Source organism: Bos grunniens, chromosome 6 (genome assembly GCF_055505025.1).
Source record: "Bos grunniens cultivar Pamir isolate PY7600 chromosome 6, Bosgru_T2T1.0, whole genome shotgun sequence".
NCBI classification, from domain to species: Eukaryota; Metazoa; Chordata; class Mammalia; order Artiodactyla; family Bovidae; genus Bos; species Bos grunniens.
Window position 1 is genome coordinate 27,022,998 of NC_141170.1, and position 204,834 is coordinate 27,227,831.

Sequence of the window (204,834 nt, forward strand, 5' to 3'; positions counted from 1 at the left end):
CACTCCCTGCAATTCTTTGTAGCACTTCTAACAGTCCTGACTGAATAATCCATATTGTACTTAGTTGTTTGAAGTGTGTCTTCCCTACCATAATTTATGTTCCCAAGGATGGGGACTCTGTCTTGCTCAATACTGTGACCCCCGCACCTGGCAACATAGTGGGTGCTCAATAAATGTGTGAGTCATGAGTGTTGAATGAACTTCCCAGTATTGAAGGCGGTGTTGGGGGACTTGGTGAGCAAGTGTGAATCCTCTTCCTGTGCCTCTGTCTGTCTGCGGTAAGACCTGTTCCAGAAGCACCAGTCTTGTAAGGCATGTGAACATGGCAGGAAGTGGACACCATCTGAAGCCTGGATGGGGTTCAAGTCCCCACTGCATCACTCACCAGGTTCTCGTCACCTTGGGCAAGCCTCCCAGTTTCGTCATTTTTTTTTTAATGAACTGCCTTGAGAATCAAACACAATCACACACGTGAAAGAGCTTTGTGTGCCAAAAGGCACTTTGTGAACATTGCCCTCTGTAGGGATTCATTTATGTTGTGTGGCATGAAGCCAGGTCTGCTCAGAGACTAAAGGTCCACGTGTGGGATTTCAGGTACATTACAGGCAGGTAGGTAGAGTCAGGTGATAAGAAAGTGTCTTCTCAGTGCCCCAAATCATACTGAATTGGTGGCCACTAACATAAGGCTTGTCGTGGAGAAGGAACTGGCACCCCACTCCAGTGCTCTTGCCTGGAAAATCCCATGGATGGAGGAGCCTGGTAGGCTGCAGTCCATGGGGTCGCTAAGAGTCAGACACAACTGAGCGACTTCACTTTCACTTTTCACTTTCATACATTGGAGGAGGAACTAGCAACCCACTCCAGTGTTCTTACCTGGAGAATCCCAGGAACCGGGGAGCCTGGGGGGTTGCCATCTATGGGGTTGCACAGAGTCGGACACGACTGAAGCGACTTAGCAGCAGCAGCAGCAGCAACATAAGGCTTGTCGAGAAGAAAACATCCTAAGAATAAAGGCAGAGTAAAGAAAAATCATGAAAGACTGACATTTAGTGACAATCTGGCTAGTGCATTTATTCCAGTTATTGTCATTTTGCCTTTGATTGTTTTATTTTTAAATTTTATTTATTTATTTTTGGCTGTGCTGGGTCTTCGTTGGTGCACAGGCTTTTCTCTAGTTGCAATGAATGGGGGTTAACTCTTTGTTGCGGAGCACAGGCTCTAGGGCACATGGATTTCAATAGTTGTAGCATGTGGGCTCAGAAGTTAGGATTCTTGGGCTCTAGAGCACAGGCTCAACAGTTGTGGTGCAGGGGCTTAGTTGCTCCAAGGCATGTGGGATCTTCAAGGACTGGAGATAGAACCCTTGTCTCCTGCAACAGCAGGTGAATTCTTTACCACTGAGCCACCAGGGGAGCCCTGCCTTTGACTGTTTTAGAACACTGGAGAGATAGAAGTTAACTTGCACAAAACTGATAGTAATGTAATAAATCCTGTGCATAGAAAGGAGAACTGTCTGGTAGGATACGATTATTGCCTGTGGATATTGACCAGTTGTGCCCATTTTGCACTATCTGTAAATTCATTTCAGTTTCCCTTATATGAGCAGAAATGTGTGGTATTGAGTTCTTTTTTAAACTGTTGTAATAGTTTGCCAGTGCCCCCGTTAATTAATGAATTAAATATAATCCTTGACACTTGCTCCTTTCATGTTTGTGTAAGAATCATGGTTACATTCTCTTTTTCTAGTGAATGTGAAAGTCACTCAGTCGTGTCTCTTTGTGACCCCATGGACTATACAGTTTGATTCCTGGGTCCAGAAGATCCCCTGGAGAGGGAAATGGCTTCCTCCACTTCAGTGGGAAGGAGATACCCACTCCAGTATTTTTGCCTGGAGAATTCCATGGACAGAGGAGCCTGGTAGGCTACAATCCATGGGGTTACAAACAGTTGGACATGACTGAAGCAACTTAGCCCACACACACACACAAACTCTCTCACACAACACTCTGGACTTCCCTGGAGGTCCAGTGGTTAAAACTTCATGAATCCAGCGCATGGGGTATGGGTTTGATCCCTGGTTGGGGAACTAAAATCCCACGTGCTGCGTGTTGCTGCCAAAAAGTAAAAATTATTTAAAAAGAAAGAAAACCACCACATGAATCCATTAAATAACATTATAATACTGTTTTTAATGTTTACAAAGTCAGAACATTAAAGGTCACCTCAGGATCTTAAACAATACTTATTCTGGTTTTGTTTTCTAATCAGTTCTCTTTCATCAGCCATGTATACAATACCTTTTCCTTCTCTAGCATTTTGTGGATCATTTTCAAAGTTTTAAAACATATGTATCTGTAAAATATTTGGACAGGAAGTCACAGACCAAAAGAACAAAAGGGGTTCTAAGACAACTGCATTTTTCTGTTTACAGAAAGGGGTGCTTGGTTTGTCCAAAGAGAGCAGTGACAGCAGTCCTGGATACAGAGAAGGCTACTATATAGTTCCAGTGCTGGTAAGTCTGGGGCATTCATGTTTCCTAAAAGAATTAAGTTGCTTTGGATCAGCGTGTCTCAACAGCAGCACTGTTGACTTCTGGGGCAGGATAATTCTTTGTTGCTGGGTTGTGCTGTGCATTGTAGGATGTTTAGCCAGCATCCCTGACCTGTCCACTCTAGATGCCACTACCACCCTTATCCTCTATATGGGACAATCAACAATGTCTCCAGACATTGTCAAATGTGCCCTGGAGGGCAGAATTTCTCCCAGGCTAGAATCCTTGTTTTAGATCACTTACAAGAGAAGTCCATATCTGAATTGTAGAAACAGCACACTGCTAATATTTGAGGGACTGGTAAAATTAAGGTGTCTAAAATGTTCAAACTTTTTGTGTACTGAACCCAGAGAGAAATGTTTTAGATTCAGCAAGAACATATTTTTTTCTTATAATATTCTTCTATCATATCAGAAAAATTCTGTACTGGGAATTTTAGTTTAGAAGATATAAAGTTGAAACTATTTTAATTTCAGTATCATCCTGAAGGAAATCCTAAGTCTACAATAACAGCTACATCAAGAAAATATTTAATCATTTAGGACATAATGACTAGGATATTTGTAGGCTACCTAAAAAACTCTGTGGCTCCCTTAGCAAGAAAGACCAACAGAACCCGGGCTCCGTAAAATCTACGTGAGACTTCCCCGTTGGTCCTGTGGTTGAGAATCAGCCTTCCCATGCAGGGGACATGGGTTTGATCCCTTATGGGGAACTAAAATCCCACATGCCATGGGGCAACTAAGCCATGGGCTGCAACTACAGAAAGCTCACCCGCTGCAAGGAAGACCCAGCGGAGCCAAGATACAAAAAGAAAGAAAAAGTTTGACCTATTTGTATTTGCTTGTGGCACTTTACCATTCTAATAGGAAACTGGGGACAAAAAATAGGTCAATGGAGATAAGAAAGATACAAAATATTAGACCAAATTAAAGGACACTGATTGGTGAAGGGGTTTGTAGAATATAGCACAGTAGTGCCAAAAGGATTTCTTTGTTGAAAATGTCCTACTGTTTTGACACACTAATACTAAAGGGGAGAAAAAATGAAAGGACAAAATATCTGGCCCACTGTAACTGTTTGGTCAAAACACCAGCATGGACATGACTCGGGCCGTGGGTGGAAGGGACCAGGCTATAGCAGGGATCTAAGGACACGTTAGAACCTTTCTCCTTGGGGACATTGATGTAGACCTGTCCTCGGGACTTGCTTCTTTACGCTCTATGTCTGTATCTCTGGGGACAGATGGCATTCAAAACCTAGGCAAAGCAGGCAAAAGTCAAACCAGTTTCCCAGTTTAGCCCAACTTCAACCACACCTTGCAAGTCACCCCAGTCTCAGACACCCTCTTCATCTCCTGCAGAAGCCATACATGCACTGCATGTGTGTTTTAGTCACTAAGTCACATCCGACTCTTTGCGACCCCATGGACTGTAGCCTACCAGGCTCCTCTGTCCATGGGATTTTCCAGGCAAGAATACTGGAGTGGGTAGCCATTCCCTTCTCCAGGGGATCTTCCTGACCCAGGATCGAACCTGGGTCTCCTTTATTGCAGGCAGATTCTTTGCCACTGAGCCAATTCTTGTGCACTGCTCCTTCAAAAAAAAAACAAAGTTCTTTCAGACCAAAATGGTCAATTAGCACAGAGCGGCTTGTATATTCCAGCCAGGAAGTGTCTTCTCTAACTTGGTCTCTCCATCCTCCTTACAGCCAATTCAAAGACTGATGGAGCGACCAGAGTATGCTTACAACAGGGAGGCAGTGCCCTTGCTAGCTTTGTGGCCATCCAGTATTTTTGGAGCGCCAGATGGAATTAGGCCCAGAGTCAGCACGATGGCACGCGTCCAGCTTCAGCCAGTGCCCGTCATTTCCAGACCAAGTGCGTCCACCTGGGCCCCTTCCTCGTCTGGGAGCACAGCTGTGAGCGGCCCTGTCCTCACACCCTCCGTCCAGCCCAAGACCTCGGAGGGGAACAGAGAGACCTCTGCACCTGGGAACCTGGGGACCTACTGTGACATGTCAGCCAGGTTTTCCCCGACACCCCAAGTTCTGACAACTCCAGGTCTCCCCACAAAGGGCACACATCACAGCACCAGCTCCCTCACCTCTTCTCCAACCAAGGAGCCCCGAGGAGACATGTAAGCTGATGTCTGGGAGAAGGCCAGGCCGCACGTCTGCAGGGGCTGCTATCTGTGTGTGGAAGCTACTCTCAAGGGAAGTGTTCAAAGCTCAGGTGGTCCTGGTCACAGTCAATCACCCCCGGGGATGTATCCTCTGAACCAATTTTTATTACAGGATTCACCTCAACCACCAACTCCTGTGGAAACGAAGTTCCATAAGGAAGCTCCATAGAACCAGGAAAGTAGCATAGTCTTTGAGGCAATTTCTCAGTTACCTAAAAATAAAACAGCACAACTTTTAAACCATCTCTGAGCTATTTATTTATTTATTTTTAAAGCCAATTGCAGGCAAAAGTGGGAAGCTATAGGAATTTGCCATCTGCCTCCCTGTCCTATCTTTTTCTTTTTGCTTCTTTTTCCTGCCTGAGGGATTAGAATCTCCTGTTCTCAGATTGTCTCTACCACATCTGGAAACATTCTGATGTTGGTAATTTACAATTTTAATTCCTATAGTACTCTTTAGATTATTGAGATTATCTTGATGTCATTGTTTTCCAACATTTGAAGTCTGGCCTCCAAAGAAAAGGAGAAAGCCCAAATGATAACAAACGGAATAATTCTAAAAAGCTTCAGAAAACTATGTACCGTTCTGGCAGGAAATTTTTAAAAAATACATTAGTTTTCTTCTCGGTTAAATCAGAGTATCCTTTAAGGGAAATAGCCGTGTTGACAAAGTATCTTTAGAGAGTGAATTGGGGGACTTCCCCGGTGTTCCAGTGGCTAAGACTCCACACTCCCAAATGAAGGGGGCCCAGGTTGGATCCCTGGTCAAGGAACTAGATCCTGTGTGTGCTCAGTTGTTCAGTCGTGTCTCACTCTGCAACCCCATGGACTGTAGCCTGCCAGGCTCCTCTTTCCATGAGATTTTCCAGGCAAGAATACTGGAGTGGGTTGCCATTTCTTTCTCCAGGGGATCTTCCTGACTCAGAGATCGAACCTGTGTCTCCTGTATCCCCTGCATTGGCAGGCGGACTTTTTATTGCTGAGCCACCTGGGAAGCCCTCTAGATAGGGAAATCTACCTAGATCCCACATGCCGCAACTAAAGATCATGCATGCAACCAAGACCGAAGATCCCAAGGTCCACAACTGAGACCCAGTGCAGCCAAATAAACAAATAAATATTTTTTTTAAAAGCAACTGTATTTAAAAAACAGAGAGAGAGAGAGTGAATTGGTAGAGATGATAAAGAAATAGTGAACATGAGTTAGAAACTAAACTATGTCAACTACGCAGATGACTGTAATTGAAAAGCTGCAACAACTACTACACTTTGATTACGGTACAACTGACAGAGATTCAAAGATTTTAGTGGTGCTTGTGTGCAATAAATGAAATAAAAAACTTAGAGCTGACTCAAAGGAAGAGGCTCACCTACTCAATGAGACAGAAGTTGATCTCCTGTTAGCCAACTTCTGTTGTCTAAATCAAAGATAAAATTATCCTCTTTAGCCAAGGTTGAAAGGACAAAGCATATGACTTGGTAGAAACCTTTCTATGAACTGATTGTACCAATCTTGAAACTGGAAGAAAGAAGAGTGATGTTAAGCACATCAAAAGTTAGGATTTGGTCATTAAAACTTAATAAATGATCAAGCAGATTTTTATAGGCTTAGAGCAGTGGTATGCTAGCAAATGTTTAATAACTGGCTTTCTAGGGGGATTAAACTCCAAATTGTGGCTTTTGCCCTGACATCACTAAATACAGAGTTGGAAAGAGGTTAGGCAGTAGAGTAGCACACCATATACAGTGTTGCCTCCATACTGATAGATGTATGTGAGTGGGTTCTCAGTCACTTCAGTTGTGTCCGACTCTTTGCAACCGCATGGACCATAGCCCACCAGGCTCCTCTGTTCATGGAATTCTCCAGGCAAGAATACCAGAGTGGGTTGCCATGCCCCCTCCAGGGGATATTCCTAGACCAGGGATTGAACCTGGGTCTCCTGCATTGCAGGCAGATTCTTTAGCACTGAGCCACTGGGGAAGTCCCACACAGATAGCTAGAATCAGCATAAACATCCTCAAGAGCACTGATAATAGTATAGTAAAATAATTAGAAAGTGTTGGGTTGAGTTGGGAGTACTTATTACCTATGTTTTTAGCATAATTTATTTAATTTTAAGTTTATATTAAGTCAATTTTTAGTAATTCAGTTCAGTTCAGTTCAGTCGCTCAGTCGTGTCTGACTCTTTGCGAGAATTGCAGCACGCCAGGCCTCCTTGTCCATCACCAACTCCCGGAGTTCACTCAAACTCACCAACGAGTTGGTGATGCCATCCAGCCATCTCATACTCTGTCCTCCCCTTCTCCTCCTGCCCCCAATCCCTCCCAGCATCAGAGTCTTTTCCAATGAGTCAACTCTTCGCATGAGGTGGCCAAAGTATCAGCTTGGAGTTTCAGCTTCAGCATCAGTCCTTCCAAAGAACACCCAGGACTGATCTCCTTTAGAATGGACTGGTTGGATCTCCTTGCAGTCCAAGGGACTCTCAAGAGTCTTCTCCAACACCACAGTTCAAAAGCATCAATTCTTCGGCGCTCAGCTTTCTTCACAGTCTAACTCTCACATCCATACATGACCACTGGAAAAACCATAGCCTTGACTAGATGGACCTTTGTTGGCAAAGTAATGTCTCTGCTTTTGAATATGCTATCTAGGTTGGTCATAACTTTCCTTCCAAGGAGTAAGCATCTTTTAATTTCATGGCTGAAATCACCATCTGCAGTGATTTTGGATCCCCCAAAATAAAGTCTGTCACTGTTTCCACTGTTTCCCCATCTATTTCCCATGAAGTGATGGGACCGGATGCCATGATCTTCGTTTTCTGAATGTTGAGCTTTAAGCCAACTTTTTCACTCTTCTCTTTCACTTTCATCAAGAGGCTTTTTAGTTCCTTTTCACTTTCTGCCATAGGGTGGTGTCATCTGCATATCTGAGGTTATTGATATTTCTCCCAGCAATCTTGATTCCACCTTGTGCTTCTTTCTGCCCAGCATTTCTCATGATGTACTCTGCATAGAAGTTAAATAAGCAGGGTGACAATATACAGCCTTGACGTACTCCTTTTCCTATTTGGAACCAGTCTGTTGTTCCATGTCCAGTTCTAACTGTTGTTTCCTGACCTGCATATAGGTTTCTCAAGAGGCAGGTCAGGTGGTCTGGTATTCCCATCTCTTTCAGAATTTTCCACAGTTTATTGTGGTCCACACAGTCAAAGGCTTTGGCATAGTCAATAAAGCAAAAATAGCTGTTTTTCTGGAACTCTCTTGCTTTTTGATGATCCAGCAGATGTTGGCAATTTGATCTCTGGTTCCTCTGCCTTTTCTAAAACCAGCTTGAACATCTGAAGTTCACGATTCATGTATTGCTGAAGCCTCTCTTGGAGAATTTTGAGCGTTACTTTGCTAGTGTATGATGAGTGCAATTGTGTGGTAGTTTGAGCATTCTTTGGGATTGGAATGAAAATGGACCTTTTCCAGTCCTGTGGCCACTGGTGAGTTTTCCAAATTTGCTGGCATATGGAGTTCAGCACTTCACAGCACCATCTTTCGGGATTTGAAATAGCTCAACTGGAATTCCATCACCTCCACTAACTTTGTTCATAGTGATGCTTTCTAAGGCCCACTTGACTTCGCTTCACATCATTATTTTAGTAATAGCCATGTTTAAAAACCAGTTCACAAATCCCTGAAAAATTAGCAAGCAGCTCCAGCACACCACCAGGCATGAAGATTAAATCAGAAGACAAAAGGAAGCAGACAAAGAAATCTTGCCATACCTGAATGACTGTATTATTGTGTTTCTAGATGTAACACAGGAACATTAAAAGAAGACGAAAAACGAAAGTGGGAAATAGACATCCTGGTGCTTACAGTTGTAAAGCACCACAGGAACTTTTCTACACTGTACTGCAGGTAGGAAGGCATGTGCATTAATAAGGAATCCAGAGGAAGAGAGTGAAGAGAAATACTCAAACAGGTGGGGCTGTGCTAGAATGGGATGAAGAAATAGAAGGAAAGGAAGAAAAGCATGCAGCCGGTGAAAAACAGAGCAACCTGAGAGATTTAATGTGGCCTTTCTGTAATTTGGAATAAATTTTTGTATTTTGGGGTCTTAGACAACATAAAAGCTCTTGCAGTGAGAAACAAAATTTAGAAATTTAAGTTGATTCATTTGCTTTATAGACCTGCTGACTCCCAAGGGAGATTGAGAGGAGAAAACGTCTTCAAAATCAAATTTAAGGAGCTGGGAAGTAATCGCTTTCTTCTTCCACAGCAACCTTCCGCTCTGGAAATAGGTGAGCATTTGAAAAGGATTAGGATGCACCCCCTGCCCCCCACCCACCAAGGATGCCACTTTGGCACAAGGATTATTTTGAGCTGGAGGCAATTGAGAATCAACAGCTACAGGGAAGTTCTCTGCCTTCCCCTTACCTGCCTGAAAGCAAGCTATACGTTGCCCTTTAGGATTGTGCGCCCCCACCCTGCTGGGAAGAGAAGCGCATTCTTATCATCGGAGACTGGGAGTCAGCACTGCGACGAGTTCATGTAAACAGGCTTTACTGAAATGACCCTGTCTTCATTTGTTGTTGGTAGTGGTCAGTCGCTCAGTTGTGTCCAACTCTGCGGTTCCATGGACTGCAGCAAGTCAGGGTTCCCTGTCCTGCACTATCTCCTGGAGTTTGCTCAAGTTCATGTCCATTGAGTCAGTGATGCTCTCTAACCATCTTATCCTCTGCTGCTGCTCTTTTTGCCTTCAGTCTTGCCCAGCATCTTCCACTATTTCTTCTATAAAGTTCCTAGTCACTTCTCCATAATTTATCTTCCTTCGAACTTCCTTTGAACTTCCTCCATAATTTATCTTCCTTTGAACCCCCCTTTCCTTCGTTAAAAATGGTATATAAGTCCCCAAGTCTAGCCACTTTAACTTTTTTTTCCTGTGCACATAAAAAACCCAGTAAATTTCGGGACTCCCCTAGTGGTCCAGTGGTTAAGGCTGTATACTCCCAGCTCAGGGAGCATGGGTTTCATCTCTGGTCAGGGAATGAAGAGCCTACATGCCATGCAGCAGGGCCAAAAACTCCTCAAAACGAATACATTTATATCTTTTTCCTCTCCTATTACCTTGTCTTTTGTCAGTTAAATTCACAGACCCCATTAACTAAACAAACCTAACAGGGTAACAAGAAGTTTTCCTACTCTACACATTAATGGTAACTCAGGGTCTTTCAAAGTTTGTCTAAAAGCTTAACTGTGCTTGGGCACAATCATAGAAACTGAGCCTACTGTTAGTGGCCTGTGTATCCAGTTGCCTTTAATGGAGATAATATAGCCATTAGGATCTTTTCCAATTCCTTGGGTATTTGATGAAAATTTTGCAATTAGTGTAGCAGGAGCTTTTGGCTTTGAAGTCCCTGAAGCCATAAATTTGACTTTAAGCAGCTGTTTACTTTCTGAGGCGGTAGATTAGATGATTTATGTCTGTTTCTTATGACCACTTGAAATCTTTATTATTTTTAGAATCATTTGAAAGTGAGTTTATTGTTCCCTCCCAAATGGTTTATCTTTCTCCAACACATCACACACACACACACACACATACACAAGAGAAAACGTAAAAACTCAAAAAGAAGGAAACTCTGAGAACACATGTTTTAAAAAATCAAGGAGTGCTTAAATTTATTAAATGGCATTTTAGCCCATAGAGAACTTTTTGATTCAAGAAGGTTAAGTTAGTGGACAGCAAACACAAATGAACCATAAAGGTCCACATTACGCCTTAACTAAGATGGGAAATTATTTATCAATATCTCTGTATTAACAAATATTAAATACCTAATCAGAGGAAAATACTCATTAGAATCTAAACAGATTTATCATGAATAAGCACTAGTGGATAATATAAGAAAAATTACTATTAATTTCACAAAATGCACAGGTTAATTAGCTACTTAAAAGGGCATTCCTTTGAACATTTTGGAAGAAAAAGGCCTTTTGAAGGAAAGATAATGACTGTTCCATGTAAGTTATGCATAGAACCAAGCAATTATATGCCTGCTGCTGCTGCTGCTTAGTCGCTTCAGTCGTATCCAACTCTGTGCGACCCTCTGGACTCTAGCCTGCCAGGCTCCTCTGTCCGTGGAATTCTCCAAGCGAGAATACTGGAGGGGTTTGCCATGCCCTCCTGCAGGGGATCTTCCAGTCTGCCCTCCTCCAGGCAGACTTCAGTCCTTGTGGTTACAAAGAGTCAGACACAATTGAGTGGTCTAGTGGTGATTGTGAGGGTGTGGCCCCATGATGGGATTAGTGCCCTTGTAAGAAGAGACACCAGAGAGGCTTTCTCTCTCTCTTCCTCTCTCTTTCTTTCTCTCCTTCCCTCTTCCTTTTCCTCTCCTTCTCTTCATGTGTAGACCAGGTCAGGATGGTGGCAGCTGCCTACAAGCTAAGAGAAAGAGACTCAGAGGAAAACCTACCTTTATGGCACATTGATCTTAGATTTCTTGGCCTCCAGAAGTGAAAAAATAAAATTCGGTTGCTTACATCAGCTACTCTGTGGTATTTTGTTTTGGTAACCTGAGCTGATGAAGACACGCAGACATTTGATTTTTGACATTTGCTAGATGCAAGGGTTTGTACTTAAGTCTGCCTATTCTTTATACCCCTTTAAGTATCGAATCTGTTTGCTCACCTCCATCACACGTGTAGGATAAACGGGAAAACAAGTTGACACTAGTGCCCACCAGCTGTGGAACACAATGTTTCTCATGAACTCATTCTGCAGGTGAATTATTGCTTGCTAAGAAAGAACTGTCATGAAGGGGGAAATCTCCCCCACCCCGTACCCCCTTTTTGTTCTTGCTGCTAGACTGGTAATAAAATGGACACAGGACAGATTAAGAGGAGAAAAAAATTTTTTTTAACTTGTGCAGAAAGAGGTCTCATAGAAATGGGATGAAAGGAAGTGGCCAAAGTGGGCAGTTTTATACTTTTTAGACAAAAACTATAAATTTGTGAGGAATTGACAGGACAAAAATTGAGGCTTGGGATGCTCAGTTAGCAAAGGATCTAAACAGAATTTGGACTTAAGGTAGAAAACTGAAGAAGTAATGTATTTGTAATACAGGCCTCTCAGCCCTCAATACAGGCCTTTCAGCCCTCACTCCCTGTCTCTGACTATTAGGGGTGTCCTTCTATTTCCAGATGTGGGGTGGGGGTCAGGGGGCACCTTTCACAGGAGAGATTTAATTCCTGTTTCAGGGAGACAGAGAACGTCTTCCATAGTACCCTCCTTATGGTGACCATTTCTTAAATAACTTTAATTCAAAATAAGCAATATGCCATTGAGGCCCATGTTGGTGACCTACCCTGGGCCCCATCAAAACCAATGAGTAAAAAGTAAATTTAGGAAGATAACTGAAGTACTGAAATGCATTTTTCAACTAATCTTCAGACACTGGTAACTTTGCAGCACTTTATGCATGACAATCACACAAAAATACATTAAATAGAGATCATTTGATAGGGCTTAGCAGTCAGAATATTTTTAAAGCCATAAGATGTGAATTTCATATAAGTGTGACCATTATATGAAACAATGGCAAGAGTGGGTTTGGTGCTTGAGTTACATATCTGGTCTGTGATATAATTCATGCCTAACATGAAATAGCCAACTTTTCAGTAGGATTTTTGACACTAATTCCCATCTCAGCAAACAGCTACAGAGACCTGAGAGAGAATTCAGTTTTGCCCTGATAGTGTGTATGTCTTAAATACACACAACAGAGGCAGCGTATTGCCTACCCAATCTCCTTTCACTGCCAGCCCTTGGTACCCGTCTTTCCTTCTTAACATAACCTTTGTTTTGTTCAGTATGTCCCACGCATACAAAGCAGTAGGCTCTCAGAGAAGCGTTCCTCACTTAGCCACACACCCCAGGGTGAGTTGCAATTTGTCCATGCAACCACTGTGGTCTCATTTGCTTTGCTGTTAATCGGTTTGCCAGTAAATGGGTCTGTGAGTCAATTCTGGCCATGGCACAGGAAGACATAAATCGAGCTAAGGATTCAAATGCCAATCCTGTTCAGATGCCATGCTTTCCCATATCAGCAGTAGCTTGGGTTTTGACCATCAATCAAACTCATACAGTAGACTTTATTCCAATACCTCATTTTTTTTAAACTTTACAGAGAGATGAAGAGAGGAGTATTGAGTGCACAGTACCTTCATGCCATCCACAAGTTGAGGGACTACCAACACACACAGCCTCTTGGCCCCTGTAACCTACCTGGGTCACATATAGGAAGTTCCAGGTGCATGGATCATTTGATTGGCTTCTCACCAGTTTCTCTCTGGATGCCAGCTTAGAGCTCTCCCTCTGCAGGCGCAATTTCACAGACCGGGGATTTCATAGAAAACAGGCAGATAGCTTCCAGCACAAAGCTTTCCTCTCTAGCTTAACATGACTGTTGCCAAGGAAACAGTGTTGTAAGAAGGAAGATCCCAAGTAGGTCTAAATCTCTGTGGAGCTCCAGGCCTGAGGTTAATTCTTCAGTTCAGTTCAGTTCAGTTCAGTCGCTCAGTCGTGTCCGACTCTTTGCGACCCCATGAATCACAGCACGCCAGGCCTCCCTGTCCATCACCAACTCCCGGAGTTCACCCAAACTCACGTCCATCGAGTCAATGATGCCATCCAGCCATCTCATCCTCTGTCATCCCCTTCTCCTTCTGCCCTCAATCCTTCCCAGCATCAGAGTCTTTTCCAATGAGTCAACTCTTCGCATGAGGTGGCCAAAGTACTGGAGTTTCAGCTTTAGCATCATTCCTTCCAAAGAAATCCCAGGGCTGATCTCCTTCAGAATGGACTGGTTGGATCTCCTTGCAGTCCAAGGGACTCTCAAGAGTCTTCTCCAACACCACAGTTCAAAAGCATCAATTCTTCGGTGCTCAGCCTTCTTCACAGTCCAACTCTCACATCCATACACGACCACAGGAAAAACCATAGCCTTGACTAGACGAACCTTTGTTGGCAAAGTAATGTCTCTGCTTTTCAATGTGCTGTCTAGGTTGGTCATAACTTTCCTTCCAAGGAGTAAGCGTCTTTTAATTTCATGGCTGCAGTCACCATCTGCAGTGATTTTGGAGCCCCCCCAAAATAAAGTCTGACATGGTTTCCACTGTTTCCCCATCTATTTCCCATGAAGTGATGGGACCGGATGCCATGATCTTTGTTTTCTGAATGTTGAACTTTAAACCAACTTTTTCACTCTCCTCTTTCACTTTCATCAAGAGGCTTTTTAGTTCCTCTTCACATTCTGCTATGAGGGTGGTGTCATCTGCATATCTGAGGTTATTGATATTTCTTCTGGCAATCTTGATTCCAGCTTGTGCTTCCTCCAGCCCAGCGTTTCTCATGATGTACTCTGCATAGAAGTTAAATAAGCAGGGTGACAATATACAGCCTTGACATACTGTTTTTCCTATTTGGAACCAGTCTGTTGTTCCATGTCCAGTTCTAACTGTTGCTTCCTGACCTGCATACAAATTTCTCAAGAGGCAGATCAGGTGGTCTGGTATTCCCATCTCTTTCAGAATTTTCCACAGTTTATTGTGATCCACACAGTCAAAGGCTCATAGGCAATTGGCTGGGAGCTTCAAGGAAATGCTTCCAGGCTCTTAAGAAGGGACAACGAAGAAGATCGTCTTATTCTTCCTCACATTTTTGTGTCTGAAATTGATGCCTAGAACTACATTTTCCTGGTTCATTGAATTTCCCAGCTCTACTCTAAGATATCCATTTTCACGACCTCTCCACTTTCTTCAAACCTCTTTTCCCAGTTCTTACTTCTAACTGATATATTGCTTTCCTACTTAATGGAGAAAATAAAAGCAGTTAGAGGAGAACTTCCACACACGCCCACCACCACCACATACCAAAAAGTCTCCATATCCTCCACCTCCCCTCTTGTTACTGAGAATATAGTGTCTTCCTTCACTCTAAGGCCACCCTCCACTTGTGCTTTAGCTCCTGACCCCACTCATCTCTTCAAAGACTTTAGCAACTGTAAACCTTTCTCTTCTCTAGTTGGTTATTCCCATCTGCATACAGTTGTTAGTATTTCCTATCTGGAAAATCTTTTACACTGGACCCCACTCCTAGTCCAACTATGGACTATTTCTCTACTCCCCATTAGAGCAAAACATCTCTATGTCTGTTATCTCCAATTCTTCTAGTGTTATTTTTCATAATTATTTGTAACTCAAATTGCCTTAAATATTATTGCATGAATTCAATAATTTTTTTCATTAAATACTGTAGTTACTATGACTCAAGGTTATTAAGTTGTGAGAAAGAGTGCTTCAGTATGAGAAATAGATCACTGAATAGTAGTGTATTGGATTAATTTTAGAATAGGACCAAACAAATTAAAGAAATGCTCATAACCAAACTTGAACAAGGAAGTTACTTCATTGAATTGCTCAGTCATGTCCAACTCTTTGTGACCCCATGGATTGTTGCTGCCAGGCTCCTCTGTCCACGGTATTCTTCAGGCAAGAATACTGGAGTGGGTTGCCATTCCCTTCTTCAGGGCATCTTCCCGACCCAGGGGTTGAACTCGGGTCTCCTGCATTACAGGCTGATTCATTACCATCTGAGCCACCAGGGAAGCCTTTGAATCGTATATTCACATACTTTTTCATAACTGATTTATTGCCTTGGCCTAATATGGGAGTGTTTGAGAGATTATGATTGACAGCAAAGTACAGTATTATCTTAGTAACCCAATTATATGCTTTGTCATTTTTTTGAGCACAAGATGCTTTTTAACCATTTATCAATAAGAAAAATGTTAATTATACAAGATTAGAAAATTTAAGTTATTTGACATGTCATGTATAGACTCTGTGTGCATTCTTAGTTGCTTCAGTCATGTCCAACTCTTTGTGATCCTTTAGACTATAGTCCCGGAGAAGGCAATGGCACCCCACTCCAGTACTCTTACCTGGAAAATCCCATGGATGGAGGAGCCTGGTAGGCTGCAGTCCGTGGGGTTGCTCAGAGTCGGACAGGACTGAGCGACTTCACTTTCACTTTTCACCTTCATGCATTGAAGGAAATGGCAACCCACTCCAGTGTTCTTGCCTGGAGAATCCCAGGGACTGTGGAGCCTGGTAGGCTGCCGTCTTTGGGTTCGCAGAGTCGGACAGGACTGAAGTGACTTAGCAGCAGAAGTAGCAGCAGCAGCAGACTATAGTCCACCAGATTTCTCTGTCCATGGGATTCTCCAGGCAAGAACACTGGGATGGGGTGCCATGTACTCCTCCAGGGGATCTTCCTGACTGAGGGATTGAAGCTGTGTCTCCTGTCTTTCTTGCATTGCAGGCAGATTCTTTACTTGCTGAGCGATCAGGGAAGCCCATGTATTAACTGAGGTAGTTTAAAATGAGCTTCAAAATTCTATTACCTTTATCACATATTTATTAAATATCTTTATGAGATATCTTATCAGCTGCTTTAATCCATGAGTGATATCAGTTAGGTCATATGTTTATAGTATTTCTTTAAAAATTATTTGGCCATGCTGCATAGCATGTGAGATCTTAGTTCCCTGACCAGGGATAGAATTGATGTCCCCTGCATTTGGAAGCATAGAGTCTTGATTACTGGACTTCCAGGGAAGTCTTATAATTTTTCTTAAATAAAAAACAAACTTGAAATTTTATGTTTTCCCTTGTGAGAGTATATTGAATTGTGGCAATAACCTGGTGAAGTCAATGACAGTGTTAGTCGCTCAGTTATGTCTGACTCTTTGTGACCCCATGGCCTATGGCCCACCAGGCTCCTCTGTCCTTGGAAATCTCCAGGAAAGAATACTGGAGTGGGTAGCCATTCCCTCTCTGGTGGTTCAGAAGAAAAGAATTCACCTGCAGTGCAGGAGATCCGGGTTTGATCCTTGGATTGGAAAGATCCCCTGGAGAAAGTGAAGTCAGTAGAGCAAAACAATTCTTCCCCTTTTTTTTAAAGAGATGGCTAAAATAAGTGCTTATGATAAAAACCAGGATATGATAAATATCCAAAAAGTCTGCAGAAATGCAGGAGAACCACACACAAATCTAAATTTAAGCAGGTATAAAAGATCTTATCCTTTGGAGTCCAAAGAACAACTACACAAGTACAGAACAGCTGAACCACAGCACTGATGGAAAACAGGCAGGGCAATGAGCCTGCAGTTACATTTTGTCTGCGGTTGTATTTCAAAACTCCACCAAAATCTTAGATTGAGTTGAAAACAGGATGTTTTGTGCTTGGCCTACATTAACTGCGCATTGTACTGGCCTTGCTTTACAAGGAATAAGCAGCTGTCACACAAAGAGTACTCAGAACATGGAGGTGATTGTTTGTTCCACTCAATTTGGGCGCTACATACAGACACGGCTTCTCCCAAGAACCACTAAAGAACACCTGAAGGAGTGGGGAAGATTTCTTGGAGTGCAGCCTCAGGGATACATGTTTGCTGTTTAAGTCTGCATGACTCTAAAGACTCAAGCTATGATCAATGAACAGGGCCACCGGAAAACAGGTTTCATCTCAATACATACAGCAGAAATTTGGAATGGTAAAAGGCACCAAAATTAGAAAGGAGACTTGAGAAAGGAAAGGGAACCAGTACTATGTACCATACAACATGGATGAGCTCTTTATTGCTGCATCATAAATTATCTCAAAACTCAGTGGCTTAAAACAGCACACACTTATCGCCTATGGTCTGCAGGTCAGGCTTTGGGCCATGGCTTTGCTGAGCCTTTTCCTACAGGGTCTGTCAGAAGGCTGCAATCAGGTGGCAGCCAGAGATGGGGTCATCTCAAGATTCAGCAGGGGCAAGAATTGCTTCCAAGTTCACTTTGTGTTTGTTGGGCAGGACTAAGTTCTTTCTGGGCTGTTGGTTGGAGGCTGCCTACAGGTTCTTGCTAGGGGTGCCTTCTTCATCAGAGCAAATGCTTGGGAAAAGACTTCTCAGGTGGTGCTAGTGATAAAGAACCTGCCGGCCAACACAGGAGACATAAGAGACGTGGATACTATCCCTGGATCGGGAAGATCTCCTGTAGAGGGACATGGCAACCCACTCCAGTATTCTTGTCTGGAGAATCCCTGGATGGAGGAGCCTGGCGGGCTCTGGTCCATAGCGTAGCAGAGAGTCAGACACAACTGAAGTGACTTAGCACAGCACACACACACACAGGGTACCCTCAAAATGGAAGAAAATAGACAGAAATGAGAACCTTCTAGTGACTGAAACCAAAGTTGAGAGGTAGGTATTAAGGATGACCGAAATTTCTTGTTTGTGCAATAGGAAAAAAGGATGGCACCAGTCCACCTGAAATGAGCATACAAGAGGACCAGGCTTAGGGAGGGAAGGAACATAAATTCGGTTTTTAACATGTTGTATCTGAGATAGCTTTGTGATACCACTTGGAGACAAAGAAGTGGACATTAGCTCTGAGAACAGAACTGGCCTGAAGATAAAAATTTGTGACAGTAATGTCTGGATGGTGGTTGATAGCTTTACACTGTTATACTTATTACCGACCACTGTTACAGTTACTCTGACTTGTTTAATCATCCATTTGCAGGGATTCCAGCCTGGAATAAGGTGAGGTTAAGAGATCAGTTAGTTCAGTTGCGCAGTCATGTCCGATTCTTTGCAACCACATGAACTGCAGCATGCCAGGCCTCCCTGTCCATCACCAACTCCCAGAGCTTGCTCAAACTTATGTCCATCGAGTCGGTAATGCCATCCAACCATTTCATCCTCTGTCGTCCCCCTTCTGCCTTTGATCTTTCCCAGCATCAGGATCTTTTCCAGTGAGTCAGTTATTTGTAGGTGGCCAAAGTATTGGAGTTTCAGCTTCAGCATCAGTCCTTACAATGAATATTCAGGACTGATTTCCTAGGATGGACTGGTTGGATCTCCTTGTGGTCCAAGGGACTCTCAAGAATCTTCTACAACATCACAGTTCAAAAGCATCAATTCTTCGGTGCTCAGCTTTCTTCATAGTCCAACTCTCACATTCATACATGACCAGTGGAAAAACCATAGCTTTGACTAGATGGATCTTTGTCAGCAAGGTCTCTGCTTTTTAACACGCTGTCTAGGTTGGTCATAGCTTTTCTTTCAAGGAGAAAGTGTCTTTTAATTTCACCATCTGCAGCAATTTTGGAGCCCAAGAAAATAGTCTTTCACTGTTTCCATTGTTTCCCCATCTATTTTCCATGAAGTGATGGGACCGGATACCGTGATCTTAATTTTCTGAATGTTAAGTTTTAAGGCCACAGGACTGGAAGAGGTCAGTTTTCATTCCAATCCCAAAGAAAGGCAATGCCAAAGAATGTTCAAACTATCGCACAGTTGTACTCATCTCACCCCCACGTGGCTCAGCTGGTAAAGAATTCGCCAGCAATGCGGGAGACCTGGGTTCGATCCCTGGGTTGGGAAGATCCCCTGGAGAAGGGAAAGGCTACCCACTCCAATATTCTGGCCTGGAAAATTTCATGGACTGTAAAGTCCAGGGGGTCACAAAGAGTTGGACACTGAGCAACTTTCACTTCCACATGCTAGCAAAGTGATGCTCAAAATTCTCCAAGCCAGGCTTCAACAGTACATGAACCGTGAACTTCCATATGTTCAAGCTGGATTTAGAAAAGGCAGAGGAACTAGAGATCAAATTGCCAATATCCATTGGATCATTGAAAAAGCAAGAGTTCCAGAAAAAACATCTACTAATGCTTTACTGACTACACCAAAGCCTTTGACTATGTAGATCACAACAAACTGTGGAAAATTCTTAAAGAGAAGGGAATACCAGACCATCTGACCTGGCTCCTGAAAAATCTGTATGCAGGTCAAGAAGCAACAGTTAGAACAGAACATGGAACAACAGACTGGTTCCAAATCGGGAAAGGAGCACGTCAAGGCTGTATACTGTCACCCTGCTTATTTAACTTATATGCAGAGTACATCATGCAAAATGCCGGACTGGATGAAGCACAAGCTGGAATCAAGATTTCTGGGAGAAATATCAGTAACCTCAGATATGCAGATGACACCACCCTTACGACAGAAAGCAAAGAACTAAAGAGCCTCTTGATGAAAGGGAGAGGAGAGTGGAAAAAGTAGGCTTAAAATTCAACATTCAGAAGTTAACAGATACCTGCTATTGAATTTATTGCCTCCTTCCAACTGCACTCATCATGCCCCCCACCCTCAACACCTTGTTTTGAAGAGTTAAGTTTCAATAAAATAAAAGCATGCAGCATCCCATGATCTCCACATCCTAGTATTCATGCCTCTGTATAATTCCTTCTCAAGAGTGGGCAGGATCTGACTTGCTTCTAGCCAATAGACTATGGCAAGGTTGTGGATGCCACTCCTGTGATATATTTTATATAAGACTCAGTCTTCTGTGGCTAGACCTTCCCCTTGCTGTCTTGATGAAGTCAGCAAGCATGCTGAGGGAGCCTATGAGGCAAGAAACTATGGGTGACCACTAGTTACTCAGAACAGGCTTCAGTCAACTGCCAGCAAGAAACCGAAGCCCTAGTTCTACGACTGTAAGGACATGAATTCTACCAACTGAATGAACTTTGGAAACCGATTCTCCTCTAGTTGAGCCTGCAGATGAGAATACAGCCTTGCTGCCACCTTGATTGCAGCTTTGGGACAAAAGCAGAGGATCTAGTTAAGCTGTGCCCTGACTCATGACCGAGTGACTGTGGACATAGTGTTAAGTCACTAAATTTGTGGTAATGTGTAACGCAGGACAGAAACCTAGGTAATATTTAGGCTTTTATTCAGCTCATCCTACTTTTAAACATGCTAACCATTTTTGTTGTGTAACATTTGCCTGCTTTTTGTTTCACAGGCTTTATTTATGCAATCTCATTTTGGATCTAGAACACAAGGGTGAAAAAAGGATCAGAAAGCCCACATCATGTCCACTGCAGCAACTAATTTACATCTCACCTTTTCCCTGTTATTTATTATTATTTCAGGGTATTAGCAACATGAAACCATAGAGGTGAGACAGCTTGTTAAGAGTCACCAAATGGTGAGCTTTACCTCTATAGATATCCCACCAGATTCAATACATTTAAATAAACCTAGAATTAAAAGCCAGAGCTAAAAAAAGACTAGCAGAGCAATTAATGGAACTCCTGTTTACATTCTCATAGGTAGGATAATGTAATTACGAAGTGGTCTCATGTTTTTGTAATAAGCAAAATCAAAGGTAATATATAATTGTAGCAAGGTTGCTGTGTAAAACTTTTTCAAACTAAGACTAGTCACAACTGTTTAGAGTGAATGTGGAAAAACTTACGTCAAGACAAAAAAAGAGTTAATCCAAAGGAAGGGAAACCACATTTAAGATACTGTGCGTCATATCTCAATGTTTTCCCCTCTGCAAACAGTTATTTTAATTCTGAAAGGTTATAGAAAACCCTAAAGCTTCTGAGTTGTAGACATAGAACTGCAAGAATAATTTTACAGTTCCTGGAAGGGAAAGTCACTAATCCACAAAAGGGACAATTTGATAAAGTAACCTGCATTAAAATGAAACTTTTCAAAGGATATTATTTTCTTTAGATATATATCTTCTATTTGGTTAGCAGGGCAGATTCTTAACAAAGAAAACAGTTTGATTAGGTTCACTAGTAAAGAACTAGTCTATATTGATGATGTCTTTCATTAAAGCTGTTGGAAAAGGCTTTTTTCATTTTTCAGAATTGCAGTAAGAAACCAGTTTGAAGGTCATAGCTTGCTGTTTTTCCCTTAATTCCAAGGCTCAAATTTGCTCTGGATAAGATGATTTCATTGTTCATTTAATATATCTTAAGATCCTTCCCCAAACTCAAGGCTGAGCCATCCAAAGGTTTAGCTCTTGGCTGTTTTCTTTCTATACTCACTCTCTGTAAGAACTTACTCTGATGGATGGGCTTAAATTCCATCTATAGACTATTTTTTTCCAGCCCTAATTAGGTCCAAACAGCCTACCAAACATCTATTTGCAGAAATATATCTATTTGGGTTTCAGATTTAGCAAGCCTAACACACAACTTTAGATCCCACACCAAACCTGCTCCTCCCACCTTCCCCCACGAGTTATTCTTATCTTGCTCCTCTACTCCCCAGACACGTGCAATTCACCAACCAGTCTTCTTGGGTCTACCTGTAAAATGTATCCCCAATTCCACCATTTTAGACCCTACCACCCCTACAGTGTAGTCTGAACTATATCTGTTTTTGCTTAGATGAGGCCAATAGCCTCCCACCTAGTCCCCTGGCTTTCTTTCTTAACCTCTTCCCCAAAGACAATTCTCAACATAGTGGAGAAAGTAATTTATGAATACAAACCAGATCTAATCACTTCTCTAGCTTCCCATCAGAGTAAAATAAAAACTCCTTTCTAGAAGCTACAAAGCATTTGATACTTACGTATGTGTTTACTGTTGTTTACGCTGCCAGATATATGGGGAAGTTAAATGGGGAAGGGTCTTTGTCTCATTTATAAACTCAGTAAATATTCATTGAATGAATGCATTTTGCTCTAACAGTAAAGCTTTTTGTTCTGATGAGCATTATGAGGCCTCTACCTCACTGCAACACAACTTTCAAGAACAGGTTTGATTTTCTATCAGCCTAAGTTCAAAGTAACTAAGTTGGTGATAGATAGGGAGGCCTGGCGTGCTGCAGTCCATGGGGTCGCAAAGAGTCGGACATGACTGAGCGACTGAACTGAACTTACACATTTAAAATGTGAGCTGTTACTTAACCTCTTGTAGTAATCTTGGATGATTATTCTTTTCTGACATGCCAGAGACATGCAACTGTACTTGAATAAAACTTAAAATAAGGAAAAGTGTGTTTTGTGCTTTATGACCGCTCCACTGTTGTAGTTTCCAATACATGGGAATAGCCGCCCCCCTCACCACCACCTTTTTCTTTCTTTTTTGGCTGTTCCACACAGCATGTGGGATCTTAGTTCCCTGACCAGGGATTGAACCTGCACCCCCTGCATTTGCAGTGTGGAGTCTTAACCATTGAACCTCCAGAGAAGTCCAGAAATAGCCTTTAATGTGAAGGCTGACAGAGGAAACATGTTCAAAAGCAAAGTGAAGGATGAAAAAGAAGGTTATGTGCCATGATAGCTAATGTATTGGCATAGTTCTAAAATATTCTTGAAGGAAGCGAAATTAGAGAGTGGTAGAGCACTGAGGGTCTTATCCTCCTGGCTAAGGACTCCAAACAGTAGGCAACTGTAGTCTCTGGCTCCTGTTTTCATTTCAGGAAGCTTCAGTTCAGTTTAGTCGCTCAGTTGTGTCCAACTCTTTGAGACCCCATGAATTGCAGCACACCAGGCCTCCCTGTCCATCACCAACTCCCGGAGTTCACCCAAACCCACGTCCATTGAGTCGGTGATGCCATCCAACCATCTCATCCTGTCGTCCGCTTCTCCTCCTGCCCTCAATCTTTCCCAGCATCAGAGTCTTTTCAAATGAGTCAGCTCTTCGCATCAGGTGGCCAAAGTATTGGAGTCTCAGCTTCAACATCAGTCCTTCCAATGAACACCCAGGGCTGATCTCCTTTAAGATGGACTGGTTGGATCTCCTTGCAGTCCAAGGGACTCTCAAGAGTCTTCTCCAACACCACAGTTCAAAAGCATCAATTCTTCCGCGCTCAGCTTTCTTTATAGTCCAACTCTCACATCCATACATGACCACTGGAAAAACCATAGCCTTGACTAGACGGCCTACTGTGGTGAATACTGAGGATGGCCCGGAGAGGCAACGACCAATTGGAGATGGAGACTGAGTTAGGAGGCTTCAGAAGCAGTTCAGGTAAAAACAAACAAACAAACAAGACCCCCAAACTATGGCTACGTTAGGAAGGTGTCCTTTTGGGCTCCAGGCTGGACTGTGCAGCTTCGAGGGCTTCTTGCATCTTCTCTACTCCAAGCCAGCCTGAGTGACTGAATTCTGGCAAACTATCACTGATTTTGCAGCTATTTCTTTCTGAAGACCTTTGGTATTCTGTTATTCTTGGAAGTCTTCTTCCTTCTCCTGACCCACTTTTCTTTATTCTTATAATATTGGCCTGAAGAGGTCACCACATGGTGTCAACTTTAGAAGAACATCACACAGTATGAGCTGGTCTGGTAATAATCACATGGTCCTCTGATGGCTGATGCCATCTCCAGAGGTGTGGCAGTGTGGGAGGGGGCGGGATGTGGTACGTATTCATGGGCGCTCTGTAACACACAACCATCTATCTCCCTTTTCAATACTTCCTTTAAAAGTCTGTGCCCCTTAGTGGATTCCTCAAATTATTACTGAAACCAGGAGGTAGATGAAATATATTATGCCCAACTCTCTTGCTGTCTTGCCTTTAAATAAGCCTGTGGTCATTGTTCAGTCACTAAGCTGTGTCTGATTCTTTGTGGCCCCATGGAGTGCAGCACACCAGGCTGCCCTGTCCCTCACCATCTCCCAGAGTTCACCCAAGTTCATGTCCCTTGAAATGGTGATGCCATCCAACCATCCTCTTCTCTTTTTGCCTTCAATCTTTCCCAGCATCAGGGTCTTTTCCAATAAGCTGGCTGTTCACCTCAGGTGGTCAACGTATTGGAGCTAGTTTAAGTAAAAAATCATTGTGAAGAAAGAACTCCATTGCTCAGTTTACAAACATCCAAACCCTACTTCATCTGTTTTTGTTCCAATTAAGTTCCCTCCAATCTTATGGAATCCCAATTGTTAGATTTAAATGATAAGACTGCTGTTATCACCCAGTTATAGCAAAGTCCTCTTAGTAAGAGAAGGACGCTTCTCACCGCTTCTCCCTGCTTCATCCTTTACAAAGAACAAAATACTACTCTCAAAATCTCAAAAAGGGAACCAAGACCAGGAATTAAGTGAACATAATATCTATTTTTATTACGAAAACATTAAATTTTGACACATTGCTTCATTGCTTTTTTTAAAAATCTATGATCTGACTTAAACCTATTCAGCAAAAATGCCAATAAATTATATAAACCATAGTTTGAGTCTTTTTTAAAACTAGGGACATAATATGTTTTATAATAATCAAATAATAATACTAAATCTGAGTTGTATGAGCTGTTAATTTGTAATGTGTTTTAATGTTTAGCTAAAAATAAAATCAAAACCAAACACATGCTAATACACTGTTGGAAAAGTTTCTCAGAAACCTCCTCCTCTTCACTGCGTGTCTGCAGCCTTCTTCACTAGGTACAGAACACCGCCGTGTCAAGTGTCAAGGCACTCACGCTCAACTGTCTTGTCCTGCTCACATCAGGAGTCATACTGGGTGAAGGGCTGATGATGTATTACCCCCAGACCATGCTATCTTGCCTTTAAGTAAATCCATTTCTTCAAAAGGAAATCATTAGCTAGGAACTCCAATACTTAATTTAGAAACAGTGATTCCAACATACATTAAATCAAATGTGTTAGTACTTAAAAGTCACAAATTCTGAAAAGTAAAAATAGCAGACAAATACAGAACTCCACAAACAACCAATGAACTAAGGCAAATAGCACTGCCACCACATGCCTGAAAAAAATGGTATATTTTTGGTATCTGTAGTTCTTTGCAAATTATATTTTGGGACAGTTCGGTTCAATAAAACATGTATATTCTACATAAAGTTAGAGTAACAGGATTATCAACATGGGTGGCATCATTTAAAAAATACATCAATAGTTGTATTAGTGAATGTTTTCCGCTTGGTTTCTAAATCTTTATTTTCTGTGGAGGCAAACCAAAGCACTGTCTTAAGACTCCATCTTCAAAGTTACAATATAGTCTCTATCATTCCTAGAGATTTTAAAGCTAGATATGACCCTGCTCCTTGCCATCATCTTCATCTTCATCATCCTCATCGTCTTGGTCTCCGGATTCAAGTTCATCCTCTTCTTCAACCTAAAGGGAAAATACTCATTTAACATTATGAAGATCTGGTCACATCACATTCAACACAAAATGGTATCTACTCCAAGGATAAATTCTTTACTCTAGTAATTATAGTAGATTATGGGCCATCTGATTTCCTTGATTTAATATTCAAGGTTTCCTGTTATTTTTAATATGAGACAAGATACACAGGTTCACTTGCTGCCAGATGGCTACAACTCTACACATAAACCTGAACCAACACAGCCAAATGGGGATGGTACATTCGGATGGTGAGTGTCTCTGTTACCACAGGAACAAATAAATCAAGTCACCTTCCAGGCTCAGATTCCAAAAGAGAAGAGTTAATAAAAGCTGGAAACTGCATCTAATCTGTGTCTTAAGTCAATTCACATACCTACAAATCTATGCCAGTAGTGCTGATATACAAGCATACCAACATTCCCATTACACAGGACAATGTTTAAAAACACATCATAAAGAAACACATATAAACCATTTTTGGAAATATCGCAATCTTACTGGATGACCAAGTTCCTTGAGTTTATTCTTTAATGAAAATATTTTCTGGTCTTGATCGGCCAAGAGCACCAAGAGATCATCTTGTTCTTTTTTAGAATCTGTAATGTCCACCTCGAGCTTGTTTTTCTCATTTTGTAAGATGGCAATGGTACTGTTAGATGAATCCAGCTGCTCTTTAATAGCAGTTCTTTCCTCAGACAGAGCTTTAATTTCATTCTAAGAAAAGAAAGGTGAAAATCACAATCAAAAATTAGTATTCACTCTCCTACGGTTTTAACAAATATATTCTTTCTATGACAGACCTCTGTACTCATGCAATCTGAAGAGTTTGGGGGTTAGGTGTTGGGGGGACAAGAGATTTTAAAATACACACACACACAAAGTCATCTAGTAACATGAGAATTTATGTTAGGCTATACATCAAAGATGATTGCTGTGAAAATCAGAGTTCGACAACAAAAAAATAGTTTTAATTACCCTACTCCTCAAAAAATCCTACTATTTCAGATAATCAGAGGAATAAATAAAGACATTAACATCTTACAGAAACCTGGTTAGCACCAGAATTAGGACTCAAATTAAAAAAAAAAAAAAAATTTTATCCCAACTTCACATATACAATTAAATGGGAAAGAAAGATAGCTTCAAGTAAAATCCATAGCTTAAATATAAAATAATTTGACCACAATCCAAAAGGCAGAATCACTTATTATCTTCCTCTTGCCATGTTTTAATTCCTACCTTTCTATTTTTATTACTGTTACCTCATTCTTTACTTCATCCTATCTGTTTTGATTTTTCTGTCACACAATAGGCTGGCAGGATTTAAGGTATCTGTGTTCTTTAGCTTATGGCTTGTGTATTAGCCAAAGCTATACTCCTTGTTTCTTACTGTGATTAGAGATTGATAAAACTTAACTCTTTTTTACTTTGACTAAACATGTGCTTTTACTTTCAAGTACACTCATATACAATCTTATTTTACATATTTGATACCATTATTTGAAACAGCATTTAAAAATATTCATTTGTGCCACCTTTAGTCATCAAAATAGGAATGGACTTATTGTGAGGTAAGATTATGTCCCACTAACTTTCTTCATAAATCCAAGAATTTGAGAAATTAAATGAAATAAAATAAAATTCCCTGGACTTCATTTCACATAGTATACAATGAATAAAAAGTTTCACCAAACCAACCTTTAACTCTTTAGTTTCTTGTAATAATGCTGACAGTCTTCCTTCTACATCAGTAGTTTTTGTAGCTATTACAGTTTCACTCTCTCCTGGTACAGGAGCTGATTTCGCCTGAAAGTAAAAATTGGGAAAAAAAAAAAAGTTTCTTTAAAGTTATAATCAATATGAAATTCTAATGATGATTTTTCTTGCTATTTTGAAATTTTATTTCCAGTAACAGAAAAATCTAATTCTCTCAGCATTTACCCTCAATAACGTGCTCTCCCTAAACAGATAAGTTGCCCTTACAGTGGAGCAGGAGGCTGGGTCAGGAGGGGTGTGGTATAAGCACTCATCAGAGTATAAGGAAGGTTGGTTTATGCAGCCTCAAGGCCGGGTCAGGCAAGTTATCAACGACACAGCTCTAATGTAGCTACGGCATAGCATTTAATATGTAGAGAACACTTTTCAGTCTTTTCCTCATAAAATTCCTATAAGTTAAGACTATACAGAGAGACAGATGAGTGCGGAAATTGAGTTGAATGCCATTAACTGGGAAAATACAAGTATTTTCTTAAGAGCTATAGGAAGTAATCCTAAATCAAAAATTTTCAGTCCTTCCCTTATCTTTTTTCTTCCAAAATACTGGGAAGTGGGGGTGTTGATCTCACAAATACCAAATACCTTAAAATGAGGAAAGGGCTTTGGAACTGGAAGAGGCAAAAGAATTTTGAGGTTCATGTTAGACAAAGTCTCAACTGCCTTGAAGACACTGTTGATAGAAATATGAACATTAAAGGCAATACCAGTAAGGGCTCATAAAGAAAGATGCAGGCTGTAGAGAAAGGTTCTATAGTCTCAGAGAAAACACATGGCATTATAAACAGAATGCTGGTAGAAGTATGGATGTTAAAAGTTTTGGTGAGGTCTCACATAGATGAGGAGGCTTCCCAGATGGCTCAGTGGTAAAGAATCCACCTGCCAATACAGGAGACCCAGGTTAGATCCCCGGGTTGGGAAGATCCCCTGGAGGAGGAAATGGCAACCCACTCCAGTATTCTTTCCTGGAAAATCTCATAGACAGTGTCATGTGGCAGGCTGTAGTCCACGGGGTCACGTAGAGCTGGACACAACTCAAGTGACTGAGCACGCATGCACAGAAATAGAGACGAGGAACATGTTATTGGAAAGTGGAGAAAAGGTGATCCTTGTTATAATGTGGCAAAGAACTTGGCTGACTTATGTTCTAGTGTTGTGGAAGGCAGAACTTGTGAGTGATGAACTATTCTAGCTGAGGAAATTTCTAAGCAAAGCATTAAAGGTGTGACCTGGTTTCTCCTTGCTGCTTACAGTAAAATATGAGAGGATAAAGATGGATTGAAAAAGGAACTGTTAAGCAAAAGGGAGTCAGAACTTGATGATTTAGAAAATTCCCGGCCTATCCCTACTGCAGTCAACGACAAAGCATGTCCCAGTGAAACACCAAGTGTGTGGCTGCACAACCGTCTGTGAAGAGATTACTCATGCAGCACATGGACCCAATCAACCATCTCTGCAGAAGCTGGAATAGAGATGTGGTTCCCCAGGAGGGATCCAGGAGAACCTTCCTCCTTGTTGGCTTGGAACCCTGGGAATTGCATGGGTCACCAATAAGGTTTTTGATAATTTTATACCAGCAGAAAACCTGCCAGCTTAGACTGAAAGATGGGGTGAAATATAAAAGACCAACAGGGACTTCCCTGGTGATCCAGTGGCTAAGCGTCTGCCCTCCCATTGAGGGGGTTCAATGGGGTTCAATGCCTGGTCAGAGAACTAGCGCCCACACACTGCAACTAACACCTAGGGCAGCCAAATAAACAAATAAAATGCCAACAAAATGAACCATAACTAACTGATAAAACTGACCTGGCAAGTCTGACTATGATACACTGTTTGCATGGCCAAGAAGCCTATGTATCTGAAACTCTGGCTAATGAATAACCTGAATGGAAGGTGCTGACAAATTTGCTTCTTTTCCATAGTGGCTGAGAAATAACCTCCTGACCTTGTATATACTACGTTTCAGAACAAACAAACAAAAAACAATAACTTACAAATGCTTCAGTTTTCTGTAACAGCTCCTGTTTTTCGGTCTGTAGTTTGGTAATCTCCACAGACTGTGAGTTTAACTGAGACTTTAAAGTTGCCAGTTCCTAAGGGACAAAAATAGTTGGGTTGTGACATTAAATAGTATTAATTTCATTAAGGAAATGTCTATTTACAGGAAGAAATTATTTTCTTCCTTGGCTCTTCTAAAATCATCACTTCCAAGTTTTAAAATTTAAGTGAAAGAAGTATTCTTGAACTTTGGGTTCAAGATGGAGAATTAAATGTGTACATTAAACATGTTCACCTCTGCTTCCTTGCAAGATCCAGTGTAAAAAATCACAAAGGGAGGACAGAAGGAGGAAAGGAAGAAAAGGTGGGAAGAAGGGAGGGAGGAAGGTGAGGAAGAAGGAGGGAGAGAGGGACTGAGAAAGGACAGGCAGGAGGGAGAAACCCACAGGGACAGAGAATAAGAGAAGAGAAAATAGCACTAAACTGTGGAATTTCCAAAAGCAAATGACAATGGTAACCAACTGGCACACCTGAGCGAGCTGAAACAGAAGCTGACCTTTTAGAAAGCCACGCTGCTGCCTGATTCATAATGCAGAACTACCAAAAGGCCTGGGAACTGGTACCACCAGATGTTTTGGAACTGTGAGTAAAACTGGGGTCAAAAACAGTAGGGTTGGAACTTCCCTGGTGGTAGAGTGGTTAAGAATCTGTCTTGCAATGCAGGGGACGTGGGTTTGATCCCTGGCCCAGGAACTAAGATCCAACATTCCACAGAGCAACGAAGTCCACACGCTGCAACTAAGACCCGATTCAGCCAAATAAGTAAAAACAACAACAATAACAAAAACCCAGCAGGGTTGGCTGAAAGTCTGCTTAGAAATAGAGCACTGAATCCCTGTCCTAACTCATGCCTCAGGTAATGTCTCCTTTTCTTTTGTCTGAAGACTAGAGGTATATTATTTGGAATGGGCAAAATAAGATGGTTTTAGACTCGGGGGCCACCAAACGCTGATGAAAGCAGTAGTAGTGTAGTGAAAGTGGTGGAATTAACTGAAAGCTTATGTATTAAGGTTGACGTTTCCAAACTTCTTGCTCATTCCCCTCAAAACAAGTCCAGGAAAAATGAAGCAATTCTAACAGTGGCTCTCCACCAAGGGCAATCTTACCCCACAGTATCTGGCAGTGCCTGGAGATACGAGGATGCTGTCATGTAAAAAGTGTTTTATTCTCTTACTATTTTCTATCATGAACATACATGTCTTTTCTCTGACTGTTTTGTTTCTTCAGTTATCAAAGTAAGTTATGTAAAAATTATGGACCATTTGGTCTTCTTTCTATACTCTATTTTACTATATATTATAAAAAAAACCCAAAACTGTTATTTAAAATATATCTTTGGGAAATATGAAAAGTAAATTTTTACTTGGGATTTATAGACTAAGAGTATATACTAATAACTTAATTTCATTTTAATATAGTTTTAGATTTCATAAAATCAAAACAGCATATTAACTCTTCCTCATAAGAACAAAACATTATGGCCACATTATTGGAGAGTTGTAAATCATTATTGACAAATATTATTATTTTTTAAAATGTTTCATTGTAGAATCCACTCTAGGGTACAGAGACATTGCCAAAATAAGACATTTTGCTACTCTCTGTCCAGGCATTCCCATCTGATCAGGCATGTCAGAGGGTGAGGACCAGCTGACTACTGGAGAAGGAAGTCAGTCCTAGGTTGGCCAAGCTATTAATTTCTTTTTTTAGTATTACTTTTTTTTTTAAAGAAACATATATTCCTTTTATAGAAAATGAAGGAAGGAGAGGGGGATAGAAGGAAGAAAAGGCACATTTGCTTTTCTAGACAATATATATTACTACAGCAGAAAAAGTTATTTTGCTTTATTTTTAGCTAGAGTCATCTAACTGAAATACATACAAGTTTACTTTCTGTTTTTCCCTTTTCCAATTCTAATAACCAACATTCTTCTGGATAGAACGATTTAAATGCCCAATACATTTAACCAAGCAGTTACCAAGAAAATTAAGCACAAGATTTTGTATCTTCATATTTGCAGCTTATAAATATATTTAAAGTTTCCTTAATTGCTTACTGACAATCTACAAACAATCTGGGTAAGATGCTGAGATCTATTAAAAAGTATACCATTGAAAAATAAATACACCATAAAAAGCAAAATACCATTACTGTACAATTAAAATGGCTTCTGTATTTTCAAATGGCTGTTTTCACTTGATAGAGAAGTGAAGACGCCTGACAAAGCAGTTCTAGATTAATGCAGGGCTGTTATGCTATTATAATTAAAACAAGACAAAACAGAGCCTGAATCAAGCTGAAAAGTGACCTGTTTTAACTCTGCAATTTGTTCAGAATCTCCTGCTGTTGCTGAAGACTGTTCATTTGTGCCAGGTGATGGTTGGGAAGATTTCTACAAAGAGCAGAGAGATAAACTGTGAAATAAATTCAGTTTAAATAGTGAGGAAAAAACAAAACAAAACTGTACACACATAAGCTATGCCTGGTACACGCACACCAAAAAATTCCACACTGACATTAAAAATTTTATGCCCAAAATAACATTTCAACATAGCACATCTTGTCAACAAAATTTCCATAGCTAATCAACTCATACCAAGTCATTTATTCAATCTAAGCACTTAACTGAGCTAATATAAAGAAAAGAGCATAAAAGCAGGTATTTACTGAGTGATTTCCATGTATTAAAAGAGTTTGATATGGAGTACCTCATTTAAATCTCACAGCAGTGGAACAGATACCACCACCACCATTTTATAGCTCAGCACACAAGTTTAAAGAGGTTAACTACATTGCTCAAATCCAGTTAGCCAGGATGCACTGATGCTTTAGACAGTCTGACTCCAGAGCTCACGTTCTAAAACCTTAAAATGATAACTTTAGCTTAAGGGATCCAGAAATAGAAACAAGCAGGATAATGAGAATTATTTTTGACCTCGATTTTATAACATTCACTTACCAAATTTTCAATCAAAGAGTCTTTTTCAGCCAGTTGACTTTGTAAAAGTTCCCGATTACTTTTTAATTCTTCTATCTCTTCTCGCAGCCTACTAATTTCTTCTGGCTGAATGCCATTCATCTGAGCCCCATCAGTGTAAGGACCTTGATGCTGACTGTCTTTTCCTATTAGGCATAAAATTTGAGAAGTCAACATGAAACTTTTCATTTTTTGAGCTGACAATTCAAGTGTAAAAAAATACATAATTTCCTGAATAATTACTTTGGAGGCACTTTTGTACGCACATTTCATCTTTGCAAAACAGTGCACTGACAAAATAACAAACTGATGTTTTCAGGGTTTCTGGGAGGAAAAACAGCACAGTCTTAAGACTAAACTGGCTCAGTGATCTAAAATTAAGAATTATAGTAGCTTCAATTCCAATTCTATCACTTAATATAAGAGAAAATAAAATCTTTTTAGAAATCTTCACAAAAGAATAGCTTTCTACACAGCCTAAAAGAACTGACGAATTATTGTCATAAATAGAGGAAGTAAAAGTTATTTTCTTCTGAAAATTTTGGTCACCTTCATATAAATAAACTATGTTTCTAAGCAGCTAGCATTCCAATCATAAGCAGTATAGAATGAGACTATTTACAAGCATTTGAGCCCTTAGCATGTGCCAGACACCAAACTAGAATTTTATATATATTACTTCATTTAAATCTCAGCTCCACTTTGCAGATTAAAAAAAAAAAAAGGAAAGGCTAGACCAGTCATTCAAAACTGGCTATACATTAGAATCACCTGGGGAGCTTGTAATAATCACTGATGCCTGGACCCAGTCCCTAACTAATTTAATTAGAAACTTCAGTGGGCGTCTCAGTATCAGTATTAAAAAAAAACTCAAGGGATCTCAATGTGTAGGTAGCTAAGGTTGAGAATCAATGGATAGCAGAGATTGGACTTCAAATTCTGACTTACACTTCTGTCACAGCGATTAAGGTTAAAGAAAGATGAGCCCACAAGAATAATCTCTTGGGGACACTACAATAGGAATGGCCAGCTACACTTTGGAGAAGGCAATGGCGCCCTACTCCAGTACTCTTGCCTGGAAAATCCCATGGACGGAGGAGCCTGGTGGGCTGCAGTCCATGGGGTCGCTAAGAGTCGGACATGACTGAGCAACTTTACTTTCACTTTTCACTTTCATACACTGGAGAAGGAAATGGCAACCCATTCCAGTGTTCTTGCCTGGAGAATCCCAGGGACGGGGTAGCCTGGTGGGCTGCCATCTATGGGGTCGCACAGAGTTGGACACGACTGAAGTGATTTAGCGGTAGCAGCAGCTGCTACACTTACCTAGCTGTACTTTAAGAAGATTATATTGATCCTTGTGTTGCTGAATCTGAGATACTTGTTGTGTGACTGCTGTCTGGAGCTGTTCATTTTGACATTTTAATGTAGAAATCTGCTGCTTTAATTCCTCCAGTTGCAGATCCTGTGAAACAAAACAATTCAAGTGTTTTAAATTCATACTAATGAGCATTAAGAACAAATTAAAAATTAGAGATTACTTTGGATGAGGATGTTAAACTACTCAACATTTTCAAACTCATTCAATAATTAAGCAATAACACAATATATGTACTAAGGCCGTTAACGGGTAGCAGAACTGTAAGATTTCAAGGCCCCACTACATGACACAACCTGCAGTCTCACTGTGAGTTTTGGTTTGGGGGCAGTGGTGGGAGGGGGGTGGTGGTGTCAATTTTAAAAACTTCATTTTATGGTCCATCAAACTAAAAAATGTATATACCAAATTCTTTAAGCTTCCATATGTATGCATCTTTATTACTTTTAACACTAAAAGACAAGCAGGGAACTTTGCTGCTGGTCCAGCGGTTAGGACTTCTCCTTTCAATGCAGGGGGTGTGGGTTCCACCCCTGGTCAGGGAGCTAAGACCCCACATGCCTCTTGGCCAGAAAACCCAAAACATAAAACAAGAAGCAATCCTGTAACAAATTCAGTAAAGACTTTAACAATAGTCCACGTTAAAATTAAAACAAACAAAAAAAGACAATCATAGAACATTTAGATTTTAAGAAAAAGCTTTCACTTCTTACCACCTCCTACTTTAACTGGTTAGAATGTGATCTGTATCTTTATTTTCTTCTAATTTTTTTCCAATCCAAGTTTTTTAAACTTATCATAATCAGTCCATACATCATTTTTTAACCTTTAATTTGCCTACTATTCAATCATAATTTCCTAATATTAATCAGGAGATACAATATAATTTATATTCAAAAACAACATGAAGGCTGCTCTCCATTTTTCTAAATGATAGTTTTATTACAATAAACAGCTTAGTCAATATAACTGTTTTTCACAATTTTGGAGAATTTCCTTAGGATTGGGTTCCAAATATAATTCAAAGTTTATATAAACATTTTATAGCTCTTGAGGCTTGTTGCCTAATTGCCAAATGGTGTTCTAATTGGTGAGAATATTTAAAATTAACATTTCTAAAGAAGAGTCATTATAGTAATTGTGTCAAATCACTCTTTTCTTCTTCCAAATCAACCATATTTATCAGCTCCAAGTATAGGCTATAATATTGCCTTCCAAGTTCTTATTTCCCACTGTTGTAAAGATTACATTTTACCATCTGGAAATGACTGTGATTTTGTACTAAGATAGATGAAAAATTCTAATAACCATGAGCAGAGTAATGATTCAAATTTGGATCATTCAAAGATGATTCTAATTTACTAATTTGCTTATAAACTGAAAAGCTCAGACTGAATGCTCAATATACCTTCAGTATATTTTTATCCTTTTTTAGAGTTTCATTGCCAGCAGTATACATTGTGGGGAAAAGAAAGTGGAGGTAGCTCTCATTCACAGGGCTCTACCCTAAAGCTCTTCCTTGCCACAGCTGCCTCAGCTGTGCAGTCGGCAGAGGCTGGAGGGCAGTGCAGGAACGGGACGGTGGACCTGCCTCACGTGAAACTGTCTTCATGACCCTCGAACTTTAACACCAGTAATCTCATTTTACAGATAATACTGCAGCACTTTCTAGGATTCCATTCCAATAAAGGTACATATGCCACAGTGAGGAATTAAATGAGAGAAGAAAACCAAGAAACACAGTTTGAAGGAATGTAAAGAAGCTAAGGTGCTGAATACTATGCAAGTGTGGGCTTGACTGGTATCCTGCAGAGAAAATGTCAGTTGATGATTTTCAAACTATAGTTTCAACTTATCATTATCCATTCTAATAGCTTCCCCTACTTTGTAGGGATATTGTGAAAATGCTGTGAAAATTAAATGTGACAGTATTTAAATGTGCTTAAGTGAGCACCCACAACACAGGAAACAAAAACCAGCAGTCACTATCATCATTGTCAGCTCCCTAATTTCCACCCATCACCACCATATCCTTCCTTCCCTCCAGCCCTGCCTCTCAAATTTCCCTTTATATAGCCAACAAAGATTCTGTGTACACATCAGCAACATGTGTCTTCCTTCTTTCTCCTTTTGCTAAGCTTACTCATAGTTATTCTTTTAGTGGGACTCAGCTTCTCTGTTTTCCCCAAGCTCCTACCCAGATAAATTAGGTAGGAGCTGCGATACACCTTTGATTATCTTTACTACTAGACTTGCTAAACACATATTAAGCTCTCAGTTTGCTGAATACTCAGACGCTTTTGAATTATTTAGGTTAATGATGAGTTTTACTTTGCATATCCTCTTGCATTTAGAAATGCCAAGAGAAATTCTTCCCTAAAGCAGAAAAGTATGAGTGCTTAGTCATGTCCAACTCTTTGCGACTCCATGGACTGTAGTCTGCTAGACTCTTCTGTCCATGGGATTCTCCAGGCAAGAATATTGGAGTGGGTAGCCATTCCGTTCTCCAGGGGCTCTTCCCAACCCAATGACTGAACCTGGGTCTCCTGCGTTCCAGGTGGATTCTTTACCATTGGAGTCACCAGGGAAGCCTCAGAAAAGTATCTAAACTTCTGGTATAACAGAGACTGTATACAATTTATCAGTACATACTTGCTCTCGAATCATATTTTTGTAGTGAGTCACAATACTGTCATGCTGCTCTAATGTTTTCTTCACCTCTTCTTCTTTTTTATCTTCTTCACTGGACTTATAAATAGCCTTAGTTATCACACCTATAAAAGAAGACATTTAAAAATACTGTTTTATTATCAAGACTTATCAGTAAAAACACATGGCCTAACTGCATGAGCCTTTGGGCTTCCTGGTGGCTCAGCAGTAAAGAACCTGCCTGCCAATCCAAAAGACGTGGGTTCAGTCCCTTGGTTGGGAAGATTGCCTGGAGAAGGAAATGGCAACTCACTCTAGTATTCTTTTCTGGGAAATCCCATGGACAGGCTACAGTCCATGGGGTCGCAAAAGAGTCGGACATGACTTTGCAACTAAACAACAACTGCATGAGAGATCAGAAGTCTTCTTTCCAATCTCACTGAGTGCCCACAGTCCTTCAGTGGGCTACAGAGCAAGAGCTAAAAAAAGATACTTTTACTTTTAGGCTTATCATACAATCAATCTGCACGCATCCAGAATATACATATAAAATAAAATCATAGGTACTTTTTAATGAATGTCAAGAGGAACTCTTGTCATCTTACCTTCAAGTTCTTTTACCAGTTTTGTAAACTCATGATCAAATATCATGCATTCTGGACTGGGGAAGTTTGGCTGGGGTTTCTGAGACGCTCTGGAATACAGCTCATGTTTGCTAATAAATCCTAGTTTCTCTATGAAATTCTCTTTGCCAATCCTCTTCTCTATCAGTTGTTTTAGTTTCTCTCTACAGAGATAAGTATATTGAGATGCTTAAAAAGTCATAACAAAACAGAAAAGCCTGGTCTACATTATGCTTTGGCAGAAAAAAATTTATCATTATCTATTGATGACATCAGCAAATCATTTTCCCCTTACTTACTTCATATAGGTCTCGAGAGAGTTATCATTGAAGTAAATCGAAATGCCCAACAAGAGAGCACATAAGCCTTGGACCAACTGTTCCTCTTCTCCAAGATTTTCTGCAATTTGTCCTGTAAGCTGAAATCTCTGTTAAGAAAACTAATGGTTCATAGTATCAAGAATACTTCATTTTACAATTTGAATCTGACATGTATTTCATGTAAGTTTCAACAAGAAATTCTATACGCAAGCCAAGAAAACATAAAACAGTGGTATACATGTACACACACACACCCCCCCACACACACAGCTTAAGCAAGCATCATTATCACCTTAACCGTTTAAAAATCTGCAACATAAAGAGAATGCAAACATTTGAGGCATGGAGCTACCTCTAATTGAGAAGAAGAAATAGAAAAGATAAATACTTATATGCATCTTACTAAAACATAAAGGATACAAATGGAACATTGGCTGAATTGTGAAGAAAGTGTGTCACTGCAATGGGGCAGTTGCTAAGCCAGGTACAAAGCAACATTAGTAATCCAACTCTTGTCTGTATTTTGCTTCCCTGCAATAAACAAGTTAGCAGAAATCTTTTTATGCTTTTCAAACTTGAAGTTGCCCTAAGATCCCTCCCCATCTACATAAAAAGACATTTAACATCTTATAAAAGATGTGTCAGGAATCTGGATTTTAAAAATTGAACAAGAAAATGCACTCTTGTGTCCTCTTTGGACTGCACTTCTGAAACAGAGAGCAGAAATTAGACTTGATCCATGTTTATAAGCATATACCAGGTTATCTAAAATATTGCCAGTGGAAAACCTGATATGCTCAGGAAGAAATACATGATGTGGATGCTTATAATTTATCAATCTTAAAACACTTTAGCATAAATTTGCTGGCAAATTTAATATGCTTCAATAAGAATTAAAAAAAAAAAACTAGTTTCTAATAAAAATACAAATTCTACCTCCTTCAAAAAAATATCAAAAAAAACCCAAAACCGCAAAACCAAAGACATAATCTCCTGAATTGTTTAGTTAAATTCCATTAAAGAATATATTTCTCTAACAGGAAAATAATTAAACCATGTTACAAACTCCTGAGAAATGCCAAATAATGAGAAATCACAAGCATAATGGAGAAGAAAAAGATTTATTTAAATTAGCTAAGTGCCTCAAACCCCTAACTAACTATACTGCTGCTAATATGTTAAACAATATTGGAAACTAGCACGTCCATCAACACTACACTTTCCTAAATTTTCATACAACACATTTATATCCCTTATATGAGGTATTTTCTTAGTTCCTAATATTCAGTTCAGTCGCTCAGTCGTGTTCGACTCTTTGCGACCCCATGAAACGCAGCATGTCAGGCCTCCCTGTCCAACACCAACTCCCGGAGTCTACCCAAACTCATTCCATTGAGTTGGTGATGCCATCCAACCATCTCATCCTCTGTTGTCCCCTTCTCCTCCTGCCCTCAATCTTTCCCAGCATCAGGGTCTTTTCAAATTAGTCAGCTCTTCGCATCAGATGGCCATAATATTGACCTTGCCCAAATTATATTACATAACCTGCATTTCTGTTTAAGCAAAACAAAACTTGCTTGAAAGAAGATAATGGAAATTAGCACAATAATGCATTACTTTGGGAGTAATTTCAGAAAATTTCCAAAATACAACTGTTTAAAAATCAAGACAAGGGATGGATACAAAAGCAACTATTACTATGTTTTGAAAAATTTCTATCACTCACCCAGACTATTCTAATTTCATGAACCTTAATGGCAATATCTTGGCCTTTCTATAATCTTTTTTCAAGTACATTTAATTAAATTCAAATCAGACCTCTTCAAATGCCAAGTTAGCATTAATTAGCATGATTTAGTTTTTACATAAAGCATTAGTTTTACTTTTTCCTTGCCTTTATGTCATTATTGTGTCCACAGTATATCTTCATGTTACCCAGGTAAACTGAAAATAAAATTTATTATGGGAATACCATTTGCAGGCACCAAACATACTGACATTGTATAAACAAGGGCATTCTATCAAATCACTGACTGATGTCTGAGTAAACAAAAATGGAATTAGGTTCAATTTTGAAAAGTATGTCCTTTGGGGTCTAGCTGAAGGTTAAAAAGAGCAAAGTCAAACATAACTGGTTAGAACCAGGTAGAAGACAGAATGGAACACCTTGTTTATTAAAGCAACAATTCTGATTAGGAATGAGCCTAATTAAAACTGTATATGTACACTGCTATGTGTGAAATAGATAGCTAATTGGAAGCTGCTGTATAGCACAGGGAGCTCAGCTCAGCTCAATGCTGAGATGACCTGGGCACGGGGGGCGGTGGGACAGGGGAAGTGAGAGGGATGCTCAGAAAAGGAGGGGTATATGAATACATATGGCTGATTCATGCTGTTGTACAGCAGAATTGTAAAACAATGATCCTCCAATTTAACAAATTAAAAAAAAAAAAAAAAACAGGAAAGAAATTCAACCAGAGTAGTCATGGAGGGCTCTTTTTATTTAGAAATGAAAGTTCTAAAGATGTTCTCAATAGGATCATAACAATAATAACAAAATGTTAATTTTTTAATATATGATTTAGAAAAAATAATTCACTGCTCTATCATGATGTCATTTAATTATAGTGACGCTAACCGCTATTAAAATCTCTCTCTCCTGGACTTCCCTGGTGGTCCAGTGGCAAAGACTCCGACTACCAACGCAGGGGGCCCACGTTCAATCCCTGCCTGCTGCAACTAAGGGTTCATATGCCACAGCTAAAGATCCTGCCTGCCACAATGAAGATCGCAAAGTCTGTGTGCCTCAACTGAGATCCAGCACAGCAAAAAATAGAAAAAAACTCTGTTATCAATTATCTCCCACTGTAAGAAACAACCAAAGTCAAATATTTTTACATGTTGACAACATGGATGTACTCATTCTACTACTGGAATTTTTTCCAGCTTGAAAAAATAAATAAATAAAAGTATCATTAAAGGGAGCCTTAAAAAAGTGGGAGAGGCTAAAACTGACCAAAAATCTTAGTTTGTTAACTAGTGAAAAATGCTCTCTTCTTTTAGGGGGGAAAAAAGCTCTATCTAAACTAAAAATGTTTCAAAATACTGTTGGAACCTTTATCTATCTGCAAATACTTCTGCCTACCATTCATAAATTGCATGATGCATTTGAATTACACATCTACTGCAAAAAAAAAAAAATGGCTGAGAATTATTTCAAATCTTGTTGCAGAGAACCTCAAACATTTCAGAAGAAATAAAGTATCATTCCTAAAAATACATTAATAATAAAAATATGTAAAGTTAACATTTTAAACAACTGGTGTTTAAGTATTAAAATGAGGTTCAAGAGTATTATGATCAGATTTACTTCCTAGTGGTGGCCTCTGAAGACAGAGAATAATAGGAAAGGGACTAGATGGAACTTGTGGGATTATGAACACTATGCTGCACATTTTGTCTTGGGTGGGGGTTACAGAAATATATTCAACCATGAAAATCATTAGACTGAACACTTAAGGTCTGTGCATTTTACTGTATATAAATTATACTTTCCAAAATTTCCCTTTTAAATGAATGACATGCACACTTATAAAACTCTTTACTTAGTATTGAAAATTCTGACAGCTAAAGCTGCCATATCTGTGCATGAGGTATTAACACACGTTAAATCATGCTCATACACAAAGATACAACTCCCAATAGAACCTCAGTTATTAGTATCCATGCTGCATAATTGAACACATGCCCAAATATGGAATTAAAAGTACACACTTTTTGGCCAAGTGTCCCAGAAAACAGATCAAAATCAAACACAAATCATACTCTCCCCTAGCACACATCAAAAATGAATCCGAAATGGTAGTGTAGCACATACATAACACCCAGAGTAACTCAAGATGTTTAAACTCTTTCAAATCACAAATTTATACTTACTATTGTATATTTTCAATAACTTATATAATAGAAAAGTATCATATTCTTTCATACGCTGATTAAAAACAAAATTTTTAACTCTTAAATTTTACTACCTCTGAAATGGTTTCATTGGAAATAAAGCAGCAAGCTCGGGTGAAAAATCACACCAAAAACCCCAAACCAAGGAATTCCAGAAAGTGCAAGCATCCCCAGAGGAAGCACAAGGAGAGCTTCAGATGCTCACTCCCACAGTCCTTAGTAACACCACTACAGTACCCAGAGAGAAACCCGAGAGTCACGGTAGAGATTAACTTGCTGACACATACAAGTGTGAGTAGGATGTAACTTCAAACAAGCAGTTAAAAAAAAACAATTAACAAAACCCAAGACAAAGAAAAAGGCTGGCTGTAGGAGGAAATGCCTAAGCCCAAACAAGTGATACATACCCGTCGGTTGATCTTATCGCCCTGCAAATTATACATTAAAGATTATTTGAAAATATTACTGCTTGAGAAAAATGTATACCCAGAAAAATCCCTCAAATACAGTCTCTCTAGCAACCCAAGCCAACAGTTTGGAACAGGAAGATCTAATCTTTTATTATACCAACGTATGTACATTTTAGAGGAGAAAGGCTAATTTTACAGCACTGTGATTACTTAAAAGTGGGAAGACACCACTATCTTTAGGATTTCTCATTATGCATTAGTTAGAATTGCAATGTTAGAGCTAACTATGTGGTGATGATGGTCAGACAGTTAATTACTATTTGGCTTAAGAAAAGCTGTTAAACACCACTATATTTAAAATAAGTACCTAGTAAGGACCTACTGGGAACTCTACAGGGAACTCTACTTAATATTCTGTAAAAATCTTTATGGGAAAGAATCTAAAAAAGAATGGATATATGTATAACTGATTTACTTTGCTGTATACCTGAAACTAACACAACATTGTAAATAAAATATACTCTAATACAAAATTAAAAAAAGAAAAGCCGTTTTCCATACACAGCAACAAGAGAAAAACAAGTATTAAATAAATAAGACTATGAATACTCTGGAGTACTTCTAAAAAATCACTAAGATAAATAATAAAGATAAAGCAGGCTTTCAATCAAAGTACACTGATTCTAAATAACAAAGAAAGAGTTCAACTCTCTTTGCACTAGCTAATTTTTAAGCCTTCATTTATAACTCCCTATGGATGGTACTGATGTTTCTTTAAAAGCTCACAATAAAACAATTCAACAAGTGCGGCAAAATTAAAAACTGAGAAGCACTCCACATATCATGGGGAAGGAATAAGATAATACCAGTGGATAGAGCAATTTTAGACTTATGGACATTTTCACTCTCCTTGAATGATTTTGAATGTCTATGACTTTAAAGTTTTGCTTAAGCATCAACCTGAATCATTAAACAGCAAGGCTGGCACATGTGGGCAAATCAACTAAATATAGTAAGGGATATTCCTAAATATCAATCCTTTAGCATTCACATTTCAATGAAGCTTCGATACTTTTATTAGGAGTCTAAAGGAATGCAAACATCTTACGTTTATTTACATCTCACTAGGTAAACTATACGCCTTGGGGTTCGGAGGATTTGAGAGCTCACAAACATCAAGGGGTATGTATACTGTTTAACTATATAAGCAATGGATTGGTATTTTATTTTTGTTTTCTGAATGGAAGATCAATTGCCCTGGGAAGAGAAAGAGCAAGGTACACAGCTATGAACCACTCTATTCTATTCCCTCTCATACACTGATCCGAATTCAGCTATTGAGCAGTAAGAGAAATTATTATGTGGATGATATAAAAAGAAAACAAATTCCCCCCCTCAAAAAAAAAAAACCCACCAACTTTCTGTACAGAACATGTGTTTCCATCCTGATGCAGACCTTATTCATTATTTGGCAAAACCCCTGATAAGAGTAGTATTTCCTGCTTTCTCTCCACAAAACCATTTCTTGTAACAGTGAGCTAATGAGCAGTCTTTGCCTTGTTTCCTTTCCATCTGCATCTACTAAGGACAGCCTTAAATCCTTGTGTCACTGACATCAAAATGAAACTTCCCACCCCCTCCCTAGAGAAATCTTGGTCACTTTACCTGTGAAAGAATGTTGGTGCACTGCTGCAGCAATGAAACTGGAGGATTGCCGATACTTGTAGCAAGTTGAACCCTGAGCAACTGTTCTTTCTGGGTAGCGTTTTCTTGCAAAGCATGGGCAAGGGCCACGGCAGCACACCAGTTTGAAAGCGAATCAGTAGAAAATAAACCTCCGCATAACAACTGACCAGCTGAGACCGTATTGCCTGTTGCTACAAAGGTGGCAGGCAGATAACAATAAGGTGAAAATGAATTATGCTGTTTCCAAACACACAAAAATAGTATGAAATAATACTTAAAAATCTGTTTATTAGCAGTACTAAGTAACACTTTCAAAAGTCTGTTTTTACAAAATAAAATTTAAAAGATGACAAAAAAGTATCTTGAAAGGAAAGTAGCAAAACAAAGAAATATTAGAACACTTCAGGCATCAAACTGATGATGGTATATTCCAGAAATTATGACCTTAATTAAAAACTTCACTTCTAAAACAAATTGAGAGGACATGTTATATTTTAAACATTACATTACATACTAATATCATACATTTTAAATATCTACTGCACATTTATTTTTTACTATTAAAAGATAATTATTTATTTTAAAAGTTAGAATTAAATTATTTACCATCAATAGTGGAAGGCAGAAGTGTTGACACAATTTCTCCTTGTCCTTTCTGATTTTTATATAAGAAACACTGGAAACAGTAGAGAACAGCACAGCGTAATACAAATGGCTGCCTTTCATTAACCATGGACATGAGAAGTACTACGATGGCTGGTCTGTTGCATTTAAAAAGAAAAGAACAAAAAGAAATGTTCCAGTCTACGTACATAAATCAATAGCTAGTCATTTTTGTTGACTGAAAAGCCACAGCCAGAATACCAGCAAGTTAACTATTTTCATCTCCATTTCACAGAAAAGATATCTGCAGCTGAGAGAAATGAAGTGATCTGCTTGCTAAGGCACACAGCTAGGAAGTGATACCCAAGTACAAATACACAGGTTCTGAAGACTGGAAACTCTTAAAATACCAACATATTTATCTCGTCAGATAATTTCTTGTTTCAAAACACAGGACTGAACTCCTTAAAAGAATAAGACGTGCAGACAAGATATACTAATTCGTCTGCGGGATCTCAGCATTTCTCTTTTCCTACCTTGGTGGGTTTGAAGGTGCATTTACAGAAGCAAAGTAGTCTTGGTTTACTTGGCAGCCTCGAATAACTTCTGATACAGTATTAATGGTCTGTAATGAACATGAGTGGAGAAGAAAATTTAGAGAAAGTGAGTTGAAGGAAAAACCCTGTTTTTAAAAGAAGAAAATGTTACATTCTTTTGCTTTTTGCTTTTAAACAACAAAACTTAAGATAACAAAAATGTCAGTTACAGCGTTATAATCTTGTAACACTTTTGTGAGATTGTATTTTAAAACACTAAGCGCCTCCAACTAAAAATAAACTTGACCACATGCATTTAAAATCTCAAAAAAACCCTAAAATTAATAATAACCTCTAAGAGAGAGACTCTATTTCTACAAAGCAAGAAAAAGGATGCTTAAAAATAAAATCAGAGAACATATTTAAAATGCAACAAATTACAAATTCAATTTAAGGATGAGGCTGAAAAAAACCTCCAAGTAAAAAGAATAAAAAGACACTGGGTCCAGAAAGTCTAATAATCTATTAATAGAGTTCAAGACACAGAAAACAGGAAATTGTCAAAGAACACATAAAACTTCCTCAGAACTGAAGTACTTATGTCTCTAGTTTGAAAGGGCCCAATGAGTACTAAAATTTAGTGGGGTTGAGAGGTAGAGTCTGTAATACAGCACCTCATCAGTAAATTTCAGAAACAAACCAGAAAGATTCTAGAGAAAGAAAGTGGGTTATACAAAAAGACTCAAAATGGCTTCAGACTTCTTAGTAGCAACACTGGAATAATGTTCTGAAAGTTGAGTGTTAATGATTTCCAATTCTGAATTCCATACCTAACCAAATACTAGATTAATTCTGAAGGTGGAGGAATGACATGAAAAAGCTAAAACCAAATTATCTTGCCATTCACCCCCTTTCAAGAAGTTAAGTAAAATAAGATAATGAACCAAGGGGTGGTAGAAAATGACACAGAATCTAGATAACCAAGGGATCCCCTGGGGGCTCAAACGGTAAAGAATCCACCTGCAATGAGGGAGACCTGGGTTTGATCTCTGGATTGGGAAGATCCCCTGGAGGAGGGCACGGCAACCCATTGCCAGTATTCATGCCTGGAGATTCCCAATGGACAGAGGAGCCTGGTGGGCTACAGTCCATGGAGTTGCAGAGTCGGACTTGACTGAGCGACTAAGCATGGCAAAAGGATCATTGCTGCTGCTGCTGCTGCTAAGTCGCTTCAGTCGTGTCCGACTCTGTGCGACCTCATAGATGTCAGCCCACCAGGCTCCCCCGTCCCTGGGATTCTCCAGGCAAGAACACTGGAGTGGGTTGCCATTTCCTTCTCCAATAAAAGGATCATTAGACAGAGTGAATCCAAGTCCCAGGATAGGGACTTTCCTGGTGGTCCAGGAGCTAAGACTTAATGTTCCTAACGTAGGGGGCCCAGGTTGAATCCCTAGTCAGAGAATTAGATTCCACATGCTACACACAATGAAGATGCAAATAAATAAATAAAAGGTAAGTTCCAGGATAAGAGCTGTGTGACAGAAGAAGAGAATAAGCAGCCCATATGGGAGCAAGAGGATAGGGAACTTCCAGAAGGCCTGAAGTGGGGAACATACTGTTAAGCACATGACAGTGTTAATACGCATTGATAGAAAATCAGTAAAATGAAAAAGAATATTATTATAACTCAGGAAAGAAAAAAGATTATTAAAAAAAAGTATGGGGCTCTGTTTGGCTTAGCAAGAAACAGTATTGGAATAGTGACAAAACTATAAATTATGATTATCAATTTAAAAATACATTACTGGGGTGACAGGAGGAAGCAAAGTGGGACGGTTATATAGGGGGAAGTGAGGCTTAGATAGGAAGGAGGGAGTCCAAAGATAGTTTTTCTTATAAAACTTTCACTATTATCTGTATTTTTAACGTTTAAAAATTAACATGTGTTAATTTGAGAAAAGAAATTTAAATAAACCTTTTTTTCCTTCAAACTAACTTCTTTTTCTTAATAGGTAGGAAAAAGAAAATGCGATACGTCAAGGAAAAAGAATTTATTATTCTATGAATAAGACTCGTGTCTGACTTGACTAAGTCATACTGTTCTCAAAATTAAAAATATAAATTATTACTGTGCACTCCTGTTGAATACAATAAAATTAACAAGAAATGTTCTAAGCGTTAACATTATTTACGTGCTATTAAACTTGCGGAATGAATACATCTTTTGGAATTGCTGCTAATTATACTTTATAGCGTCAGTAAGGAATTTAATAGACAAGAATGGTTAACAATTGCTGCTTTTCATTCAGCTGATATCTAATTCTTCCTAGGCTTCCTGATTTCAGCTTCCACAGAGTACTGCCATCACGTGGTTTACCTCAGTCAGGATATCAGCAGGAACTCCAGTGGCCATTAGAATAGTACAAAGCTGTTGCAGTAGGCCACACTGGAACATAGCTTTTTGGCAGCTACTGGTAGCACCAGGAGGGTTGTTGGGAGATACTAGTACACGAACAAGCTGCAAAAGAAAGAGAACACAAAATCTGTCTTTTAGACATTTGAAAAGTCTTGAGACGAATTTGATCTATATGAATAGAAAACCTGTGTAATGGATTCCCCAAACTGCTCAGCCAGATCTACAGCATGCAATGCTTTGACAGCATTTTACACACACTTCTTTCAAAATTGGTGTGAAAGTGTTAGTCACTTAGTCATGTCCGACTCTTTGCCACCCCACGAACTGCGGCCTATCAGGCTCCTATATCCATGAAATTCTCCAGGCAAGAATACTAGAGTGGGTTGCTATTCCCTCCTCCAGGGAATCTTCCTGATCCAGGGATCAAACCTAGGTCCCCACACTGCAGACAGATTCTTTACTGTCTGAGCCATCTCCTCTCAAACCCTGTCACTGCTTAATCAACTAAGTTTTTGTACTACCCCGTGCTGTCATTTCCTCAAGGGGATCTTCCCAACTCGGAGACTGAACCCACACCTCCTGTATCTCTTGCACTGGCAAGCGGATTCTTTACCACTGCGTCACCTGGGAAGCCCCATCAAAGTCCTAGATGGCATCTTTTCCCAAGAGAAAGCTGTTTTATGTGCATTGAAAATCTGTTGCTTTGTGTAGCCACCTTCATTAACTTGCTGCAGCTTCTACATCAGCACTTGTTTCACCTGTGTTAATACTTCTATGTTATGAAGAAGACGACTTCTTCCCTTAAACCTCATGAACCAACTTCTGCTAGATTCAAACTTCTCTTCTGCAGCTTCCTTACCTTTCTCAACCTTCATGGGATTGAAGAAAGTTAGGGCTTTGTTCTACAGTAGCCTCTGGCTTAAGGGAATGTTATCACTGGTGTGATAATCTATCCAGGCCACTAAAGCTTTCTTCACATTAGCAGTAAGGCTGCTTCAGTTTCTCATCACTCATGTATTCACTTATTCTTTCCTTCAATAACTCTTCCTCTGGATTTACAATTTGGCTAACTGGTACAACAGGCCTAGGTTTCAGCCTATCTTCATTTTCAATATGCCTTCCTTACTCAGCTTATTCATTTCAAGCTTTTGATTCAGAGTGAGAGACATCCGACTCTTCCTTTCACTTGAACAGTTAGAGGCCACTTACAGGCCACTGTAAGGTTATTAACTGGTCTAATTTCAACACTTACATCACAGCAGTTAGGGAGACCCGAGGAGAGGGAGACAGGGAATGGTCAGTTAGAGGAGCCGTCAAACACACACATTTATCAATCACGTTGTCCATTTTACAAGGGCGTGATTCGTGGTGCCACAGAACAATTACAAAGACCACTGATCACAGATCACCATAACAAATAATAATGAAAAGGTCTGAAATACTGTGAGAATTACCAAAATGTGACACAGAGACATGAAGTGAGCAAGTGCTGGTGAACAAAAGCTGACAGACTTCGCTTGGCATAGGGTTGCCATAAACCTTCAATTTGTAAAAAGTGAAATTATCTACAAAGCACAATAAACTGAGGTATACCTGTATTTAAAGCAAACAACAAATTATGTGTCGTCTTTCCCATAAATATTTCTATATGCCTCCGATAAAAAGATTTTAAAAATATAATCATCATGCCATTATTATACCTAACAAAATCAACAATAATTCCTTATGTAAGTGTTAGTCGCTCAGTCGTGCCTGACTCTTTGCAACCTCATGGACTGCAGCCCACTAGGCTCCTCTGTCCATGAGATTTTCCAGGCAAGGATACTGGAGTGGGTTGCCATTTCCTTCTCTAGGGGATCTTCCCAACCCAGGGATCAAACCCGGGTATCCTACACTGCAGGTAGATTCTTTACTGACTGAGCTACAGGGGAAACCTAATAATTCCTTAATGTCATCTAATAGCAGTTGGGTATCTGGTTCCAAATGGAAAAGGAGTACGTCAAGGCTGTATATTGTCACCCTGCTTATTTAACTTCTATGCAGAGTACATCATGAGAAACGCTGGACTGGAAGAAACACAAGCTGGAATCAAGATTGCCAGGAGAAATATCAATAACCTCAGATATGCAGATGACACCACCCTTATGGCAGAAAGTGAAGAGGAACTCAAAAGCCTCTTGATGAAAGTGAAAGTGGAGAGTGAAAAAGTTGGCTTAAAGCTCAACATTCAGAAAACGAAGATCATGGCATCCGGTCCCACCACTTCATGGGAAATAGATGGGGAAACAGTGGAAACAGTGTCAGACTTTATTTTTTGGGGCTCCAAAATCACTGCAGATGGTGACTGCAGCCATGAAATTAAAAGACGCTTACTCCTTGGAAGGAAAGTTATGACCTGCCGGGAGCTGGCGAGAGGCACTCCACTCATGACAAAGGTCATGAGGAAGGAAGCTCGGCATACGCAAAGGTGGGATTGAGCCTCAGGAGTCCCCCTGGATATTCTCGAGCATCTACCCCCAAAAACCAGAGTCTGCCAACTTTTTGCTTTGTGCTCTCACCTCTGACTTTACTGGGGGCTGTCCCCCACCACCATCTCGCTCTCTCTGACAAAGAGTTAACTTACAGCTCCAATTAATAAAGTTCCTGGGCATTAGGAGTGTTTAAATCTAAACCCCTCAGATAGCTCTCTAACTCACCTGACAAGTTTACCCGGACTCCTACAGCTATGCCTACGATTGTTTACAGTCTCTCAGTCTCGAGAGGCACGGGAAGCTTAAGATATTCAAATAGTTTAGAGCCTCTCAGAGAGTTAGAATAAAACTGTCAGAATAAAACTAGTACAAGATTTCATTGATGAGCCAATGCTTGCTGCCAAGTTTCCACATCCCCTGTATTGTATCCTTGAATGTGTATTAATTAATATTGTTGGTATGTAGAAAAAATAAGTAGTGGCCTTGGTGTTAGCAACCTTAGACCCTTAAGGTAATAAATTCTTTCCTTTGTTGTAAACCCACTGTACCTCTGCCCTATAGGAATGCAACTTTATCTAACACCTTCAGAGGATGGCGCCAAACCTTAAAACAATTACTCTTAGAGAAAATAAGTCAAAATAAGGTTGACAAACCTTTGTCAAGAGTCATAAATGTTAATAGGCCTTCTGGCCAGAAGATGATGTAAATCACCTAAACCATTTGTATACGATAAATTTGCAGGAAAGAAATCCTGGTTTTTGATAAGGATCAAAGACTGCTGACTTTGCATGATTTCACATCCCCTATTATCCTCTATATGTAACTTAGGGTATAAAAGCCCCGGTTGAAAATAAAGCTACGGGCCTTGCTCACCAAAGCTTGGTCTCCCCATGTCATTCTTTCTTTTCACATTCCGGCTGAGTCTCCATCTGGAGCATGGAGGTCCTCTGCGATCATTTATTTGCCTGGGCTTCTGAGACCCACTCAAGAAGGTGTCTAAGGTGGGGCACCTTCCACTATTTGAGAGGGCGCCTGCGGCCTCCATGGTCAGAGCTAACCTGGTGTCACAGGCTATATTGATTTTCCACATAAACCAAGCTACTCAGCCTCTTTTCTCCACTGAATTTTCCTACTGAGCTATCCTCATTCTATTACTCTTTATATCTTTGATGAATATTTAAATAAGTTGCCGATGCCGTCTCCCCTTCGAATACCCTGGATCAGCCGGGGCTGGACCCCGGCAATGACCAAACTAGATAGCATATTCAAAAGCACAGACATTACTTTGCCAACAAAGGTCCGTCTAGTCAAGGCTATGGTTTTTCCAGTGGTCATGTATGGATGTGAGAGTTGGACTGTGAAGAAGGCTGAGCACCGAAGAATTGATGCTTTTGAACTGTGGTGTTGGAGAAGACTCTTGAGAGTCCCTTGGACTGCAAGGAGATCCAACCAGTCCATTCTGAAGGAGATCAGCCCTGGGATTTCTTTGGAAGGAATGATGCTAAAGCTGAAACTCCGGTACTTTGGCCACCTCATGCGAAGAGTTGACTCACTGGAAAAGACTCTGATGCTGGGAGGGATTGCGGGCAAGAGAAGGGGATGACAAAGGATGAGATGGCTGGATGGCATCACTGACTCGATGGACGTGAGTCTGAGTGAACTCCAGGAGTTGGTGATGGACAGGGAGGCCTGGCGTGCTGCGATTCATGGGGTTGCAAAGAGTCGGACACGACTGAGCGACTGATCTGATCTGATCTGATCTTAACTGATGCTATAAATAATCACATTTCTAGATAACAAAGAAGTAGGAGGGATGGTTGAAGAAAGAGGTAATACTTATAACAATAAGAAAATAAGTGAAGAACTAATAGTTATATTCAAATATATTATAAATATGCAAAATATCACAAAAAATTGATTTATATTTTCCCAGAGAGAAAAACCAGGGGAAGTTTGTAGATGTTATATCCAGGCAGATTTTGACTCATTATATAGATTACGCTTTTTACAATTAGAACTATCCAACAACAAAAAGGAGTCTCTCATTAGGTAATGAGTTTTCTGAGAGTTAATGGCAGTACTGGTCCAAAAAATGGAATAGAAGGGATTCCTACAGGTAGAAATAGTCATGAAATTATCATTCCAGGAAAAAATTTAAATGTTTCACAACTAAAAAAATTTCAAAAAGATGCTTTCTTCACATTTAATTTAGAAATTTAAATGAACGATCCTCAAGTGGATCAATTTCAATTTTTAGTGGCTTAGAAGTATATCATAACTGGGATGATGAATAATTCCAGTTAGGACATATATAATCCAAAAAGGATTATTTATCACCATTTACAATGCATTTTCATTTGTTATATAACCAAGAACTTGAAATATAAGCAACCCTAAATATAAGCAATAAAGCTATCAAGAAAGCCTTCTAATAGTTTGAAAAGCAGAAGATAACCTGTGGCCTGTGAAGCTATGAAATACATCAACTACTTCATCTTTGAATGGGGAATACATTACAGTGAATTAAACTCAGTTTCTTTATTTTGAAGTTTATATTCTTCAATAACTACTATCTAGTTTATTCACTTTCTAGAAGAATACTTAAAGAACTAACTTACTTCTATATATAACTGCTGCTGCTGCTAAGTCGCTTCAGTCGTGTCAGACTCTGTGCGACCCCATAGATGGCAGCCCACCAGGTTCCGCTGTCCCTGGGATTCTCCAGGCAAGAACACTGGAGTGGGTTGCCATTTCCTTCTCCAAGGTGTGAAAGTGAAAAGTGAAAGTGAAGTCGCTCAGTTGTGCCGGACTCTTAGCGATCCCATGGACTGCAGCCTACCAGGCTCCTTCGTCCATGGGATTTTCCAGGCAAGAGTACTGGAGTGGGCTGCCATTGCCTTCTCCATATATAACTAGAATACTGTTTTTCTGTTTATATGCAACATTCTATTCTAAATTTTTTTTGGTAAAATAGTGCTTTACTTTTTAACAAGTGACTTTCTTGTTAACAATTACTTTTTGCAAAAGTTAATTCTTTAGGTAGTACCCAAAGCTATAAAATATGAGTAAGCTCCTCAAGCAGTTTAGATTCTCACTCTGGAAGGAAATATATATGTAACTGGTACATCATGAGAACCCTTCATTTTCTCGAATCACATTTTGAAAATCATTTTTCTAGAGGAATTTCCTTTGTTAAGAAGGCAGTGTTGAGCAAAGATATCAACTTTACCACTGGGACACTATTTCTGAAACATTAAAAACTAATAGCCTTGAAATGTGTGATACTGACATGTAAAAATAGAAACAATGAAATTGGGAATATCAACAGATTCTGCCCATGTTCTCCTGTAAAATAATTCCCTAACAGTTTTTAAGGCATATTCTAAATAGGCTAACTATAGTTTATTATCCAAACTGGGACACTTCTGAAGTGAAAGAGGACACGATTAGTAATTACAAAGTGAATACTGACCTGGTAAACTGGGGCATAAGGTCACCCTGATTATCAGTCAACCCTACGTGGGAAACTCCCAGAGAAGGCAACAATATGCAGATTCTAATTATCAGTCTGATTAACCACCTAGTTTTGAGGAACACGACTTTACGAACACAGGGACACTCAAAGACCCACAAGAATCACTAGAGAGTAAGTTAGGAAACTGGTATAAACTTAAGGGTCTGGACAAGAGGGATTCAATAAAGGGATAAACAAGTAAAATATTTTTAAAATGTCATAATTTTCTGATACAGAATTCATTTGGGATCCTACTGTCTTCAGTTTTATTATCCATCACCACCAAGCTTTCATCACAGAGCTTAAATGAAATTACATGTGACTGGTTAACTTAATTTGTATTAAACATAAAACTCAAGACTATTAATCTTTGAGGGTAGGGACATCATCATCCACTTCCAAGCATCCAGTGTCCGACTCTCAGTGAATGTTTACTGAATGAATTTCTATGCTGAACTTAATATTCTGAATACTAAAATTTATGATATTAGAACCTTAAATGAAGAAAGTAGATTTAAAAAATTCAACTCAACAAGCTAACTTATTATCTTCTATTGCAAAACCTACCAGTACACTATATGTTTGGATGTGCTTTAAAATAACCCAACAAGGCAAGAGAGGGGAATAAAAGATGAAACAGTATTGTCAGATGTTAACAGTTATTGAAACAAAGCGTATGTGTGTGAAGTAGGGAATCTTTATCTCTGAATATAACTGCAAATCTCCATATCAGAACGTTCTTACTTTTTAAAGCCCACCTGAAACCAATTCAACATCCTGGATTGACCAAAGGCAAGCCATTTTTTTTTCTTTGAAAGGATTGTTGTCAAAATTACCAAATTTATGTCTGAAGACAGTGTACCTGTAACATTAGGTGCAGATTAGTCACTTTCTGTGCAGACCAGCCAGAATTTTCATCTCCAACTTCAAACCAAGGTTTCATACGCTGAATATATGAGCCTTCTTTAAAAAAATTTTGATTGGAGTTGTTGTTTTTTAACAAGTTTTGGAGCAGAATCAGACAATCTTCTACTACTATACCTGGAGAAAGCATGTAAAAAACAGGAATGTGAAGGCTGATAGAACCTGAAGGAAAATTCAATCCCCAAACATTTTAAAAACAAAAATCTCCGTGCACAGCATCTCCTCAGCATGCACGGCAGTGAGCCTGCTCTTCCTCAGGTCCCCCAGGGATCTCTTGACTTCTCTTTTTGACTAGCCACTCATCTCAGTAACTCACAGTTTCTTCACATTCAGCTTACACATCATTTCTTCAAGAATGATTAGTGAGATCCAATGACTAGGTTAGGATCACCAGCTATATGCTCTCACAGTAGCCTGCTCCTTTTATTATTATGTAGCATCTGTCTTCTCCACTAGATTATAATTCATGAAGACAGGAATTTGTGAATATCCTACTCACCTCTGTATCCTCAGCAGATATAGAGATAAGACATCAGACATATACAAGGTAAAGTGAAAGTGAAAGTTGCTCAGTTGGGTCTGACTCTTTGCGACCCCATGAACTACACAGTCCATGGAATTCTCCAGGCCAGAATACTGGAGTAGGTAGCCTTTCCCTTCTCCAGGGAATCTTCCCAACCCAGGGATCGAACCCAGGTCTCCCACATTGCAGGTGGATTCTTCACCAGCTGAGCCACAAGGGAAGCCCCGTATACAAGGTATGCATGTATGCATGTGAAGTCGCTCAGTCGTGTCCAACTCTTTGCGACCCCATGGACTGTAACCTATACCAGGCTCCTCTGTCCATGGGATTTTCCAGGCAATAGTATTGGAGTGGATTGCCATTTCCTTCTCCAGGGGATCTTCCCGACCCAGGGATCGAACCCAGGTCTCCCACATTGTAGACAGACGCTTTACCATCTGAGCCACCAGGGAAGTCTTCCAATATTTAGCCCTACTAAATATTTGTTAAATGAATCAATCATTATAATCTCTAAGAGATTGTTGTCTCAATGCCTCTTCCTTGAAACTTCCTCTTCTCTTGGTTTCTAAAACACTAATGACTCCCTCCCTGGTTTTCCTTACAGATGTCTGGTCACTCCTCAGGCTTCCTAGGCAAAGAGCTCTGTTTCCTCTGCAAAGCCTATGAGGAAGGCTGGATGCTCATAGTGAGTAGGTTCCTCTGTGTATATACCCACACTTTTGTGCCTACTACTTGAGCTGTATGATTGTAAGAATTAATTGCTTTTTAAAAATTAAGACTATTTTTTCAGAGCACCTTCAGGTTTAAAGAAAATCTGAGAAACAAATATAGGGAACTCCCACATACTCTCTCCTTGCCAGTGTCCACTGCTCTTACTATTTAGCATTAGCGTGAGGTACATGTGTCAGACTGAAGAATGAATACTGATACATTATTAACTCATGGTCATAGTTTACATTATGCCACATTCTTTGTAAGTTCTATAGGTTTCAACATATGTATTAATTTTATGTAACCACCATTACAGTTACATAGAATAGATTCACTGCTCTAAAAATCCTATGATCCACCTATGCATTCCTCTTTCTTTGCTTCAAGACTCACTCATGATAAAAACTCTTAGCAAAAATCAGAGTTAAAGGTGAAACAACAACATTCTCATTAAAGTCAGCAATTATTTCTAACACTGTATTAAAGATTCCAATGGGGTTCCCTAGTGGCTCAGATGGTAAAGAATCTGCCTGCAATGCAGGAGACCTGGGTTTGATCCCTGGGTCAGGAAGATCCTCTGGAGAATGAAATAGCAACCCACTCCAGTATTCTTGCCTAGAGAATCCCAAGAACAGAGGAACCTGGCAGGCTACAGTCAATGGGGTCTCAAGAGTTGGACACCACTTAGCAACTAAACCACCACCAAAGATCCTAGTCTGTGTGATGAGACAAAGAGGACAAGAAAACTGGTATAAGAAATGAAAGAAAGAAAAAAGGATTACACTATTTGTAGAAGATATCATATCTACACAGAAAGTCCAATGAGAACTAATGATTTAATAAGATAACTGGATACAAAATCAATATATAAAAAATCAAATAGTAACCATTTGAAAATGTAATTAAAAAGAAAGATTTCATTCATATGTAACAAAAAGTATAAGATGCCTGGGAATGAATCTAATAAAAAAAGGTATACAACTCTTGTGTTTAAAATTATAAACATTACTGAAAGAGATAAAAAGAAGACTTGAATAGATTAAAAGATATACCTGGATTTATGGAGAGAAAAAGTCGATGATGATTCTCTTTAATCTTTAGACTCTGTATATTTTCAATAAATATCCCAACTGGGATTTTCAGATAACTTGACTAGCTATTAAGTTTCACTTAAATGAAGAATAAAGAAAACAGACACTAAGACAAATTATGAAGAGGGCCAAGATAGGAAATTCTTTCAATATTCTAATAGGAGATTATTATGAAGCCTTAGTAATTAAGGAAGTATGGTTTTAGTGTAGAACTAGACAAACACTAATGGAATAGAACACACAACTCAGAAACAGACCTTCACATATATGAAATTTGATCACAAATCTTATACCGTCATTCAAAAGAAAATCCCTATTAATTAAATGCAAAAGACAAATTTTTAAAGCCTTTAGTACAAGAAAGTGATGGAAACTCTCTTTATGAGATAGAGATAGATTTCTTAAATAAATCCCAAAAGCATAAACTATAAAAAAAATCTAACACGTGATTATATTAAAATTTTAAACTTTAACAGAAACACTATAAACCGACTAAGAGAAGATAACTACAACATGTATAATCAACAAATGATTAGTGTCCAGAATATATAAGAGCTTCCAAGTAATCAACTGGAAATGGAAAAATGAACTTACATAAAAATGGGCAAGAAGGTAATTCAAAGGGTTCAAGGATACACAAAAATAGACAGTGACTATACTGCAGATGGTGATTGCAGCCATGAAATTAAAAGATGCTTACTCCTTGGAAGGAAAGTTATGACCAACCTAGATAGCATATTCAAAAGCAGAGACATTACTTTGCCAACAAAGGTCCATCTAGTCAAGGCTATGGTTTTTCCAGTAGTCATGTATGGATGTGAGAGTTGGACTGTGAAGAAAGCTGAGCGCCGAAGAATTGATGCTTTTGAACTGTGGTGTTGGAGAAGACTCTTGAGAGTCCCTTGGACTGCAAGGAGATTCAACCAGTCCATCCTAAAGGAGATCAGTCCTGGGTGTTCATTGGAAGGACTGATGCTAAAGCTGAAACTAATATTTTGGCCACTTCATGCGAAGAGTTGACTCACTGGAAAAGACTGATGCTGGGAGGGATTGGGGGCAGGAGGAGAAGGGGACGACAGAGGATGAGATGGCTGGATGGCACCACCGACTCGATGGACATGAGTTTGAATAAACTCTGGGAGTTGGCAATGGACAGGGAGGCCTCGCGTGCTGAGGTTCATGGGCTCGCAAAGAGTCAGACACGACTGAGCGACTGAACTGAACTGATACTCAGATCATGGCAATCAGTTCCATCACTTCATGGCGTATAGATGGGGAGAAAGTGCAAACAGTGATGGACTTTATTTTCTTGGGCTCCCAAATCACTGCAGATGGTGACTGCAGCCACGAAATTAAGACGCTTGCTTCTTGGAAGAAAAGCTCTGACAAACCTAGACAGCATATTAAAAAACAGAGACATCACTTCCCTGACAAAGCATATAGTCAAAGCTATGGTTTTTCCAGTAATCATGTACGGATTTGAGAGTTGGACCATAAAAAAGGCTACGTGCCAAAGAATTGATGCTTTCAAACTGTGGTGCTGGAAAAGATTCTTGGAAGTCCCATGGACTAAAAGGTGATCAAACTAGTCAATTCTAAAGGAAATCAATCCTGAATATTCATTTTAAGAACTAAAGCTAAAGCTAAAGCTCCAATACTTTGGCCACCTGATGTAAAGAGCTGACTCATAGGAAAAGACCCTGATGCTGGGAAAAACTGAGAGCAGGAGAAGGGGTGACAGAGGATGAGATGGTTGGATGCAGCAACTCAACAAACACAAGTCTGAGCAAACGCTGGGGGATAGTGAAAGACAGGAAGCCTGGCATGCTGCAGTCCATGGGGTCGCAGAGTCAGACATGACAGTGACTGAACAACAACATACCCATGAAAATATGCTTAATCTCATTATTAATTTAAGTAATGAAATAAAATCTCAGTAAGATGACTCTCTCTCTTTGCATGTGTGCTCAGTCCGTGTCTGACTCTTTGCAACCCTGTGGACTATAGACCGCCAGGGTCTTCTATCTGTTGGAGAGAATACTGGAGTGGGTTGCCACTTCCTTCTCCAGGGAATCTTCCTTACCCAGAGATTGAACCTGTGTCTCCTGCATTACAGGTGGATTCTTTACTCGCTGAACCATTGGGGAACCCCTAAGTAACTCATCCAATCTTTTCTGCTTATCTATTGTTTCATCTATATTCTAATGACCCAAATCTTTATCACCAGCGTGGCCCTGCCCTCCAGATTAGTAAGCCTACTCTCAACCATACTATGATACTTACTAACTTCAGTTCAGTGAATGCAAATATACTCATTTTTCTCCTCTGACTCTGGTGCTAGGTTTTTTCGATCAATTTCTCACTAAAAGTATCTGAAAATGCTGAACTAAAAAAAAAGTCTAAGAGCAATGAAGTGACTATACAGCAGGCTAAAACTGACAAGAAAATGGGTATCTACACAGCTAGCTAAGTATAAAAGTACCTTTTGGCTGGCGGTACATTTCTCAATTTTGATAAATCTAAACTTTTCATTTTGACAGTTTCATGGGACAGAAGGAAAATAAATCAAAGCCAGGGGTATACACAAGGTAGGCAAGGAATCTAACAGAAAACTCTTCACCTAATAAACCAGAACCTCAAAAGGACATATCCCCAGGGGGCAAACAGTGAAAAGTTAACCAGTACTCATAGATTTGGAGAAGGCAATGGCACCCACTCCAGTACTCTTGCCTGGAAAATCCCATGGACGGAGGAGCCTGGTGGGCTGCAGTCCATGGGGTCACTAGGAGTCGGACACAACTGAGCGACTTCACTTTCACTTTTCACTTTCATGCATTGGAGAAGGAAATGGCAACCCACTCCAGTGTTCTTGCCTGGAGAATCCCAGGGACGGGAGAGCCTGGTGGGCTGCCGTCCCTGGGGTCGCACAGAGTCGGACACGACTGAAGCGACTGAGCAGCAGCAGCACTCATAGATTGGCCTGGGTTTGCATTGCCTGAATGGTCCAGGAAATGTCAAGCCTTCAATCTGGAATAAGGTGATCCCAGATAAACTATAACCCCAGGGCTTGCCAAAGACAAACACATTTTCTTTGCAAGAAATTACCTTCATCTTAGGATTCAAATTCCTGTAACTAATTCTAAGTATGACACAAAACACAGTAAAAGAAAGCCATGTACACAAAAAACATTGTACCATGTGTAAAACCCAGTAGAGCAAAGTACCACCAAGACTTAAAATACTAGGATTATCAGAGACCATAAAATAATTGTTTCTTACATTTAAAGAAATGAAAAGATAAATTGAAAATATATACAGAAAAAAGGAACTTGTAAAAAATTACCTAGCAAATTTGCCAAAGTACCAGATAGAACTTATAGAAAAGAAAAATTAAAACTCAACGATACATGCAAAAGCTGATCAAATACAGGTGAAGAGAGAATTGGTGAAATAGGAAATAATCAGAAGAAATAATCCAGAAGAAAATCTGGAAAGATAAAAAGACAGAAAACACAGACGAGAAAGTATGATGATAAGGGGAGAATCTAGTCAGATAACAGAGAACTGACTCTGAGTTTAGGAAGATTTCAAAAAACGTGACAAAGCAGTATTGGAAGAGATATAGCTGAGATTTCCAGAAATGAGGAAAGACACCAACAGATTCTGAAAGTCTAAGAAATATTAAGCAGGATAAGTAAAAAGAAATCCAAACTCAACAAACCACAGAGGAAGAAAGAAAGACTGTAAAGCCTCCATCCTCCCTCAGGAAAGCCTCTTTCAACATCTAACAAAACAACAAAAAAGGCATACGCCCTCCTTTCTGCCTTCAGTTGCATTCCTCAGAAGTTAACAATTCAATGAGAACAAAAGGAACCTTCTCAAATCAATCTCTTCATACTATACCTCCATCACTGTTTCCCTCCTCTGTAATAATGTCCAGTAGTCTCTCAAAAGCATTTTCAAAAGCAACAATTTTCTGGATTGCTCCATTGCTTCTTGTTAGTGCCTGCAGTAGTAAGACGCCCTTATGGAGAAGAAAGATAATGTTGAGTGGAATATAACTTTTTAAAGACATTTAAAGATTACTTTAAAAATCACAGAGATTTAGAAGTGGCAGGAATTTTACAAGTCCAACTCCTTTGCTTTATAGATAGGGGAAAAAAGGATACAGAAGGTGAGTAATTTGCCTCCCTAAACTATACAGATTTCAAAAGACAGACCACCCTGACTAGAATCCATGTTTAGCAATTCCTAATTCAGTTCTTTTTTTCACGATTCAATACAAATATACAACAATCCTTGCTCATTCATCAATCATTACATAGCTTTCACTATGGTCTAAGAGAGCTGAACATGATTGTATCTATCTCAGTAATGCCTCTGTATGTACTTCACAATAGTAACAGTAAGAAATTGTGAAATCAATAATATAAGTCAATAAACACCACCACATTCTAGCAGGGAAAGTTCAACTATTCTTGTAGTTATTCAGCCTGCAAATTCTCCAGATTTAATTCTAAAAGTTGACAGGTGGGAAAAAAAAAAGGAAGGATGAGAATTCATGTCTCATGAATAGCATGTCTAGTACAGAACAATTCTCTGTAGTCTTTGATTATGATTTTTAGTTTTACTTAGTTCCTATTGAGCCAGATTTAGTTTATATATCTGCAACTACTTATCATTCAAGAAAAACTCACTGTTAACCATTTCTGCTTATTTCACTATCAAATAAGAATTTTACGAGCTCACAGGGAGTCTAACAATATTCTAATGGTCAAAGAGACAGAAAATATTTAATGAAAAAAGCAGTTATTATTTAAAGGAAGAGGAATAGCAACTAGGTAATTCAAAAGTGCCTAAGAGGCCAATTAGCTGTCGGCTGTCCATACTGGGCAGGTCAGTATTCACACAAGACAAAAAACGCCCACAGCCTTATTGCACTTGTCCTACTCATCTTTCTGACTGTCCACTCTCAACATTAATATGAGAAAGCGAAAGTGGTTACGTCAAATTCTCCTACTTAATGAGCTTAACTGCTAACAAAGGAGGAGGAAATACAATGGAAGAACGCTAAGGCTACGAATTAGATACAGCGGGTTTTTTAAAGTTCTGGTTAACTGCTTGTGCAACTTGAAGCAAATTACTTAAATTCTGTGTGTAATTTTTATAATGTAAGTCTCAGTACACCCATGTGTAAAACGAGGATGGTATCTTTGTCAGAGGGTTTTTATGAGGACTAAAGGAAATAAAACAGCCCCCACAGAACCCAAGGTTTCAATGCATTTCAGTTTCTTCTACCTATTATGAGAGGTATTCCTCTAGTCAGACATACCCACTAAAATGTTATTGAAAATAAAGTATACACTCATTGGTCATTGAAAGTAAGTGGGCACCAATTCCTGACTTTAAAAATTGGCAATTAAAGGGATTTATCGATTTATCCTTCCTTTCACATATGAACTGTAATTCAGGGTAATAAAATAAACTGTTCCATGAAGTAAACTTCCTCTTTGAGGAAAATTACCGCTGAATAAATGTAAAAGAATGACAAGTTCTAGAAATCATCATTTTGAAACTCTTAACAAAATTACTGATTCTGGCAATGTTCATTAATGAATGATAGGCTATAATGGACGAAAGGATCTATGAAGGGATCTGAATGTCATCACCTGAATCAAATCCACTGATCATACAAATGAGACAGCCAGGTATTTCATTTCCTCCTGTGTTGCAAATTGCTTCACCCAGGGAAAAGCAAAGAGGTGAACCAAAACCTACCTAATCAAGGCCTTTAGAAAAGTAAGACATCAACAATCAAATGTAATGAGAGAACCTTGTCTGGATCCTGATTTGGAAACCAACTATGAAAGACATTTATGAGACAAGTGGGAAACTTGAGTACAGAATAGTTATCTTATTTAAACTGAGGGCTAAGACACACTTGTTATCTCATTAAATGCAATAATTGCATTGTAGTTATATAAGGATACACATTACATGTATACTGAAGTATGCAGTAGTGAAATTATACAGAAATAGTGAAATCAGATAGGTTGATTCCTTTTAAATATTCCAGTTAAAAATAAAGGAGAAGACATAAATTAAAAAAAATACAGGAAAATGGTGAGGGGAGGAGTAGATGAAACAAGTATAATAAAATCTTGAAAATTAAGGGGTTTAGGGGATGGGTTTGTCTGTGTTTTCTCTACTTTTGTGTGTGCTTACATTTCTCATAATAATAAACTAAAGAATGCAATTACAGACTATCACTTAGATGTGAGCTGGTACCTAGAGTTTTCTCAACCTTTCTCACTAATTTTTAAGCACTAACTTGAATAAATATGATATTTCAGTGCACCTATGAAAAATGACTAACTAATTCTCTAAATCCAGATCAAAATCAATTTTTCAAATATGGAACAAACTGAGACTAAAAATCTTTACCAATAGGCTCCCTGAGCGATTTAGTCATGTTGATAACTATCACTGTATGCAATGAGAAACATTAAAAAGAAAGAAAAGAAGGAAATTAAAGTTTTAAAAAGAAGGATGAGGAAAGAAAACAATACAAAAGAGCGAGGGGAAGCAGTATACTATTCTAGGCAGTCACAGAGTGCCACTAGTGACCACCAGGGTGCTGGTTAGTTTCTTCTGATCGCCATACGCTGTAATATGCTGTTTATTACATAACGCTCAATAATAAGTATGCACAAAAAATTCAAATGAATTTGTTAAACCGAAGGAAAGACGGCTGTAAAACTCCAAAATCTAATAAACATTATAGCAAAAATATAACTTAATCCCTAATTGTAAAATTAATGAAAACCAACATAGAGAATCATTTTATCCGTCTCAAAAACAGGAAAAAAGGTTAGGAGTAGGAAAAAAGAAAAACACTAGATAGTTAAAAGAAGTGCTATATTTAAAAACCAAGATAATGCAGTTATATACACACACAAATTATATCTGAAAATGAAAATAAATGATAATAATACTAATAACAATACAGGAAGAGAGAATTTCTTTATTAATTAGTTTGTATGTATGTATGTAATAATTCTTTATTAATTGGTATGTATCTTATTTGAACTAAGGGCCAAGAGAGGAGTAGAACAACAAATTCGGGTTTAAGACACATAGTAGTATTTTAGTCAAGAAAAGACACTCAAAATTCCTAATAGGTACACAATTCTTAAAACAATATTAAGGAATAAAAAAATGTCCTCAGAAATCAATACATTCTAGAGCAATTTTCCTCCAATTAAAAAATAAATTAAAAAAAATTAAAAAGCCCTTATGAGTTTCATTACTATATTATTTCTTCACTTATAATACTGCATTCACATACATACTACAAAGTTTTAAATACAAAACTAAAAATACTGTCTATGTGGTTAAGAAGTCAAGAGCATTTCAGTTTTGTCTTTGCTTTGCCATGAACCAGTTGTGAGACCAAGAACAACCCAAATGGTGTTCACTAGCACTTAAGATGAGGAAGGAGCAAGGCCGGTGCCACAGATACAAAGAGGTATAAGACATCCCCAATGAAGGACAAGCCACTCGGTTTCTGTGCGCCTCGGCCTCTCAGTGTAAGTGTGGAGACTAAATTAGTCTGGTAAGATCTCCTAGCTCTAAAGTTTAGTTTGAAAGATTTTTCCAATTGCCATCTAAAGTATTGTGGTTTTGGTCAAGTTGTAGATAACAAAAAAAAATGGTCAAGCAGCTAAACAGTACTGTATCAAAACAAAACAGTACTGGTTAATATAAAATACTCAAATGTATATGCAAATATTAAATCGGAGCAAATCATGTGAGTTAAATAGAGATTACAAGGAAAATCCTTTGAAATATATTCAATCAATTAAGGGTGGAGAGTTCAAATGCAGCACTTAACTGTTAAGTTTATGCAGTTCAATGTCTAGGGATGTTTCCTGTACTCTCTCTGGAGGCACAGTTTGGGATCAGAACAACCTTTCAGAAAAAGATGGAAGAAATCCTAAACTTGTAGAAGGCATAAATTTGAATAGCAAAATTATTTGTCTAACCAAAATACTGAATAGGCAGAAAACAAAAAAATAATGGGGCCTTGTATATAACTTTAAAAGGTCTAAACCATTAACCCAATTTTCCAAATCTAATTTCTTATAACTCTGAAAAAGGGTCATCAAAGATTTCATTTGCAAAGAGAGAATAAAAGCTGCATATTCTGAGGCTTTTAAAAAAAATGTAACTTACATCATTACGTATAACTTCCCTGGAATCTGCTAATAAGTCCATCAATCTTGAAACACCTAGAACATATAACCATGTGTAAAACACTGGCAGATCAAAAATACCAATAGTGATTCAAATTATAAACAATTTATTAACACATCATTTCAGTTATAAAAGTGATCCTTACTTTTATTTTCTTGTTATTTTGTTGTTTTATTTTTTGTTTTGTTTTTTATGATCCTGACTTAAAAAATTTTTTTTGCCTTGTCATGAAGCATGTGGGATCTTAGATCCCCAACGAGGGATAGAACCCACACCCCTTGCATTCAAAGTGCAGAGTCTTAACCACTAGACTGCCAGAGAAGTCGGTGATCCTCACTTTTATATCAAAATAATATAAGGAAGATGAGTCACTTACCCATGGGACTGACTAAAATAATTTGCTGAACCTGAGGCCCTAGTTGTTTTAAAAGAGAAGTAAGAAGCTTCACGCCAGGCCAGCGGACATGGAAATCAAACTCCTACAATACAAGAATTCAAAATATTTAACATTTGTAATTCACATTTTCAAGAAAAACTTTTTTTTTTCAATTAGTAGTATGGTACCAAAAACTATAAGCAAACAAAAAGAGTTTAGCAAACTTTAAAAAAGTAATTTAAGAAATAAAAATAAAAATTATAAATGATCAAAATGATTAAACTGTTACTGACTAGATATAACTGTACTTTGTAAAAATGGAAACAAGCAGACAGTATGTGAAGAGATCGCACAGGTCTTAAAACAAACACGTGAATCTCTTGCAACGATACAACAAATTTCACTGTCTTAAAAAGGAACATATGTATTGCTTCCTCAGTAACACCCGAAAGGGCAACAAAAGCTTATTAAGATGACAAAAACAACAAAGTTCTTTACTTACCTCCAATAAAGATAAGAGAAGAGTGACATTTTCTTGCTGCTTAATGAAAATTTCTGTAAACTGGCTTCCCAAATCCTCACTCTGCCTTGTGGAGTTTTCTTCTGTAATATTCAAAGATAAAGTACTTGAACATGATGCTTTATTATTTTAAAGTGTCTGTTTTGCTGAAGAAGCTAAGCAGAAACGGTAATTTTCTTGAACAGTGTGGCTGGAAATGGTATCACGATTATGCTGGAAGGACATAGCCTTAAAATTACTTTCAGTGTCATTTAAAGAAATTTTTATTCTTTAAGTGTTTATGATATTCAAAGAAAATATATTTAGATCTCCACATTTTCTCAAGGTCATTTTTAGGTTAAACTTCTAGTTAGAGTACAAGGGAACTTACTGGGGTGATGGAAATATTCTATCTCAAATGTGATACTGGATACTGGTTATGCTACTATATAATTTGCCCAAACACACAGGACTACACAACCCCTAAGAATAAATGTTAATGGACGTACATCATACCCCAAAATCCGCTCCCCGCAAAAGATTACTTAACACATAGTCCTTGCTGACTCTTAGTCTCTTAGTGTTACTGAGGTAAATAATTTAATTTTAAAGTTAAACCAATCATCTAAAGATTCTTCAGTATCTGTTTCAAAAAAATTAACATATACATCCTATAAAGTTATTTGGCAGTAAAACCAGAATTTGCATGTAATTTTTCATTCATTTTTTAAAAGATTTTATATTTGTCTTTAAGATTTAATTCTTTATCTGTTGTTTCAATGCACTTTGTCAAAAAAAAAAATAAAGGGTCATTAAAAACTGAAGCAACAATTGCCAAAGCAAATTAGCATTTAAAATCTGCCTACAATATAAATGCAATATAGAGATGGCAAATACACTACTCCCATCCCCTCACCTATTCCAGACACAGCTATTCCTTTTGCACATACTGCTCCAGGCAGTGACTATAAACAATGGAGTTGGCAGTCAAGATCAAACATATTTATTATCCCTCAAATTGTTCTTTTTTCAAATGTTAGATTTTAATATTAATATACTTTAGAAATAGAAAAAACACAGCAGACCAAAAAAGCAAGACAATCCAACACTGATAGTGATAATCTCATTTAATTATTTGATGAGAAAAGAAAGAGACCAAAGTAGAAAACAGAAGTTTTCATATTCTAAGTTATTAATATAACCTAATTTTCTAGCATATTGATTAATATGCTGGGTTCATCCTTCAGAAATCCTAAGAAATATTTCTTTTATCATCTTTTTTTATCAGTAGAAGAATTCACTGTTTCTGAACCTTAAAACTATATTACTTAAAATATACTTTACTTTTAAAAGGATTAGTCTGGCTATGCTAAGAAGATGCCAAGGGAAAGAGGGAAATAATAGGCAGTTCATTTAGGAGGCAATAATCAAGGTAAGCAGTGAAGGTGGCTTGGAGAGTAGTCATAATTCTTATGAAAATAGAAGGAACAGGATTTGTTGGCATATTCCTTAGAGGAGTTGTGAGAAGGGGAGAAAAATAAAAGGTAGAGTGATTCCAAGGCTTCAGCCTGAAGTGGAAGGACGGCACTGCCACTTACTGAAGACTGCAAACACTGGAAGAAGTAAGCTGAGAATATATAGAGAACCAGAGGTTTAGTTTTGAATGTGTTCAGTTTGAGGCACATAAAAACTTGAGTGGGGTTATCAATCAACTGGATAAAGGAAAGCATAACTGTCAGTGGATGGGTTTGGGTTGGACATATATATTAGAATGGTAAACATAAAAATGATCTTTATAGTCATAAGACTGGATGATAAAGGGCATCTACAAAAAACATAGCTAACATCAAAACTTAATGGTAAAAGACTGAATGATTTTCACTTAAGATGAGGAAAAACGCAAGAATATCCATTTTACTAATTCTAATCAACATCATACGGGAGTTCTTAGTGTCACAGGGCAGAAAAAGAATAAAAGGCATATGGGCTGAAAAGAAAGAAGTGAACTGTATTTATGCTTGTTTATGTAGAAAATCCTATGGAATCTACAAAAAACCTATTAGAGAGTGAATTTAGCAAAGTTTCTGAATAAAACGCCAATATACAAAATTAATGGCATTTCTATATACTGATGATAAAAAATTAGAAATTCAAATTTTAAAAATAGCACCAATTAGGAGTGCCAGAAAGTATTAAAGACTTAGGGGTAACTCTGATAAAAGATGTATAAAATCTATATACTTTGAACACTCCAAAATGGTGATGAGAGAAATTAAGATTTAAATAATATACATACTGCGTTCCTGTATTATTGTTGTTGTTATTTAGTTGCTAAGTCATATCTGACTCTCTTGCGACCCTATGGACTGTAGCCCACCAGGCTCCTCTGTCCATGGGATTTCCTAGGCAAGAACACTGGAATGGGTTGCCATTTCCTTCTACAGGGGATCTTCCCAATCCAGCACCTCCTACATTTGCAGATGGATTCTTTATCAATAAGCCACCAGGGAAGAGCTTTTGTATTACAAGGCTCAAAATTGTTAAAATATCAGTTTACTCTCATATCAATCTGCAGATTTAACGGAATCCCAATCAAAATATCAATTTTTTTTTAGGTAGAAATTGACAAACTGATTCTAAAATTGATATGGGAGTGTTAAGGACCAAAAAGAGCCAAAATAGTTTTGAGAAGGAACAAAGTTGGAGGACTTACACTGGTAAAGATTTACTATAAAGATAAGAGTAACCAACAGGGGCTTCCCAGGTGGCACAGGGGTAAAGAATTCACCTGCCAATACAGAAAACACAGAGATGCAAGTTAGATCCCTGGGTCAAGAAGATCCCCTGGAGTAGGAAATGGCAGCCAACTCCAGTATTTTTGCCTGGAACATTCCATGGACAGACGAGCCTGGTGGGTTACAGTCCAGGGGGCTGCAAAGAGTTGGACACGACTGAGCATATTCACACGCACAGTAACCAATACCGCGTCATGCAGGCAACATGAAAGACATAGAGACCAACAGAACAGTAAGTCTAGAAACACACCCATTGGTTCGCAGACCTAATCACAAGAGTTAAAACTCTAAAACTTTTAAAAGAAACTATAGAAGAACATTTTAGTGATTTTAGGTTTGGTAAAGATTTCATAAATAGGAAACAAAAGGCCCAAATTATATAAGAAAAATAATCAATAGACTGGAATTAATGAAAATTAAAAATTTTGCTCTTCAAAATACAATGTTAGGAAAATAAAAAGGCAAGTCAAAGACTGAGAGAAAGTATTTGTGAAACATATATCACAAGGACTTTTATCTAGAATATATACAGAACTCTTACAAACTGAAGTATAAGAAGACAATCGAGTATAAAAAAAAAAGAACAAAAGGATATGAATAAATATGTCACCAAAGAAAGTAAAAGGGCTTCCCTGATAGCTCAGTTGGTAAAGAATCCACCTGCAATGCAGGAGACCCTGGTTCAATCCCTGAAGAATTGGGAAGATCTTCTGGAGAAGGGACAGGCTACTCACTCCAGTATTCTTGGGCTTCCCTTGTGGCTCAGCTGGTAAAGAATCCGCTAACAATGTGGATCGAACCCAGGGTTCAATCCCTGGGTTGGGAAGATCCCCTGGAGAAGGGAAAGGCTACCCACTCCAGTATTCTGGCCTGGAAAATTCCATGAACTATATAGTCCATGGGGTCGCAAAGAGTTGGACACGACTGAGCTACTTTCACTTAACTTCACAGAAAGTATATGGGTGGCAAATAATCACATGAAAAACTGTCAATATAATTATTTATTGTGAAAATATAAAACTACCATGAGATACTATTTCACATCCATCAGAACAGCTAAAACTTAAAAAGATAGAAAGTATTGGACAGGATGCGGAGGAAATAGAATTCTTATACACTGCCAGTGGGAATTTTAAATGGTATAACTACTTTGAAAAACAGTTTGGTTATTTCTTGTAAAGGTAAACATACACCTACTCTATCACTTAGCTAATCTATTCTTTGGTACTCAACAGAAATGAAAATGTATGTCCACAAAAAGACTTGTACATAGAAGCTTCAAGGGTAACAGCTAAAAACTTGGACAAACAATCCAAATGCTCACCAACAAGGGAAGGGATTAACATTTTGTTATATATTCATACAACAGCAATAAAAAAGGATTAAACTCTTGATATGCACTATGAATGAAACTCAGAATAATTATGCTGAGTGAAAGAAGCCAGACCAAAATAAACCAAAAACAGAGTATATATTGTATGATCTTATTTACATAAAAATTCCAGAAAAATGCAAATAATCTACAGTAATCACAGATCTATGATTAAATGGGGATAGAAGGAGGAGGAACTGATTACAAGCAAGCACAAAGAAACTTGGATATGTTCATTATTTTGGTGGTAGTGATAGTTTCATGGATTTATACATATGTCAAAATTCATCAAACTGTATATTTACACATTTATTATATTTTAATTATAATTCAATAAAGTTGTGTGTGGAAGGAAAAAATCTAATTGGAGACATCAAGTTAAGTATTTGAATATACATATATGGATATCAGTGGCGAGGTCTGGGTTGGACATAGATATTTGAGAGGCAGGCATACAGACTGTACTTGAAGTCACAAGCCTAGATGAGACCACTGAAGGAAAAAATAGAGAAGGAAAGAAACCCATGCCCTGGGACATTCCAATGTTAAAAAGACTGGCGAGAAAAGAAAGAAAACAACAAATGAGACAAAGAAAGAGTAGCCCAGTGAGACAGGAAGAAAATCAGGGAGACAGAAATGAATGAAGAAGTGTTTCAAGGAGAAAGGAGCAATTACCTGTCAAATACTATCTCTGAACTTAACATGTTGAGAAATAAAGTAGCACTGCTAACACAGGCAGAATTTGTTTATGAACAGAATGGCTAGGGTGTGTGGTATAGTCAGAGACTTTTTTGAAAGGCAGTCAAGTGAAAAGAAAGCTCACAAAGGTTTTAAGTCAGACTGATTATACCCATTTTCATCCATTTAGTCACATTACTTTGGGCAAAGAGCCCAACTGTACAAGCTTCAGATTCCTTACTTGTAAAATGGGAACAGCTTTCTTTTACACAGGGTTTTCCGTAAGGATCTGAGTAACTAAAACATCTAGCACAGTGTTTGGTGAATAGTAAGTGCTCAATAACAGTAACGACGACATGATCATCATCATCCCTAACACAGGATTTCTCAACCTTGGCACTACTGACAATGACATTGTTGTGAGAGGCTCCCCAAGCATTGCAAGATGTTTAGCAGCACCCCTGGCCTTTACCCACAAGATGCCAATTGCAATTCATTACAGTTACTCAAGTTGGGATAACCAGACATGTCTCCAGACGTTGACAAATGTCCTTCAGGTGGCAGGAGGGGCCGAACTGCCCTTAAGAACCACAGTTCTAAGATTTATAACACACTACACATCTACATGCATTGATATTATCTAGTTTTCTTTTTTTTGGTCGGTTCCTTGACCAGGGATCCAATCTGGGCCCTTGGCAATTAATGTGTGGAGTCCTAATCACTGGACCACCAGGGAATTCCCTCAAGTTTCAAAATTATACAGAACATAACAGTCTTCTTTTAATGATTCAAAAAATTTTTCAAATTCTTATAAGGTTACTATCAATGAGTATTACACCAAGATGCAAAAGATGTCTAAGAAAAAGTATGACTTATGATATTTCCAGAAACATGCTTATCTGTAAACAAATCCTGTCACTGATATTTTACCTTATATCTTTCTCATAAAAGTTGTATCCAATCTACTAAAATAAGTAGCTACTTGAGTTCATGATTGATCGGATGCCAAATAAAGTTGCTTCATTTTTGACATCAGTAAACAATTTTTTCCCCTTTTAGTTCAATTTTTTAGATTAATGGTGGTTTCAGAAGAATTGCCTAGGGAAGCGGTCATTATTTCCATTGCAGTATTTCCATTATTTCAGGGAAAACAGGTAGAGGACGACATGAAGGGATTAAAAAAACTACATCTGAAAGCTATCATTATGTTACTGCATAATTATTATGTCAAGGCTATTAAAGGGGCAAAGGCTTGATGTAACAAAGGCCTAATACAATCATAAAGAAGTCTAATACTCAAACATAACTAGCATGGACTCAAGGGACAATATCTATCACTGATCTGCTTAAAAGATTTCCTGCTGTTCCTTTGGGAGCAGATAAAATCCTGTGCCCTGATTATTCACACATCTCTGAAAGTAAAATTCTGCATGGTACATTGTGGTTTTCAATACTCAAAGCTGAATTTACCTATGGAGTTGGAAAAAAACAGACTAGGTAAGTAGCAGGAACTGCACTCCCTTTCCATTTTATTTGCAAGGTGATGTGATGATGGGAAGGGAGATAACAAAGAAACTGGGAAAGATACGAGAATTTGGAAGCTAATAAAACCTTTTGAAAATCTCCCTCTTTAGAATCAGCCATGAAAAATAGCCCTGATTCCCATGGTATGGTAAATGCCCTTTATCCCATAAAATTTCACAAGGTTTGCTGGGCTAATAAGCCTATCTTGTTTTTAGCTACCCTGGAACCCTAACAAACCATGGCTAGGTGGGGGATGGTACCAAGAACAAATACTTAGCCAAAATCTATAGATAAAAAAGCAAAGAAAATCTGTGCAAAAAGTGTCAAGAGAAAAACTCTCCACATACATGAGAAATGTTGAATAGGCAAGTAGCTTAACTGTCTCCGCCTTAGAACTGTTTCCTTCTAAGAGAGTATTAATACAATCGCAGCAATGCAATGACCTAATTGTGATGCTTTGTAGGGTTATTTTACATTTGCATATTTGCGTATTTTCATATTTATTACATGAGAGCACACTTGGGTATACAAGTAACAAAATAATGCTTTTGAAATATAATTTATTTTAAAATGGTTTTTATGAGTGTTGTGAATATAGTAGACAATATAAACTCAACTACAGGGACAAGACAGTAATGTACATGAATGAAGCAGGCCAGCTGTAAGACCACAAGGAGGATGGAGACTATGTGCTCTTCTAAGGAAGGCAGCAGTTACTCAGCCCCAACTGACTGCTGCAATGGGACAGTGCAGGCCTAGGTGTCATCAGTCTTCAGATTTTTTTAGCAATTCAAAATCTAAAAAGTGATATCAAAGTACCCCATTTTTAATGTTAGCAACTTATTTATTATTGAAAATACTAAGTAGTCAAACAACCTTTCACGTAAGACAGACAATGCCCTTGGGCCCAAAGACTGTGACCTCTGGAGAAGGGTTCAAAATAAAAGTCAATGGAATCTGGGGGACGTCCCTGGCGCTTCAGTACTTAGGAGTCCATGCTTCCACTGCAGGATGCATGGGTTTGATATCTGGCCAGGGAACCAAGATCCCACATGCCACACAGTACAGCCCCCCAAAAAAAAAAAAAAAAAAGATTGACATCTGGGAGAATATTCAAACTTATAAGTTAATCTTAAAAGGAAGGGAGGAAAACCATATACAGATTTGATGGATTCTTCCTATGAAATATTTTTATGTGGACAAATGCAAATAACCAAGCTGTGGTTTAAGTCTTGGTTAGTATTTCTCAAAATCCAGGATTGTGTGGCATGTGTTAACAGGTATCTCATGAAAGCAAGCACAGGTACACAAATATATCTGGATTAAACAAAACTGAATAGGCTCCTTTTTGCAGAATTCTCAATATTTACTACATTAATGTAAATTTTGTGACATTTCAGAGGGAGATACAGTATGTTATGTTTAACTACAGATACCTTTTAATACAGAGAACTCTAGAACTTTTGTGCTTTACTATAAGGAACACAAGTTTAACAGAAGAAAAAGTTTAATTTAGTGCAGGCATTGAGCACAAACTAATAACTTAGCAAGAAGTAGATTTAATACTACACATGCAATTCATTCTGTAGCTATACTCTATAAAATACTATAGCTTAGCAGTATATAATTAAGATCTATGTTTTGAATTGAACTAGTAAAGATGAACCTGTTCCAACGATCTATGGTTCCTTCTGATTTAATATTAACTAAAAAAGTGTTAGTGAGATATACTCCACTTCCTTCAAGTTACAGTCATAAGACAGCACTTCTAAATTTTAATGAAGAGTCCCACAAAAATTTGCTAAGTGATTAAAGTAACATACAAAGCTATTTTGATGTGGAAGTTTGTCAAGCTAAAATTATAACACTAATTATATCTAAAGATTGTAAAACAAAACTAGACTCATGAAATACTATGTTTTTATAAGTAGGCAAAAGTATGAAACATGTAAATAATCCCTTTTCATCCAATATAATTATTTGAGAAATCCCAGAGTTAAGTCTATTTTTTAACATCCTATAGCTTATGTACTATTTGGTATACTTATTATAACTTGTAAAAGTAAATATCCCTTTGTTGTTTAGTTACTAAGTCATGTCTGACTCTGTTGCGACCCTATGGACTGTAGCCCGCCTGGCTCCTCTATCCATGGGATTCCCCAGGCAAGAATACTAGAGTGGGTTGCCATTTCCTTCTAAAAGGGATGTTCCCCACCCAGGGATTGAACCCCAGTCTCATGCATTGGCAAGCAGATTCTTTGCCACCAGGGAATCCCAAATGAAAAATTAAGAACAAAATGACGTTTTGAAATTATAGTGAAAATAAACCTAAGACAGGCATATCAAATTAAAGATTGCTTTTTAAAAAGTCCATGTAAACCTCTGGAAATATTTCACACCTATTTATGTGGCTTTTAACTAAATATGTATATATACATTTACTCTTCAAATGTATTTACAGTTGTGTTTTTTCCAGTTATATAAACAATATTAAAAAACATTCTGGACCTTCTTGTTGAAACTCCACATTAAGTTCATAATCCGTATTATGGAGGACAAAAGAGATATTCTGATAAAAGTAGTTATAACTCAGAGGGAGGGAATAACAAGTAATCTTTTACACTGTGGTCAATTAGTTAAACAAGCAGACCTGTACTTTTAAACATCTGTCTGCTTTTCTGATTATTAAATCAGAAAACTACGAAATACAAAAAAAGGTATAAAAAATTTTGTTACCCTACTTAGTAGACAATCTTATGTAAGTTATATATCTCTGGGGTTTCTCTTTAGTAAAGAGAAAAATATTACCTACCTCACAGTTTGCTAACAGGATCAAATAAGATAATGGACATAAAAGCACTGTAAAATTTAAACTCTATAAATATGACGAAACAATAATAGTACTACTCAACAAGGACACAGCATTTTCGCAAGACTCAAGGCATATTAATTAATTAGGTGGTCAATATTATCTATTTTGAAACAAGGGGTTCAAATTTCACAAAAGGTAATGTTATATAGCTTAAAAGTTAGTTTCTTTGTTAGCTTTTTGTTAGGTATAGGAAATTTTGTCATGTACCATTTTAAACCTACTTTAGATGAGGATTTTTCTTCTTCATTTTAAAAAGTTAAGGATCTCAGGAAAAATAGTAAAACAAAAAAAAGTGGTTACTTTAAATTAACTATGAGGAAAAGAAGAATCAATGTTAAAAAGTAAATGGAAATTGAATCGGACCACTAGAAAAAAGGCAATAATGGTGAGTTTTATAAATTAATATTAAAAAATGTCAGTAACCAGGCCTTGTGCATGCATAATTTTAAAGGGACAATATCAACATATAAGTATTCTCTGAACTGGAATACCTTCCAGTTCTTCTTGAATATAGGTAAAATTTATATGTATACACGTATATATATATATATGTATACATATTCAAATATTATTTTTAAATAAACTGGCTCAAAAATTCCCCCCTGGAAACACATAAGAAGTAATTCAAATAAATTGTCCTACCAGAGAAAAAACTTTAATTTCATTAAAATATGTACTAGAATATTTTCTGTGTCCTGGACAATAAATAATATTGTAGTCATAGAAATGATAAAATAAGATTATAAAATATTGCTTTTTAATGAAGGAATTCTTATATATTAAAATAAATCTCAAGATTTTTTTTTTTACCAGCCAGAAGAAACTCACTTGACAGTGTCCTTTTATATTATCAGAAATTATGCCTAAAAGCATCATGCATATTAAATGCAATCTTTTACCTTCAACATCATCTGAAAAGGTAGACAAAATAAATAAAAGTGGGTGATAAAGAAAACTTTTTTATGTAGTAGTATTCACAATAAAATAAATAAGAGCTTAAAAACATCAAATAAGCAATATAATTTCTTAAAGGAAGAGCTTCATACTCATTTTACTCACATATTTTAGATATTCTAATAGATGTAGCATGTGCTATATATTGCAGAGTTATGAGACATATTTACCAATAAATTGAGGGGTTATTAAAATAACTCCAATGAAGTTGAATTCATTTTAAAATGAAGTTCATTATGTCAGCTAAGAAATATCTTTTAATGAAGCAGTAAAGAGAAAGTATCAATAATAAAATTGAAGACCCTATTTCTCAGTATCTAGATTTCTAAAAATTGACTCAGGCTATTAGCCTAAGTTCATATTTTAATCTTTCCTAGAAAAAATGACTCCACTATTGCAGTTTCTACAATTGTTTACCCTGTTTCATCCAAAGAATCACTTTTTGGATGGTAAATTAAAAATAAGGAGCCCAAATACATTAACAGAAGCAAAAAAATGGACTTAAACATTACTAGATTATGAATTTTGGAGAAGGCAATGGCGCCGCACTCCAGTACTCTTGCCTGGAAAACCCCATGGACGGAGGAGCCTGGAAGGCTGTAGTCCATGGGGTCTCTGAGGGTCAGACACGACTGAGCGACTTCACTTTCACTTTTCACTTTTCACTTTCATGCATTGGAGAAGGAAATGGCAACCCACTCCAGTGTTCTTGCCTGGAGAATCCCAGGGGTGGGGGAGCCTGGTGGGCTTCCGTCTATGGGGTCACACAGAGTCGGACACGACTGAAGTGACTTAGCAGCAGCAGTAGCAGCAGATTATGAATTTATAACAAAGGAATATCACCTAATTGATGCTAAACAGTTTTTTAAAAACACAAAAATTACTTAAAAAAAAAAGAGCTAAATTTTCAATCTGAAACAACTAAGAAAAAATTTAATGTTTTCTAATAAGTGTAACTGCATCTAATTTTCTGAGAAATGACTAGTGGAAATAAGTATCTTTTTCTTCAAAATGGTGGTACTGTATTTAAGTATTATTATGTAACTGACAGCCTCTTTTTCAATGAGAACCAAATTATGTTTACTAAAGATTTTTTTACTCCTGAGAAATTAATAAAGTCGTGAGGTAGACATTACAGAGAAATAAAAATTTAAGAGAAAGGATATTCAACTCTAAAAAATTGTGATTATGCAACACAACCCAGTTTCAAATGTTATTACTGGTATTTTGTGAAATTAATATCTATACATATTTCTGTTACACTTTTACTTTAATAAAATATGTGTACACAATATTATCTATACATTTCTTTATGTTACCTACTCAGATTTTGGAGGACCCTATAATTTCAGTCTAAATTAGCCTTATAATATGCATGAATATCACCCTTTAGATTGTCTAGAAAAATGAAAAACCCGCTATGTCCTATTGCAACAGTCAATGTGAAATAAGGAAAGCACTCTTCAATAGCATTGGAAAATGTTACTCAGTGTCTGTTTTTACAATACATGGAATAAAATGTACGGACTTCCAGTCAAGTATTTCACATGCTGGGATTTGCCTGGTGGCCAAGAGGTTAGGATTCCAGGTTTTCATTGCCATGGCCTGGGTTCAATCCCCGGCTGGGGAACTGAGATCCTGGAAACTGCACGGTGCGGCCAAAAAGTAAACACACAAAAACAAAAAACCTTCCAAATATAAAAAAGTTAACATAAGATCTATGTTAGAAATTCAAGTATATATCAGGAACAATTCCTCTAACTTCATACTGCTCACCATGTAACATATAAATAAAAGTTTGATTTTTAATCAATAGCCAAAAATGATTATTTAACTGAGAGACTACTAATATTCATTCTGCTAAACTAAAATCAATAAAGAGAGAAAAATATATTTTAAAAAGAAGAATCTAATTCCACCTCCAAATCACATACAAAGCAGTCATCTTAAAGATATTTTCTAATGTTTTCCCTTTATTGATTAGAACAAAAAAGAAGAAAAAAAATCTTAAAAATAAATTTATAAAATAAAATCAACCCTAAAACAGCAAAAATGGACAACCCAGTTAATTTTATGTACAGAAAACACAATGAAAGAAACTTACCTACTTCTTCCTCTTCATCATTAGATATTATATTATACAATGTGTCCAAAGCATAACCTATTATTTCAGAATCCGAACTGGAAGAAAGAAATTATTACACTTATACACTGCCAGTTAGAGTATAAGCTGTTATGACTATTTTATAGACTTTTCTTTAACAAGATTGTATAAAACACTAATCTCACTTCTGAAGACCTACCCTAAGAAAATATCAGAGTGCAAACTGTGAAGACGTATAAAGGTCTATTTTTGTAATAATACTGAAAAATTAGAAGCAACTTAAATGTCCAATAATATTTTTTAAAAGTGTGGTAAATCCATATATAGCAGCAATTAAAAAATGTATTTTTAAAGAATGTTTAATGACATGGTAATTAAAACACCCCTGATTTAATGCCAGTAGGAAAAAAACGGAATACAAAAATCAATGTGAAGAATGATCCCATCTATGAAAAACCATATATATATTTTCATGTGTGTATGTATATATTTTAAGGAAACCTTATAAATCAATTTGGAAAAGAAATCCAACTTTAAAACAAGCAAAATCAGCACAAGCCAGGTAATTTTTTAAGTCTGTGTGTATGTTTACGTATATGTTTTATAACATAAATATGTTATAAAGTGTTATCTCTAGTTGGATCTCTACAATTTGTTTCCTTGATCTGTATTTTATTTTCTTAAAAAAAAAAAATTTACAGTAAACATTTACGACATTTATAACATCAGGAAGTTTTTCCTTTTACTCATTTGTTTCAGGAAGTATAAGTTTTTTTATCTTTTTCTCTTTTGTTCAGGAAGTATACTTTTTTTTTTTGTCTTGTAGCATGTGGGATCTTAGTTCCCTGACCAGGGATTGAAACTATACTCTCTGCATTAGAAGTGCAGAGTCTTTTAACCACTGGACTGCCAAGGAAGTCCATGGAAGCATATTTTTGTTGTTGATAAACAGATATAATTTGAAAGCACAATGGAAGATGATGGCATTCAGAGTGAAAAGCAAGAATGAGACACAGATCAGAAAGATTCAATAAATATAAAGAAGTGATGAGGAGTGAAAGCAAAAATGAGGGACAGAGGGTCACAACCAGAGGATGTAAATATCATATAAAATAGATTTTTAAAATTATTATTATCTGTTTTTGAGAAACTTAAGAGGGACATCTCTTAAGAGACCTTTGAGAAAGCAGGAATAGAAGGAAACTTCCTCAAAATGAAAATCTGACAATTAACATCATATGTAATGGTGAAAGACTAAACGCTTCACCCCTAAAGATCAGTAACAAGATAATGATGTCTCCCCTAGCCACTTCAACCCAACACTGAACTACAGGTTCTAGCTAGAGCATTTGGCAAGAAAAGGAAATAAAAAACATACAGATTAGAAAGGAAGAACTAAAACTATCCCATTCACTGATGACATGACCTTGTACATAGAAAATTCTAAGGAAACCACTAAAAACCTATTAGAACTAGTAAATATATTCAGCAAGGTTGAAGGACACATGCTTAACATAAAAAAAAAAAATCAACTGTACTTCTCTATACTAGCAATGAACAATCAGACAATAAAAAATTTAAAATTCCATTTAAATAACATAGAAAAGTTTTAAATACTTTGAAATAAAATTTTACTATAGTCCAAGACTTATACACTGAAAACTATAAAACATTGTTGAAAGAAATTATCTAGAACTCAAATAAATGAAAAGATATTCTGTGTTCATGAATAGGAAGATGTAATGTTGTAAACATGGAAATATACCCCAACTTGACTTGCAGAATCACACAATCCCTATAAAAATCCCAGCTACCAGCTGATCGTAAACCTGTATGGGAATGCTGGGAATGCAACGTATCCAGAATAGCCAAAATCATCTTCAAAAAGAAGAATGAAGTTGAAGGACTCACATTTTCTGATTTCAAAACTTCCTATAAAATTATAGTAATCAAGACAATACTGGCATAAGGACAGACACAGAATAATAAAATAGATAAAGTCAAACATTTATTTCAGTTTATTTTTGGCAAGGGTGCAAAGACCATTCAATGAGGAAAGAACAGTATCTTCAACAAATGGTGTGATGGACAATTAACAGCCACATGCAAAAAGCTGGACTCCAATTTCACACCTTATATAAAAATTAACTCAAAATGGGATACAAGATTTAAATATAAGAGTTAAAACTATAAAACTCTTAGATGAAAGCACAGGTACAAATATTCAAAACCCTGGATTAGGCAATGGTTTCCTAAGATATGATACTAAAAGCATAAGCAAGAAAAGATAAAACAGATAAACTGGATTTTGTCAAAAGTAAAAACATTTGTCCTTCAAATGACACTATTAAGAAAGTGAAAAGAAAACCCAAAATATGGGAAAAAACATTTGCAAATCATATGTCTATTAAGGGATTTGTATTCAGAATAATATACAACTGAACAATAAAAAGAGAACTTAAAAAAAAAGACAAACAAATTAAAATTAGGCAAAAGGCTCAGTCATTTCTCTAATAAAGACACATGAATGGTAAATAAGCACATGGAAAGACACTCAACAATAATTAGGAATATGCAAAGCGTAAGTCATTAGGTATGTGCAAAGGAAAACTACAAGATACTCTCACTAGGATGGCCATTTTTAAAAAAGGGCAATAAAAACATGTTGGTGAAGAGAAACTGGACCTTTACACCTGCAGATTAAGATGTAAAACGGCACAGCCCCCCATGTTAAGAGTTTGGCAGTTTCTCAAAAAGTTAAACTACATGACCCAACAATTGCATTCTTTTATATAAAGTATATGTTCACACAAAAACCAGTACACAAATGTTCCTAACAGCATTATTCCTAACAGTCAAAAAATGGAAATACTCCCAAATGTCTGACAACAGGTGAATGGATAAACAAATAGGCTATATCCGTGTGCGTGTGTGTTAGTCACTCAGTTGTGTCCTATTCTTTGTGACAGCTCCATGTCCAAGCAATTTCCCAGGCAAGAATACTAGGGTGGGTGGCCATTTCCTTCTCTAGGGGATCTTTCCTGGAATATTATTCAGCAATCAAAAGGTATGAAATATACTAATGCATGTTACAACATGGATGGACTTTGAAATATTATGCTAAGTGAAGGAAGCCAGACACAAAAGTCCCACATTTTATGATTCCATTTATATGAAATGTTCAAAACAGTCAAATTTATACAGAGAAAAAGTAGATTAGTTGTTGCTAGGCAACAACTAATTGGAACGTTGGAACGGGGGTGGTAGGCACTAGGCAATAACACCTAATGGATACTGGACTGTTTTTGAAGTGATGAAAATGTTTTGGAATTAGATAGTGGTGATAGTTATACAACTTTGTGAATATACTAAAACCACTGAAATGTACACTTAAAAAAAAAAAACAACAACTATTGAGGTGACATGGTTCGGAAACACTAGTTTCCATCAGACAACTTTCAGGCCCTGAATGTGAGACTTGGGAGAATAAGCAGTTGCTCCTCAAGTTTTAAGAGGAATGAACCCATGGACAGATGGAGTTTCAAGACATGCCAAGAAAGGGAACACAGTTCTGTGTGATGCAGCCAAGGATGAAGGGGATAAGGATGAAGAGGATTCAGCTGAAGGATTCTTAGAGTATTAGGTGGCCCAAGAGCATAAGCATAAAAGAGTAATGAAGATGAGAAGTGGAAAGAGATGGCTGCAGAATATATACCTTTGCAATCAATGAAGTTAAGAAAGCACTTGTAGCATGTTTTGAGAACAGAAGATAACAGATAAATAGAGAAGACAAAGGAAATGGAATTTGACACAAGAAAAGGAGTAAAACACAAGAAGGTTCACAGAAGTTTGGCTTTATTGTCTAAGAGGCATAATAAAACACCCATCAGCCTCTAACACGATCAATTATTAGTTCACATATTCACAAGGCTACATGGTACACCTTATTTCTACATGGTACACCTTATGAATGCCTGGCACAGAGTAAATGTTCAATAAATGTTTTTAAAAATATATTTCTTAACCTTTGTATCAAGACTATTATTTTCTGCTGCTGCTAAGTTGCTTCAGTCATATCCGACTCTGTGTGACCCTGTAGACGGCAGCCCACCAGGTTCCACCATCCCTGGGATTCTCCAGGCAAGAACACTGGAGTGGGTTGCCATTTCCTTCTCCAATGCATGAGGGCCACTTTATATAAGGGGAAGCATTCTGTTTTCTGTATCAAGATAGTTGTTTCATAACCAGTTTTGTAAGACTCAATGAGAAATGCATGCATAAAGATACATGAAAAAAATTACATGTATGTTTAATAATCACACTAATTTTTTTGATCTAACATTTGTTTTCTCGTAACTTAAGAGTATTGTTTAAAGCAGATAGCAAAATTGGGTTACTTTATTACTTTTCTATTGACGCTGTAGCAAATTACTACAAATTCAGTAGTTTATATAACACAAATATATTATCTTACTGTTCTGGAAGTCAGAGAGCTGAAATGGGTCTCAGTGGACTAAAGTCAGGTCTCATCTGGGGTGCCTTCTTTTCTGATGCCTTTCAGGGAGAATCCATTTCCTTGCCTTTTCCAGGTCTAGAGGTCCCCTTTCACTTCTAAAACCAGCAAAGACAGATGGAGGTCTTTTCATTTTACCTCATTCTGACCTCCTCTTTTGGATTCCTCTTCAACTTTTGAGAAGCCTTAGGATTACCTTGGGCCCACCTGGATAATCCAACATAATTTCTCTATCTAAAAATCCATAACTTAATCATATCTCCAAAGTCTCTTCTGCCATCTAAGGTAACATTTATAGGTTGTGCTGAGAGAATATAAACATCTTTGGGGGACCATTATTCTTCCTACTGCAGTTGCCCACCTGGTGTTAAAATAACAGATAGTCCTGCAGCTGCCCACTCCAGTGTTAATAACAGACAGTTCTGGAATAACATCCAATGGATTCAATCAAACACATTAGAATTAATTGGCTTTGGGGGGCTTTCCTGGTGGTCCAATGGTTAAGACTCTGTGATCCCAATGCAGGTGGCCCAGGTCCGATCCCTGGTCAGAGAAGTAGATTCTAAATGCAACTAAGAGTCCACATGCTGCAACAAAGAGCAAAGACCCCATGGGCTGTTAAGACACAGCACAGCCAAATGAATAAATAACAAAAACAAGAATTAGTTGGCTTTCAAAGGTGGCCAACGTGAGTTACACTGAGGAGGATAGCAAAGATTCTATTCGGCATGAACAAGCAGCTGGGCATTGCTGAAATACCATTTTAAAAGAGGTTATGAGTTTTGATAGACAGGCAGCATCTAAGTCTTTAAAAAGCTTACATGCAGGACTTCTTTGGTGGTTCAGTGGTTAAGAACTTGCAATCTAATGCAGGGGACATGGGTTCAATCCCTGGTGGGGGAAATAAGCTCCCCCACATGCTTAGAACCACATGCTGGAACTACTGAGCCCACAAGCTCTGGAGCCTGTGTGCTGCAACTAGGACCTGATGCAGCCAAATAAATAAAGAAATATATATATATTTTAAAATGCTTATATGCTTTGCTTTGTTTGAGGAACTTGCATTTCACACTGCACTGAGTTGGTTAAATGCATTAAACAGGTGAGTAATAGAAGATTCACATTTCAGACAGATATTCTTGAAATGAATGGAAAGACAAAGAGGTCAGAGGCAAAAAATAGAGTCTGGAGGTGGTGGGTGATTTTAAATTATGTAAAACAACAACAACAACAAAAAACCTCTCTGTTACAGCTCACTTCAAAAGGTGGACCCTAAGTCTCCTCTTCTTTAATACAGGCTGAATTTATTAACTTGCTTCTAGTAAAGTACAATGTAATGGGATTGACAATAGGTGACTTCTGAGACAAAGTCCTAAAAGGCATTGTGGTTTTCTATTCTCCCTCTAAGATCACTTGCTCTGGGAGAAGCCAGTTTCTCATATCATGAGGATGCTAAAGCAGTCCTTCAGAGAGAGCAACAAGATGAGATATTGAGGCCTCTTGCCTCAGGTAAGTGAGCCATCTTGGAATCAGATACTCCAGCCCCAGTCAAGCCTTCAGATGACTCCAGTCCTGGCTGACATCTTGTGCACAACCTCGTAAGAGAGCTTGAGCCAGAACCACCTAGCTAAGCCACTTCTGAATTCCTGATCCACAGGAACTGTGACATAATAAATATTTGTTATTTTGAGCCAGGAAGCTGTGAGGTAATTTATTACACACTAATAGATAACTAATACAGTGGCTGTGAAAATGACTTAAGTGATTAATACTGAGAGCCAAAACTAGGACTGACAATTGAAATCAAGAGAATTCATGGATTCCAGCTTTTTTTTTTTTTTGTCTGGATGGGCATAATGGGTTAAGCAGAGGGATGAATTCAGCACAAAACCTCCCGTTTCTTATTTTAATGGAAAGGTGCTAACTGGGATGAACTTGGGTCAAAGGCAGCTGAAGTGGATCAGGCGGGTGAGGGGATGTGGTGGAGTATTAGCAGGACAACCAGAGACATATTAACTTTTGAACATTTTGAATTTAAGACACCTGTGAAGAGATCTTGATATGGTGGAAATGTAAACTGAGCAGCTAAAGATTGAAAGATATATTTAACTAGAGATAAGATCTAAAGTTATTCCTGTACAGTTGTTAATTAAAAACAAAGATGCAGATGCTCTCTTAAAGAGAAACTAAAAAAGCAAAAACTAGGCTGAGTGACTCTTCTCTTAAGACTTCCCTCTATTAGTATGAGTTTACTTCTCTCCCCTCAGAAAGACAAAGTCTAGATAACTGATATAACATATAATATGTATATTATAGAATAGTATGCTATAGTATACCTAAGTGAAAATCAATACATTAATTTGTTCAAACTCCAAATTTTAAACCTTTATTGGACAAGTTACTTCATTCCATTTTTATATAATGGTAAGCTCTCAATCCCTGAAGGTTTAGATTATGTCTGTCCTAAATGCTTAGCACAATGGTTTGGATCTAGTGCCCAATAACTGTTTATTAAAATGACAACTGAAAGTAAAAACTTAGTAGCCTTAATCATTTCTGGAACAGTGACTCTAAAACAAATTAATTAAAATTTTAAGAAAAATTAGGGAGAAAAATCATTAGAGACATACCGATCTGTTTGTAAAACATGGATAAGATGTTCCATAGCTTGAATACCCACTTCCAAGCGATATTTCTGCACAAAAGAAAAATGTTATTTAAGAAAGGAATATCCAACTTAATAACCTGAATAACTGACAAAGTGTTACAGACCTTAGATAATGATTTGAGAGCTCGCACAGCATTTCTTCGGTCATCCAATAAAGTAGATGAAGCTACTCTGTCACAAAGCTTTTGAATCTGTCATGGAAAAATGAAATAACATAAATAGAATAAAAAGAAAGAAAAAAAAGATACATAAAGTTTCCTCCAAAATTTATACCATTTAATTTGAGGGGAATAAAAAAGGATGTCACTATTTAGGTAGTATTATAATCTTGTTACAAATATCAAATAGATTTTTCACAGAGACTTGAAAAATGGAAGTGGTAGAAGAGAAGTCAAAGAAGGTTAAGTCATATAAACTGAAAAATTAAAACAAATTAGTAGAATCAGAGCTTTGCAAACATAACTATTACAGCTCTTTGAACTAAGAAGGATCCATTAGGGCTATGGTATATGATGTGTTAATAAAGTTAATAAACAAAAATTTTTTAAGTGATGATTGTTTATATCATAACTTCACCATAATGTTTCCACTACATATCTGAATGAGAATAGTCAGAAATTGTTTATCAAATATTTAGTTTTAAGTGTGCCTCAAAAATCTAGAAGGGTGAAATGTTCTAAGTCTTTAATAAATTTTCAGGAATTAAAATCTGAACTGAATTTTAAAACAAACCTTGGAGCATTGTTTAGAATAGAAAAAAATTAGAAACAACTGTCCATCAAGAGAAGAAAAACTAAATAAATTATGGTATATTTGCCAGTCAAATACTATTAAAACTACTCAAAAGATATTAACTGTACTGACATAAAAATACTATGATTTAATAAACAGTGAAAAAAAAAAACAGCAAGTTGTAAAACTATGTAAATTGTGAGCTCACTGTAACAAAAGAACCAAACTGTGTATGTATGTAAAACTGCACTAGAGAAGAATTTGGGAACTTAAAGCAACTATAAAACTTCTAGAAGAAAGCACTGGAGAAAATGCTTGTGGCCTTAAATTAGGCAAGAGTTTCTCAGACACATATACTAACAGTACAATCCATAAAAGAAGAACATAATAATTTGGACTTCATCACTCCTGTTCTTCAAAAGACACTGTTAAGAGAATGAAAAGATAAGCCATAGAAAGGATGAAAACACATGGAAAACATGTGATAAAGAAGTTTTTAAAACCATTACACTCAGGTCCTTTATAGCTCCAACAGTTTTTTCCTATCTTATTATGCTATTGTTCATTCTTTAATAACAGTTTTTACTCGGATTCTATAAATGATTTTGGCATGTCACAAATTTTGCATCTGATGTATCAAAATTAATGGTGTTTAAATACATATAGTGTTTTCCAAATTATGTTCTGTAGACTTCCAGTGTCCCAGAAGATATTAACAGACTTCCTAAGATCACAACCAATGGGAAACATAAGGTTATATACAAAATTAGGTTTCTGCAATGCAGAATTTCTAAGTCTTTACTATATTGATTTGCATTTCTTCACACTACAGATGCAGTATGTTAACCAAGCCTAGCTTGACTTTTTGATTTTATTCATTCTCAGTTCAGTTCAGCTCAGTCGAGTCAGACTCTGCGACCCCGTTGAACCACAGCATGCCAGGCCTCCCTGCCCATCACCAACTCCCGGAGTCTACTCAAACTCATGTCCATTGAGTCAGTGATGTCATTCAACCATCTCATCCTCTGTTGTCCCCTTCTCCTCCTGCCCTCAATCTTTCCCAGCATCGGGGTCTTTTCCAATGAGTCAGCTCTTCACATCAGGTGGCCAAAGTATGGGAGTTTCAGCTTCAACATCAGTCCTTCCAATGAACACCCAGGACTGATCTCCTTCCTTTATGATGGACTGGTTGGATCTCCTTGCAGTCCAAGGGACTCTCAAAAGTCTTCTCCAACACCACAGTTCAAAAGCATCAATTCTTTGGCACTCAGTTTTCTTTATAGTCCAACTCTCACATCCATACATGACTACTGGAAGAACCATAGCCTTTGTAGACAAAGTAATGTCTCTGTTTTCAATATGCTGTCTAGGTTGGTCATAACTTTCCTTCCAAGGAGTAAGTGTCTTTTAATTTCATGGCTGCAATCACCATCTGCAGTGATTTTGGAGCCCCCAAAAATAAAGTCAGCCACTGTTTCCCCATCTATTTGCCATGAAGTGATGGGACCAGATGCCATGATCTTAGTTTTCTGAATGTTGAGCTTTAAGTCAACTTTTTCACTCTCCTCTTTCACTTTCATCAAGAGGCTCTTCAGTTCTTCTTCACTTTCTGCCATAAGGGTGGTGTCATCTGCATATCTGTTATTGTTATTTCTCCTGGCAATCTTGATTCCAGCTTGTGCTTCCTCCAGCTCATCATTTCTCATGATGTACTCTGCACAGAAGTTAAATAAGCAGCACGACAATATACAGCTTTGATGTACTCCTTTTCCTATTTGGAACCAGTCTGTTGTCCCATGTCCAGTTCTAACTATTGCTTCCTGACCTCCATACAGGTTTCTCAAGAGGCAGGTCAGATGGTCTGGTATTCCCATGTCTTTCAGAATTTTCCAGTTTATTGTGATCCACACAGTCAAAAGCTTTGGCATAGTCAAGAAAGCAGAAATAGATGTTTTTCTGGAACTCTCTTGCTTTTTCAATGATTCAGAGGATGTTGGCAATTTGATCTCTGGTTCCTCTGTCTTTTCCAAAACCAGCTTGAACATCTGGAAGTTCAAGGTTCATGTATTGCTGAAGCCTGGCTTGGAGAATTTTCAGCATTACTTTACTAGCGTGTGAGATGAGTGCAACTGTGCAGTAGTTTGAGCTTTCTTTGGCATTGTCTTTCTTTGGGATTGGAATGAAAACTGACCTTTTTCAGTCCTGTGGCCACTGCTGTGTTTTCCAAATTTGTTGACATATTGAGGGCAGTACTTTCACAGCATCATCTTTTAGGATTTGAAATAGATCAACTGGAATTCCATCACCTCCATTAGCTTTGTTCATAGTGATGCTTCCTAAGGCCCACTTGACTTCACATTCCAGGATGTCTGGCTCTAGGTCAGTGATCACACCATCGTGATAATCTGGGTCATGAAGATCTTTTTTGTACAGTTCTTCTGTGTATTCTTGCCACCTCATCTTAATATCTTTTGCTTCTGTTAGTTCCATAACATTTCTGTGCTTTATTGAGCCCATCTTTCCATGAAATGTTCCCTTGGTATCTCTAATTTTCTTGAAGTGATCTCTAGTCTTTCCCATTCTTTCCCATTGTTTTCCTGCTCACATTTAGAAATTATTCCTACCTTAAACTGTATTTCTTAGTAATTATATTGACTTTCAAAAATGGAATAAAACTTTCTCTTTATTAACTGGTTGACAGTTTTTCTCATTTTTTTTTAACCAGGAGAAAAACTAAACAATTATCTTCTGAAAACACAAATCTCACTATTCTCAGCTTAAAGAATTCCTAAAGCTAAAGAGTTTTCCTGTGTATAACTGTAAGATAAAACTGTTAGCTAAAGATAGATTTCTTTTCTAATGAGTTCAAATTATATATCTTCAATTAACTTTGATTAATAAATAAAATCAGTAGTTTTTTCAGAAAGTTGTGAAATGTAACTTAAAAACTAATCACTATTTTAAAGAGTACTATGTATATATAAAAATTCCTGAGTTTGGGTAAATATGTCTCAAGACTATTTGTAAGACAACAAACATGCTGGGAGTTCCCTGATGGTCTAGTGGTTGAGACTTCAGGCTTTCACTGCTATAGACAAGTTCAGTCCTTCGTTGGAGAACTGAGATTTTGCAAGCCACGTGATGCAGCCAAACAAAAGGAAAAGAAAAAAAAGACTATAAACATGCTTTTCATCTATTAAACTTGGGTTTTAGTGGCAAGCACATATTCTTCTCAACTGGTGATTTTAATCCGAACTTTCTCTCTAGTGCCTTAAGACAATTAAATCACCACACTGCAAAATCAATAAGTCAAAAATGGATGTAAGAACAGCTTATTTATCCAGAGCCATAATTAAGCTATTTCAGTAACTTTCTGTCAGCGACCAAAACGGCCTTTTCATTTTATTGATTTCTGATAGCAATCTAAAACTAATTACAACCTTCTCTGGCTTCTTAAAGAACATAATTATAAGCTTTCTTGGCATTTAAGCCTAAGTCCTTACCAATATCAGATACAGGGATGTTTTACGTGGTAAATGAAGAAATGAATATAAAAATCTTTGAACAGTACTTGGCACTATAAATGCTCAATAAATGTTAACAAACTTCATTATTACTAAACTTCTATGATTCCTTTGTATTTTTTTTCTATCCTATTAGGCTTTTATGTTTCTAACAGATCATTCAAATTTTGCAGATTTGCAGTGAGCAATCTGATAATTAAGCTAGATGGTAATATGTCTATAACTCCAAATTATTCAGGCTTCAACTCAAGACTGAGTACATGGACTTTGCAACTTCTACTTTTGCTGTGAGAAAGCCTTATTACCTTGTAATAATATTTCACAGAGTTGAAGTTTCTGAGTAAGTGATCTCTCCAAGATGAAGTGTTATGCTCCTAGTTTTCACAGACAGTGGAAACCAAATGAAAGGAAATTATTATATATGTTTCAAACCTTACAAAGACTTAGCCATATTTTAGGTCAAACACAGGTCTGTATTTTTTAGGTGACATTTCAGTTCAGTCACTCAGTCGTGTCCGACTCTTTGTGACCCCATGAACCGCAGCACGCTAGGCCTCCCTGTCCATCACCAACTCCCAGAGTTCACCCAAACCCATATGCATCGAGTCAATGGTGCCATCCAACCATCTTATCCTCTATCGTCCCCTTCTCCTCCTGCCCTCAATCTTTCCCAGCATCAGGGTCTTTTCCAATGAGTCAGCTCTTCGCATCAGGTGGCCTAAGTATTGGAGTTTCAGCTTCAACAACAGTCCTTCCAATGAACACCCAGGACTGATCTCCTTCCTTTACGATGGACTGGTTGGATCTCCTTGCAGTCCAAGGGACTCTCAAGAGTCTTCTCCAACACCACAGTTCAAAAGCATCAATTCTTCAGTGCTCAGCTTTCTTTATAGTCCAACTCTCACATCCATACATGACCACTGGAAAAACCACAGCCTTGACTAGACGGACCTTTGTTGACAAAGTAATGTCTCTGCTTTTTAATATGCTAAGTTGGTCATAACTTTCCTTCCAAGGAGTAAGCGTCTTTTAATTTCATGGCTGCAGTCACCATCTGCAGTGATTTTGGACCCCCCAAAAATAAAGTCTGACACTGTTTCCACTGTTTCCCCATCTATTTCCCATGAAGTGGTGGGACCGGATGCCATGATCTTCGTTTTCTGAATGTTGAGCTTTAAGCCAACTTTTTCACTCTCCTCTTGCACTTTCATCAAGAGGCTTTTTATAGTTCCTCTTCACTTTCTGCCATAAGGGTGGTGTCATCTGCATATCTGAGGTTATTGATATTTCTCCCGGCAATCTTGATTCCAGCTTGTGCTTCTTCCAGTCCAGCGTTTCTCATGAGGTACTCTGCATATAAGTTAAATAAGCAGGGTGACAATATACAGCCTTGACGTACTCCTTTTCCTATTTGGAACCAGTCTGTTGTTCCCTGTCCAGTTCTAACTGTTGTTTCCTGACCTGCATACAGGTTTCTCAAGAGGCAGGTCAGGTGGTCTGGTATTCCCATCTCTTTCAGAATTTTCCACAGTTTATTGTGATCCACACAGTCAAAGGCTTTGGCATTTACCAAGAAAAAAATTTGTAGCACAAATATACTTAACTCCTATTCAGAGTATTTAAAATACTTCAAAGACCATTTAATATTTCAAAGGCCATTATTCTATTTATTCCTGACTTGAAACACCAACTAAATGCAGTATAATTGTGTTCATTATATTCTTTTCCTCTTTGAGTTATTAGAACCCTCTGTGTTTTAGCTGGGCACAAAGGCTGTCCACCTAGACTACCTTCCAAGCTCTCCTTACACCAAAGCATAGAAAGTGACTACCTTCTGGTCAGTGAGTTGTACCTTCCAAGTCATGTCCTTAAAAGGAAGCTATACGCTCATTTCTCTTTCTCCTTCCCTCAGCCTGGGACTTGAACCTGATGCTAGTGAAGCATCTTCAACAAGACACTATTGTAGGGGATGGCAGAACAAGATAAAAAGCAGCAGCTAGGCCCCCAGACCACCCTGAGGAGCATAACTAACCTACACAAGGGATCACCTTCTAATGGGACTTTTATTGGAGAAAGACACAAACTCTTGTCCTGGTTAGACCTCTCTTATAGTAGCTGATCCAATACTTAAACTTGTAAGACATTTTACAGGAGTGGAAACTAAGGTTCAGGGATGAAGAAATGCATCCCAAAGTACACTGCTAGTTCGGTGGTATGGTCCAGATTCTAACTGAGCCATAGCAGTCTCACTCCAAAGCCCATGCTGTTTCTACTATTCTTACACTGCCTTACACTTATCTTAACACTGTGCAAGGAAATGTGAGCCTGAGCACCTGCTGCAAACTACAGGCATTGCAAGATTTCTTCCTTGGAACAAGGCAACATGGAAATGCAGTTTCTGTGAAATGCTTCCACTAGCACTACACCCCACCACCAACCCTGATTAGCCTTGGCCTTAACTTCCCAGCCAGCGTACAGATGGAATAGCCCCTTGTTCCAAGGGAGTTGAAGCTTTATGTTGGGAAAGCTATAATCAGAAGCTACCAGGTATTTAAGAAAAAGGCAGCACCATATATAAGTACTTCAGAAATTAATACACTCACTTTTAAAGAATCTGGCTGAGATAATAAAGATGAACTGGAACAGAAGGAAGTTACAGAAAATATGTCAGTTCATTATAACAAACATGAAGTAAGGTTTTTTAAAAAAATACATTAGGGTGCGGACAATGGGCAAAGAGCTGTAGAGATAGATAAGGCAAAAGGATACTTGAAAAAACTGAATTTAAGAGGCCAAGAGGCTTGAGAAGAAAGAATAAAATGTCTGAAACAGCTACTGTTTAGAATTCAACTTCTAGCATTTCGTCCTTGGGCAATACATGCACATGTGCATTCATAATTACGAGAACAACCACTCCAGCACCGTAAGAGAAAAGGAACAAGACAGAAGTACCTTCAATGCCCATTCCTGGAGCACTTTCATTTTTCACTTGACATACGTCTACAGCTTTTCCTTCAACAAGTATGTATTCAAATGTCTCTCTTATCATTAGAAAAAAAAAGATTCAGAGAATCAAAAAACATCAGTGAATAAGCTAGCTGAAGTTTGACATGAATCAGCAATCACTCTTCAATATCTCAGAATATTCTAGCTTTGGTAAGGTTAAAGGAATGGGAATGACAGAGTCTGAAGAACTCGGTGCCATAATTTTGAAGTTGGTGATTCATTTATTGATTCAAAAAATGTTGTAGAGTGCTGCTACCCTCATGGGAGCCATGGTCAGTGCAACCACAGAGTCGTGTTTGTGACAAGGTAAATTCAGAAACTGGACTAAGCGAAGGCGTGAGGGATGAGTAAAACAGTGAGGGAGATGAGGTACAGTTATAAAATAAGTCACAGAGATATAATGTACAGCATAGGGAATATAGTCAATAATATTGCAGTAGCTTTGTATAGTGACAGATGGTAACTAGACTTATAGTGGTAATCATTTTGTAATGTACAAAAATATCAAACCACTACATTGTACACCTGAAACTAGTATTATAAATCAATTATACTTCAATAAAAAAGAAAGAAACTAAGACTATAAATAAGCAACTTCTGTAACAACTGGTTACATTTATGGTTGTTTAATTTTAAAAAACTGGGCTTGTATATTATATGTTCATGAGTATGAGTGTCTGTGTTGTCATTTCATTTTTCCTAGCAATCCATTTTTACTGTTTTACAAAAGTATTGGTCTGTGATGAATTGGAAATCAGGGGGCATGGGGAAATCAATCCACTGGTCCTTCACCACAGTCAGTTTGAGAAATACTGCTAAATTGCTTAATATTTTGCTGGGGCCTGCAAAATTCTATTTTGGGCAAACAGCAGTGGATCACTTTAGAAGGTACCTACTCAAATGAGACTATAAAAGCAAGGAGACAACAGAATAAATTAAAAACAAGTAAGAAATATATAGAAAATAGTTAGTATGATGAAGGAAATGATTATAGAGAAATGAGACAGAGACTGGAAGGACAATACTGCTTTGGATAGCACAGCCGGTCAGAAGGCCTCAAGTTAAGCAGTGATTTGGGTTTGGTGGACGTGTAGGTTAAGGGTAACAAGAATACAGCAAGCAGAAAAGCAGGGAAGCAGAGTGAAAGAGGCCCTTACCATCAGAAGAAAAAAGGACAGTATTTTAGAACTGAAGAATATGTTTATTCAGTGTCCCAAATGGGATCCTGAGGTGAGGGACTTTGTTGCCAGCAACTCACTCTCTCAGAAACTGACCAATGAGGCCACTTAGTAATTTAAAGAAAAATGCATGAATTTACTAGTCAAAGGCTGTTATCCTAGTTGACACTCTTACCTACAAAGGAATTACAAGTTTAAATCCCACGGATTTTAATGCTACCTTGCTCCTTTTCAGGTAACATTTTGCTGCCATTATTGATCAAAAGAATGAGTTACAATACAGAAAATATGAATCCTGTCTACTTTTGTAAAAAGTCAGATATTTCCCTAAGCCTTTTAGCAAAGTACTCATCAGAGCATACTACCAAGGCACAACATTTTAGATGACCATTCTGTGGACTTGAAACAAGTGACCTTGCCAGAATTTTACTGCCTGAATCAACAGAGATGTAAATGTGGCTGACCCTTGAACAGCAGATCTGAGCTGTGCAGGTCCATTTATATTTGGACTTTTTTCAACAGCAAATACTATAGATTCTCAATCAATTAAATCTGAGGATATGGAGGAACAAAGGATACACAGAGACAACTATAAATTACAGGAGGATTTTCCACTGTGCAGAAGGTTGGTGTTGTTCAAAAGTCAATGCACAGTCAATACGTGTAAGGTTATATCACAGAATACTGGTAACAACCAAAAAAGACACTTCAGCCTGTTTACTTGAAACAAAGAAACTTTTAATTAAAAAAAAAAAAAAACCTCTTGCTGTGGGGACCCAACTACGTTCATTAATTAGTAAACAGAAATATTCTAACACCTACTGCTAAAATTTAAAAAAAATCAAATATCTGTGAATATAAATATCTTAGTTTATAAATAAACTCATTTATGTGATAAACATTGGTAAATGCAAAGCAAACACTCTGGAAGGATGTACACAAAACTTCCTTTGAGATTACTCCTGGTAACGGGAAATAAGATGTGGAGAGAGGAAGAAAGGGGCAATTTGAGCCTATATATTGATTTGGATTATTTATAATAAGTATGTTTTCAACTAGTGCTTCAATAACAGAAACATTTAAAGACACTTCCAGAATATATCAGCCTTTGCTCTTATTCTAGTACCTGCTTTAACAGATCACCTGACTGACGTACTGTTCATCTACTTTCTGAACACAACTGGTGCTTGTGATTCCTGATAGTTATGCTCTACAGTTATCATGGACACTGAATTGGCAGATACTGAACCACTGTACCGGAGAAGGCAATGGCACCCCACTCTAGTACTCTTGCCTGGAAAATCCCATGGACAGAGGAGCCTGGTAGGCTGCAGTCCATGGGGTTGCAAAGAGTTGGACACGACTGAGTGACTTCACTTTCACTTTTCATTTTCATGCACTGGAAAAGGAAATGGCAACCCACTCCAGTGTTCCTGCCAGGAGAATCCCAGGGATGGCGGAGCCTGGTGGGCTGCCGTCTATGGGGTTACACAGAGTCGGACATGACTGAAGTGACTTAGCAGCAGCAGCAGCAGAACCACTGTACCTAAGGGAAATACAGGCCTAGGATCTTATGAGCCTCTGGTAACATTTTCATCATTGGATCAAATACATAACCTTGTTTAATGTGTGCTTCTGTTTAAAGACATCTTGCTCAATATACATCTTGATTCATTAACACTGAACTCACAGCTAAAAGCGCTATTACTCATGCCTGAGGGAAGCTAATCTAACAAACATATTTTCTCTCTAAGGCACATCACAACTTCCTTATCCTTCCGAACACTAGGTAAGAGCTCAGCACTATACTTGGGGCCAGTTTTAACTGTGAAATCAACAAAAAGCACAAAAATGCAAAACACATGACACTAAACAGGCTGTGAAAAAGACACGTGTTTACAGTATGGGGATGGGATTTAAAACCATTAAGCTCTGCAGCAACTAGGTGAAGCTGAACACTAGCTACACTCTCAAGGCAGGATATGCAGGTTCAGTTCCATCCCAGGCCTCTCTGCTCTCTTTTCTAACCTGACCTGCTTCACTTGAATAATGGTGTTGCCCACCTGACACTGCTGGGATTTGATATTGTGATTCTTGCCTTAAACAGAGTACTATATATTAACAACAACAAAAAACCCAGTTCTAACGAGAAATCATACATACAAGTAAAATTTAACCCACAGTTTTATTTAAAAGGATTGAAGGGAGTAATAAGAAGGAAAAACTTCAGAGACAGCAGTATTTCAACGAATTCATACTATGCTAACTAGGTACTAGATTTTCTCAGAGATAACTACAGTGATGAATTAGACATGGATTGAAAAGAGTCAGACAAAATTGAACAATTGACCACTCACTCTTGTTATCAAGATATAGTCTCTTAGAAGAGGGTACGTAGTTAAGAAAACTAAAAATCCGGTGTCTTAAGTAATTTATAATAAAGTAGCTTTATGTTTTAATATGTTTTTATATCTCCAAGACATACCAATGAAAAAGATAGCTGCAGAACACTATAAACAGTGTATCATTTATGAAAAAGAGATAAACATGCTCATATAAATATATAATTCCATACTGCATGATTATTTATAAGTGTGTGGAAGGATTTATACCAAAATAAGAATAGTAGTTATTTCAGGAAACAGAACTGAAATTGGAGATGGTAGTCAAAGAGGACTTAAAACTTTACTAGTATTGTTTGCCATTTTGTATAAAAAAAATTAAAAGGCTAATTAGTACAATAACATGTATAACATCATGTAGCTCATGGAGGTGATTATGTATCAGGACTCTTGCCTGATGAGATTGTCATGTGAGATTCACAAGTTCATTTGTCAAGAAAAATATGAAAAGGACAAAAAATTCCATTAATAACTGGTAAAGTGGGCATAGTCACAGAATTACAACCTCATAACCTATGGCACAGTGGTAAAGAATCTGCCTGCCAATGCAGGAGATGGGGGTTCAATCCTTGGATCAGGAAAATACCCTGGTGTAGGAAATAGCAACCCACCTCAGTATTCTTGCCTGGAAAATTCCATGGACAGACGATCTTAGTGGGCTACAGTCCATGGGATCGTAAGAGTTGGACACACCACAAAAGCACAACATAATCTGAATTTGTTTGCTTGTTGTTTACTAATAGTGAAAATTTGTTTACTAATAGTTTATTTTTACTCAGTGATACACAAAAGAGACCAAAAAAGAAGCAAAAGGAAAAGGAATGAATAGGGAAAAAAAATTTGAGATGAGGAATATGAAAATAAGAAATCAGTGAGAATTAAGACAGGAAAAAGAGAAGGTACCATAAAACTAGGATGCTGAGGTACGTTTAAAGGACTCTGACATAAAGCAGTTTGCAATATTTTTTCACAATTACTAATAGAAATTCATATTTTCTAGTATTCAGTAACTATTTAACTGACATGCGAAAATGAAAGTCAGTAATGTCAATTTAAAAAAATAAAATTCAACCATTCAATCATTTATTCAACAGATACTTATCAAGCACCTAATACCAACTTTTTTCTTTTCTTTCCTTCCTTTTTAAAAAAAATTTTTTGGCTGCTATGCATACAGGATCTTAATTCCCCAACCAGGGATGGAACCTGTACCCCTGCACTGGAAGCCCAGAGTCTTAACTATGAGACTGCCAGGGAAATCCCCCAACTTATTTGATATAACTTTGCCTTCAGGAGGTTTAAAACACAGTTATAACTTCTTTGGAGAGAACTTCCCTAACTACGACTACAGGACTAAAATAATTCATGCTAGATCAGATCAGATCAGATCAGTCGCTCAGTCGTGTCCGACTCTTTGCGACCCCATGAATCGCAGCACGCCAGGCCTCCCTGTTCATCACCAACTCCCGGAGTTCACTCAGACTCATGTCCATCGAGTCAGTGATGCCATCCAGCCATCTCATCCTCTGTCGTCCCCTTCTCCTCCTGCCCCCAATCCCTCCCAGCATCAGAGTCTTTTCCAATGAGTCAACTCTTCGCATGAGGTGGCCAAAGTACTGGAGTTTCAGCTTTAGCATCATTCCTTCCAAAGAAATCCCAGAGCTGATCTCCTTCAGAATGGACTGGTTGGATCTCCTTGCAGTCCAAGGGACTCTCAAAAGTCTTCTCCAAAACCACAGTTCAAAAGCATCAATTCTTCGGTGCTCAGCCTTCTTCACAGTCCAACTCTCACATCCATACATGACCACAGGAAAAACCATAGCCTTGACTAGATGAACCTTTGTTGGCAAAGTAATGTCTCTGCTTTTGAATATGCTATCTAGGTTGGTCATAACTTTCCTTCCAAGGAGTAAGTGTCTTTTAATTTCATGGCTGCAGTCACCACCTGCCGTGATTTTGGAGCCCAAAAATAAAGTCTGACACTGTTTCCACTGTTTCCCCATCTATTTCCCATGAAGTGATGGGACCGAATGCCATGATCTTCGTTTTCTGAATGTTGAGCTTGAAGCCAACTTTTTCACTCTCCACTTTCACTTTCATCAAGAGGCTTTTGAGTTCCTCTTCACTTTCTGCCATAAGGGTAGTGTCATCTGCATATCTCAGGTTATTGATATTTCTCCCGGCAATCTCGCTTCCAGCTTGTGTTTCTTCCAGTCCAGCGTTTCTCATGAGGTACTCTGCATATAAGTTAAATAAGCAGGGTGACAATATACAGCCTTGACATACTCCTTTCCCGATTTGGAACCAGTCTGTTGTTCCATGTCCAGTTCTAACTGTTGCTTCCTGACCTGCATACAAATTTCTCAGGAGGCAGGTCAGGTGGTCTGGTATTCCCATCTCTTTCAGAATTTTCCACAGTTTATTGTGATCCACACAGTCAAAGGCTTTGGCATAGTCAATAAAGCAGAAATAGATGTTTTTCTGGAACTCTCTTGCTTTTTCCATGATCCAACGGATGTTGGCAATTTGATTTCTGGTTCCTCTGCCTTTTCTAAAACCAGCTTGAACATCTGGAAGTTCACGGTTCGCATATTGCTGAAGCCTGGCTTGGAGAATTTTCAGCATTACTTTACTAGCGTGTGAGATGAGTGCAGTTGTGCGGTAGTTTGAGCATTCTTTGGCGTTGCCTTTCTTTGGGATTGGAATGAAAATGGACCTTTTCCAGTCCTGTGGCCACTGCTGAGTTTTCCAAATTTGCTGGCATATTGAGTGCAGCACTTTCACAGCATATCTTTCAGGATTCGGAATAGCTCAACTGGAATTCCATCACCTCCACTAGCTTTGTTCGCAGTGATGCTTTCTAAGGCCCATCTGACTTCACATTTCAAGATGTCTGGCTCTAGGTCAGTGATCACACCATTGTGATTATCTGGGTCGTGAAGATCTTTTTTGTACAGTTCTTCTGTGTATTCTTGCCATCTCTTCTTAGTATCTTCTGCTTCTGTTAGGTCCATACCATTTCTGTCCTTTATCGAGCCCATCTTTGCATGAAATGCTCCTTTGGTATCTCTGATTTTCTTGAAGAGATCTCTAGTCTTTCCCATTCTGTTGTTTTCCTCTACTTCTTTGCGTTGATCGCTGAAGAAGGCTTTCTTATCTCTTCTTGCTATTCTTTAGAACTCTGCATTCAGGTGCTTATATCTTTCCTTTTCTCCTTTGCTTTTCGCTCCTCTTCTTTTCACAGCTATTTGTAAGGCCTCCCCAGACAGCCATTTTGCTTTTTTGCATTTCTTTTCCATGGGGATGGTCTCGATCCCTGTCTCCTGTACAATGTCACGAACCTCATTCCATAGTTCATCCGGCACTCTATCAGATCTAGGCCCTTAAATCTATTTCTCACTTCCACTGTATAATCATAAGGGATTTGATTTAGGTCATACCTGAATGGTCTAGTGGTTTTCCCTACTTTCTTCAATTTAATTCATGCTAATCAACAGTCAATTTGATTTGTTTTAATGAAATAAAAAGTTACTGGTTTTGATTACAGAAAGAGCCAGAAATTTGTTTTAAAACAAATTCTATCACTGAGAAGATTTTACAAAAAAAAAAGCAAGAGCCAGACTTATCTTCAGATGATCTGAACTGTTTCAATCTTAAAGTGGGTGGGGGGGATTACAAAGTCAAACAACAGTCTCTTTTCAGATCAATCCATAAACCTAACATAATCTATTTCCATTACAATTATGTAATGGAATGGCTAATAAGTTAGCCAACATAATATACTGCTTCATGTATTCTCCATGCTTTCTCTAAGAAATTTCCTGTTTTCCAAAAGCACATGCTTTTAAGCAAGGCATCATACTGAAACTTGTCTAACAAATAACCTATCACAAATGCTAGCATTTCAAAGTCTAACAGTATATAGTTTCCAAATTATAAACTAAAATTATCAACTTTAATTATAAATTTTATAAATTATAAAAATTTGTGACTTTTTACACAGAGTTAATGGTATTTCTGCCTGAGGTATAAAAATATAAATAAGCATGCCTTTTCTAGGTTATCTACAACAGAAAAACCAGACAAAGCAGTATAAATAATAAGAGGAACATGTACAAAAATACAAATTTACATAAGGAATTCTTATATTCGCTCCTAAAAGATAATTCAAGTGATTACAATTATAAATCATAAAACATCAAGAATTATTTATAGGTTACCCAAAGGGCAAGAGTTCATGAACTCTATAAAGCTGATGATAACGAAGGGCTTCTATTTTAAATGCAGCATTCCTTTAAAAAATTTATCCTGGAACATTTTATCGAATATATGTTTCTCAAAACACTAGACCTACATGGTTTCCTGGAGGGAGAAAAAGGATATGATCAATTAGATTTGGCAAACACAACTTACTTTCTAACTCTATCTTGAAAATATTTGAAAGCGTAACATACTGTTTATTTAATAAACCTTGTACAAATATCAGGTTTTTTGTTTGTTTTTGACCATCACACAGGATATGTCTTTAGTAACAAAATCCTTTCAACTACAGCTACTCACATTCTTTGGGACACCCTTTGATATGTAAATTTTAAATGATACAAATACTCTACATAATTAACCTTCAAGAAAGCCATGTAGTTTTCAATAGGCACTACTTTTAAAGAATATGAGACATCTTTGGTTGGGTATAGTGATCAAAACACAAATCGTTATTATGGCTTTCTCTGATACTGTTATTGTAAGAGCTAAGAGAGAAAACACATACCAGTTCCAACACTGACTGGGTTATTAATACAGAATATGAACCACGGATCCAGATATAGGAGTTTCAGGCTACACATTTTATAGTAACGTGGTATATAATGTGCTCGACTAAACCAAAACTATGTCTAAATTTAAGTGCACATTCCTTAATAACAATTTTTATTAAAAGAAACTACAGCTGTGTCCATAGCCCTTCTGCTTTTCAAGTCAGCTGACCAAAGTCTGATCTAAAAAAAGACACTTTAGCAGTACAGTAATTCTACATATCTTTTCTGTACTTTTGCAGCTTTCATGTTTTGGGACACAATTTGAGAAGAGAACCCCACCCCTATGATTTATCATCACAAATAGTTAACATTTTTCTTGGAATCTGCAAGAAACTCATCTTCAAAAAAAAAAAAAAGAAGACATTAGTTGGAAGGTAGATGGAAAATTTAGCATGTCTGACCTCGCAAAAGGGCTTCCCAGTTTGAACTAGTAGTAAAGAACCTGTGTACCAATGCAGGAGACTTAAGAGACAAAGGTTCAAAAAAAAAAAAAAAAAAAGAGACAAAGGTTCAATTCCTGGGTCAGGAAGATCCCCTGGAGGAGGGCACTGCAACCCACTCTGGTATTCCTGCCTGGAGAATCCCATGGACAGAAGAGCCTGGTGGGTTACCAGTCCATTGGGTCACAAAGAGTTGGACAGGACTGAGGTGACATAGCACTTAGCACGAGCACTCAATCTGGACCTAGCAAAGTATGTCAAGGCTAAGGAGACTTTAATCATCAGAAATCAGTTACTGCCTTTCTCTACTGAAGTAAAAAAGAGAAATCAAATTAAAAACTATTTGACTCTATGAAATATGAAAGGTTTAATGTGAATGAAACTCCAGACTTAAAATATTTCGAACTTTATAGAATTATTGACTATCATATGATATAAACACAAATATTTACTACTTTGTTTCTAAAGAACATCTTAATACCAGTCCAAAGTTACTGTTAACTGAGTATGAAAAGCTAGGTACCATACAATCAATGATACACCTCAAACATTTAGAAGAAATTTGAGTTAAGGAAAAGCAGGAAAGCAGTCAAAGCACAGCAAATCTGAAAAATCCCTGAGTAAAAAGTTTGACATAATGAATTTCAATCATTTCAGAACTTTGATTCCTACAGTCTTTAAAAAGCATTGTTTTAACACCTAGTAATTTGCAGTTGCTATGATTATAGATCTGTGATTTCTTTCATAATATCGTAAAAAATGATTTAACAAATATTGAGTACTACTATGGAAAAACAGATTAAATATATATGAACACTGCACCAAAGATGCTTAAGAGTCTAGAAGAGATGGGGCAGATATAAAAGGTAGAAAGTCTAAGAAATGCACAATCTAGTTAATCTGAAGATTAATCAGAGGAGAAATATTATCTGCAGTTTAGTGGATGGAAAAATAAGGGGTGCAAATTAGGGCAGGGATCCATGACGGATTTTTGAAGGAGAGGCAGAACTTAAGACAATGAAAAGAGGCTTTCCACTGGAAAATATGAGAAAAGCAAGAAAGAAGGGAAACCACAATGGAAATAATATAATTTTGCAGAAATGGACAAAACTACAAAATAATGATAAAGCAGAAGTTAGAAATTCTAAGCTCGGGCAACTAGAATATCCAGGTCACATCAAATCAGCAATTAAAAGATCTAATATTATACTAACAGTCTACCAATGCTCTATAAATACTCCTAAATTAGTGACTTATGACCCTGTATACCAATTACTCTTCCTGATGGAATGAGATGGTGAAATAAAATAGTAACTCAGAGTAAACTATTAATTCTCATCAGAAGACATTGGTTTTCCAATTTTGATATACACGTTCAAGGTTAGGCAAGAACAAGGGCCCCCCACTTCCCTTTCAGTTTATATATACATGATACACAAGTGATTCCAGTTTCACTTTGAAATCATGATATAAAAGCTATGTTGTTCCATTCACTATGGCAAGATCAAAGTGCTCTGGTCTCAGCTCTGCATTACTGTGCAAGTGGCTTCAGTGCTTTGTGCGTCAGTCTCCTAATTTGTAAAATGATGGGGTTCCACCTGGATGATGTGCAAAGGGCCTTTCAGCTTTAAAATCCTATATTCAATTAGTTGTACACCATCTTTTCTGGAGAGGACATTGTGACAAGACTGACTATAACAAAAACAAAAAAAAAGAAAGTATTCTTTCCCTGAAAACATGTAATAAGGGACCTCCCTGGCAGTTCAGGGGTTAAGACCCCAAGCTCCCAAGGCAGGGGGTACAGGTTTAGTCTCTGGCCTGGGTACTAAGATCACACATGTTGCATGGCACAGCCAAAAAAAGAAAAAAAAGAAAAAAAAAAGTAATAAAAACTTAACTTTTATTGAACACATACTAAGTGCTAGTTTCTTTCCATCTTTTATTTCACTTAATCCTCAATACACCCATCAGAGTAGGCATTTTTCTGATTTTACTCATAGGGTATTAGTCATCTCTTGCCTGTTCAATCTAATGAGAGGTGGAAGGCAAGGATTCAAATCAAGTTCTAATAAACCACACTTTAAAACCTGGTGCCTCAAACAAAAATATAAAATACATGAACAAAAGCTGAAGAGGTGGGCTGACTATGGTAATCTGAATAGAGCATGTGTATGTGTATGTGTGCACGTATGTGTGTGTGCACGTGACCGTGTGTGAAATCTCCTGATTTTCAAATGAAGGAAAGCAGATTCACCAGCTTTCAGCTTCTGCTTCAAACAGTTCTAACTCAGATGACATGAATTTTAATAATTACATATATTTCAAAAATTCCCAGATATGTATTAAAATGCAGACATCAGCAATAAAGTCTAGGCTTGATGTAAGGCAAGCTTTGGTTGAATCCTAGCTCCATTACTAGCAGTGTGACTTAGGTCAAGTGACTTCACTTCTCTAAGCCTCAAGTTTTCATTTGTAAAGTGAGGACACTGTCACCTGTCCTGCAAGGTGGTTGGGGATCTAAGGAGAATGAAAATGTAAACTACAAAGAACACAGTACCCAGCATAAGGTAAGAGCCTGACAAATGAAAGCTATTATTGAACCTTCAGGATGCTAGTAACACAGAACATAGTAACGTTCATAGACAATCCAGTAGTGTCTACGAATACTAACCACAGTTTACTTTTACAATGTCATACTTTGTCACTTTTTTGTAGACCTAAAATTACCCTCAAACCAATAGTTAAAAAAAAAAAAAAGGTCATACACTTATTCCTAACAGACACTAACCAAACTTCGAGATTTATCCTAAACCTAAAATCGAACCAACTTATCAAAAACTGTGTTGAGTAGCTAACAATTTTTTTAAAGTGACGCTGCAAATCCTGTTACCACGAGTTCAGACTTCTGAATGGGGAGAAAATGGAAGGGACGCGTGTTCCCAAAGCATTTTGAGCGCGAAAGATCCCCACAACGTCCAAGCGAGTATTTCCCAAATAGTGGGTGAGGCTGAAAAACGGGGTCCGAACTAATGATACCTGAAGAACGACCTGCCTCCAGTTGAAGGGGCAGGGGCAGGTGGCTTTGTGACCCAAACTATCGTATTATTCTTAGCCACTTGCTTTGGTCAACTGCTGGGTTTTAAACTTCCTGCAGTCTTCCTCAAAGCCCCATTCCAGACTGCGAGGGAGGTGGACTTTAGTTAATCACCGCCAGTGAAGACACTGGCGAAACGGGAGGGACAGGCCCGCGGCCCCAGGGCGTGGGAGGCAGGTCGGGCCACTTCTGCCCACGACGGATGCCTTTCCCGGTGGTACCACCGCGGACCACCACCAAGCGGCCTGCGGAGCTCCGGGGCGCGGTTGCTGTCATCAGGGCCAAGCCGCCGCGCTGCGGGTTGCGCTGCGGGTGTGAGGGAATAACTTGCGGGTTTCAGGAGAGGAAGAGAGGCACGGGGGCAAAAGGGGAGGCGGCATGTAGACTCCCGGCCCACGGTGACGCGCAGGGGATGACCTCCGGGCCCCTATGTCCTCCGTCCCGGTTTCTGCCCGGACCCTTCCCAAGTCCCGGACCCGCCGCTCCTCTCACCGTCTCGGCTTCTGTGTGCTGGGGTCCGGCACTCTGACCCCCCATAACCCCGCGGAGGAAATTCATCTTGCCGCTCAGCCGCGGGCTCTACCGGCCTTTTCGGGAAAGAAGAGATTAACTTCCCCTGTCCTCCGCAGGGCCTGACCCCAAAGCCTGCACTTTGCACTCCCCGGCCGCCACCGCCACAGCCTACTCAGCGGCCGCTCCAGCCCCCTAAGCCCGGAAACAGCGTCCGCCACCAGTTGAGATGCGCATGCGCGGCTACGTGGCGTTACGTGGCGGCTCGAAGGGCGAAGGCAAAGGGGGAAAGTAGGCAAGAGGAGGCTGGTAGCCCGGGTCCTCCCAAGCCCCGCCCACTGCGTAGGCTCCACCCTCCCCCGTAAGAACACACCTCCTACTCCCGCCTTCGGCTGGTGCCTCCTGCTGGCCTCAACCACCCACGTGGTCCGAGCCCGGCCCTGCCGGCAGGGGACCTTACGGATTTTGTACGCATTTTGGCTTGCAAGGTGTTTAATTGTTGCCGGGCGGGACTTACTGCAAGCTGTCAAGTCTGGGGTTATATTTTGTTGAGTCGAAAGTGAAATTTTCCTTCGGCCGACGTGACAGGTAAGGGGTCCCGGCCTCTGGGAGGGTTCATTTGGTTTTGCGGTATAGCAGTACGAGCTTTGTGGCCTTCTCATCTCCACAAATTACATTTCTTTACAGGGCTTTGTTTGGTGAAAAAAAGGGTACTTGAGCCCCCTCATTCCATTGCCACGGGAGGGCGCATTTCTCAGCTTTTGCTCTTCCAACCTGCTAAAAGGAATTCCTGGATCTAAACACCAGGTACACCGCTATTTTCTATGGGTGTGAGGAAGAAACCAATCCAACCCTGCGTTTGGCTTACTAGAGAAAATACCTTAATCTGCAGTGTCAGTTTGGCAGCAGGGAACATGATGTTTTGTTATTAACGCTAAACTCCTACATTTTCAGCGTGTGTGGCTGGCGGGGCGGGGTGGGGTTGGGGGGCGGCGGGGGCAGTTAGCATGAAAAATATTCGTTTTTCAAATCGGTATGCCTTGTTTCTTTCGAAATGAGAGTGCCAGATACACATGCTTATGGAGTAGTCTTGTCAATGTCTTGAACGTAAAAGCGCAGAGTCTAGTTATAACTGATTCATACACCACTCCCCTTGGATGCCCCACAGGTCTCAGACTCCCCATCCTTCCTTAAAAAAAAAAAAAATCAGTATGCTTCTTTCATGTGCCCTGCCACACTCATTAGTACCACTAGCCAAATAATTGCCTAAGCTGGAAGGAGGAAGCTGGGAGGAATCTGAAACTCTGGATTTCACCCCCACATGTCCAGTAGTAGTCAAATCCTGTCATGCCTATTTATAGACTGTTTCTCAAGTAGGTCTCTGCTCTCCATGCTCTCTGCCTCTGACATGGTTTATGTTCTCATCATTTTTCACCAAGATTACGGGCAATAGCTTCCTAACTAGTTTGTCAGCATTTAAGCCTTGGGTTTCTTCCAGTCACCCAAGTCCACTCTTGGGTGAGCCTGACAATGACAAAACGTCTGTCCACTTTAGTCCTCGTCTGAAAATCCTCCGGTTGTTGCCCATTCACCCCAAAATAAAATCCAAACTCCTTAGCTTGATGTATAGGCCCATTATGTTCTGGCTCTTGCCTGTTTTTTCAGCTCCTGCCTCCCCCACATACTCTGGATATATGCCTGGATATGTCCTTCCCCTTCCTCCACTTCATCAAGGAAACTCCTGCTAGTTCCTTAAAATTTAACTTTGGTATCTTCAGAAAGCTCTCCCTGAAATCTAGATACATGTGTATATGCTATTCCTTTGCAGTTGTTGATATGTTGATATGTTGATAAGCTCTCAGTAAATGCCTACTGAGCCAGACTGTTAATGGCAGAATGTGTTGTTCATTTTTATATCTCTGTGGCTTAGCATTGTCCCATAAAAGGTGAAAAGCATTAAAGGATATATGAATATAATGATGAGGAGGAAGATCCTTTTTTTCATTTGTAAGGTGGGTTTGCAGATAACACATATCACAAAGGCTATGGTGCAGTTTCCTTTGCTAGTGCCAAGGTTTTAAGCTTCTGTGAGTTGGAGAACAGTGGGGATCATACTGCCAAAAATATTGTACACTAAGCATTGTCCTCTGTTTTAAAACTGGACACTTGACAGTTTGCTTTAGACATTTTCCACCAGGGCATTTCCTTGCAGCCTAAAAAAAGTAACCAATAAATGCTCAGCATTTTTATTACCAAGTAATATCTGCAAAGAACTTCATCTAGTCCTTAAGTCTCACCCCTCCCTGAGCCTCTCCTCACCTCTAGGGGTAAAGCTCTGAGATAGAGTGGGGCTCATGGATGTCTATTACATGTGTTATTTGGTAATAAAAAGCAGCGCCTTCACATTTTAGCAGAATTGTTTTAAGGCACCAACCTTTCCAAAATGCCCTGCTTTGTTTTAAATTTCAGTAAGTATAGCAGATGCTCAAGAACCGTTTCTTAAATAAAGGAAAAGAAAACATGAAAAAATTGTGACTGCCTGACTTATGCCATTATACTTCTCACTTTTATAAATCTAATTATTCAATGGGAGAGTGCCACAAATCATTAAAATACATATAATTCATGGCTCAACTGGTAAAGAATCGAGTGCCACAAATCATTAAAATACATATAATTCATGGCTCAACTGGTAAAGAATCTGCCTGCAATGCAGAGGAGACCTGGGTTTGATCCCTAGATTGGAAAGATCCCCTGGAGAAGGGAAAGGCTACCCACTCCAGTGCTCTGGCATGGAGAATTCCATGGACTGTATAGTCCGTGTGGTTGCAAAGAGTCAGACACGACTGAGTTAACTTTCAGTTTTCAAAATGTTAACTTGGGTAAATAAAAGTGATTTTTCTGAGAATAGAACAATTAACAAAACTCATTGATTTGAAATTCATTTTTAGATTTGCTTGCTTCCAATCCCCTAGCTCAGTGGCTCTCTTCAGTGGCCCACTTTCCTCATCCTTTCTTATTTTCTATAGCAAACTCAACAATAACAATGAAATATCATTACACAAGATTGGTTGAGGGTGGTGGTAATGCGGTGGAGTTTTGTCCATACCTGGTTTGGAGGATGAGTGGAGGTGATAATTTGTGTTTAAAATGTATCAATCACATACAGGTTTTTAAAGACTAGTTACTGGAAAAGTCAGGGTTCAAAAATATTGTTGATAAAATTTTGCATTAAATTTTATTCATTAACCAAACACAGCAAAATAAATTGATAATGATGAAGCAGTAATTGACATTCAGAACCAATCAATAATAACAGTATCAAATACACTTGTGCTCTTTCTTTGCTAGACTATTCAAAGGACTTTACAAGAAATAAATTGCTTAATTCTCCCAACAACCTTATGAACTGAATAATGTTATTAGCCCCATTTTTCCCGTGACAAAACAGGGACAGAGAGTAACTTGCTTGATGTCATATAGGTAGAAAGTGGCAGAGCTGGAACATAAATTGGTAATCTGACTCCAAAGCCTGTGCTCTTATGTATTACCCTGTCTGACCTCTCTAGACCCAAGACAATGATCATGCACTAAGTAGAGAGGTGGTCTACAAGTCCCTGTGTAATCTGGCCTCTCTGTTGTCTCCCTGACCTCACTCACTTCCTGCTTTATTCCCTCCACTCCAGCAACACTGGCTTCCTTAGGTTTCTGAAACTTGATCTCCCCTCATGGCCTTTGTGCTTGTCTTTGCTGTGTTTTGGATGCCTGCTCCTCTACCCACATAGAGAAATGCCTCACTTGCTTCACCTTACTTAAGTCTGCTCAGATGTTACTTGGGCTTCCCTGGTGGCTCAGACGGTAGAGAATCTACCTGTAATGCAGGAGACCTGGGGTCTATCCCTGGGTAGGGAAAATCCCCTGGAGAAGGGAACGGCAACCCCTCCATTATTCTTGCCTGGAGAATTCCATGGACAGAGGAGCCTGGCGGACTAAGTCTATGGGGTCGCATAGAGTCAGACACAACTGTGCATGGATGCACACGTAAATGTTACTTGGGTCTCTCCTGACTGTTCTTAAGTTGCCATCTCCCCATACTCCTTCTTCCTCTGCACTGCTTATGGTCCTCTGTATTCCGTATCAGTCTTACTTTATTCTTTTATATATATATATATATATATATATATATATTATTTTTCTGTATTTCATCAGATCTAAGATGCCATCAAGTGTACCTCAGAGAAAGAGAAAAAAGATTGTTATTGTTATTCATTTGCTAAGTCACGTCCAATTCTTTTTGACCTCATGGCCTGTGGCATGCCAAGCTCCTCTGTCCTCCACTGTCTCCTAGAGTTTGCCCAAATTCATGTCCATCGAGTCAGTGATGCTATCTAACCATCTCATCCTACCTCCTTCTACCTTGCCTTCAATCTTTCCCAGCATCAAGGTCTTTTCCAATGAGTCAGCTCTTCACATCAGGAGCTTCAGCTTCAGCTACAGTCCTTCCAATGAATATTCACGGTTGATTTCCTTTAGGATTGACTGTTTTGATCTCCTTGCAGTCCAAGGAGAATATCTTCTCCAGCTCCACAGTTCAAAAGCATCAGTTCTTTGGTGCTCAGCCTTCTTTTTGGACCAACTCTCACATCCATACCTGACTATTGGAAAAAAAACCATAGCTTTGACTGTAAGATGCCACCTATCAAAAAATGCATCCCAATTTTAGGTTTCATAAAATGTGAAGAAATGTTCATCATAGGATTAATGGAATATAGTATTTATTTTACATCTTTATTTTGTTTATAGTATATTTCTCCACTATCACCTGAATGTAAACCCATAAGGTAGGGATTTTAAATGCGCCCTTTTGTAAATTGTTCTCTCTTCTATAGCTCTCCCTGGTGACTCAGATGGTAAGGAATCCGTCTGCAGTGTAAGAGACCCGGGTTTGATCCTTGGGTTGGGAAGATCCCCTGGAGAAGGGAATGACAACCCACTCCAGTATTCTTGCCTGGAGAATTCCAGGGACAGAGGAACCTGGCAGGGTACATCCATGGGGTCACAAAGAGTCAAGACACGACTGAGCGACTAACACTTTCAGGTTCTGTGTTCAGTGCTTAAACACATTATATGACACATGGTCAGCACTTAGTAGCTCTTTAAGGGATGAATGAGCTCAAATGAGGAAGTTCCCAGCTTCAGTTTGTATGCATGGAAGCAGAAATTCTGCAGCGCTGCAACGTTGCATAGCGCCCACACGTCCTCAACAGAGTCTGAGAAACTTTTCCTGAGAAAATTTGATTAAATTTAGTTTATGAATATTTTGTTTGCTTTCAGCAATCAATTTAGTAATTAACACTTAGTCATATGTAAAGATAAATGTGGAAGAAAGGAGTTAAATTTTGGGGATCAGATAGCAGCCCGTTGGGAGAACCATTTCAACCTCCCGGTGGCAAGCTCACTCTGGCTTGAAATTCATTACACGAATGCAATTATTGTCATCATGGTTGTCTCCTTCTCCTTCTTTAAGACAGATAATACATTCACGTGGTTAAAATATAAGTGACAAAAGTGTACTTAGCAAAAAGTTTTCCTACTATTCCTTGGCCACCCAGGCAAATATAAACAATTCTTGTTTATCCTTCCAGATACACATATATGTATATGTACTCTCTTTTAATAACACAAATCAATGTAGCACATTGTATAAACTGTTCTGCACCTTACATTTTCCTATTTAATAATTCTTGGAAATTGTTCCATACAAGAAGTATTCTTTATCCTTTCTTATTGTGTTCTGTGAAATGCTTTTAAAATATTTTTTGAAGCCCTAGGAATTCCTTGGAAGAGGGGGGTACAAGATAGAGGGTTCTGGGGCCCCATCCTGCTCCATTTGGATTTCATTTGTTCATACTTCCTGTGTCATTTGGAAGAAAAGAGGCTAAAATGTTGGATAGCCACCTCTCTTAAGAGATGTGAAACGTGACCGAGGCAAGGACCTGAATAATCAAGTAGTTTCACATGCTCTAGAGTCCAGGTTGCAAATTCCTTCTCTATCTGTTTTGAGAAGGATAATAATATCCTCCTCATGTGGTGGTTGTTAGAATTTTATTACATAATAGCTTTAATGTGCTTAGTACTTTAGTGCATGAAACAGAGTAAATAATAAAGGTCAGAGTGGAGACCTAGGTATCTTTGGTGCATATCATCAATTTCTTAACAACTGAACATTTAAAGATACTACCCTATAACAGTACTCACTTCAAACTGTTGGCTCATGTTACAGAAAAGTCCGTTACTTCAGACATGACTTGCTCTGGGAAACATCCAGATAATCTCTCAAGGATCTGGACTTTAATTATTTTATCTGGACTCTGCTCTTTCTGTTGGTTTCTTTCTCTGACTCTCTGCAAGGGCAAGTTTGCTGTCAGTTCCTGCAGTCCTGTAACCTCCCAGGTCCAAGTTTATAGAGGAAGACTCCTTACCTCTCTCCTTAGAATCCCAGCAAAAGCCCTCTTATTACTCACTGGACCTTACTGGGGCATGTACCTTTGTGTTGGGTGAATTCCTATAGTCCAGTGTGTGAGATGCTCTGACAGGCCTTGGTTTACATGCCCATCTCTAAAACAAGCAATGGGCGTATGGCATAAGAACAGGGAAACAGGGACTTTCTTTGGACTACTGGGCCAGCAGAAAGTTTATCAGGATAGGAAAAACAATAGATGCTTGCTACATCCCTGATGGACTTGACTGCTTGCCAGTTTGGTTTTTTTTTTAATATTTTTTTCCTGCCTGCCACTAGCACTAGCTAGCATAAGTACTGTTGCTCTACAAAATGTTCAAAAGATCATGTTGCATTACTTAATAAAAGTAATTTTACATTGCTTTGTATTTATATCTGCAAGCAAAGCTATATCTATACCCACTTTTTACAAGAGTACAGTCCAGGTGTGTTTCCATTCTTCGGAAAATATAAGAGAAGTGCTTACTTAATAAAACACTTAAATTAGGAAATCCCATTTTCAGTTCCAAAGGACTTTTTGTAAGACTGAAAATTTTAAGTTAGTTTATTTTTGGCCGTGCTGTGTCTTCATTGCTGCAAGTGGAGAGCTACTGTAGTGGTGTGTGGGCTTCTCATTGCGGTGGCTTCTCTTGTTTTGGAGCACAGGCTCTAGAACGCAGGCTCAGTAGTTGTGGCTCTTGGGCTCTAAGTATGTAAGCTGGGTAGTTGTGTCACGCAGGCCTAGTTGCTCCACAGCATGTGGGATCTTCCTGGACCAGGGATCAAACCCATGTCCCTTGCCTTGGCAAGGGGATTCTTAACCGCCGGATCACCGGGGAGTCCTATAAGAGTGTTTATTGAGGGATAAATGTATCAGCTCCAGGCCCAGGCACTCTTATCTCCTGTAGAGAATTTGACTGTCATCTCTCCACACCCACTGTGTTCCCCCACTCCCTGCAGCTAGCTAAACAGGCAAGTCCTGAATAGCCAGAATGGGGTTGAAGATTTTACTGCCCCATTCCACAGCTAAACTAAGTCTTTTGAAGTTTGAATTACTGGGTGATGCTAAGACTTCCTGGAAGTTTAAGGTAACTTCTCGTGAAGTTATTGCCATGTTCATTAGCAATCCACGACCAGGCAGTTGCAGCTGACTGTCTCATCTGCCTAAGTCTGTGGTCAGGTGAGTACAAGAGCAGGGGACCTTGTCAATGTAGATTGGGCCTCCAGGGCCAGCAGGGTGGTAACTGACTTGGACCAGAGCATTTCAAAGCCAGCCCAGATCTCCAAGGTCTCCTCTCTCCCCAGTTCCAGTTCTTTAATGATGTTGACTATAAGCAACCAGCACGCTACATGAATTTGGGGTAAGCTCAGTAAGTTGCCGGAGAAGGCAATGGCACCCCACTCCAGTACTCTTGCCTGGAAAATCCCATGGAAGGAGGAGCCTGGTAGGCTACAATCCATGGGGTCGCTAAGAGTTGGACACAACTGAGCGACTTCACTTTCACTTTTCACTTTCACGCATTGGAGAAGGAAATGGCAACCCACTCCAGTGTTCTTGCCTGGAGAGTCCCAGGGATGGGGAAGCCTGGTGGGCTGCCGTCTATGGGGTCACACAGAGTTGGACACGACTGAAGTGACTTAGCAGCAGCAGCAGTAAGTTGCAGATATTAGATGGAGGGTCCAGAACTGGCATACAGTTTGAGGAAAGAAGAGGGAGTTGGCTGTGGACGTAATTGTCTGCCAGCAGCTCAAGAGTCGATGGGCAGAGGAATAGAAGATAGAAGATTATGAGCGCAGAGAGGCTGAGGACAGAAGCCTTCTCTCTGGCTCGACTGTTCCTGATGCTGCCTTGCCCAGGATCTCAAATACCACACTAGTCATGGGTAATATAAAGAAATAGAAGAGCTCCAGCTTATTCTCCCACTCCCTTCTCCTTGGGCTTTCCAGGAGGCGCTAGTGGTAAAGAACCCACGTGCCAATGCAGGAGATGTAAGAGATGCGGGTTCAATCCCTGGGTTGGGAATATCTGCTGGAGGAGGACATGGCAACCCACTCCAGTATTCTTCTTGGAGAATCCCATGGGTAGAGGGGCCTGGCGGGCTACAGTTCATAGGGTCGAAAATAGTCGACTTAGCATGCATGCATGCATGCATGAACCCTCTCCCTACCTCTAATACCCCAATACACACATGGCCTTTCCAGGGCAGGGCCACAGTTGGTGAGACCCAAGATGACCCAGACCCAAGTCCTTAAACTGCTCCCTCTCTCCCAGGTATATGCATGATGAGTCCTAAATAGCAACCAGTCTTCTTGTGCAGGTGCTGCTGTCTAGATGGGGTTCAAGTTTCTATGTGAGTGCGTTCTAGGTAGCTTCAGCTGTGTCCAGCTCTTTGTGACCTTATGGACTATAGCCTGCCAGGCTCCTCTGTCCATGGGATTCTCCAGGCAAGAATACTGGAGTGGGTTGCCCTCCTCCAGGGGGGATTTTCTCAACTCAAGGATCGAACTGCAGTCTCTTATATCTCCTGCATTGGCAAGTGGGTTCTGTACTGGCACCTGGGAAGCAAAATGACTATACTTGTATTTAGGTACTTATTTCATGGTGTAGTAAATACCAAGAGCTTTGTTTTCTTAAAAGCAAAATTCATAACCATTGAAAACATATCAATGAAACTACAAATATAACCCATTTCATTTTAACAGAATGAGTGACTCTAAGTTCTGCTGTATCTTGCATACCTGATGGGCTGGTTAGGCCTGAATTCAGCACCTTTCCTTACATTTCACTTTTCTGTTTGGGGCTTTTGCAATCTTGGTCTGTAGGTGGCTACTCGGCTCTGGCCAGAGACTTGGGCTCCTTGTTTTTTATTTTTCCTTGTCAAATTTAGGAAAGATGATCCTTCTTGCGTGTTAACTCCTGACCTCTCTGGCAGAATGAGCCTCTTTATTTGTAGAACTTTTCTCCTGTAATTCATACTCAGCTCCTCCCTTTTTGAGGGAGGGGTAAGGTGGGAGATGGAATTGCAAGAGCTGATTGATAAGGAAGGGGCTCAGAGGGGGTTAGTGGGGCTTCTGTGAAGCAGAGAACAGTCACAGAAGAGAAAGGGGAGACAGTAGAGAATGAGATCCAAGAAACTGAATGAAACTGCTGACTAATATCTGCAGCTAGAGTATTACACCCACATAAATACAGTGTTTTTTTTTCTTCAGTACTTAAAAATAGCTCAGTATAGCAGAATACTGAAAACAGATGTGCTTGGTTTCCTGAGCTACTGATTCAGCAAACATTTGAGTGTCTGTCCTCTCTGCCAGGCCCTGCAATAGCTTCTTTCCCACTATAGGTTCCTTCTGGAGTGCTGAAATTCTTATTTGTATTTTCACAGAGAGTGAAGCCTGGGCTTCAGCATGGTATAGAGTAGAAAGGAATGTTTTGTTTGCAAACCTCAACAGAATTGGGTCCTACCTCTTTGGAATGGTGTAGTCTTAGGCAAATTAGACTTAACTTTCCTGTCTTGGTTTTGATTACCTACTGCCTTGCAAAAGAAAACCAAAGAATGCCTTAAAACAAATTGTCTGGGATCTAAGCTGGTACTTTTCTGGTAAGCCATGCTTGGCTCAAAGCATTGTCTTTTTTGTTAAAAGCTGATTGTGGTTGTAACCTTATCTGGGAAAAAAGAAAGAGAAAGGTCAAGATCAAATGTTATCTATGGACAAGTTATCTATCCATCCTCTACTTTTTTACTCATGTAACTTTTATGCTGAATTAATTTTAGAATTGAGAAAAGGTTGCAAAAATTGTACAAAGAATTCCTAAATATTTTCACCCAGATTCCTCGAATGTTAACATTTTTATCACAATTACTTTATCATTTTTTTCTCTCTAAATTATGCATTTTCCCCTAAACCATCTGGGAAAGAATTTGTAAGCATGATATCCCTTTATTTTAGTACCCAATTCCTAACAACAAAAACGTTTTCTTAGACAACACAGTGCAGTGATCAAATCCAGGAAATTAACACTGATATCAATGCAATTATCTAATCTACAGACCTTATTCAAATTTTGCCAGGAGTCCCAATTATTTTCCTTTCTGGCCCAATACCAAACCAGGATCACACATTGCATTCAGATGTTATATGTCCATCAGTTCAGTTCAGTTCAGTTCAGTCGCTCATTCGTGTCCGACTCTTTGCGACCCCATGAATTGCAGCACGCCAGGCCTCCCTGTCCATCACCAACTCCTGGAGTTCACTCAGACTCACGTCCATCAAGTCAGTGATGCCATCCAGCCATCTCATCCTCTGTCATCCCCTCCTCCTCCTGCCCCCAATCCCTCCCAGCATCAGAGTCTTTTCCAATGAGTCAACTCTTCTCATGAGGTGGCCAAAGTACTGGAGTTTCAGCTTTAGCATCATTCCTTCCAAAGAACTCTCAGGGCTGATCTCCTTCAGAATGGACTGGTTGGATCTCCTTGCAGTCCAAGGGACTCTCAAAAGTCTTCTCCAACACCACAGTTCAAAAACATCAATTCTTTGGCGCTCAGCTTTCTTCACAGTCCAACTCTCACATCCATACATGACCACTGGAAAAACCCTAGCCTTCACTAGACGGACCTTTGTTGGCAAAGTAATGTCTCTGCTTTTCAATATGCTATCTAGGTTAGTCATAACTTTTCTTCCGAGGAGTAAGCGTCTTTTAATTTCATGGCTGCAGTCACCATCTGTAGTGATTTTGGAGCCCAAAAAAATAGTCTGACACTGTTTCCACTGTTTCCCCATCTGTTTCCCATGAAGTGATGGGACCGGATGCCATGATCTTCGTTTTCTGAATGTTGAGCTTTAAGCCAACTTTTTCACTCTCCTCTTTTACCTTCATCAAGAGGCTTTTGAGTTCCTCTTCACTTTCTGCCATAAGGGTGGTGTCATCTGCATATCTGAGATTATTGATATTTCTCCCGGCAATCTTGATTCCAGCTTGTGCTTCTTCCAGCCCAGCGTTTCTCATGATGTTGTCTGCATATAAGTTAAATAAGCAGGGTGACAATATACAGCCTTGACGTACTCCTTTTCCTATTTGGAACCAGTCTCTTGTTCCATGTCCAGTTCTAACTGTTGCTTCCTGACCTGCGTACAGTTTGCTCAAGAGGCAGGTCAGGTGGTCTGGTATTCCCATCTCTTTCAGAATTTTCCACAGTTTATTGTGATCCACACAATCAAAGGCTTTGGCATAGTCAATAAAGCAGAAATAGATGTTTTTCTGGAACTCTCTTGCTTTTTCCATGATCCAGCGGATTTTGGCAATTTGATCTCTGGTTCCTCTGCCTTTTCTAAAACCAGATTGAACATCAGGAAGTTCATGGTTCACGTATTGCTGAAGCCTGGCTTGGAGAATTTTGAGCATTAGTTCACTAGTGTGTGAGATGAGTGCAATTGTGCAGTAGTTTGAGCATTCTTTGGCATTGCCTTTCTTTGGGATTGGAATGAAAACTGACCTTTTCCAGTCCTGTGGCCACTGTTGAGTTTTCCAAATTTGCTAGCATATTGAGTACAGCACTTTCACAGCATCATCTTTCGGGATTTGGAATAGCTCCACTGGAATTCCATCACCTCCACTAGCTTTGTTCGTAGTGATGCTTTCTAAGGCCCACCTGACTTCGCATTCCAGGATGTCTGGCTCTAGGTCAGTGATCACACCATTGTGACTATCTGGGTCGTGAAGATCTCTTTTGTACAGTTCTTCTGTGTATTCTTGCCACCTCTTCTTAATATCTTCTGCTTCTGTTAGGTCCATACCATTTCTGTTCTTTATTGAGCCCATCTTTGCATGAAATGTTCCCTTGATATCTCTAATTTTCATGAAGAGATCTCTAGTCTTTCCCATTCTGTTGTTTTCCTCTATTTCTTTGCATTGATCACTGAGGAAGGCTTTCTTATCTCTCCTTGCTATTCTTTGGAACTCTGCATTCAGGTGCTTATATCTTTCCTCTTCTCCTTTGCTTTTCACTTCTCTTCTTTTCAAAGCTATTTGTAAGGCCTCCCCAGACAGCCATTTTGCTTTTTTGCATTTCTTTTCCGTGGGGATGGTCTCGATCCCTGTCTCCTGTACAATGTCACGAACCTCATTCCATAGTTCATCAGGCACTCTATCTATCAGATCTAGTCCCTTAAATCTATTTCTCACTTCCACTGTATAATCAAGGGATTTGATTTAGGTCATACCTGAATGGTCTAGTGGTTTTCCCTACTTTGTTCAATTTCCGTCTGAATTTGGCAATAAGGAGTTCATGATCTGAGCCACAGTCAGCTCCCAGTCTTGTTTTTGCTGACTGTATAAAGCTTCTCCATCTTTGGCTGCAAAGAATATAATCAATCTGATTTCGGTGTTGACCATCTGGTGATGTCCATGTGTAGAGTCTTCTCTTGTGTTGTTGGAAGAGGGTGTTTGCTATGACCAGTGCATTTTCTTGGCAAAACTCTATTAGTCTTTGCCCTGCTTCATTCCGTATTCCAAGGCCAAATTTACCTGTTACTCCAGGTGTTTCTTGACTTCCTACTTTTGCATTCCAGTCCCCTATAATGAAAAGGACACCTTTTTTGGGTGTTAGTTCTAAAAGGTCTTGGAGGTCTTCATGGAACCGTTCAACTTCAGCTTCTTTAGCGTTACTGGTTGGGGCATAGACTTGGATTACTGTGATATTGAATGGTTTGCCTTGGAAACGAACAGAGATCATTCTGCGTTTTTGAGATTGCATCCAAGTACTGCATTTTGAACTGTTTTGTTGACCATGATGGCTGCTCCATTTCTTCTGAGGGATTCCTGCCCACAGTAGTAGATATAATGGTCATCTGAGTTAAATTCACCCATTCCAGTCCATGGTAGTTCACCGATTCCTAGAATATCGATGTTCACTCTTGCCATCTCTTGTTTGACCACTTCCAATTTGCCTTGATTCATGGACCTGACATTCTAGGTTCCTATGCAATATTGCTCTTTACAACATCGGACCTTGCTTCTGTCACCAGTCACATCCACAGCTGGGTATTGTTTTTGCTTTGGCTCCATCCCTTCATTCTTTCTGGAGTTATTTCTCCACTGATCTCCAGTAGCATATTGGGCACCTACCGACCTGAGGAGTTCCTCTTTCAGTATCCTATCATTTTGCCTTTTCATACTGTTCATGGGGTTCTCAAAGAAAGAATACTGAAGTGGTTTGCCTTTCCCTTCTCCAGTGGACCACATTCAGTAAGACCTCTCCACCATGACTATGTGTCTATAGTCACCTTTAATCTGGAATGGTTCTCTGTCTTTGTCTTTTGTAATTTGATATTTGGAAGGATACAGGTTAGATCTTACTTTGCACCATACTGCTCAAGTGGAGTTTGTCGGATCTTCCTGATTAAGTTCAGATGGTGCATCTTTGGCATCTTTGCTAGGAATATCCCAGACATGTTCTTCTTCTCACAGGGCATCATCTTAGGAGATATATAACATATACTTGCCCCACTATTAGTGGTATTAATTTTGATCCTTTGTTTAAGGTGTTGTCTGCCTCTCTACTGTACATTTAACTATTTTTCCATTTGATAGTAATGTGTATCATTTGAGGAATGTGCTTTAATATTGCTAAATATCCTATTTCTCCTCAAACTTTCACCCTTCGGTTTTAAGATCCATTGATAATTGTTACCTGAAGCAATAGTAGTTGCCAGTCTGTTGTTTAGGGGCTTCCCAGATGGCACTAATGGTAAAGAATCCTCCTGCCAATGCAGGAGATATAAGGTTTGATCCCTGGGTTGGGGATCTTCCTTGGTTGGGAAGATCCCCTGGAGGAGGAAATAAGTCAGACGACTGAGCACACACAGTCTGCTGTTTGCATAAAACCTTTCCTGGAAGCTCCATCTTTCAGCCTCTACCTATTTAGCTAAGAACCGCGTCCTTGTGCATGCGAAGTTGGTTCAATCTTGTCTGACTCTTTGCGACACTACAGACTGTAGCCCCAGAAAAGGCAATGGCACCCCACTCCAGTACTCTTGCCTAGAAAATCCTATGGATGGAGGAGCCTGGTAGGCTGCAGTCCATGGGGTCACTAAGAGTCGGATACGACTGAGCGACTTCACTTTCACTTTTCACTTTCATGCATTGGAGAAGGAAATGGCAACCCACTCCAGTGTTCTTGCCTAGAGAATCCCGGGGACGGGGGAGCCTGTTGGGCTGCCGTCTATGGGGTCGCACAGAGTCAGACACAACTGAAGTGACTTAGCAGCAGCAGCAGACTATAGCCCACTAGGCCTCTCTGTCCATTGGATTTCCCAGGCAAGAATACTGGAGTGGGTTGTTGTGCTTTTCTCCAGGGGATCTTCCCAAGCCAGGGATCAAACATAAGTCTTTTGCTTCTCCTGAATTGGCAGATGGGTTCTTTACCACTAGCGCCACCAGGGAAGCTCCTTAAGAACCGCATCCAACCTTAATTGGATCCCAAGAGAGCCTGGGAAATGCATTATTATATTATTTTTTTTTTTTGGTATAAGCATATTGGTTTCCCCAGGAAAATTGGGGTTCTCTTAGTAAAGAGGGGAGAATAAAAGCTTACTACAACTTGCCAACCCAATAGCATCATTTATAAGAATTAACTTTTCTTTTTTGTTTTTAAATTTTGGCAGCACTGTGGGGCATGTGGAATCTTAGTTCTTAGTTCCCTGGCCAGAGATCAAACCAGAGCCCCCTGCATTGGAAGCATAGAGTCATAAGGATTCAATTAAATGGTCTTTGTAAAACGTCTACCAAGGAACCTGTAACATGGTTGATACTTTAAAATATTCCTCCCCTACCTATGGGAACAGAAATTCGTTTGTTGTTTTGATCACTTGTGGTCACATAGCTAGTAAATAACAGAACAGGTCTACAAACCCTAGTCTGGTTCCTACACCATAGTTTCCTTTTGCTGGTTTTAAACATTCTGTAGTCACTTAAATCTTCTCAGCTATATGACTAAAACTACCTCTATAGTATTTTAATATAAAAACTCTATATTAATCTATACAACTCTTATGGAATGGTTCTATTCACTAGATGAAGATAACATTATGTGTATGTTAAGCAAATAAAAACCTGACTTAATTTCTTTATATTTGGGCATGTTCCTTTTTGTGTAGTCCCAGGCAATTGTTCTCTTTTGGGGCAATGGCTATTTATTCTTCCAGGAATCATAATCTGGAAAAACTTGGGAGGGAAAAATGGTTAGAGAATAAGTGTGTTTGCTCAGCACTATAAATAAATACAACCACATGTTTTATTGATTCTTTGTAGTTTTTAAAATATTTAACAGAAAGAGAGAATTGTAAAACTCTTTTGTCTCCTGCCAACAATAAGAATTGGAATTTTAAAATTCCCTTGTCACAGAATCAGTATGAAAGAACATGAAATTTTAATACCAACTGGCAGCAGAAAACCTCACTTCATTTAACTCAGAATTTTACACTGAATATCATGGAGGAGAATAATATCAGTACATGACAGAAATAAAATATGATGGTAGAAAAATAAATCAGGATGCCCAAAATTGTATATGAAAACTGAGAGTGTTAGTCACTCAGTTGTGTCCAACTCTTTGTGACTGCTTGGACTCTAGCCCACCAGGCTCCTCTGTCCATGGAATTCTCCATGCAAGAATACTGGAGTGTGTCGCCATTTCCTTCTCCAGGGGATCTTCCCAACGCAGGGATCAAACTTGGGTCTCCCTCATTACAGGCCGATTCTTTACCCTCTGAGCTACCAGGGAAACTAACAGCTAAGTTTAAAATATATGGGGAATTCCCTTGTGGCCCAGTGGTTAGGATTCTACACTTCCATTTCATGGGGCACAGGTTTAATCCCTGGTCAGGGAATTAAGATCCAGCAAGCTGATCCTGCAAGTTGTATGACATGGCCAAAAAAAAAAAAAAAAAGATAAAATAAGCAAATAAAATTGAGTAAATATTTAAAATGTATGCATAGGAAGAAACCTAGAAAGAAATGTAGGATGTGAATTCAGATTGTCTGTATTTTGGTGGAAGGATATGGGTCATGGGTTTTTCTTTCAACTGCTCCACAATTTCTACTGGATATATTTTTCTTTAAACAAATATGTCTTCTCCGCCCCCCAAATAATCACAAATATATAGCAAGATTAGAAAAGATATTAAGTAGAAACATTTTCAGAAGGGAAACATCAGGAGCCCCAGACAAAACTGTTAAGTTTGCTTTGGAGGAGAGACCCAAGGGGTCGCAATTTGCAGCTGATGCCTGAGCCTAATTTCATTTTATCCATCTTGGTACCATCTCTTTTCCTCCCTCTTTTCTATTCTTTCTTTACTTTTCTCTTTTACTGTAAGGTAGGTGAAGAGATTGAAGAAGGAAATGGCAGTCCACTCCAGTATTCTTGCTTGGAGAATCCCATGGACAGAAGAGCCTAGTGGGGTCCATGGGGTCACAATAAGTCAGACACAACTGAAGCGCCTTAGCATGCAGGGGAAAAGATTAATTATAAGAAAGAGAGCTTCATACAGTAGAAAGAACATTACAGTTCGAAGTCAAACAGACTTAGATTTAAATCCTGGCGTTCATTCCACAAACATTAATTGAGCAATGAGTATGCCATGTCCCGCTTTAGGCATCGGAGGTTCAGCAATGATTAAAACAGATAAAAATGTTCATCTTTGTGAAACATGCTCTAGTGGGGGTAGACAGTGTGATTTAAAAGGTCCTGGAAAGACCCTTGGATGAAAAAAATATCTTCCCAACAATTGTTTATAATGCATAAAAGTACACCATGAAGGACTATGGATCCACAAACATCTTCTTTTAAAATGCAAATATCGGTGGAAAAAGTACGTCATCATCACGCTTAACTGCCCTTCGTACGTTAGTATGAATTAATTCTGTTATATACCTCAGGAGCTAAATGAAAGCCATGCTTTGTAAGAATGAACATTTTAATTGAAGAGAGGACCATTAGGTACTATCTGAGAAGGGGAGACCTAAGTGGGTTTCAGAGTATGCAGGAGGAGGGTCCTGTATCAAGAGGCAATTTCAGAAGGGCAAGACAGAGGAAAAAAGGACAATGGCGGGGATAAAAAGAGAACGGTGGTAGGGAACAATAGTAGAATTCCAGGAATAAATTTCATTCTTAACATACATGAGTTTGTCTTGGGGAAAGATGCGGAAGTCTTCCCAGGTTTAGATAGCTCGCCCTTCCTCCTTCCCTCCCTAGCCAATTAAAGAGTGTCTTAGGATCAGGATATTTCTGAGGTATATACCTGTGACCTTCTTAAATCCTCACATTGTCAAATACTCCTAGAATGTGTAATCTCTCTCATGAAATGGTTAAGATATGAATAAAAGAATGAATGAATACCTTTTCTGAGAAGGAGTAAGAATCAGTAACAGTCCCACTGGGGTGAAATGGAGGTCCTCTACTCATTCAGTAGCTTGCCTCTTCCTCAACATTTTTTTAAAATTTATTTATTTTTTAATTGAAGGATAATTGCTTTACAGAATATTGTCATTTTCTGTCAAACATCAGCATGAATCAGCCATAGGTATACGTATGTCCCCTCCCTCTTGAACCTCCCTCCCCATCTCACCCCTCTAGGTTGATACAGAGCCCCTGTTTGAGTTCCCTGAGTCATACAGCAAATTCCCGCTGGCTATCTATTTTACATCTGGTGAGGTAAGTTTCCATGTTACTCTCTCCATATATCTCACCCTCTCCTCCCCTCTCCCCCGTGTCCATAAATCTGTTCTGTATGTCTGTTTCTCCACTGCTGCCCTGCAAATAGATTCATCGGTACCATCTTTCTAGATTCCATATATATGCGTTAGTATACGACATTTATTTTTCTCTTTCTGACTTACTTCACTCTGTATAATAGACTCTGGGTTCACCCACCTCATTAGAACTGACTCAATGCGTTCCTTTTTGTCTCAGCATTTTTAAATGACATTTCATTAACTGTCAGAGACCTCTGGGTCTCTGAAAATTACAAGATTTAAAACATGTAGATACTGAGGTTCATACGTACATCTCTGTCTCCAAATCCTCCATCCTCTCTCTGGTTCACTTTTCTCCTCAGCCATGATGGTGCTTCTATTCCTGTTATATTGAGATTGCATCACTTAAGGTTGTGAAGAAGTTCCCTGAGAGTCTGGAGTCCCTCCTGAATCTTGCAAAGGAACTCAGCTCAAGAAGGGTCTCTTGTAAGGATAGAGGGGAATCTTCAAAGAAATCTTTAGAAAGTCCAGGCTGGCCTCATGAGAACCGAAGAGTCGACAGGCAGGTAGTGTGTGTGTGGTGGAGATGTATGTGTTTCTATCTGTGTCAGGCTTTATGGTCTCATAGTCTTGCCTATGCTTTTTTTTGGTGAGTCTGTTCCATTCCTCCTGCTTTCTCTGCCGACTCACTGCCTGTCGGCTGCCAAACTTGCAAGTGGCTTTGGCAATTGCCTGGACCCCAGCCCATATTCAGTGTAACCTCACAACTCAACTCCCTCATTATCATTGCCTATGTTCTCTTTTATCCTGGCTTATAGTGTAGTGGGAGAGGGCAGGGGGTGGGAAGACAGACGATTTGCTGCATCCTGTTGTGAAGACCCCTTAGGCTGTTAGGTTTTACCTGAGTGTAGTGGGAGTTGGTATTAGTTCCTAACAACAGCAGTTACTGGGCTTCCCTGATAGCTCATTTGGTAAAGAATCTGCTTGCAATGCAGGAGACCCCAGTTTGATTTCTGGGTCGGGAAGATCCCTGGAGAAGGGATAGGCTACCACACTCCAGTGGTTCCAGTAGTTACTACCAGCAAGTTCTTATGCTAAGCAATTTACATATATTGTCTCCTAAAGGTCTCAACCTCCTTACTTTCATCTCCTTTATGCAAAAGGAAACTAACTGTCGAAGGAGAGAGGTTAAGTAACTTGCAGAGGTCATAGACCTCAACTACTGGGATTTGAGCTGAGATTTTTCAGAAGGCAGAGGTTGTGCCCTTTCCTGGTTTTCCACATCTCTCCCTGGGCGTGTCACTGACTTCTCCTGACCACTGCCATAGCTTAACCAGGCGACTTCCCCTAAGTAAGCTTTCCCTCTTTGGAGAAGTAGATGCTTTGTGAGAAGGGGAACTCTCACCAGTGGGTTACAGAGGACCACCCTGTAACAGTGTTTCCCAGTTTCCAGTCTGAAACAAAGCTGTGATCTTGCCAGAACTTATGTAGGCAAGAAGAGGCTGCTCTCTTGGTTTCTCATATTGAGTCATCTACCAACTTAAGAATTAGTCCAAACAGCCTACACTTTGGCTTTTATATAAGTTATAAATTATCATTAATGTTCAATAATAGTTTAGTGCTTAGTACCTGCTTGCTATGTGGTGGTATGTTGCTACTGCTAAGTCACTTCAGTCATGTCTGACTCTGTGCGACGCCATAGACGGCAGCCCAACAGGCTCCCCCGTCCCTGGGATTCTCCAGGTAAGAACACTGGAGTGGGTTGCCATTTCCTTCTCCAATGCATGAAAGTGAAAAGTGAAAGTGAAGTCGCTCAGTCGTGTCCGACCCTCAGCGACCCCATGGACTGCAGCCTACCAGGCTCCTCCTTCCGTGGGATTTTCCAGGCAAGAGTACTGGAGTGGGGTGCCATTGCCTTCTCCGGTGGTGGTATGTTAGGTAAGCTTTTTTCCCACATTACACTGAAGTAGTCAACTTTATCTTATATCCTCTAATAAAATTGAAGCCAAGCATCATTAGAGCTGGTTTGTTATTACCCAAGGGTCTTACTCCATTTGAGCCACTGAAATAGAATACCATAGACTGGAGAAATTTATTTCTCCCAGTTCTGAAGACTGGAGCCCAAGACCAAGGCACTGGCAGATTTCATGTCTGGTGAGGATCCACTTCCTGGTTCATAAACTTTTGTCTTTTTGCTGTGTCCTTACAAGGCAGAAGTGACCAGGGAGGTTTCTTAGGCCTCCAACTTGAGGGCACTATGATCTAATCACTTCTCAAAGGCCCTATTTGTTAGGGGGACACAAATATTCTGACTTTAGCATCAAGTTGCAGTTGAAGGTGAGTTGATGGAATTGAAAGGAATTATGATTAACCGGTTAGCAATGTTTCTGATAGATAATTTTGTGGGGGGAAAAAAGTACACTTTTGAAGTTAAAAATTAGCCGCAAACTTTCAGATTTTATACTTGAAGAAGATCCCAGTGGAGAGAGGTCAGCAGGACCATAATGTCATCATTGTGTCCCCACGATGTACCTCTTTGCTGCTGCTGCTAAGTCACTTCAGTCGTGTTTGACTTTGTGCGACCCCATAGATGGCAGCCCACCAGGCTCCCCCGTCCTTGGGATTCTCCAGGCAAGAACAATGGAGTGGGTTGCCATTTCCTTCTCCAATGCATGAAAGTGAAAAGTGAAAGTGAAGTTGCTCAGTCGTGTCCAACTCTTCTTGACCCCATAGACTGCAGCCTACTAGGCTCCTCCATCCATTGGATTTTCCAGGCAAGAGTACCTCTTTAGGTCTCTCACAAATTACTTCTGCCACCAACATGGTGGCCTCTAGGAGGCACCGTTTCCCTTCCGTGGCTGTGGACCCATCACTGGCTATGAATCAGATCTACAGCTGAGCCTGACTCAAGCTGGGTTCTATCTGCTAAGAGCTAACCACAGGAAAATAAACGCTCAGAGTGAGAGTGATGCCAGTCTTTATAATCTGGTTTATGAGGAGAGTGTATTGATCCTGTCTTCTAGCTCTTGAACTATTGATGCAGATTGAGCCCTTTTACTCCCAGCATTGAAGAATCATTTACCAGACTTGGTGCTTGGGGTCTGGCAGAACAAAATGCAAGATCCCTTATCAGGGTAAGAGACACGGCAAGGGAGAGACCTGCCAGTCTTCCTTAGAACCACCCTCACGGTGCCTGGTTTGGCATTGAGGCTGCTTCCCTTCAGACAACACCTGTCCCCAGCAGGGAGTAACCACTCCAGTACTCAGCACTGTCCTAACTCATTTTGTAAATTCCCACCCCACATACTCTTATCATAGAGGGTCTGTTTGTTGCATATGCATTTGAATTTACTATGAAATAAATATCTATATAAATTGGCCAAAAAGCAGATATTAAGAATAACAACTAAGAAAATCAGATTAGCTAATTCATTCCATTGGGATGGGATTATGTTTACATCTTTATTCTCAAGATTCAATCTTTTTTTTTTAATTTAATTTTATTTTTTAACTTTACAATATTGTATTGGCTTTGCCATATATCGAAATGAATCTGCCACAGGTTGAATAATGGATTCTACTTTTATTAAATCCAATTCTGCTCTGAATAAATGTTATAAAATTTGAATGATACAAATTTATTTTAATTTTATAAAATTTACATTTGGCAAGACTGAGGTCAATCAACATTTTTCTGCATTGATGTGTTAAATCCTAGGATTCTAATAAAGCTATCCAATAGGTGGCTCAGATGGTAGGTAAGAATCTATCTGCAATGCAGAAGAGCTGAGTTTGATCCCTGGGTGTGGAAGTTGCCTGGAGAAGGGAATGGCAACCCACTCCACTATTCTTGCCTGAAGAATTCCGTGGACAGAGGAGCCTGGTGGGCTACCGTCCATGGGGTTGCAGAGTTGGAAATGACTGAGTAACTGACACTTTTACTTTTTCTTCAGGATTCTAATAAAGCTAACCAATAGAAGAAATATAAATGGTATTCATCAATTTGATGATTATTTGAAATTTTATAGATATTATTTCAAGTTCATTCCTTCTCCCTCACCTGGTTATGAATGTGCAGGACTGAAGGACCATGTGTCATGCCCACATATTTTTTATTATGCTCTTCTCCCATCAAACACGTTTCTATGTTTATAGTTGGTTATTTATGCTTTTACATTTCCCTTTTGTTATTAAGGTTGTTAGCTTTCATTTCTCGCTGCTATCAGGATAGTCCTTTGCACTCTGATTTGCTATTTGTGATCTAATGTGGACCCTTAGTAGTGGCTAACTTTTATTGAACATGTACTGTGTTCCAGGCATTGTTCTAAGGACTTTGCTGCTGCTGCTGCTAAGTCGCTTCAGTCTCGTCTGACTCTCTGCGACCCCATAGATGGCAGCCCACCAGGCTCCGCCTTCCCTGGGGTTCTCCAGGCAAGAACACTGGAGTGGGTTGCCATTTCCTTCTCCAGTGCATGAAAGTGAAAAGTGACAGTTAAGTCGCTCAGTCGCGACCCCATGGAGTGCAGCCTACCAGGCTCCTCTGTCCATGGGATTTTCCAGGCAAGAGTACTGGAGTGGGGTTTGCAGGTATTAGCTAAAACAATCCTCATAACTACTCTTAGATGGTTAGTAGCGTACCTACTGTTATCATGCCACTTTGTGGTTATTTGGCCAAAGTCACACAGCCAGAAAGAAGCACAGCTTGGGATTCAAATCCACTGGGGCTACAGAGTCTATGACACTATGCAAGAATACTCAATACTGCCTCAATATTCAGGTGTATTAGACTAGCTGAAGTCCAAGAGTTAGTAGAATCTTAGTAGAGTTTCCAAAGGACTCACCTGTGAATGATATCTTGCTACGTATATACCCTCTCTGAGACTATTTCCTCAACTATAAAATAGAATAATAGAGCCAACCTGATACGACTACTTGAGGATTAAATGAGTAAGATGTGTGTGTTATGTTATATATCAATATGTACACGTGCACATGTGAAGAATCTTAAACAGGACCCGGCATATAGCAAGCACTCACTATGCTAAGCACTCTTCCTGTGCTCAATAAGTTATAGCTGTTCTTAAAATAATCCACTGGTTTCAAGGCTAGTAAGGCTTTCTGATATCCAATGATCTAGGTACTGAGAAGCCCTTACACTCATTCCTCCTTCATAGCCCTTTCCCACAGCTCCTTTACCCTCTACCAACTGACTCAGATTTTAGGATTAAAAAAGCTCTATGTTCTCATGTGCTTCCACCTCACTTTACTAAAGAGTGACCTGGCTTATTGACCAAGCACCACCACCATGCCAAGCATGGTACTAGGGACTGGGGTGCAGTAGGGCAATGGCCAACCACTTCCTGGGGTCTACTTACTGCTGGTTAAAACGTGGAAAGCTTGTCGGGTACTCAGAATTGAATAGCTTTTCTTTAATTTTGATTTTTAAAATAATCTATTTCTATTTTTAAAAAATCAAGTAGTAGGGAATTGAATGAAGTTAAAAAAATCTCACTTTCTCGAGGTAGCCATCACTGATACTTCGATGGGTATTTTTACTGAAAGGAAGTTATACTGTTAAGTATCTTTGAATTAATATATTATATTTATTTTCATGGTGATATACAGATTAATGTTATATTTCACATGGCTCTATAAAATATCACTACCCAGATAATTCCTAATTTCTGTAGCCAACAATCTATTGATGAACTCTTAGGTTAATTTGGAGAAGGCAATGGCACCCCACTCCAGTACTCTTGCCTGGAAAATCCCATGGATGGAGGAGCCTGATGGGCTATAGTCCATGGGGTCGCTAAGAGTCGGACATGACTGAGCGACTTCCCTTTCCCTTTCCCTTAACACTTTGTTTTCTTTTTAATTATTTTATTTATTTATCTTTGGCTGTGCTGGATCTTCGCTGCTGTGGGGGCTTTCTCTAGTTGTGGCAGCCAGGGGCTGCTCACAGTTGCCGTGTACTGGCTTCTTATTACAGTGGCTTCCCTTGTTGCAGAGCGGGCTGTGGGACACCCGGGCTCCAGTAGTTGCAGCACATGGGCTCAGTAGTTGTGGCTCAGGGATTTAGTTGCTCCAAGTCATGATCTTAGACTAAGATCATGGCATCTGGTCCCATCACTTCATGGCAAATAGATGGGGAAACTATGGAAACAGTGAGAAACTATTTTGGGGGGCTCCAAAATCACTGCAGATGGTGACTACAGCCATGAAATTAAAAGATGCTTGCTCCTTGGAAGAAAAGCTATGACCAACCTAGATAGGATATTTAAAAGCAGAGACATTACTTTGCCAATGAAGGTCTGTCTAGTCAAAGCTCTGGTTTTTCCAGTAGTCGTGTAAGAGTTGGACTATAAAGAAAGCTGAGCACCGAAGAATTGATGCTTTTGAACTGTGGCGTTGGAGGAGACTCTTGAGTCCTTGGACTGCAAGGAGATCAAACCAGTCAATCCTAAAGGAAATCAGTCCTGAATATTTATCAGAAGGACTGATGCTGAAGCTGAACTTTCAATTCTTTGGCCACCTGATGAAGAGAACTGACTCATTGGAAAAGACCCTGATGCTGGGAAAGATTGAAGGCAGAAGGAGAAGGGCACGACAGGGTGAGATGGTTGGATGGCATCACCAACTTAATGGACATGAGTTTGAGCAAGCTCCGGGAGTTGGTGATGGCCAGGGAAGCCTGGCATGCTGCAGACCATGGGGTCCCAAAGAGTCAGACATGACTGAGCAACTGAACTGAACTGAAGGCATATGAAATCTTCCTGGACTAGGGATTGAACCTGTGTCTCTTACATCGGCAGGCAGATTCTTTAACCACTGAGTCACCAGAGAAGCTCTTTATGTTTTTATTATTATTATTATTATTGAAGTATAGTTAATTTACGATGTTGTGTTTCAGATGTACAGCAAAATGATTCAGTTATATATACTTTTTCAGATTCTTGTCATTATGGATGATTACAAGTTGTCGAATATAGTTCTCTGCTATATTACAGGTCCTTATTCACCCTCTACCAGCTCTAAAGGACACTGGCAGTGCTCAGATGTGAACTGTCATAGGTGACTGTAGAAAAACATTTCCAGTGTCCCTTGGGAACTGCTCCACATGTGCCCCCCCCCACCCCCACCTTCTTTCCTGGCCTGGCTGCCCCCATTTTCACTCTTTCTTGGGAGACCCCTCTCCCCAGGCCCAGTGTGGGTGGGAAGTGCTCTCAGGCAGTCCTGCTCAGCACAAGCCTTTTGTTTTCTAAATAAGCTTTACAGCTAATCCCTGCTGGGGAACTGACTGGAAACAAACCTAGGAAAATCTGTAAGAAATTACAAAAGTGATTTAATTTGGCTCTAGTCCATAATCTTGACTTCCATTGAAAGGGTAAACTAGAGCCTCCTTCAGGTTCTGCCTCTGTGCTTTTGCTTTTGAGAATAAAACAGATCTTGTTTTCTCTTGGTGGGCTTTTACCTCTTAGGTAGCCTGAAGGTGCAGCTCAGGCTGGTGTGGGTGTTCTGTTTCCTCAGGTGGGCAATTTGCATCTTTGAGGAACTACAGGTGGGGACCTCAGGGAGTTAAACGTACCCTCCCCTCCGTGGGGATTATCCCTTCTGGGCATATCCTCCCTAAATTGGGCACTGAGTTTAGGAAATCTCAGGGCAGGGCTAGAGATTAAAAATAAATAATAAATAAATAAAAATTCTTAGAAAAATTACAGAGGACATTTAGCCTAAGAACCAAAGTATATTTATCAAGAGAAGCATTTCCTCTGTGATTAGATGAGAGATATTGCCATAAAATGAAATTATATTTAGGTCAAAATAGATCTTCTAATCCACCTCATAATAAAAAAAATGAAATGACCTTGAAAACATTTTATAAGTCAAATGAATAGTGAAAGTGGGGAAGGAATTATGAATGCAACATAAGATATTAGGCCAGTTGCCTAAGATATTAAACGCACACCTTGCCTTCTGTCTTTCTCCTGGTCCTTCCTTTGTTCTTATTGGACCCTGTGTGATATTTTTAAGAAGGAAACTATTTCTGGTTTCTCTCTTGGCTAACATAAGTCAGTACTTCCCCATTGCCTTCCGATAAAATTTAAAATGTTTGATTTATAAAAGTCCTTGAGGCTTCAAATTTGCCCTCTCATTACCCCAACTTCCTAAACTCCAGCTTCAGTAAATAACTTTCAGTTCCTAACTGTTCTTACTTTCAGGAATTTGCCCCTGCTTACCCTCTGCCTAGGCCACTTCCCATCCACAAAGTTGGCTATTCTCTTTCCGTTTCAGTGCCCCACCCCCCAGAATCTGCTTCTCTCACAGATTTTATCCAGCTGTGTTAAATTTCCCTGTTGTATAGTTCAGCAGACCTCGGTCTACAGAAGGCCAAGAACCCAGCTTTGTCTGTTTCACAGGCCTTCATCCAGGTTAGTGTTTGACTCGTGTGTGAAACTTGCTCAGTTGTGTCCGACTCTTTGTGAGCCCATGGAACTCTCCAGGCCAGAATACTGGAGTGGGTAGCCTGTCTCTTCTCCAGCGGATCTTCCTGACCCAGGAATTGAACCAGGGTCTCCTGCATTGCAGAAAGATTCTTTACCAACTGAGCTATCAGGGAAGACTCTTGTAGACACTTAGTAAATAGCTGTTGAATGAAAGGATGGCCAGGGGGAGAGGCTATCAGTGGAAGTTGCCTAATTGGCAAGTGTCCTGGATGGGAGGATGGACAGGTGGAGTTCTGTGGACTAGGGACTGCTCCCTCATACTGTGTCAGATCTCTGAGTGTCTAGTCCTCACAACTGGTCCATAAATTGCTTGAAACCCAGAGAAACTGGCTTCTGCTAACTGAACCTTGCACCAGCCTGAAGTCTGTTCATTTGTTAATGTGTAAGAAGATGTAGTAACTGTCGGAAGGAAGAGACTACTTGTCAGCACTTTTTCTTCCCACAGGAAGTTACAAGGAAGCCAGATTACACTCAGAAGCTTGCTTGTGGGAGCCTTCTTCCTTCCTTCCTTCCTTCTGTAAGCATTTACTTGTTAAGTGCCTGCTCCGTTGGAACAGAAGCTTGTGAGTGATTTTAAGGACAGTCCTTCAGCAGAGGAAGTTAGGAGACTGCTCTCTGTGCTGTGGAAGTGGAGTGGGGGAGTGGCGGTAGCCCTGGGCTGCAGGAATCACCTCCAGACTGGGCCCTGGGTGCCTTTCTTTTATCCTTTCAATGTTGACCAACTGCCCTTCTCTGTCAGTGAGAAGGGTCTTCAGTCCGGTTAGGTCCAGATTTACCTCATGGAAGCACTTAGAAGTCTCTTCTGGGCCATTGACACATCTCTGCTGTTTCTCATGCCAATCTCATTTCCAAACTCCAGCATGGGCCTGGTGGGCAGGGATGTCCAGGGCAGTAATCACCTTGCTTGTAGCTTCCGAATATACTTCTGCTATGCTGTGCTGTGCTTAGTCACTCATTTGTGTCCAACTCTTTACGACTCTATGGACTGGAGCCCGCCAGGTTCCTCCGTCCATGGGATTCTCCAAGAAGAATACTGGAGTGGGTTGCCATGCCCCTCTCCAGGGGATCTTCCCAACCCAGGTCTCCGGCATCACAGGTGGATTTGTTACCATCTGAGCTACCAGAGAAGCCCGTACTTCTGCTGATACAACGATAAATAATGCTTATACTTATAGCAGGGCCTATTAGAGATTTACAACTGAGTATTTGCCGTGAAATATTGGATTATCAGGTTGTCAAGGAGAAAGAATTGCTCTATACTCTTAGGTTCAGTTGTTGGAGTGCCTTTGAATTCAACTGACAAAGGACAGTTAAGGAAAAAAACACAATTCAATCATTCGTTTTTATTAATGTATGTATAGGAGTTCACAGAGACTGTGACTCTGGGGGAAGTTAGGATTTGGGGATTATATACCATTTTAATGGAGGAAAGGGAAGGGGAGAAGGGCATTTGCAGGAAAACAAGAGACTTCTTAAGAGAAGGGAGAGGGAGAAAGGGCCTGTATTGGAAAAGAGACAAGTTTTTGGAAAGGTAAATGGGCCCTGAGAAGTATCACGGGAGTTGGTGGTGATGTCCGACTCTGCGACCCCATGGACTGTGGCATTCCAGGCTCCTCTGTCCTCCACTATGTCCCAGAGTTTGCTCACATTCATGTCCACTGAGTCAGTGATGCCATCTAACCATCTCATCCTCTGCCGCCCCCTTCTCTTTTTGCCTTCACTCTTACCCAACATCAAGGTATTTTCCAGTGAGAGGGCTCTTTGCATCAGGTGGCCAAAGTCTTGGATGCAGCTTGAGCTTCAGCATCAGTCCTTCCAATGAATATTCAGGACTGATTTCCTTTAGGATTGACTGGTGTGATCTCCATGTAGTCCAAGGGACACTCAAGAATCTTTTCCAACACCACAGTTAGAAAGCAATTCTCGGGCGCTCAGCCTTCTTTATGGTCCAACTCTTATATCCATACATGACTATTGGAAAGACCATAGCTTGGACTATACGGACCTTTGTCAGCAAAGTGATGCCTCTGTTTTTAAATATGTTGTCTAGGTTTGTCATAGCTTTCCTTCTAAGGAGGAAGCATCTTTGAATTTCATGGCTGCAGTCACTGTCAGCAGTGATTTTGGAGCTTAAGAAAATAAAATCTGTTACTGCTTCCACTTTTTCCCCTTCTGCTGCTGCTGCTTCTGCTGCTGCTAAGTCGCTTCCATCTTGTCCGACTCTGTGCAACCCCGTAGAGGGCAACCCACCAGGCTCCCCTGTCCCTGGGATTCTCCAGGCAAGAATACTGGAATGGGTTGCCATTTCCTTCTCCATTTTCCCTTCTATTTGCCAGGAAGTCATGAGATCAGATGCCATGATCTTAGTTTTCTGAATGTTGAATTTTAAGCCAGCTTTTCCACTCTTCTCTCCACCCTCATCAAAAGGCTCTTTAATTCCTCTTCACTTTCTGCCATTAAAGTGGTATCATCTCCTTATCTGAAGTTGTTCATATTTATCCTGGCAATCTTGATTCCAGCTTGTGCTTCATCCAGCCCAGCATTTCAAATGAAGTGAAATAAACAGGGTGACAATGTACAGCATCGTTGTACTCCTTTCCCAATTTTGAACCAGTCAGTTGTTCCATGTCCAGTTCTGTTGCTTTTTGACCTGCATATAGGTTTGGCAGGAGACAGTATGGTAGTTTTTGTGACAATGTCTGTGTTGGTGTGGTGTGGTGACTTCTCATGATCTCTGGTGATAAGAATGTTCTTTGGTTGACTTCTGACAGTTGGGTTCTTTGAGTTCTTTGGGGAGGCTCTGCTCTTACCCAGACAAGAGATTTCAAGAACTCAAATGCCTTCTGCTCAAAATAAGTGTTATGCTACATTGACATATTCGGGACCTTTCTACTCTAGAATATTCCAGTGGGTAGAAGATAATTGGATGAAATTCTTCTCCCAAATTATATCAGTATTTGTATTTGAGCCCAGAAACCTTCAAACAAGTGACTAGAATATAAAACAAATAAAAACAAACATAGTGACCAGGATATTATTTACTGGATCCAGATGACATTGTTGTTCCAAGCGTAAAATATTGTTTACTCAACAAGATTCCTTTTAGCAAATTAAGAGGAGTAAGAAAACAATTTGATTCAAACCAAATGGTTTAGAATGATTAGTCTAATTCTAGTTAATCTTCTCCTGGTTTTAAGTGTGGAATTAATAAACTTCCCTGGTGGCTCAGATGGTAAAGCATCTGCCTGCAATGCAGGAGACCTGGGTTCGATTCCTGGGTCGCGAAGATCCCCTGGAGAAGGAAATGGCAATCCACTCCAGCACTCTTGCCTGGAAAATCCCATGGACGGAGGAACCTGATAGGCTACAGTCCATGGGGTCGCAAAGAGTCGGACAGGACTGAGTGATTTCACTTTCACTTTCTAATAAACTCTAATAGTATATTTTCAGCAGCCTTTTTGCTTTTTATGATAGTAAAAAATAATCTTGGTCATTCAAGAAATATTTATTGTGCAAGCATTCTCCTACTTGCTGGGAGTTTTATTTTAGCTTGATTTTTGTGATATGCCAAAGACGGACATGGAAACTAAATACAGGATTAAAAAGACCAGAGCTTGCTACCCCAAGGGAGAATAAGTGAATAAAAACTGTGAGGAAGTAGCCACCAAAAGAGAAAGGGAAAAGCGCAGGCTGAGCGGTCAACTCTTGAAAGGTTAGAACTGGTAAATTATGGCTAAAGCTGGAGAAAAGATCCAATACCTACAAAATAATGTAGCAGACCTTATCTTTTTGGGAAGTAGGACGGACACAGAAGAAGAAATACCCTTTATCGGTTGGGTTGACAGAATGACCTCATCTCTTTGGAACCTAGAAATCCAAAGAGTAATGAGGCTTTCTAGAATAATGATGCCAAGTTAAAGAAATTTGACCTGAGCTGGAAAGGGCTTATTAGAAAATATAGGGTTGAGGAGATAAGCTGTTATACAAATAATATGCTTTCTGATCAGTTGTGTTTAATATATTATATGCTTTCTAAACATTTTTTGATTTAGTTCTTATAACAATATCATAAAGTACTAGTATTTTGAATTTACAGAAGAGGAAATATATTATGTTAACCTTTTATTGATGGATATTTATTTTTTTCATGCTGAATTAAACATTCATATGTTTAAAACATCCATTCATGTCCTTAAGTACTCCTATTTTTGTTTATGTTGATTTCTTTGCATATCTTAATGGATAATACAGGTTTACTTTCCATATTTGCTATGCTTATAACTAGAAAAAGCATACATATTTAAACGGAAGGAAATAAAAGTGCTAACATTATTTGTATTCAATGGCATAATTATGGCCGATGTAGTCTTGCTTCCCATTTTCTACATTTTTGCGTTGAGTATGTATTACTGAAAATGAAAATAATGAATAAACGAATTGGTGATATGGGGGAATATTAATGAGATCTTCCCTAAAAGCAAGAGCTACAAGAGAACAGGCAGATAAAATCTGAAATATAATAGTTTCAAAATCAATAAAGTATGCTGTGGCTCATAAACTAATTAGAATCAAATCTTATAAACACTTTATAAGACATGCACATAGGCCTAGTGTTACAGGAGGCTGGCTGAGTGGTCCAATTTGTGGGAGAAAGTAAGAAAGGACAGTGGGAGGGCCAAGCTGAAGCAGTGGATAGGAACAGCCCAGCCTTCAGAGTCAGCTGTGAACTGATGTGTAACCGGTTTTGAACAAGTTCTCTCTTCTGTAAATGGAAATGATTCCTACCATGCAGCTCTGTGCTGAGCATGGCACCAACGGGAATGGGCACAAAAAGAGAAGAGGAATTAGAGACAGCCAAGTATAGAAAACTCTTTTTTGAGGAATTTTACTCTAAGGAGAAGCAGAGAAATGGAATGGTAGCTAGAGGGGAATGTGGTAGGAAAGTTTGTTATTGCTTTAAAGTCCATTTATTAGGGCTTCTCTGGTGGCTCAGCAGTAAAGAATCCACCTGCAATACAGGAGACGCAGGAAACGCGGGTGTGATCCCTGGGTTTTTGGAAGATTTTTGGAGGAGGGCATGGGAACCCACTCTAGAATTCTTGCTGGGAAAATCCCATAGACAGAGGAGCCTGGTGGGCTATGGTCCATGGGGTCGAAAAGAGTCAGACACGAGTGAATCGACTGAGCAGAGTAGCATGTGCTGATGAGAATGATCCAGTGGAGAGAAAGACTGGTGATGTTGGAGAACTGCAGGAGTGATGCTCTTGAGTACCTGAGAAGGGAGGATTGGCCTTAGGTGGGAGCGCAGTGTAGGTAAAGCAGCAGGTGGGGCAGAAGAGTGGGTGGGTGCAGATGCTGACAGTTGGGAGAGTGTGCAAGTGACTTTGTCACTCTTGACTGTTGTGGAATTAAGTCTCTCTAGCAGACAGCACCACCAAAGAGCATGTGTTGGGGGGGAAGTGGGGGAAGCTGGCACCTTGAGGATGACAGAGAAGCTGTGATATAGTCTTTTAGGAGAGTGAATTGATAGGAAATGTTGCATGATTGCAGTGCCTGTGGTGGTAGGGTCCCTAAGGGCCTGCTGGAAGTCAGTGGGCTGAAATTTAAAGTGAGATCAGCCAGCGTTGTGTTTTCCTCCAGCACTGGAACTGGGCTAATGTCAAGGTGTCAGCAGGACTGCTTCCTTCCAGAGGCTCCAGGGGAGAATCAGTTTTTTTGCCTGTGCCAGTTTCTAGAAGCTACTTGCTCTTCTTGGCTCATGGGTCCCTTCCTCCATCTTCAAAACCTGCCACATAGCATTGTTGAAGTTCTGTCCTGACTCTGCTTCCTTTGTCCTTCCTCTCTAACAGAGGCCCTCTTGCTTCCCTCTCTAACAGAGGCCCTCTTGCTTCCCTTTCTAGGGGACCCTTGGGATTACTTTGGGCCCACCCAGATAATTCTGGACTGCCTCCCCATCCCCAAATGCTTAATCAATGACATCTGGTGAATCCCTTTTTTGCCATGTAAAATAACATATTCACATGTCTGTGGATTAGGACTCAGACATCCTTCAGGGGGCCATTGTTCTGTCTCCCATCATTAGTGAAATTGAATATGTTTTCATATGATTATTAGCTTTTTGTATTTCTTCTTTTGTGAGTTACCCATTCCTGGCATTTTTTTTTTCTATTAGCTGTTAGTCTTTATCATTCATTTGTAAGAAGTCTTTCTCCCTTAAGGATATAAACCCTGATAGTGCAGCATCTTGCATTATTTCCCCCTAGTTCATTGCTTGCTTTTCAACTTTATTTACAAAATATTATCCTACTTATAAAAGTATTACTTTTACAAAGTTTATCTTATGGAAAATGTCAAACAAATAAAAATAGAGAGGTGGTTATATTAAATCTCCACATATTTGTCACCAAGCTTAAATAATGATCAATTCAAAGCTAACCTTATTTTATTTGTATTCTTACCTACTTCCCCTATGTTATTTGTTATATTCAATGACAGATATCATTTCATTTTGTCCATAAATCTTTCAGCAAAATACATGAACTTTATGATATTAATTTTCTTAAGTTATTTTCACTAAGGTTTCTGGTTTTGGTGCTGCCTATGAAAAAGCCCAATCTACTTGTCTTTTTAAAGAGGATGAAAATAAAGTCCGAATGTAAGTTTTTTACCTTTTAAGGGAGTCATGTTTCTTTTTTCTTAACTTTTTTTTACAAGTGACCATTTTCTGACTACTTAAACACGTCTATTTGAGCACCTGCCATGTGGAAAATGCTGTGAATTCAACTTCATGTTACCCTTTTCATGCATGTGAAGAGGGAACTCTGTAAAAGGATTACAATTATAAAATTAGCAGCCTGCCCATTGGTGTCCGCATTCCTGATTTAGTCCTCTTTCCATGATGACACTGATGACTGGGGACAACTGCTAGAAGGCTGGCAATTGTCGGCCATGCCTGCATTATTTACACTTTTCAGTGTATTATGCCAAGGCCTCTGGGCACTGGCAAGTAAAAACAAATACGAAACGGAGGGCAAGACCGTATCCCTTTCTTCACAGTCTGCTGTTTGGTAACCCTCTTTCTGTTCTCAAAGGCATGAGCCCCGTGGTCCTTTGTTTAACACAGCCCACTCCATGATGGATTGTTGGCAACCAGAGTTGGAATTAGAGAGCCATTGACTTCCACGTTGAAAAAGAAGAAATGCAACCAATACGTTATTAATCAGGACCAGGTATGGACATGAGTTTGAGTGAACTCCGGGAGTTGGTGATGGACAGCGAGGCCTGACATGATGCAGTTCATGGGGTCGCAAAGAGTCGGACACGACTGAGCGACTGAACTGAACTGAACTGAAGACTGAGTAATCCAGGTGATATCTTAGAGTTCCTGACGTAAAAGGCGGGTAGTGGGGCAGGAGTTCAGTGTGTGCTTGTCATAGCCTAGCAACTCCACAGCCAAAACAAACACAGCTCAAACTTTACTACCATAAATACCAACCGATTTGTTTGGCAGCCTCTAACATCCTACTCTTAACTCCTTGAGATCTGGTTTTGTGAAAATTCTTTTGAAGGTTACCAGCCGGATTCTGGACATCATTTCAGTCTCTGCTGTGTGTCCTTTCTTTGGTAGGTGACTAGTAAGAGGCCCTTTGTTTGAACTTCTTGTCCTCTTATCCTCTGTGATGCTAAGTGATTCTGTTCTACCCATGTTTTGTGTGAGTCTTTGACTACTATGGTAGCTGCTTCCTCTCCCTTCATGCCTTAATTGCAGCTCCACTTTAGGCTGTGAGAGTCACCTGTGCTTCTGTCTTACAGCTCACTCCTTAGCTTCAATTCTTTGGCTCCCAAATCTCTCTTTCAAGCTCAACTTATTTCCTGAGCTCCTGATCCATGTTTCTGGCTAATTTCTGGGGGTATCCAGGTTGATTTGGCTCACCTTGGACTTCTTAGCTCAACTCCTGCCTTCAACTTTAGGACCTGGGGACTTCCCTGGTGGTTCAGTGGTTTAAGACTCCTCACTTCTGCTGCAGGGGGCCCAGGTTCAATTCCTGGTTGGGGAACTAAGATCCTGCATGTCATATGGCACAGCCAAAAAAAAAAAGCCAAAAACAAACTTGAGGCCTTGGACACTAGCACCCAACACGTCCAGGCTTGGACTCAACTTGTTTAGGACATGATCATGGTAGCAACTGAGAAGGATCACAATTTGACAGATCTTAGAATTGAGTCTTACTGCTATAACCCAGGTAGGCCTGAATTGAGCCTGTGGTACCTGGCAAGGGCTACAGTTATACCACCTTTCCTCCTGGGCACCAGAATACTGCTTGTCTTTTCTTCCAAGAATTTCACTTTCCCTCTAGGTCTGAAGCCTGTTTTGCTGAGGCCCTGAAAGTGCTACATGCAGGTCAGGAAGCAACAGTTAGAACTGGACATGGAACAACAGACTGGTTCCAAATAGGAAAAAGAGTACATCAAGGCTGTATATTGTCACCCTGCTTATTTAACTTATATGCAGAGAACATCATGAGAAATGCTGGGCTGGAAGAAGCACAAGCTGAAATCAAGATTGCTAGGAGAAATATCAGTAACCTCAGATATGCAGATGACACCACACTTATGGCAGAAAGTGAAGAGGAACTCAAAAGCCTCTTGATGAAAGTGAAAGAGGAGAGTGAAAAAGTTGGCTTAAAACTCAACATTCAGAAAACGAAGATCATGGCATCTGGTCCCATCACTTCATGGAAATAGATGGGGAAACAGTGGAAACAGTGTCAGACTTTATTTTTCTGGGCTCCAAAATCACTGCAGATGGTGACTGCAGCCATAAAATTAAAAGATGCTTACTCCTTGGAAGGAAAGTTATGACCAACCTAGACAGCATATTCAAAAGCAGAGACATTACTTTGCCAACAAAAGTCCATCTAGTCAAGGCTATGGTTTTTCCAGTGGTCATGTATGGATGTGAAAGTTGGACTGTGAAGAAAGCTGAGTGCCGAAGAATTGATGATTTTGAGCTGTGGTGTTGGAGAAGACTCTTGAGAGTCCCTTGGACTGCAAGGAGATCCAACCAGTCCATCCTAAAGGAGATCAGTCCTGGGTGTTCTTTGGAAGGAATGATGCTAAACCTGAAACTCCCAATACTTTGGCCACCTCATGCGAAGAGTTGACTCATTGGAAAAGATTCTGATGCTGGGAGGGATTGGGGGCAGGAGGAGAAGGGGATGACAGAGGATGAGATGGCTGGATGGCATCACTGACTTGATGGACGTGAGTCTGAGTGAACTCCGGGAGTTGGTGATGGACAGGGAGGCCTGGTGTGCTGCAATTCATGGGGTTGCAAAGACTTGGATTCGACTGAGCGACTGAACCGAAACTGAACTGAAAGTGCTGATGAGTGTTACCATGTCCCTTCCCAATCAAATCTTGTTTTGTGTTTTCCCAGCCGCATGAGTGCTGTGTCCCACACCTCATGGGCCAAGCCTCCTGGGCACTGGGCCTTAAGCCATAGGGCTACTCTGGCTGTCCCTAAGTCTTGCCTGCTAGCCCTTCTCAAAGTCTGGCCTTTTTTTGTGTCCTGCTATCCCAACTGCCTCCATTGCTTCACTTACTTCATGCTCATACTTTCTGAAAATCCCTCCTGCTGTTATTTCCAGATGTGGTACTTCACACTTCAGCTCATCCTACCTTCTAGTGTCATCTTAAATTCTTCATGGAACTTGGTGAGGTATGAAGATATACTTACCTTTAAAATATATTTTCTTTTTTTATAATTACTAATTTTCTTAGCATTATTTTTTATTGTTTATTCCCAACTGCACAGCATATTAAAGGTTGGAGGGCCTGGCTTTGCCAGTGTCCCATAAAGTTAAGGAAGCACTCTTGATATATGTACTTATTTATTCAAGTTGTACCTAAAATATTTTCAAGCACTCATCTTATCGTGTTACTACGTGGGAAAATGCTTGTAGTTACCTCTCATCCCAGGCCACAGTCCACACTTACTGGTGTGCTATTGGAGGTCTTCCAAGAACACACTCTAGTATTTTTTTCATTCTTTTTTTTTTTTCATTGAGACACAGTTTATTGAGATATCTTTATTGAGATACGGTTGACATACAACATTTTGTACTTTCGTACAGTGTGAGGATTTGATATAACTCATTAGCATTATTTTTTTTTAATTTCTTGCTTTTTAATTAAATGATAATTGCTTTACAGTATTATGTTGGTTTCTGCGATACATCAACCTGAATCAGCCATAGGTATACATACGTCCACTGTCTCTTGAACCTCTCCCCCACCTCCCACCCCATCCCACTGATATAACACTTTAGTATTATTAATAGGCAGGGGTTCTCTTTCTTCTTCCTCCTTCTCTTCTTTTTCTCTACCTCCCATTCTAATTGACTAAATAATTATCTATCACCTAGAGAGGCAGGTCAGTAAATGAAGACACGAAGCCGGTGGCAGTGGGGGTTACAGAGACTGGAGGGAGGAGCCCCATCCCAAGGGAACAGATAGCATCTACTGCTCTTTCCATTGTTTCCATGTGGACTGTGGGTTCAATGTTGTCAAATTGTTATCTTTTTCAAGAGAATTTGGGCATCTGTTTCAGTTAGGGCGCCACACTTCCACTGCAGGAGGCACAGGTTCCATCCCTGGTCAGGGAACTAAGATCCTGTATGCCACGCAGCCAAAAAAAAAATAATAATAAAATTAGCAACCAATTAAAAATCTTTTGAACCCTGTGACACTAAGCAGAACAACTGTGAGCTGAATCTGGCCTGTGGGTTCCTAGTTTGCCCTTTTACTGTCCAGAAATCCTCTCCAAGCTCCTCCATGTTCCCTGATACCTTGTGTTTTCCTGGCTCTTCCTTTTGTTCTTCATGTCCCACTAGCTGGACTGCCCAACCGCGTTCTCTCCATTGATCCACATCCTAACTCCTACCTGATCTTGAAGGTCAAACTCAAAGTCTGCTGTGTGGCATGGTTGGCTTTTCAGCAGCAAGCAGGAAAATCCAGAATCAGCAGTGGGTTGACAGGTGGTCTAGACAGCAAATCCTGGGAGGTCATCCAAGGCAGGGATCACATTCCCAATCTACATGTCCAGGGAACAGGGAACCAGGGGACAAGGGGTTCAGTGACTTGGGCGAAGGAGTCTGAGCAAGTCCTAGACACAGGACACAGAAGATTGGAATGAAGCTTGATAATAGTTCCAAGACAACAGCTTTTAAAAATAAAATAGGATTCTCTAGTTTTTGAAGGGAAAGATAAAAGGAAGGGCAACTAACCTATTCTGTCCTAGGTATGTCTCAAAGTCATACTGCAGTTTAGAGAAATCAGATAGCTTATTCATATCATACAGCTAATAAAGTGCAGGGCGAGAGTTTAGATTTTCTGTTTCTTGGAGCTTGAGCTTCAGCATCAGTCCTTCCAGTGAATATTCAGGGTTGATTTCCTTGAGGATTACTGGTTTGATCTCTTTGCTGTCCAAGGGACTCCTCAAGAATCTTCTCCAGAACCATAATGTGAAAGCCTCAGTCCTTGGGTGCTCAACCTTCTTTATGGTCCAACTCTCAAATCCGTACATGACAACTGGAAAAACCATAGCTTTGACTATATGGACCTTTGCTGGCTAAGTGATATTTACACTGTCTAGGTTTGTCATAACTTTCTTTCTAAGAAGCAAGTGTCTTTAAATTTCATGGTTGCAGTCACTGTCCGCAGTGATTTTGGAGCTCAAGAAAATAAAATCTGTCACTGCTTCCACTTTTTCTGCTTCTATTTGCTATGAAGTGATAGGACCAGGTGCCATGATCTTAAGTTGTTTTTTTTTGGCTGTGCCAGTTCTTCATTGCTGTGCAGGCTTTTCTCTAGCTGCAGCAAGTGGGGACTACTCTCTAGTTGGTGCGCCAGCTTCTCATTGCTGCAGAAGGAAATGGCACCCCGCTCCAGTGTTCTTGCCTGGAGAATCCCAGGGACGGGGAGCCTGGTGGGCTGCCGTCTGTGGGGTTGCACAGAGTCGGGCATGACTGAAGCGACGTAGTAGCAGCAGCAGCAGCAGCAGCTTCTCATTGCAGTGGCTTCTCTTGCTGTGGAGTCCAGGCTCTAGTGCATGCAGGCTTCTGTAGTTGTAGTTCCCAGGCTCTAGAGCACAGGCTCAATAACTGCGGCACACGGGCTTCGTTCCTCCGTGGCATGTGGAATCTTTCTAGATCAGGGACTGAACCCGTGCCTCCTGCATTGGCAGGCAGATACTTTACCCCTGAGCCACCAGAGAAGCCCTTAAGTTTTTTGAATGTTGAGTTTCAAGCCAGCATTTTCACTCTTTTCTTTCACCTTCATCCAGAGGCTCTTTAGTTCTTCTTAGGGAGGCTCTGAAAGCAAGGGTGGGGGATGTGCATCTTGGGCTGTGCTCTGTTTGCCAAGATATCACAGAGCAACTGGGGTGTGAGGTCAGTGTCTTGGTTTGAGACCAACCAGAACAGAAGTATTAAAAATGAAGGCTCTGCAACGTTTAAATACATGCAACAAACATCAGTTCAGTTCAGTCGCTCAGTCGTGTCTGACTCTTTGTGACCCCATGAATTGCAGCATGCCAGGCCTCCCTGTCCATCACCAACTCCCGAAGTTCACTCAAACTCATGTCCATCGAGTCGGTGATGCCATCCAGCCATCTCATCCTCTGTCGTCCCCTTCTCCTCTTGCCCCCAATCCCTCCCAGCATCAGAGTCTTTTCCAATGCGTCAACTCTTCGAATGAGGTGGCCAAAGTACTGGAGTTTCAGCTTTAGCATCATTCCTTCCAAAGAACACCCAGGTAACCAATGAATATGCTTCCTTCACTAGATACTGCTTTCCGGTGCCCATAAAATGAGCAATGATGTTTAGCCCTCAGACCAGAAATCTCCAAAAATGATATGAAATATGTATCCTTAAGCCAACTGGCAGAAACCAGTCACTTCTATGGGTTTCTTTGACTAAATGTCATTCTAGCTTCCTCTGTGATTCCTTTTTAAGACCTCACATTTTATAGCAAAGGTCATCAGACCCCTTCCTAGTCCAAGAGAAAGAAACAGAACTGCTTTTAAGTATTTAAAATCTCTATATTTTCTCAGTTTGTGCAGAAAAATAGGGAAGAAATGCGGAGCTTTTTCATGGAAATTAAGCCGGGCTTTTCTTAGACCTCTGTGTTGTCATCTTTGCCTGTCATAGAAGTAGGTTCTGGGATCAAAGTGTTTGTGCAAATACTTTTTCTGGGATCTGTATACAGTGGAAAAGCTTAAAGGTAAAATTTCTTTAAATGCCATTTACCCTGCCCCCCTCCTTTTTGAGATATTGTGTTCAGCCTTGAAGCTGATGTTGTAGTAACACCAAACTGCCTATTCTTGCCAATACATGTCACCATTGCTCCAGCTTTGTACTTGCTCTTCCTTCTGCCTGGGACAGCTGTTGTCAACCATTGCACTTTCTTCCCTGGCTCATTCTTTTGTTGTTGTTGTTTAGTTGCTAAGTTGTGTCTGACTCTTTGTGACCCCATGGACTGTAGCCTTCCGGGCTCCTCTGTCCGTGGTGTTTCCCAGGCAAGAGTACTGGATTGGGTAGCCGTTTCCTTCTCCAGGGGGTCTTCGGACCCAGGGATCAAACCCATGTCTCTGTTGCAGCCTGATTCTTTACCACTGAGCTACCTGGGAAGCATGGCTCATTCTTATGTCAAGATTCAGCTCGGGTGTCATCTCCAGGAATTCTGAGCCTCCAGGTTGATGTCATTGCCCCTTCTGTTTGTTCTCACCGCACCCTGAGCAAACCTCCGTCTTAAACCTTAGTATAGACACTCCTTGAAAGCAAACTATTAATAAAAATGATGACTTATATAACTATCCTTTTATTTTTCTTTTAAAAGCCATAATATTGGCCAATTTCCAAGCTTTAGGTTTAAATCCTTAATGGAAAACATGTAGCTTTGTGCAATGCCCAGTATCATTATTATTTTGTCTGCTATTAAACATAAATGATCTAGATGAAGATTCTAAGTCCTTAAGCACACCATGATGCTGAGCAAATATGGACTGGTGTACACATTGTGAAAATTTGCCTCATCTGCTTTTGTGTGTCTTTTGTGTGTTCCTTCCTTTACTAACCCCTTATGGTCTCTGTTGAGGTTTCCCTGGTGGCTCAGATGGTACAGAATCTGTCTGCAATACAGGAGAATCAGGTTCAATCCTTGGGTCGGGAAGATCCCGTAGAGAAGGGAATGGCTGCCCACTACAGTGTCCTTGCCTGGAGAATTCCATGGACAGGGGAGCCTGGCAGGGTCTCAAGAGTTGGACACGACTGAGTGACTAATACTTTCACTTTTCGCTATGGTCTTTGTTAAACTATATTTTCTTTCTTCTGATTTCTGAAAAGTAGTTCCTTGTTTATGCTGTTTACTGCCACTTTAAGGATTTTTGTTTCCAAGATTACACCAAAGGAAACAATTTCCACTTTAACAACCATATATGAAAACCATGTACCTGTCACCCAGTGAAGGCTGATATCCAGGCTGTGAGCATTTGCCCTAACAGTAATCATAATAGTTTATATCTGTACCAGCAGGTCTATGAGATAGGAATTGCAATTGTGCCTTTTTACAGATTCAGAGAACTTAATAACTTTTCCACCATCGTGCAAGTTATAAACGCAGAGCTGGGTTTAAGAACAAATCTCCTCCAGATTCCAGAACTTATGTTTTAAAATTTTTAACTGTTTGATTTTGCAATAAAAGAAGGATAGATTAATGTGGGGAGGTCCTGTGCAACTGTCACCCCATCTCCCCCAATTTGACATCCTGTCTCACTGTAGTCAACATCAAAACCAGGAAATAGTTTAGCATCCCTTCATGTGGTAAACTAAAGTCACTGATTACCATAGACTTTTAGTTAAATATGGCTTTTGAATGAGAATAGCTTCTTTATATTGTAAAGCCTTCTTTTAAATAAACAACTCATTATTACCATGATACACACTGAAGAAGAATGTGGTTTAGATCATTAGTTCTTAACCTTTTAAGTTAGATATATTTTAGAAGGCAATGCAATGTGGACCTTCCGGGCAAAAAAGATCCATGCACGCATATGTACAAAATCATGGTTTCCTAAACATCCTCTATCTCCACCCCTCAAAATATGCTGAGACTTAGATTAAAAACTTCTGGTTTATGAGCAGCATTTAAGGAAGTCACATTTACTTAATCTGAAACAGTCTTTCTTAGTGCTTTTTTATTTTTTCCCAACTCTGCTTATAGAGAAGCCTCCAAACTCTCTTATTACTCTTTTGTTGACATTTAAAAGGCTGAAAGTTCCTTGGGTTTTCTACAACTCTTGGTGGCTTAGGGAAAAACTGTTTCCAACATTATTGCTCTTATGAACACACTTTATCTGGGTCTGCTTTCGTGTGCATAGAAGTCCTTTGGTCAATAACTTTTAAGTTGCCATTCCCTTTTCAGGTCATCACCAGAACTTGAGTAATCTGGGGTCCTGGCTCTGGAGTTAGGGATCAGGCCTGGGATCTCTGAAGCCCAGCTATATACGAGAATGTCACTGAGAGCTTCTGTCAGTTTTGAGCCAGCTGCCAGGACCCTGGAAATGTATTTCCACTGTCAGGGCTCACCCAGAGAGTGCAAGGTAACAAGTCAGATGTCAGAGCTGCAACCTGGAAGGAGAAGGGTAGATATATATCTATATATATAAGTCAGGCTGATGGTCTGGCCAGAAGGGTAGGACAAATCTTTCATTGTGAGGAAGATTATTGCCTTAATCATAAACCTCTTATATGCTTCCTGCTGAGGTAAAGCTCAGAGGCGTGTTCTTCTGCCGGAAGCCAAGAGTTCAGCAAGCCAAGAACCCACAAGGAAGTGGTCATACCTGGAAATGTGTGGGTGAAATTAAGGGCTGATGCTGACACTTTGCATGAGGAATTGGCTGTATTTTGCGCTCAATTGGCTAAGGCAGAAGAAAGCCAAAATACTTTCACTGTGTATCAGCTACCTGATTTTTATGATGATCTTTTTCCAATGAGAAGAAGTTTCACACCAGCTCTACCACTTTTTAAGTTTTCTGTCTGCTGATGAATGCATTTTATTTTGCATACAGTTGGCTTTTTACTGCCCTGAATAATTCTGTAGCCTGGTTGTTGAAAGAGACTAGTTGAATAAACTGCTTTCAAAGGTATGGTATCCATTTCCTCCTCGTGAATTTGTCTACTTAAGACGAAGTCTTTTACTGTGGTTTGTTTGCACTGTCAAACCAAGTATTTGACCCAAGAGGAGAATGAAGATTGGAAGGAGGGAGGGTGGTCCTGGGCTAGTGTCTGTTTCTAACTTTGTGAAGTGCTGTGTTGGGGTCCCCTGTTGTTGAAGATCTGCCTCAGTTTTATAACAGGAATCAGACTCTTACACCTACCATGCCAGACACTGTGCTAAACACTACAAATAATCCTCCCAACAACCCTAAAGTTGGCTCTCTTTTTTGGCCATGCTATGTGGCATTCAGCATCTTAGTTCCCTGACCAGGACTGAACCAGCAGTGGAAGCACGGAGTCTTGACCCCTGGACCACCAGGGAAGTCCCCTAAAGTTGGCTGTGTATCCGTGAGGAAACTAAAGGTCAAAGAAATAAACTAACTTGACCAGTGTCAACAAAACTAGTCAGTGAAGAAAAAGGGATTTGATCCCATGTGTTTCATCCTTCTGTATTTAAGGGGAGGATTTGGTCCTCAGCTCTGGCTTCTTATGGTACAACCTCTCTCTGCCCCTCATCCCTCCATGAGGAAATCTGGCTCAGGGATAGGAGTTGACACTCAATCCGTTGGAGACTGATTAATGACCCCAGAATGCCTTTTCACAGAAGCAGATACGCCTTTCCAGTAAACAGAATATCCACTGACCAGGGACCCTCCTCTGGGTCGGAGTGCTTAGTGAGAGGTAGATAACCTCAAAAGAAAAAAGTGAAAGTTGCTCAGTCGTGTCCAACTCTTTGCAACCCCATGAACTATACAGTCCATGGAATTCTCCAGGCCAGAATACTGGAGTGGGTAGCCTTTCCCTTCACCAGGGGATCTTCCCAACCGAGGGATCGAACCCAGGTCTCCCGCATTGCAGGCAGATTCTTTACCAGCTGAACCACAAGGAAAGCCTGGATACCTTCAAGGCATCTCATATTCAGACTGTAGTGTTAGTTGCTCAGTTGTGTCTGACACTTTGCAACCCCACAGATTGTAGCCCACTAGGCTCCTCTGGGAGAAGGCAATGGCACCCCACTCCAGTACTTTTGCCTAGAAAATCCCATGGACGGAGGAGCCTGGAAGGCTGCAATCCATGGGGTCGATAAAAGTCCAACACGACTGAGCGACTTCACTTTCACTTTTCACTTTCATGCACTGGAGAAGGAAATGGCAACCCACTCCAGTGCTCTTGCCTGGAGAATCCCAGGGACGGGAAGCCTGGTGGGCTGCTGTCTATGGGGTCGCACAGAGTCGGACATGACTAAAGCGACGCAGCAGCAGCAGCAGGCTCCTCTGTCCATGGAATTCTCCAGGCAAGAATATTGGAGTGGGAAACCATTCCCTTCTTCGGGGGATCTTTGCAACCCAGGGATCGAACCCGAGTCTCCTATATTGCAGGCAGATTCTTTACTGTCTGAGCCAAAGTCCTGAAGAATTAAACACAGCCTGTAGCCCTGAGATGGCTAAATGTCTGCCAAATATAGTCTACCCTGAACAGTGCAAGATAAACACTGATGAAGCTTCTTTCCAAAGTCATCATTTTCTGGACTCCAGGCAACTCAGGGCAGATGACTCTTCTTTTATTTATATTATCTTTAGTTGTTAGTAGTATTATATCGCTTAGATCACTTAGCCTGAGGCGATTTTAGCTGTCATCATGACTTTCTGAGCATTGGATAGAATTCATTAGAATTTACAAACCATTATTCAGGGTGGCTTACTTTTGTAATCCCAAGCCTATTTCTTTAGGTGTTGATTTATGATGAGATTATTGTCTCTAAATTCTGAGGAAGTTATCTCAAGAGTTTGCAACCTTTATTCTGTCAAGCTTGGTAGCTTTTAGAATTTCCTCTACTTGAAGACTTTAGTGATCAAAACCAGCTACATGGCTGAAAATCCAGCATCTATAGCAGTCATTTATTTACATTTTATACTGAACAACAAATGGGCAGGCTGCACAAGTTTTTTATGCACTTTATGTATGTGTGACACTTTCACATATAATGCCTGAATGGAGAGGAAGAACATCTCTTCAGTCCTAGCCTGTCCCAGTCTCACAAAGATAATGGATGGAAAGATTTCAGGAGAAATGAACATTTTGTTCTTCAGTCCATAATGGTCTTTTCCCTCTTCTTCCTTAAAAGGAATGAGGTTTATCCTACTCACCAAAGTAGATTTCTCTTTGCATCAAAAAGCTTTGTAAAGGAGCCAGCTGCACCAAGAGAGTCCTGAAATTCTTGAGAAACCGGTTTTCAATTAGGAAGGCTTGATCCAAGGCTAAGGGGGTTCATCATTTAGTGGCACTAAATTAGCCATGGGGGACTCTGGGGTCTCTTTCTAAATTGGCCACTTTTAGCCTTGTGCAGCTTGCCTGCTTTGTGAATTGCTTGTGAAACTGCAATGAGGTAATGTTTTGAAAGTGTTTTGAAAACCATAAAATGCTATATACAACTCTTAAGTTGTTCCTTCGGAGCAAAGCAGTGAGCAGTGAAAAAGGAATCAGCTGAAAGCAATTGATGCATTTACTTTTTCATGAGCCAGACATGAAGTGCTGATGTTTATTGAGCATTTACCATGTGCCAGGCATGGTATAAGTGTTTGGCTTTTATTAACAGATCTAATCTTTATAACGTTGTAGTAAGGTCGATACCATTGCTGTTGTTTAGTTGCTAAGTCATGTCTGACTCTTTTGTGACCCCATGGACTGTAGCCTGCCAGGCTTCCATGTCCATGGGATTTTCCAGGCAAAAATACTGGAGTGGGGTGCCATTTCCTTCACCAGGGGGTCTTCCTGACCCAGGGATTGAACCTGTGTCTCCTGCATTGGCAGGTGGATTCTTTACCACTGAGCCATGAGGGAAGACCGTAAGGTAGATATTTATGGCCCATTTTACAGATGAGAAACACTGAAGCACAGAAAAGTTAAGCATCCTGTCCAAGGTCATATAGAGGAAATATACTCAGGTCACACATTTAGCAAGCAATGAGATGAAGCTGGGATGCAAATCCAGGCAGCCTGGCTCCAGAGCCCAGACTATACTGCTGGCAGTCTAATCCTTCCTTACTAACTGAATTGGTAGCAGGTCCAAGACATTTGTTATGTATGTCTCAAAAGGTTAAATGTTATGTAAATCTTGAAAGGTTAAAATTGTGATGAGTAAAGACACTAAGAATCCTTTAAGGATTTGGATTTGATTCCCTTCTGATGCCTAGTCTTCATAGTTTTGGGTCCTATCTTGCTTATATAGAATAAGTGTGTGGTCCTTAAACATGCTTGTAAAGTCATCTCTTAAACACCCACTTCATCAGCAAAATTGTGGTAATGGAATTGTTTGATCTTCAAAGACCAATAAGATTGAAATGAGAGGATGTAAAGAAAAAAACTTTATAAAGTATAATGTCAGTGAAGTATTTTATGCTGGAGTCTATAATAAAAATCAGCATCAGTTAATATAATTCTAATAATTTTACTCTTCTAAAAAATTCACCTGCTGATGGTGATTGGATCTCTTTTCCTTTTTTAGTAAAAAAAAAAAAAAAAAACCCAAAACTGGCCGCACTTGCCCTCTGCAATGGCCCACACTCGTCTGTGGACTGCGCCTCTCTCTGAATCTGAATAAATCCATTTCTTACCTAAAAAAACAAAACAAAACAAAAACAACCAAAGTATCAACTATATTTTTTAACCTAAGATTGATTCATAAACATGTTTGATTTCATACTAAAATATAAATATATAACATAAAAATATATTCTTAAATATTTAAATCTATAGCTTTTGATGTATATGTGTCAAGGATATGTGTCATAGTTAACCATTCACTATTATCGGATATTTAAGATGCCTCCAGTTTTTAAATGATAATAAATAATATCACAGTGAATTTCTTGGTGCATATCTTAGGAGGAATAAATACCCAGAAGTAGAATTATTGACCCAAAAAGTATAGATATCTGAAAGCTTTTGGTATGTCTTGCTAAATTTGTTTTTTTAGAAGCATGAATTAATATTTACTTGTGACAAAAATGTACAAGGTATCTTTTTTTTGAAAATTGGATGTTTTCATTTAAAAATATTTGCCAATTTATGGTTTGCATTGTTTCCATTTAACAGCTCTTCATATATGTTTAATGCTAATTCCTTTTTTTCTATAAATGGGACATACTTTGCATATCTATTGGTTAGGTTTTCATACTGATTTCTTATGAAGTTTACTAGTCCTTTTGATTCAAATTTGTAGCAGAAATGTGTTATTACGTAGCTTATATTTATTTTGATTCCATCCTCATAATTTTCTTTGTAATTTAGCTTAAAGTCTCTAAGCTTAGGATGTCATTCCTCACCTATGTAACCATTGAAAAGAATTAAGTACTAATAATATAAAGTGCAGAGAAGGCAATGGCACCCCACTCCAGTACTCTTTCTTGCCTGGAAAATCCCATGGATGGAGGAGCCTGGAAGGCTGCAGTCCATGGGGTCGCTGAGGGTCGGACACGACTGAGCGACTTCACTTTCACTTTTCACTTTCATGCATTGGAGAAGGAAATGGCAACCCACTCCAGTGTTCTTGCCTGGAGAATCCCAGGGACGGGGGAGCCTGTTGGGCTGCCGTCTATGGGGTCGCACAGAGTCGGACATGACTGAAGCGACTTAGCAGCAGCAGCAGCAATATAAAGTGATATCCAGTTACACTGTTAAGAAAAAAACATAATGTCTCGCAAAACAATGTTAATTATGATCCCATCTCTCTCCCTCTTTCTATCCCCCCATCCCTCTCTCCCTTCATACACACACACATACAGGTTTATTTATTTATGAATTGATATTGAATGTCTCCTTTGTGGCACAGATATAGCATTGGTCAAAACAGATAAAATCTGAGTCCTTATGGAACTTGATTTATTGGAGAGGCCATACAGCAAAAGATTGGGAATTCCCTGGTGGTCCAGTGGTTATGAATCCACTGGATTAGCTCTGTCACTGCTAAGTACTTGGATTTGATCCCTGGTTGGGGAACTAAGATCCCACAAGCCACGGGCGAAAAAAAAATCACCAAAAATAAATAGAATGTCAGATAGTGGTAAGTGCTATTAACAGAAGTAGAGCAGGGTAAGAGATGGAAAGTGACGGGGGCTCCTTTAGATTCAGTGGTCAGAGATCTTTCTAAGGTGGCATTAAGATCAGAAAGTATTGAATGAAGTAGCTAGTATAATATTTTATATACCCATATGGATAGAAGAAACCCAAAGTTCTGTATTCCCCTTCTCACTGAATATTAATGGTGGTTCTTTTGTCACTCAGACAAATCCAGCAAAGGAACCTATCCTAAACTTTTCCCTTACCTGCCATAACTAATCATCACATTTTTGCCCCCTATATATTTCTAAATTTATTTTCTACTTGCCATTGTCTTCTCTTAGGCCCTTGTGACTTTTTGTTTTCTTTCACTTTTTGAAAAGATATAGTGGTTTATTTTTATGCACCAAATAGCGTGCAATTAAAATCTATAACACACGAGAACTAACTTGGTGTGGCTTCCACTGGTCAAATGGGGGAAACATGAGCATGAAAATAAACATTAATAGTAATGGATTATCAAATAGGAATCTGGGAGTTCACACTGATATAAACAAAAGAATTTTTAAAAATGAGAAAGAAGAAAAGGTCTTCCTTATAGTAGAAATGCAGCTGATCAATGTGGAAACAATGATCAGATCAGATTAGATCAGTTGCTCAGTCGTGTCCAACTCTTTGCAACCCCATGAATTGCAGCATGCCAGGCCGCCCTGTCCATCACCAACTCCTGGAGTTCACTCAGACTCACGTCCATCGAGTGGGTGATGCCATCCAGCCATCTCATCCTCTGTCATCCCCTTCTCCTCTTGCCCCCAGTCCCTCCCAGCATCAGAGTCTTTTCCAATGAGTCAACTCTTCTCATGAGGTGGCCAAAGTACTGGAGTTTCAGCTTTAGCATCAGTCCTTCCAAAGAAATCCCAGGGCTGATCTCCTTCAGAATGGACTGGTTGGATCTCCTTGCAGTCCAAGGGACTCTCAAGAGTCTTCTCCAACACCACAGTTCAAAAGCATCAATTCTTCGGTGCTCAGCCTTCTTCACAGTCCAACTCTCACATCCATACATGACCACAGGAAAAACCATAGCCTTGACTAGACGAACCTTTGTTGGCAAATTAATGTCTCTGCTTTTGAATATGCTATCTAGGTTGGTCATAACTAAGAATGATAGAATTAGAAAAATCATGACTAGGTAGCCACTATTACAAAAACTGACTCGGCCACGAGTCATCAATGGCTGCTAAAACTGGGTGAAAGTATGATGATAAATGGGATATGTATATAATCTCATAAAGTAGTCACCTACACAAGGTACTTACTGATTACAAAGGGAAAAATAGTAACTGTATAGTGGAGAATTCCTTCAGACACTGCATTAACCAAGCAAAGCAAACATCACTGGTAATAGGACACATGGACATCACATGCCTCCATCATGCACTGAGGACAGAACAGTACTTCCCTGGTATTTTTGCCAAAAATGCATAACCTAGATCTAAATACCATGAAACAACATAGGTTACCAAATGCAGGGGCCTTCTTCAAAATAATTGTCCTGCACTCTTTAAAAGTATCAAGGACATGGGGCTTCCCTGGTGGTCCAGTGGCTAAGACCCTGCACTCCCAATGCAGGGGGCCCAGGTTTGATCGCTGGGTGGGGAACTAGATTCCACATGCTTCAACTAAGACTTGGTACAGCCAAATAAATAAATATTTAAAAAATAATAATAAAAATATCAAGGTCATGAAAGAAGACAGAGAAACTACTTTAGACTACAGAAGACTAAGGTGACAGATGATAACTAGATTCATTTGTAATCCTAAATTGTATCCTGGTTAGAAAACAATTTTTCCTTTTGATATTAGACAGTTGATGAAATCTGAATGTCTATAAATTATAGGCTTCCCTGGTGGCTCAGATGGTAAAGAATCTGCAATGTAGGAGACTCATGTTTGATCCCTGGGTTGGGAAGATCCTCTGGAGAAGGAAACGGCAACCCACTCCAGTATTCTTGCCTGGAGAATTCCATGGACAGAGGAGACTGACAGGCTCCAGACTGTGGGGTCACAAAGAGTCAGACATCACTGAGCGACTATCACTCATTCACTCAGATTATAGTAGTGTATAAATGTTAATTCCTGATTTCAATAACTGTATTGTGGATATAGAAGGAAATGTCCTAGTCTTTTAAGAAATAACACTAAAGTGTTCAGGGTAAAGCATGTCCAAAGAAAATTTCAACTAGAACCTCTTCTAGATGCTTTTTTATGGATGGAGGTCACATGACACTCTGTCAATTGTCTGGTAGAGTATCCATAATAACCACTTGCAGGTTTCTTTGATACTCCTGGATTTGTTTGTTCAGGAGCCATCACTGAATGCCAGTGTGTAAGCACAGCACTATGTGTGCACAGGATAAGGCAGGAGCAATTGAAATGTGTCCTCAGGGAATTGACCACCTATAGGAGACAAGCCAAAGAGAATTAATGAGAATGAGAAAGCAAATGTGGTAAATACTAACATTTGAGGAATGTAGGTGACGGGTATCCGTTTATTATTTTTGCAAATTTTCAGATCTATGAAATTATTCCAAAATAAAAAGTTAAAAAGGTAAAAACTATTAGAAAGATGAAAAGAAATTAAAAAACAGTAAAAATATTTCAATAGAACTAGACTTTTATAGACAACTTACAAAACTTGTCCCTCTATTAGACCACAAAGGAAAATAACATTCTACAAAGCACAGAAATGTACACACCATACTCACAGACTACAAGCACTAAAGCAAGGAAAAATAAAGTGTTTAAAAATCCAAACTGCTTAGACAATCTCAACTGTCTCTAAACCATAACTGAATCAAAGAAGAGATACTATATACTTCCAGACAATTTAGAGTACGAGTTAGTTGCTCAGTCGTGTCCAACTCTTTGCGACTCCATGGACTGCGGTCCACCAGGCTCCTCTGTCCATGGGATTTCCCAGTCAAGAATACTGAAGTGGGTAGCCATTCCCTTCTGCAGGGGATCTTCCTGACCCAGGGATCGAACCTGGGTCTCTGGCATTGCAAGCAGATTCTTTATCAATTGAGCCACCAGGGAAGCTCATTTAGAATACATTTATATATTTAGAATAGAAATATATATTTCTATATTTAGAATGTAATAGTAATGAATAAAACCTCTGGGATGTTGCCTAAATTATAGGCAAGGGAAAAATCCACAGTCTAAAAACTATTATTATTCATCAAGAAAGAATAAAAATCATAAACTGTTTTAGAAATTAGGGCAAAAGTATAAAAGCTACTAGAAGTCCAGTAGTGGTGGTGCTCTCTTTTCTCTTTTGGTGCTCTCCTTCCTCTGCTCTCACAAGGCTTTGTCAGCTACTTTAGGGAGCAATTTAGGGAGCAATTTCAGTGGGCCAGTACCGAGTGCTGGACTGGAGAAGAAAATAGGAGTATCTCTTTGTGGAACTTTCAAGGTGTGTGTGTAAGAGAGGGAAAATATCAGATAATAAATTATAAATTCAAAAATTCAATGAAGGTTAGGAAGATGAAGTACATATTGCTATTCAGTATCCCTAGTGTAGTGTCCGGAGAAGGCAATGGCACCCCACTCCAGTACTCTTGCCTGGAAAATCCCGTGGATGGAGGAGCCTGGTGGGCTGCAGTCCATGCGGTCACTAAGAGTCAAACATGACTGAGCGACTTCACTTTCACTTTGCACTTGCATGCACTGGAGAAGGAAATGGCAACCCACTCCAGTGTTCTTGCCTGGAGAATCCCAGGGACGGGGGAGCCTGTTGGGCTGCCGTCTATGGGGTCGCACAGAGTCGGACAGAACTGAAGCGACTTAGCAGCAGCAGCAGCAGCAGTAGCAGTGTAGTGTCACCTAACAGGGCTGTCTGTTGTCACTGCCTCCCTCCTTCCTGTTTTTCTCTGACTCTCCCTCTCCCTCTTTTCCTGTCTCTCCCTACCTTTTCGTTTTTCTCTTTTCTCCTCTCGCTTTATCTCTCCCCCGCCTCCCAATTTCCTGAAGACAACATGCTTATTTTTGCCTCATCTCGAGCCTAGTGCTTTGCTTGATAGCACTCAACAGTGGCCACTGAATGAATGTATTGAGAAATTAATGAATGAACCCTATAGGCTATTACTGAGTGGACACTCTGCCAGACAATGTGTAGGTTACCATTTGATGAACTATTTGTAAAAAAATAACCTAGAAGAGAACGTAGGAAATATATACTATAGAGTGCAAAATAGTCACAAAATAGTTTAGACAAGCTAGTAGACTGTTTAAGCAGTATAAGGTTAATTGAAATTCTATGAAGGGTAGTTTGTGTAAGGGAAAATCATGCCTAGTTTATTTTTTAGAATGCCTGAATGAAGTATTTCAGTGTACTCTGGGAAATCAGTACATGTAGTTTATTTTGATTTTTCACAGAATTCTGATGAAGGTTCACATCCAAGACCCACACTGGGGTGGGAATGTGAAGTGTCAAAGGAAGGACTGAGGTGTATGACAGAAAAAGTAGTAAGAAAAGACGTGGAAGTAATAAGTGAGGACTAAATTAGGGACACCTTGCATGGTAAGGACTTGGGATTTTATTGTGCTGCCTTTGAAGAGTTTTGAGAATGTTATCTGATTTATAGCTCTAAAGGATCTGGTTGCTGTGAGGCTAAACCATAGTTAAATAAGAGCAGTACATCAAGACTAAATAAAAGGTTGCTGCAGTAGGCGATGGTGGTATGAACTACAATAATAGCAGTGATAGTAGTAAGAAGTGTTTAATCTAGAAAAATGTTGAAGGTAGAGGGAACAGAAATTTACTGTGATTTGCTGTGTGGTGTAAGAAAAACAGAAGTTTTTGACTTGAGCCCTTGAATGAATACATTTATACTTGTCTCCTTGCCATACTGCCTGAAGAGGAGTGAGTATTTCATGGAGTTTATTTCTGTAGGACAGGGAGATTACTTACTTAGGAGGTTGTTGCAGTCATTCTGGAAAGATGAAAGGGGGCCTGAATCCAGGTAGCAGCTCTAAGTACGGAGAGATATTCAAAGGTCACAGTCCTGAGAGACATTTACGAAGTAAAAATAATGATTTAGGAAAGCAGTTTCAGGTATTTCAATAAAAATTCAAGATAACGGAATCATTTTTCCCAATAACTCCACCTACTGATATACTAAACCTTTGAGCAAGATTTGTCTGAGGCCTGTTTTTACACAGCCCAAGAGCTCAGAATGGGTTTTCCCGTGGTGCAGTGGTAAAGAACCCACTTGCCAATGCAGGAGACTCAGGTTCGATCCCTTGTTCGGGAAGATCTCCTAGAGTATGAAATAGCTACCCACTCCAGTAATCTTGCCTGGAAAATTCTGTGGACAGAGAAGCCTTGATGGCTACAGTCAATGGGGTTGCAAAGAGTCAGACATGACTGAGCACTCATGGACAGAGCTAAGAATATTTTTTAACATTTTCAAAGTATTTTAAAATGCAGATGAGGTTGGATATGTAACAGAGAACATTTATGGCTTCCAAACCTAAAACATTTACTGTCTGGCCCCTAACAGTGTATATTTGCCAACCCATGGTGTGGATCAGTGGGTTTTTTTTTTTAGTTTGTCTTTAATCTTCTATTTCTTTAAAATTTTATTTTTTAATTGAAGGATAATTGCTTTACAGAATTTTGTTTTCTGTCAAACCTCAACATGAATTAGCCATGGGTATACATATGTCCCCTCCCTCTTGAACATCCCTCCCATGGATCAGTGGTTTTTAAAGTGTGGTTCCTAGAGCAGCAAGCAGTGCCTGGTAACTTATTATAAATTCAGATTTTCAGGCCTTAACACAGACTTGCTGAATTAGAAACCCTGAGAATGGGACCCAGCATTGTGTGTTTTAACAAGCTCTCCAGGTGATTCTGATGCATGTTGATTTCTGATAATCACAGATCTAGAGAAATTTTTGTACCTGGTGAAAAATCACAGCTTCTCTGGAGGCTCAGTGGTAAAGAATCCGCCTGCCAATGCAGGTGATGCAGGTTTGATCCCTGGATGGGGAAGATCCCCTGGGGAAGGATATGGCAACCCATTCCAGTATTCTTGCTTGGGAAGTCCCATGGACAGAGGAGCCTGGCGGGCTACAGCCCTTGGGATTGCAGAGAGTTGGAAACAACTTGGCAACTGAGCACATGAAGAATAAAAGTGCATAAGAGCTTCAAACTGGAAACAGAAATGTCAACCAATAGAAAGGTTGGTACAATGAGAATATTTAATAGCTTGTGGTAAAGGGCATGCCACGGAGTGTACAAAAAAGGCAGACTGCTTGTGTTTGAATCCCAGCTCCACCAGAGTAGCAGCTGGTGACCTTGGGCAAGTTACTTGACCTCTCTAAGCCTCAGTTTCTTCATGTGTTAAATGGGCATAAAAATAGTAACTACTTTATAGGGTTATAAGGATTAAACAATTAAAGTAGATGAGTGGCTGGTACATAAGTATTAGATATGAAGGGCAATATGCATTTAATGTATTATGCTACTTCTAAGGAAAACCATGTCAAAGTTAACTTCCTAAAAGTGACAGCCCATGTATTTTGCATATAACAAAATGATTGAGCAACCTGAAAGTGTAGATTTTGAAGGTTCAAATGTTGGCACTGCCCCGTAAACCTGTTTTCACACGTGAAAAAAACCTTTAAATTGCTTTAATAGGATTGTGAAGAAAACTGCTTAAATGTGTATCCCTACATTTTATCTGTATATGGGCATTTCCTAATTGCCTTTTATTTCTTTCACCGTTTCCTCAGCTCCTCCTTTCCAAAATTCCTCAGCTGTCTTGATAGTCCCTGAGAAACATTGCCAGAACTAAGGTGCAAAGTGGCTTCCTTCACTGTAAGCAGATTTGGCTTTTTCCATGAATCAAGGTCATGAGAGTCGGTGTCTAGTGTTTTCTCAGCTATGTCCCCGGGGCCAAGTCTGATCTAGGACAGGGCTGTAATCCTGATATCTCCTGGGATTTCACCCTTTTAGCTGCTTTGGCATATAAAATGCTTAGCATGTATTTAGCAACGCCTGAACACTGAACAGGCACACAAAGAAATAGAATGCCCCCCCTCTCCGTGGAGGCCACGTCGTATTTTTTTCTACATCCCAGTACCTAGAACGCAGTAGGCCCTATAATGTATGTTGCGTTAAACCTGTTTGAACGGATGTGCCCTTCTCCGTGGAGCTTAAAAACCTCCATTTCCTAGGCTGAGTTTACGGTGCAAGCAGCTAAAGCCACTGACTGCATTATATGCTCGTCTAGAGCAGCAACCTGCAGATACCTAGTTCAGAAAGAAGAATCACTACATTTTCTCCCCCTTAACATTAATAATATAAAAGGACCAGAAAAACCAGTCCCCAAAGGGGCACAGCGCAAAAAGCACAGCGCTGCAGCCACCCGGCTCCTGTTACGCCGCGATTTCGAAGGGCGACGAGGCCCGAGCCTTGGGCCGGAGAAAGGCAGCCTCCTTGTGACGTCAAATCAGCGGACTCTCGCCCCGGCTTCAGGCCGGTTCCGGTTCCCCGGCTTTCCGGGAGCGAGAGTACGTGAGCGCGGCGGCGTTCTGCGCGTGCTCCGCAGAGGGACGCGAGAAGGTTGGGTCCAGCTCGCGGAGGAGATGCTTGATTGGCTGAAGCCGTGCTGGGGGGTTCCCCAGCCCTTTCGGCAGGGGTAAAACAATAAGAGGGGGCGGCGGCAAAGGGGGCGGGACGTCCGTGTTCCTTGTCGCTCGCCGCAGCGCCTGGCGCCCGGGAAGAGGTGGTTGTGAGCGGAACCTGCTCTCGGCTCTCCGGCTTCCTAGGCTTGAGATTTGTCAGAGGGAGGGGGCGGCGAGTGAGAAGAACCTGCTGCAGCCGGTCCTCGGCGACTCTCCCGCTGACCTCCGCGCGACGTACCCGCCGCCGCTGTTGGTTGGAGGTGTGTACGGGGGCCGGGAAGGACGGTCGGTGTGGTGGTCGGAAGGGGACATTCCCGTCGCGCGCAGCGGCCCGCGGCAACCGTTCTTTACGTGAGCCCCGGTGTCGGAGGTGTTGAGGCCGAGAGAGACATTGTTCTTGCCGGCTGCCTACGCTGCTGGTGTGTGCGTGAGAGAAGCCGAGCCTTTCCTCTCAGGTGAGGGGTGGGAGGCCGCGTGGGCAGGGAGGTGACCGGCGCGCGTCGTGCGGACAGAGGGCTCCGAGGGCACAGGTGGGGCCGGTGTTGGTTGGGGATGAGATGGCGAGCTGGGTAAGGGGACGCAGCGGCTCCCAAAGGCGCGCTGATAGAGGCTTCGGACGGGACGTAGGGGAGTGGGCTTGCCGGAGAGTGTGTTTTCAGGTGCGCAGCCCCCCACTCGTCCCCGACTCTTGTGGCTCTTACTCCCGGTTCCCCGGGAACGGGGAGGCCGCCGCTGCCGCCCCGCCCGTGGGGGAGGGGAAAAGAGGCTGTGTCGGCGGAGGCAGAAGCGACGCAGATGCGAAAGTAGCGGCCTCCGGGCACCATTTCTCTGCACGGAAACAGAATCCGGGTCTGAAGCAGCCGCCGCTTTGCTTACCCAGTACCTGGTGTTCCGCGGTCTCTGACCCGCCTCGGTTTTATCCCGGACGAGTTCTGAAACCCGGGCTATATATAACGTGTTCCTTCTCCGTGCCCTTTTATGCAGGCGATCTCTTACTGACTCAGGAATAGAAGAGATGTTTGCTCTGGGGAGGGGGTTTATTTATTTTTTCCCATCTCTTTTTTTGGGGAGAGTGGGAAGGATAGTCAAGGGGAGGAACATAACGTCCCTAGGTTGTGTTAATTTTGTTAGTTGAATCTGATCGAATTTTACCTGCATCTCTAAAGGCAGATTTCTTAAGATGGCCCTGTGCCGCTTTGGGGCGAGTGTAGATTGCAGCTACAATTTTCCGCATAGATCAATTTTTTTTTCCCTCCAAGGTATGCCTAGTTTCTTAACAGAACTTTTTTTTTTTTGGAGGGTCAATGCCTTTGCTGTCTGAAAAATCAAACAAAAACAAAACCATACACGTGCACCGAAGCTGGAATAATAGCAAAGTTATTCCGTCTTGTCCCCATATGATTGTTGTGATAATAACTTGTGTCGAAATACTGGCTTTAGCAGCTCGTGCTAGTCTTTCAAATGTTAGCATTGCATGTACCTGGATTCGTGAAACATTAACTGCAGTTTGGGGAGCCTCCTATATTAGAGGGGAAGAAAGTGGGAATTCCTTGTCTAGCTCCATATTTGGCAGTTAATATAGCCTTAGGCATGTGAACAAAGTTTCAGAGTAAACATTTGGCCCTGTTAGTATCCAGTGGTCCTTTTGATGTCCAAAATTCCTGGTCTCAGAAAATAGACGGTATGATTCGTTTAAACTGAAATGTGTTGTTTCTTTGGTGATATTATTTTCCCGTTAAATATTTGGGATTAGCCAAGAGAAAACATGTGTTATGATTTCATCTCTTGAGGCTGTTTAATTCTGAAAAGTTAGCAAGGAATTGAAGGGAGGATAAGGACCTCAAATGGATTTCTTTCTATTTAGGAGCTATTATAGTTCAAGTTGTTGAATATTCAGGGTTGAAATATTTGTCAGTGAGTAGCAAGAGGAAATGGCAACCCACTCCAGTGTTCTTGCCTGGAGAATCCCAGGGACGGGGGAGCCTGGTGGGCTGCCGTCTCTGGGGTCGCACAGAGTCGGACCCGACTGAAGCGACTTAGCAGCAGCAGCAGCAGCAGCAGCAAGAGGAAAGAACCAGAATGCTTGTGGAGTGGATAGGGACCAAAAATGGAAGGAGAAGTAAATGTCTTGAATTTGGTAGTCGAGTGAGTGAGTAGTTAGTAGGTGAGGAGAATTGCTACCAGAAAGCTCTTGAGTTTGAATAGTATTGGCACTGTTGGTAGTAGGTTATTTTCATTATCCACAGTTCACTTAATGAAAATCTCCGTATAGAACAGTCTTATGGACTCTGTGGGAGAGGGAGAGGGTGGGAAGATTTGGGAGAATGGCATTGAAACATGTAAAATATCATGTATAAAACGAATTGCCAGTCCAGGTTCAATGCATGATACTGGATGCTTGGGGCTAGTGCACTGGGACGACCCAGAGGGATGGTATGGGGAGGGAGGAGGGTTCAGGATGGGGAACACATGTATACCTGTGGCGGATTCATTTTGATATTTGGCAAAACTAACACAATTTTGTAAAGTTTAAAAAATAAAATAAAAAGAAAATCTCCCTATCAGTTAGTTACTGAAAATATATAAATACCAGTAGTGTCTTTAGGTTAACAGTTTCCTTGTCCTGAAGAATTATTGCTGTTAATTGCCCATTATCAGGATTGAAAGTTCTTCCCTTGATTGCTTTAAGTAAGACTTTTCCCAACATATTTTATACTGAGTGGGTATGGAGGTGAGGAATGACCCCTTTTCAAGGCTGGTTTTGATAATTACAAACTAGAGGGTTGTTCCTGAACTTAAATTCAGTAGAATTTAATTGACAGACATGACTCTTGCCACGGGAAACATTTAAAAGCTGACAGAACAAACAAGTTCCATCTCCTGGAACTCTGGACTGGCTTGAGCAGCAATGTAATCAGTTTCTTGATGGCTGTCCCTCAGCTTATTTTTATCTTTTAAATTCTAGATATTTTACCGTATGTTGATACTGTAGGTATGTTGGGATGACTGTTGTGGATTTCCTTTTATGTTACTGTCTTTTGTCTTTTAACTTCTTCCTGCAGTATCAAATAAACTAACAGTTGGACTTTAATTTTTTTTTACATTCTTGCATCCTGGGATGGTCTTCAAAAGTGGTAGTTCTTAAACAGATATAATGAAAACATCACTGTCCTAGGGAGGAGACCAGGTTTCAAATGCTCTCTCTCATAACTGGGGGACTTTGAACTACTTTCCTTAGGCTCTTAACATTGTGGCTTCCTTTTCTGTAAATGAAGCTATTATCTTATCTATCTGAAGGAGGTAAAGGGATGTGTAGGTTACTTGTTTAAGGTTGCCTTAAAGCATAATATAAATACACACTAATTTTTGTGGGGCAGCATTTCCACTTCAGTGCTTGGTCACTTTTAATACTTTCTGAATTTAAAAACTCACCTCCTTACCTTTGGGGCCCTCTGAAAGAAAAGGCTTAATCCACAACTATCTCTTATTTCTGTGACTGGTGCTTAGATCTTGTTTGTGATGCTTTCATTTCATGGTGCCACAACAAATTGAAGGTTGCTGCTTTCAGTAGATAAGCATTGCTGTTTTGATTGGTAAAGTCATTTTAAATAGAGACCCTTTGGTAGTTCCAAAGGTTTCAATTTTGATATGGGGTTAGCTGTTAAGAATGGGTATTGCAGTCCTTGCTTCAGTGACAATGGACCTGGGCCTGACTAGTGTGAGCCAGCCAGGAGTGAGGGGCTCTAGAGAGGAAAGGGTGGGATAATTATTCAGTAGTAGAGATAAGTTCTGAACTAGCATAGACATAGCCTTTGGTAACAGTTTTTGATAAGAAAACTGCATCCTCTTTATAGGATCTTACTTTTTTTTGTAATAGAAAGCAAGATAGAGTACTACTTCTAACTTCACAATACTGAAAAATTATTTTTGTAGAATTTTTTCTGTTTTCCAAAATGTCATTTTCTTTTGGCTTCTTTTTTAAAAAACAAGACAACATGGGGTCTCAACTTTTTAGCAGTTTTTATTTTGGACTTTTTTCTTCTAAGTATTAAATTGTGATGGAATTTCATGTAATTAGTTGCAATAACTGAAATTCCCCATCCCCAACTGTTAGAGTTAAAGATACTGCAGTTCTCATCACTCCTTATAGATGGTGGTCAGAATATTCCAGGGTCTTTGAAGAGTGAATTTTCAATTCTGCATTTTGATGCTTAAGGGGCTTCCCAGGTGACTCAGTCATAAAAGAATCTGCCTGCAATATGGAGGGCCCTGGTTTGGGCCCTGGGTTGGGAAGATCCCCTGGAGAAGGGAATGGCAACCCACTCCAGTATTCTTGCCTGGAGAATACCCAGACAAGGAGGAGCCTGGTGGGCCACAGTCCATGGGGTTGCAAAGTGTTGGGCACGACTAAGCAGCTAACACTCACTCACTTTGATACTTATATATGGCTGAGGTGCAGCTAGGTGTTTAGCAGTTTAGTATAGCTAGATTTTATGATCATGTGTAGATAGAGCCATTTTATTACTGAGTAGAGAACGGAGGTGCCATTTCAGAGATCCCTAAGATTAAAAAGGGTTAAAGGAACACAAAAGTATTTCACTTGGATAACCTTATCTTTTGTATTGTATTCTACACTGATCATTATTTTGCAGTAGTAGATCTAAAGAATTAATTTCATTTTCCTGTCCAAGTGCATACATTGCCCTTCATGTTAGTGAAATCATACTTTAGTTGCAAATTTTGTATTTCATTTTTTCCCCTTATGGTTTTAGCCTTTGACAATATTTTAATGACTGCATATGAACTGATGTTCCACAGTTGGGGTTCAGTATATTATTACATTTTTGGTTTCAAGACCATTAATTTAACATTGCCGCTGCTAAATCACTTCAGTCGTGTCCGACTCTGTGCAACCCCACAGACACCAGGCCACCAGGCTCCCCCATCCCTGGGATTCTCCAGGCAAGAACACTGGAGTGGGTTGCCATTTCCTTCTCCAATGCACGAAAGTGAAAAGTGAAAGTGAAGTTGCTCAGTAGTGTCCTACTCTCCGCTACCCCATGGACTGCAGCCTACCAGGCTCCTCCATCCATGGGATTTTCCAGGCAAGAGTACTGGAGTGGGTTGCCATTAGGCTATCAGAAAAAAAACAGTACTGTATCAGGTAAGTATACCAGATATTTTTAAAATTACCTCTTGGAAACAAAATTCCACTGTACCTTTGTATCTAGGCAGTAAGTTTCTTTATTTTTGTTTCTCTGTGTAGCTGCTCATTTTAAATTCCAGCATGGTAGAACTTTACTAGTCTGTTCCCCTACTCCACCTGCTCAACTTTATCTTCAATTAGTTGGTAATATTTAAGCACACTCAAGATTTTAACAATAAATTGTCACTAATGTAGGCATAATGTCAGATTATTTTTGCTCTGCTAGTAGTGCTAAATTAATTTTCACACTTTCGATCTTTATTTTAGAGCCATGTTTTTGAACCAATAACATATATCTGTTATGGTTATCAAAAAACAAGTGAAAATTTTAAAGTGTTTTAAAATTACAAAATTAATTATACTCTTTTTAATACTCAATAAATAGTTTACCAGTGGTGGTATGAATTGATATGAAGTTTTTTTTTCCCCTAGATCCACAACACGTTTTATCTTGTATACTTCTTTTTGTATTATCCCTTCCCCCCCGCCTCCCCCCCCCCCGCCCCGAAGATGGGATTTGTAGCATTCTAGAATTTACTGTTTCTCCCAGCAGTCTTGATTCCAGCTTGTGATTCATTCATCCCAGTATATCACATTATGTCCTCTGCATATAAATTAAATAAGCAGAGTGACAGTATACAGTTTTGTGTTCCTTTCCCAATTTTGAACCAGTCTGTTGTTCCATGTCCAGTTCTGTTAATAATTTACTTCTTGACCTGCGTACAGGTTCCTCAGGAAACTGGTAAGGTGATTTGGTGCTCCTATTTCTGAAAGAATTTTCCACGGTTTGCTATGATCCACACAAAGGCTTTCTCGTAGTCTGTGAAGCAGAAGGGGATGTTTTTCTGGAATTCTCTTGCTTCTTTCTATGATCCAACAAAGTGGTGGCAATCTGATTTCTGGTTCCTCTCTGCCTTTTCTAAATCTAGCTTGTACATCTGTAAGTTCTCATTTCACATACTGTTGAAGCCTAGCTTGAAGGATTTTGAGCATTATGTTGCTAGCATGTGAAATGAGTGCAATTATCTTGTAGTTTGAACATCTTTGGCATTGCCTTTCTTTGGGATTGGAAAAAAAACTGATTTTTTTCCAGTCCTGTGGCCACTGCTGAGTTTTCCAAATTTGCTGACACATTGAGTGCAGCACTTTAACAGCATCATCTTTTAGGATTTGAAATAGCTCAACTGGAATTCTATCACTTCCACTAGCTTTGTTCGTAGTGATGCTTCCTCAGACCCACTTGACGTACACCCCAGGATGTCTGGCTCTAGGTGGGTGATCACACCATCGTGGTTATCAGAGCCATTAAGACCTTTTTGTATAGTTCTTCTGTGTATTCTTGCCACCTCTTTTTAATCTCTTCTGGTTCTGTTGGGTCGTTATCATTTCTGTCCTTTATCGTGCACATTCTTTCATGAAATGTTCCCTTGGTATCTGATTTTCCTGGAGAGAGCTCTTGTTGTTATTCAGTGGCTCAGTTGTGTCCAACTCTTTGTGACTCCATGGACTACACACCAGGCTTCCCTGTCCTTCACTGTTTCCCAGAGTTTGCTCAATCTATGTCCATTGAGTTGGTGATGTGATCCAACCATCTTGTCCTCTGTCGTCCCCTTCTCCTCCTGCCTTCAATCTTTGCCAGCATCAGGGTCTATTCCAGTGAGTCAGCTCTTCACATCAGGTGGCCAAAGTACTGGAGCTTCAGCTTCAGCATCAGTCCTTCCAATGAATATTGAGGGTTGATTTCCTTTAGGATGGACTGGTTTGATCTCCTTGCAGTCCAAGGGACTCTCAAGAGTCCTCTCCAGCACAAAAGTTCAAAAGCATCAATTCTTCGGCACTCAGTCTTTTTTACTGTCCAGCTCTCACATTCATACATGACTACTGGAAAAACCATAGCTTTGACGATACGGAACTTTGTTGGCAAAGTAATATCTGTGCTTTTTAATACACTCTCTAGGCTTGTCATAGCCTGTCTTCCAAGGAGCAAGCATCTTTTAATTTCATGGCTGTAGTTACCGTCTGCAGTGATTTTGGAGCCCAAGAAAATAAAGTCTGTCACTGTTTCCATTGTTTCCCCCGTCTGTTCAGAATGAAGTGATGGGACTGGATGCCATGATCTTCGTTTTTTGAACATTGAGTTTTAAGCCAGTTTTTTCACTCTCCTCTTTTACCTTCATCAAGAGGCTCTTTAGTTCCTCTTCGCTTTCTACCATTAGAGTGGTATCATCAGCATATCTGAGGTTGTTTATATTTCTCCCAGCAATCTTGATTGACAAGGGCATTTCATATGATGTACTCTTCATGGAAGTTAAAAAAGCAGGGTGACAACATACATACAGCCTTGATGTACTCAGTTTTGAACCAGTCCGTTGTTCCATGTCCGGTTCTACCTCTTGTTCTTGATCTGCATATAGGTTTCTCAGGAGGCAGATAGGTGGTCTGATATTCTTGTTTCTTGAATTTTCCACGGTCTGCTGTGATCCACACAGTCAAAGGCTTTAGCTTAGTCAATGAAGCAGAAGCAGATATTTTTTTGGAATTCTCTTGCTTTTTCTATGATCTGACAGATGTTGGCAATTTGATCTCTGGTTCTTCTGCCTTTTCTAAATCCAATTTGTACATCTGGAAATTCTCAGTTCACATACTTCCCATACTGAAAGAAGTCTTGCTTCTTTTCCATTCTGTTGTTTTGCTCTATTTCTATGCATTGTTCACATAAGAAGGCCTTCTTATCTCTCCTTGCTGTTCTTTGGAACTCTGTATTCAGTTGGGTGTATCTTTCCCTTTCTCCCTTGTCTTTCCCTTCTCTTCTTTCCTCAGCTATTTGTAAAGCCTCCTCAGACAACCACTTTGCCTTCTTGCATTTCTTTTTCTTTAGGATGGTTTTGGCCACTGCCTCCTGTACAGTGTCATGAACCTCCACCCTTATCTTCAGGCACTCTGTCTACCAGATCTAATCCCTTGAATCTACTTGTCACCTCTGCTGTATTTTTATAAGAGATTTGATTTAGGTCCTACCTGAATGCCTGGTGGTTTTCCCTACTTTCTTCAATTTATGTCTGAATTTTGGAATAAGGGGCTTGTGATCTGAGTGAGCCTCAGTTTGCTCCAGGTCTTGTTTTTACTGACTGTACAGAGCTTCTCCATCTTCAGCTGCAAAGAACATAATCAGTCTGATTTCAGTATTGACCATCTGGTGATGTTCATGTGTAGAGTCTTCTCTTGTATTGTTGGAAACAGTGTTTGCTATGACTAGTGTGTTCACTGGACAAAACTCTGTTATCTTTGCTGTGCTTCATTTTGCACTCCAAGGCCAAATTTACCTGTTATTCCTGTACCTCCTTGACATCTTACTTTTGCATTCCAGTCCTATATGATGAAAAGGACATCTTTTTGGGGGGTTCTAGAAGGTGTTGTAGATCTTCATAGAACTGGTCAACTTCAGCTTTTTCGGCATCAGTGTTTGGAGCATAGACTTGGATTACTGTGATATTGAATGGTTACTTTGAAAATGAACCAAGATCATTCTGTTGTTTTTGATGTTGCGCCCAAGTACTGCATTTCAGACTCTTGTTGACCGTGAGGGCTACTCCTTTTGTTCTAAGGGGTTCTTTCCCACAGTAGTATATAAAATGTTCATCTGAATTAAATGCAGGCATTCCTGTCCTTTTTAGTTCACTGATTCCTGAGATGTTGATATTCACTCTTGTCCACTTCTGCTTGACCACGTCCAATTTACCTTGATTTGTGGACCTAACATTCCAGGTTCCTATGCAATAATAATGCTCAAAATTCTCCAAGCTAGGCTTTATCAGTACATGAACTGTGAATTTGATGTTCAAGCTGGATTTAGAAAGGCAGAGGAACCAGAGATCAAATTGCCAACATCAACTGGATCATCGAAAAAGCGAGAGTTCCAGAAAAACATCTTCTTTTGCTTTATTGACTATGCCAAAGCTTTTGACTGTGTGGATCACAACAAACTGGAAAATTCTGAAAGAGATGGGAATACCAAACCAACTGATCTGCCCCCTGGGAAATCTGTATGCAGGTCAAGAAGCAGTAGTTAGAACTGGACATGGAACAGCAAACTGGTTCCAAATCGGGAGAGGAGTACATCAACGCTGTATATTGTCACCTTGCTTATTTAACTTATGTGCAGTGTACATATTGAGAAATGCTGAACTGGAAGAAGCACAAGCTGGAATCAAGATTGCTGGGAGAAATATCAATAACCTTGAATACACAGATGACGCCACACTTATGGAGAAAGTGAAGAACTAAAGAGCCTCTTGATGGAAGTGAAAGAGGATAGTGAAAAAATTGGCTTAAAACTCAATATTCAGAAAACTAAGATCTCAGAAAACTAAGATCATGGCATCTGGTCCCATCACTTCATGGCAAATAGATGGGAAAACAGTGGAAACAGTGAGAGACTTTATCTATTTGGGCTCCAAAATCACTGCAGATGGTGACTGCAGCCATGAAATTAAAAGATGCTTGCTCCTTGGAAGAAAAGTTATGACCAACCTAGATAGTATACTAAAAAGTTTTAATAATGTCTCATTAAAAAAGGGACATTACTTTACCAACAAAAATCTGCCTAGTCAAAGCTATGGTTTTTCCAATAGTCATGTATGAATGTGAGAGTTGGACTGTAATGAAAGCTGGGTGCTGGCAAGAATTGATGCTTTTGAACTGTGGTGTTGGAGAAGACTCTTGAGAGTCCCTTGGACTGCAAGGAGATCCAACCAGTCCATCCTTAAGGAAATCAGTCCTGAATATTCATTGGAGGGACTGATGTTGAAGCTGAAACTCCAGTACTTTGGCCACCTGATGTGAAGAACTGACTTATTTGAAAAGACCCTGATGCTGGGAAAGATTGAAGGTGGGAGGAAAAGGGGACAATAGAGGATGAGCTGGTTGGATGGTATCATCGATGTGATGGACATGAGTTTGAGTATGCTCCGGGAGTTGGTGATGGACAGGGAAGCCTGGCGTACTGCAGTCCATGGGATTGCAAAGAGTCGGACACGACTGAGTGACTGAACTGAACTGAATATTGCAAGTTCCTATCCAGTATTGTTTTTTACCTTCACCATGAGACACATCCACAGCTGAGCATCATTTCTGCTTTGGCCCAGCAGCTTTATTCTTTCTGGAGGTGTTAGTAATTGCCCTTCCTTCTTCCCCAGTAGGGCTTCCCTGGTGGCTCAGAGGATAAAGCATCTGCCTGCAGTGCAGGCAGGGTTCGATCTCTGGTTTGGGAATATCCCCTGGAGAAGAAATGACAACCCACTCCAGTATTCTTGCCTGGAGAATCCCATGGACAGAGGAGCCTGGCGGGCTACAGTCCACGGGGCCGCAAAGAGTCAGACACGACAGAGTGACTTCACTTTCTTTCTTTCTTTCTTCCCCAGTAGCATATCAAATGCTTTCTGACCTGGAGGCATCTTCTGGTGTCATACCTTTTTGCTTTTTCATACTCTTCATGGGTTTCTCATGGCAAGAAATCTGCAGTGGGTTTCCATTGCCTCCTCCAGTGGACCATGTTTTGTCAGAATTCTTTACTATGACCTGTCCTCCTTGGGTGGCCCGACAGGGCATGGCTTATAGCTTCATTGAGTTAGGCAGGCCCCTTCACCAGGAGAAGGCAGTGATACATGAAGGGGAGCATTAACTTTATCTTTTAGTAATACTTTGGAAACTCGTTTATGTTGTTGCATTTTGCGTGCTAAGTCGCTTTAGTTGTGTCTGACTCTTTAGGACCCTATAAATGCAGCGTAGCCCGCCAGGCTCCTCTGTCCATAAGATTTTCCACGCAAGAAGAATGGGCTGCCAACCCGGGGATGGAACCCATGTCTCTTAGGTCTCCTGCACTGGCAGGTGGATCTTTACCACTAGTGCTACCTGCATATTATCAGTAAATTATTATTATTATTATTTTTTTAGTTCTACCAGTTTATTGCTACCAACCTGTGACCCTCCACCCTCATGCACACATGCTCAGTCATGTAACCCCATGGACTGCAGCCTGCCAGGCTCCTCTGTCCATGGACTTTTCCAGGCAAGAATACTGGAGTGGGTTGCCATTTCCTTCTCCATCAGTAAATTATTTTTATTGCCAAGTAGTATTTGATTATTTGGATTTACCACAGTTTGTTCATTCACCTGGCTAATGATCATTTAGTTGTTTTCAGGTTTTGAGTGTTAATAAAGCTGCTGCAAACAACATATAGTTCTCTGTGTAGACATATGCTTAATTTCTTTTACATAAATATCTAGGAATGGAATTGCTGGGTAATATGAGACATGTATGTTTACTTTTATGAGAAACTGCCATACTGTTTTCCAAAGTGACTGTACCTTTTTTCAGTTCCTACCAACTTTTCCCATCCTTGCAAGCACTCAGTATTTTTAGATTTTGATGTAAGCGTTATTAAAGGTATTTAGTGCTATGTCATTATGGTTTTAACTTCCAATTTAAAAAATATTTATTGGCTTTGCTGGGTCTTGCGCTTTTCTCTAGATGGAGCAAGTGGGGGCTGCTCATTGTGGTACGTTCTCTTGTTGCTGAGTGTGGGTTGTAGAGCACAGACTCAATAGTTGTGGCACATGGGCTTAACCCACCAGGCACCTCTGTCAATGGGGATTCTCCAGGCAAGAATACTGGAGTGGTTTGCCATGCCCTCCTCCAGGAGATCTTCCCAACCCAGGGATCGAATCCTGGTCTCCTCCATTACAGGCGAATTCTTTACTACCGTCTGAGTCACCAGGGAAGCTGAAAAATACTTGAGTGGGTAGCGTATCTCTTCTGCAGGGAAACTTCTTGACCCAGGGATCGAACCAGGGTCTCCTGCATTGCAGGAGGATTCTTTACCAGCTGAGCTACCAGGGTTGCAACTAAGGGCTGGGGCAGCTAAAAGAAAAAAAAAAAACTAGAGTGTAAAATATTGGCTTTCAAAATGTTTTGAAATTACATGATTAATGACTTAATTATTTTTTCACTATCATTCCCACATTGCATCAGATGGTAAATAATATGCCTGCAATTTAGGAGACCCAGGTTTGATCTCTTGGTTGGGGAAGATCCCCTGAAGAAGGGAATGGCTACCCACTCCAGTATTCTTGCCTGGAGAATTCCATGGACAGAGAAGCCTGGCCAGTTACAGTCCATGGGGTTGCAAAGAGTCGGACACAACTGAGAAACTAATGCACAATTGTCATAGCATTATATAAGTTTGTGTACAGCAAGATGATTTGACTTAACATACATTATGAAATGATTATCACAATAAGTGTTTGACTATCCATCCTCTCATACAGATAAGAAATTATAGGAATAGAAAGAAAAAGTTGTGATGTGACCTCTTTGGATTTACTCTCTTAACAGCTTTCATATATAATATAGAGCAGTGTTAATAACTTAAATTGATCATGTACATTATATCCCTCATAGCACTTTTAGAAACTGTTGAAATACCTTTGTATTTTGGTAGGCTCCTTCTCTTAAGAGTATTTTGTGTGTTTTTTTTGGCTGTGCTTTGTGGCATGCACAATCTTAGTTCCTTGACCACGGATGAAACCCCTGCCCTTGGCAGTGGAAGCATGAAGTCATAATCACTGGACCACCAGGGAATTCCCTTTAGAAGTCTTCAGCATCACAGATTTGTTCAACAATTTTTTTTAATCCTCTTAAGTACAAAGGAATGATAGATGCTGCAAAGAATCTCTTGAGCATCTCCTGGAAGCATAATACTGCCAGGCTTTTGTTTAGCCTTAACTTAAGGAATCTTCCAAACAGGAGAGGGTTATGCCTGTGCACATGTACACATTACTAGGACTAAACGTGTTAATAAAAAGAGCCAAAAGATGATACACATAGTACTTAGAAGAAGAAATGATTAGTCCTGCCTGAGGGACTTAGCTAAGAAAGCCAGGTTGGGTTGGAATAGGATCTTGAGTATATTTTCGAAAAACCCATGAAGGAGAATTGATGGTTTTGAAGAGATGGTCGTTCCCTAAATATTTTCTCTTTTATTAATAGTTCTGATTTGGAATACTCACTTCATCTTCTGCATGCCAGATTTCTGTTCCTGTTCCAATTCAAGTGGTACATTCTTTGTGGTAGGGCTATAGCATGTATCCGGAGAAGGCAATGGCACCCCACTCCAGTACTCTCGCCTGGAAAATTCCATGCACGTAGGAGCCTGGTAGGCTGTAGTCTATGGGGTCGCACAGAGTCAGACGCGACTTAGCAGCAGCAGTAGCAGCAGCAGCATAGCATTTATCACATTAGATAATTGCATTTAGGAATTCTTGCTCCCACTGGACTTGAAATTTCTTTGGTGCAGCAGATCAAGTCTGTCATATTCACCTCTCTTTTTCCTTTCATAGTTTCTGGCACTTAGATAGTATGTATTTAATAAATATTGAATGAGTTTGTATTGTCCCACCTATTTATCCAGCTGGTGTTGAATGAAGTAAGACAGTAGCCTAGAGTATGAAAATTGCAAGTTCAGGGAAAGATGCTAAATGGTATGATACTCTTGCTTATTTGCTCAGTTGTGTCTGACTCTTTGCAACCCCATGGACTGTAGCCCTCCAGGCTCCTCTGTCCCTGGGTTTCTCCAGTCAAAAATACTCGAGTGGGTTGCCATTTTCTCTGGGGGATGTTCCTAACCAAGGGATTGAACCCAAGTCTCCTGCATTGCAGGTGGATTCTTTACCATCTGAACCACTTAAGAGCATAGAATTTGTTTAGAGAGGTGAGAAGTGTAGTGGAAGGTACATTTGAAATGTTGGTTAGGGATGTGTATGTCAGCCTGGATTTCTCTGGAAGGCATAATACTTCAAACTGAATGCACGTGTTTCAATTTTATGTGTACAATGATACAGAAGTTTGGAAGACTTTTTTTTTAATGAGGGCATTAAACTTAGAAAAATTGTTTCTTTTCGGTCGTGATGGATCTTTGTTGCTATGTTGTGGGCTTTCTCTGTTTGAGTGAGCAGGTGCTGCCCTTCCTTGTGCTCCAGCTTCTGAGGTGGCTTCTCTTGTTGCTGAGCACCTGCTCTAGGCGCAGAGGCTCAGTAGTTGTGGTGCACGGGCCTAGTTGCTCCATGGCATGTGGAATCCTCTCAGAACAGGAACCTCACCCCTGTCCCCTGCATTGGCAGGCAAATTCCCATCCACTGTACCAGTTTGGAAGCCTTTTGAGAAAGAATTGAAAGAGTCTGAATTTAGTGGGAAACAGAAAGGATGGATCAAATTCCAAGAGATTTTTGAGTTGTCAAGATTTTAGTTTGAAGCTTTTTAAAGAGGACAAGTCACTCTTTAAAAGGGCCCTCCCTCTAAAGAGGGCAAGGACTGAGCTTTAAAGCAAAAAAGGTGGTGGCATCATTAACAGAAACAAGGAAACTGCTCTATCTGTATAGAAGAGAGTGTATGTATTGGTTTACTTATGAGATCATGTGTACGTATTCAGCAAGGGGTTAAGGTGTCAAATTTGAATTCTAGCAGAGACTACATACAAATTGAGATAAATCTGGAAGATGAAGCTGTTTGATGAGCAGAAATTGCCACATTAGCAGACAGACCTTGAGAACTTTGCATTTTAATGAGAAGGAAAGTTGCCTCATGGTAGAAATCTAGAAGCGTTAGGAGGAGGTGAGCATCAATGGTGATGCAGACTGGTAGAAGACTGAGGTCATTGGATTTTTGAGAATCGTGACTTTCTAGAGAATTACATTTAAGGGAGAACTTGGATTATAATATTTGAGAGGGGAGTAGAGAAGGGGAAGACTAAGATAGATGCAGGGTTAGTAATTTAGGTCAGAATATGATTAATAGAGTGCAGAGTGCATGATAGCTTCTTGGAAGAAAAGTTATGACCAACCTAGACAGCATATTAAAAAGCAGAGACATTACTTGGACAACAAAGGTCTGTCTAGTCAAAGCTATGGTTTTTCCGGTAGTCATATATGGATGTGAGGGTTGGACTATAAAGAAAGCTGAGCACTGAAAAGAATTGATGCTTTTGGACTGTGGTGTTGGAGTAGACTCTTGAGAGTCCCTTGGACAGCAAGGAGATCCAACCAGTCCATCCTAAAAGATACCAGTCCTGAATATTCATTGGAAAGACTGATACTGAAGGAAGCTGAAACTCCCAATACTTTGGCCATCTGATGCGAAGGACTGACTCATTTGAAAAGACCCTGATGCTGGGAAAGATTGAGGGTGGGAGGAGAAGGGGACGACAGAGGATGAGATGGTTGGATGGCATCACCTACTCAATGGATGTGAGTTTGAGTAGACTCTGGGAGTTGGTGATGGACAGGGAGGCCAGGTATGCTGCAGTCCATGGGGTCACAAAGAGTCAGACACGACTGAGTGACTGAACTGAACTGAGTGCATGATAAAAGTACTTTGAGAATTCAGGGGAAAGACAGGAACAAATAAAAAGATGTTTGAAGATACACAGGAGTTACAGGCAGAGTTAGTGAATGACCTCTGAGATAGTTGAGGTTCTGTTAAATAGTGTGGAAAGCCAGATGTAATCAGGTTGGTATCTTGATGAATAAATAGGATGATATCGCTTTTAACTGACAGGAAAAGAGTACCTTTTACACTGTACATTCCAGTGTGACAACAGTCTCCATATATTTATGTGTTTTGGGAGAAAGTAGGACTTTATAGGGGAATTTGACATTCTGTAAAAAGGTGTTAGATGATAATTGCTCTTGGAAGATGATTTGAGGCTAACAAAGGCTAACAACCTTCTGAAGATTCTTTTTGTACATAAGTATTCTTAAATCTTGACTATCTTTGTTGAATTATGTAGTCTTGTATGCTTGACTAAAGATCACTTCTTAATTTGTGAGTTGAGAGATCACCATCTCAAAAGGTTAAGATTTCTTCATGGCCTTAGTTAAAACCCTTTCCTTACTTTCATGTTCAGGGTTTTATTTTATATATAAACATAAGTGAAAGGACCCAAATCCCGTGAATTTCTTGCCTGTGACTTGGGTTCTTTTCTGTGAATGCATTTCCCCACTCGAGGGGAGAAAACTGAAAGATGGCAGTTGTTTGTGTAAGTAAGTGTAAGTGTTAGTTGCTCAGTCGTGCCCAACTCTTTGCAACCCCATAGACTGCAGCCCACCAGGCTCCTGTATCCATGAGATTTTCCAGACAAGAATACTGGAGTGGGTTGCCATTTCCTTCTCCAGGGCATCTTCCTGACCCGGGGATTGAACCTGGGTCTCCTGCTCTGCAGGCAGATTTTTTATACCGACTGAGCTACAAAGGAAGCCCTTGTAGCTTCCCTTGTTCGTGTAGAATACATAAATTAACCTGTTGTTAAAAGTAGAGTGAGGTTGCTTTCCATACCCCTCCCCTCCATACTTTTTACTTTCTGGTTAATGTAGTTTATTTCCCATCAGTCAATTATATTTTAGCCGTCTAAATTGAGTCCATTTAAGTCAGTGTATTTAATTGGAACACCTTCCTCTATGTAACATCTTCATTTCATCTATATTCCCTTTGGGAGTCTACCTGTAACTTTTAAAAACTGGACTCTGCACAGCCTCTTCTGTATAGCTGTTTAGGCTTTTACCAGGTTAGCACTGCTTTATCTCATTCCCCATTCAAAGTTCACTTTTCAGGTTATCTATTTTTGAATAAATGTAATTTATTGACTAATCAAGTAAAAAGTTACCCCCACTGCCAGTTTCCTTTGCCTGTCTCTCTGATCTAAATTGATGATACCATGGCTTCATGGCCGTCAACTTCAGTGACTGTAAAGGTAGTGGGCAATGTGCAGCCTTTCTTGAACTTCGTTACAAAAACTCCAGTGTATTTTGACCTTTCTTTGATACTGATTTGTGTGACACTTTTTTTTTACTTTGGCTATACGTAGGTGACAAAAATGGCAGGTGAATGTGTACTTTATAAATGTGATGGGAAATTGGGTTAAGTAACAAAGTCTCACTGAAGAAAATCTGAAGTAGAGAAGAAAAAGAGGGAAAAGTGAGAATCCCCAAACTCAGAAACAATGCCTAATAGTGTTTTTTTGTCATTGACCTTTGAACAGAACTGTTTTGTACATAATATTTTATTCAGAGGGTAAGTTAGTATTTTGCCACAGCTTAACATCAGTTGTTAACAGTAGTATTAAATGTGCATAATTTCCACATTTTTGTTGTTTTATAAAATTTTACTAGATAAATCTCCTGTTCCTCAACCTTGCCTGTCATTCTTAATAAAAATACTATGTTTTTTTTCTTCATTACTTTTTAAGACTGTTTATTTGGCTGTGTCTTCGTTTTGTCGTAGAGGAGCTTTCCTTGTGCTTGGGCTTTCTAGTTGTGGTGCGTGGGCTCAATGGTTGCAGTGCTCAGGCTTAGTTGCTCTGTGACAGGTGAGATCTTAGTTCCCAAACCAGGGATCAGCCCCATCCCCTTGCATTGCAAGGTGGATTCTCAAACATTGAGCCATGGGGGGAAGTCCCTGCTTCATTTCTTTAAACATAGCAAGTAAGTCTCTTTATGCATCAGGATTTGTTAATTCTTATTGTTGGAGGTTTTTAGGTTTGGGGGAAACTAATGGCACCTGAAGTGACTGTGTCTGACTTTGCTTTGTGCTTTAATTTTTTTAAATGAGTTGATTTAATTGTAGGTGGCACAAAATTTAAGGTAGAGCAAAGATTGAAGAACAGACTGCCTGGATTCTAGGCTGGGTTTACTTTGACCTCACAACTAGGATAGAAATGACTAAAGGAGAACTGAAGGGATAAGCCACTGTGAACATTTCTTTTCTTGAATGTGCCACGGGCTCCAAGACAGCATTTTATTCTAGCTTATTTGTTGTTTAGTTGTCAAGTCATGTCCAACTCTTTTGTGACCCCATGGACTGTAGCCTGCCAGGCCCCTCTGTCCATGGGGTTTGGATTTCCCAGACAAGAATACTGGAATGGGTTGCCATTTCCTCCTCCAGTGGATCTTCCTGTTCCAGGGATTGAACCCACTACTCCTGCATTGGCACATGGATTCTTTACCACTGAGCCACCAGGGAAGCCTTTTATTCTAGTTATAGGTGGCAAAAAAATGTTATGGAAGAGAATGCAGGGTTTAAACAGCAGTGGAAGTAAGGATTACCATCACCTGAGGCATAAGGAACAGCTTTTTGCCAGATTTCCAAATTCTGCCTATGGCCCAGGGCACCTTCCGCATGGCCTTCGCTTTTAGCTCCTCCAGCTTCTCTGCTCCTCTTTTTGTTACTGCTTGAAGCCTTACCTTCCTCTTCCATCTCCTTTGCCTGTTTCTCGGCTATTTCAAGGACTTCTTGCAACTGCTCCTCCCCCCAGACCCTGGCACTGGAAAAGAATTTTTTTTTTTTAATATCAACTGAGATTTTCAAGACAATCGCAAAAGGAGAAACAGGGAAACTAATACAGCATTGTGTAAAAATTGAGTTGGGAGTCACCAGGATTAATTTAATAGAGTTTTATCTGTAGGTTCCTTTATGGCTGGTATCTGATTTTTATTAAAAAGCATCACAGTTGTAATGATAATGGTGGGCTATCTTTGTGAAATTTTTTAAAGGGGGACCTACTTTGAGGGAATTCCCTGGCAGTCCAGTGGTTAGGACTTCTCGCTTTCACTGCCGAGGGCATGAGTTTGATCCTTGACAGGGAGCTAAGATCCAGCAAGTTTAGTGCAGCAGAAAAACCCATGTTGAAGTTTATTTGTTAACAGGAATTTAAACTGCATCTTGATTTGCTCAGTAATTTCACACACACAAACGTGTGTATGTATGTATTTAAACTAGTGATACTCATATTTTCTCTTTTTTCTTCCCATTTCTCTTAATTCCTAGTGTTACGACTTTTACTGTTTGGAGGGCTATAGACATAAATTATTTACTTTAAATGATGAAAGATTATGTTTCTATTTTTATTTTTTACTTGTTTATCTTTGAGAGTTGGGGCTTAGAGGTACGTTTAGGTCGCACCTAACCCATTCTGTTCCCTATTTGCTTGTCTGTATTCCATGATAGATTATAAACTCCGAGGGCTAGAGTCCTGTTCACTGAGGTATCCCACTTCCTATGAACAGTGCCTGACATGTAGTTAGATAATTAATAGCAAGAAAGGTTGAAAAGACACACACAAAATGTGAAACACCATTATCTGAGTATTTAGAGTATTGCTGATTTTTAATGGTAATTGTTATCATTTTGAAACAGTGCAATTAATCCCTAGAAGGCTAGAGTATTACATAAAGAAGACAAAAGCTAGTGCTGTCTATAAGTATGATCTCCCAAGCCCTGAGTTGTGCCCTCTGCCTAGTTTCCAAAAACAAACCATTAGAGTCTAAGAATGTAGGAGATAATGTTCCCCAAAGGAAAAATATACTATGAGTAAAAAGACTTTATTATGGTGCCATCTAGTCTGAGACAGCACTGGACATGCCACTTCCCCTTGTATTGAGACATAGGGAGATCAAGAAATAGAGACATAAAGAGGAAATGGCAAATGTTGGAGGTTATAAGTAGTTATTGGGAATTTATTATTTTACTGTTATTTTTTAATAAGTGATATTTTGTTTTCATTTGAATGTCTAAGAAAATTTGCTTCATGGTATTTAACAAAGATGACTTTTAAGAATTATTATTCCTATGTTTGTTTCCCTAGTATTTGACATTGTGCAGCAAAGAAATGGTTATGGAGAAGCCCAGTCCGCTGCTTGTAGGGCGGGAGTTTGTGAGGCAATATTATACTTTGCTGAATAAAGCTCCAGAATATTTACACAGGTAAATTTTAATTGGATTATTTACTATTTTTATTTACTTTTATTTTCTTGAATATGACTACATATAAATTTTGTCTTTCCTGTCTCCTCGTGTCCTGACAAGTATCTTTACAAAGCTCATGCAATATTTTAACAAACTGATGACATAAAACCCATCTTTTTCAAGTTTCCTCCTTGAATGAAATCTACAGTAAGAAAAACACTTATCAGATCCCATTATATAACACATTCACATCTATATACCCACTTACACATACACAATTACATAGTCTGGTATTTTATGTTTCTTTCTTTCTTTTTTAAACCACAGACTTTACCAACTAATGGGTTCTAGTCTTGATGGAAATCACAGGTTAAGTTGTTTCGTTTGGTTTTTGTGTGGTTTTTAAAAGTTCTCTGTAGCAGTGTTAGGAAATGAATCAGTTAATTGATTTCATTTGTGAAAATTCCTTCAGATTGATTCACAAGAGAATATTCCTTTGTGAGATGGCAACAGTAGCCTTGTTTACTAGTTTGGCAAGACATGTATGAGCTTACTTTTTTCTGGAGATTGAAATGAAATTGATTTATATTATGAGTAGTATTTATAATTTTTGTTCTACCTGTTGTATTTCTTAGTAGGTCAAAGATAAGTGAGACCTTTGTAAGGATTAGGCTGTGCCAGCGTTTATTGTAGAACACACTAGCCAGATGTGTACTTGTGTGTACTTAAGGAGAAGTACGTCATTGCTGCTTCGTATGGGAAAGAATGTTAAAGGACTTTTCTCTTTTATATATAGGTTCTCTTTATAAATGTGCTGGGCATTCTAAAGTTCTGTTTTGCATTGTGCCCTGCCATTGTTAAGCATGTGTGTAATATTCCCTATGTTATTCCAGGAGACATTTTTAGATAACTAACACTGCCCCCCCCCCCCCCCAAAAGAATCAGTACCTGTACATTTTTCTGATTATAAAAATAGAAACATTCCTGTTAACAGTATATGTGAGTTTGAGGGAGAATGGAATTATTAAGGCTTTTCATTATCTGAAATTTTGTCTTCACAGTGTAGGTATTAGCATTTTTAACTTTTCCTTTTTATAACAAGGAAAAACAAGACTCTCTACCATAATTTCAGGTAACAGCACAGACTTCTGTTTTATACTTAGCTTGTATAGCAGATTTCCCTATTAATAAAAAATTTAAGTTTGTTTAAAATTTTTTAGTTACTAACACGGTAGTGCATATCCTTTCTTATACGTGCATTTTTGTGCATCTTTCTAGTTGTTTCCTTAGGATAACTTCCTAGAAATAGAACTGTTAAATCAAAGGTATGATTTTCTCTAAAGCTTTTCTTATGCACACTTAACAGCCAAATTGTCCAAGTGATAACTGTATACATGCTTGCCAGTAGTACATGGGAGAGAACAGTGTAAACAGAAAAAAAAATATGGGTAGTGGTTAAAAGCATGGGCTCTGGAGTCAGCTGCTCTGACTTGATAGGTGTGTAACATTTGAGGAGTTAATTTAACCTCTCCTGAACTTCAGTTTGTTCATTTAGATAACAGCACTTAGGTTAGTCCTGAAGTTGTTAGACTAGAATGAATCAATACATGTGTAGTGCACTGAGAATGTTGTTTGTCATAGAGGAAGTCTTCATGTTTTATTGCAGTAGGAGCTGAGTTCTCTTTATGAGAAAATTAATTTTGCATATTTGATAACCTTAATTTAGGAAGATCTCCTAGTTGCTTTATGTTAATACCAGAGAAACACTAATTTATCATGTACTTAAGAGCAGTATAAAAATATTGAGAAATTAGATGCTAAAATTATATATATATATATTAAACTTGATCTCTGAATTATTTCAATTAATTTAAATCTAAACTTTTAACCTTAGCCTTTGGAATTAGTAGTCATTTGGAACTCTTAGTAGAATGAATGTTAAATAGTATCTGATTCCAAACAGATCTAAACAACTGAGTTTTTATATTTGACAAAAATGGGTAAATAAATAGCAGCATCAGTATTTAGAATATATTTTGAATGTCTCATTTTCCCACTTAACAGCATATAGATAACAGTAAGATGAGAATAGCTAAAGACAGCATAACTAATAGCCAGGCACACTAAGAATTCTATGTCATTGCTCATTTAATCCTTATAATAACTCTGTGGAGAAGTCACTCTTATTCCAAGTTACCAAGGAAAGTGAACTTGAAGACTGTAAGTCTCAAGGTTACACAGCTAATGAGTGACAGAGCTAGAGCTGGAAACTAGCTCTGGTTAATACCGGGACTCTACTCCCTCTTAGACTTCTTTCTCTTCATAACTTTATGTTAATCATTATCAATGCTTTTTCAGGTTTTATGGCAGGAATTCTTCTTATGTTCATGGTGGTGTAGATGCTAGTGGAAAGCCCCAGGAGGCTGTCTATGGCCAAAATGTAAGTGTCAATTTCATATACATATTTAAGGTTATTTTAACTTATTTAAACTTTAACTTGTTTAAGTTAAGATTATTTTAAGTTAGAGAGTTGGAAAATAGCCTTCTTGTGCCCATGGATTTCTTCTTGAGTGTGATCAGTTAGCTGTGCTAAGATTTATGTTGCAATACTTGTCAAATGTGCTTTGAGTTCTTATAAACATTGATTTTGTAGGAAGCACAGTATTAACATTGGCATGGATACAAAAGAGAAAATGGGACATTTTTATATCACTGGTGTATTTTATACCTGAAACAGTTGAGACAGTGTATAACATTTATAGAAATGTGGGCTAAACCTTATGTTACAGGAGTGAGTAGAAATATATTCCTTATGACTTTGTAGAGGATGTGGGATTTCAGCTAGTCTCTGAATTATAGGATTGGCCTTACCAAACAAGAGGAAATTGAAAGAAGAAATGCAGACAGCAGTAAAGTAAAACCACATGTGAGGTCATGTAGTAGTCAACATAGTTTATGGAGCATGGGTCTGTCAGTAATGCATAGCATGGTGGAATGGATTCAAATGAGGCAGAGAGATTAAGTAGTTAGTATTCTAGAGTTGTTAGGAAATCGGTGGAAGTCTGTAGTATTGAATAAGTAACTTAGTATTAAAAATGTAATGCAATATCATGAGTTTATATTTCCTCTCCACCTTCTCCTAATAAAGGATATACACCACAAAGTATTATCTCTGAACTTCAGTGAATGTCATACTAAAATTCGTCATGTGGATGCTCATGCAACCTTGAGTGATGGAGTAGTGGTCCAGGTCATGGGTTTGCTGTCTAACAGTGGACAACCAGAGAGGAAGTTTATGCAAACCTTTGTTCTGGCTCCTGAAGTAAGTTTTCATTTCAATTAATTTTCATTTATGTGATTTCATTTTGCAGTTAACTAGTTGCTTGAAGTGGCTAGAGTTTCCTCTTATAGGTATAGGTATGCATATAGCTGTTTTTGAGAAATCTGTGTTGGACCTGTTCGTTTATTTGAACTTTCTGTGCTTTATTTAGCAGAAAAAATGAGATCCTGATACAGATGTGCAAACAGATGATTAAGATTACAGAAATAATATTAAAAGTATGTTATTTAATAGTTTGAAAGTAGTCGTTTCTTGAGTTTAGGTATTCTGTGATTTTCTTTATATTAACATTATAGCATGTTCAGCTTTGGAAAATTATATTCAGTATATATTATTTCTGTATTAAAATAAAAACTTTATTCTCTTTATGTCATACCACGTTTATGGGTATTTATGGAGTATTTGGGTGTTTTTTTTTTTAATAGGGATCTGTTCCAAATAAGTTTTATGTTCACAATGATATGTTTCGTTATGAAGATGAAGTATTTGGTGATTCTGAACCAGAACTTGATGAAGGTGAGGTTACTTTTAAGATACAAGGGTTTTGTTGGTATCAGTACTCTTTAATGACATGTAAAGTGTGAAACTTACAGAAATTTGACTCTGTAACTGAGTCAAAGCCCCTTTGCTCCTTTTTCTTTTTGTTTGTTTAAAAAACAGATGTTTTTTATATAAAATTCATACACAGAAAGTGGAAAAAAATCTCCCTCAATGTCATTCTCTATAGATAACCAAGAATTTGGTGCCTACTACAGAATTTTATTGTATTCTATACCAACTGATACTTTCCTAAAAGTGGAAGTAGCTGATTCAAAGCTAGGCCTTTTTTTTTCATCTAATGTATCTTTGTTAGCTGTTGATATTTTTTTGTCTGTACCATAATTATTTAATCTTCTATTGATATACATCAGCGCGTTTCTGATTCTCTGTCATTATTGCTTCATTGAATTAATGTGGCAAAGGAAACCGAGTTATGACTTTAAGACCATTTTTTCTGGGAACTTTGCTGATGGTCCAGTGACTAAGACCCCGTACTCCCAATGCTGGGGGCCTGGGTTTGATCCCTGGTCAGGGAACTAGAACCCACATGCTGCAACTAAGATATGGCACAGCCAAATAAATAATATTAAAAAAAAAAAAAAAAAAAAGACCATTTTTTCCTACCCTTTGCTTTTTTTTTTTTTTTCTACCCTTTTCTTTTCTTACTAATAGATCTTTTTAAAAAATAGCATAATTCCAAACTTCATCTTGCTTGCTTTTTTTTAAGAGAACAAGGAATATTAAGTGCCTTTGTACTGTCAAGAAACACGCTGTTTTTAAACTATTTTATGATTTCTTTGAACATTAAAAATACATATATGAAATTGTGTATTAAGCCTCCTAAAGAAAGATGTGGTGTATTTTGTGTTGTCAGAATCAGAAGATGAAGTAGAGGAAGAACAAGAGGAAAGACAGCCGTCTCCAGAACCTGTGCAGGAGAATGCTAACAGTGGTTACTATGAAGCTCACCCTGTGACGTAAGAATAGTGCTTGCAAGGCCAAATTTGACCTAAACTATTCATATCATGTAGTTGCAAGTGGTTTTTGTTCCTAGAATTGTTGCTGAAAGTAAATTCTTGATAAAGCTATGTAGCCAGTGCCTGAGTATTTACCATGTTATATGCAAGAAATTTGGAAAGCATTCTTAAAACGTTTAATTCAAAAATTGAACATGGTTTGGCCTAAAACTAATCACTTGCTAATAATGTGTACTGTTCGGGACAACACAGAGTAGGCATTTTATTTTTTAAATAATGAGTTTTCCTTATTCCTTATTCTTTATTTCCTTATTTCCTAATAGTTAGTGCTAAAGTAAACATGTTGAATAATCCAGTTTTTACATTTAGGTTAAAGAAATGCTGCTTGAGAGTATTGTTCTTCTGCCTTCTGGTTCTTAGTGAACTTCGTGTATTATTACTTGTTCTGCCCATTAATTAGAGAAATGCTGGATTTTCTCCTATTTAAGTTGATCATTTCACTCCTACTGAAAAGGGAACGAAATGTTTTGTTGTAGTAATGGCATAGAGGAGCCTTTAGAAGAATCCTCGCATGAACCTGAACCTGAGCCCGAATCTGAAACAAAGACTGAAGAGCTGAAACCGCCAGTGGAGGAGAAGAACTTGGAAGAGTTAGAGGAGAAGTCTGCTTCTCCTCCGCCTGCTGAGCCTGTTTCTCTGCCACAGGAACCACCAAAGGTTAGATCAGAGGAACTCTTTAGACCCATAACATCACGCTTTCATACGGTGCCATTAATGAAGCATGACCTTTGTTCTGTTGTGTTTAATTGCTGAATAGTAAACTATGCTTTTTTATGTGTATGAAAGAAGCTGTGGGTTTTTTTGGTAATTCTGAGGAAATCGTACTTCACCCCCTAAAAAACACCCCTCAGAATAAAATTTAAGATTGATTCTTATCTGTGTGCAGTGTTTAGTACCATACATGAAATTATTCGAGTCCATGTAATAAAGTTGAGAGTTGCTCTTCCATTCTGTGTTAAGTCCTCTACACATGGATGCAAATAGGAGTCATGCAGTTTCCCAACTTAAAACAAATTTGCCTATTGTTAAAACAAGTGATATGTGTGCTATTTCTGGTTTAAATGGGAACAATTTCCTTACTACACCAAACTGTCTTGGAAAGATGAGTGATACCCATAGTGTTTCGTTTAAACCTACCTAAAACATCTTCTATCTTTCTGTAAAGTAGGTATATTTGGGTAGTGAGAGGAGGAGATTGCTTGTTCTATTTGTGAATGTCTGTTAAAGTTTCCAGCTAGTACTCTCTTCTTTCCTGTCCTTCCTCTCTCCCCTTAGCGCCATCACAACACCTTATCTTCCCCCCAAAAGGGGAAATAAATTGATTCTATTAGGTTCTTATTTTTCTAGCATGTGTAGTTGTTAGTGGTTTGCTTGCCACTTGCTCATCTACTTAGAGTATATAGGAACTTGCTTGTGGATTTATTTAGTAGTTCAGACAGTCATAATCTTGCATAATGAGATTTTGAAACCTGGCACATAGACTGGCATGTGTGTGTGTGCCTTTCTTTTTAGGAGTCCTCCAATATAGAGCAATAGTTCAGAAATGAAAAGAAAATATATATTTGGAAGTTTCCCTATAGGAATGTTGGTGGTTTTCCATGATTAGTAGTCTAGGTTTGTTGCATTTCCTGCAGGCTTTCTCCTGGGCTTCAGTGACCAGTAAAAACCTGCCTCCTAGTGGCACTGTTTCTTCCTCTGGAATTCCACCCCATGTTAAAGCACCAGTCTCACAGGTAACCAATCTGTGAACACATTGGATTGTATCCTTGTTACATTGCCAATTGCTTATCTCTTTCATATTTTTTAAAATGAGTCAATCAGAAATTATGGATTAAATATACAAAAAAATTGTATTAAATGTCAGTTGCACCCACTTTAAGCGCCAGATCTCCATTCATCATCTACATAGGTGGTATTTGGGGTATGGGTGTGTGAAATACAGATTTAGTTAGTTTTAACAATATATATTGTCATTTAAAAGCCTTCTTAAAATAACCAAAAAAGTCCTTTTTATAAGTTTAAAATATCATTTAGCAAAAATATTTTAGGGAAAAAATTTGAAAGCCACAGAGTAGTATGGCATTATAAAGAATCATTGTTATTTTTTTTTTAAACAGAAAACTGAAAAAAAAAAAACAAAAACAAAAAACCACTGCCTAAGCTCTCAGTCTGTAAGTGGTTCATACTGTTTAATTGAAGCCTGTACCAACTTATGACTGTAGTGTTTACCTTAACTGATCATTCTAGTATTCTGCCTTTTGTCTGTTTATCATCTTACCCACCTCAGAGCTTTCAAAAACATTGAAAAATAAAGACACTGGCTACCTAATGTGTTCATTAGTATACTTTACAGTTAACCCAATTCTAAAGTAAATAGGCACAGTTAAAGGGTGTCCAGTACTTCTCCTACATTTTGAGTCAAGCTTCATTCTGGTATAAAATTTACATGTAAAATGGTTAGTGCACATAAAATTGTGTTTATACACCTCTTTCTGTGCTCTAAACATTGAAAGTGTGAGATTTCAAAAGTAGCTAGGAATTATTAGGCAGTCTGCCTGGTGTTGGTACACATAATTAGCTATGTAATAGAATACATGGCCTTGTGGTAGCTTTTCTTTTTTTTCCAGCTAGATATTCAGGAAATACTGAGTAATTACCTCAGATCACAAACTAGAAGTCTGTCTTAATGAAGAAAATTATTTTGCCAAGTACTGATTGTACTTTTCTACCCATCTGAAGACTCAATAAGTGATTTTCTGAATTTTCTTTTGGAATTCTTGATTTCTTACCAGATTTGTGTTTGGAATCTTTTGAATTATTACTTGAATTTCAGAGAGTTGGCTACATTTATTTTAAACTTAGCGCTAGTTAAAAGTTAGAGTAACTAATGCCTATTATGCCTTTAGTATGGCACCACACATTGTGCAAAGTACTTATTTATTCTTACCTAATCCCTACAACCACCTTGTGAGAATGGTTACTATTATTATTCCTGTTTCACAGACAAGTAAATTGAGACCTCAAGTACTTCACCTAAGGTCAGACAGCTATATAAATAAAACAACAGGGCTTCGAATTCATGCAGTTGGATACCCATGCAAGCCTGTAGGTTTCTTCAGGCCTTGGAGGGCAGTGTATCTCTGCTCATCAAAGAAGAGTGTTTACATCAAGAAGAGGAGTGTTTACATCAAAGAAGAGGAGTGCTGTATCTAAGTCATGTCTATATATTACATTATATTAGATCCTAGCCTCTTGTCTAGAGAAATAAAATTTTAAGAAAAAAAAAAGTAAGAGACTGGATTGTGTTTTAATAACTTATCCCCTTATTAAGACAGAATTTTAAACATTTATAATTTAAAATTTAAAATAAGTTTCTGATCTCCTTAAGCTGTATAAGAATGGATTCATAATTGTTTCCTTTTGATTTAATAAACCATTCAGTTTTATTTTGTCACTTTGGTATAGTATCCATTTCCTTAACACTTTGAGCATCGATTATTAATAAAAGGCTTCCCAGGTGGTGCTAGTAGTAAAGAACCCACCTGCCAAGGCAGGAGACAGACATGGGTTCGATCCCTGGGTCAGGAAGATCCCTTGGAGGAGGAAATGGCAACCCACTCCAGTATTCTTGCCTGGAGATTGCCCTGGACAGAGGAGCCTGATGGGTTCCAGTCCATGGGGTTGCAAAGAGTCGGATATGACCGAAGCGACTTAGCACACATTAATAAAAGGAGAATTAAATGTAATTCCAAAGTATTGGTAGGCATTAATTTAGAAGTAGTTAAGTTATTTTCTTGGAAGATTTGTTGGAAGTTGATCAGTTCATTTAAATAGCTTTTGTTTGGTTGAAGTACACATTAGTTGTGGTTTTACCTGCTATTCCTGAGTTGATTTGATGGTTTCATTTTTATTTCATATTCTGTTTGCTTTCATTTGTGGAATTTGTCATGTGAGCACACTTTCTGGTGGCATGGAATTAATTTTCAGGCCCTGAAGGTTGTATGTGGTTGTCTTAGTTACTTTATCTCCTTGGAGCAAGAATTTTTCATGAAATTAGTCCTGAAGAATTGTAAGTGCACAGCTGGCTTAGTTGACATATATTGAAAGAAATATTGATAATTTTTTTTTTGTCTCATATTTTTCTTGTACTGACATCAAATATCTAAAAAGTTGCTAAATTCATGTATGGGTTATTTGTAAGATGTTGGAATTTACTTAAACTTGTGTTTTTAATATTAAATCCTTAAAGGATAATAAGAACCTTTTTGTTTTGCTACTTGTAGTTATTTTTGTTTCAGTAATCTTTTGAAAAGAATCTGAATCAGTCAGCTAGAATTCTTTTTCTTGGATTGAATGAATTGAGGTTTTTCTAGGTATTTAAATTAAAAAGTGTGATTTTCTATGTTTGTTCCTTAAGTACTAGCTTCATCAAACTTTAGAAAATATTTGTTCTTTAATAAGGTTTTTTATTCATACTGTTAAAGTTGTGCTTTTAGGCCCTGCCCTCCTCAGTTGAAATTTCTAAATAACTTGCCTTTTCCAGGCATCATATCCTCAAATTATTATGTAGTCTTAAATTCTAAATACAGATAGCAGTGGTCTCAGGGCTGTAATGTTGGTTCCCTGGTCAGGCTAGAACATTCTTCTACATGTTTTGAATTAGAGAACCAAATATAATTTAACTTTAAATGAACCATTAGTTACTGAACATCTGTGTTTAATAGCACTGTACTTGGTACTTTTTCTGGTGTAGAAATAAGATATGGTCCTTGTAGGAATAAATACACATAAATAATTTAAATACCTGAAAGAGTTAGACATTGAAAATTTTTTTTTTAGCTAACAATTTTAGAACATGGGAAGCAATTTCATTTTGAGAGAAGTAGAAAATCTAGAAGAAAAATAACTGAGTGAGACAGGCAAATTTATTAAAGACTGCTAGGATAGGCGATAATATACCTTTTGGTTACAGTGGGTGAAACTATAAATTGTTTTTGGAAAAAACATAGCTCTTTGTATCAAAATTTGTCCTTGCAAATCATAGTATCCCAGTTATATAAATTATGAAAGAGTTTGAGCCACTCTTGGGCTGAGGTACTCAGAAGTGGTCAGCCATAAAGACAGCTAGTTTTCTGATTTGAAGACACATTCTCCATATTCCTGCTGAGTGTTTTCAGCATTCTTTGAAGGTGCATATGTTTTCTCTCTTCCTTGGACCATAAATATTTGGGCAATAGACTGCCTGAAGAATTTGGAAATACTGAAAATGCCATGTATGAAGGAAAAGGTAATAGATGTAGATGTCATGTTATATTTTTAACATAGTTATTTAATTACATGTATTTAGCAGTTAGCAGAAACTTTTGGAGGGTAACTTAAAATGATCTATTACTACTTCTACCACCCTCAAGAAAAAGTTGAGAAACATTGTTGGGGTCAGTCCTTAAATGCATACCTCTCTCATAAGGAAGAATAACAGGGAGCTAAAGGACTTCTGTGACTGTTTGAGATGCTATAAACATGTTCCTATATTGTTTTTTGTGTGCATCTTAAGGTAGTATTTTTAGGTGCCAGAGTATACTAAATTTTATATTTTGAATTACCAAAATATTGATTTTAAAAAATTATTCATGATGTGGAGTTTATATGAACACTAAATTTGAAGGGCAGCAAACTAGATAATTAGAAGTATGTATCATATATTTTTATCTTCCAAAGATAAAGACAGCTTTTTATTTTGTATATGTATTTACATGAAATGGCTCATCTTGCATTTTTTTACTTTCGTAGCAGTATCTGTCTCAATGTGGATGTAACTTTATTGAAAAAATATGGTTGTAAAAAACAGCTTATTATGAATTATAACCTAGAGTGAGAAAACAAAATTTACCCTACAGTCCTAGATTGGTACAGAATATCTTTATAAAAATTTATGTTTTACATATATAGGACATACACTAAAAAATATTCTAGACTTAAAATTACCATAATGCCTGCTGGTGACTTGGTTGTTGCTTTAGTTTGGTTGTTTTTCTCCTGTGGAATGTGTTTCTTTATAATGTGTTTTTTTCCCTTGTATTTTAGCCGAGAGTAGAAGCTAAACCAGAAGTTCAATCTCAGCCACCTCGTGTGCGTGAACAACGACCTAGAGAACGACCTGGTTTCCCTCCTAGAGGACCAAGACCAGGTGAGTCAGCCCCTCCTGTGATCTTCAGCAGTTAGCAGTTGAAAAGTTAGAGAAAACTGAACTGAAAAAAAATTTTTTTTAATTATAATGTATTTTATATGCAAATCCTTTTAGTACCAAGTTGCTTAAAGGCTAAAGTAATCTGATATATATACAGCCTGGGTAAAACAACTTTGAGGGGGAAATTAGTTGACATGCCATAGAGACATGTATTTTGAAAATAATAAGAGAATTTTGAGACACATTTTCTTTGGTTATTGTCACTGGTTCTAAGAATTCAAAACCGAGCTGCCAATAACCTACTCTCTTACTTAGCACTCTTATCTCTTCACAGATAAACAATAAGCACACCCTGATTCTTCTTATTTTGATTGTCTTAGGTATTAAGTAAGTTGCCATGATTTTTGACTTGTTTCCATTGTTAGCTAATATATGTAGAACCTCTATTTGAATTCTATGAATATGTTTAGATTGCTTTTGGGAGGAGGTGGGAGATAGTATACATCATATTTAGAAAATATACTTTTTTAATAAAAGTGTGTTATTAAACCAGGAGTTATGGGAGCTGGGATTCATCCCAGCCTTGTCACTGAGTTTGTTATTTTGGGTAAGACCCTTAAATTGTGACATTCTCTTAAACCATTCAGTTACTACACAAATTTTTTCTGTGTGATGCCTTTTCTTTATATGCCTCATTCTGTTCCTTGTGTTAGTGGGAGGATCATATAAGATTTTATATATGTATATATGAGCACCCTAAGGTGTATAAAAGGTTATATAAATGACATTATTGCTGTTAAATTTACTGATTTGGCTATAATTTTATACAACAGTCTTTTATACAAGATTAATTTGTGAACTGTAAAGTACTAAACAAATATTTAGTACAAACACATCTCACTATCTAAAAGCAGTTTGGTGCCTGGGTGATTGCAAGAGTTTGGTTAAGGAGAAATACTTATACTTCTGATACTTGGCTTTCACATGATCAGACCAGTAGATCTCGAAGAAGGGACTTTAGCAGTCTAGTCAGTACCCTCGGTTAACACTTCAGTGTCATGTTGTTTTCTAACTAACCTACTAATAATAGGCAGTTCCACAACTCAAAGGAGCTTATTATCTTATTAAACTAAAACAAGAATATCAAGTGTTAGGGTTTTTAACTTTCATTGCTTTGAACTAATTTTTATTATATGACATTGTAAGCTTTAATATCTGCTCTGTTCCTCTTCTCAGGCAGAGGAGATATTGAACAGAATGAATCTGACAACCGTAGAATAATTCGCTATCCAGATAGTCATCAACTCTTTGTTGGTAACTTGCCACATGATATTGATGAAAATGAACTAAAAGAGTTCTTCATGAGTAAGTGGTTTACTTTGCTTTATGGTAAAATTAAGCAGGAGGCGAAGAGAATTTTTTTTCTAATCATAAGACTTATTCCTCTTGACTTTTATTTCGGAGAAGTATTCTGTTGTTATAATCAGGATTTTCACATAACATTATATTCCAGATAATTGACGGTAATGCCAAATATTTTTGACAACTATTTTGATTTGCTGTAGATTCTAGAGTTTTTAAAAAAAAATTTTTTTTAGACTCTTCTTCCCCTTTGTTAGTTACCCATTTTTATTTTAAACTTTTTATCTTATATTGGGGTGTAGCCAATTAACGATGTGATAGTTTCAGGTGAACATTGAAGGAACTCAGCCATACATACACATGTATCCATTCTCACTCAAGCTCCTTTCCCATCCAGGCTGCCACATGGCATTGAGCAGAGTTCCATGTAGCTATACAGTAGGTCCTTATTGGTTGGTTATCCATTTTAAATATAGCAGCATGTACATGTTGATCCCAAACTGCTTTAACTATCCCTTCCCTTTTATCTGCTCCCCGCCCCACAGTCATAAGTTCGTTCTCTGTGAGTCTGTTTCTGTTTCATAAGTAAGTTCATTTGTGTCATTTCTTTTTAGATTCCATGTATTATGTCATATGATATTTCTCCTTCTCAGTCTGACTTCACTCAGTATGGCAATCTCTAGGTCCACCCATGTTCCTGTAGATGGAATGATTTTATTCTTTTTAATGGCTTAGTAGTATTCTATTGTATATATATTCTACACTGAGGAGAGTTCTTTTTTCATAATATGATTTTTAAAAAAACATTTACCTCTGTACATAGTATGTATATCTCTAGGTACCAGCCACCTTTAATTGGTCAGGAGTATAAGGTTGTATCAGATGTTTCCCAGTGACTGTACTTAGTGTTGATTGACCTGGTTCTGTAGAGGTTAGAAGAGAGAGCTGAGTGAATCAGTCTTAAATTTGGAAATGGGATTCATCTGGCAAATACAAATCTAATATAGAAAATAAAATTGTCTCTCTAAAATGTGTAGGTAACTTTTCCTTTTGAATGGACTGATAAAGATGCAGGACAACAGAATAGGCTAGTTGTTGGCATCTTAAGTGAATGACCTGTAAGAGTGAAAAGTATCTTAATGTGCACTGGCTATAGCAGCTTGCAAGTTGTGTTTTGAAATGGATCGGGAGAATGAGGTATTTCATTCTGAACTGTTAAAGTTACAAAATATCCTGTTAAAATATTTTATTTTATCCTTTGTGTAATGTATATTTTCACAGGTTTTGGAAATGTTGTGGAACTTCGCATCAATACCAAGGGTGTTGGGGGAAAGCTTCCAAATTTTGGTTTTGTGGTTTTTGATGACTCTGAACCAGTTCAGAGAATCTTAATTGCAAAAGTAAGTGACTTAAATGGCATGATTGAATACCTTCTTATTCCTGTTGTATTTAATGTGCATTAGTCTTTTTTAAATGGTACAGTTAAAAATAGTTTACTATGAACTAGTATTTATGCAAAGAATAAAGATGTGTTAGTAGTTTTAAAATTTGAGGTATGGGTCATTTTAAAATAAATTTGTTTCATTATTTACTCTGGTAAAGAAAGTTGGATATTGAGAATAGATTGCATGTTGAGAATTTTGAAAGTTTTTTTTGTCTTTTAGGATTTTCTTACTTTCTTACGTAAGTGATTTCTTACTTCTGTAAAAAAGTAAGAAAATCACTATTTCTTACACCACTATTACTGTCTAACCTGCCCATGTACATTTTTTTCTTCCTTTTTAAAGCCAATTATGTTTCGAGGGGAAGTACGTTTAAATGTGGAAGAGAAAAAGACAAGAGCTGCCAGAGAGCGAGAAACTCGAGGTGGTGGTGATGACCGCCGGGATATTAGGCGCAGTGATCGAGGTCCTGGTGGTCCCCGGGGAATAGTGGGCGGTGGAATGATGCGCGACCGGGATGGAAGAGGACCCCCTCCGAGAGGTGGCATGGCACAGAAACTTGGCTCTGGGAGAGGAGCTGGGCAGATGGAAGGCCGCTTCACAGGACAGCGTCGCTGAGGCTCCACTCTTGGCAGAGTCTTGGCAGTGGTACATTATTCATCGTGTTTGCATTCTTGTTAATTTTTTTTTTGGCTTTGGAATGTGACACAGCCTTTTTGATCATTTCTTTGATGTGAAAAGCATCTTTCAGTTATCAGTTAAATTGAGGTGGACATTATTTCCCCAATTTTACAACAAGATTCGCATTGTTAATTTATAAATCTAGACTTGGAGAATTAAGGACTGAGAAATGACCATATCTTAAACTGTCTACAACAAAATGAACTTAAAAGGACATGCCCAACTGAATTCAGGTCCTTTGAGTCAAAAAAATCCTCTGCTGCACATTTTGTTTAAGTGTTACTGTTTCTGCCTATTGTTGGAAACACAAATAGTGCAATTTGTGCAATTGGAGAATCTTGCCTTTTTTTCTTGGCTCCCCCCAAAAATACAAACCAACAGAAACTTGTTACGCACTCATCAGAATGCACTAATGGGTACTCTGAACTCATTAACCTTGACATCTGCAACAGGAGGCAACAGGGGAAAAAAATCTTTCATCTTTTTTTCCAGTAGAGCATAGTTTGTGAAATGATGAGGGCATTTTTACCTGCTTGCTGTGACCAGCGTGTGTACACATAAACCTTAACAAGACTACAAGTATATTCCAGAAGGAAGTCATTTAGTTATGAACTAAATAAAGATCAGAACTTCAAATGCTATGGTCTTAAATATTAGACCAGATTTAGTAGCTCCATATCTAAGGTTTTTTTCTACCTGCCCCTCTTCAGTACAGGGATGGCTGGCTGCTCAACACACTCCTCCTCCCCCTTTTCCTTTCTTTAAGCTGTGTACAGTGAAAATTGTCTTTACTGTATTTTTGTTCTCTGGTAATGTAATACGCATGATGGTGCCTTCTATTAATACATCATTCCAGTCTTGCTGGTAATTTTGTACAGTATAGTGTATAAATTGCTGTGCTGCAAAGCCAAACAGCTGCAAAATGTTGAGAAATCATTGAAGTATATAAAAATTGCAGTATCTTTAAAATCAGTAAAATTAACTAGAATATTATTTACCTTGTTCTTGAGTTAACAACTTTGTGTTCTCTGTGGGAGGGAGTCTTGTGTGTTTGGGAGGGAGAGTGAAGGAGGAAGTCAGTTATTTGAGTCAAAGTCTCTTGTTGACTTTTCTCTTAACCTGAAGGTGAACGTTGAAGCGTATCACTTGAGAGGTGCTTGGAAAAGTCAGTCAACTTGATGTACATTTTTAGTGACCTTTTAAAAGCAGTCAGATTCCATAAATGGCACGTAAACCTGAAGTGAGGATACTGCAATTTTCGGAGAAAAGAACAGCAGCTCTTAAGTGTTTGCATTTTCTATTTGGGGGGGCAGGGAACTGTCATTCATTTTGCACAATTCTTGACCTGATGTCAGCACCCGAGTGGCTCTGAATTTAAGTCTGGGACGACATCTTTTATTTTTACATGAATCTCTAAACAATTCTGTGAGCAAAGTTTGTAGCTGCTGGATTATTGTCTGTCTTTATAGCAAGTTCCGGTAAACCACAAATATGACAAAGGATATCCGATTTTATGCTTGGAGTATTTGGTACCTACCAGTTTCTGATGTTTCAGGCCAGGAGTGGGGTAAATAAGTGTGACCACTTAAAGCTGCTTGTAGCATGGAAGACTTCTCCATTCTGTCTTAGTAAAAGCAAACAAAAAATGCACTTGACATAATAGCAAACTGTTTCTTAATTATGAAACTGTTTGCTATTTAGTAAACTAGCAAATGATGCACATATTTTGTTTTCCATGTACCGGGCAATGTAAGTAAAATTAAGCCTATCCCTTTTTCCCCCCCTTGAATGAGGTCTTCCATGTTCGAGGAAAAGTCTTGCACTATTGGATATATTTTGGGGACACAGATTTCTCAATTTCCATTTTGGGGGGCTTAAGGATTTTTTTTTCCTGTTTGAAATACATTTACGCTTTCTAATGTATAGTACTTGAAGTTCTTACAAGAAAATTACTTTTGAGTTTTGAAGCTTTTATTCAAACTGCTTTTAAATAAGTGGTTTCTTGTCAGTGTTTTTTTTTTTTTATATATATAGCATATTGTTCCTCTTTCATTTCTTTCTCTTCCTTCATTTGATATATATATATATAAAATTTTCAATCCAAGATATTGCCCTACCGCCCATGAAAACTGTTCTGGCACCAAAAGTAATGATAAATGTTAAGTGTAATAGAAAATTAAAGCAAAGAGCCATTCAGCTTCAGTCTCTACATACCATGAATAAAACATTAAAACATCACATGGAGAAGTTTACATGGTGATTGTTCACCTGCAGTACTGTGGACTTTTAACATTTTGTCCCCTTTTCAGTGAACCAGAGTAAAAATATTCATCTACCATAACTGTCATTTGCTGGGTTTTTTTATTGTTGTTGTTTGTTTGTTTTTATTTTTTGGATGGTAATATTCTATTCTATCCTTATGACACTATTGCAACCAAATTGGCTTTACCATCTTGGCTTTAGTAGGTATAGAAGACAATGGATTACCATCTTTATTGCTGTAATGTGTTAAGCATTATATGCTAGTAGTATCTAGTTTAATTGTTTCAGGTGGAAAGTATTCTTTGAGTTTCCATTTTGAATGTGTTTGGACTAAACAAACAATAAACTACTGATGTCTGCAGCATTTTATCTATGTCCCTAATTTAATCTATAGGTTTGTGTTCTGAAATATTTTCTCCCAGTGGCATTTCACACAACCTCAGTAAAATAAGGAATTGTTCTAAAATCAACTGATTATTATTTGTGAAATTTGATACATAAATTATTTAAGTAAGACTTGAACATAATTACTTGAACTGAGATAGATCGCAATTCAGTTAGATAGCTGATAAACAAGATAGAGAATGTTAGACCAGAATAATAAGTGGTGAGGAAGGTAAGAAGCAGACTACTAAACATTTATTTATTTGTTTTTAATAATCTTGGGTTTTCCAAAGGATTGCTACTTCATCTCAGAAGGAAGAGAGGATGGGAAGATCGAGGTGATCTGAAGTTATGGACATGACCAGTTCAGCAATTGGAACAAATTTGTGAAGCTCTAAAAGAATATTAAAAGGGAAAAGAATCATTCAGTCATAATTAACAAATATATTCTTCAAATGAAAAATAAAATCATAAGGCATATGTAATTTTAGAACTTGAGACTTTTACTTTGTTAACAGGGATAGTACAAGTGAATTTTTCCTGATATATTTATAACACTGTATGAAGATTCCGTAAATCAATCTTTACTAGTTTGTACTGGAGAAAAGCTAGACTGTTATTCAAGTACTTTTAGGAAGTAAGACTTAAGATTTTTTAAGTGTCTATTAGGCTCACTTCCAATTATGATGTATAATAACATTTAATTTTATGGCTATGGAAAAACATTCAGAAGGGATAAAATGTATGTACCATACTATATTGAAAACAAATTTGAAGAAGTAAAATATTGTTTGGTCCAGGAAATATGGAACAAAATATTTGAAAGTTGAACCACACATGATGCTTCGTTTCAGTTGTGTTATATAATATAGTCTTTGTATCAAGTAAATGAAAATGTAATGAATAGATGTTCATATTTTTTCTTCAGGATAACCTGCTCATCATAATTTATATTTCAACTTCAGGTGAATACTTGATTTTTTTTTTTTTTTTTTCCTTTTCAGTCTGTTTTCGTAAGACTTTCTAATTATTGTCTTGATCATTTTAATGCCAGAATTCTAAAGTATCTTAAATGACTGGGTAAATGAATTATGTTTTATTATGTTCTGAAAGATTTCCCTTCATAAAAGATATGAGTAGTTTAATAGATCATAAAAGATGTCAGTAGTTTTGTTTAAAGCCATTTGCATAGTTGAGTCAGAATTCCTTCAGTTTTCAAGGTATTTTTGACAATTGAAGTCTTCCAATCTGTTTATGTAGTATGTAACCACACCTTATACTTAAGAATTAATAGGAAATGAAATTGGTTTTTAGCATTACCAAATACTGGGCAAAATACTATAAGTGAGAGTTTAGAATTAAACATTCACAGTAAGATTACTACTCTTGTCCCTGATCTCCTAAGAGTTTTGATAAAGCTGGCTGCCTGCTTGGAATGCTTTCAGTTTTATGACAATAAACTCATCACCCCATAACCACCACCACCTGCCCCCTACACACATACCTATCCTTTCTGTCCTCAGCCTGTTTCCCCACAAGTTTTCTCTGAATGGTTTCATTTAGGCCAGGAATTACCTTAGCTTCAGTATATTGTCCATTCAGTAAATTTCATGTAGTGTGATGATAAGAAGTGGGCTTTGAAGATAGCCTGGCCTTGAATGGGAACTCCACCATTCAGTGGTTAGCCATTTTCTGTGCTCCTGTTTAACTCATTTGTAGACTAAGGAGGAGGAGTGTGAGGATTCAGTGAGTTAATACGTGAAGCTCCTGGAACAGTGTATGGGGCGTTCAGTTAAGTGTTGCCTGTTACTTTTTTTTATACAGTTGAATTTCTACTGTCTACCGATAATTATGTTTCAAACATTTCTTTTTTTAATCCTATTTTGCCTTGTCCCCTTTTAAAGTCCTGGTGGTGGTTTAGTTGCTAAGTCATGTCTGACTCTTGTGACCTATGGACTGTAGCCTGCCAGGCTCCTCTGTCCATGGGATTCTCCAGGCAAGAATCTTCCCGACCAGGGCTCCTGCATTATAGGAAGATTCTTTACCAACTGAGCTATGAGGCAAGCCCTTTGAAATTCAAAATTCAGAAGTCCAAAGCCATGTGTTTTCTAACTGCCATGCTTCTCTAAGTGGTGTGCATACCTAATTCTGTGATAATGAACATCTCTGTTAGCCTAAAAATGTTTGAAGTCTCATCTGTTCTGCTTAATATTTTCTCTTTGTCTCCCTTCTGTCCATTTTTTCAGGATGGGGAACAAATAGCATTTGTTCATGCTATTCTGATTAACTTTCACTGGCTTATTTAATTCATTAACGATTGAGCTTCTGCGTGCCAGGTGTGTTTTAGGTACTGTTGATAAATAATGAAATAAAACAAGGTTCCCTGCTCTCAGGTTAAAAGGTCTGAAACAGTGGTTGCATATTTAAGGTAGCTAAGGGGACTTCCTTCACAGTCCAGTGGTTAAGATTCCGTGCTTCCACCTCCGGGGGAGCTCAGGTTCCATCCTTTTTTTTTTTTTAAGGAAAAACTAGGAAGCCGACTGTGAGGAGGTTGGTCTTCATGACAAAAACAATAGGAAGTTGGTTTATTTGGTAGGATGGTAATTCTATTTTGAAATACCTGGCTACAGAGTAAGCAAAGTGAAGGAGTTAATGAGTAAGTTGGATGAAAGGATGCTGTATTTCAGTAAGCCATGATAGTAGAGTGGTTGTACTAGCTTGGACTAGAGTGATGTTAGAAACCTAAACAATTTGAAAGACTTTGTGGGTAAAACAGCCTGGTCTTGGTGAGGAAAAAGGTAGTATCAAAGAATCCAAAGTTGTTCCCTTGCATAACTACAAAAGCAAAGTGATAATGTAGAAAGTTTTAAAACCAGCCTTTCATGATGGGGAGGCAGGAGTGTTCTAAAAAAGTGTATGTTTTAAAAAACCATGCTTTCTTGATGGGGAGGCAGGAGTGCTAGTGGAACCCTCTTGGATTTTGATATGAAGTGGACCTAAAAGAAGAAGCTGTATAGGAGAGTGTAATTTAGACTCGTGCCTTTTAATTTCCAAAAGAGTATATAGAATGATTTATGTACTGTGTTTTAACACAAAAAAGCATGCTGTGCCCATTGTAGAAAGTACAGATAATCCCACAGAATGAACTTGACAGTGTAACCCATGGATGATTTCTATAAATAGCTTGGTGGGTGTGGGGGTGTGTTTTCCTTCATAATTGTTTTAATGAAGACAGACCACTTAACACTGTTTGTCAAGTGTTTATTGAGCACCTGTGTGCCCCAGGCCCTGTTCTTGAGGATACATGAGCAAGAAGTTCCTTAGTAAATAAGATGTAAAAGAAGATAATACAAAGCAACTGAGTGGCAACTTTAGAGACTGTTCCCCAGTCACCTAGAGTTGACATGGGACATAGGAGCACTCCAGTCAGAGGGACCAACTAATGTAAAGCCTACGAAATTAGAAAAGTGAAGAGGGTAATGAGAACCTGCTGCTGCTAAGTCGCTTGTCGTGTCTGACTCTGCGACCCCGTAGACGGCAGCCCACCAGGCTCCCCTGTCCCTGGGATTCTTCAGGCAAGAACACTGGAGTGGGTTGCCATTTCCTTCTCCAATGCATAAAAGTGAAAGTGAAGTTGCTCAGTCGTGTCCAACTCTTAGCTACCACATGGACTGCAGCCTACCAGGCTCCTCTATCCATGGATTTTCCAGGCAAGAGTACTGGAGTGGGGTGCCATTGCCTTCTCTGATGAGAAGCTGGGATAGGTGGAATTGGGGTTCAAGGGGTGGCAAAGTGATAAGAGGTGAACTAGACTGGATCATGTAAGCAGCCCACATACTGAGTTTATTTGGAGAAACTAATTGGTACATATATACTATACTAACCTAAAGCAATCTACAGATTCAGTGCAGTCTGTTTCAAGATTCCAATGGCATTTTCCACAAAATAGGATTTTTAAAAAAAAATCCTAAAACTTGTTTAGTAAGTAAGCATTAGTCACTCAGTCATGTCCAACTCTGTGACCCCATGGACTACATAGCCTGCCAGCCTCTGTCCGTGGAATTCCCCAGTCAAGAGTACTGGAGTGGGTTGCCATTTCCTTCAATTGCAACATGAAGCCATTAATTATGAAGACAGTTAATCATGTGAGTGATATGCTGTGTACAGGTTAGGTAGGAGGTTAAGAATGGAAACTGGAGGCTGTTGTGATATCTGAGGGGGAGGGAAATAGATTTAGGTTATTTTTTGGCAGCTGACATTAGGTGTCTGAAAGGAATTGAGGCAAGTTCTAAATAGCATAAGTATACAAATCGATAAAAACTAACCAGTAAAATAGATATCTTTACACCCATTTTCATCTCTCAAAATTGAGTTTTCTCCAATATCTGACCTAATATTTAGGCAAACCCAGGTGTAGTTATCTTTTATGGACAACGAGACGGAGGCTCATAAAGTGTATATAGTTACACAAGCATGAAGTAATTTGAAATACTGGATTAGCTAAAAGTGTTGCTCTGCTTCAAAAAGTAATTTTAGAAAAAAAATGAGTTTTAAGCAGTGAGAGTTTAAACTTTGCAGTGAATTTTACTCTGGCTTTATTTTACAAAATTGAAAAATAACAGTTTCCAGCATGAGTAGGCCTAAAATTAACGATCCTTTAATCAGGAACTACAACATTCAGGAAGTTCAGCATTAATTAAAGTAATGAGGCAGGGTGTAGACTTGGAACAGAAACTAAATACCTGTTAAATACTGTGAGAAAAATTTTGAGGACCTATTATTTTATTTAGGTTACTACAACTTACTCTGATAATCTGATTTTCCTTTATTTTTAAAGAGGTGAACTAAAGCTTGGAGAGGTGAAAACAAAGCTCTACTTGACATGTAGCAATGAGGATAGTGACCTGGAATAGAAAACAAGATGTGAGACATTTCAGTTGGAATGTGGCTTACCAGGAAGGATTAGTGATGTTTCAAAGCAAGCAGTGAAATTACCAATATGTGTGAAGGCAGTGAGAAAGATTTGTACAGCAGTTAGTGAATATTAGCATCTTCTTTGGTGGCACAGACAGTTAAGAATCTGCTTGCAGTGGTGATGCAGGAGACCCATGTTCGATCCCTGAGTCAGGAATATCCCTTGGAGAAGGGAATGGCAACCCATTCTAGTATTGCCTGGAGAATTCCATGGACAGGGGAGCCTGGCGGGCTACAGTCCATGTGGGTCACAAAGTGACATGGCTGAATGACTTAACACATGTGCCAGAAACTCTGCTCCCTGGGTGCTGGCTGGCAATACAGCTGATGCAGCCTACCCTCAGAAAACTTGTAGTTTTTGAGGGAGGCAACAGACAAACAGTTTCAGTCCTCATTAGTCCTGGGCATAATACAACTCATTTAGTTCCAATAGCAATCCTGTGAGGTAGTTCAGTTCAGTCACTTAGTCGTGTCTGACTCTATCCAACCCTATGAATTGCAGCACGCCAGGCCTCCCTGTCCATCACCAACTCCTGGAGTTCACTCAGACTCACGTCCATAGAGTCGGTGATGCCATCCAGCCATCTCATCCTCTGAGGTCCCCTTCTCCTCCTGCCCCCCAATCCCTCCCAGCATCAGAGTCTTTTCCAATGAGTCAACTCTTTGCATAAGGTGGCCAAAGTACTGGAGTTTCAGCTTTAGCATCATTCCTTCCAAAGAACACCCAGGACTGATCTCCTTTAGAATGGACTGGTTGGATCTCCTTGCAGTCCAAGGGACTCTCAAGAGTCTTCTCCAACACCACGGTTCAAAAGCATCAATTCTTCGGCACTCAGCTTTCTTCACAGTCCAACTCTCACATCTATACATGACTACTGGAAAAACCATAGCCTTGACTAGACGGACCTTTGTTGGCAAAGTTATGTCTCTGCTTTTGAATATGCTATCTAGGTTGGTGATAACTTTCCTTCCAAGGAGTAAGCGTCTTTTAATATCATGGCTGCAGTCACCATCTGCAGTGATTTTGGAGCCCCCAAAAAGTCTGACACTGTTTCCACTGAATCCTGTGAGGAGTCCTATTTATTTTACAGATGAATTAAACTCAGGCACAGTGGGGTTGACTGCTTTTCCAATAGCATATGGTTAATAGTAGATAGAGCTAGTAGAGGATGTAATAGTGACTGGAGATGGGCTGTTCCTTCATCACTCCCAGGGGTGGTATGAAAGGCTTCAGGAGGTACATTTGAGATCTGAAATGAAGAGATGGCAGCTTTAAGGAAGAAGAGCATTCCAGATAGAGCCAATGCTGTGCTTGCAAGGAGCTTGGTGTGTTTAAGGACATTAACACCAGTGTGGCCATGATAGTAAGCAGATGATATAAAGAGGTAGTGAAGTGAAAGTTGTTCAGTCATGTCTGACTTTGTGACCCCATGGACTGTACAGCCAATGGGATTCTCCAGGCCAGAATACTGGAGTGGGTAGCTGTTCCCTTCTCCAGTCAAGAGGTAGGTAAGAGCTAAATTGAGGATGGCCCTGTAGTTGGATTTTACTCTTGAACTGGGATTGTAGGCATCTGGGCAAGGAAATGATGTGAGGAGCCTGTCAGGAAGGGATGCTGTGTTATAGCAGTGGTCTCTTGGAGTAGTGAAGATGGTGATAAATGGTCAGTTAATAACTGGGATACAACCTATAAGACTATAATGGATTTGATTTTTTTTTTTTTTCTTCTTCTTTTGGCTGCACTACATGGCATGTGGGATCTTAGTTCCTCCATCAGGACTGAACCCTTGCCCCTGCACTGGAAGTGTGGGGTCTTCACCACTGGACTACTGGGAAAATTCCATTATGGATTGAATTTTGAATGTGAGGGAAAGATAATATTCAAGGATAACTCCTAGGATTTTGAAGCAACTTGGGTGGAAGGCAGTACTCTTACTGAGATAGAGAAGGAGATGAAGGAGCATGAATTAAATGTGGAGGGAAAAATCAACATTTCTCTTAGGGATTTCCCTGGTGGCCTAGTGATTAGGATTTTGGGCTGTCACTGCCACAGGGAACTAAAATCCCTGTGGAACTAAAAGCCACATGGTGTGGCCCAAACAAAATACCAGTTCTGTTGTATCCATGTTTTGTATGCCAATTGAATATCCAAGAAAAAATGTAAGGCAGTATGAT

The 204,834-nt window shown here is 39.2% G+C and overlaps 3 protein-coding genes across 16 annotated transcripts; 1 reads left to right on the forward strand and 2 right to left on the reverse strand.

Annotated features, from left to right (window-relative positions):
* Positions 1-24,686: 24,686 nt before the first annotated feature.
* Positions 24,687-104,902, reverse strand: USO1 (USO1 vesicle transport factor). 2 transcript variants are annotated; one of them, XM_086405353.1, is made up of 25 exons: positions 104,654-104,902; positions 85,076-85,162; positions 84,934-84,998; positions 77,791-77,867; positions 65,495-65,595; positions 64,993-65,095; positions 64,596-64,651; positions 60,264-60,384; positions 53,974-54,152; positions 47,088-47,228; positions 44,711-44,799; positions 44,178-44,332; positions 43,551-43,762; positions 41,883-41,903; positions 37,939-38,049; positions 37,498-37,616; positions 37,181-37,362; positions 36,579-36,700; positions 33,875-34,013; positions 32,531-32,694; positions 31,880-31,963; positions 29,507-29,605; positions 27,438-27,545; positions 26,238-26,453; positions 24,687-25,724 (listed from the first exon to the last, which is right to left on the reverse strand). In XM_086405353.1, exons 1-25 carry the CDS (start codon positions 104,717-104,719, stop codon positions 25,635-25,637), a joined length of 2,907 nt encoding a protein of 968 aa, XP_086261479.1. In that variant the 5' UTR covers positions 104,720-104,902; the 3' UTR covers positions 24,687-25,634. The 2 variants fall into 2 exon arrangements, with proteins under 2 accessions (XP_086261479.1, XP_086261480.1); XM_086405354.1 differs by lacking the exon at positions 41,883-41,903.
* A 217-nt stretch (positions 104,903-105,119) lies between these two features.
* Positions 105,120-197,665, forward strand: G3BP2 (G3BP stress granule assembly factor 2). Of its 13 annotated transcripts, XM_086405367.1 has the most exons (15): positions 105,120-105,259; positions 105,359-105,478; positions 122,801-122,878; positions 138,518-138,655; positions 180,350-180,468; positions 182,809-182,890; positions 183,599-183,772; positions 184,216-184,306; positions 185,205-185,307; positions 185,844-186,024; positions 187,002-187,100; positions 191,452-191,554; positions 192,791-192,919; positions 194,198-194,316; positions 194,704-197,665. In XM_086405367.1, exons 5-15 carry the CDS (start codon positions 180,374-180,376, stop codon positions 194,974-194,976), a joined length of 1,449 nt encoding a protein of 482 aa, XP_086261493.1. In that variant the 5' UTR covers positions 105,120-105,259; positions 105,359-105,478; positions 122,801-122,878; positions 138,518-138,655; positions 180,350-180,373; the 3' UTR covers positions 194,977-197,665. The 13 variants fall into 13 exon arrangements, with proteins under 13 accessions (XP_086261493.1, XP_086261501.1, XP_086261492.1 ...); XM_086405375.1 differs by lacking the exon at positions 187,002-187,100; XM_086405366.1 differs by lacking the exon at positions 138,518-138,655.
* Positions 155,009-161,687, reverse strand: LOC147370458 (uncharacterized). Its single transcript, XM_086407815.1, has 4 exons — positions 161,606-161,687; positions 161,155-161,448; positions 157,734-160,903; positions 155,009-155,218 (listed from the first exon to the last, which is right to left on the reverse strand). The coding sequence occupies exons 1-3, from the start codon at positions 161,685-161,687 to the stop codon at positions 160,122-160,124; spliced, it is 1,158 nt and encodes a 385-aa protein (XP_086263941.1). The 3' UTR covers positions 155,009-155,218; positions 157,734-160,121.
* Positions 197,666-204,834: the final 7,169 nt, after the last annotated feature.

Coding starts and splice junctions, on each gene's coding strand:
- G3BP2 (XM_086405361.1), top strand. Junction 191,555..192,790: donor TCCTAGAGGACCAAGACCAG/GTGAGTCAGCCC, acceptor TCCTCTTCTCAG/GCAGAGGAGATATTGAACAG. Junction 194,317..194,703: donor AGAGAATCTTAATTGCAAAA/GTAAGTGACTTA, acceptor TCCTTTTTAAAG/CCAATTATGTTTCGAGGGGA.
- USO1 (XM_086405353.1), bottom strand. CDS start 104,719: ATGAATTTCCTCCGCGGGGTTATGGGGGGTCAGAGTGCCGGACCCCAG. Junction 44,800..47,087: donor CTGCTGATATCCTGACTGAG/GTAAACCACGTG, acceptor TGTTCATTACAG/ACCATTAATACTGTATCAGA. Junction 27,546..29,506: donor TACAGAAAACTGAAGCATTT/GTAAGTTATTGT, acceptor TTTTACTTTCAG/GCGAAATCAGCTCCTGTACC.
- LOC147370458 (XM_086407815.1), bottom strand. CDS start 161,687: ATGCGGAAAATTGTAGCTGCAATCTACACTCGCCCCAAAGCGGCACAG. Junction 161,449..161,605: donor ATCTGCCTTTAGAGATGCAG/GTAAAATTCGAT, acceptor TTCCTGAGTCAG/TAAGAGATCGCCTGCATAAA. Junction 160,904..161,154: donor CCGTTCCCGGGGAACCGGGA/GTAAGAGCCACA, acceptor CCCTCACCTGAG/AGGAAAGGCTCGGCTTCTCT.